At 53.2% G+C, this 279,750-nt stretch overlaps 7 protein-coding genes, 1 long non-coding RNA gene and 1 other non-coding gene across 12 annotated transcripts; 6 read left to right on the top strand and 3 right to left on the bottom strand.

Annotated features, from left to right (window-relative positions):
* Positions 1–24,274: 24,274 nt before the first annotated feature.
* Positions 24,275–30,996, bottom strand: LOC123809585 (translation initiation factor IF-2-like). The gene is made up of 5 exons (XM_045824732.1): positions 30,906–30,996; positions 29,168–30,715; positions 28,541–29,023; positions 27,838–27,932; positions 24,275–27,466 (listed from the first exon to the last, which is right to left on the bottom strand). The coding sequence occupies exons 1-2, from the start codon at positions 30,994–30,996 to the stop codon at positions 29,715–29,717; spliced, it is 1,092 nt and encodes a 363-aa protein (XP_045680688.1). The 3' UTR covers positions 24,275–27,466; positions 27,838–27,932; positions 28,541–29,023; positions 29,168–29,714.
* Positions 30,629–74,268, top strand: KLF13 (Kruppel like factor 13). The gene is made up of 2 exons (XM_045824710.1): positions 30,629–31,580; positions 68,645–74,268. The coding sequence occupies exons 1-2, from the start codon at positions 30,995–30,997 to the stop codon at positions 68,932–68,934; spliced, it is 876 nt and encodes a 291-aa protein (XP_045680666.1). The 5' UTR covers positions 30,629–30,994; the 3' UTR covers positions 68,935–74,268.
* Positions 74,269–116,149: 41,881 nt separating this feature from the next.
* Positions 116,150–184,851, top strand: TRPM1 (transient receptor potential cation channel subfamily M member 1). 2 transcript variants are annotated; one of them, XM_045824978.1, is made up of 27 exons: positions 116,150–116,351; positions 135,570–135,649; positions 136,470–136,665; positions 138,622–138,835; positions 139,583–139,707; positions 140,439–140,610; positions 143,625–143,799; positions 144,228–144,351; positions 145,755–145,827; positions 146,580–146,680; positions 147,418–147,591; positions 148,858–148,992; positions 149,233–149,283; positions 150,824–150,964; positions 151,823–151,852; positions 158,038–158,330; positions 159,019–159,247; positions 159,827–159,949; positions 160,173–160,304; positions 162,571–162,699; positions 163,669–163,920; positions 165,197–165,371; positions 167,287–167,307; positions 168,528–168,672; positions 170,334–170,536; positions 171,165–171,297; positions 183,204–184,851. In XM_045824978.1, the coding sequence occupies exons 1-27, from the start codon at positions 116,277–116,279 to the stop codon at positions 184,477–184,479; spliced, it is 4,977 nt and encodes a 1,658-aa protein (XP_045680934.1). In that variant the 5' UTR covers positions 116,150–116,276; the 3' UTR covers positions 184,480–184,851. The 2 variants fall into 2 exon arrangements, with proteins under 2 accessions (XP_045680934.1, XP_045680935.1); XM_045824979.1 differs by lacking the exon at positions 167,287–167,307.
* Positions 184,852–189,098: 4,247 nt separating this feature from the next.
* MTMR10 (myotubularin related protein 10) lies at positions 189,099–226,303 on the top strand. The gene is made up of 16 exons (XM_045824960.1): positions 189,099–190,196; positions 190,740–190,800; positions 197,789–197,925; positions 198,051–198,123; positions 198,613–198,755; positions 205,067–205,157; positions 211,142–211,313; positions 213,345–213,432; positions 213,513–213,601; positions 216,144–216,274; positions 217,356–217,425; positions 218,042–218,112; positions 221,070–221,239; positions 222,393–222,563; positions 223,786–223,968; positions 224,541–226,303. Exons 1-16 carry the CDS (start codon positions 190,137–190,139, stop codon positions 225,135–225,137), a joined length of 2,307 nt encoding a protein of 768 aa, XP_045680916.1. The 5' UTR covers positions 189,099–190,136; the 3' UTR covers positions 225,138–226,303.
* Positions 221,576–221,700, top strand: LOC123809830. The gene has a single exon (XR_006784119.1). It is a non-coding gene; the product is annotated as a small nucleolar RNA SNORA77 (small nucleolar RNA).
* Positions 226,298–246,435, bottom strand: FAN1 (FANCD2 and FANCI associated nuclease 1). 3 transcript variants are annotated; one of them, XM_045824959.1, is made up of 14 exons: positions 246,352–246,435; positions 244,206–245,606; positions 241,433–241,573; positions 240,256–240,457; positions 239,535–239,768; positions 237,914–238,045; positions 236,664–236,772; positions 235,550–235,669; positions 232,346–232,510; positions 231,513–231,663; positions 230,961–231,064; positions 230,316–230,510; positions 229,669–229,797; positions 226,298–228,941 (listed from the first exon to the last, which is right to left on the bottom strand). In XM_045824959.1, exons 2-14 carry the CDS (start codon positions 245,455–245,457, stop codon positions 228,804–228,806), a joined length of 3,072 nt encoding a protein of 1,023 aa, XP_045680915.1. In that variant the 5' UTR covers positions 245,458–245,606; positions 246,352–246,435; the 3' UTR covers positions 226,298–228,803. The 3 variants fall into 3 exon arrangements, with proteins under 3 accessions (XP_045680915.1, XP_045680914.1, XP_045680912.1); XM_045824958.1 differs by lacking the exon at positions 246,352–246,435 and adding an exon at positions 246,187–246,319; XM_045824956.1 differs by lacking the exon at positions 246,352–246,435 and having other exon boundaries at positions 244,206–246,103.
* Positions 246,346–259,173, top strand: LOC123809707. The gene is made up of 3 exons (XR_006784067.1): positions 246,346–246,480; positions 254,016–254,125; positions 259,064–259,173. It is a non-coding gene; the product is annotated as an uncharacterized LOC123809707 (long non-coding RNA).
* MPHOSPH10 (M-phase phosphoprotein 10) lies at positions 248,654–263,005 on the bottom strand. Its single transcript, XM_045824961.1, has 11 exons — positions 262,847–263,005; positions 260,298–260,985; positions 259,116–259,267; positions 258,272–258,443; positions 256,214–256,355; positions 255,104–255,171; positions 253,820–253,957; positions 251,321–251,431; positions 250,601–250,708; positions 249,433–249,663; positions 248,654–248,889 (listed from the first exon to the last, which is right to left on the bottom strand). Exons 1-11 carry the CDS (start codon positions 262,933–262,935, stop codon positions 248,740–248,742), a joined length of 2,049 nt encoding a protein of 682 aa, XP_045680917.1. The 5' UTR covers positions 262,936–263,005; the 3' UTR covers positions 248,654–248,739.
* A 373-nt stretch (positions 263,006–263,378) lies between these two features.
* Positions 263,379–275,256, top strand: MCEE (methylmalonyl-CoA epimerase). The gene is made up of 3 exons (XM_045825034.1): positions 263,379–263,503; positions 269,679–270,016; positions 274,829–275,256. The coding sequence occupies exons 1-3, from the start codon at positions 263,449–263,451 to the stop codon at positions 274,979–274,981; spliced, it is 546 nt and encodes a 181-aa protein (XP_045680990.1). The 5' UTR covers positions 263,379–263,448; the 3' UTR covers positions 274,982–275,256.
* The last annotated feature ends 4,494 nt before the right edge of the window (positions 275,257–279,750 follow it).

Below are 279,750 nucleotides of genomic sequence, written 5' to 3'. Positions count from 1 at the left end.
ACACACAGGAGTTTCTCTCCCTCCCTTCCCCTTCTGTCTAAAAATAAATAAATAAAATCTTTTTTAAAAAAGTCAATAAACAAAGCCCTGGCTGGCGTAGCTCAGTGGATTGAGCGCGGGCTGTGAACCAAAGTGTCGCAGGTTCGATTCCCAGTCAGGGTACATGCCTAGGTTGTAGGCCATGACCCCCAGCAACCGCACATTGATGTTTCTCTCTCTCTCTCTTTCTCCTTCCCTTCCCTCTCTAAAAATAAATAAAAATTTTAAAAATCTTTAAAAAAAAAGTCAATAAACATATCCTTGGGTGAAGGTTTAAAAAAAAAGCATGACCCCCCTCCCAAAAGATCAAAGGACTTCTAAGTCCCTTAATGGCATTTAGAAGTCAGCTCAAGAACACATATGTATAAGAGAAAAAAAATACCAAGCACCCGACACGGTCACATTCCCAATACCTGGCAGCCAGTTCAAATGTCCTTGTGCCTTGAACACAAAGCAGCAGGGAGACACGTCCCCACAGAGGCCTGGGCCTGGCCCAGCTGGCTGGCACGGTGGCCGTGTCTGCCCAGGAAGCCCTGACAAGCCAGCAGGGGTCAGCAGGGGCCTCCTGGGGCTGGCCCGAGGGCCGCGCAGGACACAAGGACTGGGCAGGCAGGGAGAAGAGGGGAAAGCTGATGAAATCCTCAAAAGAACCAGGAAAAAAAAAGTCTCAACTCCACACCCCACTCCAGGGACCCTCTTTTTTTAGCAAAACTACATGAAAGGGTTTTCATGCCTGCTCTCATTTCTTCCTCCTTTCTATTTTTTCTCTTTATTGGGTAATCTCCTAGCTAACCCAAACAATGTTGAAAATAGAAATGCTCAGCTCAGCAGGTTACTGTAAAGCAAAGCCCTGTGTAGCCACCTCTCAGGTGCTTCCCGGTCACACCCCCCCCTTCCTGTCCCCTCCAAGGGTCTCTGTCACCTGACAGTCTGGCCAGCACATCCTTGAACTGCTTTGTAGTTTTTCTCATACACCAACATCCTTAAAGGATAAGGGTGAGGCCCTGGCTGGTGTGGCTCAGTGGATTGTGCTCCGGCCTGTGAACCATAAGGGTCGCTGGTTCAACTCCCAGTCAGGGCACATGCCTGGGTTGCCAGCCAGGTCCCCAGTAGGGGGCATGCGAAAGGCAACCACACACTGATGTTTCTCTCCCTCTCTTTCTCCCTCTCTTCCCTTCTCTTTAAAAATAAATAAATAAATTTTTTTAAAAGGATAAGGGCCAGAGCTGCATGTCTCTCTAATACATGGAATCATATAATGTTTGCTCCTTCAGCTTAATTTTTTTATTGATTTGAGAAACATTGGTTTGTTGTTCCACTTATTCATGCATTTGTTGGTTGCTTTCTTGTACATGCCCTGACCAGGGATCGAACCTGCAACTTTGGTGTATCAGGACAACGCTGTAACCACTGAGCAAGCCGGCCAGGACCTTCAACTTACTAATGTGGACTATCTGCTAGCAGATTCCCTGACACTGAGTCTTCTGCACGTTCCCGGTCCAGCATGTCTTCTCACCGTGGTGCTGACTTAGTGCCCCAGCTTGGGGACACCCTTATTTCCCTTTGCCTGCAGGTCCATTTCCTTGTGGTCTTAGTACCTCCTCAGAAAAAGCCCACAGGAGGTTAACTGGCGGAATCCTTTTTCATATTAAAAAAAAATTATTTTTTTCTGCATCGTCAAGTCCAGGGAATTTTCCCTTGTGCAGGAAGGAAGCCTATTTCCTCTAAGACACCATGGCCATGGGGCAGGCTCCTCCCTCTCCAGGCAGCCCTCAGGATTTTCTCCTGTTTCCCCTAAATACACAGGTCAGAGGGACCTTTTTCAATCATTAAGTAACTCAAGAATTTTTAAAAAATCCTCACCTGGGGATATGTCTATTGATTTTAGAGAGGAAGGGGGAGAGAGAGAGAGACAGAGAGACAGAGACAGAGACATGGACTGGTTGCCTTCCATACTCGCCCAGGCCGGGCATCAAACCTGCAACCTAGGTATGTGCCCTGACTGGGGATCGAACCAACAACATTTTGGTGCATGGGACCACACTCGAACCAACTTAGCCACCAGCCAGGTGGTTGCTAAGTCAGGAATTTTTCATTGTAAAACCTCCCCACTGCTGTGTTTAGGTCTGGGATGATTCCCCCCCCACCGTCTCATCATTTCCCACTGTGATCGACAGAATAAGCCCCGCCCCCATCCCGACAGTGCCCACGCCCTGATTCCTGCAACCTGTGAACAGGTTATTTTACACGGAAAAGGGGGCTTGGCCGATGTGATTAAGTGAAGGATCTTAAGATGGCCTCTTCGTGGGTTGTCCGATGTTGTCACAAGGGCCCTCCTAAGAGGGAGGCCACAGGGTCGCAGTCAGAGGAGGGAATGTGACTGGTGAGAGAGGGAGAGAACGAGGTGACGGTGGGAACAGGGGTCGCGGTCAGAGAGGGGCTTGGAGACGCTGACGGCGGTCCTGGGAGATGGGGGGAGGGCCGCTAGCCCGGGAATGCCGGCAGCCTCTGGAATCCAGAGAGGACGAGGAGAGAGTCCCATCCAGAGCCTCCAGGGGGCGCCTGCCCTGCCGATACCTGGATTTCAGACCCTCCGACCTCCTGACAATTACTCCGTGTCCTGGTAAGTCACTACGTTGGTTTCGTCCGCAGCCGTGGGGACCGATGCACGCACGTACCTTCCGTCTTCTCCCTGCTCTCGCCTCCTCCTCAGGACACCTTCGGTCGCCCTGCGCTGACGCCGCCGCGCATCTTTCCCCTCCCGTCCTTCGTCTGTACGGGAAGGTTCCCTCACTCCGTTTTCCAGCGCTTTCCTGATTGCTTTCCATCAGCCCGTGTTCATCTCGACAACGAGTTTTCCTTCCTCTCACTTCCCGTTTCTGTTTTGTGAACGCGACCCCCCCCCCAATACCCCTGGGGTGTTCATGGCGGATTTCGGGGGCCCCCTCGCTGCCTTGACGAGCCGCATCTTCCCGAGACGGCTGTCACCTTGGTTCACCGGGGCGCCTCTCCGCAGAGGCAGTGACTTCGCCTTGGCCGCCTGTGGACACGTCCGAATCAAAGGCCAGACCAGACCAAGGGCTGCAGACAGCTGGCAGAGGCTCGCGTTGTGGTTCCCGGGCCTGTTTACTCAGCAGGCCTTGCCCTTTCCTGGGAAGGCTGGCGTGGGTCCTGTGCACACGGTGACTCAGAGAGGCCGGCAGCCTGCGCTAGAGAGTGCCATGCCTCCTCGCCCCACGAAAACACCCAACTAATGAGGGCTTTGCGCACGTGGCTCGCTTCCAAGTGCAAACGCAGCACCCGCGGGCCCCACGGTGGAGCCAGGCCGACCGCCCACCTGCTGTTCAATGGACAACCCGTCTGCCAACCCCCTCCCCCACCCCAGAAAGGCCTTGACCTTCTCCTGTTCTCCAGCTTCAGAATCAGAGCTCACGGCCTCTGGGGAGTCCAGGGAAGCTAACACTTCGCCTGCACACGGACAGGGCTGCAGTCTCCCTGGCCTTGGTGCATAAATCAGTAAGGGCATGCCTGGCTCTTATCTTCTGGAGGCCCCTACAAGGCGCCTGGGTCCACCCGTACCCCCATCCTGTTCTCGGGTCTGCTGACAGTTCTGCCACGTGTGGTGGCCTCTATAGGGGTTGGAGAGAGAGGGAAGTAAAAGGGGTACTTGCTGTGCCCTCTAGCCACCTGGCTGGGAGCCACCCCAGTGTGGCGGGAAGTCCCAGGCACATGTGGTCGTCACCAGAGTCGTGTGCAGAGTCGTGTGCGGAGGCTGCTTTCCTGTCAAGGCCAGGGTCCTCCCGCCAGCAAACTGCCTTAGCTCAGCTACGGTGCCCCATCCAGTGAGATCACCTATAACGACGGGCTAACTTTCCATGTGAGAAACGTACCTGATTGCACATTTCCCAGGAAGGGTACATATGCTAGGACAGTCTTTGGCTGTGGGTAAAAGATACTCGAAAACAAGAAGGACTTCAACAAGACAGCAGTGAGAGGAAGAAGTCCGGGTCTGCTAGGGAGGCTAGAGCATGTCGGGGCTCAGGGTGCAGCCATCCTGGGCTCTGCTGTGTGTGGCTTCCATTCCCAAGATCGCCTCATGGCCCAAGATGGAGCTTGGGCTCCAGACATCAAGACCACATTCCAGCCCTGGCTGGGTAGTCAGTTGGTTAGAGCGTTGTCCCTATATGCCAAGGTTGTAGGTTTAAATTTCTGTCGGGAGGCATGCAAGAAGCAACCAATTGGTGTTTCTCCAGCCCTCAGGACTGTGGGAGATAAACTTCTGTTGTTCCTAAGCCTGTTTTGTTATAGCAGCCAGAATGGACAGAAACACCCTTTCTGGGCTGTGGAGACCTGTGCACTTTTTCTCAGCCTGGAGAGAAGAACTATAGGGCCAGAGTTCAAGGTCCCTTACTTGCTAGAAATTCAGTTTCATTACAGTCTTTTCTATTTTTTATTTATTGACTTTAAGGAGAAAGAGAGGAAGGAGGAGAGAGAGAGAAACAGAGATGAATTTATTGTTCCACTTACTCATGCGTTCATTGGCTGATTCTTGTATGTGCCCTGGCCGGGAATCGAACCTGCAACCGTGGTGTATGGGGATGAAGTTCTAACTAACTGAGCTACCTGGCCAGTGCCATTGCAGCCTTTGGTTTTAAATCCATTGCCCAGACCAGCATGACAGCTCTTGCCCCAAACTGGTTCAGAGCAGAGGAACCTCTGAACTCAAATCAGGGAGGTCAGCAGCTGGATCTGCCCCCTCACTTTGTGGGGGCTCAGGGGAGATCGTCAGTTTGAATCAGCAACTGTGCTGCCGAGCAAAGCAAATGGAAAACAGCAGTCTTATTTCCCAAGACCTTCATATAAGCCTGTCCTTCCTGTCACCCACGTTCCTACTGTGCCCCTCGGGACCTGCACCCCACACATCAGTGCTGCTGGGACCAGCTACACTCAGAGGGCCGCTAGGAGAGACAGAACCGGGATGACCCCCACCTGCCCCTCCAGCGTGGACCTGTCTGCCGCTTTAGCATCTCGAGTCTGGATAAGCCCCACGTGAGGCTTTTGGCTGAGCCGTTAGTCCGCACATCCCCGGGGAGGGCCAGCTGGAGACAGAGAATCCCAGACTAAGGAGCTGAGGAACCGAGCGCTCGCTGACTCCTGACACGCTGTGCCAGGCGCCACCCTGGCCTCCTGCGGCGGCTGCTGCTGGGAGACAGCTCTGCAGCCGAGGTGGCAGCGCGAGAGCGTGACAGCATGACAGCGTGGGTGCGGTGCCTGCGGACGGGCAGGGCCCTGCTGCAGATGGGGACTTGGAGGCACGGTCCCCTCTCCGCCTGCACGAAGCCTGCACTCCTGCCTCTCGGGGGGCCTCGGTGTCTGGGGCCACGTGGGGGATGAGGCCCGCAGTCTCAGCCCAGCCTGGTCTCCATGGTGAATGAATGAGGCGGGGCTGGTTTCAGTTCCGCCACCCCCTCTCCGCAGCGGCAGCGCCTCTGTGGGCAGGTCCCCGCTAGGCTCCCTGCCACGTCAACGTCCGCCTCTCGGAGTCCCCCACAGGGACAAGCACCTGGGGGCGGACAGGGTCCAGAGGCTGGGGAGCAGCGTCCAGAATTGGAACCCACGTCTGTGGCTCAGAGGCCAGAGGCTGTATCTGAACGGAGAGGGTGTCCCCACCCCCCAGGGGGAGACATTGGCCCTGCCCACCCGCCTTCCCCCTCTCCTCGGAGCAGAGTGCCTTTTCCGTGGTCAGCGACCAAAGGAGTTCTCCTGACACGCGGCTCTGAGCACCCTCCTGCACACCGGCTGGGCTGCGTCCCCTCCTCCCGAGTCCAGGCAGGGTGCCACCCGGGGGTCCGTGACCCTGTCTGGCTTCTGAGGCTGGGTCACAACTGAAGAGACAGCATCTTCCTGGCTCTCTGGGGGCAGTCCCCTTGCAGGCACACAGGCCAGCAGGAGACGTGTGAGGAGGGGAGTGTTCAGAGGACTCCGGCCGCAAGGCTGGGGTCCCCGAAGCCTTGGGGACCTCCCAGGGAGGCCCCGGTGGCCTGGGCTGATTACGTTGATCATGTACTCCTGTCGCTGAGGAAGTGCCAAGGGGCTCTGTACCCGAGAGGAGGGGAAAAGGCCAAATATATTTCTTATTGCACCCCAGAGCCAGTCACCCCAATTCAAGAAGCCCCCGGGGGGCCTGCCATACTGGCTGAGCACCTGCTCCTCCTCCAGAACCACCCCACCCCCCGCCCTGTCTCTGCCTGGAAACTCCTCGCCCAGGCGGCCGCACGTCTCATTAATGTTATTCATTCATTCATTCATTCATTCATTCATTCCTCACCCAAAGGCCTTTTTTCATCGCTTTTTAGAGACAGGGGAAGGGAGAGAGAGAGAAAAAAATATTGATGCAAGAGAGAAGCATCCACTGGTTGCCGCCTATATATGCCCAGACGGGGGATTGTTAGTTCCTGGACCGGAGACCCTACAGGCCTGGATCAGGGATCAAACCTGCAACGCAGGCGTGTGCCCTGACCGGGAATCGAACCCGCAAACTTTCAGTTCCAGGATGACGCTCCAACCAACTGAGCCTCGCTGTCAGCTACTCAAGAAGAGCTTCCCAATCAATCCGTTTAAACCTACGGACCACCCCTCACGTGGGGTCTCCTGCCCCTCGCTGCTGTTTTCTGTTTCCCAGGATCACTGCCAGACACACACACGCGTGTGCGTGCTCCCAGGCGTTGACTGCTCCTCCTTCCCCGCGCAGGGACAGCAGAGCCCCAGGTGAGGGCGGGGCTCCCTTTGCGTCTGCTCCGCTGCCCCGCCCCGCAGGGCGTGCCCTTTCCAACGAGGAATGAACGCCAGGCAGAGCGTGAGGATGGCCGGAGAGGGTGGGCCCTGGGTCTGGAAGGCTGGAGGGAACCGCTAGGGACACCTAGAGAAACCTGGGGCCACGAGTCATCCGCCCCCCAGGGTGAGCCCCGGGGGAAGCCCCATGGTGCAGGGTGGAAGCACAGCGGGAAGGGTCTGGAAGCTGGGAAGAGTCTTCAGCTAAGGGGCCTTGGAAAAGGCAAGGCCCTGAGGGGCAGAACTCAGTGCAGCGGAAGCCGAGAGCCCAGCCCCAGGCTCTGAGGGTCTCCCTGCCCCGTTGCCCGGCAGGACTCACCTGAGGCAGGTCAGGCACGGGCGCCACGTGGGTACAGAGATTCCTGCGCCACACGTCCTGCCTCAGTGGCTGGTGCCCCTCGGGCCTGCAGCGACCCCACCCTGGCACCTCCACCCGACGCGAGCCAGCTCTGACTCAGGCGGCACCTCGGCCCCGGGCCCGGCCCAGGGTTCTTGGCACGCTCGGGCGGGTCTGGGCGTAGAGGGGGCAGGCCTGGGCCTGGACCAGAGCAGTGGGTGTCCTGTAAGCCCCGGGCCTAGCGCCTGCGTGAGTGGGAGGGAATTATTTGATTGCTTGGCACAGAGGGACCCCAGAAAATGCGGGGTGCATAGAACCTGCCAGGGGAGTTTTTCCTGTTTCCTCAGGAGCTGAGGGGCCCCTTCTGTTCCCAGAAGGAGCCCAGCACCCCTCAGATGGGCTCTGGGTAAGGTGGTGGTCCAGGTGCTCTCTCCAAGAGGCACTGAACCCTCCAGGGCCTCCATGAGAGCCCCAACCGGGGATTGAACCTGCAACCCTTTGGCGTACGGGACGATGCTCCAGCCCACTGAGCTGCCCGGCCAGGGGTGTAACTTCTTTACTGAAAGGTTTTATCACCAGCCCTGTTCATTGTTCTTGGGCATCTCATTAACACACCTCCGAAATGACAGAATAACCCTCTCTCCCAGACCCCTGAAAGGTGGAACCACCCTCCAAGGAACACATCATCTAGTTTGGAAATCTTGACTCCACACTCGCTGGAGAACAGTAGGATCCCCACCCCCACCCAGAGCCCCAGCCCCCGTCGGGAGACCTGCCCGGGCAAAGGCCGTATCCCACAGATCTTGCAAATTACTGGGTAGCCCTCGGCGTGGAGCCTCAACACCGACCGTGTGCGGCGGGCGCCTTGTGAGGTTAATCACGGGCTCCTCCGCCCACCGATACCGTGCCCAACGCAAGATAAACTCTGGGTTGGCCCAGAGCGCGGCTCCCAGGTGCTGTTTGCCTTGGGAGGGGAGTTTGGAGAAGGTGATGGGAAAAACTATGGGGTGGGTGGCCCCTGGAAGAGCAGAGGAGCCTGCAGACCCCACACCAGCTCCCCCAGACTCTGCCCCCTGATCCTCCTCTGTATAAAGTTCATCCCCGCCCCCCACCCGTCACAGGGCACCCTAGGGACTGCTGGTTCTGGGTTTGGGTGACAATGACAATAATGCTGCTGCTGATAAAACTGGCTTCCCCCTGCATGCTGATCAGCTCATTTCATCCTCGAAACAAACCCTTTTCACAGGTAGGGAAACTGAGGCCCGGGGATATTCAGCAACTTGCTGCAGCTACGAGGGCTGGGAACCAAGAAGCAGCCCCGGGCCCTAACGGGGAGCCAGGCCCCCGAACTTCCCAGGACAAGCTTGTGGGCGGTGGTGCTAACCCCAGCGCCCCTCCCTGAGGGCGGGTCTCCCGTGGGCTCCGAAGCAGCGGGGGCTCTCGGCTGGCAGCCCCTGTGACCAGTCCCTGGGGAGGGAAGAGCGCCTGCCCCGGGCCCTGGGGAGTCACAGCGCAGGGTAGGCAGGGGGTGTGAATCCGCTGCTTCCCGCCCCCAGAGACGCTCTGCCCGCCCAGGCCCCGCCCAGCGCACCCCTGCCCCGCCCTGCCCCACCCCGCCCCTGCCCCTCTGCCCTCCCAGGGGTGCCTCGCTCACCCCCATTTATTTGTCGATTTCAAGGTGCAGGGAGACAACCCCTGGGGACGTCCCCACCACGACGTCAAAGGGAAAGCAAGCTGGGGAGCCCGGAAGATGGGCGCGCCGCTATGCCTGCCGAGGGGTCCTGCTGGCTGACACAGGGACAAAGGCAGGGAAAGACAACGGGTCCCTCCTTTGGGGGGCCACCGGGAGTCACTCAGAAACTCGAAGTCCTTTCCCAAGGTCCCCGTGTCTCCCACACCTCACCACCCTGCCCTCCACCCGGCCTGGGGTTCTTTAAGATAAAAAGGAGCCCATCAAGTTCTAGGTTGGACCCATGGGCTTCACGGCCTTGTCCGCCTCCTTTGGTTCCTTCCTTCTCTGTTAAACGAACGGGGAAAAGGCTGCAGACCGGCTCCATGGCACCCGTCCTCAGAGTGGAGGCGGGCGGCCGAGGAAACCCCCAGGCACAGGTCAGAAGCTCTGGGGGTCCGGGCAGCTCCAGTGTAAGGTCTCCAGAGCGTCCCTCTCCCGCCCTGGGACGAGACCCCCTCCACCGAGTCCCGCCTGACCCAGCAGCCCCAGCAGCTTCCCTGCCCTAATGGTTTCTTTGGGGTCCCTCCCAGCCCTTGCGTCTAGAATCCACGCCCCGGCGGCTGTCTGGAACTCCTCCTGCTGCCTGCTCGCTAGGTCTCAGTGTCCGGTGGGATTGGCTTGTGGGGAGCTCAAGAGACAGATGCCCCTCCGGGTCTCCCAGCTGGAAACCCCTGCCCCACGGACATCACCTGCTGGTCGGGTGGGGTCACAGAAGTGCCTCAGTGTCTGGTTTCCTCTCTCTGGAGGCAGTGCCCAGCAGCTGAGTGGGGACGGAATAGGGCGCTCTCTGGCCTGCCAGAAAGAGAGACGGCGTGACCGGCGGTGCTGGCGGCAACAGTGGACCTCAATCCTTGAGTTCGGGGAGAGGAAAGACTTCAGAGCTGAGAGCTCCAGTTATAAGAGAAAATTCATTTCGGAAGGCACAGAGGTAGTAGAAGCCAGCTGGGCTGCGTGGGCTCAGGAAAAAGTTACAGGAGCAGAAGGGTCCTTGGAGCTCAGGAGAGAGGAAGGCAGAGGTAACGCACCTGGGGGAGGATTAGTAGAGAAGGGGGGGGAAGAGAGACTGGCAGGCATGCTCCAGGGTGAGAGCAGGTTGGGTCCCTTTTCTTGAGGGTTTTAAAGGCTGAGAGTTCAGGGGAGGTCTTAGGGGAGGGTCGTAGTAGACCACCCATCAGCTTTCTGCTGCTGTGCCAAAATGAGATTCATTCCCCCCGACTTCACCAGCCCTGGGTGTGGTTAGTACAGATGGAGCTCGCTGGATTTCCATTGTTGTCTCTCTCCCTGAGCAGGGCCATTGACACCGTCCAGCCCCTGGTTCGGGAGCCCTGTCAGTCACCCTCTCGTGCCCTCCGTCAGGGAAGCAGTGTTTCGCCATTCACTGGATGGCTGTAATCGCTGGGCTGTTTAACTCTCGTCTGTTTCCCTACTCCACTTGTCCCCGCTCGGTAGGAACAGGAAGACCACGGAGATGGGGGAACTGGCTGTCACTGTGACTGGCTGTCCCCGTGGGGACACCCCGTGGGGTGCCCAGTCCTGTTCTCCAAGAAGCTGCTGTTCCCTGCCTGGGTGCCCTGCCTGGCCCTGCTGGGTTCCATGGGGTACAAGAGCCCGAGGGGGCTGCCTCCTCCTAGTCCCCACACCCCAGGGCCATGCCGCCTCACCCAGCTCAACCACCAGCAGAACACATCTGGCTGGTGTGGCTCAGTGGGACGAGCGCCAGCCTGTGAACCAAAGAGTCACCAGTTCAATTCCCAGTCGGGGCACATGCCTGGGTGGTGGGCCAGGTCCCCGGTAGGGGGCGTGTGAGAGGCAACCACACATTGATGTTTCCCTCCCTCTCTTTCTCCCTCCCTTCTCCTCTCTCTAAAAATAAATAAATAAAATCTTTGAAGAAGAAGAAGAAGAAGCCTGTTCCATCCAGCCCAGGGAGCAGACCAGAAGGAAAAAAGAAAGAGAAACACCAGGATAACCCCGAAGGACAGAAAAAAATAAAAGATAAGAAGATTCCATGAGTCTACCTTCAACTAATAAGAAGCAAAAAAAAGGGAGAGAACATGGAGGGAGGAAAATCAGCAACAAAATATTACAACATTTCCAGCCTTCGAGAGACAGGGAGTCCTCAGGTGGAAGGGCTCCTAGAACACACGTTGGGGGGAAAATGGCCCGCCCTTACAGGGGGGCTGCGTTGGTTGGAACATCCTCCATACACCAAAAGTTGAGGGTTTGACCCCCGGTCGGGGCGTGTCCAGGGAGGGACACACAACTGTGAGGTGTTCCTCACATTGGTGTTTCCCCCTCCCTCTCTCTCTCTCTCTCTCCAAAAAAATCAGTTAAGACTTGGGTGAAGATAAAAAAATATTTGCATGAACCTGCAGCCCAACAGGGAATGGGAAAAGGTTGCGAGCTTTCGAAGATGATTAAAAGCAAACTGTCAGCTGCCGAGGAGTGAGAACCGCAGAGACGTCAGGCTGCCCATCAGTAGGACGGACGAGAGGCCCTGGGGGGAGTCACGTTGAACCTGGTTTTCTGTGCTTGGCTGAATCACCCACCAAGGATGGGGCAGAATAAAGACGTTGTCACACCTTCAAGGACTCAAAAACATAGACGCAGCCTCAAGAATGTAACTTTCTTGAACGATTACTTGAGGATGTATTCCAGCAAAGTGAGAGAAGAAACTAAAGAAGAGAAAGACGTGGCATTTGGACTATAGACTGACCCTCCTGGGGCCAGTAAAGGGAGTTGCAGGGAGACAGGGGAGCAAGGAGCTCGGTCTGCTGGCAGCAGGGAGGGGGTGGGAGGAGGTTTGGGGACAACACGGTGGTAACATTGAGGCTACCAGCTTGCTAAAGAGAAGGAAGAAAGGCACAACGACAGAGAAAAAATGTATATCATAAAACTATGTTTCACACATAAAGCCAAGGGCAGTGAGGTATGACTTTCAGCTACTAATGGGGTGTAAAATGGGTTCAACCAACCGGAGCTTGATGCTGAGACTTCTTCTCCCGGAGTGGCCCACAGAAAGGGAAGTGTCCCCTAGCCCAGGTCCTCGGTGACACGTCACTGTGGGTGCTGAGAGCCCAGATGTGGTGGAGGGTCCCGCCGAGGCATCTGGGGGACCCGCCCTTCCTCCGGACCCAGTCTGCAGGCCTGAACCCTCAGAGGGGACCCGCGGGACACCCCCTGCCAGGTGAAGGCAGGTCACAGGGACTGGAGTTAATGATTCACCTCCCCTATGAGGAAGCTGGTACATTTTGTCAGACGCTCATAAATCACAACAATGGGAGGATGAACTAAGCGAGTGTTAAATTGAGGCGTAAGTAACCCAACTATTTAAAGACAGCCGTGGTCAAGAAAGGGGTGGGACTTGGGTGGGCCTCAGGGCTGGGAAGGGGAGGAGATATTATTTTATCGGTCGATCTTGTAGTATTGTTTGACTTTTTAACCTGGTTCCCACGTATCACTGAGATTTCAAAATTCGTTAAGGGTTTAAAAATGAAACCACAGATGCGGAATTCGTTGCAAAGTCCTTGAACGTTATCACTCCACGTAAAGCAAAGTAAACATGTCTGGGCTGCTTTCCTTTGTCCAGCATTTTCACTGGGTCTCTCTCCCTCCCTTCTACCGCCATCCCCAAATGTATGCAAAGTGTCCTCCGATTACTCTGTTGTGGGTACCACCCCTGCCCCCTGCGAGCAGAGCAGGAGACAGGGGCCTGGGTGTCATCGCTCCCTGAGGGGCTTCTACCCCATCCCCTCCCCTCGGGCCAGTCCTATTTTTATTTTTTGTCTTTGCTCAGGCTAGGTTCCAGTCGGTGGCCATGCTCCGGGATGGATTCGCATCCTCTGGCCCCGCCCCTCTGTCGGGAGCAAAACTCCGCGCAGACAGGGACCGCCCACAGCCATCCCGGCATGCTTCGGGCTGCCCAGATGCCACGCAGGGGTCCCGTCCGCGGATGTGGTCTGGCATTCCCCACCTACAGCAGCTGCACAGAAAGCAAAACGCCAGCCCCGCGGCTCCCACTCCCTAGCAGGGCCAGGGGGAGCCCCTGGGCCCCCTCCTGCCTGGAGTGCAGCGGGTTTGTGCTCTCTTAGCCCAGGTTCACGCACCAAGGACTGGTCTTCCCAGAGTGGGATTCCCTTGACCTTGACCGAGGCTGGGAGAGAGCTGCACGGTTCGCTGCTCTGGGCGTCCAGAGTGCTGGGCGTCCCTCTCCCTCCGGAGGCTGCTTCTGGTCAGCAAGAGCAGGACAACAGACCAAGATGCGGAGTAGCTCCCGCTCCCCGGAACCGGCATCCAGTACCTATTCTCCAAATGCAAGATTGGACCAATGAGCAGCCCTTGGTGGCTGGTGTGTGTGCGGATACTCCTCTCAGCAGAAGCCTGTTGAATCTGCAGCCACGTGGGTATTCGCTGATACTCACCCGTTGCTCGTGAGGAACTGATGCATTCACTGCATGTGACATTGGGAATATATAACTGTGATGACAAGGACAGGGGTGGAGACGCAGGTTCTGCCACCCCGCACAGCCTCACCAGGAAGACCGATTACTTGAGTATTTCCTTCCTGGTCTGTGACTGGTGGGGGCGGGGTCTCTCGAGGTCTCGAGAGCCCCCATGGTTCCTGAGTTGGGGCTGTCTGAAGGCCAGGCCGGCCCACCGCGGCAGGAACACGCACCCTCTTTGAAGCCTCACCATCGACGTAGTCACGACGGTCACGCCCTGCTGTTTGTTTTTTCCATCAGTGTTTGAACCTGCTGGGCGCCCCGTCAGCAGACAACTGTTTGTGGGCACGCGTCAGGCTGGCCTGGCTGCGGGCCGGGGCTTCTGAGGGATGCAGAAGCCACTCCCAGTGGCTGCCCCCGGACACCCTCGGACCAGGAGGACCCCCTTTGGGCATCAAAAGGGCGTGGGTTTGAAAGGGTGTGCTTGCAGGCATAACCATTCAGCCCTGAGTCTGGGTACATGGCCCTCATCCTCATCTAGGATAAGAAAACATGCCTGTATCATCAAGGGTCTTCGATCCAGCGCGATGCCTTCTGGTGTTGTTACTAGTTTGCATTTCTTCATAGTAAAGACCTGACCTGCTGCCCTGGCCGGGTGGCTCAGTGGGTTGGAGTGTCGTCCCATAAAATGCTGTGGGTTTGATCTCTGGTCTCCAGGCGCATCCGGGAGGCAGCTGATCGATGTTTCTCTCTCTTTCTCTGTCTCTTTTCCCCTCCTTCCTCTCTCTCAAATCAATAGACATATCCTTGGGTGAGAATTGTCTAAAAAAAAAACAAACACACAAAAAACGACATGACCTCCCAGCCTAGCAAAGGCCAGCAGAACATGCTGGACCATGAGTCCATTTCTCCCTGTGAGTCCATGTCATCAGAGCAGACTCTCACCCGGGGACCCCCACAGTCTCAGACTCAGGTCTCACTGGAAGGACAGGTCACCAGCCCCACAACCAGGGGAATGAGGGCGGACTGGCTGGTCATGACCCATCACTGGGGAAAGGAGAGAGCGGGCTACCCAAAATCAAAATAGGCCTCCAACAGAGAAGAAGGCACAGGAGACACCAGCCATGGTGCTCTTAGGGGTGGGGCCAAGAGGGAGGTCCTGGCTCTGTGTCACAGTGCACCCTTGGCCGGGCGACCCCGCAGCCCCATTCTGTGCCTTGGGGCCAAGGCCCTGGGAACCCTGGACAAGGAGAAGGAACCGGTGACAGAGACTCAGGGGGAGTCAGGCCCCAGGCGCTGGGCAGACCCCAGCAGGAGCCCAGATTGAGCAGCCTGGGTGAGAGGTCCCCTCTCGCTGGACAGCTCTGTGCTCGCTCCTGTCCCCGTGTCCCCACCCCCCACCCCCACCCCATGCATGGCCAGGCTCCCACTGCGAGGAGTCAGGTGCAAGCCTGCAGAGCCCGGGCCAGGAGGCAGGCGGCGGTGCACGGCCAGCGGCCACACACCACCCACCCTCAGCCGTCACATGCCTGCCCGCCGGGCGGAGGCCCACAATGCAGCTTTGTGCGGCAGCTGGCTCCGAGGTCTCACGTGTCTGGGGCAGCCCCGGCCGGCCAGCGGTGCCAGCCCTGGAGGCCAGAGATGCCAGGCTGGGGCGGGGGGTTCGCCCCGCCCAGCCCTCCGGGCCCTGGGCCAGGCACTCTCCAGGAAACACCTGGACTGGGCCGGGACGAGGGGAGAGGGTGGCCTTCCTCAGAGGCCTGGCCATCGGTCCCCCAGCTAGCAGGGCCTGCAGCTGGCCTGGCGCCACCAGGCCACGCAGCCTGCTGCTGGGCTCCCAACAAAGCCCCTGGGCTCGGGTAAAGTGAGAAAATCGGGGCAGTCCTGGCCTGGTGGCTCGGTCTGTTGGAGTGTCGTCCTGCACACCAAAAGGTTGTGGGTTCGATTCCCGTCAGGGCACATACCTGGGTTTCGGGTTCAGTGCCCAGTCGGGGCACATACGGGAGGCAGCTCATTGATGTTTTTCTCTCCCTGTCTCTCAATCAAATCAATAGACATATCCTCAGGTGAGGATTTAGGGAGAAAGAGACAGAGACAGAGACAGAGAGACAGCCTGGTCAATTTCTATCAAGCCAAATGTATTATTTTAATGTGATTTTTCTCAGATGTGAAAACATCCTGCTTAAATGAAAGGACACTATGGTAGACAGAAGTCTTTGTGACCGTGCCCTTCATTCACGGAATGAAAGGCTGGCAACTCCATTTTCATCTCATAAAACAGATTCAGGTGCACGATGCCTGAACACTGACACCGCGGTGCTGGCCGGGCCGGCCGGGCCTCAGCCGTGAGCAGCTGGGGAACCGGGGAGGCCCTGGGGCATGAAGCTGCAACATTTCCAGCAGCTGGCTCTGGGGTTCAGGCGGGGGGCCCTCTGTGGCCCGGGGGCACTGTCCCCTCTGGACCAGAAAGAGCCTAGACTGAGGCTCTTCCCCTACGACTGAGTCACCAGGCAAGGCTGGGCAGAGAGGAAGTCCCGCCTTCCTTGGCCTCCAGAACGCAGCCTGGGTGGGGCAAGGCCTGCAAGCAGAGCTGGAGTCAGGGACCCAGGTGTCCAGCCGGGCCTCCGGGAACACCCCCTGTGACCCTGGGCCAGAGGACCCATCCTCAGTCCTTGCCCTGGGAGCTGAGCCGGGTGCTGCTGGACCCTGAGCAGCTGCCTGAGGTCCTTTTTAATTAGACCATTGGGAGGAGGGGACGTGCTTCCCACCTGAGTAACCCAGCCTGGGTGTGAGAGAAACAGCTGTCCCTCTGCCAGTGGACACCTACTGTCCTCTGCCCAGTGGGGGCAGCCACCCTGTGTGCATGGGAAGGGACAGCCCACATGCCACAGCCCCCCAGCTGTGGGGTCGTCCTGGCAACTTGCAGCCACGTGGGCCCACGGGGACTCAAGTGACCTCTGAGCCCATTGGGACATTTGATCAGGCCTGAAGCTGGTCCCCACGGATGGGGCCACCTGGAGGGAGGGTCCGGAGCTCGGACTTCTCCTGAAAGGCCCAGCAGACAAAGTGCTTGTTATTTGCTGAAGTGTACAGGGAACCGAGTAGGGCCACGTCTGCACTGGTTCTTCTTTCTGTCAAATGTCGTCGAAGAAGGGATGCTCTCCAACACGTTTGTCCACTTGTCACGTGGGATTTGTCTTACGTTTTAAGAATGCTTTTTTTGATTTTAGAGAGAGCAGAAGGAAGGAGATATATATATATATATAGAGAGAGAGAGAGAGGGAGAGAGAGAGATTTGTTGTTCCACTTATGGATGCACTCATTGGTTGCTTCTTGCATGTGCCCTGAGTGGGGATCGAACCTGCAACCTTGGCGTATCAGGGGTGATGCTCCAGCCAACTGAGCTACCTCAGCTGGGAAGCCTCCAGCACCTGGTCCCTTCACAAGGACAAAGTCAGAAGCACAGAGCCCCTGAGGCCCTCCCTTAGGGTCTGGGAGGAAGGTGGGATCCGAGGACAGGTAAAGAGATGGGGAAATGGAGGAGATTCTCCGGGACTGGCTGAGCATGCTGCGCTGTGCGCCTCTCGCTGAGCAGGTCCCTGAGCCCATGCACCCCCGGGATCTCAGACAGAGCCACCGAGGCCCAGGGAGGTGGAGAGCTTGTCCCAAAAGCCACAATGTGCCCACAGGAGCACCCTGAAGGCAGCGCCTGGAGTGGAAGAAACCATCTTTCAACAGGTTCATCATAAAATAGAGTCTAATATGTAAATGAGAGATGCTGGATTTCTCACAATGTTTCTACCGTTAGGTTAGGCCAGACCATCCTGGTTCCACAGGGTTTCTTTATTTTATTTATTTATTTTTTTTTTAGTTTTGCTCGAGGAAGAGACCACACCCTGAACTCGGCTGTGGCAGCCTGGTGCCCTGAGCCGGGCCCAAGGGAATCACCGTGTCCAGGGGCGGGGGGCTGTTGCCTACAGCCCAGAGCCCGCCCCTTGCACGCCTCGGGGGCTGGGAGACAGCTGTGGGAGGTCTGACTCCGCCTGGGGGCAGGCGCTGGGGCAGGTGGCTCCAGGCTCCTGCAAAGCCTTGCCACTCAAAACCATGCCCCCGCCCCCCCCCCCAAATCCCTCCGCAGGAGATAAAACTTCCTGTGGCGATTAGTGACGCTCCGCTAGCACAGTGCTCTGCAAAAGGCTGAGGAACGCCGGTTCACGCCAAGCCGAGGTCTCACGCGTTTCTCCAAACTCCCTCCCCACAAAGAACTGAGAGCACAGGACACCCACGAGGGCATCTTACAAAACCACCTGCAGAAAAATAAACAAACAAACAAACAACACATAAAACAAAAAACGGAAACAAACACAAGAACAGTTTTTTAAAAAGGTGCCGCCTGCACAAATGTCCTTATACCTGGAAGGTCAGGTGGATGGTCTGTGCTATCTCTAATACTCCTGTATTTATTTTTTTAAAAGGTGCTTTAAGGTGGTCGCTGTTGGTCTCGAGTGGGGCCCACCCTCCCTGCTTCCCTCCAGCACAGAGTTTCAGAAGGAAGCCGCAGAGGGCCCCAAGCTGGGTCACTCCTTGCGCCAGCCCCTGGCCCTCATCTGAGTGGGGGAGGGGGGTGGCCGGGCGAGTGAGGTCCCAGGAGTGGGGGACAGATGCAGAGGTCCCTGATGGGGCTGATGAGCAGGTTTGGGGCATTGGCAGGACAGGGGGAACCTTCAGAAAGAAGGAGGTTCAGACAGCAGCTCTTTGAGACCCCTCTCCTCCACGAGGACCCCAATATCCTGGTCTGCTCCTGAACCCTATTTGACCTACAAGGCCATTCTCGGGGGCAATGGAGCCCCGTGGGACCTGGGCCAACTGGGGTCACTGAAACCAGAGCTCAAAGGTCATGTGCCGCCCTTCCCAAGCGGGGTCAGGCCTGGGAGGTGCTGAGTGAAGCTATATTGTCCCCCATGAGGTTGGCTTCAGGTCCTGTGGCAAGGCCAGGGGTCCAGGGGGTCCCCTCCTGGAGTGACTGTTTGGTAGAATGACTCTGCAACCAGTTTCAAAACCGGAAGGGCTGGGGTGGGGGTGGGGCTTGGAAAGCAGGTGGAGAGCGGCAGGTGGGACTCACACCTGCCTTCAAGCGTGGGCCCCGAGGCCAGCAAGGCGGGGCCGCCCTCCCGCCCAAAGGAAATGCAATCCACCTTCTTCGTCTTCCCTGGTCATTATTTATTTATCGGGAAGATGCTTCGGTGACAGACATTCAGGGCTGCACAGAGCCATCCGTAATGAGGGCGAGAGGGGACAGGGAAGGGACGAAGCTGTCCCTCTGCTGTGCCTGCTCTGCAGTGTGTGACCTCCGCCTTTTTCTCACCCGATCTCTCCCACCAACGGGCACCGAGGCATGGAGGCGCCCCAGGTCAGACACCCATTTTACAGGTGGGGAGACTGAGGCTGGGGAGTCGCTGTGCCCACCTGCACACCCAGGGCTCTGGAGGCGCCACCCCAGGGCCACCCTGCTGGGGCCCCACAGCCTGCTCCTTGGCTCTGGACGCCACCCACCTTCTGAAAATTACAGCTGCCAGCTGTTGCCATGGTGACTGGTTGTGTTATTCCATCCCTGCCGAGCTGCGTGTCAAGGAGCCCCAGACGGTCCTTTTCTTTGGGAGACAATCTCCACCTCCAGGTGTGTGAGTGTGACAGCTCGCACCCTGGCCCCCGAACACCGCCCTGCTTGGCACACGCTCCCTGCACCCTGGGGGCCCCCGGGGCCCGTGATGCTCGGTCCCCATAGGGGCACCGACTTGGCTGCACAGGAAGTGGTTCCGCCCTCCCCGCCCCCTGCTGTGCAGTCGGTCCCCGGGACTGGTACGCGAGAGCACCTTCCTTCTGCTTTCCGCCGACCAGTGCTGTTCCTTGAACAGACAGCCCGTAACCTCATTGACCAACGCCTGTAGGTGGACACTGAAGGCACGTCCAGACCTCACCAGCTACAGACAAATCTACAAAGAAGCACCTTCGCCTGGCCCATGGGCGAATATTTACGGGATCAATTCCTAGAAGTGGCGTGACTGGGAAATGGGTGTTTGCATTTCTGAGTTTCACAGACGAGGAAATGGAGGCTCAGAGAAGCTTAGGAATTGGCCAAATCACCATCCAGGCCAGTGGACAGTGGGGCTGGAAGGGCCCCTTAGCGTGTTGGTCCTGGGCACAGGCCCGTCTCTCTGGTCACACAGGCCCAGGAGCCCTTGGACGGGTCCTCGGCCACCAGCCAGTGTCCACCTGGAACTGGCCACCACACCTTGGGGCCTCGGCACACACAGTCCCTCTGCCCCTGAGGCTGTTCACCGCAGGTGCCGTCTCCAGCCCTAGGGGCTCAGAGGGCCCCTCCCAGCTGCCTGCCTCATGCTTCCTGGTCAGCTGCACAATTTGAGGTGACGTCTGTCCGCCTCTGGTTCTTTCCTCTGGTCCTGCCACCGCCTGGCTGAACTGAGAGGCCCCCACAGCCAGATCCCTGCCGGGCCTGGAGCGGGACTGTGCCCAGGAAGCCTGGCCAGCTGAGGGTGACAGTGTCCACAGGCCAGGCCAGCTCTGGGGACTGGGCACCGCCCATCGTGGGAGGCCCTGCGCTATTTGCAACACAAACGATTAGCAGGCAAGGGCAACATGCTGGGAGCCGCCCCTTCATCTGCATAACAAAAGCCATCACCCAAAGCCTCCAGGCCACCAATCCCGGTGGCTTTGTTGAGTCACGGTAACACTCCCACAAGCTTTGAGAACTGTGTTCCAGCGCTGGTCAGCCCGAGCTCCAGAGCCACCCTGGCTGACAAAAGCCACATTGTGGGGCGGGTGGCAGCTGCCAGCATCTGCTCCCTGAGCCGGCCCCCAGGAGCCTCGAGGCTCCATTGGGCAAACTCTGTATTAGGGACACGGCCAAGGCCAGGGGACAGGTCTCACCTAGAACAGGACCAGGGGACAGACCTGACCTCCTCTGGTGAAACGAGGTCTCCAGGTCACCTGGTGACTACTACCAGTGACCCTGAACTTGAAGAAGAAAAGAAAACCGCCGTGGTACACACCCCTGCCACGTGGTAGACACCATACCTACATGGGAGCACTCCATTACTGGATGCTCCACTGACAACAGGTTTCCCACACTTTAAAAGCTGGAGGCAGGCTCAGAGAGGTTGATTAGCTGGCCCAGCATCACACAGCAGAGCCAAGGTTTGAAGGACTCATCCCGTCGGGGTATGCTCCTCTCAGCCATCCCTGAGGCTCCCCCCTGTCCTTCCTGTCTCCCTCTCTGAGCTTCTCGACCTTCTCTGTCCCTCCGTCGTCGCCCCTCCTTCCCTGTGCCACTCAGCTGCCCGGGCCAGCAAGCCCACTCCCCCTGCACGTGACCCTCTGCCCTTATCCAGCCCCTTGGGGCCGCTTCTGCCACCCCACCCCGAATGCCCTTCGGTCCTGGTCGAGCCCACAAACTCCCGTCCACCCACCCCACTTCTGCACCCAGCTCACCTGCCCTGCATGCTCCATAAGACTCCCACAGGGCTCTGCTGCCTCGACTCTGCTTGAGGTGTGGTGTCCCATATCCATCTGCATTTTGGGGGGACGCTCAGTCCTCACCCCGGAAGCCACACCTCAGTGCCTCCATCAGTGGGCATCTGTGGAGCAAGATGCACTTCACTGCACTCCAAATAAGGATGGTTACTGGGGTTTGGGGGAAAACGTCAAACTCTGTGTGTGTCCTGTAGGCTGCAGATGCAAATGCACCCCGCTACCTGCAGGGAGGGGCCTGTGAGCCCTTGCCTGATGCACAGTGCAGGGGAACCTCGGGGACAGGGCGTCCCCTTGGGTGGAAAGAGCACCCCCAAAGGACCAGTTACCGCCCAGGGTCCCCTGGGGCGAGCAGACAGTGCCTGGGGCCGGAAAACAGGCATGTGCAAAGGGGTTCCCTCAAAGCCAGGGCCTACTCCCAAGGGACACAGCCAGTCCTCAGAGACTCCTGGGGAGGGTCCCTCCTTCTCTCTCCGGTGATTCCCTGATGGGGCTCCCCATCGCCCCAAACCACCCGGAAACTGCAAAAGTCTGGGCAGGCTGTGATGCCCAGTGAGCGCCGTGGAGGGGGGACCCAGCGTGGCCAGTGCCGCCCCCTGTGAAAGCCAGGCCCCAGCACAGACTAGAGGACAAGGTCAAGGTCGTGGGAAAGGTAACACCCATTGGCTGGGCTGGGCTGGGGCCTGGGAAAGAGAAATGGGTCACCTTGACCAAGCTCACAGTCACCTTGAAAATCCCATACCCAACCTGGGCTCCAGCAGGCAAACCAGCAACCTGCCGGGGAGATCCCCGGAATACCTCAGAGTCAGGCTGCAGGTGTGGCCTTCGGTACGCTCCACCCTCTGCCCCTCCCACCAGGAAAGTAAAAAGTTTTGCGCATGCTCGTTGGCTAGGTGTCGGACGGAACCTCACAGGGTGAGGGGAACTGGAATGAGTTCCCGACTGTCCCAAGCTGACAAACGACCTGAGTTAGCAGGACCGGTCTGTCATGAGACACTAGGCGTGCCCAGCCCCTGCCCCTTCGGAGGGCCTGCCCGGTGGTCACCCACCAGACCCCACGCTGACCACGCGGAGGGCCTTAGCGGCTTCCAGGGGGAACCATTTCTGGACTTTCGGGAAATGACTTCTGGTCCCAGATGGCGGCCTCTGGGGGTGCTCGCGGGTTCCCGGTCCTGTGATCTAACACTAATTCCTTTTCAACCTCTCCCTTCCTTTTCCTCGGAGGAACACTTATTATTTTTTTTTCCCCGGAATACCAATAGCCCGGGTGGTGCTTCTCTCCGCTCCACACGGGAAGGAAGTTTCATCCCAAGCGCCAAAACCAAACACCAAACCCGGAGGCCCCGGCGCCCCGAGGCTGGCCTACAAAGAACCCGTCCCCACGGCATCTGGGAAACGCTTCCCATCAACGACAAAATCGGGACTTGCAGCTACTGGCTCTCCCGATATCCTGCTCTGCGCAGAAGCCCAGAAAGTTGGCGGAACAGGAGGAGGGAGTGGCCAATGGCCCGCCCCCTGAAGGCGATGATGGACATCGTGTGCATGTGAGTGGGGAGACCCCGCAGGGCGTTTCCAGCCTCCCTTCGGGGGATTGGGTGACGCCTAACCGACATTCTCAGGGGCTCGCTTCAGTACTAAGGAAAGTACTGCTCCATCGATATCCTAACAGCTAACCCGCCCCGCCCACCCCGCCCATCCACTCTTTGCTCAATTCTACCTGCAGCTAGCCAGGAATTCCAGGGGGTCTTGATTCTCCCTCTCAGCAAGCCTTCCAATCCCATTAACGCGATTACTCATTAGTCCCAGGAGAGCCCGGAGCGGCCCGACCTGGCTCTTATTTAATTGATTTGATAAATCCCCACATTAATTAGTTAGCTTCCTGTAGGCGGAGGGTGAGGCACCGTGGAGAGGCCAAGGGGACTTGGGCGGAGACTCTGGACTCGGCATCTTTTTCTGCCTGGTCTCGGGGTCTTCCTGAGGTCAGGGTTCTCCACTGGAACCTGAGAAGGCGTGGCCGCCCCTTCCGGCAGGGCTGCCCCAGGGTGTCTCTGCGGCAGGCAGCTGAGGTCTGAAGGATTCCCCGAGGGTGGGGGTTGCTGTGATCGACCTGGTCTGCTCCAGGATCTCCGTCAGTCAAAAGGATGGACACAGCCTTTGAGCCTGCACCCCCACCCAGGGAAAGGATGATTGTCACGGAGGGTGGACAGCCAACCCTTGTGGGGGAGGGGATGCGCCACAAAAGGGACAATTTTATCACCCAGAGTGGACAGCCCCCCCCCCCCAAGGGTCACAGAGGCGGGTGGGGTCCTCTGTTAGTTGTCGAGTTTGGAGAGGGAGCCGTCTTCCTCATCCAGGCAGGAAGGGACCAGCCATCCCCTTAAGGTGTCTCCCTCAGGTACTCATGGCAGACCCTGTAAATGCCTCTCTGGTCTCTGGCTGGAACGGACGGTCTCGGGAGCCTTGCTGGCTTTAACCTTTTCCCCGGGCAGACGTGCACCAGAGGTGAAATCGGCTGTCCGCACGCAGGGCCACGGGAGACAGACCCAGAGACGAGAGCGTGCCACCCCACCCCCGAGTCACACAACAGAGTAGGGCTCACTCTCTTGGTTCACACGTGGAACCACCAGCGCCCGTGACGGGGTCTTCAATCAGAAGTCCACCCCACATCCGGTTCTGAAATGGCCAGCAGCCCCCCGAGGGTCCCAGCCCTCTTGGGTTTGAATGATTTTCTGTGCTATTGTGAATGAGTCAGGAGACAGGTAGAAGCAGGTGAGGGAGACTCGGGGGGGCTTCCAGGGGCCCTGGGCCCAGAGGTGGTTCCCCCTCTCCCCCCAGCCTGGCTGCCACCAGGAGGCCAAGCCCAGAGAACAACACCAGAGAATAAAACACAACCTCCTTTCCTGCCCCCATCCCCTCCAACCCCTGGTACCAGTTAAAGCAGGCTCAGTTCCAGTAACAAGCAGCCCCTGGTGGACTGTCGCTCGCACCCAGTGACTGTTTGGGGCAGTGCTCTGGGTCAGATTTCTGGGTCCCAGCCTCTCTGGTTTGGCAGCTTCGACATCCCCTAGGACTTTGGTGCCACGGGCACCCAGCTGGCAGACAGAGAAAGAAAACATTTAGGATAAACAAAGACCCACTCCCTTAAAAGACCGCAGCTCCTCCTCGGTTCATATTCCCAGGCCCGGAAACTCAGTCAGTCACGTGGTCACACCTAACGACCAGCTACGTGGACAGTGTGCTCGGTCAGTCGTCACTATGGAAATGGGGGTGGACTTGGTTGGTATCTGAGTCCATTCAGGCCGCTCGAAGAGAAGACCACAGACTGGGTGGTTTATAAACAACGGGCGTTTATTTCTCACAGTTCTGGGGGCTGGAAGTTCAAGATCAAAGTGTCAGCTGACTCAGTGCCCAGTGAGGGCAGCTTCCTGCTAACGAGTGGGCTGCTGCCTTCTTGCTGTCTCCTCACTTGGCAGAAGGGGCCTGGAGCCCTGTGGGGTCTCCTTTATAATAAGGGCGCTAATCCCACTCACGAGGGCTGTAGCCTCCTGACCTAATTATCTGCTAATGACCACCCCCCCCACCGCTAATACCAAACACACTGCTCAGCCCCCGCAGGGTACACGTTCCTGCTGCCCCACCCCCACTCCCACCCCAGCGCCGCCAAGGAGGATGCTGGCAGTGGGAGAACCTGCCGAGGGTGGGGAGGGTCCCATAGGACGGTGGACTAGCCAGGACTTCCCAGGGAACAGGACCGGGATTATTCAAGAACATTCTCGCCCTGGCCAGTGTGGCCCACTTGGTTGGAGCGTCCTCCTGTGTCTTAGACGGAAAGGTCGCTGGTTTGATTCCTCGTCAGGACACGTACCCAGGCTGTGGTTTGATCCTCCGTTGGGTCGTGTACAAGAAGGAAACCAATCGGCATTTCTCTCACGTTGATGCCCTTCTCTCTCTCTCTCTCTCTCTCTCTCTCTCTCTCTCTCCACCCATCTCAAAGCAATGGAAAAAAAATGTCTTCAGGAAAAACGTCCTCAGGTGGGGATTTAAAAAAAAGAAGAAAAATTAATAAATTTTTAAAAAAAAGAACACTCTCAGTCCAGGACTGGGGCAATCCTGCCCAGCGGGATTTCAGGGTTGCTACGGCCACTGTCTGCCGGGTACCCTCCACCCCTCCTCCATCTCTGAATAGGGCTATTATGTCATTCTGTCCCATCTACCATCATGCCGGGGGGCAGGGGGGCATGCAGTGGGGCCAGGGCCAGGGGTGCAGACAACCGTCTGTAGGTCATTGGTCTCTAGACCAAGAACCACAGCAGGGAGAGACCACGGAGCCTCCTGCAGAGAGGTCCCGAACCTGTCATTTTTACCCAATCTCTTCTTTGCCTGTCTCTGACCGACACGTCCAGGTTGCACAGGCTCACAAGAGTGGGTTGGGCCCACTGGGGGAGGGGACAGTGTGTTTTGTGTGTGGGACACACACCTAAGTGACAGCTCTGGGTCACTACTTCCCTGTTCCTCTGCCAGGGTGGCTGGCCAGCTCCCAGGGGTGTCCAACTGGCAGCCCTCGGGCTATATGCGGCCCAATGCAAAATAGGAAATTTACTTAAAACGTGATGAGATTTTTTTTGTGGTTACATGTTGCCATGTATTGAATGAGTGACCCAAGATAACTCTTCTTCTTCCAATGTGGCCCAGAAACGCCAAACGGTTGGACACCCCTGGTAGACAGAGGCCGCCCGGTCAGCCTGGGTGCCTCCCTGTGGACGGAGCACAGGACAGAAAAGCAACCACTGGGCTTTGCGGCATGTGCGTGCGCAGCCTGACCCAGCTCCCCTTGGAGTCTGTCCAGTCCACCTTCTGGAGGAGTGTCTCTCTGCAGCTTCTGACCGGGCCCGGCCTGGCCCAGGGGCCCTCGGCTGCCTCTCCCCTCCCTGCTGGGTGGCACGTCTGCTTCCTGGACCACCCGCCTCGCCCTTTCTGGGTGAACGTCTTCATTCTGGCAAGGCATCATCTCTGGTAGCTTCCCACCAGGAGGAAGGATGCATGGAAGGTAAATTTTCTGACCCCTCGTGGGTTTAAAAATACCGTTGACCCTTGAACAACACAGGGGTAGGGGTGCTGACCCCCTGCACAGTTGATATTTAAACAAATATTTTTTCCTCCTCACCCAAGATCGTGCTTATTGATTTTAGAAAGGAGGGAAGGGATGGGAAGAGAGACAGGGAGAGAACCATCGATGTGAGAAACACCAACTGACTGCCTCTTGTCCGTGCCCTGAATGGGATACAACTGCAACCCGGGCATGTGCCCTGCTCGCGAATTGAACCCCAAACCCTTCAGTTTATGGGACAACGCTCCAGTCCACACTGGCCAGGGCTGACTCACACATATTTTGTATAAGTATTACATACTATATTCTTATAATAAAGCAAGCTAGAGAAAGAACATGTTATTAAGAAAATCATAAGGAAGCCCTGGCTGGTGTGGCCCAGTGGATTGAGCATTAGCCTGCCAACTAAAGGGTCGCTGGTTCGATTCCCAGTCGGGGCACATGCCTGGGGGTGCAGGCCAGGGCTCCAGTAGGGGCCGTGTGCGCGCAAGGCAGCCGATCTGCGTAGTCCCAACCTGTGTTGTTCAAGAGTTTCTGCTTTGGCTGGCTGAACACTGACGAGTTATTTTCCTGCGGGCTTCCCAAGGCTTCGCTCTTTGCCTTTCAACTTCTGCCCGTGGCTGTGGGGAAGTCCACGAGCCGTTCCGACTCCTGCCTCTCTCTGTGCAACTTGCTTCTAAGGCCAGGACATTCTGTCCCCATTATTCTGAACTTCAGGCTATTTTTCCGCTTTGTGCTGGGCTCTGTCCCTGGTCCTTCTAACACATGTTCCTCACTTGGGGAGACTTTTCTGGGGTTCATTCACTCACGATCACTGTCCCCCGCCCCCCGCCATGTTTTACAGTCATTCCTTTGGAGGTTCTGCTATCAGTGGCCTTTCTGACGGTTCTTTAAGTTTTATTCCCCCCCCCCCCACCATTTCCCATTTTGGGGCTTTCGTTGTTGCTCTGCTTTCACAGAGATGTCCGCGACTTTATCTTCCAACCCCTCACTTCAGGGCTTTCAGTTTTGTTTTTTCAGGGTTTAAAAATGTTCTGGCAACCTCCCTTTCAATTCCCAAGAATGCTGTTTGTTTGTTCTTTGAATTTCTTCATAGAACGTCCTGTCTTCATGGGTTGCCTTATCTCCTTAAGTGTCTTCCATAACATTATTGATAATTATGGCGATGGGTATTTTCTCCGCCCTTCAACAATGTAATGGGGCTTTAGATTTCACGCCAGGTCAGCTGTGGCTGCCTGTGACAGGCAGATTAGAAGCCCCGTCCACATGCTAGGTGCTCGTTAACGGTGGCCTTCCCTCCTGGGGTGATCACGCTGGTTATTGGGGCGCCTGCCTGGACCAGAGTGTGGCGGTGTTCTCCTTGGCCTGGTTTGAGGACTCAGGGAACATCCTTCCCTGGCTGGCTGCACTCTGAAATCCTGGAAAGGATACTGGGGAGGGGGGGTGTGGTCTCAGCATCCAATAGCAATACACTCATCTAATCTCTCTCTTCCTATTGGTGCCTCTGCCCTTAATTGTGTCTCCCAGCCCCAGACTCCCTTTTACCTTATTTATTTATTTATTTATTTATCTATTTATAGAGAGGGGAAGGGAGGGAGTGAGGGAGAGAAACATCAATGTGTGGTTGCCTCTTGTGCGCCCCCTACTGGGGACCTGGCCTACAACCCAGGCATGTGCCCTGACTGGGAGTTGAACCGGCGACCCTCTGGTTCAAAGGCCAGGGCTCAATCCACTGAGCCACACCAGCCAGGGCCGATTGTTCTTATTTTAGCCCCCCACTTGCACCCATACCCAGAGTTACCTCGAGCCACGGTTCGTGAGCTTTCTCGAGATGAGACAGAGTTCGTTCTTGGCTTTTCTTCCTGGCTACCATTGCAGGATTCCGCTTTCTCAGTTCTGCTAAGTAGTTTAGCTTCAAAAATCGTGTCGTGGTTAGCCCTCCCCCAACCCCCCCCCCTTGCCCATTTCTGCTTCACAACAAACAAACTGAAGCAGTGGGAGGCGACACCAGCTCTCCCCCACCTTCCCCGGGAACCTCAGCCGCCTTTCCAGTCCAGCCTCTTTCCCCTGCAGAGGTAACTCCTCTGATCTTCCCTGCCCTGCTGTTGTTTACGCTGTTCCTTCCCTCTGACACAGGATCCCCACCCACCCTCACACGCAAGCCACCTCTCTCAAAACCCTACTGAGCAAGGAAACCGGGGGGACCCAAAGCTCTCGCGGGATTTTCTCTGGGAAAGAGCGTGCCGGCTGGCAGGCACTGCCACCCGGGTTTGGGGTCACGGCTGCCAGGCCTGAGGCCACGAGACCTGTAGGAACTCCACAGCAGTCATCGGATGCTGGAGAAACGAGCCAAGGCGCTGAGTTTTGCATCCAGAATGTCACAGGGCATGGCCGTGGGGGTGGGGGGTGTGTGTGAGGCGGGCCCACCCTTGACCCAGGCCGGCCTCCCTTCCTGGCCCAGGGCAGGTGTCTTGCCCAGTGCCGAGAAGAGTGTGTGCACTCACAGAGCGTCTGCTGGCAGGGGGTGTCCCAGCAGGGGTCACGGAGAAGGCGGAGAAATGCGGCACCTCCAAGACGGGGCAGGATCCTGCTGCCAGGTGGAGGGACCTGGAGGGGCTGGGCGGCCGGCAGGTAAGTCAGTGCAGGGCCCGCTCCATCCACAACCAAGGGACGGACTGTGACATGTGTTGGGCCCGGAGGAACATTCTGCATCGTTAACACAAGTCTCTTAAATGTCACCGACACAGTCTGCCTGGGAGGAGAAGGATGACCTCCTGCCGAGGCGAGACCATCTCAGCAGGACCTGACCCAGCCGGCCGGTCCGTAGCCCACCCCAGCTCCGCGGGCTACGGGGCCTCCTCAGAGGGCCCCGGCTTGTTCCATGAGAGGGGATTTTCGCGTTTCAGGTGCTCAGACGTCCACGCCAGTTCACAGTTCACCATAACACGCAACCCAGAGAATGCCCCTTACGCTTTCTCCTTGGTTACCTGGAAAACAAGTTTTTGTTTTTTGTTTCTGCCCAGCCCCCAAGCGGAGAAATGCCTGATCCAAATTTTTGCTCCCTCTTCTCCGGTCCGCAGGGAGCGAGTGCCAGGGCGGGCCCCCTCCAGGCCCCCTCGAGGGCCGCTAACCTTAAAGGCAAATACATATTCCAGGGCTGCAGACCCCGGCCTCGGCTCCCTGGCTCTGGGGCTGCGGGCGAGGATCCCGAAAGGCAGAAGGAAGTTGTGCACCGGCCACTCCGGTGATGGCACAGGCTCGGAGGAGAAAGACGAGGAAGGAGGGGGGTGGGGGAGAGTGCGGGCGCCGCTGAGAGGCGAGGGCGAGCTGGCGGGGCCCGGGTGGGAAGACGGGAGCCGGGCGCCGCCGAGCATTTCCTTCGGGAGGTTCGACAGTGGGCGGGTGGGGCGCGGAGGGCGGGGTCCTCGCAGCTGGCAGCGTTTGAAGCCTCCCCGACCGCGGTGGGAGAGGGGCAGCCTAGAGAAGTTGGCAGCGGGCCTGGGGCGGGGAGGGGGAGGAAGGGGCCCCGCGTTCCCTGAACAGCGCGCCGGCCGCCCAGCACGTAGTCCACTCCTGCGAGCCCGGAGCGGCGGCGGTGGGCACGACACCCACGCCGCCAGGTTAACCGCTAGCCCCGGGCCCGTCTGCCTCTCCCCAGGCTCAAGGGCAGCGCGGCCCTCACTGGGTCCCCGGCCGCCTGGGGGGCCAGCCGGGGAAGCTCGGGGCGCCTCCCGCGGGAGCGGCCCCGCCCCAGCCGTGACCGCGCTGCCGGCCCGCACGCGCCGCCGAGGGTCCGGAGCTCAGCAAGGGAAGAGCGTGGAGGGGGAAGGGGGACCAGCGGCCTGAGTCTCCGGGCGCGGCCCTCCAGGAGCCCGGCTGTGGTGGGTGCGGCGGCGGTCGTTCCGCCCCCAGGCGCGGCCGACAGCCCAGCACTCGGCCGGAGCGGACACGCCTCCTCGCGGTGCAAACCTCGCAGTGGAGGGGAAAGAGGAGCGGAGGCGAGCCCTGGGGAGGCGCACCCACCCTTGGCGCCCCCCGCGGGAGGGGCTGGAGGGACAAAGGGGCGCCCTCCCCGGCGCTCGCCTCCACACCGTGGTTCCAGGCTGTCACAGTACAAAAGGTCTGGCAGGAAAATACCCCGCGGGGTCCCCGCGGCGGGGGAGGGCTGGCAGCGGCCCCGCCTCGGCCCACCGCCTTCGGGCGACGTGCGTCAGCGTGCCCGACTCGCAGCTTTAATTTCCGCCCCTCCTCCAGCCCGGCGAAGGGGGCACGCCCATTGTCGCGCGCAGTCCCCGAGGCGGAGTAGGCTCCTCTTGCGGTCCGGATTGGTCCGGCCGCGGACCCGCGGACCAATGGGGCCTGCGTCTGACCTTGGTTACGCCCCCCCCTCTCCAGGCGCGCGCGCGCGACCTCTCTATCTTGCGGGTGCGCGCTCCAGGATCCCCGCCCCCTCCGCGCGCGCAGCTCCCCGCGGCGGCCGCCGCCTGTAACCTGCGCCTCCAGGATGTGGCTGGGGGCTGACGTCGGGTCCAGATGTGGCCCCGGCCCCGCCCACCCCCGGGGCCGGTCCGCCCACACCGAGCCGCGGCGCGCACGGCGACTGTCCCGCCTGCCACAATGCGCGGCGAGGCTGCGGCCGGGACTTGGCGCGGTCGTCCCTAACGTCGCCGCTCGGCATCCTTAGGACAGGCCACCCCTGACGCCGGACCGGGACCCCACTGGTTTGCGCCACCAGCCCATGCGCTCACTCTTCGGTGCCCCGCCGGGCGGGCGCCTCGTGGACGCGGAGCCGCGCGGGTGACGGCAGAGGCGGCTGCGCGCCCAGCCCAGCCCGCGGAGAGGGCACGCCGCGCCCCCGCCCCCCCCCGCCCGCTCTCCGGAGGCTGTGGGTGCGGATGCACCGCTGACGACTCGCAGCGACTAGCAGTGCCGCCGGCACGCCGGCCGGAGCCCGCAGCATGGCAGCCGCCGCCTATGTGGACCACTTCGCCGCCGAGTGCCTCGTGTCCATGTCGAGCCGCGCGGTAGTGCACGGGCCGAGGGAGGGGCCGGAGCCTGGACCCGAGGGCGCGGCCGCCGCTGTCGCCGCCACGCTGCCCCACGTCGAGGATCGCCGCGACGGCAAGGACAGCGCCTCGCTCTTCGTGGTGGCGCGTATCCTGGCGGACCTAAACCAGCAAGCACCGGCGCCCGCCCCGGCGGAGCGCAGAGAGGGCGCCGCGGCCCGGAAGGCGAGGACCCCCTGCCGTCTGCCGCCCGCGTCTCCCCCGGTCCCCGAGCCCGCCTCCCCCGGCGGCGAAGCCGCGGCGGCCGCGCCCCTCAGCCCCGCGTGGAGCGAGCCCGAGCCCGAGGCGGCGTTGGAGGCAGACAGGGAGCCGGGGCCCGCGGGGAGCGGCGAGCCCGGCCTCAGACAAAGGGGTCGGCGGGGCCGAAGTCGCTCCGACCTCGAGTCCCCACAGAGAAAGCACAAGTGCCACTACGCGGGCTGCGAGAAAGTTTACGGGAAATCCTCACACCTCAAGGCGCACCTGAGAACTCACACAGGTCAGTGGGGCGGCCCGGGCACCCGGAGCGCGCGGACAGGGGCCAGTGCCAGCCACCGGGCCACGCCCCCGGGCCGCCGGCCGGGCTCTAGGGCGGTCGGGCGGGGAACGGTCGGGGCCTCACCCCTTCCCCCGTCACTGGGTCCTGCGGTCGGGCCCCGCGCGCGCGGCGCGAGGCGGGTCCCCGCGCTGGGAGCCGGCACCCGCCAAACGACCGCGCCCCCGCCGGGCACGCCCCCCTCCCGGGGCGCTCTCAGGCGGGGCCGCGGGGGCGGATGTCGTCATCTGGGTTGGGGGCGGGGACCCCGCCCAGACCCGGGGACGGCGCGGGCAGGTGCGGGCGAGTTTGGTGGGGGCCGCGGGGGCCGATCGGGGAGATGGGCGGCCGCGGCACCCCGGAGCCGCGAGGGAGGGGGTGCCCTCGCCGCGGTCCCTCCCTCGCCGCCCCCGCGCGCTCTCGGGAGGGGCGGGGCCGGCAGGGCTAGGCGCGCGGCGGGCGAAGTTCACGCGGGGACAGCGCTCCCTCTAGCCACTCGGCACATTCTTCGCTCTCCTCTTCCTGTAATTTTTACAGCGCTCTAAGGTTTAATTTGTCGAAACCAGAGCTTGCGGCGGCGGACGCGGGGGGCGGTCCTGGTTCCCTGTCCGCGGCTCTTTGTGGGAGCCTCGCCTATCCGGCCAGCGGGGGCACGCCCGACCCAAGGGGCTCCTTGGTGGGGCCGCGCTTTCTCTGGAAAGGAGTGCCCTGCCCCCCTGCTCGTCTGTCTGCGCAGCCGGCTTCCCGGCCCTGCACTCACCTGCCCGGGTCGGATGCGGGCGCCGGGCACCTGCACCGGGGCGGCAGGCGAGAGCCGGCGGCCTGGGGGCCGTGCGCCGCCGCCCGCCCTACGACCCAGGGGCGTCACTTCCCATCCCGCGGGCCCTGGACCTGCTAGTTGATTCATCTGTGGTTGGTCGTTTCTTAAACACAAAAGTGGGAGGGGGAAAAAAAACATTTTAATAAATGGCAACCTGCTACCCCCGTTTGGTTTAAGAACCCTGTATTTCCTCTGAGCTCACGTGAACCCTCCGATGTCACTTAACTCTTCCATATTTGGGGCAAGTTAAAAAATCCCTATACTTATGATGTTCCCTTGTTACCAAAGATTTAGTCTTCTCATTTGTGAAACAGTGCCCAAGATGACTGAAAAACTGGTTTAAAAACTGCAGCCTTCTCTTGATTAAATTGGTACGGAGCGCATCCGAGATCTGCAGGCGTCCAGGACCGCGGATCTCGGAAGAGCCTTCCCCTCAGAGGGCTGCCCGCGAGGCTCTGGACCCGACGCCCCAAACCGCGTGGCAGGTGGTGGGGTCCAGGGCGAAGGAGGACATTTCTCGGCATTCTGAGTCAGAATTCAGGGTGTGTGGACCGAGGTGGGGGCTGGGATTCGTCAAGGGGTGTTGGTTCAGGTTGGGGACGTCACTGCGATGGTGGGTGTGGCCGTGAGGGCGGCACCCCGCTAGGTAACTCGGCCCACGGACCCCAAGCCCCGGGCGCGGGGCGAGCGCCTGGGGCGTGGTTGGGGCTGAGGACCGCTTTGGGGGGAGAGGCCCCTGCTGGGCCAAGGACTTGGTGATTAGGAAATCTTTTTGCGCACAAATTCACAGTGGCCTCCCGCGGGGCAGCTGGGTTCCAGGACTGGGGAGGGGCTGAGGGGCAGGGCCGGCGGGGCTGCGGGTCTTCAAGCCGAGGATGTCTTCGGAGTTGGCTGCCCTCAGCCCCCGCCGGCGTCCAGGCTTTGTTTGGCTAGACGATTGGAACAGGGCGCCAGGAACCCTCACCTCTCCAAGTGGGCTGGGAGTCAGAGTCTAGTCCGTTTCTTGGGGGTGCCTGGAAACCCAAGGTGGGCGGGAGAGGAGGGAACCGGCGCCGCAGGGAGCCGGCCCCACCTTTCAGGTGTGCAGAAACTCCAGTCCCCACCCCCTGAGCAGCTGCGGACCACCAAGTCGGGAGCGCACAGGTTCCCGGTGGGGCCCTTGGCAGTGCACCTTCCCAGGTCTCGGAGGCCGACCTGCATCTGAACCAAGGGGCTGCCTCCCTCCTGGGGCACCTGCAGAAGTGGAAGGCCGTTTCCAGCCCTAGCTCAGGAGTGCCACACACTTCTAACTGGTGTTCAGAGGAGGCAGAGGCTGGCCACAGAAAGGAGAGGACAGGCCGGCTGGCTGCAGGGGGTGGCCGAGAGGCCGAGCCACTCAGGGAAGACAGGAGCAGCGGACCCTGAGTCTGAGGTGGCCGGGGTTTGGCTTGTGGGCCGCCAGTAGCGTTCTGGGGGAGGGGAGGTCTCTGTAGGCAGTGGTTTGGGTCATGCCCGGCTGTTCTACTCCACGAGGGACCCCCCAGCCCCATAGCAGTCTTATGACGGGGAATGAATTGCAAAACCACTTTCGCTAAGACGCCTGATAAAACAAAAACACAAATGTCTTTGGAACTCAAGCAACTTTTTGTGTGGTTGATGCCGATGTCCCAGCCCAGGCCTGGGAAGTCTGCTAAGCCTGGCTGTGTGTGGGGAGTAGCAAGACCAGGAGCAGATTTGCCTGGAGGCCGGAGAGCTTCGCTGCGAAAATTCAGAGACTTGCAGAGAAGGAAAGGCCGGGACCCTGGCAGGGCAGACCTGTCTCCCTGAGCTCCCCAGGCCCTGTATCCGGAGACCCCTGCTTGTGGTGTGGAGTGGTGGACCCCCAGCCGAATGGCCACAGAGCCCTTCTTGGCAGAGATGCGGCCTCTGCATTTCTCCCTGTCCGTCTCCACAAAGAATTGTTTTCAGGATGCCTCTGCGCCTGTTTCCCCTCCGTTGCCAGGGCACCAAAACATACATCCCCTTGCACGCTGCCCACCTCAGCAGCTCTGGTGGGGGTCTGGCCGGAAAGACAGCTCCCCCCTGCCCTGCGGGCAGACCCCCAGACACCGTCTTGGTCTTGGTCACCTGCCTCGTTTGGGGTTTGGGGTGGGGGCGGGAAGCAGAGTAAAGTTGCATTCTCTCAGCCATTTCCTGTTAGAGTTTGGGTGGAGTTCGTCTGAAACTCGTCTTTACCCACTGAGTGAGGGGTTCCATCGTGACAGGGGTGGCCGGGGCAGGGTATTGAAGCCACCCCCCGCCCACACACACACACAAGCCCACAGGACCCCTCGCAGCAGCCTCAGAAAGGCAGCCCGTCAGAGTGCGGGGTGAGGGTGGGATCTCTCGCTCGCAGGGCAGAGCCGGGCTGGCCAGGGGCCAGCACTTTGTCTGGGGCACATCCAGGCCGCCGGCTCCCGCCCCTCTCCCACATGGTCCCAGGCTGCCGGTGGCCCCGTTGTGAAACTCTTCAAACAATGCAGAAGTGTGCGGACAGAGTGTGCAAGTCTTCCCCTCCCCTGGCCTACCACTGCGCCCTGTGTCAGCAGGACTCTTTCCAGACCTCCCAATGGGTTCGCTTGCATGGGGGTGCCTCCACGTGGGCCTTTGCAAACCCCTTGTCATGGTGGCTCAGTGGGTTAAAGCGTTGTCCCATACACTGAAAGGTTGCAGGTTCGATCCCCAGTCCGGGTGTATATGGGAGGCAACCAATCGATACTTCTCTCTTTTCCTTCCTCTCTCTCTAAAAAGCAATGGAAAAATATCTTCTGGTGAGGATTAAAACAGCAACAACAACAACAAAATAAAACAGTTGTGTAGGATCCTAACAAACACATTTCTGTCTCGGCCTTCTGTGCGTTTGCTTAATGAGGCACTGTCCCCCTTTTTCCTGGCTGTATAGTGCTCCGAGGGCAGCTAGGGGGCTCTACCGTAACTACGCAGCCTCTCTGCTGTTGAAAGTATGGCCATATTACCTTTCTCTGAAAGCCTGGGCACAGTGGACTTGGTGTACCTCCTGTCATTTCTGTAGGACTGAGACCTGGTGGTGTTGACAGTAGTGTCGAGAGCATTTAAAAAGACACATGAGCCCTGGCTGGTGTGGCTCAGTGGGTTGAGCTCAGGCTGGGAACCAAAGAGTTGCCGGTTCGATTCCCAGTCAGGGCCCATGCCTGGGTTGCAGGCCAGATCCCCAGTAGCAGGCACGTGAGAGGCAACCACACATTGATGCTTCCCTCTCTTTCACGCTCCCTTCCCCTCAAATAAATAAATAAAATCTTCTAAAAGAAAAGACTCATGGCTTTTTTTTTTTTAAGGGAATAGATGTTCTTTGTCTCCCCACTGCTGAGGCTCCGGCGGCGTCGCGGCCTCTCCCACTTTTTAAACTTCTCCAGGTTCTCATTCGAGCATGTGAGAGCATCAAACGGCATCAATGAAACGGCTCTCCGCCCGTTCCTCTCTCAGGCCTCATGACCTGCCGTCCTGCTGGCTTTTCTTGGCTTCCCCTGGGCCCAGCCCCGGGGAGGGCTCCGCCTCCGCAGCAGTTCAGGGCGCTGGCACCCCACCCCACCCCCATGCAGCTGGCACAGGGCAGGGCCCGGTGAGACAGCTCTCTGCACCCCCTCCCCCTCTCCCCTGGCTGAGAGGGGTCTGGGGTACAGGTGAGCAGTTCACTTCTTAACAGTGAGCACCGGGGATCTGGGGACTGTTAAGGTGTGTCCCGTGTGTGCTTTAAGAAGGCCAGGACAAATAGTTTTTTAAATAAAAATGGGTAGAATGACAAACTCAGCTCTTTCCATCGGTCGTATCCCTGCGTCCATACTGCCTGCTAGGGACCAGGCTTTGTTCTGTGGACATGGTTTATACCAAGCCCTTCAGTCCCACCCCCAGGGCCCTAGGGAATAGGCACCCTTCTTTTTATTTATTTATTTATTTATTTATTTATTTATTTAGAGGGGAAGGGAGGGAGAGATACATAAACGTGTGGTTGCCTCTCACATGGCCCCCACTGGGGACCTGGCCTGCAACCCAGGCATATGCCCTGACTGGGAATCGAACCGGCGACTCTTTGGTTCACAGCCCGAGCTCAATGCACTGAGCTACACCAGCCAGGGCACCCTTCTTATTCCTAGTTTTCCAATAAGGATGCTGAGGCTCAGATGGGTTAAGAAATATGCCCAAGGTGACACAACAGATCAGGCGGGAGCTGGGATTTGTGCCTGGGCAGCTACACGTCTGGGTTTCGGTGCATCCACTGTGCCTTCCCGCCACACCTGTGTTCCAGGTGCTCAAGGCCTGTATGAGCGGCCTGCGTGTCCCCAGCCCTCTGCCTCCCCTGCAGGTTTCTATTACGTCTGACGTACGATGGAGGGAATGACAGTACAGCGGACACTTGTAGACTCTTCTCGATCCCTCAGTGAATATCGGGTCACTCTTTCCTCCCTCGTTCTCCTTCTCTCGAAACACTGTGCTTTCTGCCTTCCCTGCCTCTCCTCTCTCTTTAAATGTTACATATTTTCCAATCCACAGTCCACACTCCGTTTCCCTGACGACCCCCAAGTGAGCCATGCAGGATCCAGGACCCACTTCATCACATGTTGCATTGGGTCCCCCTCTCGTCTCATTCCATTTAATCTGGAATAGTCAGTCCTTCCTCTTTTGTTGCATTGGCATTTGAGGGATCCAGGACAGTTGTCTCGCAGAATGCCCCACAGCTTGGACGAGTCTGATCGTTTTTTTCATGACTAGGTCCAGTTCAAACAGTCTGGGGTCAAAAACACCACAGGGACACCGCCATGTCCCTTCCACGCCCGGTGGCAGCAGGGACAGGACACGTGGGGTCGGTCGGCCCGTGGCTGGATCACGTGGCGAAGGCGGCGTCTGCCAGGTTTCTCCACCCTGAAGTCATGCTCTCCTCTTGACGATTAATGAGTAACTTGTGGGGTGACACTCGGAGACTGTGTGTGGCTTTTGGAGGGCCGGGGTGCTTCTGCGCCAGGGGCGGTGCCCTCGGTAGGTGCTGCGTCTGTTCTGTGGATATTCCGCTTCCGTCCGGCCCACCCGGGAGACCTCTGCTTCCTCTTCCACCTGCACTTGCCGGACCCGGGGCTGGGTTTTCCACATCCTGCTGGTGGAAATCTCCTTGAAGTCAAGGGCGAGTCTGAGGTGTCCCCTCCCCCAAACCAACACGACACCCTCATTTCACTTCAGATGAAAGTGTTTCCGGGTGGTGTTTACAGGCAGCTCGGAAGGCGGGTTGGGTGTGTGCCTGCTCAGCCCACCCAGGCGCTGGCCCTGTGGCCACAGGTGACTGTCTCCCAGGCCTGGGCGGGGCCCGCAGCCCGCGACACCAGTAAGATCCTGGTGGGTCTTTTCATGCTTTCCTGGGGAAAAAAAAAAAACAAAACCCTTGGTCTAAACCCACACACCTGAGCCTGTTTTTCTTCCCCTCCACAGCCCCAATTGGGATTATTTTCTCGAAACTTCAACTTCCCGTCACGACAGTAATAAACTTCTGAGTGTTCTCTCCCGCTTGGCAGTTGGGAGGCGGCCGCCGGGCTGGGACTGGGGTGGGGCGGGCGGGGGCGGGCAGCGCGCCGGGTCACTACACTGGAGGCTGGGGTGCTAACGTTTTCCTCCGTTGGCAGTAATCTGACACCGGGCACTTCACATAAGACAGGAATCCTCACCCAACCCAAAGCTCCGCCATCCGGGCACTCACGCCCACGCACACGTGGTGTCTTCTCGTTCACGGTTGTGGCTGAACCGAGCACGCACACCTGGAACGTGCCTGTGGGGACTCCGAGACTTCTGGGTCGTTTGTTCTGTTTTAGATCTTAGGGTCCGCCCTGGGCTCCGCTCCCCCACCCCCCAGCTCAGTGTGGTGTGTCTCCCACCTGCTCCTGGTCCCCTCCTGACCCGGCAGGCTGGGGCGCTCTCCTTGCTCGCTGCTGGGAGTAGTGAGCATGGGGGGAGGGGCACAGCCTCGACATCATTCTGCACAAGTGGAACAGCGACCACACGGGCGGGGGGCTTTCCTTTTGGGGGGGGTGTGTTGGGGGCCCCGTGTGTCCTTCTCCTTGTTGAAGTTCACCCCACGGACACACTTGCTAACCAGGAACTTGGCCACACTCTGTGGCCATTGGCCAGGCTGTCCCAAGGTGACCTGCTTGCAAAAGCGCTGAGGCCTGACGCCTCAGATTAAATGTGCCCGTGCCACTGCCACCGGGGTGTGGCCTCCCTGCACGGGTAGGGGACCTGTGGTTCCCCAGCACAGCGCACTGACCTGCCCCCTTGGGGCCCGGGGTGCATTGTGAAGAGCTTTCAGGGTCTGTGCCTGGGCTGGTTTCCTGTCTCAGAAAGGAGCAGGGGCATGGAAGGAGGCTGGGTGGGCTCGCAGGAGCCCAGGGGGCTTCCTGCCTTCCACCCAGGGCCTCCACGCAGACGTGCAGGAGGTCAGCCAGCAAGGCAATGGCCGGGCAGCCCGGTGGGTGGTCCAGGGCCCAGGATGGGGCCTCCTCACCCACGTAGGTTAAACAGCCCCGAGGTCCTTCCCCTCTGTAGCTGCAGGACCTAACCCCGAAAATTCCTCCTCTGAGCCTCTCCACTTGTCTCCAACTCTGTCTTATTGCATACATGCTCATTAAAAAAAAAAGGATAAAGAACTGGGTTTAGGGCTAGAGAGAGAAGCTAAAGTTAATGGCTGATCGAGAGTACAGGGTTTTGCAAGGAGGTCTTGGGAAAGAGAGGAAACAGAAGAGGCGCACTTGAACCTCAGCCCTTGGCCCGCTCGGAGGGAGGAGCCGAGGCCCAGGGCCCCAGGCGTGTCCTTGGCACGGAGCGATGTTTTGCCTGGGCCGTTGGCGGGTGAGTGGCCCCAAAGCCACGTCCGGGCCGGAGGACAGGGTCTGGGAGCTGGGAGTTGGCACCGTGGGTGCCCCCCTGGCGTCCTAGCAGTAACCGGCCCCAACACGCTTTCACCGAAAGGGAGGATTAAACGTGAATTCGTTACCCAGTTGCCACTGATACTGATCTCCGCTGTGTGAGAAGCGACAGGCAGTGTGGTCACTCAGCAGGCCCTAGTTTACGTGCCCTGGCCGTCTGCTTCCCTGACTCACTGCCCAGCGTCCTCTTCCCACCCCGGTCCTCTCCCGCCCAGAGGCTGGGTAGCCCACGGCCGGGCGGGTGGGGCCTGGGCCGTGTCTGCGCCTGTCCAGGCCCAGCAGGCCTGCGTGCTCCTTGCAGGCCCGCAGTCTGAGGTCTGCTTGCGTGGCCAGCGCCGTTTCCTAAAATTACCTCGCCGCTCGGCCTCGGGCACCAGGGGGTTTTCTGGGAAGGGCGGATGGCCACCTTTCATCACAGGGAAAGGCAGTTTCGCCGTCTGTCCTAAGCGTGAGTGTGTGTGCACGCACGTGGTCAGCCACCCGCCGGAGCTCAGGACGGTTGCTGCTTTGGATGGCAGCCAGCCACAGGCGTCTGGCCAGGTGGCACAGGGATGTCGTTTCTGTACGACCCCCCGTGGGGCCGGCGACCCGAGTGAGCACAAAGGAGCCGGGTGTGTCCAGCTGCGCCGGCCAGGCTGGCCTTCGGGGTGGAGCGGGGACCCGGGGCAGAGCTGGGGGCGCACATTCCTGGTCCCCAGTGGGGCCAGGCCTCCTGCCCCGGACCGGGGCGGCACTGTGGTGTGGGGTAGGGCCCTGGCCAGGGAGAGACCTAGCTGAGCTTTTGTTTGCTCAGCTGAGGGTTCAGCTTGATGCACCCTCCCCCCTCCCCCTTCCGCCCCTTCTCCTCCTCCCCCCTTCCTCCTTCCTCCCCCTCCTCCTCTTCTTCCTCCTCCCTTCTACCCCTCCCCCTCTCTTTCCTCCTCCTCCCCTTCCTGGCACTCTGGGAGCTCTGCACGTTTTGTTTTTTTTCCCAACCTGCCTTCAGGGGTGTCGAGCCCTCAGGACCAGCCCGGGGTGGGCCCTCTGGGAGCCAGTGACGACACCTCTCCTTTGTGCTGCAGCCCTGGCTGAGCCCGGGAGACCCGGTGGGGGCGGGGCGGCTTCCTCCTCGGGGACGCCCTGGCAGCATGCCCGTGGGGTGCTGGATGGCGGAGGCGGCCTGGTGGCTGTTCCTGGTCAGCCAGCATCCTCCTCCCACGGAGCAGAAGGAGAGGTAAACATTGGGTCACCTTGGCAACCGACAGAGCCGGGGCTGCAAGCGCTGGTGGCAAGCGAAGTTCTCATTGTCTCGAGTTTCTGGGATGGGGTTCTATTTTCATTTTTTTAAAAAATTAGCCAGAGCGGCTGGTGGTACCGAAATGCCTGACCCAGTTCCTAGAATTTCTTAATACACATTTATAGTTCCTGCAGGAGGGGTGTGTCTTCCCTTCCCACGATTCATTGACGTGTTCTCTCAAACTGTGGCAAGACCCTGGTGGGCAGGGCGGGGCCGCACAGAGGGTCCCCACGCCGACCCCTAGCACCAGGCGGGAGTGTGGGCCAGCGAACAGGTGTAAACACACCCGTCCAGGATCGGATCGGCTTTGAGGTTAAGTCCCGTGGGAAATGTGCAGGAGGTGCTTCTCTTATCTGGGGGGGTTCAGGTCCCCATAACTGGAGCTCCGGAAGTCGTCTGGCCAGCAGGTCTGTCTGAGGCCAAAGGGCGCTCTCCCTACCTGGGGCTCGTCCTCCTGGGAGGCCAAGGTGGCAACTCATTTTACACCTCCGTACAAGGTGACACGTCGCCGTGCTCGCTGTCAAACGGAAAGCTCCTGCAGGCAGCTCGGGCCGGCTTTGTCCTCCGCCTGCCGCCGCCCTGGCAGCCGCCTCGGGGAGAGGACCCCGACCTGAGAGGAGACCAGGCCAGGTGGGCGTGGCAGCACCTGTGACTGAGTGTCTGCGTGTTTAGCCTGCAGGTCCCCACTCAGGCCTTGCCCGTCCCCTGGGGTGTCCCTGGGCTTCCCAGGTCCGTTCACCTGTGAATTACTTGGTACAGAGCCACCTGTACCAGAAAGCTGACTTCATGCATTTTATCACCGGGAGAGCTGACCAGGCAGCCCGGGTGGGGGTGGGGGCTGGGGAGGTGGGGTTGTCCTTTAAGGGGCTCTGCAGAGTGACAGCCAGGCCTGTATCAGGGTCCTGTCTTCCTCCTGGGTGTGCGGGGCTGCTTGGGTCCCTTCCCCCCCTCCAGGCCACAGGCCACAGCAGCACACATTGGGGGCAGGGTTGCCTCTTGGGCCCACCCTCCCGGCCACCACCACATGCTCCTGCGTGGCCAGCGCCTTCCTGCCGCAGCTCTGCCCTTGCCGTGTGGCAGGGCCCGCCTCCCAGCACGGAAGGGAGTGCCCACACCTGTGGCCTTCATTTTGGGAGGAGTCCCCGGTGTCCCTTGTTCACGGGCTGGGCCTCCCAGCCTGCCCGGGTTTTCCCAGCAAGCACTGGGCAGCCTCCTTGTCCTCCGGCCTCCTGTCAAGGATGGATGCAGAATTTGATTCTGTGTGTGTGCGTGTGTGTGTGTGACTTTACTTTTTTGAGACGTGGACGAGGACCCCTGGTTCGGAGGGAGCACGCCGTGAGCCCGGCTCCTGGTTCTCATCTGCAACGCAGCTCCCAGCCTGCTGACCGCTGATAGACAGGAGCGTGCGCATGCGCAGTGCGTGTGACATGATGCGCTCGTGGCGGGCAATGCGTGAGTGTGTCGTATGTGGGGGTGATATATACATGTGATGTGTGCGCGCGCACATGTGTCTGTGGGTGGCGCGCGTGTCTGGGTGTCTCACCTGCTGCGGCAGAAACCCACCCACGGCGGGATTGCTCAGGGGCGCCTGAATGAACAGACATTTTGGCTGCCTTCTCTTTTGAAAAGAAACAGGCAGCTCACAGCTCCTGGGGTTTTTTTTCTCCAACGATCAGAGCGAGTTCCTTTAGAAAGTCACAGGTAGTAGAAGCGAGCCAGCCGGCTGGGCTGCGTGGGCTCAGGAAACAAGTTACAGAAGCAGAAGAAGGACCCTTGGAGCTCGGGAGAGGGAAGGGCCGAGCTAACGCGTCTTGGGGGGAGGCGGAGGGGAAGGAAAGGCGTGGGCGTGCAGCCGGCCTAGAACTGCTTTCCTGAAGCAGGTGCTGGCTCAGGCCTGGGGGCCTTCCCAGAGCCGCCCTGCAGCTTGGCGGGCACGTGGGGGGTGACTTCACAGGCAGCGTGGCCCCAGCAGTGGCCTCGCCTCTGCTCCCCGAGTCGGGTCTGCAGAGAGGCCCGTCTAGGGAGGTGCAGGGAGGAGAGGATGAAGCTGGAGCCCGAGCAGCCCGCAGTGCCGCCGCTGTGAGGTGCCAGAGCGTCTGGTTGCTATGGAGACCCTCTGCCTGCCGCCGCTCAGACCTCAGTGGTGGCGGTGGGCCCGTCCCAGGTGAGACTCCTTTGTTACCAGGTACCTCAGCCTCCCAGGGACCAGCCAGTTATACTTGACCAGACTCCAAAGAGCAGAAGCTGCCGAAATGGAACCTGGATATGAAAGACTCCAAGGGGACTGGTCCCCAGGTCGTGCTACCTTCCTGAGGTGACAAGGGTAGCTCTTCCTCCTCCTCCCTCTGGCTCTCAAGTGGCTGTGGCTGTCCTGTCTGGTGACTCCACGCAAAATGGAAGAGCTTTCTTTTTTCTAAAGATTTTATTTATTTATTTAGTTAGTTAGTTATTTGTGAGGGAAGGGAGGGAGAGAAACACCAATGTGTGGTTGCCTCTCGCACACCCTCTACTGGGGACCTGGCCTGCAACCCAGGCATGTGCCCTGAGTGGGAATCGAACCAGTGACCCTTGGGTTCACATCTCACACCATCCAAGGCTGGAAGGACTTTGAGTCCAGGTGTGCTCTGGGTTGAACCAGAAGCCTGCAGTCTTCCAGGGAGGGTTCCACGCCCCACTCCCCCGCTCCCCCACTCCCCGATTCCCCTCACCCCCGCAGGGAGGCCCAGGTGCCATGGCGGTTCAGTCACCAGGGCCCTCTTCACCTGAGACCCACGGGGATCCCGTCTGCAGGAAACTAGCTTGGGCTGCCCCCTCGTGCCACTGTCAGAGCGCCTTCTCGTGGGCAGCCCGGGACCCCCTGCTCCACCCCTGCCACTCATGACTTCACTTGCTGTTTTACAACTTCCCGGGGTTTCTTTGGCGTCAGCACGCCTTCTGCGTCCAGTTTGCAGGACTCACGGCTTTCCTGAGCGTTGGGCCACGTGTGGATTCTCCCCACCTCCGACATTTCTTTCTTTCTGGGGGTGTCCTGTTTGCCAAGCATTGTCCCCCCCCTCCAGGCTGGCTGGTCGCCCGCCAGGCACTCTGTACCCCTCTCTGCTTGCCCTTCATCTCCCTCTTAAAGTGTGTGGCATCGGGGCACGTCCTGTGGGGCCCGAGTGCGGGTTTTGAACGAAGGAAAGGGCTGTGGGCGTCTGTTCTGAGACCCCCCCACAGCTCTGAGTTTGGGCACTCTCTGGCCGGTCTCTCTCTCTCTCTCTCCTGGGACTAATTGTTCCAGAGGACGATTCTGAACTTCCAGATCCTCGAGGCCCGCACAACCTCCCGGGGACTGGCTGCTTTGCTGGGACGGAGGAGGACACCAAGGCCTTCGTTGCCCTGGGCTCTGTCCTTGTGGCCTTGCAGGTTTTCCTCCTTTTCTGCTCCAAGGGCCTAGGGCATGAGAGACTTCTGACCTGGCAGGCCGGGGGCGGTCCCATGTGGATGCCCTTCGGACACCCCCAGCCGTTCCCACAAGCCTCCTGGGAGCCTGCCTTCAGGGAGCTCACCTGTGCGGAGAAGGTGAGGGGGCCTGAGGGGTGTGCACCCTCAGTGGGGCCCCGAGCGGGAAGGCGCTTCTGCCAGCAGGGGACCTGGGTGCTGTGGGCCCTGGCAGAGCCGTGCGCCGGCCCGTCTGTGCCAGCAGCCCCCTGGGCCCCAGGAACGCAGGCTGGGTTTCACATGTTAGGGGAGATTCCAACCACAGAAAATGAATCGGGAACATTTTCTGCTTTGCTGGCCCACCCTGGGCTGGGCCCTGGGCATGCACCCCGGGATTTGGGGGGTTCCCAGTGGGGACGATGGAACCTGGTGAAGGCCAGGCTGGCCCAGGGACACCACCGTGGACTCCTAGGCACAGAATTAGCATCCTTGGGTCCGGGTTCCTGCGTGGCGCCTGCCCTTGGTCTTCCTGGAGGGCCGGCCCCCCATCTAGGGCCCCCGCCGCCGGGCTCTGGGTCCGCACGTGGTTGGCTGGCTTTAGTGGCTCTTCCTTGGGAAATACCCAGCCACCGTCCTCTCCGCCTCCACTTTTCCTGTGGGCCCGTCTTCGTGTCACAGTGCGGTTGGTGTCTCCCCTGCCAGGGGCACAGGGCCACCCACGCCTGCTCGGGAAATACTTGTTTCTGCACCAAGGGCTGGCTCCCTGGGGTGACTGTGGCCTTGGGGGACGCTCCCCTCTCCAGTCTATGAGTGTTCGTGCCCCGCCCCCACATTCGTGGGCTGTGATCTGAACACCCAGTGTGATGTGTTGGGAGGCGGGGCCTTGGGGGGAGGCGGGGCCTTGGGGAGGCAACTAGGGGACGGGTCTCATGATGGGATTAGTGCCCTTATGAAAGGTCCCAGAGAGTCCCCCCCCCCACCGTCCTGCAAGTGAGGACGCAGAGATAGGGCTCCGGCTGTGAGCCAGGAAGAGCGCCCGACCACGGCGGCGCCTTAATCTTGGACTTTCCATCCTGCAGAGCTGGGCGGGAGAAATGCCTGCCGCCCGTCAGATACGCCGTCGGTGGGACGGGGGGGACAGGCTGAGCAGACTAGGACAGTCCCCCACCACGCTGGGCAGACAGCCCCCATCACTTCCCAATGCCTTCACGTTGGCCTGTGGTGCCTTTGTTGTCAGGAGCCTGCCGCTCCCTCCAGTCCGAGGTGGGACTCCCACCCCCACGCTGCCTGGGCAGACAAGGCCGCCCCAGGCCTGCCCCTGCAGCAGGGCCGGGGGCGGTCAGCAGAGGGGGTCCCGAGGGTCCTCCTTGCTGCCGTCACTGGCACTCTCAGGCCAGGGCCGAGGCTCGGACCCATACGTGCGCGCGCCCTGCTGGCAGGTGTGCCGGGGAGCAAGCGGGGAGGCCGGAACAGGGGCTGGAAGCGGCGGCAGCTTGGACGCTTGCTAGACGTGGCCACTCAGTGCCCTGGCTGGTGGCCTTTGCCTTTGGCGGTGGCCTGCTGGTGCCCTTGTGATGACCTGAGGCTATCCCAGGGCCTGGACCCCTGGTGTCCCTGAGCCTTGGGGGCTGCCTGGCCGGGGGCCCCCAGCTGCCCGTGCCACCCCCGGCACCCCAGCCCCCCCAGGAGCCTCCCCAGGAGGCGGCAGCGCGTGGTCCCGGCGGCTCACTTCCGGGCCTTCTTTCCTCCTTCAGAGGCGCCAGCTGCAGCTGGAAGAAGAAATGAAAACACCACCTGCGCCTCAGACACTTTCAGTTTTAGAGTCCGAGCCGTTGGGCCCAGACGCACCCCTCACCCACCACGTTGCACCCTCACCGCCCAGGGTGGGGGCCTCGTCAGGGCCCAGGCTTCTGAGGTCTGAGCAGCGCCACCTGGAACAGCAGCCTGGGTGGAACAGCAGGCGACAGGGCGCCAGGCCCTGTAGGTGAGAGTGATGGAGGGCTGGGCAGGCCAGGTTAGCTGGGCAAGGGGTTGGGGTTGGAACACCTTCCGGCATTGGCAGGCGACCCCGCAGACTTCTGAGGGGAAGGCTGCTGTGGCCAAGTCCAGGAGCCGCCTGGGAGGCCAGGGCCACGAGGGCAACCAGCTTCTATGCCGAGACTTCGAGGTACTGCCTGGCAGTTGGGAAGTGCCACTCCTGGTGCTTGTGGGTAGGGAGTGGGGAAGGGGGTCTTAGCAAAGCCGTGAGCCAGATTCGGGGTGGGGGGGTGCATGGGGGCAGAGGGGGCAAGTCTGGGAACGGGAGGAGTGAGCCGCAGAAGCAGGCAGGCGCTCTCCACCCTCCTTCCCTTGGTCTGTGCTGAGGCGACAGGGGACCCCAGGCTCCAGCTGTGTCGGCCCCGCCGTGGTGCACTCTGGGAGGAAAAGCGCCTTGCATAGCACACACTCGCACATGCTGTTCTTGAAAAGGGGCCCGTTCGCTGCAGACAATCTGGGGAAGATACAAAAGCTCAAAGAAGAGATGAATTGTCACCCACGTCACTGAGAACGCGGACGAGTGGTTCTGTTCTCCCCTCCGTGAAGCACGGCTCCCCCACGCCCAGCCCCAGGAAGCCCTCCCAGCGCCCACACCGCTGTGGCCAGCCGGCCCTGTGGCCCTGCACGGGCCCTGGCTGCTGCTGGCATTGCATTGAGCGTCGTCCGGGGCTTGGCGTCCTCTCCGAACTGCAGGGCGCGGGTGCGAGGTGGGGTGCTGTGTCCTCGGCAGGTGACACCCCCACTCACAGGTGCCCTTTGTCACCTGTGCCAGGAGGGTCACGTCTGGGGGAGTCCTGGACCCCGTGGAAATGCCGCCCAGTGCCTGTCAGTGAGTGACCTGCCCATTCGGCTCCCGACTGGGGCGCTGTTTCCCCAGAGCCCAGATGGACGGACAGCAGACGTCCTGCCCGGACAGCAGACGTCCTGCCCGGTGGCCCAACCCTTGTGGGAAGCGTGGGCCCTGTCGGGTCGCAGTGGCAGCGGCAGGTTCTCGTGGGGTGGACGTGGCCGGCCAGGGGGCCAGGGATCCAGAGCCTGTGCACCTCGTGCCTGACCCTGCGCCCAAGCCCAAGCTCTGGTCAAGCGTGAGCACAGTCCTCGTCTGCTTGGCTGCCTCACTGCGCCATGTGGGCATGCTCAGCAATGGGTGCCCGCCAGGCCTGTGCTGCCGTCTCTGCCCCCTGTGCCTGCCGGGAGGACAAGGGTCAGGCTTGGGGGCCTTCAGGTCCCCGAGGTGGCTCTGGGCCCGGAGGCCGCCCCGGGGCTCACAGTTTCCAGCACCCCTCCTGCCAGTGTGGAGCTGGGCGTGCTTTCACGAAAAGCAGATGACTTCAGATGTCCCTGGCACGCCCCGTAGAGCCAGACAGCGGAACAAGGGACCGGCCACACACCCATGGCCGCACCGGAAGCTGTCGGAGAGGCCCTTGCAGAAGTTGTGAACGTGACCTTGGGTGTGGTGGCCCTTCCCTGCCAGGTGAAGCCCTGCAGAGAACTCCCCGCCCGCCCAGACCTAGGAGTGCGGCTCGGCACTCGGTCTGGGTATGAATAAGCCTGACGTAGAAACACAGGCTGGGAAGGGGAGGGTCTGCCCCAGCCACCGTGGGCCCCCCTCCGCACGGGTCCCACGTGGTCTGCTGCCCTCGGCGGGGCAGGTCTGTGCCTCTCAGGCCAGACGTCAGGGGAAGCGGGCAGAGTTCCAGGTGAGGGCACCCCCCTTAGCTGGTGTCTCCAGGAAACCGTGTCCCCCAGCGTGTGGGGCAGAAGAAACGCGACCCGGGGCTTGGTGCTGTGCACCTGTTGCAGGCACGCGGTGCTTGGAGGACGTGGTTTGGTGTGTCAGGTGGCTTGGGTCTGGGTACGGAGCCAGGACCCAGAACCCCGGCTGCCTCACTGCCCAGCTGCTTCTGGGCTACGGCCGCTGTGAATAGGCGAGGGGCCTAGCTCGTCGTGACCTTTCTGGAAGAACGTTTCTTTTTCAAACATTGATTCCAGAGAGAAGGGAAGGGAGGGAGAAAGAGAGGGAGAGAAATGTCGATCGACCACTTCTCGCACGCACCCTGTTTGGGGACCAGACCTGCAACCCAGACATGTGCCCTGCCCAGGAATCGAACCCGAGACTTTTCGGTGTGCGGGACGAGGCCCGACCCACCGAGCCACGTCATCCAGGGCTCAGCCTATTCGAAACACGTTGGTGTTTTTAGCAGCTAATTTTCTTTTCCGATTTCACGTCTGCTGTATTCGCAAGCACATCCGTGATGGCTGTCTGGGTGCGTGTGCACGCAGAACGTGGGGCCCCGAACAAGTCAGTCCGCGCGCTCTGCGTCTCCCGACCGGCCGGCACTCTCCAGCGGGGTCGCAGGCGACCGGCCGTCCGACCTGGCTCCTCCTGTCTCTGGCGTCCCGGCCAGGCCCTGCCGTCAGGCGCCTGTGGCTCCTGCAGGGACATGCGTGCTCTTCTGAAGCAGCCTGTGGTCGAGGGCGGGCAGTCACGAGACGAGCCGCCCCCGTGAGGTTCACAGCGCAGCGCCTGGGAGCAGCAGCCAGGGCAGGCACGCTCCGGGGCACAGGGCCTTCCAGAGAGGGGGGAGGGGCGTGGCACGCAGCAGCCACGCAGGAGGGTGCCCAGCTCCGCATTCTGCAGTGAGGGTGGGGGAGGGGCGGGTATTAGATGTCCCAGGATTTGGCAGTGAACCCAGGTCGCCGACTGAGTCAAGTTTACATACCAAAGGCCCTAGACCGGCTCTTACCCCAGGACCCTCGGACGCCCCTCTCGTACCCTCACATCTGGACCCTCGGGGCTCAACCTGGGATGCCTGGGGGTCCCCTAGTCCAGAGGACAGTGAGGTTTTATCATAGCAGTGCCCAGCCCGGGAATGTGGGGCGGCCACGAGAGCTCTTCTTATCTTTGGGGCTGGGGTCACGCCCAGAGGTCCCCACCCTTCTTCTCAGCTCCGATGTCCTTAGAGGACCTTCTGCACCCCCTGAAGGGCGAGGACAGTGAGGGGCAGCCCTGGACTCCCACACTGTGTCCGTCCATCGCCGCCCCTGGGGGCCAGTGGCCGGCGGGGCCCTGGTCAGGGCTTCCTGAAGATGTCCCTAGAGCTGAGACCACCGCCAGCAGGACAGTGTCCTGAGCCTGCCAGCAGGAGGCCAGTCACACCCCAGCTGCTGCAGCCCCGCCTGGCCTGGTGGGGAGGCTGGGGGCCCACCACCCGAGGTGCTGCAGGACTGGAGACATTAACGCTCAGGTGCAGGGGTGTCCTGTGGCGGGGCTCCAGCTCCTGCCCCCCACCGCTGGAAGGGCCTCTGGGCACCTGCTCTGTCCCGGGGACAGGAGCCCAGTCCTCAGGGCTGGGGCCTCCGCCCTTCCAGGCCCTTGTGCGCTTTGGTGGAAGGCCGCATTAAGTAAGCCCTCGCGTCCCAAAGCCAAGCTGGCCTCCCTGGGAGTGAGCAGAGGACCCAGGTCCCTGGCTGTGGCGTCAAGACAGAATCCCAAGAGCCCTGGGCGGCTGCTTGGAGGCCGTCGGGGAGGGGAGCTCACCCGACCGCCCGACCACCCGACCACAGGGCGGTGAGGAGGCCAGGAGCCACCTTTCCCTTATCAGTCAGCAGCCAGGGAGAGACCGCCCGCCCTGCCTCCCTGGGCCCCGGGCCCTGGCCTCCCAGCCCCACCTCCCTGCTGTGGTCCGGGCTCCCAGCCTGTGGGTGGGCTTCCTGAGGGGGAGGCGGGGCTGCAGAGGGTGGCAGCGGGGAGCAGGCTCAGGGTGTCTCCATGGGCACTGGCTGTACGACCCTGCCTGTCCCTAGCCCTCAGTGGGGCGATTTCCCGATCTGCCCCTGAGGCGGTTTCACTGGGTCGTGTTAAAAGGCAAGTGCTGGTGGCCCTGGAGTGGGGACCTGCAGCCTGGGTCACATGATCGCATGGTGCAGGGACAGGGGCCGGCCCAGGGAAGGGCGTCCATGCCGGCCCAGGGCCTGGGGGGCCCTCCGTAACCTAAGCTGTCAGTGCCCTTCCCACCCTCAGAGGGAAACAGCAGGGAGTCCCCAAGGAGGGTCCTGGGCTGGCAAAGCCCCTGCCATCTGGCCCGCCGGGGGTCTGGCCTGGTCCCGGCAGGGGGTCGGGCTGCTTCCAGATTTGTTTTCATTTTCAATTCCCTTTATTGCTCAAACCACCTCGGCGGGGCAGAAAACAAACCGTTGTCCTCGGCTGACCTCGGATTCCTGGCCTCCATTGTTTGCCTTTGGCTAATTTTAGCCCCGGTCGTTTCCACCCTCCCCCTCCCCCCAGAGGGAGACACAGACCCAGAATAGCTTCCCGGAAGGGGCCAGAGTTCCCACAGCAATGGGGGGGGGCGGGTTGGGCCTGGCGGGCGGCGGGGACCCCCAGCCCCTCGCTCTCCCCCAGGACGCCGTGCGGGGAGGGTGCTCACGTGCCGGTGAAAACAGGGATTTCTCTCTGTCTGTTTCTCCTTTCACACAGAAACCAGGCTGCTTCTGGGGAAAAAAACACCCCCTCCACCCCGCCTGGCTCTCTCACCCCTGGGAAATGGGAACTCCCCAGAGCTCCCAGACTCCAGGAGCAAGTGGACATGCGTAGTCGGGGTGGGGGTCAGACGTGGCGCTTGGCCGCAGGCAGGCCCAGGAGGCAGCGCCAGGCAGGAGGGCCCAGGCCAGGCCTGCCCGCAGCCCAGCGCACATTCTGCCCTCCTGGGGCCGACGCGGGGCCTGCTTGGACGAGCTGGGGCTGGACGTCCAGGGAGCTGGGCCTGCGGGCAGGGGGACAGCCGGGGACCCAGAATGGGGGGTGGGGGCGGTGATGGGAGGTAATCCCTGCACCGTATCATTTTATCCATTAATATTTCAGCTCCCCACATTAAAAAAAAAAAAGATTTTCTTTCTAGTTTTAGAGAGAGGGAGGGAAATATGGATGTGAGAGAGAAGCATTGATTGGTTGCCTCTTGTACACCCCCAAGTGGGCACTGGGCCTGCAACCCAGGCATGTGCGCTGACCAGGAATCGAACCCACAACCTTTCACTGTGCCAAGTGACACCCTACCCACTGAGCTACACCGATCAGGGCTGCACCCCACATGTTTGAACCCAAGCCCCATGTGTCTGATGCTAGAACAGCAGCCGTTCACCGTGGACTCGAGAACGCCAGCGCCTGACCTCACCCTGTGGGCCACGGGGTTAGAACTGAGAAGCGGCCCCACCTCTCTGTCCCGGAACCTCAGGCCACCCGCCCGTTGGTGGCAGGTAGAGGGCACCCAGGCAACAACCGTCTGTCCGTGTTGAGTGTTCCGGACACAGACGTTCACGAAACCAAACCCCATGCCGACAAAAGCAATCGAAAGTGCTACTGTCCCTTGCCACTGGGGACGTGGGGGGAGGGGCGTGGGGGTGGGGCGGCTCCCAGAGAGAGGAGGAGACAGCTGGTTCCCCCACACACCTGCAGGAGCCGCTTCCCAACGGGGCGGCGCGGAGGCATCGTGGTTCTCTGAGCAGAGGCCGGGCTGCTGAGAACGCGGCAGAATACGCCCCATTCTGGGGGTGATCTAAAAATTTGCGTCCGTCGCCCTCGAGGGCCAAGGCCTGAGTCATCCTGCACGCTTTGTTGGGGTGCGCAGGTGCCCCTCGGGGCCGCCTCCCGCTCCCAGCCGCCTCTCTCGGTGGTTACTGTCCGTGTTTCCGCTGCAGGGCTGGCTCTCAGCTTCCCACGGTGGCCGGTGAGAAGCAACCCGCCACCCCCGCCCTGCCCCGTGTCACCTGCGCCCCGACGGTGAGAGTGGGAGACTGGGGAGTCGGTCCGCCCCGGGTTTTGAGAGCCGAGCAGGGCCACGTAAATGCTGCTTGTGGGTGACCCGGGGTGTCACACGCGTCTTGGCCTTAGTGGCCATTTTTTGCTCGGTGTCCTCGGCGGTCTTGTCCCCTGACTTGTCCCCATGCCCCACAATCGTGTGGCTCTCTGCTCGGAGTGGCCTGCACAGTGTGGTCTGGGGGTGGGCATCCTCTCTCCCTCTTATGCCCGCCTGGTTTAGACTGGTTGTCAGGGCTGCCCTCCTGCCGTTCGGGTCCCGGTTCCCGGGGCCTGCACCTGTGCTGCTCGGTGGAGCCTGGAGAGAGGGGGGAGGGGCAGGAGGCGTTCTAGTGAGACTCACGTGTCAGGAAGGGCCTCGTGCTGCGCGGGTGTCAGGCCGCAGGTCTCGGGGTCTGGACGCGCGACGCTGCTGCCCAGGAGGGGGCGCTGTCCTGACTCCTGAGCATCCCTGCCCCTCACGCTCTCTGCTCGGCAACTCTGGGGCTGCGGGCTCTCTCCCCGGCTTTGGGTGCCCAGTTCCTGCGCCTGGCGCTCGGGCGTGGCGGCGCGTGCCCTGAGCCCCCGGGACCCGTTCTTGCACGTGCTGCCGCCTTCTGGGTCCTCAGGGCTGTCCGAGTCCCTTGGGTTTGGAGGTGGAGCTATTGACCCAATTCTCCTCCTGTCTTACCGCTGCCCTCCCAGCATCCGTTTGTCCGTCTTCTTGCTCCGTTTTCTGTGAGACCTTCTCAAGCCCCCCCCCCCCGTCCAACCCAGAAATGGAGGTTCCGACCTCTGCCATGTCCACAGCGGACAGCGGTGTCCTCACTTTGAGGATGAGTGACAGCTTCTCCGACGTCACTTGGTCTTGGTGGCCTCGGAGATGCTGCGCAGAGGCCAGGAGCTGGGGGGGGGGGGCCCGGCCCTCCGCCCCTGCCTGGGGGCGCCGTCCTGGCTGCGGCACCCGGAGAGCGGGGTGGGACGCCGCGGCTGCAGCAGCACAGAGCTGGCGAGCCGCTCCTGGAGCCCCTGTTCTGCCCATGTCTGGGTCCCCCCGTCAAGAGCCCGCAGCTCATTAAGCCTGCTTGGACAGGACACGGGTCTCCGGCAGGTCCCAGAAAGGCAGGCCGCTGTCAGGGAGGCAGGGAGTGGCTGGTGTGGCTGCTGCTTCTGTAACATCAGTGCAGGTGCTCCCCGCCCCCACCACTCCACCCCACGGCCTCGTGCTCCCAAGCCATCGGGGGTCACGCTGTGCCGGGCAATGTGGCTTGCTGCTTTGCTTCCTCTGCCATCCTTCTAAGTTCCAGCTTCCAAATTACTATCATCAACTCCTTCCCCTTCCCTTTTAAAATGTTGGAAGTTCCACTTATTTTATTATTATTATTATTATTATTATTATTATTATTATTATTATTGTTTAATGTATTGGGGTGACATTGGTCAATAAGATTATATAGGCTCCAAGTGTATAATCCTATAACCCATCATGTATATATTGTAATGTTCATCACCCAAAGTCAAGTCTCCTTGGAGCTGTATTCTTTTAAAAAAATTTTTTAATTTATTATTAGAGAGAGGGGGAGGGAGAGAGAAAGAAAGGGAGAAAAACATAGATCTGTGAGAGAAACATCCATCAGCTTCTCCCTGCATTCCCCCAGCCAGGGACCTGGCCCACAGTCCAGGCATGTGCCCTGACCTGTAATCGAACCACCGACCTTTTTGTTCAAAGGACAATGCCCAGCCCCCTGAGCCACACCAGCCAGGGCTGGAGCCATACTCTTGAAATCACTGAAGGCAGTGCTCAAGAAGGAGAAAGAAGAGGGTCTAAATGTTTAGGGATAGGTTCTATTTCTCCATTTACAGGTCTCGACATGGATAGTCCAGGGCTGGTGTGACACCACCGGAGAGCAGGGCATCTTTTCTCTTCCTGCTCAGTCACTGTTGGAGCGTGGGTTCAGCCACACTTTCCACCCTGTCATTGGGTGACAACTGCTGCTCCTACAACATTGGGACACACTCCAGGCAGGAGGAGGACAGGGCGAAAGGCAGAGGGAATGTGGCCCTCTTTATTGTGGAAATGCACCCAGTGGCTTATCCAGAAAGCACTGGCTGGAATCAATTCACAAAACCAATCCTAGCTGCAAGGGAGTCAGGCAGAGAGTGCTTTTACTTGGTGCATTGCTGCTGCAAACTCCTCATGTTCTCCAGACCAAGAAGATGTTGAGAATGGGTCCTGGGCCAGTGCACACTGAGCTGTCACTGCCACGGTCTTCAGGTGACTCCCAGGTGCTCGTCCTCCAGGTGGGCAATCAGGGAACAGTCTAGTTGTCAAAGGGGGCGACTCTGTGAGACAGGGCTCCCAAAGCATTTGAGGACTTTCTCCAGCATTGATTTTCCCAACCAGTGAGACCGCATTAGCCATTCACACTAAGAAGTATTGACTTATGACTCAGAAATAAGCTATGTGGTCATGGCTGTAGTGACCACAAATTGTGAGTGAAATGGGTTTTCTGTGATCCATTGTCTGAACTACAGCCGCGCCTCCTTGGGCCACTCTTGGCTGCGACAGTTGCCCAGACTTGCCCCGTTTTCCATGACCTCAATCGTTTGCAGGGATATGTTGTAGAAAGTCCCTCCATTTGCAATCGTCTGATGTTTCCCTCCTAATTAGACTGGGTTTACGGCTATTTGGGAAAAATACCACAGAGGTGAAGTTCTCGCCTCGTCACATCGTATGTCAGTGGCAGAATGTCTACGTGACTTACCACTGATATTTCTTTTGAGGCCAGGAGCTCTGTCAGGTCGGCTCCAGTGTCCCCATGACTCCACCCCATCACTTGGTGAGTTTTTGTGTGTGCCCTTCCTAACATTCTGGCATTCCAAGATGCTTCAGGCTCATCGTATATTTACCCTACTCTAGTTCTCGCATCCGCCGTGTCTCCCAGGACCCCTGTTTCCTTTTACTGGGAAGTGGTATTTAGGAACCAAGATCTGGGTACCGCATGTGCCCCTGGGTTGTTGCTGCTTCCAGCGCCCCCCAGGGGACGGAGCCCGGAGCCTTGCCTGCGTCCCAGCCCGTGTATACACACACATCCCTGTCCCTCTGCGTGACCGGAACTAAACATGAGTTGGCAGGGGGTCTCAGACTCTGGGGTGGCCCTCCAGGAGGGGCTCCTGCTCCCCCTGTGCTGGTCTGTAACCTCCTCTCCACCGAGGTGCCCGCCATCTACTCCGCTTTCACTGGTTTGTGCAGCCCCAGCGCACATGTGAAGCGGTTTAGGAATCTCTTACCCACACTCTCATGAGAAACGAGGACAGTTGCTTTGGTCTGCAGGCTTCCCGTGTCCAGTCAAAACCTCGTCTTCCCAGATTACTTAGGTCAGCTCCTCTTCCCTGTTTCCCCCCGCCGAGACACCATGTCATGCATTCGCGGTACGGTCCGAGCCGGCTGTCACAGCCCACATTCCATCCCGGGATCCCACAACCTCCTTTACATGTTACAACGCTGCCTACATCGAAGTGCACTCTTTGCAATGCACCGCATCCCTGTCTCCACCGCCACAGGACCAGGCAGAACAGTCCCAACATCCTGAGATTCCTCCTGGTGGCCAGCCACTCCCCAATCCCGCAGCCGCTACTGCCTGTGACACGCTTTCTGTCCTGACATTTTGCCTTTGGCAGAGTGTCACATTAAGAGAATCGCACAATATATAGACTTTGTGTCTAGCTTCTTTGACTCAGCAAAATGCATTTAAGATCCGTTGATTTGTGTGTGTGTGTGTGTGTGTGTGAGAGAGAGAGAGAGAGAGAGAGAGAGAGAGAATCAGTAGTTCCTTCCTTTTTGTTGTCAAATCTATTCCACTGGATAAGCACACCGCAATGTACGTATCTATTCACCTGTACAAAGTGCTTGCTGCCAGCTTTCGCTGACTGTGAATAAAGCTGCTGCAAACATTTGTGGGTGGCCTGTCAGCACACCCAGGAAAGGCCCAGGACTGGGACTGCTGGGCTGTACAGTGAGTCTGTGTTTGACTTTCTAAGAAACCGCCAGACTACCCTATAAAATGACTACACTGCATTGCAGTCTCACCAGCAAGGAGTGAGCATTCTGCTTGCTCTGTCAACACTTAATACTGTCAGCTTTTTGGATTTTAGCCACTCTCATCGTCAGTGTGTAGTGCCTCTCATTGTTCCACTTTGCGTTCCCAATGACAAATGTTGAATATCTTTGCACAGAGCTGTCTGCCATCTGCGTATCTTTTTTTTTTTTGGTTGACTTCAGATCTTTCGTTCATGTCGAAAAGTGCGTGTTCGCGTATTGCTGAGATGTAAGAGTTCTTTGTGTAGTCTGGAGGCAAGTTGCCTTTGCTTTTGATCAAACTCGAAGAACATGGTGATCAAGTGAATAGACCCGGATCTTTAATTAATCGTGGATTCCAAACCCATGTCCTTGCCGCTCCTTGGAGTTTGAGAAAATCTCTGAAAATGCTGACCGAAACAAGCCGGCACCTGTCAGGGCTGCGTGCGGATCAGGGGCCCCCAGAACGGGGTTGTGATGACAGGCGTTCTGACTCCCGAAGCAGGGTACCACCCGCTTCGAGATCGCAAAGAAAAGGGGCGCGGGGGCTTCCTGGGATCCCTCCGCGAGGCTCAGGGAAAGTGCGGTGCAGTCCCTCTGGAGGCCATTAGTGATGCGACCGGCCGGGTAGAGAGGGCAGAAATGGAAACACCTGCTCTGCTCAAGGACCCTGGCACAGGACAGGCAGCCTAGGGGTCCGGAAGCTCTGGGTGGTGGGACCCCAGGTTCCCTGCACCGCTGCCCGCATGTCCTTTCAGGGGACTGTGGGGTGTGTGAGTGGGGATGAATTTTTGGCAGGGGAGGGAGCCCTTGCCTGGCATCAACCGTGGGTATTTTATTATTGCCCTTTTAAAAGGGGCCTCGGGAACGGAAACTTTCCAGTGTGTTTTGTAACCCTTCACAAAAGGCTGGGAAGCACCTTTATGAAATTCCTGGCACGTGGTCCTCGCCTGTAAGTGAGTGCCGCCCAGAGGCTGGAGCTCAGCTCAGCGGTGCCCAGGTGCCCCGGAGGCCGGCCCAGTCAGTGGGGGTCTGGGGGACCCTGTCACCGTCCTGTCATAGAATTTTACACTGTCTGCACACACATATGTGTGTGGTCACACATAACTCTGTGAGCTAGCGTTTGCGTTCTTAAGAAGCATGTCGGTGGGAAAGAGTAGCGGTGTGGACCGGACCCTCATGCATGCACCCATGCCCCCAAGGTCCCGGCTGTGTCTGCTCCCTGCAGTCCTAGCTCGCACGTGTCCCCTGTGCTTGGGGACGCTGGGTCTCTGCCGCGTGCAGATCTGCGTTCTCCTGTGCCCATGTGAGTGGGGCAGCCTGGAAGGGGGCCCCTGTCCGTGGCTTCAGAGCACCTTGGAGAGAGTGAGTCTCCCACGTTCATCCTCCCCTGGTCTACCCGCCCACCCAGCCCACGAAGTGTGGTGTCAGTGACGTAGGGGGTGAGGCCGAGGAGCGCTGAGTCCCCCGCACCCCACCTTGAGGTTCTGGGGGAAGGAGGCAGGGCACAGGAGCGGTAAGAGACAGCAAAGCTGTCAAGGAAGGTGACACTCCAGCCCCAGGGCTTGTGGTGGCAGGAGGGGGGATGCCGAACGACACCTGCTTTTCTCCCAGGTTGGTGTCCCCAGGGTCTGCTTCCTTAGCAACCCGTTCTAGTCGGGGCCAGAGAAGGGCATAGCAACAGGGCGTGAGGAGGAAGGGGTGCTCCCGGAGGGGTGGCGGCAGACCTGGCCAGGCCTGCGATGGGAAGGGGGCCAGCTTTTGTCCCCTGAGCCTCAAAGGCCCCCCGGGGCACCTGTCTTTCTGCCGGGCAGAGTGGATTTGCTCAGGGGGGCAGGGCCGGGTGCAGAGGGTGGCCTGTGACTGGGACACAGCCGGGCCTGAGGCTGGCTCGCTGAGGGGCCAGCCCCCGGCCCACAGCCCCAGCAGCCTGCGCTCTGCAAGCGGTTTCATAAACGCACTGATTTTCCCAGAACACATGTTGCTCCAAGTGGCCAAGGCCAGCCGGCAGAGAGCCCAGGGACTCCCAAGTATTGGGAGCCTGTTTCCCACCCTCGTCGACTGTCCAGAGAAGTTGGTCAGTGACTACCTTCTTTTTTTTTTTTTGACAAACATCCTTAAAAACCGAAGACATCTCAGGACTACAGTGAAACTATCGCACTTGCTCATATTTTTTTTAAAAAGGATTTATTTATTTACTTTTAGAGAGAGGGGAAGGGAAGGGAAGAGAGAGGGAGAGAAACATCAGTGTGTGGCTGCCTCTCTCATGCCCCCAACTGGGGACCTGGCCCACAACCCAGGCACATGCCCTGACTGGGAATCGAACCAGTGACCCTTTGGGTCACAGGCCAGCATTCAATCCAGAGCCATACCAGCCAAGGCTAGGACTTGCTCATTTTGATTTGCATTTCTTGTGCTTTGTGAGCCCAGCTCTGGAAAGGACATTGCTGTGCTGTGTTCTGTGTCAAAACTCACGACATTGTTTCCCGGGGGAAACGCAGGCTTCAGCTTTGCCCACCTGCTTTGCACACCTGGAGTGGCCGTAGGTGCTGGGCCTTGAGCAAGCCCCCACCCCCACGGGCCACTCCTTAGCTCTCTGGCTTTAAGTGTGCAGCCTCAGGGCCCTCAGTCCTTCTCACCCACAGGGCCTCTTGCAAAAGGGCCATCCGGCTCCTTCCACACGGCAGGTGTGGCTGCAAGGGACTGGCGGCTGCCTGCCCAGGGCCCCACGGGCAGATGGGGGGCTGCTGGCCCTTCCTGGGGAGCAGAGGCTGCAGGGTGCCCATGGGGGGACCTCAGGGTGCATGTTGGGGGTGGCGCCTCTCCACACGGAGCGTGCTGGGCCACAGTGACCTCATCCTGAAACTGAATGGTTTCGCTGCAGCACCCATCTCTGGGACATTAGTGGCTGAGGTCAGCTGGGGCAGCTTGTCGCTGGAGCAGTGCCTGCCCCGACCTGTGACCTTGGCCGGGTTATGTGCACTTTCCCACCACATCCCCCCCCCCCACGTCCCCGAGATGGCTTCTGTCTTTCAGCCTCTAGCCCCACCCTGGTGGAGACACACAGGCTGGCACGTGGCCCACCGAAAACCACACACCTGTGCAGCTGCGTGTCTGCAGACGTCCGTGCGTCTGTGCTGCGACTGAGCAGTCCCCTGAGGCGCACCCAGGAGGCGGAGGGGAGAGGACAGGAGGAGGAGGAAGTGAGGACTGGGGGAGGGGAGGCACAGGAAGCGGAAGTGGGACAGATGGTTGCCAAAGGCTCTACAGAGGGGCCCCTTCCTTTGTTGCCCAGAGAGCCGGGTGCCCCGGGGTGCAGGGCAAGGCAGGTGTCAGCAAGCAGGGGGTCTGGCCGCTCTGCTCTGTGCCCTCTCCTAGGGGCTCAGCTGACCTCCAAGGGTTTTGCTCCTCTGGGGGAGGGCACTGTGTGGGTGGCCTCAGGTTGGCTGAGGGCTTTTTTAGGTCAAGGGGCAGGCTGGCTTCTCTGTGAGTCTCTGTGGACCTGCCCAGGTGGCCTCCAGAGACTGGGGCCACCACAGCTTCGAGCTGGGTGAGCTCACCCGGGGAGGAAGAGCCTGCAGCCGAAGGGACACCTGTCTCATCCCCCCTCCCCCGCCCAGGTCACATGAACGGGAGGGAGGGCGGACACAGCAATTTCTCTGACAAGAGCCCGGTATTCAGGAGCCCGAAGGGGCCTCCAACAACATAATTACAACCCTGAGCCCTGCTGCTGTTCAAATTCTTCTCCGGTGCCTTTCAAATGGAAAGCACCCTGCAGCAAAAACATCTGCAGCGTGACCCAGGGGCTCCTGAGCCCTGGCATGCCACCCCTGGGGCGCCCAGGAGGCCTTTGCTGCTATTTCCGAGTTTCTCCTGCTCCAGGGAACCGCCATGCCCTTCTGAGCAGAGCGTCCTTTAAGGGAGCTGCGGGTGGGAGTCTTCGAGGCAGCACGCGGCCTGAGCGGGCCTCCCTGCCCCCTTGCTCCCTGCTCTGAAACCCGCAGTCTCTGCAGCTGGCTTTTCCTGGTTTGCTGTGTGCATTTGTTTTTCATTTTTTTTGGATGGGTAGATACATTCGTGTGTTCCGAAACCCAAGAGGTTTCAGTAGCTTTCCAAGGAGAGTTCTCCCCATGCCCCTTGTCCTCCATGCACCCCGCTGTGTGATCACAGATACATCTTTTTTTTTTAATTTTTATTGATTGATTTTAGAGGGAGAAAGGGAGAAGAGAGAGAGAGAGAAACCTCAATTTGTGTATCTACTTATCTATGCATTTATTGATTGATTCTTGTATGTGCCCTGACCGGGAATCGAACCAGCAACGTTGGCATATTGGGATGATGCTCTAACCAACTGAGCTGCCTGGCCAGGGCCCTGTTCCCCTTTCTCAGGGATCCTCCCAGAGGGTCTTTCTGCATGCAACGTGCATGCGTGTGCACACATGTGCACTCACCATTTATCTACTTCAGTTCAGAAAGAACTCATTCTGCCTTCTGTCCCATGACACGGGTGTTCCGTATCTCATTTAACGGGCCTCAGCGGAAGGACACGAGTTCTCCAGAGGCTTTGGCCGCATTTAATCATGGGGCACACATCCCATTTTGCAGGTGTGCAAGTGTGTTTGTAGAATAGTTCCCCAGAGTTGAGTTGTGGTGCCCAAGGGTGCGCATGCTTGTCATTTTGGTAGAGGTCGTGGCAGTTTGTCCTTCCGTCAGCAAAGTGTGGGCCTGCCGGTCCCCACAGCCTCTCCACCCCAAGAGGTAACGAGAGGGATTTCGGCCAGGTGGCGCTTGCACTGGGTTACAGATGGTCCAGATCCAGCATCTTTTCAGCTGTCTGATCGTCCTCTGTATTTCCTTTTTCTGAATGATCAGTTATAGCCTTTGCCCATTTTTCTGTTGGGTGTTGGTTTTTCCTTCTAATTTCTGTGAGCGCTCGCTATATTGGACATCAACCCTTTGTCCTACAAGCTGCAAATTCCCCCTCCCCCCCCAGTAATAAGCCTTTGTTTATGGTGACTCTGTCTATGGAGAAGTACTTTACACGTTTGTAGTCTGATGTATAATTTTGTAGTCAAATGCATCAGTCTCTTTATCAGAGAAATACTTTATACTTTTGTAGTCAAATGTATCAATTTCTTCATCAGAGAAGTACTTTACACTTTTGTAGTCAAATGTATCAGTCTCTTTATCAGAGAAGTAGTTTATACTTTTGTAGTCAATGTGTCAATCACTTCATCAGAGAAGTAATTTATACTTTTGTAGTCAATGTGTCAATCACTTCATCAGAGAAGTAGTTTATACTTTCATAGTCAAATGTATCAATCTCTTCATTAATGGCTTCCGGACTTGACCGTCTCTGCATTACAAATGAATGGTCTCACGTTTTCTTCCAGGACATGGGTGGTTTCATTCTCCCCCTGAAATCTTTGACATGGTTAGACTTCATCGTGGCGTAGGGGTGTGAAGCATGGGCCTTCCTTGGCCCTCACACCTTTTCTGGATGTCCCTCCCTTCCTGGATGAGTTGTCTCTTTATGCTAAACCGCGTCCCCACTGCTCTGCTCCCCTGGCTAGTTGTCAGACTGTGTGACAATATGTTGACTATCTGGTAACCCCATCCCGCCCCCGCCCCACCCGGCCCCATTCTTCTTTCTCAGAGTTCCTCTGGCTCTTTGTTTGTTTCCTTTGCTGCATGAATTTCAGGACGAGGTGGTCCTCTTGCAAAGCCAAGCAAAGCAACAACAGCAGTGCGTCCTTTAAAACTGTGCCGTGCGCCCACTGGAGACACGCGCGTGGGCGGAAGGTGGGTCTTCTCGGTTAGTCTGCGCCCCGAGGCTGTGTGTAGCGTCTCCAGCCAGGCGCCCCCGCCCTTCATGTTCCGCCAGCTCCGGCTTGTGCAACAGTGTAAAGGAACTTGTGATCAGCCACACACCCGCGCCCACAACAGCAGATGGGTCGGCCCCAGGGCGCGGGCCGCTCGGGCAAAGATGAGCGCCGCCTGGCGTGGGGCCCGACCGGGCACCAGTGGGGCCCACCGTGGTCGTGGGGACACCAGCGGGGGCGCGCACGCATACACGCACGGCTCTGGAGCCGGGCTGGCGAGAGCAGGGTCTCCTGTGAGCATGCGCGTTCTCTCATTCATTCTCACGGGGAGACGACAAGCCCTGAGGCCGTCAGCATGAGTGGGGGCGGGGTGGGCTTCCTCGCCTGCCTTCTAGGGCCACCTGCGTCCCTCTGGCCCTCACCTGTATGACGGTGGGAGACGTGGCCTCTGGGCCCTGTCAACCCCGTGGACACCTGTAAACAAACCACTGGTATTTTTAATGAGAGGTAGAGCGGCCAGATGGCCCCCTAGAGAATGCAGGCAGGCCCCTCCCTCCACAGCACAGGCCTCCCCTCGGACCCCCGCAGCTGCTGCGGGCCTGGGGTGCCCTGGAGGCTGGCGGGTGATCAACTCCAGTGGGTTGGCGGTCTGCCCCCCATGCCCCAGCGGCGGGGGCGAGCGGATTTGTGGCGTGAAGAACAGGGCCGTCCTGAGGTTGGGAGATGGAAGTGGCCCCGTGCCAGCGGCCACCAACCAGAGCCACCTATTGATGAATGAAGCCCAGTTGCTGGCAGTGAGTGGCCAGGGCCTGGGCGCTGGGCCTGGGAGCCCCAGGGGAAGCCTTCTCTTGGGAGGCCTGGTTCTGCACCTCCCTCTGACTCTGAGCAGCCCCTCTCCCGGCCCCCTCCACATGCACCCAGACCCCCTGTGCTCCCTGAGGCCCAGTCATGTGATTGGGGTGCCCCTGTTAAGCTGATGGGTCCATTTGCTCTTCTCCGGGGGAGGGGGGAGGGCACAGGGTGGAGATCAGGCTCCTGTGTCCCCTTCCTCCCCACCCCCACCCGGGAGGCTAAGGACCCAGCAGCCACCGGCCACCGACAGCAAAGGTCTGCAGCAGGGCTTTGGCAGAAAAGGCCCCGGGACTGCCCGCCAGAGGCTCCCAGGCAGAAAAGAACCACAGGGGTGGCTCCTGCTGGTGCCGCTGCAGCCAGGGGGGCCCCTCAGCAGCAGGGGCTGGTGGTTTGGCCGGTGGGACGCAGCGGTTGAGGTGACCACTGGGAGCAGGCAGGCCCGTGGGACAGGAGGGGGCGTCTCCCCACGGCCGAGGCTGGGGCTGAGCCCAGGTTTGAGCTGGAAGCTGCCACTCGGAGCCCTATTGCACCTGCTGCAGGCGGGGACAGGGTCGCCTGGGTGCCAACTGGGAGGCTCCGCAGGAGGCGGAGGAGACACCCTGCACTCCCAGCCCGGCCCCTGGGCTGCTCCTCGCAGGGAACACGCCGTCCAGCCCAGCCTGTGGCTTGGGCAACGGAGGGCCTGGGACACCCTGTTCCCTGATAAGATGAGGCAATCTCTCTCTGCTGCCTGGCCACCGCACCGGGGACATTTATGTAACCCCGCCCCATGCCCTGGGCCCTCTGCCACCAGGTCCCCCAGCTACGCGCTGTGCTGTGCACCCCGCCCTCTGCTGTCCCCTCTCCCGACACCCTGCCTCCCCAGCGCCCCGCCCCCACTGTGCTCCCGGGTCCCTGCATGTCCCCGTCCTGCACTGACCAGTCACCACCCCTCCCCCATGGCCCTCGTCCCTGCTTCCAGTCAGTCACCCACCAGCTCCTCCACCCCCCACCCCTGCAAGGCCTGGCCCCTCCCCCAGCCCCTGGGTCCCCAAGGCCCCCTCCTCCACCCTACCTCCCCCTCCATGTGCACCCAGCACCCCACAAGATGTGAACTCGGCCCCTTTTCCTCTCACCCAGCCCCCCACAAGCCCCCTCAGCATCCCGTCCCACAGCCCCTCTGGCAAACAGCCCCTCCTCCTGACAGAGGGGCTTCTGCGTGGAGCGGGGCTGCTCACATTCAAGCTTCTGGGTGCCATCGAGGGCAGGCAGTGCTCCCTTCGGGGTCCTGGAGTAATCGGGGAGGGCCAGGGTCACTCCTGGGGGGACCGCGCTGTCCCTGTGGCAGTCCCGTGGGGGTGACACTGGCCCCCCCCCCGCATCCTGCACCAGGGAGGGGGCAGGTGTGGAATCTGAGCTCAGCAAGGAGGAAGCTGTTCAGTCCATCGGGTGGACTTTCTGCAGGGCCCCCACCCACTCCGGGGGGCACCTCCCCCCAGCGCCGTGCACTCAGCCCAGCCCAGCACCCCGGGTGGGCCCCCAGAGGCAGGGTGTTCCGAGTGAGGTCCAGGGACACCTGTCCGTCCCTGAGACCGTCCCCGGGGCCTCGAGGTGAAAACTGTTTTCCCAATAGCCTCATCGGTCCTTCTTTCTCTCCAAACAGTACAATGGAATATTCCAGAGGCTCCAGGTGGCGCGGTGACGTCCCTGGAATGAGGGCTGGAGTTTACATGTGTTTCCGTTTGAATCAGTGGGCATCCGCCTCCTGGCCAGTGCTGCGAGGCCCTCGCCTCTGGGGGTGTGAGGAGCGCTGTCCCCCGCCCCCCCAGGCTGCCGTTCCCTTCCCGGCAGCCTCCCGGGTGGCACCGGAACGTCCCCGCCCAGAGGCCGGCCCGGCAGGCCCTGGCGCGGCTCCACGCCAGCGGGAACCACAACTTCCAAATGTTTCGCCCAGCGGCCTGTGGGCCGGTGTACAGGCCATCTCCCCTCGGGGACGGGCGGACTGAGTATGCCGACCAGACCCGGGCAGACCCTGTCTGTTTGTCTGTCTGCGTCACGATCACGGCCCCGGCACCAGGCTTCGGGTTTGTGCCCAAAGTGTTGAGCTGCCGAGGAGGCCCGGGCAGGCCAGGAGCTGCGTGCTGGTGTGAGGGGCCACGGGCTCTCCCCACCTCCCATGCCCGGCCGGCAGCTCGGAGCCTGTCCGTAATTAACACCCCCCCCCCACTCCGCGTGCCCCCCAGGGGTATAAGCAGAAGGATTCCTGAGGAAAGGAGAAGGGGCTTGTTAGGAAGCAAGGGCGAGTCTGAATTTGGTGGTACCTCTTTCGTCCAAGCTGAAAGGAAGACCTAGTTGGTGGGGATAATGGACAGGAGAAACAGTAATAAGCAACATGTTCTGGAGTCAGCGCTTGGCGTTTGCCGGGCGCAGGACCACGGGCTGGTGGTGGCCCTCAGGGGAAGGGTGGGCATGGCGTCCGATCCATGTGGCTGCTGGGAGTGGCAACAGAAAGGGGCCCTTTCGCCCTGTTGCGGGGGAGGTGGCAGGAGGCTGCGATCGAGGTGTCGGCGGTGCTAGGCCCTTCCGGAGGCTCTGAGCGGGAAGGCGTCGCCTGCTTGCGCCCAGCTTCCTGTGGTCGTGGCCACTGTCTGTGTTTCTCCCTCCTCATTGGGTGGCTCTCTCTTCTAAGCACACCGGTGACCTGTACCTTAGTTATATCTGCAAAGGTTGTTTTTTTTTTACATATATATTTTCAATCCTCACCCAAGGATATGTTTATTGATTTGAGACAGAGAAAGGAAAGAAGGGAGAGAGAGAAAAAAAGATTGATATGAGAGAGAAACATGAATTGGTTGCCTCCCGTCCACGCCCCAACAGGGGATCGAACCCACAACCTAGGCGTGTGCCCTGAGCGGGAATTGAACCCGCAACGTTTTGGTGTATGGGATGAGGCTCCAACCAACTGAACCACCCGGCCAGGGCTGCCAAGACCCTTTTGCCACAGAAGGACACATTCAGAGGTTTCAAGCATCTGGACTTGGACATACTTCGTGGGGGCGCTATTGAGCCACCGCGGGCAATGAGGTGCTTGTCTGAGGCCACGCCCATCAACGTACCGTGGACCCCGGCCGAGCCTCCTCCGTAGCTCTTGGCGCACCAAACTCGCGCACTCAGCACCTGGTCCCAGGAAATCGTGCTTCTGAACGCGGACCTTTCCAAGCATAATAACAAACGTACGTTGTGATTTTCCGAGAGTGGAATCAGCCTGCAGCTGATTTCTCAGACGTTTTTGTTGACAAGACTCCCCTCACCCCTTCCTGGGGCCCATTAGCAATGTATTCAGTTCTGATGTTTCTTTGAACACAGTTTGGGGAACTCTGCCTAGATATTTAAAGAATTCTATTTAAACATCCTTCTTTTCACTGCTATCAAGGCAGTACATGCCTACGATTTTTTTTAAAAGACGCATAACACGGAAGAGCTTATAACAACAACAAAAATCCTGATCTTAATCCAGCCTTATTCTCAAGAGACCAGCAGTGCCCTGATTTTTGTTATCTCTTTTGATTTTTGTTATTTCTGTACATATGCTAAAGGCTCCTACCTCTTCCCTCGACTCCGCCCGTGAGTGGATAGATGTCGTCTGAATTCTTTGGTTGATCATCCCTGTAACCGGAACCTCATGTAGGGATTTCCTTCGGGCACACGTGTGTGTGAGCCTCTCCATTTCCCTGAAATCCACATTCTCTACTGGGGTCATGAGTCAGCTGCGTGGGCCTCGGCTGGAAGATGCAGCCATTCCAAACACTGACAACTAGGTTACGGGACATGTGAGCAAGACCGCATTAAGTAAGATCCCTTCCCTGGGCCAGGGCCTGTCCCTTCTGCCTCCCCATGGGGCTGTTGTGAGGAATAAAAAAAAAAAAAACATAGAAAAAGCCCCTAGAACAGAGTGTGGCTCAGAGCGCTCGCTGATTGCTCATAAGCACATGGCCCTTTCGTTGCTTCATACACCACAGTGGTCTCGCAAGGCTTCTGTTTCTCCTGGAGTTTCTAATTGCCTTTTTTCCCCCTCCTTTTCACCAGAGGGGACCTAAAATGTATTCGGCCTCATGGTCATACTCACCGGGGCATGGGGCTCTTGCCGTGTGTGTCACGGCCCTCTGCTCCAGTGTCCCCCCCCCACCCCGGGCTCTGCCTCACTCTTGTCCTGAGACCCCCCCCACTTCCATTGTTTGTTCACTCCTCTAGCTTGTTTTTTTTTCCTCATTTATACTGGAGTGTGAGAGGTTGGCTTGGAAGGTCCTCCTCGTCTCTCATCCAGTGTGACTTAGGAACAACGCCCATGTATCTGTTGTCCCAGCTCTGTCCCCTCATATGTCCTATGGTGCCTTTAGTGCTGTCCTCGCCCCTTTTTTTCGATCATTTACTCACTGCCTTCTGTTATCTGTGGCACCCCCAGGGTCGATTTCCCCGTGACTCTGAACTGTTAGCTTCCACTGTGTGTAACAATCACAAATCTTTGGGAAATGCTTCCCTATCTATTTCCACCCCCTCCCCCGCACACACCCTTCCCCCCCCAAAACATAAAATCAACAAGGACAAGCAAATACAGCCAACCACCCACAGCCCTTGACTTCAGCATGAACAGGCGGGCCATGCGGGCGCCATGTTTTCTAGAGCTCTTTTTCTGCCCTTTCTTTTCTGGGATATTTTCTTGAGTGCATTTCCAGCTTTTCCATGGAATTTGTGTTTGGGCAAAGACACTCTGCATTTCTAAACACTGTTTTTTTTTTTCCTCTGGACTTCCTTTTTATGGCCTCCTGCTTGCTGCAGGCGTCGAGTTTGGTCTGTAGTTGCTCCGAGAGTGTGCGTCAGGAACGTTAGGCTCGTGTTCTCTTCTGCTCGCTGGCTTCCGTCTTCTTCTGCTGGAGGCGGTGGTTTTGTGGCTCTCGGCCTTTCCCTTCCCTTGCAGGCCGCTGGTTTTCCTCCACTGTCTAGCCGGCCTTGGGTGTCTGTTTATATTTAAGTTTGCTGGGCAATTTCAGGGCGGGAGGCGTGGATTTGCTCAGCCGGGCACAGGTGGTCCGGCGTCAAGGACATGTGGTAGCTGGTGGGGGGGGGCATGGTGGCTGTGTGGCCACCTCAGTGCCAGAAGGGCTGCACCCTGGGGGTGCCAGGCCCCCCTGCTGGCTCTTCCTGAGCAGTTGGTGGCATCCAGGGTTCGGAAGGTGCCTGGGTAGATGCAGGCCTGGCTCTCACGATGAGCAAGGACTGTGGGGAGGGGCGAGGTGTTGGCCACAGCTGACCTTGGCTCCCTCTCTCTGCCAGGGTGTCCTGGGTGGCCACCCTTCTCTGGGACCCCGCTCAGCTCTGCAGGAGCCTGTTAGTTTCCCGTCCTGTTGGCCATACTGGGGCCTCTGTGAACAGGAGCAGGCCGCTGTTGGAGCCTGTGGAGCTGAACCAGACGCTCAGGCCCCGGAACTCACCTGGGCAGACGCCCTCATGCCACACCCGAGGGGCAGGGCTGGGGCTGAGGAGGGTGCCGAGGTCTGTGCGCAGGCCCTGCAGGGGTTCAAGGCCAGGAGAGGGCAACGGGACTCCCCCGGGGGTCCCAGCCCTCTGGGGCCTCCACCCTTCCCAGCCTGCGCTCCCGGCAGGCGGGGGACAGCAGACTGCACAGACCGGTAGTGGCGGCCCTGCTGTGTACTTATAGGGCCACTGCCAGCGCCCCAGGTTCTTGCAGCCGCAGCACCTGCAATGCCGCCGCGGTTTGATCCTGGGAGAGCTCCACTGCCCTCCCCAGGTTCGCGCGGCAGGACACAGGCAAGCGCACCTCTGGCTTGATGGGTTTGTCATGCCCTGGTGGGGATGGGGCACAGAGAGAAAGGGTGCATCGCCGCTGGGTGGGGGCGGCCAGGCTGCGGAGGGGCGTGCCCTGAGGTCGCGTGGGCTGCACCCCTCCTGACGCTGTGCTCATGTCGTCCACAGGTGAGAGGCCCTTCGCCTGCAGCTGGCCGGACTGCAGCAAGAAGTTCGCGCGCTCGGACGAGCTGGCGCGGCACTACCGCACGCACACGGGCGAGAAGAAGTTCAGCTGCCCCATCTGCGACAAGCGCTTCATGCGCAGCGACCACCTGACCAAGCACGCGCGCCGCCACGCCAACTTCCACCCCGGCATGCTGCAGCGGCGCGGCGGGGGCTCGCGCACCGGCTCGCTCAGCGACTACAGCCGCTCCGACGCCAGCAGCCCCACCATCAGCCCGGCCAGCTCGCCCTGAGCGCCCCCCACCGCCCCTCCGGCGGCGGCCCGCGTCCCCGAGTCCCCCAGCAGCAGCACAGCCCCCACCCCTGCGCCCCACCGGCCGCTCACGGCCCCTCCCCCACTACAGCCATGAACCCACGCTCTCGTCTCCCCTGTGACCCCCGTTTTGTCCTTTCGTAATCAGAATGCGATGAAGTCAACCACACCCCCCTCCCCGATTTTCTTCACCTCAGGTGTCAAACTCAATTTGTAAAAAAAAAACAATTTTTAAAAAACAAAAACAAAAACACCATCCACAAGTTGCACAATGGACATACCCACGAAGGTGAGTCAGCGGTGTGAAAGCCATTCTCAGGGATGGACACGGTCCCCGGCCCGGTGAGGACGCCCCTCCCTGCCGCCTTACTCTGTACATAGATTTGCACTCTGGAGCTCTCCGGGGCTCGCTCGGGGACACTCTGGGGACACCGCAGGGGGAGGAGCCGTGCCCGTGGAGCTCCGCGTCCAGCCTGCGGGTCCGGCTGCCGGCCACTTGGGAGCGGATGTGGTCACGGACACTTGTGCTCCCAGGGCAGGTGTCCAAGCGGGGACCCGAGTGCCCCTCTGGCTGCCACCGCCCAGCCTCCAGCCACGGCCGCCCCAGCGGCCAGCCGGGCTCAGGACTTACACGGGTCAGAGGATGCCTTAAGCCGAGCCGGGCGAAGGAGCACACCGCCCCCCCCCACCCCGGGGGACCACCTTCCTGTCCCTGGCCTCTCTCCGGCGAGCTGGGAGCAGAGGTCGAGAGACCACCGTACCACCGACGTCTAATGCGCCAGCAGCGAGACCACCCCCGGCCCCCAGCCTGCCCCAGGGACGTGCCCCGAACGCGGACGCCGGCTCCTCGGTGCCCCTGCAGAAGGCACTGGGGACCCGGGAGTCCCGGTGTTCTGCAAAGACGTCCCAAACCGTCGTCGGTGCGTCCAGACCCCCGCTCTGCCCACTGGCCCGGCCCCTGCTGTCGGGACACCTTCGCTTGGACCCGCGACGGGTGAAGCTGCCTGGCCGCCTCGCCTGAGGCTCTGTGTGGGCGGGGCTGGGGCATGTGGCCACGCCCCGTGCCTCACGGGGACTGGACCCCCAGCTGGACGCCGGAGCGCCCCGACCCGGGACTCTCCGAGACTGGCGAAGCGGGTGTCACGTGACACTTGGACGTCCGGGACCTCGCATGGCTTCCTCCCCGGGGGGGACAGCAGCTGGGAAGTTGCAGGACCGCTGTCACCGCGTCCCCAGCTCAGAGGGCGCGCCTCCACCTTCTCCTGGAGCTCTGCGTCCCCTGGACTCCTCTCGTCCCCTCCTGCTTCTCCTGCCTTGCCTGGGAGGCCCCAGCCCACGGCTGCCAGCCTGCTCCCGCTGGAGAGGACAGCAGAAACCCCCTGGGCTGTGTGGCGCAGACCCCCGGCCTGGGCTGGCTCGGGTTGCGAGCCCCGGGGGGTCAGAGAGGCCGGCCTCTGCCCTGGTCTCCTCTGCAGACAGCCGTTCTGCGACGCCGCCGGGCAGACTCGGGGCGTGTAAATACAAGCTCCCAGGACAGTGTGTGTGCGTGTGTGTGTACGTGTGTGTCAGGCCGGGGGTGTGGGTTTGAGGCGGACGTGAGGTAGCTTCCAGAGACCTCTGCCCTTTTTGATGAGGAGGAGTGACCCTTGGGATCTCAGAGGGCCATGGATGGGCTTCCTGGGCCCAGAGTGCCTTGGTTGTGGCCACCCAGCCTCCACCCCTCCCTCTGGGTGCCGGGTGCAGCGCAGAGAACCCCGGCGACCCGGGCCTGGCTGGTGCGCACAGCCCCTGGCCGCTCCAGAGGGGACGGGCACCCTCTGCCCACAGGGACGCCGAGGGTGGCAGCCTGCCGTTTGCAGCAGCCTGGGTGCCTGCGTCAGCTACCGTGTGTCAGCTGGGGTTGGCCGGCGGCATGGTGGCAGCCTCTGAGTAGCATGGTAGGTACCAAGTTGGGCCCTGGCATTCCCGCTGGGCTCTGTTTGGGTCCCGTGGCAGCCCCACTGGCCACGGATCCATCCGGGAGAGAGAGTGGACTCTACGGGGGTGGGGGGCGGGGCCTGGACAGAGCTCGCCCCGGTGCCCGGGGCGTGAGGTCCTCGTCCCCAGTTCCAAAGCGAGGCCCGGCAGGGCCCCGGAAGTCCCTCCCAAAGTTGTTTCTGTGTGAGGCCGAGAGAGCCACACTCTGAATACATTTCATGTCTCAGGAACTCACATTCCAGGTTCAGGAATTTTATTCCAAAGTCCTTTGGTGTGCTTACCCCAGTCCCCGGGTCCCCGAGCGCGGGGGCGGCCCCCGGAGTTCCGCCCCCGCACGGGGCGGCCGGGCTTCTGACCGGTCCATCTGCGCACAGGGAGGGGGAGAGGACTCCAGACCCAGTCATCTTGGAATAAAAGAAGAGCTGGTTTGTTTTCGAGGTGGGGCGGGGGGTGGGGGAGGGAGAGCGGGCATTTGCTGTTTCCAAAGAGAGCACTTAATTTAATTTTTTCCTCCAAATGACCCAGGGCTGTTCCGTCTGATGGATGGAAGGGTAACATTGCCTTAAAACAGAAATATGCAGGCGTTGACTATTTTTGGCAAATGAGAGTGTCTTCATTCCCAAAGTGGCTCTGGCCCTAATGGCAGGGTGTGGCCCTGGCCTGGGAGCTGGGGCATCGGGAGGGAATCCCGCCAGGAACCCGGGGCTGGGGCTCCCTTTGAAGGGCGGGGAGGGAGGGAGGGAGGGAAGCCATGAATCTCAGGCCAGGTTCAAGGGCGCTCCCTGGCATCACTGCATCAGGAAACAGGGGGTACACGTGGAGGAGGGGGTGGGCCTGGGAGCCACCCTGGCTCTGGCCCAGGGGAGGGCCCTCTGGGAACAGGCTGCATTGTCATTGAAGATGTAGAATCTTTTCCCCGGCCTGGGTCTCTTTCAGGGGTTTTTTTCATCTTTATGGTTGAGGGCCATGCTTGCCGGCTTCAGTGTGACGGCGGAACCTGTCAGACTTCCTAGAAATAACAGTGCAAATCTTTGTTTCCATGTCTGGGTCCGGGTCACGGGGGCAGAGATCTCCAAAAGAAGTTTGTCTGAGTGGAGGGAAGCTCCCCTCCAAAAGGGCCGCAAAGAGACCCTGGACCCAGCCACCGGGGGCTTGTGTCCCGAATGAAAATGTCCCTTTTTGTCTCAGCCATATCAGGGGGACTGCTGCCTGTCCACCTGTGCCCACCGAACCTTCCTCCAGCCATCCGGAGGGACGGCACACCCAGCCGCCGCCACAGAGGGCCCTGGGGTGCTCGGCCATTGGTCGCTACGCGGGAGCGGGCAGTGGTAGCCTGGTCTGCAGGCGTCCCACCTGCATCCTGCCACACCCCCACCCATGTCACTTGAGGGGCAGGACCCCCACCCTTTATTGAGGCCTCACACCGGGCAGGGGCTGGGATCACCATGGTGCTGCCTTCCAGGTGCGAACATCAGCATCCCTGTGCCTCAGCACAAACCTGTGATGGGTGATGGGTGATGGGTGGGGGCTGGGGGACGGAGAGACAGCCAGGCCAATCGCAGGCCTCAGCCCACTTGCTGGGACCTGCAAGAAGGCCTGCGGTCTCCAGGGAAGCGCGGGGCGGACGGGTCTCCTGTTCCCTGGGCTGGAGTGTGCGGGAGGCCCCGCCTCCTTTCTTGCCTGAGCAGGCGCTCGGCGGGCTGCACGGGGTCACAGCGCTCGCAGGGACTTCAGTCTCCGCGTGGGCGAGCGGGGAGCCGCCCACCAGGAAACCGTGACCAAAGCAATGGCCCACTTCTGGTTTTGGCTGTGTTTTTCAAGGCTGCCCGGCTTGGTTTTGTTTAAAAGCAGTTTTAGAAAGTCATTCGGTCAAAAGACCCCAGTGCCGGAAGATCGACAGGGTCCGACGTATGGGTCCCATCCCACAGCCAGTTAGAAGCGCTTTGCCCATCACCCAGGTCTTTTGCCACCCGAAGGTTCCGCGGGCGATTTCGGCGACCGCGTTTTCCAGAGCGGGCGACGCGGATGTGGGCCGAGGACTTGGTGAATCCGGCGTGGCCCTGGGCAGAGCCAGGTCCTTCGCCGATGTCCTGGTGCAGAGGCTAGCTTTCCAAGATTCGTCCCAGACACCTTCCAGAGGATTTTGTATCAGTACTTGGATGCGCGATCCGGCTTACTATTGATGAATGCCTGGACGCTCTTAGGGAGGGCCCCTCCCCCGCCCCTCCCCGCTGTTCAGTGTCTGATCGGCTGGAAGAGTTGGGTTTGGCGGAAGGTGTGAGCCCTGGGGGGGGGGCACACCCAGTTTCTACTGACCCCCCCTGTGGTGATGTGGGACTCGCATGGTGCCCCCCCCGGCCCCGCCCAGCCTCTCCTCGCCTCCTGAAGCTTTAAAACCTTACTGCTTTTGTTGAAGGACGAACGGGGAGGGTGGGGGAGGGGTGGGCACAGAAATCGTAAGGGGCAGGGCGAGGGCCGCTGGAGCAGCTCGCTCCCAGGGCTTGGGGCGTCTTCCTAGGGACGCACGGACAGCACACGCACATTGGCAAACCAAGCGTGTGAGCCGAACCCCTGCAGGGCTCGCGCGCAGGTCTGCCTGCGGGCTGCGCCTCCCACTCAGCGGGGCTGAGTGTGGCCCAGACCCCTGGGGGTGTGGCGTCCATCCCCCGGTCCGGGAACCTGCCTCTGGGGGTGTGAGTGGGGAGACTCGGCTCCCTGGCCGCCCCCCTGGAGAGTCTCCCCGTGCCAGGTGCCGAGGACCCCAGGGCTCAACGGCGTGGGCGTGGCCCCCGTCCCGAGCAGCAGTGCATTGCGGGAGCGGGGCTTGCTGGGGCTCCCGCGTGGCCGGGAATTGTTTGTGTGGGTATGTCGGGCGCATGCGCCGGGGTCTCAGCGGGCCCCCCCCCTCCGACCCACCGCACAAACGACCCCTTCCCCGTCCAAAGCCATTGGTGGAGTGTCTGTGGAATCGTGCGCCGAACGTCCGAGGCCGAATCCGAGGGTCCAAGACCATTTCCATAGAGCACGCGTTTTTCCTTTTCCGTAAGAACCTTCTTTTCTGTTGCTAACCAGCACCTCACCACGCTCCCCAAGGCCGCGCCGTTCATCCTGCCCCGGATCACTACAGTGAAGTATTGCCGTTGTACAGTCCCCACTCTGGCCTCGGCTTGCTCGGATTCCACTTTGTATGTATTTTGTATGCCATAGATTCTATATTGTAATGATGTCCTATGCAAAAGGAAAAAAAAATTAACTGAATTGTACATTTGATCGTTTTAACGTGTATGCATGTTTAGTGACGTTTACATTTTGAAATAAAATTTATGATTCATTATTATACTTCGCCAGAGTGGATTGCTTTGCGGGGAGGGCCTTGCGCAGGCTCTTGTGGGGACAGCGTGGGGGCGGGGGAGGGGGAGCCAAAAATGGACCCGATTGTACGTAATAGGTCAGGAGGTCAGAACCGTCCTGGAACATTTGCAGAGAGAAGGCCTGGCTGGTTGGCCACCTCCCAGACCTGTTAGCTTACTCCCACCCCTACCCATGTCCCTCCCCCCAGATAAAAGCTGAACCTCACAGACCTGACTCCAAGGGCCCTGAGAAAACACATGGATGTTCGGGGAGGCTGCGATGGCAGGTTCGCACACAGGGGTGGCGCTTGTCCCTAGCACTCCCCATAAGCACCAAACTTTCCCTCCCCAGTGGGCCCCGGGGGTTCTGAAAGTCAGAGGGGCCACTCTGTCCCTCACCCAGATGCCTGCTCCCCTCACCCTGCCACCCAGAGTCCAGAAAGTGCCCCGTTGCAGCCACTGCAGTCCCCAGGGGAGGTGATCCCAAAGCACACTGCTGCAGGGGTGCCCGCCCAGCACTCAGGGGGTCCGGGGGTCCTGGGGAGCGGCGAAGCTCGTGTTGACACCGCGGCCCAGGTAAGTCTCCTGTGATCGTGACCTGGCCACCCCCGGCTGCTCGCCAGAGCAGGGCGTGTCCAGCACGGGCAGTAGGAAGAGGAGGACGTGGGTGATGGGGTCCAGCCCAAGGCCCGTGCCCACCACCGATCAGACAGAAGGGGCAGGCATCATCCCCGGTAGCTGGCTGCGACCCAGGGCTGCATCAGGACGAGATGTACTGCTCACACAATTGCCGGTGCTCAGAGGGAATGTAGACAGAGAAGCTGAGAGAGAAGACACACCCCAAGGCTTACGGCACAAAGGCTGCCTTTGTCTGTCCCTGCACCGCCTGTCAGGAGATGGTTTGTCTCCTGCTGCTCATCCACCCTGAGCCTGGGTCTTGGTTACTTGCAGCCGAAAGCACTCGGAATCTAGCCACATTCCCTGCAAAGTCTTCCCACTGTCAGGACTCACCCTCCCAGTCTTGCCCCTCTCAACCCCCTGCAATATGTCCCTGCAGGGTGGAAGCCACCTCTTATCACCCCTGTGCCCTGCCCTCCCCATCCCTGCCCCCTCCACGCTGGCTGCTGGACAGCCGCATCCACCGGTGTTGGACAGAATTTGCTGAAACAGAGCATTGCTTGTAAAACGTCCAGGGGTGAACCTGCCTGCTTTGTTGGGAAATGCCCTTCAGCTCCACGTGGTATTCGATTTCTGAACAAGGAAAACATTTCCCCCCCTTGAGATTAATTAACAGCTTCTATCTCAGGCCCGCCGTGCAAAGATCTAACTATTTACAAAAACCGAGACTTTTTCATAAGTTACGGGCAAACTCACGTGGCGGCAACACCTAACCCGGCCGGTGTCAGGACAGCTGAAGTCTTGGAGTGAATATTTCCTCACGTCGCCATGGAAACGTGAGCGCTCCCGGTCATGGGCTGCTTCTGTCAAGGTGTCACTTAAAATCCACTATGTCTGCGCTATTGGTGGTCTAAAATCCAATGTTCTTTTTTTTATTTTTAATGATATATGTTATTGATTATGCTATTACAGTTGTCGCATTTTCCCCCCTTTATTCCCCTCTGCCCTGCACAGCTCCTCCCACCCACATCCCCCACCCCGCCCCTGCTTTAGTTCATGTCCATGGGTCATACATATAAGTTCTTTGGCTTCTACATTTCCTATGCTATTTCTACCCTGCCCCTGTCTTCTCCCTACCATCTGTGCTACTTATTCTCTGTACCTTTCCCCCCTCTCTCCCCCTCCCACTCCCCTGCTGATAACTCTCCACGTGATCTCCAGCTCCGTGGTTCCGTTTCTGTTCTAGTTGTTTGCTTAGTTTGTTTTTGTCTTAGGTGTGGTTGTTAATAACTGTGAGTTTGTTGTCCTTCTAAAATCCAATGTTCTGAATTCTGAAAACCATCTTCCCCCGGAGGCTTCCGATAAAGTGTCGTGGGACTCTGTTAGGGAAAAAGAGCTTTCTAGTTCACTTTATTTCCACCCCCCTTTATTTGCGGCTGCCAAGAAGGTCAAATTTAAATAATTAAACTTAGTCACGGTAGCTAGCCTCCGTCTAAAATGTCTTAGCACAATTACCCTGACTTCTTTATAACTTCCCTTGAACGTATAACAGATGGGTACGATGTAGCTTTCTGGAATTTGTGTCTTTTGTTTTACTTCATCTGCTTCACGTTGTTCTCACTTTTTATTGTTATGGGTTGATTGGTTTTGGAGAGAGAGACAGTTACCTATGAAGTCTTGGGTTGCCCTCAGAGCTGCGTAGGCCGGGTTCTGACCTTTAGCAACACACCGCGGGCTTGGGGACTGAGCTCAGAGGTAGACAGTTAGCAGACCAGTTTGTGGAGGCTGCAGGCAGGGGCAGAGCAGAGTCACACAGCGTTGCAAAGCCTTTGAGCCCCGAATTGACTTCGGAGCCGCAGCCCACACAGAAGGGAGGTCAGAACTCGGCCCCCGAGTGAACCTAACCAGGTCAGTGGTTTGCTGAAACGAAAACATCAGCATCCTCTTGAGGATTTCAGCAACACAGACGCTCATGACAGAGTATTCAAACGGTTCGGGCCCTCATGCAAAATGCCTTGTATTTGAAAAGCCAGAAGAGTCTCAACCAGTGAGAAAAAGGCAATCAAAAGACACCAACTCTGAGCCCTGACCGGTGTGGCTCAGTGGGTCAGGCATCATGCTGCAAAGCAAAGAGTCGCTGGTTCGATTCTCAGTCAGGAGCCTGGGTTTCAGGTTTGGTCTCTGGTCAGGGCACGTACGAGAGGCAAATGGATCGATGTTTCTCTCCCTCTCTTTCTCCCTCCCTTCTCCTCTCTCTAAAAATAAAGAAATAAACTCTTTTTTAAAAAAGATCCCAACGTCAGAATTATCAAAGACGCAAAGCAGCTGCTATATAACCAGGCTTCGATAAACAAAGGGAAACACCGCTGCGATGAAAAGGAAGATGGAAAATTCTAGCAAAGAAATAAACAAACAGAAACTGTGGATAAGAAACAAAGGAACATTTTTAGAATTAAAAGCTACAATAAGCAAAATGAAAAGGTCACCGGAGGGACTCGTATCACACAGTAGAGCAGAGAGAGAAGCCAGGAAACTTGAGGGCGGGGCGTCGGAAAGAATCTCGAGCGAAGTTCTTTTTCCACGTCGCTGCATTTGGTTGGTCAGCATTTTATCCGTCATTTTTGCATCTGTAGTGTGAAGGGGTGTTTGTCTCTATTTTTCTTTTTCTTGTGATGTCTTAGGTCTTGGAGTCAGAGTAATGCCGGCTGAGTCCTCACAGGATGAGCTGGGAGATGCGTTCACTTCTGTGTTTTGAACGAGTTTGTGAAGGATCGCTGTTACTGTTCTTTAAAGTTTGGGAGAATTCCTCGGTGAGGCCATCTGGTCCTGGGATTTTCTTTGTGGACTGTTTTTTTTTTAATTGATTTATTTTTATTAAAATTCAGTCTCTTTTTTTAAGATTTTATTCATTTATTTTTAGAGAGGGAAGGGAGGGAAAAAGAGAGAGAGAGAGAGAAACATCAATGTGCGGTTGCTGGAGGCCGTGGCCTGCAACCCCGGCATGTGCCCTGACTGGGAATCGAACCTGCGACGCTTTGGTTCACAGCCCACGCTCAATCCACTGAGCCACGCCAGCCAGGGCTCTTCTCTTGTTATAGGTAAGTTTATACAGTTTCTCTATTCCTTCTTGCGTTTCTCCTTGTATTAGTTTTTGTGCTTCGTGGTTTTCTAGAAGCTTATCTATTTCATCTGGAATGTTTAATTCGTCGGTATACACTGGTTTATCATCCTTTCCATTTCCATAAGGTTGGTAGTAATGTCTCCTTTTTAGTTCCTGATATACTCATTTAAGTCCGCTTTCTCTTTTTTTTCTTCTTTCTTTTTCTTTTCTCCTTCTTCTTTTGTATTCTTTTGGTCAGCCTATCCAAAAGTGTGTTGCTTGCTTTTTTTGATCTTTTCAAGAACTGACTTGCACTTTTCTGTATTGTTTTTATGTTCTCTATTTCATTTATTTCAGCTTGCATCTTTATTATTTCTTCCTCTGATTTGTGTTTAGTTTTCTCTACTTTTCTCAGTTTCTTAAGGTAAAAATTTTGGGGTTTTGAGATCTTTCTTCGCACTTAAAAAAAATTTTATTGATTGATTTTAGGGAGCGAGGGAGAGGGGAAAAAGAGAGAAACATCCATTTGTTGTAAGCCAACAGAGGAGATATAAATGGGATATTTAAAAATATGTAATTTTAAAAAGGCAGGAAAAGAGAAAAAAGGAGCAAATGGGTTAAAAAGGTATATAGCAAGGTGGTATATTTAAAGCCAACCATATCAATAATTAAAAAAAGAAATAAACTAAATTTAAAGGCAGAGAATGCTGTAAATTTAAGATAAACCCAAAGTATGTTATCACTAAGAAATATACTTTTAATATAAATCTCAAAAAGATGAGCAGTAAAAGGACTGAAAAATATGTATCATGCAAACACTAATCATAGATAATATGAATTGCTTCACTAATATCAGATAAAATAGACTTCAAGAAAAGGAACATTACTAGAAATGAGGAGGATTTCATATTAATAAAAGTACCATTCATCAAAAAGACACAATCATTTGCTTTGAACTGAACAGTGTTCCCCCCATGTGACTGTATTTATAAGAAGAAGGACAGCCCTGGCTGGTGTGTGGCTCAGTGGATTGAGTGCCAGCCTGTGAACCAAAGGGTCACCGGTTCGATTCCCAGTCAGGGCACATGCCTGGGTTGCAGGCCTGGTCCCCAGTAGGGGGTGCACGAGAGGCAACCACACATTGATGTTTCTCTCCCTCTCTTTCTCCCTCCCTTTCCCTCTCTAGAAATAAAACCCTTAAAAATAAATAAAAGAAGAGGACGAGACGGCAGAGTTCTCTCTGTCTCCCTTCGTGTGCTCAGAGGGAAAACCAGACGAGCGTGCGGTAAGAAGGCACCATCTGCAAGCCAAGGAGAGAGGTTCTGCCAGAAACCAAGCCCTGTTGGACCTTCACCTTGGACTTTTCCGCCTCCAGATTAAATTTCTGTCCTTTCCGCCACCCCATCTACGGTCTTTGTTACAGCAGCCCAAGCTGACTAAGACGCCATCTGAAATGCATATGCACATAATACAAGAGCTTCAAAATACACACGGCCAAACTCGTAAAACTGAAGAGAGAAGCGAACAGATCCATTATCACAGTGTGAGATATCCACACACGACACACAGAAAATCCGTAAGGACACAGAAGACTCGAACAACCCCATCACCCTACTGGACCCAGCTGTCATTCAACGGCACCGCTGTAGAAGGTGCATCATTTTTACGGGCACGTGACACGTTCGTGAGAACAGAACAGACCAGACGCTGGGTCGGAAACTAGATCTCAATACATTTGAAAGGGTTTGCAGATATAAGCAACACCCTCTGACCCATTAGAATGGAATGAAAACACAACCTATCAGCTCTGGCTGTTTAGCTCAGTGGGTTAGAGCATCAGCCTCATATGCCAGGGTTGCGAGGCTGAGGGTTTGATCCCTGGTCAGGGCACATACAAGAATCAAGGAATGGATGCATCAGTAAATGGAACAAGTCAATCTTTCTATTTCTTGAATCAATTTTTAAAAATAATAATAACAACAAAATAACCTATCCAAAATCTTAGGATACAATTGAAGAGGGGTTAGGGGGAAACTCATGGCTTTAAATGCTTGCAACATCAGAAGGGAGACAGGTGGGTGATTGCCACGTTCGGTGGCACTTTGGGAGAGGTGTGAGGACAGCCCGTTGGGGGCGGAGAGACAGAGAAAGAGATCAGGGTCCCGAGGAAACACACAGAGCCAGAGACGCAATGGGAGCATGGGGGTTGGGGACCTGAGCCCCCCGAGTGCCAGAGAATTCTCTGGACAGCACTTTCCGCCTGAACATGGAGTTAGTGAAGCTGTCTGGGGTTCGGTGCCACCCAAATGCAGAGAACAGCCTGAACGGCAGTTTGGCTGAGTCCGGGGGAGGGAGATTAGATCCCATGGGGGGGGGTGGCTGAGACCTGGGGGTGCAGAGGGGCTCAGGCCCCAGCCCGAAGGTTGTCTGAGTCCCCCCAGCCTCCCTCGTGGTGCTGGCGGCCCCCGCTCCCCCGTTCTGGGCTCTGGCAGGGGAATCTGAATAATGGATGCCCGCTCTAGCATTTCACCCAATTGTCATGAAGCAAGGAACACAAGCCCAGTGTGCGGCCGGCCGGGCCCCAGACAAAGGGCTGTTTTCATCGCCCCCTGTCCCCAGGCCTCAGGTCTGTGTGACTCTGTCCCCAGCACATGACCGGCGACAATTGTCCTGTGTTCTCCCGCCCTCTCCGGGGGGCCCTGGGAGGGATTATCCTGGAGGCAGCTCCCCCAGGACAGCGGGGGGAGGGCTGCCTCCCTGCCACCCCACACCGTGGCGTGTGTCATCAGGAGTCCATGCCCAGCTGTTGCTGGGGACCCGCTTGGCACTGCCTGCTCCCTCTGCAGAGAGCTGCCTGGAGACCTCTATAAATACAGGACTCTCACCCAAACAAACAGGGAAGATGGGTCCCCAGGGGCCTTCCAGGGAGCTCCATGTGCTGGGGGCGGGGAGGAAGCCACGGGGAAGGGGGCGGGGGACACCCTGGGGACTCCCCGAGCTCCAGGCACACAATGGAGAGCCCAACCCTGTTTGCATGTCTGGTGCCGGGAGGACGGGAAGACACAATAAATGAACTGCGAGCACACAGCTCCCCGAGCGGGGCACAGGTGACCGGGACCCCTTCTGAGCTGGCACCCGAGGCCCTGACAGCATGTCTAGGCCGCGGCGGGGACTGCACGGGAGTGTCGGCGCCAACCCGGTCCCCGTCGCAACGGCAGGAAGAGGACTGGCGGGACAGGATGTGGCTGTGTTCCCTGAAAGGTTTCCCATCTGCCGCATCGTGGAAAAATCACCGAAATCCTCAGTTGGCTCCAGTGAGCCGCCGTCGCCGCCCTCCCCCGTGACCAGGTCTGGGCCCTGGAGTCACTCGAGGTCTCTGGGCTCAGGGTGGCCGCCACGGTTCGGGGCGTGACATTGGCCACCCATCGGGGAGGGTCACCTCTTGGATCCCTGCGAAGAGTGGGGTCAGGAGAGGTTGGCAGTCCCGTTGGGTGGATGGCGGCCTGCGTTTGTCCAGCGTGGCCGGGACTGTCGGGGCATTTCATAAGTGGAAAATTCACACACGCGAAATTCCTCGTACAAATGGCTTCTCCTCCGGGCTTGTTGCAGACTGGGTCAGTAGAGTGGGGGCTGGTCTGAAAAACAGGATAAAAGTCATTCCTGCCCTGAGGATGTGGCTCTGTGGGTTGGGCATTGTCCCAAAAACCAAGAGGTCTTGGGTTCGATTCCCGGTCAGGGCAACAGGCCTGGGTTGTGGGTTCGGTTCCCGGAGGGGATGTATATCAGAAGCAACTGATCAACGTTTCTCTCTCACATCGATGTTTCTCTCCCTCTCTTTCTCTTCCCCTTCCCTCTCTCTAAGTAAAGAAATGGGTAAATAAAATCTTTTAAAAGAAAAGAACTGAGAATTTAAAAACAAAAGCAGCCACTGGTGCCAGAGTGAGGGAGGGAGCCCGCAGAGGGGACACACGCATGCTGGGAGGAAGGGTGCAGGGGTCGCTAGTGGCGGCTCCGGACACCAGGTCTGAGGGTGGGGGGATGGGAAGGGGTGTCGATAAGGGTCGCCACCTGTGTGTCTGAGGACAGGGCACCCAGAGCGAGTGGGAGCAGGGCGGGCACTGTCCCAGGCCTGGGTGGACAAGGGACCGCTGTGCAGATCCACCAGGCAGACCCCAGAGGGTCCGAGGGTGAGACCTGGGTGGGTGTGTGGAATGTGAGGCCAGCCCATGTAGCAGTTTCTGGTCAACCGGAACTCCGCCCCAAGGCCAGGCCTCAGGGCACAGGCCCTGTGGGCAGCGGCCTGGCTGAACCCAACTTGCACAGCGGCCCCCAGTTTAGACCCCTGAGCCAGCCTGATGGCCTGGGGCCTACTTCTGACCCTGAGACCTCCATGGGGCCCCGGGGCTCACATTCCAGGGGATCCTCTGTTGCTGGCCCAGCTTCGTCCCTGCTGCCTGAACGTGTCCACGTGTCCACCTCAGAAGCCCAGCCCCTGTCCTCCACACGCCCTCGAGGGATGTCCCCAGACAGGCGAGCTCACTCACCTGCAGACACTCAGGCTGAGCGTGGGAGCCCCAGGCTCTTAGCCCTACCCCCCTACGCCCCACCCCCACCCTGCAGGTGGCTCAGGAGACAGTTGTCTCACCCCATGCAGGCCCTCGGGTCCCCACGCAGGGCTCACCTGAGGCGGATTCCAGAACCAGGTGATAGGGTAATGAGAATGCTTCCACCTGGCTCCTTTGGGAAGAGACCAGGAGGTGGGGGAGCGCTTGGGGCCTCCTCCTGCATCTACAGGCCAGTCCAACCTCCAGAGCTCCCATCTCTGAGGAGCTGGGGTGACAAGGCCGACTGAGGGGCCTCTCCCCCTGCCCCTTTGCCACCTGCTCTGGGACCTCCTGATGGGACCCCTCACCGGCAGGAGGCATGAGAAAGAGGGGAAGGCTGCAACCGTGGCAGCCCTGGGACCAGCGTGTCCCTTGGTCCCTGCATCCTGCCTTGGGGATGCTCTCGGGAAGGCTCCTCCCAGGTGTGCTGGGTGCAGAGAGAATTAGGAGTGGAAACTCCGTGGCCCTCCCATGCCTGGCCCGTGGGGACACCAGCAGGGACCAGCCTCCTGTCTCAGGGCTGGGGGCATGTCTGCTAGAGTCTCACAGCCATCCGGAGCCACGAGGGACCCGGCAGGCGGGGGGCCCAGGGCAGGTCTGCAAGCCTCCTGCACGGAGGGAGGGCCCCAAACCCCAGCACACCTTTCTGCGGCTTGTTTGACAAAGACAGCCTCGGGAATTTTGTGTCCAGAGGAACAGGATGAAACCCCCTGAGGCCCGTGTTCCTTAATAACAGCTTTGGTTTTGTTACGTGTGGTGTAAGTGCATTTGTCCAAAAGGCTTGGGGGATGGAGAAGGGGCGTGTACGGACCTGTTTTCTTAGCTCTGTCCGGGATACTGAGATCCAGAGCTAGAGAGAACATTCCAGATCACCAGGCCGGAGGAGCTGCACAGCCTGAGCGGCCCTGGAGAGAACGGGCCTGGGTGATGTAGAGAGAATATCACCCCCCCCCCCACTTTTCTCGGGAGGCTCCCCAGCCTGGGCAGCGCTTGGGACAAAATTAGGGTCTTTGGGGGGAGTTGCAGGGACCTTGAATGGGTACAAAGGACACCGCCATGGCCCCAGAGCTGCTAGGGGAACAGGATTCTATGCAGAGGAGGGCGACCCGCAAGACCACCACGGGGGCAGTCTGGAGTTCTCTCCCATCCTGCGAGCACAGGCTTTGGGGTCGTGGGACCCCCTGTCGCATCTCCTCTAAGGTACTTGGATCTGATTGGCGCTCAGCACAACAGCCCGGCCCCCCTCGAGGGATCTGGGTGGGACCGCCCGGCCGACCACCTGGTCTGAGGCTCCCTGGCCTCATCCCCAGGGACGCTGGGCAACTTCCATAAACTGAAGCCTCTTGATTTGGAAAATGGAGCCCAGCCTGCTCATAGCCCCAGGGTTTGAGGAGGAAGGGGGATGCGCTCTCAGCTGCTGCTGCTCCCGAGGCCCCGCTGGCCTGAGCGGAGATTCCCAGGGCCCGGGAGGGCAGGGCCTCCGAGCCCAGGCAGGCCCCGCCGAGCAGCAGAACGCTTGGGCCCCGGGGCCGTCTGATAAGGCTCGTGGCTGGTGGCCAGGACAGGTCAGGGCAGCAGGCAAGCTCCTGTGGAGACGGATCCCGCCCCTCCGGAACCCAGCGGGGCCTCCTCCCCTGGCGGCGGGACCAGCCTGTGGCCCCTCTGAGGAACAGAGAAGCCTCCCTCACCCAAGTTTTGCTCGCTGAGCCCCAGCCCCTCCACCAGACGAGTGCAGGGAGAGTGGGGCCTTGAGGCTCAGCTGCACGGGCAGGCGGCCCTCACCCCTGCCCAGACCTTCCCTAGCACTGCAGGCAGGCCCTTCTCTTCTTATTGCCAGGATCAGGCCCACCTTCCGCAGGGGCTCCCTAAAGGCCGCCCTGGGCAACCCCGAGCCCACACTCCTCGGCAGCTGCGTCTCTGACCACCTGGGTCTGCCCGCCCTTCCCCAGCCCCCAGTGCTGGTGGGGGTTCATATCCACCGAATGGGTCATCCCCCGGAAGGGCGTGGCCAGCTCTGGGCCCCCTGTGGCCACAGAGAGTGAGGCGTCCAGCCCAGTCTAGAAGCATCTTCCCTGCCTCTCTTTAATGACCAGCACAGGCTGTGCCCAGGGGAACATCTGAGACATCTGTTTGCCATGCCCAGATGGTGACTGTCCAGCAGGGACAGCGCCCCCTGGAGGGGAGGAGCCACAGGTACAGCCTCAGCAGCAGGGGACAGCCTGTCCTTGACGGTGCTCACCCAGGCTCCACTCACACTGCTGGACTGGCCGGGGGTGTCCAGCCTGTGGTCCATGGGCCTCATGCAGCCTGGGCCAGCTGTGAATGTGGCACAATACAAAGTCGTAAACTGACTTAAAACATTGTGAGGATTTTTTTGTGATTACGTGTCCCAGTGTATTCAGTGTGTGGCCCAAGACAACCCCTCTTCTTCCAGGGTGGCCCAGAGACGCCATAAGGTGGGATAGCCCCGGAAGCTGCCATCCCCAGCCATAGGGACGGCAGACTCCCAGCACCCCCCTCCCCAAACCCCAGTGTGTTTCCCAACAGCCTAAGGCTGCGTGGTCCCCGGGACGACCACCACACCAGCCCCTCAAGTTCCTGACCAGCAGCTCTCAGCAGAAGGGTTGTCCCAGTCCCAACCGGGCCATGGGCCCCAGCCGGAAGTCCCTTCTCTGCCACCAGATGTAAGCTGTCCCCCCCAGGATTCCAGGGAGCTCTCAGCGCTGCAAAGATTCAGGGCGCTCCCGCTCCCCACGAGTCCCAGGGGACGGTGGGCAGGTGCCTTGCTCTAGCCGCTGCCTGTGACATAGTCCCCCTCTGAGCTGGTCCAGGAGGTAGGGGGCTACCACCCTGGTGGGCACAGCACCGGCGTCTGTCATCCAGCGGAGAAAGGGGCTGTGGTCTGTAGACATGAGACTCGAGTGTGGTAACACGGACACCGGCACCGCCGGGGTGGGTTCGTGTGAGAGGGAGGGACGGCCCCGCATGGGGGGAGGGGCGCATCTGTGGGCGTGTGTGGGTGTGAGCGTGCATGTGTGTGGATGGGTGTGTGTGCACATATAGGTGTCTGGGGGCGTGCCTGTGTGCACTGAGCGTGTGCCAGGGTGCACATGTGCGCACAGCGTAGCGTCTGCAAGGCAGCAGGCCTGGGGCTCGGGGATCTGGGCGGGGCTGGGTGAGCAGGTGCACAGGCAGGCAGCAGCGTGGGAACCCGGACAGTTGGTCTGGCGGCAGCTGAGCGGTGGAGGGACAGGAGGGGGGGCCCTTGGGGCTGGGGCTTTCTGTTCCGGGAAGGCCTGGGTTGGCCGCCTGAGCCTGGCACGGAGGCTGGGTGGGCCCTGAACATGCTTCTTACGCCCACCCCAGAGTGGCCCCAGATCCCTGAAATGTTGCCTTCTGAGGGGAGCGGAGTGGGCCGGGCTCTGGAGGGAGGACAGCACCGAGGGCTGACCTGGGAGGAGGGCAGGAGAGCCGGGCCCCTGGACCTCCTGGGGAGACCCATAGTTCTCCGGGGTGAAAGCCAGGGGCCCCACCCAGAACTGCAGGCACGAGGCTCACTCCTATGATGGAAGAGGCAGCTCCGTTTCAGACCCCCTGACTCCTGGACACGCCCTCTGCGATGGCCTCGCGGGCTCCGCCATGAGGTCTGTCCTGTCTCCTTGGTGACTCAGTTCCGCTCTCGGTGGGAGCCACAGCTCGGGTCCTTCGTGCACTGAGACCCCCGTGGAGAAACAGCCACCCGGGGCTGGGGGTGCTGCTGCTCTGTCCCTGTACCCCAGCTCCGGGTCTGCATATCAGGGCCAATGTCCGCTCAGCTGGCGGGGGCCAGTGGCCTCAGGCCGGGGACCAGAACATGGATGACCAAGGTGGCAAGAGCCCAAACCCCACTCTCCCTTAGCACATGACTCTCTTCCTCTGGGGGGTGGGTGGGTGTGGGGACTCGAAAAGTCTCCCCCAGGCTAACCTCCTTCTTGCCTTTAACACAAAGAACCTGCCGTGCAGGCAGCCAGTGGGGGCTGAACCCTCCGAGCAGCTGCTACATCTCCGAGTGTTTTTCTCTTCTTGCGGTTTCTCCCCGGGGTTAGGCAATGTTTCACTTCTTGTCACAACGACCAATCCAGTAGGTCTCTCGCAATGTCAGCAGGGTCTGAGGTCTGATCGGCGGGGGGTTGGGGGCTGGGAGGGGCCCCAGCCTCCGGGCCCCTGGGATCCTTCTTTGTCTGACAGTGAAGGAATCAGCCGCCCCAGTGTTCCCAGAAGGCGCCTGGGTGCGGGGGCGAGGAAGGGTGGCCGGGGAGTGCTCTAGTAAGATTAGGGCAGGGTGATGCCCTGGGAGAGACATTTATCACCCATCACACTGCGCTGGTGTCTTGCCACAGAAGGTGCCGGGTTATGGGTGGGCACCCCCTCTGGCTTGGGCGGGGCTGGGGACCCCAGTGTCCCAGCCTCCTGGAAGTCAGCCCCACCCTGGTATCCCTGCCCTGTCCTTTCACCCCCGTCACCCCGCAGGACTCCGGTGTCTCTGCTGAGGGCCACCAGGCGGTCCCTCCAGGTGCCAGGGGCTCACCGCCTGCAGGCTCACCTCTGAGACTCAGAAGGTCACGGTGCAGTGGGACCAGAGCCCAGGGCTGAGGGCTCTGGCCTTGAACCCCAAAAGGGCTGCCCCGAGCTCCTGCCCCACAGCTGGCTCAGGCAGGATCCCCACCTGGGGATGATGCCATCTTAGCCTAGAAGCTGCCCTTGGCCTGGGTCTGGGGCTTTCATATGGCTCCCTGGGGCTCCCACCCCACAGGCCACCACAGAGGCCCCTGGGTCCCTGATCCTCCTGTCCCCCAGGACGGGGGACCCTGCCTGGCTGCAGGTTGGGGGCCCAGCTGCACTAAGTTTGTCCCCAGCCCGCCACCTGCCTCCCAGGTGTTGTTCAGGTGGCATGCCTTCACTCACTGGGACTTACACTGTCCCCACCACCCTGACAGTGTGGTCACACCTGTGACCCTAACCACAGTCTCCTGGGAAGGCTCTGCTCTCCGGCCAGGAGCAGAACAAGGCGACTGGCCAGCCCACCCCCTCTCTTCCTCAGTGACCTTGGGCTTCATAGGGAACCATCGCCTGCAGAGGAAGGCCCAGAGGATGCTCTGGGCCAGGGGAGCCTGAACCCCCATCCCGTCTGCCTTCTGACCTGTTACTACATGAGAAGAGCAAGGCTTTGTGCCCCTTCCGTGGGACGTGTGTCCCCTCTGGTTGGACGTACCCCTCCCTGTGAGGGCCTCCCGAAGCCCCTTGGTCATCCACCCTGTCATCTTCTCCAGCCAGAGACTTCCCAGGGGACGAGAGAAGGGACAGGGCAGGCCCAGCAGGTGGGACTCTAACCGGCCAGAGTGGCAGCTCTTCCTGCTCCCTGCAGCTGAGAGGCCCCCTCCCCCAGGGTCCCACATGGGACACCAAAGGCTCCTCCTCCCTGCTACACTCAGAGTCCCCCCTAGTGCTCAGTTCAGGGGGAGGGTGCCCCAAGAGAGGCCAGGGACTGTCCTGTGGGCTTCCTGAAGCTGCCACTGCTCCATCCCTAGGTGGCCCTGGGCTCAGGACCTCAGAGCCACGCTCTCTCTCCTTCTCAAAGCCAGAAGAGCCAGGGCGCTATGCCCAGGGTTCTCCCTCTGGGTCCTAACTAAGCTCATAACTAAATGCAAGCCTCACCCCACTGCATATTTCCTATAGATGGCCATAGAAAGGGGGCAAGAAACGGGCCCCCGAGGAGCTGAGGTGCTACTCCAGCTGATCTCAAGGGCACCAGCGTCCTCCTCCCACCCCGTGGCGAGGCCCTCCTGGGGGGACCCATCTGGGCCACAGTGCAGGGAGCCCGGCCCCAGGCCGTGACTGGGGGCCAGGAGTGGGAACAAGGACAGGCCAACTCAGGAACGTGCAACCACCGTTGGGTTTCGTTTCAGCCAGCATTTGCGGAACCCTGGTCTCGGGCCGGGCCGGGGCCTGGGAAGATGCCGAGAGGGACAGGGCCTCACGCCGCAAGACCCACCCCCAGCTTGCCGGCTGGGTGTGAAGGGCAAGGGTGAGACTCTCAGGGCCAATGAAGCCTCATTCTGCAGCGGGGACAGTGGTGGCATCCTGAGGGCAGGGAGGTGGGCAGGGCAAGGGAGGAGTCTGAGCTGATGCATCATACACACAAGGGACCCTTTCAGCCGAGGTGTGACAAGCTAAGGAAGGCCAGAGGTTCTGGAAGACGGTGTCAGTAGTGGTGGCAGCCTTGGAAGGCAGAAAGACCGTGGCCTTCGAGGGCCTGTGAATATGGGCCCAGCTCCAGGCAAAAGATCCAGATGCAGTCGGAACCTGGAGGGCACAGCCGCCTTCGAAGGTAGAAAGGCAACCCCAGGTTTTCGTGTCCACTGGGGGAGCGATGGCCCGGGTACAATAAGACTCGTTGTGAGATCAGACATTTCCATGGTCTCCGGGTCTTCACGCTCAGCCCAGATTTTCTGGAGTGAGAGAAATTCTGTTACAAAAAAAAAAAGTCAATGCGTGATTTGTGTAATTTAGTTCTTGTGCAAATACTGTATTTTTAGGACTATAAGACACACTGGACCATAAGACGCACCTAGGTTTTAGAGGAGGAAAATAGGAAAAAAAAAATTTGAAGCAAAAAATGTGGTTCAATATTTAATAACCTGGGACCCCACTCCACCGCTGCCCGCCCCCAACAGCGAGCCAGGTAAGCTACATTTGGACTATAAGACACGCCCCTGTTTCCTCCCAACTTTGGGGGGAAAGTGCGTCTTATAGTCTGAAATATACGGTAACCAATTCTAGTTGGCTTTATAGGAAAGAGGAACTTAGAGCAAGAAAGCCACACTGGCTGGCGTTTCTCAGAGCCTGAGGGCCGGGTGTGGAGTGTGAGGGGGACAGGGACCTAGAATGTGGCATTCCAGGACGCAGGGTCCCCTTCGCTCTCCCCGGGGGTCCCTCTGCACTGGCCTGGAACAATGACAGCGACACTGTGGAAAATGACAGCCAGGGGCTGCTGAGTGGCCTCATGAAACGAGGCAGCAGCTGGCTTTATCTAGAGCGAGTGACCCCAGAGAGGCTAAGTGAGGAGGAAGCCACGGTGCCTTTTACGACCTTGTCCCCAGAGTCACAACAGTGACTCTGTGTTTGTCACCTTCCGCTCCTCAGCTGCAGGTCTCCAAGCTCAACTCATGCTCCGGAGAGGGGATTTGCAATGGAAACAACACGGCAGACAGAAGGAAGGAGCTCCTACCCTTCGCGACGGCATGCATGGAGCTGGGGAGCATTATGCTGAGTGAAATAAGCCGGTTCGTGAAAGACAAATACCCTATGATCTCACCTATAAGTGGGACCTAATCAACAAAACAAACAAGCGAGCAAAATAGAACGAGAGACATGGAAATAAAGAACAAAGGGGCAGTGACCAGAAGGGCGGGGGAGGGGGACAACGGGAGAAAGAAGAAGGAACTAGTGAAAACATATATGAATGACCCGTGGACATGGACAGCAGTGTGGGGATGGCCAGTAGGGGAGGGGGGGGTGGGCAGAGGAGGGCAAAGGGGTTAAAATTGGGACAGTTTAAAAAATCTTTTTTAAAAAAAGAGGGGATTCGGGTGAGGCAGCGTGATGGGAAGAAGAGCAAAGAATCAGTGGCCACATTTTAGGTCCGTTCTCATTGGGCACAGGGACCAAGCAAGTGGGTCCTGGACCCATCACCAAAAAGGCCTGCGATCTTAGACCTGTCAGTCACTTATTTCCTAGGCTTCCCCGTGTCTCTACGATTTGGAGACGACGCTGTTGTCGTCTGTCTCAGGGCCAGTGACTTTGGAATCAAATTTCTGCCCCACCTCTCTCCGAGCCTCAGTTTCCCCATCAGCCTCATCATCTCCCTCCCAGGATGGTGGTCAAATGGACTGACACGGGCATGTGCAGAGAGGTGGGCTTGGCCGAGCCCCAGCTGAGGAAGTCTGGAGGCGTCTGTTTGCCAGGGAAGCTGAGGGGTGTGCAAGACACTCTGTGTGTCGCCGGCCAGCAAAGAACAAGCCCTCTGTCACCTGCATATCTGGGACCGACAGGAAGTGACATCCGCCTTCACTGTTCTCCCCAGCCCAGCGACATTCTGGGGACCTGTCCCACCCAGACTTGGCACCTGGAGGAAGTATTCAGCTACTCCCTTGATTAAAACCATCCCCTCAGACCAAAGCCAAGAGCGCCTGCCCCATGCCTACCCTGACTGCTTGGTATTATGGGGGCTCCCTTAAGCTTGGGGGCCACTGTGGAAGCTGCCTGGGAGGGAGCGCAAGGAGACCAGAGTCCCACCTTTGGGGAGAATGCTCAGTGCAGGCTTGCACGCTCCAGGCTGAGAAGGAATCTTCCGTGGCATCATGTGAAATTTGAAAAGCTTCCTAGTAACATACCAGCTGGAAATCAATTTTTAACCCAGTCTGTCTGGGCAAACGATCTGGAAAGGCTCAGCGTTCTCTCGGGAAAGGAAGCCAATGTTACAGGCAGAAGCAGTGTCTCTTGGGGGAAAGTAGACAGGCAACCATCTAGGGCGGTGATTTTCTTTTTTCCTTTTTTTTTTAAAGATTTCATTTATTTATTTTTAGAGAGAGGGGAAAGGAGGGAGAAAGAGAGGGAGAGAAACATCAATGTGTGGTTGCCTCTTGCACGCCCCCTACTGGGGACCTGGCCTGCAACCCAGGCATGTGCCCTGACTGGGAATCAAACCTGGGACCCTTTGGATGTCGGGTCGGCACTCAATCTACTGAGTCACACAAGCCAGGGCTGTTGTCTTACTTTAAATTTGATAATCTAAGGGAAAAGAGGTCAGTGACCCTGACTACATGTTTTAAAAATTTGCGTGGCATACCAGTTGAAAATCTCTGGTCTAGGGTACTGCTCCATATACGCCACCAAACAGGCCAAGGATGGGTTTGCATTCAGATGTTCACCAATGGATGAATGGATAAACACAATGTGGTATATCCATACAATGGAATATTATTCGGCTGTGAAAAGGAATGAGGTGCTGACATGTGAACCTTCCACTTGCCTACAATGTCCAGTATTCTGGCCACTCCAGAGAGCAGTAGAGTTGGAGTTGCCAGGGGCTGGTGGAAGGGGTGACTTGAGCCTGACTGCTGATTGGTGCAACGTTTCTTTTGGAAAAGGAGGAAAAAGTTCCCAGTTTAGTTCATCGATGGATTAGCTCCAACTGTCAGGGAGAGACAGAGAGGGACAGCAAGTGCACTATGGCCCCATGCAGGGGTGGCTGCCATCATCCCCAGCTGGTGACTGTGAAAATCTCCCTCATGGGCAGAGCGTCGTGCAATGTTCCTCTTTGCTCCAGGGCCACTGGAGCTCCGGGGCATAAACGAGGCTTACTTATGCACACGGCAAGCACAGGGCCACTGACCGGGCCGCACACACTGCTGAAACCCTCCCAGCCCAGAGGCAAGTGCATTCCAGAGTCCAGTGCACGCATGCCCTGCTCCCAACTGGGTCGCTGAGTTTGATCAGGTCCCCTTTGTTCTAATGCATGCACACATTTTCAACCTGCCAGCAGTGGCCCCGCCCAGCAGTGGCCCCACCCACCGTGGCCCTGCGGCCAGGATGAAATGTCCCAATCGCACTACCTGCCTTTCTGGGTTCCATCCCCACACTCACCGGGTCTCCATGTGGCCCTGCAGACATGCCTGTAATTCAGAGCCCAGGAGGGGGCACTCTGGACGGGGAACCCACCAGAAACCAGCGTACTGGTGTCTAAGTTAGGTACTTAAGCCCATGTGAGTGTGAGTGTGAGGGTGGCTGGGAAGTAGGCCTTCCGGTCCCAGCAGGGGTCCGGGAACTGGGATCCAGCCTTGGGTCCTGAGTCTCCTGGAAAGCTCTGGGTCGGGGGCAGGGAGACACCCAGCTCCCCTCCGTCCAGGCCTCCTGCCCCATGTGGCGTCTGCGTGGCCCTCTGTTGCTGGCTGCAACCGAGCCTTTCTTTTTTTTATTGATATTTTAAAGAGAGAGAGCGTGTGTGCATTGATTAATTACTTCTTGCACGTGCCCTGACCGGGGATCGAACCCGCAACCTTGGTGCATCAAGGCATCACTCTATCCAACCAAGCTACGCAGCCAGGGCCTGCAATGGAGCCTTCACTTGCCCTCCCGTCCACCTCCCGCTGCCCCAGAGACAAAGCCCGGCGGGAACACCAGCCAATTGAAAGGACCCACCGCCACGCCGGGCCACGGGGTGCGGGCAGGCCGTGCGGACAGGAAAAACACACATGGATCGGGGGCGTTGCGGATACAGTACAGATTATTTTTAGCAAATTGTTCTGACTCAGTGAAAAACCTGAAAGATAGTGTTGATAATCATGCTTATTATAGTGGCACAGATGGCGCTGCTATAATTAGACGCCTGTTTCTGGGCGATTCTGCTGGGCCTGGAGAAGACACCTTGCCCGGCTCAGACAGGCGTCACTGATGGTTGTCTGTATGTGGGAACTCAGGGCTCCGTCCATCCCTCTCGACCCTGAAGAGCATTCGTGAGAAAAAGCAAATGCTGCACGCGTCTCTCCAGCTAATGTGAGCCTGAGCAGAAATGAGGGGTTCTGGTTGTCTCTCTAGTTCTCTGATCCTGGCGACAACCAGGAATTATCCCCTCTCGCCTGCCTTTCCCCTCCGAGGGGCTTCCTGAGAACCCCCCGGCCAAGCCCGGCTCCCTCCAATGTCATGTCACCCTGCACTTTTCTTCCATATCAGTGCTTTTCATCTGCTGTGGTGAATTTATCTGTGGGACACCCGGACTGATGTCAGACCTCCTCAGCTGGGGCTCACTGCACAGGCCAGGCCTGTGGCCAGCATGAGACCCGTCTCTGCGCACTTTTCATCCGACAGTTAATAAAATCTGCCCAACTCACCGCGAAGAGATATCATGAGACTTTAATACGGAAGATGTGAGTAAGATCAGAAGACTGAATTAGTGACGCAGGTGTGAACGGATGATTGTAGGAGGATTATTAGGGTAGAGGCAGGGGAGGGTGAGAACTACAGTTCCACTAGGAGCTTGAGTTCCTGGAGCAGTCATCTCCTTCGAGACCACAGCCCACCCAAAGCCAAGCGTCCCACACAGTTAGTGCCCCATCAAGGCATCTCCCATTACCACCCATGGAAGTGGCCCCTGAGAAGGCCCCATTGATCCTGCCTCCCGGTGGAGAATCCCACACAGGGACCAATAGAACCAGGCAGAAAGGGGGGCGTGGCCTTTCCGAGATTAGGTCATAAAAGGTACTGCGGCTTCCTTCTTGGCTGAGCTCTTTGTCTCTGGCTGTGTCTGTGTCTCTGTTTGTCTGTCTCTCTCTGCAATCACTCACTCTGGGAGAAGCCAGGTATGAGCAGCCATTGGGAGACACCCATGTGCTGCGGAACTGAAGCCTCCCAGCAACAGCCACGTGGGCAAACCCAAAAGCCGATCCTCCAGCCATGCCTAACAGCAACCCCATGAGTGATCTTGAACCACAGCAGCCAGGTTGGCTGCTCCCAGGTTCCTGGCCTTCAGAAACTATGTGCGGGGACACCAGAACAGCTGTTTCAAGCTGTTGTTTGGTGGTCATTTGGGACGCAGCAGCGGAGAGCTCATGCTCCAGCCAGCTGCCTCTCTGCCTCCTGGATCTGCTGAGTCAGGGCTGGGAGCTCCGTCTTCCTCATGGCTGCTTCCGGATGCCCCGCCTGCCTTTCTGAAACTTTTCCGAGGTCTTCGACACCCTCCCACATGTCTCTGAAGACCAGCCCTCTAGCCTTGGGCCAGGAAAAGTCACCAACAGGGGCCAGTGTGGACCTTGACAGAGGAAAGAGCAAGGCCACAGGGACCAGGTCTGCCAGAAGCCAGAGCGTCTCATAGTTCTGACCTATGCCTAAAAAGGGAGCTGGACCTTGCTTCCCCCACCCGCACTGGCTCAGCCTCATGTCCTAAGAAGGAGGAGGTCTCCCGCAAACTCTCCTCCCCTGCATCCTTCTGAGCCCATCGCAAAGAAGCCATGCCCCAATGTACGTCCTCCCAATTGCCATTCTCATCCTTAAACCTTCGAGTGCGTCATACCCTCCCTCACGCACAACCCCCAGCTTGTACGTTTTCCTCTTTTCCCTCACGCTTTCAGCTCCCCTGATGGCGCACCTTGGTGCGGGGCTTTGACACGGGGGGTGTGCTGGCGCTCGATGAGCTTTTTCCATTTGGAAGCTCACACCCTTCGACGGGCAGTTTTCTAGTTTTATTTCTTTGGACCTTTTGAGGCAGGAGATAGTCAGGAAGGAAACTCCAGAGGCCCCGCAGGGCTGAGGTAGAAAACATCTGTACATGACAAAGACCCCCTAAGACGGGTTGTTCCTGTTTTCTGGGATAACTCTGAATCATGGAACGCGCCTGCCCGCTACCCCTGATTCATTATAATATCATTATAATGAACTAACATTGTGGGACTCCCTTCTCCAGTAGCCAATCAAGAAAATCATGGGAAACCACACATGCGCAGTAGCTTTGAAATCCAACTCCTTGTACCTGTGCAGGAAAAGCCCGCCAAAGACTAGCAAGGGGGCTTCTGCCCTATAAGAATAGAATCCCCCCAGCCCACGTGTTCCTTCTCTGCTCAGAGTTGGCCCACTCCCATGTCCTGTGGAGTGTACTATCGCTTAATAAATCTTCCCTCTTTCTTTATATGCTATAAACTTTGTGTGTTCGGTTCAATTCTTTGCCCTCGATCACTAAGAACCTGGTTACCTGTGCACACCTGTGACACTTTGGTCCTCATTGTTTTCTCTGGTCTGTGCTTTTGGAATGCCGATTGTCTGGACTGACCTTTTCATTGCTGTTACTCTGTTATTATCAATGTCTGGTTTGTTTGTTGTTTTTTTTTTTTCTAGAGATTTCCTTTCTTTAAAACGTTTTGTTTATTGATTGATTTTAGCTGGGAGAGAGGCACACACAGAGAAACACTAATTCATTGTTCACCCCTTCATACACTCGTTGGTTGCTTCTTGTATGTGCTGTGACCGGGGATCGAACCGGCAACCTTGGCAACTTCCCTCACGTATTCAGAGATCCTCAGCAACCTGCTCAGAGCTGGAAGGCTGCACTACAGTGCTCTTTGAAGACTGGGCAGGGTTGGGGGCTTTAGACTGGCAGGTGAGGCAACGCCTTTGTGGGACAACCCACCTACGGGAGCGTTTTTCTAGGTCTCTTCTTTAGCAACAAGCTCCCTGCTGGCATCCTATGAGTGAGGGGTGGGGGGCGGGGCTGTAGCGGTTTTCTTAAGTTAGTGTCAAGTCTTCCTTCTTACACCCCAACCCTTTTCAGTCCCAAACCTCACCCCTGCTGTCTGCTGCCCCTGGGGTCCCTGAGCCCACCTCGGGAAGAGAGCCCCCTTTCCCCGCAATCCTCTCTAATTTCTCCCAAGAAGCAACCTCCAGGCTGGTCTGGGGGCTGCGGTGGAGGGAGACTGGGGTCCCACCAGTTTCTTAGACAGAGTTTGGATCAACCCCTCTGTTTTTGCCTCCACCCCTCACCCCTACCCCCTGGATTGCCCGTGCTCCTGGGTTCCACGGAAGGAACCAGTGGGTCTGATTCCTGGGAGCAGACCCTCCGTCCCCCATCCCCCCCGCAGGTCCTCAGCCTTCCTCCCCTCTGTCCTGCCCTCTCTTGTCTGAGTCTACTCATCAGAGAAATGGAGCTGACCGTGTTCACTCCCCACCCCCACTCGGGGGCTGCTGTGAGGACAAAAGGAGCTCAAGGGGGGCACTGTCACCATCAGGTGAGCTCTGTCCCCAGTGAAGGTTCAGCGTGTCCCCCACAAGCCGAGGGGGAGTGTGGTGCTCGTGCTGAGTGTGCAGAGCCAGGGAAAGCCGTCCCCAGCTGAGCACGCCCCCGAGGGAGGGACGCAGGCACTCAGCTGGCCCACGGCCTCCCCGCGGCTCTGCTCAGCCGCCTGCCTTCACACCCACGGGCAGAAATGCGCACAGACGCAAGACAACGGTGGCAGTCACAGGCGGTGTCAGCTGAGACCTGTGCTAATGACAGACGGCGGATGGCAGCTGGAAAGAGGGATGAGCGGGCTCTGAGCCACCTGCCCACCTAGTTTCCAAATGACTTGCACCCACCTTCGAAACCGGGTCGGCCTTAATCGAATCGTCAGCAGACTGGCGAGGGTGGGAGCTCCCCATGCAGGGGAAGAGGCATCTCGCTGAGCATCTTCTGCTCCGTGCTGTTGGGGGCTTAATCCTTGGGCCCCTCCAGGGGCCTCCCTTGGGCAGCTCCTGGGAGAGAGTAGGTGCAGGTGACAAAAAAAGCCAGTGGCAGGGGCTGTGGTGACCCAGGCTGCCTCACCCCCTGCCACGGGCCAGAGCTGTCGGGGCAGGAGGACTTGCTCGGAGCCTCGCACACCCTGAGTCCAGACAGACCATGGACTGCACGGCCGGACATGTGGACAGGGCTCCGCAGGGCCCGGGTGTTCCCACTGCTGTGCACTGCGTGGTGACACAGTCACAGTGGGCACATGCATGTTAGGGGGCCATGGAGCTGTGTGGCTTTTGGTTGGGTGATCTGGGCACTGCCAGAGGTTTATTTAGAAAAATGCAAACCTAACGTACGTCCTATAGTAGGGAAAAAGCAGTTGATAGTCACAGTCTTCTCCTTCTATGGGGACAGTACGGTGGGGCTACAGGGCCCTTAGCTTCTCAGTGTTGGGGGAAGGGGAGCAGGGCACAGGAGGCAGAAACCAGGTGGGGTGGGAATCTAAGGGAGGGAGCAGCAGGGCAGCCCCACCTCCAGCCAGCAACAAGCACAAGTGGAGCTGGGACGCCCTGGCCGGTGTGGGTCAGTGGGTTGGAGCGTCAGCCCCTAACTGAAAGGTCACTGGTTCGATTCCCAGTCAGGACACATGCCTGGGCTGTGGGTCCTGTCCATGGTGGGGCCGCATGAAGGAGGGACCTGATTGAGTTTTCTTCTCTTTCTCTCTCACACCAATGTTTCTCTCTCTCTCCACAATCTCTCTCTCTCTCTCCCCCTTGAATGAGAAAAAAATAAACCTTTAAGAAAAAAGACAGAAGGGTTAATTTCATGCTCATGCCATACCATGCTTTATATAATTCTTATTACTGTTAGTAGTATTTAAATTGCTTCCACCCCGTGGGGACCACACTCAGTGTTCCCATGAGTCTTGGTGATAAACGTCCTTACTCACACACGTGTGTCAGTTCGCCATGGGACAAACTGTTCACGTGGGGTCGCCACGCTTTGTGACCGAGACAGATGTGCCCCGCTCCCTCCACGGAGCTTGTCACATGGGCACAGCTGTTATCCGAGGCTGGGACTCTGCCAGCCCGACAGGTGTGAAACAAAATGTCACTGATGTTTCAGTTTGCACGTCTCTTATTGTGAGCGAGATCAGGCATATTTTCAGATATACAGAAGCCTTTTCATTTACTAGGATGGATTTCTATCCACTGCCCCTTTTCCGATTGAGTCAGATTTTTTTCTTACTGATGTCTCTCAGCCCTTAGCCCGTGACATACCATGCTTTATATACACCTTGTTCGCTGGGTTGACCTCAGGATAATTCCATTCTTCAGGTTGTGCTACACTTTTATTCTCAGTTTATCATCGGCCTTTTTACTTTAATCGGGATGTTCTCTGCGGTGCGGAGACATTTGGCTCTTAACTGACAGAAGAAATCAATTATGTTATTTATGGCCTTGGGGGGTTTGCAACATAATAAAAAAAAATCCTTCCTCGCCCCAAGATTACAATGTTTTTTTTTCTAGAGATTTGACTGATTTAATTCTCACAGTGGTGCTTCGCAGGTTCTCTCTTGGGGAGATTTAAGGGTGTCTTGTGCCGCTTGGATGTACCTGCACCACAGGTCCTGATGCACCCCCTGTCCTTCTGGGGGATGCTCTAGGGTTTCCGGTAAGAAGCAAAATTGGCCCTGGCTGGTGTAGCTAAGTGGACTGAGCTCAGGCCTATGAATCAAAGGGTCACTGGTTCAATTCCCAGTCAGTGCACATGCTTGGGTTGCAGGCCAGGTCCCCAGTAGGGGGTGCACAAGAGGCAACCACACATTGGTGTGTCTCTCCCTCTCTTTCTCTCTCACTTCCTCCTCTCTAAAAATAATAAAATCTTTAAAAAAAAGTGAAATTGTATGTGTTAACCCCTCAAAGTGAGTCGCTTCCTCCTCTCCTTGATACATGTGGTTCCATGTAACTGTCACCACAGAAGTGCCCACTCGCACAGGGGAACCTTGTACTGGGTCACCAGCCCATTAGCCCTCCCCGAGGCCCCGGCGGGGGGTTGGGGGGGCCAGGGCAGCCCGCAGGTGTCCTGCCCGTTCTCTGGGGGCCCAGCAAAGAGTTCCCATTCAGGTCAGGAAGTGGTTGCCTCTTTCAAGGCTGCCTGAAATTATTTCAGCTGCACCAAGGCATTTCAAAGTCAGACCAAATAAACATTTGCATCTAAAAAAAGGCAAAACAGGGTCACTGGACATGGAGAAGAAAGGCTTCCCGGATCTGGAGGGCGTGGCCAGACTTTCCAGAGAAGCTGAGTAGGGTTTCCTTGGGCTCTGTGCTTTTACTAAGGCAGAGACTATTTTCTTTCCTTTCCTTTCCTTTCCTTTTTTTCTTTTCTCTTCTTTTCTTTTCTTTTTTCTTTTCTTTCTTTCTTTCTTTCTTTCTCTTTCTGTCTTTCTTTATTTCTAGACTCTATTTATTTACTTTTATTTTTTAATATATTTTATTGATTATGCTATTACAGTTGTCTCATTCCCCCCTTCACTCCCCTCCACCCTGCATACCCTCTCCCACCCACATTCCCCCCTTCAGTTCATGTCCATATGTCATAAGTTCTTTAGCTTCTACATTTCCTGTACTATTCTTGCCCTCTTATTCTCTGTACCTTTTCCCCCTCTGTCCCCCTCCCACTCCCCTGTTGCTAACCCTCCATATGATCTCCATTTCTGTGGTTCTCTTTCTGTTCTAGTTGTTTGCTTAGATTTTTTCTGTTTTTGTTTTAGGTGCGGTTGTTAATTATTGTAAGTTTGCTGTTGTTTTACTGTACTTGTTTTTTATCTTCTTTTTCTTAAATTCCTTTAATATTTCATGTAATAAGGGCTTGGTGATGATGAACTCCTTTAACTTGACCTTATCTGAGAAGCACTTTATCTGCCCTTCCATTCTAAATGAAAGCTTTGCTGGATAGAGCAATCTTGGATGTAGGTCCTTGCCTTTCATGACTTTGAATACTTCTTTCTAGCCCCTTCTTGCCTGTAAGGTCTCTTTTGAGAAATCAGCTGAGAGTCTTATGGGAACTCCTTTATAGGTAACTGTCTCCTTTTCTCTTGCTGCTTTTAAGACTCTTTCCTTATCTTTAGTCTTCGCTAAGGTAATTATGATGTGCCTTGGTGTGTTCTTCCTTGGGTCCAACTTCTTTGGGACTCTCTGAGCTTCCTGGACTTCCTGGAAGTCTATTTCCTTTGCCAGAATGGGAAAGTTCTCCTTTATTATTTGTTCAAATAACTTTTCCACTCATTGCTCTTCCTCTTCTCCTACTGGTACCCCTATAATTCAGATGTTGGAACGTTTAAAGATGTCCTGGAGGTTCCTAAGCCTCTCCTCATTTTTTTGAATTCTTGTGTCTTCATTCTTTTCTGACTGGATGTTTCTTTCTTCTTTCTGGTCCACTCCATTAATTTGAGTCCCAGTTTTCTTCCCATCACTATTGGTTCCCTGTGCATTTTCCTTCATTTTATTTAGCGTAGCCTTCATTTTTCATTATAATTTTTTACCAAATTCAACCAGTTCTGTGAGCATCCTGATCACCAGTGTTTTGAACTATGCATCTGATAGGTTGACTATCTCCTCATCACTTAGTTATATTTTTTCTGGAGCTTTGATATGTTTTTCATTTGAGCCATTTTTTTTGTCTTGATTCACCTGTTATGTAGTGAGGGGCAGAGCCTTAGGTGTTCACTTGGGTGGGGCAAGCCACGTCACTGGGTTGTGATGCTGTATGTGGGGCAGGGGTCCGAGAGGGAACAATGGCGCTTGCTCTGCTCTCTGCTGGATTTCAGTCACTTCCCTTGCTTCCCCCAAGCAAACTGGGCCCTTCTGGTACTGGTCCCTATGTGGGTGGGTTTGTGCACATCCTGGGACCCTGTGGGTCTCTCCAGCGAACTCTCCCGTGAAGCTGGGAGTTTCTCCCGCTGCCGCCTCAACCCCCACAGGTGTTTCCGAATGGTGTTTTGAGGCTTTATTTCCCCACACTGGGACCCTGGGTTTCACAGTCTGTCTCGCTCCCCAGTTTTGCCTGGTTTATCTGCACGTGAATGTGGGACCATCTAGTCCGCCAGCCACCTTGCCCGCCAGCACCTGTTCGCAGTCTGCTGCTTCACTGGGTCCACCAGCTGCCGCCTTGTGCACCCAGGGTCCGCCAGCCACTGCTTTGCCACAACCCCTCTCCGCCCAGCTGCCAGATTCCACCTTTCCTACTGGTCTGGATGAATATGTCCACTTTAACTCCTTGGTTGTCGGACTTCCACACAGTTCAGTTTTCTGTAGGTACTGGTTGTTTTTTGTTTCTAAATTGTTGTCCTTATTTTGGTTGTGCGAGGAGGCACAGTGTGTCTACCTACGCTTCCATCTTGGCCAGAAGTCTATTTATTTACTTTTAGAGACAGGGGAAGGGAGGGAGAAAAAGAGGGAGAGAAACATCAGTGTGTGAGAGGTACATTGATCCGTTGCCTCTTGTGCACCCCCTACCGGGGACCTGGCCTGCAACCCAGGCATGTGTCCTGACTGGGAATCGAACTGGCAACCTTTTAGTCCCATTTGCAGGCCTGCACTCAACCCTCTGAGCCACATCCGCCAGAGCAGGAACTATTTTCTCCTAAGTAAGATGTGACCTGCCCTGGCCAGATGGTTCAGTTGGCTAGAGCATTCTCCTGATACACCAAGCGCCAAGGTTGCGGGTTCCATTCCCAGTCAGGGCACACACAAGAAGCAATCAATGAATGCACAAATAAATGGAACAACAAATCAATGTTCCTCTTTCTCTCAAATCAATAAAGTGAAAAAAACTTCTTTTAAAAAAGTGAGTCGACCTAAGTTTCCCTCCATACTTTGTTCCATCGTCCCCTATCGTTACCAGACACAGTCTTTAAGGGGCTTCCTTTTCCTGAGAAGGTGACCATGATTCGCTGGATGTCATCAACCCTTGCAGCCCAAGGCAGGGGTGGAGGTGATGTTTTCCAACCTCCAAAACCACCCACAGCCTCCCCCACTGGGTCCCCTCCTTCTCCGATTCTCCTTGGCTTCCTCCCTCTTCACCCTGGGCCCGGTGCCCAGGATACACAAGCCTGCTCTTCCCAAAGGGCATGGAACAGAGCACAGGGAGGCACCGTCGCATCTCAATGAAGCCTGAAGCCGGGGGGGACATCGGCTAGAACGTTCCGTGCTGTCTGTTTCCTGGCGCCGTGGCTGCGTTTCCACCAACCGCAGAGCTCCTGGATGACACTGACCGCATGCCGCCCGGCCCTCAGAGCTGCCCTGTCTCTCAGGAAGGCCCATATAAACACCAGCTCTTCTTCCCGCCCTTCCGAGGCTCCGCCACCAGGGGCCCCGGCTCACGCATTCACGTATTCATTCATCCAACCATGTTTGATGTCGGGCTCGAGATTGGCTGATGAAACACATCCGGGTACTTCTCCACCCCCAAATCCTCTGAAATAGCAGACGAAATACCAAAATAACATAAAATAACACCATGTAGGTGCCAGCAGCAGACCAGAACATTGGAGAATATCTGGAAGACAGAAAGCAAATGAGATCCAATTCCTAGCGAAACCCAACAGGGCTGAGAAGCCCAGAATGCCTTGCAGGTGAGGGGCCACCCTGAAAACCCCCAGCCTGGAAATAAGAGGAGTGTAGCCCTGGCTGGCATAGCTCAGTGGATTGAGCGCGGGCTGGGAACCAAAGTGTCCCAGGTTCGATTCCCAGCCAGGGTACATGCCTAGGTTGCAGGCCATAACCCCCAACAACTGCACATTGATGTTTCTCTCTCTCTCTCTCTCTCTCTCTCTCTCTCTCTCTCTCTCTCTCTCTCTCTCTCTCTCTCTCTCTCTCCCTTCCCTCTCTAAAAATAAATAAATGAAATCTTTAAAAAAAAAAGAAAGAAAGAAAAAAGAAATAAGAGGAGTGGAGAAGAAATGGGTCAGGAGACACTGATGGGGAGTTACTTAAAGGGCTACCCAAGCAGCAGAGGCAGTGCCCTGCTTGTCCCCGGGATGCAGTCAGAGTGTAGCTTTAAAACTAGAGACAAGAGTAGCCAGGGGTGTGGCCAGAAAGAGAAGCAGCACCTGGCCAAGTAGCTGCAGCCTAAATGAAAGACAGGGTGTCCCCACATCAGAGGCCCACGAGGGTGCTTTGCCTTTGAACACCCCCATCTGTCTCCGTGACCCCCAGTGCCCCCAGGGCACAGGGGTTGCTGGGACCCGAGTGGAGAGCCCCTACCAGAAAGGAAGTTTACTCGTGTTCAAGAAATTCTCCACACCCACGCGTGATGGGTCAAGTCCAAGGGTTCCCAAACACGATGCACTGCCCACCCCTTTACCCTCTTAAAAATGCTGGCGGGCCTAAGGAGCTTTTTCTGTTAGATTTTTTAAAATTTTTATCTCATAAATCCTCACCCGAGGATATGTTTTTATTGATTTGAGAGAGCAAGAGAAACATCAATGTGAGAGAAAAACATGGATCCGTGGCCTACGGCACGTGTCCTGATCGGGGATCAAACCCACAACCCAGGTATGTGCCCTGAGAATCAAACCTACAACCTTTTGGTGTGCAGTATGACGCTCCAACCGACTCAGCCGCCACCTGGCCAGGGCCCAGAGAGCTTTTATTTATACAGTGAAACCTACCAATATTTACTGCAACACAAGTTATCATGGGGAACAATTTTAAATATGTTTGCATTTATTTTAAAATGATAATCAAGCCCGTCGTTGTTAACACAAATACCATTCATGAAAATAGCTATCCTTTTCTAAAAATAGCTCATTTAGTAAGAAGAGTGACAACACTTTATTTTTTTTTTAAACCTTGCCAATGTCTGGCTTACCAGACAGCTGGCTTGTCACATCTGCTTCTATTTCGATCTGCGACACTGTCCCACGTCATGCAGACTCTGGAAAACTCCATTAAACAAGCGCAAGAAGAAAATGTCCTTCACTCCGTGGACTCTCTGATAGAGTCTCAGGAACCTGGGGGGTCCACAGACCATAGTTCGAGAACCACAGTCCTGACAGGCAGGTACAGACGGGATCAGACAACTGAGAATCCTCATACGTCTGGGAAGAAACCAACAGCTGGCCAAGGGAGAACGAGACAGAACCCTGGAGAAAACTGGGTAATAATGCGGGAATCCTGAGAAGACATCATAATAAGTATAGTTACTATCCTGGCCCTGGCTGGTGTGGCTCAGTGGACTGAGCACAGGCCTGCAAACCAAAGGGTCGCTGGTTCGATTCCCAGTCAGGGCATGTGCCTGGGTTTCGGGCCAGGTCCCCACTTGGGGGCATGTGAGGGGCAACCACACACTGATGTTTCTCTCCCTCTCTTTCTCCCTCCCTCCCCCTCTCTTTAAAATAAATAAATAAAGTCTTTTTAAAAAGTAGTTAGTATCCTGGGAGCAGCTGGATGGGATTTTATGTGGGAAGGGGCTCCAAGAATCTTGAGGGTGGCCGAAGAGCAGGTCGGGAAAACGAGCAGGCATCTCTCCGCCGGCTTCCCCAGACCCACGGCAGCAGAAGCTTGCTCAGACAATGGCCACCAGGGCACACGGTGCCACAGCGGAACAGGCCACACCCAGGCGATGCCACTAGCACCATCCCCTCACACCATCTTCTAGAGCCAGCTCTGGCTGCCCAGGACCCTAGATTCTGTGCTCCAAAAAGGAAGAGGCCCACCACACCAGCTCCAGGGCTGGGGTGGGCCTCTTCCCCTTGTTTGGGGTGCCCCTCGTCCCCACCCCCCCCCACCTGAGGGCCACCGAGGGTGTGTGTGTGTGTGTGTGTCTGTTAAGTGCAGAGCAAGACCGCACTGTTTCACAGGGTTGGCTGTTATCTGAAATCTCAAATGCTCAGAGCTCACAGTTCCTTGCCTGGGCCTTCCATCTGTGCAGAAAAGAACATGCCCTTCGCAGAACAGCGATCTGCGGAACTGGCTGCCTAGGAAGGCGCGAAAGGTAACAACTGTGTTCACTCACAGGCTCTGGAGCCAGCCCGCAGTCCTGCCTTGGCAGCTGTGTGATCCTGGGCAGGCTGCTTGACCTCTCTGTGCTCAGAGAGTCTTTGCTGAGCAAGGGGATGATGACAGTCAATAGAACTCACAGAGGTTTGTGAGGAGACCATGAGCTAATACACGAAAGGGGCTCACAGCAGCGGGCATTAGGTGAACCGCACTGCCTGCTGGGCCTGCTTACAGCAGCGGGATCCGGTTTGCGTGCCCAGCAGGTCCACGTGCGACCGTGTCTGGCCCTGTGCCCCCAGAACTGTGCGCACGCCACCCCGGGGGCTCTCCCCGGTGAGACGCAGACAGTGTGAGAACTCTGGGTGACAGACAGTGGTCACCCCCCAACCCCATCCCCCACCCCGCCACATGCTGTGCTCCACCAGGTTGTAGGGCCAGAAGTCCCCCAGCAGACACAGCCATTCGTGAACAATGGTCTCATCTGCCAATGCACAGCCTTGGGGAAGGGCCAGGGCCCATTAACCTAGCCCCGTGGGAACAGAACAGCGGCCTTGGCTGGTGGAGGGACGCGGGGCCCGATGACAGAGTGTGGGGCCGGGGCAGGGGTCAGACAAAAGAGGGGGTCTTGGCGGCAGCTCGGCCCTGGACCCCTTAGGCCTGGGAGGTAGATGCACCCTTCACCCATTTCAGCCTCAGCTCCGGCGCTGGCCTAGGGCCCAGGAAAGGGGCAGGGTGCGGTCTCCGTCTCCCTCCCGCTCCTCCGTCTTCCGCCCCCTCCTCCTGCCCCTCCCCCCTCGCCTTTCTTTCTCCCCATCTGTCTTCCCTCCCTCCCCCTTTCTCAGTCGCCTGTTCCCCTCCCCCTCCATTTGTCCTCTCCCCGGTCCCCGCCCCGGAAACCAAGGTCCCCACCCCGGGTGGCCGCGGTGGGGGGTCGTGGGTGGCCCGCAGTCCCTTGGGTGGGCCCTCCCGAGCAGGCACCTGCCGGATGGCATTGCTTCCCCGGCCTGGGGCTGGCCCAGCTGCCGGGAAAGTGGGTCAGCATGGGGCGCGGTGGCCGCCGTTAGGCTCCGGGAGGGGCCCCGCGCCTCCCTGGGCCCGGGAGCGGGATCCGGGGGTGTCCCGTGCGGGCCACGCTCAGTACCCCCGCCCTGCCCCCGAGCCTGCCGGTGGGGCTCTGAGCGGGGACCCGCGGGGGCACGGGGACGCGGGCTCCGGACCCTGCTCCCCCGGCCTTGCCTGCGCTCCTGCCACGCCCCACTCTCCAGCTCGGCGGGGGTGGCGCCCTCCTCCCGGACGGCGTGACCACCCCTCCCTGCCCCCTAGTGTCAGCCAAGGCCTCCGCACCCCACAGCCCCAGCCCGGATCGCCAGCATTTCTCCGACACCCTGGCTGGGTCCCCGACCCCAGAGCACTGACGCTGTCCCCTGCCCTCACCTGTGCGGCCCTCCGGCCTCTCTGCTCCTGTTCTGTCCTGCCGGCAGTGCACCTGGCAGCTGACCCTCTGCCACCTGTGCCCACCTGACACCCTAGGAGGCCCCTGGGGGCTGTTCCCAGTCCCTGCGCATCCTGGATCCAAGACTGGTCCAGGGAACATGGAAGTCAACCCCTAGGGCACCCCCCCAAGCAGTGTGGGGGCTGGGCTGTGTTTTGTCCAGGCTTTGCCCCGTGTGCCCATGAACTACACAGGGGCCCCCCACGGGGCTCTGCTGTCTCCTCTCACACTCTGACCTCTCCTGCTTTGGAGCTCCTGCTGGAGCCAGGCTTTCCTTTTGGAAAGCCTTACGCTTCGGCCACCTGACCAGGGGTTGCCGGGCCTGTCCCCAGGGCGCTCCTGCATTGCCTGGCTCCTGGCCACCGTGCCACCTGCATCCTTCGGGGAGGCTGTCACGAGCACTGGGCCTGAGCTGAGCTTCTTGTCTGGGAAGCAGGAGGCTGAGGGGGGAGGGTGGGTCCAGTCGGCCCCAGACCCCGGCTTGAGAAGGGTGTGCCAGGGAGCCTGCCTGCACGGCCGCACGGCTCATGCGTGCCCTCGTTTGCCTTGATCAGCGGACCCGGCTCGTGGGAGTCTGGGGCGGCCCCTCCGCTGGTCTGAACGCAGGTCCCACGAGTCTGATTGGGCAGAGTTTGGTCCCAAGCTGGAAACCCCGCCCCCTGGGTGTAAAGAAGGGCCAGCACTAGTCATGCCTGTCCATGTGGCTACTCAAAAGGACAGTGGGTCCCTTGGAAGCTTCCCTCGATGAGAAGGGAAAAGGGAAGCTAGAGTTGGGAGAAGAAAGGGGTAAAGAGTGACCTTTCTCGGCATCCAGGTTTCTGGTGGGTCAGAGCTGCAGACCAAGGGGTCATCCCTTGCCCCCAGGGGGAACAGACCATTCCAAGTGGGCCCATGGCCAGCCGGCACCCAGGTCAGCCAAGCATGGGTGCTCCAGAGCCATAAGATTCTGAAACCCACCAGGCCAGGGACTCCCAACCTCCTCACCATCCCACCCGCAGACCCCTTGTGAAAACTTCACACATTCAGTAAATTGTAATTAAATAAGACAAAGCTGTGTGACTTCAGAGTGTGACCCTCAGGGAGAACCGGCTCCCCCCCCACACACACCCAGAATACATCCAGGTACTGCACACCCACAGAGATGGATGCGGACACCCCATCTGTCCCAGAAGCGAAGGCTGCCAGTTCCTGTCACTTCCTACCCGACAGCGAGGGCCTCACCAAGCCCAGCAAGCTGGTTCCAGCGCTCCAGGACAGCAACAAAATCCACAAACACAGACACAGGCCTCAGTAAACACCACTCGAGAGAAACCAGGCCTGCGCATTTCGATGCAGGTGAGCTCTATTCGTATTTGACTCTTTTGGTCCCGGGCCCAGTTATCACCTAGAATCTTCCTTCCTCCCCATAAATTCGGGCTGAGTTCTAAGGTTCAGAAGTTTCAGGGAAACCAATGTTGGATAATAAGACCTGGAAGGTTTGTGGTTGTTTTCTTTTTTGTCATTGTTGGTTTTTTTTGTTGTTGTTTTCCATGAAGTAACCCTCCTTTCATGTCTGTTTATGGTCGGGCGCAGCCTGTGGCTTTAGCGTAGCCAGTTCTGATGCAGAGATGCCCGGCTCAGCCCCGGGGCGATAGACGAATAATTGCAAGGTTTAATTTTCCCGTGGGATGATTCATAAAAGCTTTGCCCCTTTTGTGTGCGTGGGAAAGAGGCAACACTAACACATTGGAAGGTGAAACCTTCCTGGCGCTGGCTCCCTGACAAGGGGTGCCGCACCGCACCCCCAGCCCTCGTCGGCCCTGCCATGGTTACCGCGCATCTTTGAAAACAGAACAAACTTCGGGCGCTGGCACCAGGGCGTGGAGGCAGGTGTTCCCAGCATGCCCCACAGAGGTGGCAGGACCAATGTTCCTGCCCCCAAACCAGGCCCACGACACATCTGAACAAGTGAAGATCGTGTGTCATCAGAGGTCTCATCGTGACTCATGTCTTGGATCTGCCACAAGGATTTTTCCAAGTAAGAAAAAGAAGAAAACTTCCTACCTGAACTGCTCCGCATGGGGAACCTTCCTGCCTCTAACCACGTGTAGGGAATGGAAAGGTCCTGGCCCAGGAGAGGAAGCGTGTTCAGTAATGAACTTGACTATGACTTGGCCGTGCAATGTTGCAGAATTCACTGTCCCACTCTGGGTCTCCGTTGCTTTATAGAGACAGAAGAGTAATTTCCTTCCTTCCTTCTTTCCTTCCTCCTTCCCTCCTTCCTTTCGCTTTCATTTTTTATTGTGGAAATTTTCTGTTTCAAGTACAACCAAATGTAGAGAAAAATAGTATACTTAATGAGCCTTCACATATTCCTCACCAGCTTTAATAATTATTATCATCTGCTTCATCTTGTTCATCTATAACTCCACTCACCTCACCCCTGGGCTGCTGCTTCTTTTTTAATCTTCACCAGAGGACATGCTTGTTGATTTTAGAGAGAAAGGGAGGGAGGAAAAGGGAGAGAAACATCACTCTGTTGCCTCTTGTAGGCATCCCAAGGGACTGAACCTGCAACCTAGGTACATGCCCTGACGGGGAATCGAACCTGTGACCCTTTTAGTTTATATGACAACACTCTTATCTCCTGAGCCACATCAGCCAGAGCCCCTGGCTGTTTTCGAAACAAACCTCTAAACATCAGTAAGTTCATCTGTAAATACTCCAGATTCCTAGCCCTTATCTGTTGCTGTTGTCTGGTTACGGGACACAGTTTGGGCTGGGACCAGCTGCACGGCTCCTCTGCATGCTCAGTCCGGCTCTTTCACGCAGAGGTAGTTAGCTGGCGACTTAGTGGGGGCCGGACAGTCTCTGCAGCCTCCCTCCCAGGTCTGGCAGTTGACCAGGGGGCCTCAGCTCTCCACCGGCCTCACCAGCAGGCTAGCTGGGGCTTGCTCCCACGGTGCTGGCATCCCGCGGTTCCCAGCGGTGAGGGAGGGAGCGCCCCACAGTGCAAAGGCTTCGCAAGCCTCCGCTTGCGTCTCCTTTGCTGACGTCCCCGGTGCCAAAACGAGTCCTGTAGCCACGCCCAGAGCCCATGGGGGAGGGTGATAGAAAGGTATGAGGACTTCAAAACCACCTGCCTAATTCACTGGGGGGCCATTACTGCCGCAATCTACCCCTAAGAGTCTATTCCTAAAACGTAAGCTCCCTTTTGTATTTTTAATTTTTTTCAATGACCGCTTACACTTAATATCGTTTTGTATTAGTTTCAGGTGTGCAGCATGGTGGCTAGACAATCATACATTTTACAAAGCGTTTCCCCTGATATTTCCTGTACCCCCGCCTGGCCCCGTACAGAGTTATTACGATATTGCAGACTGTATTCCTCGAGCTGTATGTTACATCCCCACGACTATTCCGTAACTACCCATCTGCACTCCTCAATCCCTCCCCTTCTGCACCCAGACCCCCAGCCCCCTCTGGCAGCCGTCCGTCTGTGCCTACGAGTCTGTTTCTGTTTTGTTTGTTTATATTATTCTTTAGATTCTACATCTAGTGAAATCATACAGCGTTTGTCTTTCTCTGACTGACCGATTTTACTCAGCAGCATGCCCTCTAGATCCATCCATGCTGTGGCACATGGTGAGATTTCCTTGTTTTTTAGGGTAAGTTGTCCCTCACCCCCCCCACCCCTGCAGCTTTGGGACATAATCACACACGTCCATGATCACAGCCACAAAGAAGACTACCACCCTTGAGCATGGAGAAGGAGAGAGGGTGACAGCAGGTTCCCCATTTCTAATCAGCAAAGGGGAGGGGACTTCGGGGAAACCAGGGCAGTCTAACCACGCCCCTCGCTTCGGTCTGAGCAGCCACGCCCCTTTATGATTTTATTGTCGTTTTTGGGGTCCCCGGGTCAGCCCCACGAGGGCTTCCCTGACTCTCTCGGTCTCCGGCGCTATCGCTGGTGCAGTGACTGACGTACACGGACAGATGTGAACAAAGCCAACTCCGTCTCCAGCCCCGGGTTTCAGTTCCTCCTCGAGGCCTCACGCTGCAGCCTTTGACCCACCTGCCTGTCCTTAGCGAGCCGGTCAAAGCCCTCCAGTTATGGTTACCTGTGTTCCTTAAAATGCAGCCATAAATATTTGTGTTAACAACAGCAGGGATGGCCTCCCGGCAACCGAGATAAATATCGATGACAGTGTTGATTAGAAACAATTATCTATCACAAGACCTGCAGGAGGGATGGCCCCTGGCGCCGCGACCACATTCTTGGTCCCTTCGACCTGTCAATCACTAGTGCTTGAGTTACACTCTTCAGAAGGTACAGTAGGAGGGGTCTGTGGTGCCGAGAACAACCTGTGTGGGATTGCTGGGTCGCCTCTCTGCTCCCACCCTCCGTTTCTGAAAGGAAATTACCCTAGGATCAATCATTATAATCTATGGAGTTGCCTGCATCATTCTTGTTTTCCCCCTAACCTGAGGATATTTTTTTATTATTGATTTGAGAGAGAGAGAGAAACATCAATCCATTGTCTCCTGCAGGTGCCCTGACCCAGAATCCAACCCAAGACCTAGGTAGGTGCCCTGATGGGGATTCAAACCCACAGCCTTTTGGTGCCTGGGATGACGCTCCACCCAACTGAGCCACCTGGCCAGGGCAACTGCATCATTCTTTAATCCAAAGACAGCTTTTCATTGTGGTGGTTGTTTCCCTTGCCCCACCACCAGACAAGTAATAAGAATCTGAAGTCTTTATGAGCAAATTCAGTTGAAATACACACTTTCCCTGAATGGCACAGGGGAATCAGTCTCTAAATTAAACCGCACTGTCTTGGGTCTTCATAGCCATGTAGCTGGGGTGGATCCAGATTTTGTGGGGCCTGAAGATGATACAGTTGGAAGACCCCTTTAAGAATGTAGTGTTTTGTAAGTACAAAATTAGGTATACAAGTGAATATTTAAAACAAGAAAATAAATCACAACCAATTCCAAATTTTAAAGAGCTGAAGAATACCATACACATTATAAATCCAAAAATATAATTTTTTATTAATTAAATGTCCACATAATTATAATACCTGTTTCCCTATTTGTTGGCTAGACTCTCTGATCACATTTGTTTTAAAGATTTTATTTCCTATTTATTTTTAGAGACAGGGGAAGGGGGAGAAAAAGAGAGGGAGAGAAACATCTATGTGGAAGAGAAACATTGATCGGTTGCTTCTTGCATGCACCCCAACAGGGGCCCAGACCCACAACCCAGGCATGTACCCTGACCAGGAATCGAACCCATGACTTTTGCTTTGCAGGACGATGCCCAGTTTACTAAGGCACACCAGCCAGGGCAATCACATTTTTATATGTCAGTTCTGTTGTCATATTTCCTATATGTATAAAAGACAGTCGGGCCACAGAGGTCAGCAGACTTCTGTAAAGGACCCAATAGTAAATGTGTCGGAACCTCTGACACAACTTGTCAACTTCGCCATTGCAGCACGAAAGCGGCCCCAGATCACACATAAACAGTGAGCATGGTTGTGTTCCAATAAAACTTTATTTATAAAAACAGATAACCGACAAGGTGGTGGAACAGGAGCCCCTAGACTTTGTTCTGCCACAGACATAAGGGCTTAACAACAGTTTTTAGAGAACTCCAGAAACCAGTTAGGAAGCCGCAGCACCCTAGGCATATCATCCTGATATGCCAAGGTTGTGGGTTCGATTCCCGGTCAGGGCATATGCCAGAATCAACCAAGGAATGCATCAATAAGTGGACCAACAAATCAATGTTTCTGTCTGTCTGTCTGTCTGTCTGTCTGTCTGTCTGTCTCTAAATCAGTGAGAACAGTTGCACTGAAACCAGTAAGAAAAGCCATTTCCACGAAACCACATTGACCCCACGCCCAAGCGGGCACAGCTCACTATCAAAACAAAAGCACCCAACAGGCAGCTTCTCCCTTGGGAGGGAAAGAGAAGACTGAAACAAGGGCCCACGCTTTTGGCTTTTGGGGAACGGAGACTGGTTGGGTCTTGCTTGACTCACAACGCTGACAGGACCAGCACACCTCAGACGCCCAAAAGCTCAGCAGTTTATTTTAGCTCCCGAGAGCCTGCAATACTACAGCCAGACACCAGAGGGAGCAAGACTACAAGCTCTTGAAAAGGAAACCGGCAAACCTATTGAATGGGTGAATCACACACACAAACCCAGAAAGGGCGCGTCCTTACAAAGGTTTGGAAGGCCCTCAGAATCCTTAGTCAGGGTTATTGGTGAGGGTCTTCCCCTGTACCACGCAGCCCCTAAAGACTGGGAGGCCTGGCTGGTCTTCCAAATGCACAAAACACAATAGACTAAAGCAAGGCATGCGAAGAAACCAGGAAGCATGACCCAATCAAAGGAACAAAATAAATCTCTAGAAACTGATCCTAAAAGAAAAAAAAAAAACCAACAAACCCAGAGATCTATGAATTACCTGACAAACATTCAAAATAATCCTCTTAAACCCGATGCAGAAGTCAGGCAAACAGCTAAACAAAATTGGGAGAACCGTACATGAACGAAATGAGAATATCAACACAGAAACCATGAAGAGGAACCAACTGGAAATTTTGGAGCTGAAGAATAAAATAACCGGGTTGAACATTTTTCTCTAGAGGGAATCGACAGCAGACTTGGTCAAGCAGAAGAAAGAATTAGCGAGCTTAAAAAAACAGGCCATTTGAAACGACAGAGGCAGTTTACAGCCATACCACCGTGAACGCCCCCAATCTCGTCCGAAATTACAGAGTCAAAGGAAGGAAAAGAAAGAAGAATGAAGGGAAGCGAGCAAAGCCTAAAGGACCTATAGGACACCATGGAGTGGACCAGCATCCACAGTGGGGGAGCCCGGGAGAAGAAGAGGGAAAGCAAGTGGCAGAGAGCTTATTAGACAAAGTAATGGCCAGCCCTGGCCGGGTGCTCAGTTGGTTGGAGTGCCGGCCCCTATATCAAAAGGTTGTGGGTTCGATCCCCGGTTGGTGAGTGTGTGAGAGGCAATGGATCAATGTTTCCCTTTCATATCGATGAAAGTTTCTCTTTCCTCCTTTCTCTAAAAAATCAGTGAATATATCCTCAAGTGAGGATTTTTTAAAAATAAAAAATAATAATAATAATGGCCCAAACTTTCCAGATCTGAGGTAAAAAATGAACATTTCAATTCAAGAATCTCAAAAGACTCTACCTAGGATAAATCAAAGAGGTCTACACCAAGGCACATCATAATCAAACAGTGGAAAGTAAGAGACAAAGAGAGAATCTGAAAAGTAGCAAGAAGAAGGGGGTTTATCCCATACAAGGGAACACCCCCAAAATGGCCATCAGATTTCCCAGCAGAAGCAGAACAAGTAGGAGGCAGTGGGATGACCTGTCCAAAGTGCCTCAGGGATGGGGACCTGGGCAAGGCCATCAGAGAATGGGTAGCCTCCTCCAGAGACCTCAGCAGCAGGAACCAGGGGGAATCGCCACCCAGGGAGATCCTTCCCCACTGCTGCCCCCCTGAAGATGCCGGGCAGGCTGACACCTGGGTCTTCAGTTCCCTGAGGGCTGGCACTCTTGGGTTGGCCCAAGGAGAGGGTTCTAGAAGAAAAGATGGGCGAGGGGTGGAAGCGGCTAGAAGGCAGAGAAGAGCTTGGGGAGTGAGTGCAACTCTCTGACGGGTCTTCCTTATGTGTCTCTGTGAGACGTGACACCAGCTTCCCTGCCCTCCGTGAAGTCGGGGAGACAGGCGCCTGCCCCCCGTTTTGCAGAATGAGCCTGTGCTTGGACGTTTGGGAAGATGTGGTAAAGTACCCAGAATGATTCGAGCCCGGAGGTCACCCATGGGTGGCTCCTAACATGGCGACCGTGTTATAAAATGCTCATGAGAAGCGTGTGGCCTCTTGACGTCACTGGGTCCCATTAGAAGCAGGAGCACGTGTCAGGGCGAATGAGAAATAAGTTCAGTGGGGGATACGCCTGAGCCCTCAGAGCAAGGCCACCTGCCGCTGGTCCCATGACACAGGGGCAGGTGGGTGGCCAGATGGGCCGTGGGGACAACTAAGCTCCCCTGCCCTCTCGGGTTGCTCTCCGGGGACAGGTGATCACCTCTAGCTTCCATGTGAGGGCTCAATTCTGACCTCGCCCCACACGCTTGCCTTTAATCCTGACTTAGGGCACTCCAAAACTCAGGACGCTTAAGCCTGGGAGTGGGCCAGAGTAATAACATTTGGGCTTAGTGTGAAGTTAATTCGTGCCACTCTTTGGGGCCTGGAGACACGTGGTAAATGCCGATTTCTAATGGCATATTTGGTGACCTGGAGATGTCACGGTCCCTTTTTTGCAAGAGGCTCCCAGGCCATTTGCTGTTAGAAGCAGCCTGCTCCCAGCCTGAGGAAGAACTTTCCTGCAGAACTCCCCCCTGGACCTTGACCTTTCTCTGGGTGCTGCCACTTTTGGCTTTTCTTTCATCATTGGTCCCAAACCAGCAATGACTTTCTGCATCCTGATGACCAATGTGTCCACTTGTAAGGGGCAGACGGAAAGAGAGAGAAAGAAGGAGAGAGACAGAGATGCAGAAAGAGAAAACAACAGACAGAGAGAAGGACACAGAGAGGAAGAGGTGAGGCAGGCGCATCAGGGGCCAAATCAGCATCTTTAGTGAAAATCAGGGGTGAGGGCCTCCTATGGATGCCAGACATGACGAACCCACAGCCGAGCAACACACCCTCCCGAGGGCAGACATGGCTGATCGATCACCGAACTCTTTATATCCGATAGACCTTTACCTTGACCTTGGCCTTGACTCAGCAGAGCAGGGAGAGCTGAAGCCTAACTTCCTTCAGCAGGAGGCTAGCGACACCAAGCTGAACTGCCCCTGCTGACCCCAGAGAAGTCTACTCTTTGGAGACATTGAAAGCCCTGGGAAAATATGAAAGCAGAAATAGTTGCAAGTCAGCCTAAGAAGCCGTTAGTTGAATCTCCAGAGCATGATCTTCACCACCAGGTGACTTCCCTCACCTGTCCTGGAGGAGTGCAAAGTGTGTCGTGCAGAGAGGTCAAATTATGAGGCCTCTGGGTGTTGGGACACCAGGCACAACTAAGGAAAAGGGTCCCTTCTGAAAACAGGGCACAGACAGAGGTGAAATGCCCAGAATGGGGTCCTCTCACACAGCTCTGGGAACCTTGGCAGCCATGCTTTATTTATAAAATAAAAATTTTATTTTTATTAAAAAAATATTATATATATATGGCCCTGACTGGTGTGGCTCAGTGGGTTGGGTGCCACCCTGCAAACCAAACGGTGGCTGGTTCAATTCCCGGTCAGGGCTCATGCCTGGGTTGGGAGCATGGGAGAGGCAACTGATCGATGTTTCTTCTCTCATACTGATGTTTCTCACCATCTCTTTCCCCCTCTCTTCCCCTCTCTCTAAAAAACAATGTGTAAAATATATATATATGCCCACTCTCAGAGAGCCTACTCTTCAAAAGCATGTTTCAGGAGACTCCCTAGCAGCGGGCACCAGGGGGCTCAGAGGCCCACCATGAGGGCTGTCTGCCCCAGAGAGGTGCCTCTGTCAAGACCCAAATCCTCCCACTCGACCACCCTGGGCAGCCACCACTTTCTCAAAGTAGATTTACCTTCAATCTCCATTTGCTAAATCTGCCCCCTATAAACCTCCGGGGGCTGGAGGGATTAAGGCTGATTACAGATGTTATAGAAGGACCGGGAGCCGGGTGAGCAGTGGGAGCTGGGCCCCGGAGGTCAGCCCAGCTCCTCCTGGGCCCTGTCCCAGGCTCCCTGCCCCAGGCTCACCCGGCCCAGGGGGCTGCCCCTGGGGGGGGGGCTCTGTTTCTCCCCACCCAGGGGCGCAGGAGGCCGGGTCATGGGTCCCCAGCGGAAAATGAGCAGCTCCTTCAAGCGGGGCTCGCTCAAGAGCTCCACGTCCGGGTCGCAGAAGGTGAGTGAGCTTTGCTGGGCGGCCTGTGGGCGCAGGGACAGAAGAACAGAGGGACTCTGGTCTCCAGTGCTAGCGAGCGGGAGTGCCCACCGTGGACTCCCGACCTCTGCAGACTGTGGGGGTGGGGGTGGGGTGTTTTTCTTTCAGAGCGGTGGCTTCCCGGCCCCTTCTTGGGAGATGGCCCCCCTTTCCTGCCGTTGTGAGCAGCCCTGGTCACCGCCTGCCTGCGGCCACCTTCACAGACAAAGCTCATGGCCCACACCGGCCGCGTTCGGGGGCCTGAGCTGGTCAGATCCTCTGACCACGCGGCACACCCACCCCCAGAAGTTCTGGGCTTTGGCGCTTGATGATTCGGCCCCCTTAGCTGTCTGCCACCCGGCCCTTGGCTCACTCTTCCTTCTCTCTCAGGTGTTTGGGGGAGCACCACGTGGGTTTTCTTTGCAAGACCCTCGGTGAGGATCTGAACCACCTCGGAGCACCTGTGGAAGGTCAGGTGGCTGCTGCTAAGACTCAGAGCCAATTGTGGGGAAGGCGCCCTGACGGCCCCGCCCCCTCCCCCACAAACCCCCGACAGGGTCTTGCAAAAACGTGAGCTGATTTGAAGCCTACGCTTGCTGTTCCCGATGCTGCGGTTTATGACTCTCTGAGCACAGGGAGTCTGGACAGGCCTCACCCTTCTGCCATGACCGCTGCTCGGTTGGGGGGTGAGGTGTGAGGCTGAGTCACAGGGGGCCTCTGGACACCCCCTCGCTGAGTGAGCCTCCTGGGCTCTGTGGGGCGTCTCTGCTCCTCCCACTGCGTGTAGGAGGTGGCGCAGGATCGGGAGCAGGAACCGGCCTTGTGAGGACAGAGGGGATGCATCTGTCCCCCAGGCACGCACCGACCCCCCACGTTATGCCGGGCAGTGCTGTGGCCGCCGCGGACCCAGCCGGGTAGCAGCGCAGGGCCGGCCATTCATCCGGGCTGCAGACAGAGGGCTGACGTGCGGCCACGTGCCCCGCACTCTGCGTGTGTGTATAGAATGCGTGTGCCTACCTAGGGTTTTCTCGCTGTTTGCTTCCAAAGATGAGATCCCAATCTTTCTCTGTGTTTGGGGCCTAGACAGTTTACGGTTCTCAGAACCACCCCAAGCCCTTCACGTGAGGAAACTGAGATTCTGAAAGGACGGAACTGCTGAACTCAGGGGGGCCTGCCCTGCCCATGAGGGGTTGCTCAACACAGAGCCACAGGGTCCCCTGCCTTCGCTCTTCCCAGACAGCCACGCGGCTCCCTGCCTCCCTCACTCGGGCCACGCCCATCTGAAACAAGCCCCTCCCACTGGCCCTTTCTTCTTTACTTCCTCATTGCAGAGATCACCACTTTATACGATGAATCTGCCTGTTTATTCATCCTCAGTGCCCCTAGACCGACAGCCCCAGGGACCAGGGTTTGGTCCGCTTCTGTCTGCTAGCACGGAAGAATGCATGAGTGATGCCGCGGTCCCAGGGGCGAGCTGGGATGGAGACGAGGCCTGGGACAGGCTGGGCCTGCACGGGGCACTCGCTGGTGTCATCTTTGTTCATTTTCCATATCGCAGCCTGATTCCCACGGTCTCCTACACCCTGGTGGTTGGAGACTATCTGAGTAGGATCGATAACAAAACCAGCGCGATGCACCTGCACTCGGGTTCGCTGGCCCCTGGCAGACGCTGGGAAGTCTGCAGCCGGGAGGGGCGCTGTAACCGCCACCGGCCAGGCCCTCTGAAGTAAACGTGCTTTGCAATTATCGGGGATCATGGCTACTAGCAAAGGGGCATGGCTGGAGGTTTGGGGGGGCGGGGAGGTGGGTGTTCATTTTGCTGAGTAACCACGGACCACTCAGGCAGGATTAGGGCGCTCTGAGCAGCAAGTAAGAGAAATGGGCGGACTGGGCAGGTGCCAGATGGCACGGAAGAGCAGATCAGCAAGGCTGAGCAGAGAAGTCGCCTGCCTGCTAGGGCTGCTCAGCCGAGCCGCCCGCACCCCGGCTGCACCACGCCGCGCAGTCCCGGGCAGGGGGTGAGGGCGCTGTCCGGGGTAATCCACGCGATGGCCCGCGATGTGGGGAGGCAGCTGGCGGGGCTAATGCTCCTTAATATCTGCTTTCATGTGATTAATGCCTGTGGATAAACCCTGGAACCCGGGAGAGCAGGCTGGAGCGCTAAGCCTGCCAAGGGTAAGCCTGCCATCGCTTTGGGTTATGCTGGGATCGGAGAGGCATTTTAGCAATTTACATTTTGGGGACGGGCCATCATTTTAGAGTGTAGGGTGAGTATTAACGAGATGGACTAAACTCCTGGGGAGTCCAGGCAGGAGGACAGGACAGAGATGGGCCGAGCCTGGGGTTGGGGTGTGAAAGTCACTGGGGCCCCCGAGTGTCCTCTCCCTGACACACATACACACACACACACACACACACTCACCTCCCCTGGGCCCACCCTCTCTCCCTCCCCTTCCCCCTCCAGGCAACACCAGACACCCTGAGTTTTCTGCCACTTTTCTCTGTGGGCTCAGTTGCTACTCTCCTTCACACACGTCTTTTATTCCTTTTTGTCCTTATGCTCCTAACAAAAGACACTGCTGACCTGTTAGGTTGAACCATTCAAAAACTGCCATTTGTGGAGGTCCAAAACAGTCGAATAACCTTGCTGTGGTTTTTTAAGAAGTTGACAAACCTCTGGAGGGCAGGTGGGTTCTGGAGCGGCCAGGCGGGGGCAGCAGAGAGCTGAGCCGGCTGGACTCCGGGCGCGCTAGGTGGGCTGCCGGCAGAGCAAGCCCAGAGCGAGGCCTATGGGGTCCTTTTGCGGGATAACACAAAGCGGAGAGAGCCACAGTCCCCAGAACCTGTTACTTGGACACAGCTGAAGAGTAAAAGCACAGGATATGACAATCGTACTAATAGTTCTTGCGATAGGCTCTCTTTCCCCTTGTAGGCCGGCTTATCCCCTGGGCAGTGCCTCTGGACCAGATTCCCTCCCCCCACCCCACCCCCGCCAGCGCTCCACCTCAGTCCACAGTGCAGAGGTGACCTCCTGGCCCAAAGCAGCACACCCCCAACTGGAAACTGAACCCGCAAGCCAGGCACGTGCCCTGACCGGGAATCAAACCCACGATCTTTCGATTGTACCGACCATATCGCTCCAACCCACTGAGCCACACACGCCAGGGCTCAAGAACACAGACAGCTTAAAGGAAGAAAAGGTCAAGTTGACTTTTATGTAATTGGACCCACATTTTGGGAGACTGGCCATCCATCCAGAATTAAGATTGAAGAAGCATTACCACAGGGTTTGGAATTTGGAAGTCCCCTGCTCGGTCCCACCAGAGGGCAGAATGTCACGTTCAGACTTTTGTGGATTCCAGCGCAGTGACTCACTGAGGCTTCTTATGAGCAAATTAACGAGATGTCAGGAATTTGGTGAGAAGAAAAACCAGCTCTGATAATGCTTTCTCCTTGGAACTTCCAGAAGCTTCAGCAGAGCAGGCTACTGCCCTCCTTTGGACAGACTTGCCACATCAGTTTTTTTTTTTCTTCTTTTTTCTTTTTTTAAAGAGATTTTGAGAGAGAAAGAGAAACATTGATTTGTTGTTTTACTTATTGATGTATTCATTGGTTGATTCTTGCATGTGCCCTGACCCGGGATCGAACCCATAACCTTGCAACCTTGGTGCATCGGGACGATGCCCTAGCCAACTGAACTACTGGGCCAAGGCAACCAGTTCTTGACATTCATACTGCGGCAGGACTCCTACAAAGTTTTCACACAACTGATCGTTTCCATCGCAAAGTCACTGGTTCTATTTTCATTGCAGAGATTATTCTGGAAACTGAAAAACATTCCATGTTTGGCAGGGTTTTTTTCTCCCATGTGCTTGTTATCCTAGCCCGAGTCATCTGCCAACATTGCAACATAAGGCCCTGCGGAGCCCGAACCCTCCACGATGACCAGCGATGAGCCACGTTACTAGCTCCCACTCCGGCCAGCCTGCGGCCTTGTGCAGTGGAACAGGGCAGTGTGGAAATGCTGATGTAAGAACGTCTAAACCTACAGAGAATTTTCACGAGGGTTTACTGGTGCCCGGCTGGTGCCATGCCAGGAAGCGAGATTTCAAATGCTCCAGAGAATGGCTGTGTTTTGCTTTCTTGTATGCTTTTGAAATTAAGGAGAGAATTCAGGAAGAGATACAAAGGAGGAAGAAAGGGTGGGGTGGGGGGAATCTCTACGCCTGCAGTTTACAAGATCACCAAGGTCACGAGCTCCCTTGAGGGAGCTTTAACAAAGGTGCCTTAGCGTATTTGCACTGAGTCAGCAGATAAGGCTTGCTTAAGGCCTAGAGAAACTTTTCACTGTAGAAGTTCTACGCCTGGGGCATGACCACCCACAAGTTACCTGCCCAGTTAAGAATTTTTGATCAGATCACCCTGGGGGGGTTACTTTCCCTCACCGGGCTGGTGGGGTTTATCACAGAGCCCCTTTTCCTTCGCCAAAGGCTGCTGCCAATATGAAATCATGGGCGGGGCTGGGCACCCATGGGAGAGCCACCAAGGGAATGATGGGAATGATGTTTGGCCACCTTGGCCCCTGACAGTCACCAGGCACTCCCTCTAGCTTTCAGGCGGAGGAGAGAGTTTCCCACGCCTGCATTCCAAATGGCTGAGCATGCTACTGGCGCCCCGTGAAAATACCTACTTTGTTTTTCTGTCACTAAGGGAGGGAATTACAGAGAAATAGAGGCTGAGTCTGAGGTGAGTGAAGGCACCGATAGACTCGTAGGTGTCTGCCTCATCTACTTTTCCATTTTTTCATTTTTATGATTATCTTTGACCGCTAGACCAAAGATTTTAAATTCCTCTCTGGCCTTCTTCATTTGTGAAGGCATTGTTTAATGAAATAAGAGTTTAATTTACATATATATATATATTTAAATCCTTACCCAAGGACATGTTTATTGATTTTATAGAGAGAGAAGGGGTAAGGGAGGGAGGGGGAGGCAGGGGGTGAGATGCAGGGGGAGAGAGAGAGAGAGAGAGAGAGAGAGAGACATCAACTGGTTGCCTCCTCTTTGCACCCTGAAGCCACAACCTTTTTTTGATGCACAGAACAACGCTCCATCCAAACAAGCCACCCACCCGACCAGGGCACCAAGAAAGTCTTTTTAATCTACATCCTCCACCTCTTTGTTTCAGAGATCCTGGAAATTGAGTCATTCCTAAGTCAATGCCACTTTGTTTTCAAATGTATGCAGTTTGCTGTGGTTCTAAATTGGAATTGGAATGATCAGTATAAACTGATCATGATGAGTTGTCCTGTATATGTTATATATTATTATATTATATATGATTACTGTGTTATTATGTATGTGCACATGCAGATACATAATCACATAGTTTTGCCCCCTGCAAAGGCCTGAAAACAATTCCATTCAGAAGCAATTCCATTCAGAAGCAGATACTGGTTTCTTCTTTTTTTCCTTTTTTAAAGATTTTATTTATTTATTTGTAGAGAGAGGAGAGGGGAGAGAAAGAAAGGGAGAGAAACATCCATGTGTGGTTGCTTCTAATGAGCCCCCCACCGGGCACCTGACCTGCAACCCAGGCACATGCCTTGACGGGGAATCGAACCAGCGACCCTTTGGTTCACAGGCCTACTCTCAGTCCACTAAGCCACACCAGCCAGACCCAGGTACTAGTTCTAAAGACTGTTGCCCACCCACAGGAACCCAGGCTCCTTGGAGAAATGGCTGAGAAATATCCAGGTCTAGGGCAAGAAATGTACCAGAGAAACTCAAAACATCCTTTCGTGGCAGACAGCAAGGCAGTGCTGAGATACCTGGTGGCGTGTCAGGAGGATGCTATTTGGGGCACTTTGGGCAACAGTGAGAAAAATCACTGCCTTGGATGGAAAGGCATCACGTGTGTGTCAGCCCATGAATCCACACTGCCACTCAGAAACCCAGAAATGCAGGAACTGCCTTGGGATGACATGTAACGAGGCAAGGGAACCACTTTATAAAGCGAAGTTGCACTTTATAGGTGAATGCCAGCTCATACACGAAGAAGGATGTGTTCATTGAATTTAGAGAGAGAGGAAGGGAGGGAGCGAGAGACACAGACATCCATGTGAGAGAGAAACTTTGATCAGTTGCCTCCCGTACACGCCCTGACTGGGAATCAAACCTGCCAAGTTTTGGTGTAGGGAGACCTGACCACCCCTGCACAGAGCGTCATACAGAAGAGAATTTCAGAGTTGGGGGGGTTCTCTCCTGCTACTCACTGAGAACCAGAATGACCGTGTGTATTGCTACACTGAGCGACCAGCACGGGAGGCGGGGCGGGGGTGGGTGGTGGCTGTGGGTCCCTCAGGCTGCTTGCTGGAGGAGCGGGGGCAGTAGGAGTTCAAAGCACCCAGAGGCGGGAATCAAGAGTCAGGTGGGACTCACAAGGCATTCATTCGCTCTCCACCTTGCCCTCTGGCCCAGCCTCGGGCGCCTTGGAAAAGGATCAGTGGAGATTACTATCAAGACTTTGGCCTTCCCTCCCTGAATAGGGGCTTCTGAAGGACGGATTATGTTCAATTGTCTCAATTATGCAAACCGCGCTGACATTTCCAGCAGGGGAAAGGAGGAGGGGGCAGGTCACTTCAAAGGCGAAGTCCCAGCTCCCCCTTCTCCCTCAGATCCCAAGGCAGCTTTCACGGGATGCCACGTGAGGGCCCTGGCTTTCCTTCTGTGGCCTGGGAGGCGGGTCACGGGGCCATGCCCTCACCAGGATCATGAGGGCCGGGCACAGGCTCTCACATGCTACACACGTGGAGTCCTCTTAAGGAGAAGGGCCTCCCTGACCAGCTTCCTGCTCAAGCCAAGGAGGAGGCCACGCTGCACCCTCCAAGCTCCACCACCGTGGCAGGTAAGCTCAGGTGTGGCTCTGCAGACTGGGGCCTTTGGCTCCTCACCTGCTCAGGCCGGCTGGACAGGGCCCTCTGGGGCTGGCCAGTGGGTCCATGCACAGCCAAGAGGACACCAGGACGATTTCCCAAGGGGACACGCTCTGGGAGCTGGGCCGCTGCTGGGCTCCAGTAAGCTGAGGCTCCCTCGGGGCTCCTAACTGCCCGGCTGCAGGGCCTGGCCCCCTGGCCTGTGTTCCTCAGCGTCTCCCTCCGTGCCTTTGCTCCCTGGGTGGCGTGAGTGCCTGAGAAGCCTAGAAAACTCAGAAGTCCTTAGTGAGGGAGGCGTTCATACCTGTCTGTCTTGACCAGCTGTTCCTTTTTAACTACGAATTAAAACCTGAGGACCCCGGCCAATGTGGCTCTGTTGGCTGAAGCATCGTCCTGTAACCGAAAGGCTGCAGGTTCGATCCCTGGCCTAGGTGCCTATAGAGGCCACCAATCACTGTTTCTCTCTCTCTCCCTTCCTCACTCTCTGGAAGCAATAAAAAATGTCTTTGGGGGAGGATAAAAAAAAAAAACTCAGGGAGGCCTGGCTGGTGGTTCAGCTGGTTGGAGCATCATCCTGGGCATGGGAAAGTCACTGGTTCCATCCCCAGTCTGGACACATGCTTGGGTTGTGGGTTTGGTCCCTGATCAGGGCATGTCCAGGAGGCAACCTATTGATGTCCCTCTCCCCCCTCTCTTGCCCTTCCTCTCTCTCTAAAATCAATAAACATATCCTCAGGTGAAGATTTAAACAAAAAGAAAAAGACAGGTTATGCCACACCGGGTCATGAAGGGAAGTCCAGTTTCCCTGTCACTGCCAGTGGGAGAGGGGACTGGTTTTCAGAAGGCAGTTCAGGAATACATGCCAAAGTCAGGAAATTCCATGTCTCGGGGTCCGTGGTAGGCCGAGCGTCACCCAGGCTGTTTACTGCTGGGAGATGCAGGGCACTGTGCGAGCGACCAATGTGGAGTCCTGGCTGGGTAGACTGCTGGCCAGCCGCAGGACAAACTATAATGTGTGACTTTTATAAAGGCAGAGACTATATACCAGCAATGCGCAGGAGGCCATATTTTTCATCTCACACACGCAGTCTAGTCCTAGACCAAAGCCTAAAATACTTTGGAATGCTACCCGTTACTGTTTTAGGCTAATTTCTGAGGATTCTTCTCCTTCTTCTTCTTCTTCCTCCTCTCCTTTCACTTGAATAATTTTCTATAACCAGCACATTTTCTTTTTGTTACCAGAAATTATATCTTTTCTCTAAACCTTACGCAAAAAAAAGTTAGCAGAAATAGCAGGGGTGGGGGAGAAAGAAAATATTTACAGGAATTGTTCAGGGTTGACCGGGAGCAGAGACAGGAATGAAGGAGGGTACGGTGGGGAGAAGACGAGACAAATTTGCTCTTTCTGAGTGACAGACTTAGGGAGGAATTAGGGCAAGGGGACCAGCCATTCTGGGGGCAGACTTAAATAATACGGGTTTGATTTTTATGGGAGGATAATCTTCTGGAATGTTCACCAAATAACATTTTGCAAACTAACAGCAGTTTTAACTTTTTTATTTGTTGGTTTTAGAGAGAAAGGAAGAGGGAGGGAGAGAGAGAGAAACATCGGTGTGTTGTTCCACTTACTGATGCATTCCTTGGTTGAGTCCTGTATGTGTCCTGACCGGAACTCGAACCCACAACCTTGGTGTATCAGGTCGATGCTCTAACCCACTGAGCTACTCGGCCAGGGCAACAGCAGTTTTAATTCACAGCATTTGCAGTGGTATTTGTAGCACTAATCAACCACTCCCTGCGGTGTATTTTAGACCCCAGAACATTGGTAGCAGCAGACAATGTTAAAGGTGTTATCGATCCGTTGCTGGGACAAGTGTAGCATTTGGTTGGGTCTGGCTCTTTGCAGCCTCATTTCTTTGCTTTGCGAAGTGAATCCGGACCAGCGACGGAAAGACATGGGGGCGTTTTCCGTGGCTAGTCGTCTTCCTACTGCACCCAGTGAACACAAAGCACGCTTTCTATTAATTTATAATCCTCTGGGGGTATTAGATATTTTTAGAAAATTCTCTGGTGGTTTGGTTGAAAATGTTTTCAAGATGTTCTATAATGTGTGTGTGTGTGAGAGAGAGAGAGAGAGAGAGAGAGAGAGAGAGAATGAGAGAGAGAGAGAGAGAGAATGAGAGAGAGAGAGAGAGAGAGAATGAGAGAATTCTGGACCTGGGAGAGTAGAAGGCTTCACCCAGGGGAATAAGGGATCCAGTCCCCACCTCCCAATGCCTTTCATGCCCTGGACGTGAATAGCGTTCAGTGACTTAATACGTAGACCGTTGTAGCCAGTCGCGTTGCTGTGCGGAGGGATCTGAGCGGTGGCCACCCGCAAGGTCCCTCTTTTCCCAGCTCTGATATTACGCTTTGGTCCATGGAACCCCAACCTACACGCATAGGCTGCTGTCGACAGCACCAGCTGGAATTTATCCTGCTGTTTCCTAGAAACCGTGTCTTCCATTGATATCCAGTTGGGGGAAAATGCCTTTACAATGCTAAGGAAATAAGCTAACTGCAGCCCACCGAGCTCTCCGTCCGCACAGCTCCGGTCTTCTTGATGCTGCGTGTCTCTCCTCCCTGCCTCCGCCCTGCTTCTGGCTCTCACCCCACTTGGTGTGTCCCCCCCTAAACATGGCGAGGACAGCACGCCCTGTATTCTTGTTCTCCAAGGGCTGATTATGCTTGATATGGCCCAAGGTAAAAGGTAAGGCTGAACTGGCAAGCGGCCTCTCTCCACGGGCACCGCAGACTCCATTTCTCGCGGCAGAGCTAGCTGCATCCAGGAAAGTAGATGAAGAGCCCCAGCTGGTGTGGCTTAGTGGATTGAGTGCGGACTTGCGAACCAAACACAGGTTCGAGTCCCAGCCAGGGTACATGCCTGGGTTGTGGACGAGGTCCCCAGTAGGGGGCACACAAGAGGCAACCACACATTGATGTTTCTCCCTCTTTCTCCATCCTTACTCTCTCTCTAAAAATAAATAAATAAAATCTTTAAAAAACAGTAAATGCAGGTAAGTGAAATCAATTCTATAACTTAATTTGGTATTTTAAAAATATTTCAACATGCACTCAATGTAAAAAACTAAGTAATGAGATATTTCATGTGCTTTTTTTATAGTAAGTCTTCCAAACCCTGCCAAATGCGGTTTTTTTTTTTCTTAATCTTCACACGAGGACATTTTTTCATTGCCTCTAGAGAGAGAGGAAGAGGGAGAAACATTGGTGAGAGAGAGTAGCTTCCATCCTTCGCCTCTGGTGTGAGCCCCGACTGGGGATTGAACCCATAACCTCTTAGCTTTGGGATGGCATTTGAGCCACGCCAGCCAGGGCCCAAATGCGGTTTTCTGAAGTCTTTGTTAGGGCAAGAAGCAGTTTTCCGGCTTAGCCTTACGCTCCCAGAGCAGGTGCGCTCCGGCTGGCCCCACGTCAGGGCCTCGAAAGACCCATGTTAGCCAGCACATTCCAGGCCTGCGCATATCAAGGTTTGCTCTTGTAAAGCCGGGTCATGCAGAAACATCTCACTACAAGTCATTTTTTTCAACTAATAATAGACGTAGTCACCCTTTTGAAGCTGTAGTTCTATTTTAGTCTTTTAAATAGCTGCAGAGCCGGGGGATTTGCTACATCGTAATTGTTTCAACCAGTCCATCACCCCCCCCCCATGTAGACAAATGGGAGGTTTCCACTTTTTCACTTAGTTCAAAATATACAGCAACAGGCCTCCATGCGTTGCCTGTAAGTGGAAAAGAATTTGCAGACAGATGGGTGGGAGTGGAAGTGCCCAACCGCCTCCAAAGACGAGCAGCTGGGAGGGCGGGACAAAGGCAGCCGAGTCTCAGCCAAGCGGGCCACCAACTAGCCTTGGGGTTTGATTTAGATCTGGGCTCCTTCGACGTGAAATCGAAGGATTGTGTTAGATGCCGTCCTTATGTGTGTGTTTAAATTGCTTCAAGAGAGGGAGAGAGATTTGTTGATCCACCTTCGTACTCACTCATTGGCTGATTCTTGCATGTGCCCTGACCGGGAATCAAACCAGCAACCATGGCATGTTGGGGCAATGTTCTAACTCAGCCAGGGCTGTCCTTGGCCCTTAAATAAAAGAACGTGTGGCTGGCTTGGTGGCGGTTGCAGCCCCTCCTTCCGGTGGACGGATCGGCAGGCAGGTGAGGGCCACCTGCATCCTGCTGAGCTTCGTCATACACCTGGGTTTGCCCCACTGCCCTCCCGAAGGTGGGTGGGTGGCCCCAGCAAACATCACAGTTTTGCAGTTTTCAACGTATATACGTCTTTCCCCTCCTTGGTGAACCTCAGGTGTGTGGCCTCAGATGCGATTTGTCCTTTTATGACTGGCCTATTTCATGTGTGGGCCCTGGAGTTCTTGCCTCTCAATGGTAAAAAAAAAAAAAAAAATTCAAGGAGCAAATATCGAACACGCAGTAGCCTCAGCCCCGCCCACTATTTGGGAGGCTGGCTGAGCTGTATAATTAAATAGTATAGTATCTGGATGGCTCTGAAGTGGCCGTCCTGCTTTTTTTTGTTTCGCCTCTTTTCCTCTTCTAATTGGCTCTTAGCCCTTGCTTGGGGCTAATCACCACCCTGCATTCTACCCAAAGGTCAGCAGCCCCTCACTCACGGGGAGGTCAGAGGTCATCCTGGCAGGCCCCAGCACTGAGCAGTAGTGCCACCTTGAATTAAGACATTCTCTTAGGTGGTTTGACTGCATCGAGAAAGATCAGCCCCCAAACAAGTAGGCCCGTGTGCAGTTTTAACAACAAAACCCAGATAATTCTGGCGAAATGCATGTACTGAATTCTGAAAGGCCTTTATCTCAGTCCGTTTGGGCTGCTGTTAAGAGAATAGTGTAGCCTGGGTGATCTATGAACAACACACTTTTTAAAATAAAGATTTTATTTATTTTTAAAGGGAGGGGAAGGGAAGGAGAGAGGGAGAGAAACATCAATGTGTGGTTGCCTCTCGCACGCCCCCTACAGGGGACCTGGCCCATAACCCTGGCGCTGGGGACATGTGCCCTGACTAGGAATCAAACTGGCGACCCTCTGGTTCGCAGGCCTGCACTCAGTCCATTGAGCTATACCAGCTAGGGCTGAACAAATTTATTTCTCACTATTCTGGAAGCTGGAAGTCCAAGATCGAGGAGCTGGGACGTTTGGTGTCTGGTGACAGCAGCTTCCTGGTTCACATGTGGCCACTTCCTTCCGGTGCCAGCGTGTGGTGGAGGGGGTGAGGGGACTCCCTGGGGAGTCCCTTTGGGAGACTGAGGACCACATGGCTTTGGGGTGCTCCCTTTTGTCATGTGGCTTAGGAAGCAGGAGAGACTTTCCCTGGAAGAAAAGGGATGAAAGGACTCCTGCTGGTGGGCCATAAGAAGGTGCCACATGGCTTTGGATTAACTGGAGATCGTGGCAGCGATGGTTCCGGGAGCCTGAATCACGGACTTCTACTTCTTTTCCTGAGACACGGTGCCCCAGAGTAGGGCAGAGGGAGAAGGAAGGACTGTGCGTGTCTGTGGGTGTCCTAAAGGACTTTAATATTTTAATGAAGACATTAAGTCAATAGTCTAAGTCTGTATACTTTTAAGTAAATATTTTCTTTCCTTTTCACAAATCTCTGGCATTGGGAGAGGACTTTCCTTTGGCGGCTGGCATAGCGAACCTAGTGGGGGGTCCTTTCCGTAATAGTATATCGTACACCCTTCTTGGGTCTGTTCTGTAACACCCTCACATTGGGGGTTAGGATTTCAACATGTGAATTTGGGGGGACCCAGACACTCAATCCATCACAACTTTATTTCTACAAATGTAGAAAAAAATATGATTTTTTTTTTTGTAATTGTGAAGGGCAGCCGAACCGCTATTCCCAGCCTGGGGCTCCCCGTCCTTTTTGTTACGTGAGCGGCCAGGTGCCGCCCCAGCCCCCGCAGGTGCGGCCAGCAGACAGGCAAGGAAAGATCCAGGTGTGTGGGGACCCACCTGCAGCCACCTGCTGCTGTGCGGGACGTCAGCCAGAGTTCCCCGTCCCCAGGGCGGTCCAGAGAAGCCAGAGGCCAAGATTCCAGGCCACACCCCTGCCTTCGTGAATAACACCAGTGGTTCTCAGGACAGGGTCAAACCCAGTCCCCGTGTGGGCCGCCTGCCACCGCAGGATGATGGGGGTGAGGCGTCTGCTCGAAATAGACGCATGAGACAAGTGGCTTCTTTTGGCTAAACTGGTCCACAGTCATTTCGCTGTGGGCTTTGCTGTTAATTTTGGCCCTAGAAACAAGGCCACTGAGTAAACAGAGACTTGCCCAGCAGGGAACCGGCTGTTACATTAGGAAGCCACTTCCCCAGGGCGGCAACTGCCCAGGCCCAAAGCCACGCCCATCGTCCGGGCCCCGCCCACCTCTCTTCCCTCCCCCTTCCCTGTCACCGCATCCCAGCCCTGGCCTTCCACAGGCTGACTCCCTGCGGCACCCCCTTCCTCCTGCACCCCCTACTGGTAGGGCCACCCCTAATCTGTGTGGACAGTTTCCAGAAGGCCAAGTTCTCCTGACTCCTCGTGAGTCTCAGTCATAGGACGCTTCTCCCAGGATTTGATGCTGGCTATCTCCACCCCCGCCCACCCCCACCCCCGCCCGGGGCCCTTCCTTCTGAATCTACAAAATAACCCCGGGGAATAACAGGGCAAGGAGCATGTGGGTGACCGCCGCCCAGACTGCACAGAGGTTAACGGGTTATGTTTGAAGCAGATGCTTCTTTTTTCCTTTCTTAAAAAAGTAAAAAAACATCTGGCAGCCCCAGTGCCCGTGGTTTTCAATGCAGTGCCCTCTGACCTCCCTCCACAACCTGGCGTGGCCCCTCCCGGACACTCGGTCCTGGGCAGAGGGGCCGTGGAGGTGCCCGTGACCCTGTCTTTGTCTGTCCTTGCCTCCTAGCCTTTGTTCCGCAACGCTGTCCTTTGCTCCTTGGGGCTCAGTTCCCAGCCACCTTTCTCTTTTTCTATGTAGTTTCTCATCAGCAATCCTATTGATTTTAAGGTGGGGGTGGGGAGAGAGAGACAGACAGACAGACAGACATCAGTTGTCTCCCATACATGCCCCGGTCAAACCCACAACCTAGGTATGTGCCCTGACCGAGAATCGAACCCATAACCTCTTAGTACACAGGACAAGAGTCCAAGCAACTGAGCCACCAGGCCAAGGTGATTCTCACGACTTTAGATGTTACTTATACACTGAGTCCCAAACATGTGCCACTAGCTGCGATGAGGCGCTTCCGCTGTACCTGTACCTCCTGCAGTTACCTGCAGCCTCTTGTCCACTGCTGAGGGCCTGACTTTCCTCCCGACACCTGGTCCTGAGCTGCCCCACCTCCACCCACTGCAGCCCCCAGCCACCCAGTTCCGCCAGCCAGAAACCCAAGGGTCATTACTGGGGTCCTCCCTTTGCTCCGTCGTCATGGGCATCAGGTCCCCAGCCGGCCCCTCTGCCCCCACCAAATCCCTCCCATCTGCTCCCCCACCTCATCTCCGCCACACCAGCTCACACCTCCAACATCTCCGCCCAGGCCACACGCCCCGTCTCCCTGCCTGCTTCCGCTTTGTCCCCCCTCACAAGTGCATGGAGTCCCCTGCAGTTACAAGGCCCGAAGTCCCCGCAGAGGGTGGCGTGCAGGCCTCGCCAGCATCCCACATTCCAGCCCCAGGCTCCTCCGCCCACTGGGTGACCTCCCTTCGGCTCTGTGTGCAGGGCCAAGGGACAGGCGGCTGTAGGCGTGTTTGATAAGTGCTGAGCAGTCTTGGCAATGTTGCCGTTAGGCCGTTTATTCCATGAGTGAGTCTTTGTGGATACAGGGCCCCCCTCCTCTCTGCCAGGCACCCCTGGAGACACTGGGGATACAGCAGAGAACTGAACGGGGCTGCTGTGGCTTTTGTGGGAGGAAGGGGGGAGGAGTGGGGGACAGTAGAATGAAGTGTGTGAAGGACAGGAAGCCAGGATGGGGGTGAGAACCACCCTAAAGAGGGGACACTTGATCAGAGACTGGAACCCTGTGAGGGCATGATGTATAAACAAGGGTGCCTCTTATTTATCTCTCTCTTATCTATCCTCAGAAGATTCTAGAACATCTTGGGAGACTCAGCAGTAACTTGGAATTCTGAACCGAGGATATTCCTCTTAAGGAAATATAAAAAAAAAAATTAAGAAATCAATCGTTAATACCAAAGCAAAGTGCTTTTCTCCCCCAGGGAAATTGTGTTAGTCACACGCTCGCTTTTTCATTAGAAAAAAATAATGGGTTTTTGAAGAAGCAGAGAGAAGGCGGGGGGAGGCTGGAGGGGGCTGGAGCCACCAGCTGCTGCACTTGCCAGGGGGGCCACCAGCAGGGGCTGGCGCTGGGCACTCCGTGAACCCCGCTCCGGGTTTGGGGGACAAGAGGCGAAGCCAGTGCCCCTCCCCCTAGGGGTCTCAGATGCTGGACAAGGAGACCGGGGCCAGTCTGTGACGGTGGCATTTAAAAGCTGCCCGCGGCAGAATAGACATTAATAAAGCGAGAGGCACATCACTGTTTTCCAAGCTCTTCACCCACTTCAGCGTGTTAAATGCTGTCGGACAGGTGGCGCTTCCCCCTTTTGAGGATGTGGGACCTGAGTCCAGCTGCTCAGGGAGCCAGACAAGCATTTCTCATTTCCACACGGTTTCCTGGGAGGTGCCCACTTGCAGGTTTCTTAATGAAAGGGGGCCTGAGAGGAAGGACTAATGAGGCAGGTAGAGAGGGCGTGGCCTAGAGCAGGAGCAGAGGGAGGCACCTAGAAGGGGGCAGTGGGAGGGGCCTAGAGCAGGAGCTGGGTAAGGGGAGGGAAAGGCAGGGCTCAGACAGTGGAGCCCAGAAATGGACGGCCATTCCACCGTCCTATCTCTATAGGTTCTGGAACCATTCCCAGTCTTGTCTTGAATTCGTGGCCTTAACATTCTTGAAGGGTACAGATTCGTTCTTTTGTAGAATGCCCCTCCATTTGGACTGTCTGAGGTGCCCTCCTGGTCAGGTTGAGACCTTGCATTTTTGGCATTTTTCTCCAAGGCATTTTATTGGGAGGCTCATGGTAAACATTGATCCCGTTCCTGGGGATGCTTACGTTGTTTTAGGCAGTGCTCAGCAGCAGGCTCCACTGCCAAGCTGCTGATGTCCCCTTTGGGATCACTGAGTGTCTATGGGAGAGACTCTGAGATCAGGTGAGTGTACTCTTACCCTTCAGGCTTTCCCCCATTCCTTTCAGCGTTCATGAAAGATTCTCCACAGTTGCCAAATAGTGGTTTTCTCATCATTCCTTCTGCATTCCGTGGCTGACTTCCCCTGGGGAGAAAGAGTTCAGCCTGTGTTTCGATGTATAGATTTCTATCAGTGTGGATTCATGGGTCCTGACTTCAGCCGAAGGGTTGTGGTTCTTTACCGTGATCATTTATTTTCATGCTCAAGGGATCCCCGATAAGGCCAGTGGGAGCCTCTTCAAAGTGGCCCTGTGTCTTTTTGATAAGTCCCCACGTCAAGAGAAAACAAAACCCAAAACCACGTTCTTACTCTCTGGCCCAACAAGACGTTCTGAGCTCTTCTCGCCCCTCCCCTGCCTCTGTCCTGGGTCCAGTCATTTCTGCCTGGCTCCTGTTTGTGGAGAATGCCCTTCAGGCACCGGTATCGCTGTTGCTGGAGTGTCGTTGCTGCCGGCCCCGTCCGTGGGTAGGGCCAGGGGATCTATGCGTGCACACGAATGCGGACTTACGTGTCTGTGCAAGGCACACACGTGACACCCACGATCCCAGGGTCCCCGTATGCACTCCTGGGCGATTGTGTGTCGGTCCCAGTCTATCCATAGTGATGGCCCAGGTGTGGGTCACTCATCTCAACCCCCCACAGACACTCCCCCCCCACCCCTGGGGGACAAACGCTGTGGCTGCAGCAGCCCTGGGGTCCCTATCATGTTTACGAGATTTGCTTTGGCAAACCCATCAGGGGACTTTGAGGGACACGAATTATTACCCGCAGGTCCCAGAGTGTGCACGGCACCCCTGAGGGTCACATGGTTGAAGGGCAGGCCGACAGAGAAGGAGACTGTGGACTCGGAGCTCTGCGTTTATAGGGCCCAGGGTAGGGTGTCTCTGGTTTCAAGGGTTCACTCCTTACAGGCTAATTGGAAGCCGAAGAGCGGGAATGAGGGCAGGAGAAGAGAGAAGTGAGACCCTAGGTCCCCCAGGGCTTTCTGAAAGAGGAACTTTTATGGGTGGCGCAGCCTCGTTTTCCATCTGGTTGCGTTGCTAGTGGCTGCGTCATCTTGCAGTTGACAGTGCATTCGTCCAAGACGGTTGTCTTCTGACACGTGTTTTGGTGATCAGAACCACAATGTGGGACACTTTTACTATGCCCACCTCTTCCCTTGCGTGTGGGCTGGACTGTGCTACTCCTTCTAATGAACAGAATAGGGCAGAAGGGATGAGAAGTCACTTCAGAATTTCGGTTATAACGAGACCGTGGCTTCTATAGTGCATGCGTCCTGTGGTTGTCACTGTGATGGAGGTCACCTGCCAGGCTATGAAAGGCCCACGTGGCAAGGTACTGAGGGGGGCGTTGGGCCTGTGACCCTTAAGAAGATCTGGATCTCGCCAACGACCACGTGGGAGCTCAGAAACAGATCACCTCCTGTCTCATTCCTCTGAAGGAGACCACAGCCCCACCCGTAGCCGGATTGAATCCTTGCGCTTAAGAGACCCATGGCGCGATGCACCCCACTAAGCCACACCCCTTGCCTGGCCGACAGAAACTGGGAGACCCTATATGTTGGTTGTTTCAAGCCATTAAGTTTTGGGGACACATTGTTATGTTCAGCAATCAATAACTAACACAATATGTTATATACACCACATGTACGTGTATATGGGTGTGGAGAGAAGGACCACATGCACCTGTATCTGTTTTTATATCTATCCTGTATCTTTACATAGTACAAGCCCTGTGTTCCTACAGATAATTTCTTTAGGATTCATTCTAATGAAATCTAACCCCACTCCCTTACTTTCACCATGAAAAAAAAAAGTTACTTACTTTTTTAGACAGAGGGGAAAGGAGGGAGAAAGAGAGGGAGAAAAACATCAATTTGAGAAAGATCAATCAGTTGCCCCCCATAGGGGCCCCAACCTGGTGCCGAATCCACAACCTGGGCACGTGCCCTGACCAGGAATTGAACCAGCGACCCTTGGCTTTGCCGGTTGAGGCCCAACCCACTGAGCCACACCAGTCAGGATGGCTTCCACTGTTTGTAACCTCCTGTCTTCAACAGTGAGAAAACCTCAGCTCCCATCATCCACAGTCTATTGATTTATGTGTTCAGTCTTGGACTACGAGACTGCGATCCTATGTCTCTGAAAAAGTAGCCTTTTCAAGGAAGTTCAATGTTGATTCAGAGTTCTTGTCTTTGGTCAAAGGCATATAGTCCAAATACTTTGAACTTTGTTTTCCCCTCCCTCCCGCCAAAAATAAAAAAGGATGCCCTCCCAGCTTTTCTGGGAAGTGAGGAGTGAAATGCAAAACGGTACACACATTTTCTTCCCAGACAGAAAATGCCCTGATTGCTAGAACATTCCATAAAGAAGGGCTGGGCAGGGGCTTAAGAGGCTCATGGTTCTGCGTTTTCCCCTCTGGGCTGAGGCTGCTCTTTCTCTCTCAGGAAATTATTTGGAGAGAAAAGGGTATGGTGTCGCTTTACGAAGGCCCCGGGGAAGGTTTCAAATTATAATCATTCCTGTTATGCAAAAGGGAGCCACGTGACTGGCTGACTCTGAGGTCTCCCCAGAAAGGCCGGGTCTGGGTGGGGCTTGTGGGGTCTTCCGGAAGGATGGGAACCCGGCTTGGACCGGCTATGCACGCTGGGACTGGGGCCAGGACTGTCTGAGTGGAAAAGAGGTGGCTTCTGTCCTTGCCATGACCTCATTGGGGAGGGTCTCTGTGACACTAAGTCTCCACTCCCACCGTCCTTGGAGGAGGCACCCGTGGAGACAAGGCAGACCCAGACCCGCACTGCTGCCCGGGTGGGTGGGGACAGCAGGCAGGCGCCTACTCAGATGCCGTTGGGTGAACTTCCTGTAAATCACATATTCATTTGACACAAGTAAAAGGATGAACTCTGAGGACGGCTCGGGAAGACGTGGGCCTAATTTCCACTTCTTTCTCTTCCAGGGACAGAAAGCTTGGATAGAAAAAACCTTTTGCAAGCGAGAGTGTATCTTTGTCATTCCCAGCACGAAAGACCCAAACAGGTAAACTGGGAGCCATAATTGAGATGTCATCCAAACCCACACTTGTCCACCAGTTACCAGCAGCTATTTTTTTTATTTATTTATTTTTTAGAGAGGGAAGGGAGGGAGAAAGAAAGAGAGAGAGAAACATCAATGTGTGGTTTCTGGGGGCTGTGGCCTGCAACCCAAGCATATGCCCTGACTGGGAATCGAACCTATGATGCTTTGGTTCGCAGCCCGCGCTCAATCCACTGAGCTATGCCAGCCAGGGTTGCAACTATTCTTTTTTTATATATGTATTTTTAATCCTCACTCGAAGGTATATTCCTTGATTTTAGAGAAAGAGAAAGGGAGAGAGAAACTTTCATCAGTTGCCTCCCATACATGCCCCAACTGGGGATCAAACCTGCAACCTAGAGATGTGCGCTGCCTGGGAATCGAACCCACAACCTTTTTGTGTACAAGATGATGCTCCAACCCACTGAGCCACCTGGCCAGAGCACCAGCAACTGTTCTTCTAGTGTCTCGGGTAGGGGAGCCAAGAAGGATAGCCAGGATCCATCCTCATGGGAGTCATTAGCCAGGGAGTTACTTGGGCCTTAACAGAGTAAGTTCCACTGTTAAGATACAAATAGGCCACTATCCGCCATATCTGCCTCTCACCCAGATGTGAACTCTCACACCCAGGTGGGCCCTCAGTCTCTTAGTGAGCTCTTGACATATTTCCAGGGCAATGTCATTAGAGTTCCATAATGTTATTCCGATGATGCATTACAGAATTGTACCTGAAACCTATGCCTTTGTAAACACATTGGTCACTTTACTCTTCTTTGCTTTTCAGGTGTTGCTGTGGCCAGCTCACCAACCTGCATATCCCCCCTCTGCCCAGTGTGACATCCGGCAAAAATGGGGAGGAGAACAAAGAGGTGGAGAGTCAGCCCGAGAAATGGTCAGTGGGCAAACACACGCAGAGCTACCCGACAGATTCCTATGGGACGCTTGAGTTCCAGGGTGGCGGATACTTCAATAAAGCCATGGTAAGAGAGGGCTGAGCCCCGGGCCTCCCAGAATCCCAGGGGACAGGTGCCTGGGTCTTCTTTCAGGGGTGCAGCTGTCTTCCTAGATAGTTCATGGCAAAGGCACGTAATAGAGCTGCACACTCAGCATTTAATCTGTTTTTTAAAATTTTATTTTATTCATTATTCAAGTAGAGTTTTCTGTCCTTTACTCCCATTACTCCAGCCCACCCACCTATCCCTCCCCACCTCCCTCCCATGTCCACCCCCCCTAGTTTTTGTCCATGTGTCTTTATATTTGTTCTTGTGAACCCTTCCTATTGTCCCCTGAAATTCCCTCTTCTCTCCCCTCTGGTCTCTGTCAGCCTGTCCTCTATTTCAGTGTCTTTGACTATATGTTGCTTGTTTCTTTGTTTTGTTGTTTAGGTTCCTGTTAAAGGTGAGATCATATGGTATTTGTCTTTCACTGCCTGGCTTATTTTGCTTAGCATAATGCTTTCCAGCTCTATCCATGCTGTTGCAAAGGGTAGGAGCTCCTTCTTTTTTTCTATTAATTTTTTTTCATTGATTGATTTTAGAGAGAGAGGGAGAGGAAGAAACATCAATTTGTCGTTCCACCCGTCCATGCATTCGTTGGTTGATTCTTGTATGTGCCCTGACCAGGGACTGAACCTGCAACCTTGGTGTGTCAGGCAGATGCTCCAACCCGCTGAGCTCCTCGGCCAGGACTCGCTCGGCGTTTTAGCCATGAGAGTCATAAACGGCCCACTGTTACAAAGAATGTGCAATGTCCGTAAATCCATACCAAGTTTGTGAGTCTGAGGGTCACACTTGAGCCCAGTTCTGCAGGCTTACTCATCATTCCATCTCTGGTGAAGAGAGAGAAATTGCGTTCTTTGCTTTTTGGTGTCGTCTGCATTTTGTTTTGTTTCTTTTGTCTGTGTGGACCTCCAACCCGCCCACAGTGGGTTAGGAGCTGGAAACATTCCCCCCAAAGTCCGTCCACAGCCTCCCTGGCCTGCACTTGGCTGGCCAAGGAGAATGCGGACTTTCGCATTGGCACGTGAACAGGGAGGCCCCGCCTCTCTGATGAGCCCCACCGGAGAGGGGAGGTGCCCACACTGCGATCCCTGTGGGCACACCCTGAATAATGCACCCACGTGCCCAACTACATATTGGCATGGAATAAAGAAGCAGTGCATAGGGACGAAGGCCTTAACCTCCTCTTCACCTTGAGGGGAAGGTCAAGTCCATTGGCTAACGCCAATGATCCCCACCCCCATCTCCCACTCAATGTGGCCCGAAGGCCACTCCCTCAACAACATCCTGTTCAACCTCTAGGACCCTGATTGTAGGTGAGCCAGCTTTGGAGTTGAATCCTTCAAGATCAGGGTTGCCAGGTAAAATACAGACACCCAGTTACATCTGAATTTCAGATGAACGATGGATATCTTTTTTAGTATAAATATGTTCCAAATCTTGCATGAAACATGCTTATACTAAAACATAATTTGTTGTTCATATAAAATTCAAATTTGGCCCTGGCTGATGTGACTCAGGGGACTGAGTGCCGGCCTACAAACTAAAGGGTTGCAGGTTCGATTCCCAGTCAGGGCACATGCCTGGGTTGTAGGCCAGGTCCCTAGTTGGGGGCACAAAAGAGGCAACCGCACACTGATGTTTCTCTCCCATTCTTTTCCCCTCACTTCCTTCTCTCTAAAAAGAAATACATAAAATCTCTAACATAAAAATAAAATTCAAATTTGACTGGGCGGCCTGGCATTCACTTGCTAAAGCTGGCAACCCTTCCCAAGTTTCCTTCTGTCGCTTGGCCACAGGCTCACACGGAGGCCCCAGAGCCTGAGGGACAGAAAGCCAGACAGCTCTTGCTTGGACAGGCACTGTGGCCTTGCCCCGCTGTGATACGGGAGGCCAAACCACAGCCGGGTGCTGAGCGTCACGCACACTCTCTTGCAGTACATCCGCGTGTCCTATGACACCAAGCCCGATGCGCTGCTGCATCTCATGGTGAGAGACTGGCAGCTGGAGCTGCCGAAGCTCCTGATATCCGTGCACGGAGGCCTCCAGAACTTTGAGATGCAGCCCAAGCTGAAGCAGGTGTTCGGGAGAGGCCTGATCAAGGCTGCCATGACCACCGGGGCCTGGATCTTCACAGGGGGCGTCAGCACTGGTAAGAGCAGACCCAGAACTCCTGGTCTCCAAAGAGCTTTGCAGTCATTGAGATTGGAAAACAAAAGGGATTGCATCTTGGTTATAGTTAGGACAGGAGTGAAGTCTTTATTCAGTAGCTTGTTGGGTTTTTTTAAAATTTTGGTGTGATCGTTGCAATGGTCAACATTTCCAGTACTCACCATGCATGCCGTTCTTTGAACGGAGCCCTGTATGAGCCTCGTTTTCGTTGAGGTTCTTGACTGTCCTGTCTCTAGCACATGGGAGAGGTAAGTGAGGCACAGGGAGGCTGAAGGACATGCCGGGCAGTCTGGCTGTCAACTTTAGCTGAACGCAGCCAGGGAGTGCCACAGAGACCCTGTGACTTCCCTGCTTGGAGACCTGGAAAGAGAATCCCTTCACAGCCAGTTTGGTTTTGGTTTTGTTGAGTTTTGAGAAAGGAAGGGAGAGAGACACATCCATTAGTTGCCTCCTGTATGCTCCCCAAATGAGGGTTGAATCCACAACCTAGGCATGTGCCCTGACCGAGGATTGAACCCACAACCTTTTGGTGTACAGGATGATGTTCCAAGCAACTGAGCCACCCAGCCAGGGCCAGGGCACTTTCTCTTGGAGATGAAGATCATTATGTCTCAGCGCTGTGCTGTGGGGAAAGGAGTGGCTCAAAGAAGGGGGTCCCTGAAGTTCACAAACAATGAGATGCTGGGAGGTAAAGGACCTAAAACATGTGACTTCCGGCTGCTCCCAGGTGTCATCAGCCACGTCGGGGACGCCTTGAAAGACCACTCCTCCAAGTCCAGAGGCCGGGTCTGTGCTATAGGAATCGCTCCCTGGGGCATCGTGGAGAATAAGGAAGACCTGGTCGGAAAGGATGTAAGGGTTTTCCCCTCAGACATGGCCCATTTGTCAAAATCAGTCTTTATTTTGAGGTCATTGTAGATTCCCTTCTCCCTCTGGAGTAAGAAAGAGAGATCCCATATACCCTTTTCTAAAAGGGTACATCTTGCAAAACTATGGCCCAATACCACAATCAGGATCTTGACGTACGTGCAATCAAGATACACCTGTGGTTTGTCACCCCTACCCACACTCTCCCTGCCCCATGTTGCCCTTGGACATCCACACCGAACTCCCTCCCACCCCCTGGTAACCGCCATCTGCCCCTACCTCTAATTTCATCACTTCAAAAATGGCACGTCAGTGGGTCACACAGCATGCAACCTTTGAGGACTGGCTTTTTCACTCCACAATAATCCTCTGGAGATCCGGATCATATGCATATATCAGCAATTTGTGGTTTCCCATTGGCTCTTACCAATAAACCTGCCGTAAACATTTTGTAGACAGGACTTGGCGCTAACGTAAGTTTTTATTTCTCTGCGATCGATGATGCCCCAGAGTGCAATTTCTGGGTTGCTATTATCCAAAATACTTTCATCGTTTCTCATTTAAGATAGACATTTGCAAACACAAAACAATCGTTCCTTTGAGAGACTAAGAAAGGGTAAGAAACACGCAGTTAGAGGAAGCCGTTGCTTTGTGCGAACGCATGCTCACCTCCCGTGCTGGTGCCCCACTCTGATTCATGCTGCGTATTTTGCCAGGTGACGCGAGCCTACCAGACCATGTCCAACCCCCTCAGTAAGCTCTCCGTGCTCAACAGTTCCCACACCCACTTCATTCTGGCCGACAACGGCACCCTGGGCAAGTATGGTGCCGAGGGGAAGCTCCGGAGGCAGCTGGAAAAGCACATCTCTCTGCAGAAGATCAACACCAGTAAGTTCTGGCGAAGGCCAAGGCCAGTGGGCTGCCTGAGGGAAACTGCCCCCCCCCCGGGGTATTTAAAACCTTAACCTTGATTCCTGGTAGAGCAGCAGAAGACAGCTTGCCTCGAGCCTTTTCCTGAGACACCTGCAAAGCACACCCCACTGAGCTGTGTCCTGAGGCTTTGCCCCAAGATCAGCCAGGAGGGTTGATGCAAGAAACAGCTCTGCAGCAGTTGCCATGGTGACAGCAACTGCCTGCCATGTTGGCGCATGGTTCCAGTTCCCTAGAGTTGCTGTAGTTATCTTTTTAATGCTTGAACAAAAACCATTTCTCCAAGACTTAGTATGGTTTCTTCCATCCTCTGAGTGTTGTGTGATCCCTGGATTGAATAGCTCCAGCTTTGGTCTGTCAGCCAGACCAAGGCTGCGCAGGGGGCACGTGCCTGGGGGAGAATGCTGAGGGCAAGTTAGAGGGGAAGGAGCAGTCCTCAACCAGGCTCAGTGATAACAACAACTCGTTAGAGTGAACACAACCAACGTAACCTCTTGGAACATGCTCCTACTCCAGTGACCTTTATAGTTGAGCAGTGACTTTTAGTGATTTAGTAGATCACCAAAAAGTGATCTTCGAGAGTAGTTTGTCTTTACCCCGACTGGTGTGATTTTTGTGAATGAAAACCTGGAACTGATCATTAGGAAGCGCAATTACAGGGGCTGTCTTCACAGTGATTACAGGGGAGAGGGCCTGCTACGCAAAGTTGTGGATTTCCAGGGATCCGCTCTCTGTTGACAGATTGGCTGGTGACTGAATTTTTTGTTCTCCCGTGTTCTCATTTTTCTGGACTTGTGAGTTTCACACCGCCCAGCTTCGCCTGGCCACGTGACCGGTGGGCTTCCCTTTGTCATCCTTTGCCTAGGGCTCTGAGTGGGGCAGGGACAGCAAAGGGGGGCTCAGCTGTCACCTCTCACAGCACGGAGCTTTGGAGAGTCCAGCCTAAACCACGAAGAATGCATTCCGCTCCATTTCTGGAAATGGAGGGGATTCAGGCACTGCATTCCCGGATGTCTGAAATGCTAAGCGTTGCTTGGGTTGGGGACCTCAGAGACAGGGTCCAGGTCATCTTGGTCCATTTTTCCAGTTTCTCTCGGGCAGGGCCGGGCCCAAAGCGGGCCCTCACACACCCATTTGCTGAACTGAACTTAACCGAGATTATTCTGGTAGGAGTTGTTCAAAACACAGTGAACTTCCTGACTGTAGAAAGGTGGCACAGAAGCAGACCAGAAGCCCTGAATTCCCCCACTTGAAATTCTTAGCTCTCGCTCTGGCCGCCCCCAGCCTGGCTCAACTGGTTGTCCTGCAAAATGAAAGGTCGCCGTTCGGTTCCTGGTCCGGGCACCCCCAAGCCTGGGCTGCAGGTTCAGTCTCCCGTGAGAGGCAACCAATCTGTGTTTCTCTCCCTTTCTCCCTCCCTCCCTCTCTCTAAAAAAAAATAAATATATATATATATATATATATATAAAAGATTTTATTTACTTATTTTTAGAGAAAATAAAAAATTAAACTAAAAAAACTAAAAAAAACTAAAAAAATATATATATTTTAAAGATTTTATTTACTTATTTTTAGAGAGGGAAGGGAGAGAGAGAGAGAGAGAGAGAGAGAGAAACATCAATGTGCAGTTTCTGGGAGCCATGGCCTGCAACCCAGGCATGTGCCCTGACTGGGAATTGAACCTGCAATGCTTTGGTTCACAGCCCGCACTCAATTCACTGAGCTACACCAGCCAGGGCTAGTAAGTAATATTTTTTTAAAAAGAAATTCTTAGATCTCTTGACATATGCTGGCAGAATGTCATCCAGAGGCCTCCCAAACAGTGAGGCCGAGGACACTTCTCCCACGTGGCATTGGTGGATGGCAATCAGATGACTCTCACGACATCTGGTGAAAGGTGCTCAGAATACAAGGTCACGGCCAGGCTGGGGTAAAACTGTGAACGAGGCACATGTGTCTCTGCTGCCCTTCCGTCGCCCGAGCCCCAGGTTTTTGGACCCTCCTGCTGCCTCCGGCCTCCCAGAGCCCACCCGCCCTGCTGGCTCTGACACCCATGTCTGCTGGCTCCTCCCTTGTCCCTGGAGAGCCCTGTGGTCTGCTGGAGACGGGGGAGGACCCTCAAGGGCTATCGTCGGTCCATGGGTTTGCTCTCCCTGGACTCATTGCCTGTTTCAGAGGCTGGAGGCAGCAACACCTACAGAACTGACCACACCGACAAGCCAGTTAAGGTTTACAAAGTACTTGGATGTCCAAACAGTTTCTTATACTCATATTTGATGCCCCTTTAGGAGACAAAGGGGGCAGGGTGATGATATACCTTTAACATATGTTCCCGTAGGGCCCGTGGTGGCTTGGTCATATGAGTAGTGCATGAGGCCAGGAGGGTGAACTGAGCTCTTTTATTGCTGTTTCATTCTTGTTATTGCTTTAGCAATTTTATTTATTTGATTTTAGAGAAAGGAGAAGGGAGAGAAAAAGAGAAGGAGCAGTCACCTCTCGTAGGCACCCCCAACTGGAGGCCGAACCTACAACCCAGGCATGTGCGCTGACCGGGAATCGAACCTGTGGCCTTTCGCTTTGCAGGACAATGCCCAACCGACCAAGCCACACTGGCCGGGGCCACTGTGTCAGACCCTGGGGCAGGGCAGCAAGGGAGGCCTTTTTCCAGCTGAGAGAACCTTCTGGTGTCTCTCCCCTTGAAGCAGCCTGCATGTCAGCTGGGCTGTGCATGGAGCTCCCCCTCAGAGGATTCAGAAAGGCCGTGGTTTTGAGGGTCTGTTTTTTTCCAACGCGGCCACATTGCAGGGTTTGAATACCAAAATGAAAACCACTGCCATCGGGTCTCTCCGTGAGCACGCGCACCTGCCCACCGCCCCATCAGTCCGGTGGTCAGTCTGTAATCTGGGGCGTTCACACGAGCCGCAGCAAGTGCCAGGACACGGGTCTGAGGGCGAGCGCGGTGTGTGTTGCAGGGCTGGGCCAGGGCGTGCCCGTCGTGGGCCTCGTGGTGGAGGGCGGCCCTAACGTCTTCTCCATCGTCCTGGAGTACCTCCGCGAGGAGCCTCCGGTCCCCGTGGTGGTCTGCGACGGCAGTGGACGCGCCTCGGACATCCTGTCTTTCGCGCACAAATACTCGGAGGAAGGAGGGTAGGATTTCCGACCTCTTCCCGGGGGGTGGGGTTGTAGCTACCTTGCTGGGTGAGGCCGAAAAGAAAAACCTTAGCCATTCCAAAAACGTAAAACACGGAAGATGCATGCGATGCTCCCATTTCCCGAGGCTGGCGGGAGAAGGAGCCCTCAAGACCCGCGACGTTTCTTACAGAATTCCTTCTTTGGGGGGACACGCTCTCTCCCAGCTTCGTCTTCCCTTATAAGGTTTGCCACAAGCCCGGAATGCAGGATGAGTGTGAACACAGTTTCACACTCAGCTCCCTCTGCGTCTGCTGTCCCGGGATCCCCTCCAATAGAAAAGTTTCCGACCAAAGGCACCAGATGGACCTGGAGACGTCAGACCGATTCCCGCTCACCGACCTAACTTACGCTGTCTTCCTCTCTTTGGCGTTCCCTTTAAACAGGGTCATAAATGAGTCCCTCAGGGACCAGCTCCTGGTCACCATGCAGAAAACATTTAATTACAGCAAGACCCAGTCGCTTCAGCTGTTCGCAATTATAATGGAGTGCATGAAGAAGAAAGAGCTCGTAAGTGTCTTGGAAATATTTCCGAGCCAGCTCCGCTGAGAGAATCGTGTTTCCTTCCTAATTCTGCCCATGTGTGCGTGACGGGGTTGTTCACGTCCCAGCTCGGCTTTTCCAAAAGACGGCGCACAAATCCACACCAAACCGGCTGTCACGTCCACGGGACGGCAGCTGCGTGAGCTCGCAGGGTCGAGCGACCCGGGTGCGTTCAGACCTCGGTTGAGGTTAGGTGACGTCATGCCGCGTCACTCCAACGCTAAGGTGCGCGATGTTAATCGGATCTAAAGATCTGAGGACCGACACGTACACCACTCTTTTAGGTGAGCTTGTAAAATCCTGTCCCATCACTTTCCAAATACATTACAGGCCTACCTCACAGAGAGCGTGGGCTCCGTTCCAGGCCACCGCAACAAAGCGAGTTGTAATCGTTTTGCCGGTGGAGGATCTTACCTTCAATTTGTGTAACAAAAAAAAATGCAGTATCTGTGAAGTGCAATAGAGCAAAGCGTCGTAGTGAAACGAGATGTGCCTGTAATTATTTCCCACGCCTTGCCTCCCTAATGATTCTCGTAAGGGATAGGCACCCTCATTGCATGCACAAGGTAGCCTCTTCAAAATTCTACAAATTTCTTTTAAATACAGGCATACTTCAGAGATATCGAAGGTTGGGTTTCAGACCACTATGGTAAAGCAAAGATTGCAATAAAGTGAATTTTCCCCAGTGCATAAAAGAAGTTCCATTCACACTCTATTGACACGTCTATTAAATGTGCAATAGCATTATGTCTAAAAAAAATCAATGTGCACGCTTCAGTTCAAAAATACTTAATTGCTAACAAATGCTAACCATCATCCAAGGCATCTGCAAGCTCTCTGTCATCGTTTAGCTGGTGGAAGGTCTTGCCTTCAATTTGTAAGCTCGATACCTGCAAAACACAATAAGATGAGGTAGGCCTGGGCTGGTGTGGCTCAGTGGATTGAATGCTGGTCTATGAACCAAAAGGTCGCTGGTTCGAGTCCTGATCAGGACACATGCCTAGGTTGTGGGCTGGGTCCCAGTAGTGGGCACACCAGAGGCAGCCTCACACTGACGTTTCTCTCCCTCTCTCTTTAAAAATAAATAAGTAGTCTTGGCTGGCGTAGCTCAGTGGATTGAGCGTAGGCTGCGAACCAAAGCATCGCAGGTTCGATTCCCAGTCAGGGCACGTGCCTGGGTTGCAGGCCATGGTCCCCAGCAACTGCACATTGGTGTTGCCCAGTACCCGGTGGCAACCCAGGCATGTGCCCTGACTGGGAATCGAACCGGTGACCCTCTGGTTTGCAAGCCCGCACTCGATCCACTGAGCCACACCAGCCAGGGCTCAACGTCTCTTTACTCAGTGTTTTCACGATCCACCTGTTTCCAGGTCACCGTGTTTAGAATGGGTGCCGAGGGGCAGCAGGACATGGAGATGGCGATTTTAACTGCCCTGCTGAAAGGTGAGCTGTGGGGAGATGGCGCCTCCTGATCTTTCAAGAAATCCGTCCCCTTCCCCTGTTGGTGGCGGAGCCCCGAGCCAGCCAGCTGCCTAGACTCGTCTCAGTAGGAAGCCACGGTAGAACGACAGGGGTCCTCGATAGGGGCGCTGTCAGCCTCGGACCATGACAGCTGAAGTCAGAACCAGTTTCCATCTGCACCCCGTTCATGAAGGGTTTCCACTCACAGAGGGTAAACCCCAAATAGGTCCCCTTCCCCCACACTCCAATCACTGCACCCTGCAGTGTCTTGTCCAATTTCCCTGCTCCTCTCCTAATGCCATGCTGGCTGCAACCTGACCACTCCTGGGGTGGCTTGGGGGCAGGGACCTCCTGCCTGCCTCTTGGCTCTGCTGGGACAATGACAAACAGCAGGAGAGAGGAGAGGGCGTCATCAGCCTAGCTGTGCTGGGCTGGTTCTCTGAACGGCTTCACGGTAGTGCTCTCCTGGGCTGCCCTCACCTCCAGCCTGGGGGCGCAGCACCCACTGGCCTTGCCTGGCGGAGGCCTGACAGTCCCAAGTCCAGATAATGGTCCTAGAGTCCCTAGGTGGCCTCCAGCCTCTCCAGGGCAGCCCCTTGAGAAGATGGAGTTCTTAGCTTTGGGTCCTAGGCGGTCACTCCGGGGCACAAGAGAAGGCAGCGATGCTGAGTTCCAGCCCCGCACCCTGGGTGGTCCAGGCCCGGAGAGAATCGCCTGCTTTCTTGCCTTTCCAGGAACGAACGCGTCAGCTCCGGACCAGCTGAGCCTGGCGCTGGCTTGGAACCGCGTGGACATAGCGAGAAGCCAGATCTTTGTCTTCGGGCCCCATTGGCCGGTGAGACTGTTTTCCGATTCATATCATTTCTCCTGACTTTGTCCAGATGTTTCTGTCCTGTGCTCCCCTTGTGACCCCCCCCCACCGGGGCTCAGTAAATGATCTGGGGGGTTCTGATGATTCAATGCTTGATCCTCTAGGATTATTAAGGGATGTTGTTGTTATTTAACATCAAAGAACCAGGAGGAAGTTAGAGCTTGCCAGCACTAATCACAAACTCAAACCAGTGCTCTTGAAGAAATTATCACTAAATATTTTAGCATGGCAGGTGAAAGTGGGTTTTACCCTTTTATTTATTTATTTATTTTAAAGATTGTATTTATTTATTTATTTCTAGATAGAAGGGAAGTGAGGGAGAAAGAGAAGGAAAGGAACATCTATTGGTTCCTTTCTTGCACACCCAACAGGGGACCTGGCCTGCAACCCAGGCATGTGCCCTGACCGGGAACTGAACCAGCGATCTCTCGGTTCAAAGGCCAGCACTCAATCCACTGAACCACACCAGCCCCAGCAAAGATTTTACCCTTTTAAACAAAAGAGAAAAATAGCTCCTTAAAATTAGATGCAATGATTGCACTGAGGGCATAGAGTTTTCAAACTGTTTCACAAAACTCTGGAGGCCCCGAGGACCCTGTGTAAGTGTACTCACGTTCGCACGAGTGCATGGTACATGTGTGTGCTAACATGCACGTGTGTGCATGTGTGTGTCTTCCCCATTCTGCTTGCTGTGGATGCAGCCCCTGGGCAGCCTGGCCCCCCCGGTGGAGAGCAAGGTCATGGAGAAGGACAAGAAGCCGCCCACGGCAACCACCAAGGGCGGCAGAGGGAAAGGAAAAGGCAAGAAGAAAGGGAAGGTGAAAGAGGAGGTGGAGGAAGAGACCGACCCCCGAAAGATCGAGCTGCTGAACTGGGTACGTGGGGGGGTCTCTGCTCCCGTGTCTCAGGATTGGCTCCAGCCCTACCTGGGGCCCTGGCTCCCAGGAGGCCACGGGAAGGCATTGGTGAGATTGCAGCTGTATCACCTGTGCTGGGGAGCAGCTGTCACGTTGTCACAGACGTCCCTGCTTTGGGGGCATAAAGCCACTGACAGAGGAGGCTGGGTCATCAGGCTCAACGGCAGGTCTCTCTGCCTGGCAGACGTGCAGGTGCTCGAGGTGGGAGAACACGGGCAATACCCCAGCCGAACAAGACACGAGGCCTGGGACTGGGTGCAGGGGAGGCTGACAGGACCCACCTCCGGCCTTGTCACTGCTGGGACACAGGCCAGACAGGGCTCCGGGCCTCTGCAGGGACAGGTGGCTGGCACGGTCACTGCCGCTCACCCTGGTGGCACACTGCACGCCCTCTCGGTCCCGCCTGGCTGCCACACAGGGGACTTTAAGTCAAGGAAACAAACTCTGCCCAGCAAGCCTTCCCATGGTACCCAGGGCTGCAGGCGCTGTCATGCTTGAGGACAGAGATGTGAATACTAAATCATGGTAAATAGAATAGTGCCATCTACCACCTTAGGAACCGTTTGTGGAGGTGGGAGCTTGGAGATTCTAGGACTGATTGCAGTTTTATTTAGAAAAGAATGCAACTCATGTGGTTTTCTCTTTCGTGTTTATATTACGAGAGAAGCGAATAAACCATCTTAATTTTAAAAAAAGTGGAAACTAGAGAGGGCAGTGGCAGTTTGGCTGTCATGTTGCATCGTCTTCAGCTTGTTTTAAAAAAGGAGAGAATCACTCCTTTTTCTCACTATTTTTTAAAAAGATTTTATTTATTTATTTATTTATTGTTAGAGAAAGGGAGAGAGGGAGAGAAACATCCATATGCGGTTGCCTCTCGAGCGCCCCCTACTGGGGACCTGGCCCACAACCCAGGCATGTGCCCAGACTGGGAATTGAACTGGCGACCCTTTGGCTCGCAGGCTGGCACTCAATCCACTGAGCCAGAGCCTTTTCCCCCTTTTATCGAACTTGGATGGCTGGTCTGACATATACCAGCAGGCCAAACTGATGGGAAAGGGGAGGGGAGATGGGTGTGTTTACTGATGACAGAGAGCAGAGAGAGCCCTGTTTAGAAAGCTATAGAATCTGGGGCCAGAATACACTTTGGGGGATGTTTCCAACCTGCCTCCTGCCTCCTGTCCCCCCAAGAGGACACTCCCAGGCTCCCCTCCTGCCCTCGCGCAGGTGAACGCTTTGGAACAGGCCATGCTGGATGCTTTGGTCTTGGATCGCGTGGACTTTGTGAAGCTCCTGATTGAAAACGGAGTCAACATGCAGCACTTTCTCACCATCCCGAGGCTGGAGGAGCTTTACAACACCGTGAGTGGCCAGGAGGGGGCGCCAAGGGGAGCCCTGGGCGCCCCGATTGCTGGTGCGCGGTGCCCAGAGGGTCCTGGAATTATTGAAAAACCATTTCAGTGGGAGGGCCCCCACTGAATGGCAGGCAGGTATCCTACCGATTTATTTATTGTTGTTACAGTTTTTAAAACCCCAGGGTAGGCTTTTGCTCCAAGCTGAAGAGGAAACCATAGTTAACATGGCTGAACGCTTGCCTTTCAGAGACTGGGTCCACCAAACACTCTGCATCTGCTGGTCCGGGACGTTAAAAAGGTGGGTCTGCCGTTTTGTTATCCTTACCTATGGGCATCTTTCCATAACGTATTCTTTAAAAATGTATTTACGGATTAGAGTTGGCAAACAGCATTGTATTAGTTTTGGGGGTACAATATAGTGATCAGGCATTTGTATCCCTTACGGACTGACCTCCCCCCCCGAAGTCCAGTGACCACCCGACCCCATACAGAGTTATGGCAGTATTACTGGCTGTATTCCCTGCACTGTGCTTTGCAATCCTGTGACTGTTTTTCTGATTTGGACTGCTCAAGAACACATGTTACAGAACAACTTTTCAATTTCTAAAATGTATGCTCCTCTTATTGGCGGCCTAAGAAATAATGAACCCCTCTCTTCGTGAAAAGAATTCATTTACGATAAAAAAAATCATCCTTTTTAAGTCTGATGCTCCTCCTCTCACACGATAGGCTGAGAGAGTGGTTAGGGGTGGGCTGCACGGCCAAGGCCAGGGCTTCAGCCAGGGGAGGGCCCCCCTACGGCTGCCTGGGGCCAACTTCTGTCCCTGCTGTCTCGAGCTCTGTGTCTGCGTTAAGACCTGCCACTCTGCCTCTTTCTCAAAGTACCGTGAGGACATGCCTCTGTCACTCTGTGTGTTCCAGGGAGCGAAGCAGCTGTCCTTGTTCCTCTCTTCTCCCTCTTTGGGAAGTGACATCTGTTCCCTGTTTCCCACTGCTATGAAGTAGAACAGTCTATATGCTTGGGGGACCCCCTCCGGTCACCCTCCAGCCCTGGTCTTTCTCGAGTCATGCGGCCACAGGCTAAAGCAATGAATGGGGTTGATGTTGGAAGTAATTCATTCCACTGGAATGCCGCAGTCCCTGGCATGCTAAGGGTGGCGTGTGCATTCATATTCTCAGCCAGAGAGGCTAACTCAGATGAGGGAACAGAGGAGAGACTCCCCAATATTCTGGTCACGTGTCATGTAAAAGTCTAGTTGTAACAGCAGGAGACAGTCGTTGGACCCTGCCCCCTCCCCACCTTCCGATCGCACCAGGTCGTTTGTGGGTTCAGGTCCTTACTGAAATCTGGGAGCACCCCAGAAAGTCACAGGTCACCATGGGAAGCTGCCTCTGGAGATGCCGGATCCCCAGGGATAGTCCCTCCATCCACAGCCTCCCGTGGAGCCCACCTTCCTGTTCCCCGTGAAATGTGGACTCCAGCCCCCGGAAGTGGGCTTCTGCCCTGCAAGCAGCTAGCAAAGCCCCTTCTCCACAAAGCCCATCTGCTTGGACAAGGGAGGGTCACCCAGACGCACGATTCACTGCTTTCCACTGCAAGCCATTCTGCCTAAGTCCAGTCTCTCCTACTGGACTTCTCACTCTTCTCCCTGGGAAGGTTTTATCATTTTCTAAAGTATGGCGGAGTCACATGGTGATAGACTTAGTGCCCTTTGGTGCCCCGTTGTGACCCTAGCGCCCGAGCAGGGACCAGGCAGGGATGACTCTGCGTGCCTGAGGGGTGAGGGTCGAAGTCCGCGCTTCTCGCAGGGCCTGAGACTCGGCCTCTTGTCTTGCAGGGCAACCTGCCGCCCGATTACCACATCAGCCTCATCGACATAGGGCTGGTGCTGGAGTACCTCATGGGGGGCGCCTACCGCTGCAACTACACGCGCAAGAGCTTCCGGACCCTGTACAACAACTTGTTTGGGCCCAAGAGGGTAGCGCTGAGCGACCGTGTGTGGTGCTGGGTGGTCTCAGAGTCACGCGGGCTTCCTTGTCGCCTTTCCCAATAACTCAGCCTGTTTGGAGTTGAGCTCCTCACCCCGTCCCCAAGCGCGGCTGCCCTTCCTCCTGCAGGGACTCGGGTGTGAGGACCTCACTGTCCCTGTAGATGCCCAGGCTTCACCTGGGGCCACTGGCCTTTATCCTTAATGAGTGGAGATGCTCAGGCCCCCCAAGGGGGGGACCCCTTTGCATCTGCCCTCCCCCCCCACGGACTTTGTTGCTGCCCTCTTCATCCAATGGCCGTGGGGACCTACTTCTTCCAAAGCAAGGGTTGGATCAGTGGCTCGCCCCCTGCTCAGAGGCTCCCAGGGCTCCTCACAGCCTGAAGATTCACTGCCAAGGTCACTGTCCCAGCATCCAAGGCTCTGAGAAGCTGACAGTCATCCCCATCCTGTCATGGGGAACCACAGACCTCTGCCAAAATCAAATTGTATGGCCGTGGTGGCTGAGTCTCCCCCACACACCCCCGCACCCCAATCAAAATTCTTCATTTAGCACAAGCCCAATGCAAATAGCCCTTGGCTTGCAGTTGGACCCCATAGCACGGTGCCCGCATTTCTGTGAGTGAATTTCTCTGGTTCCGGCTGGAACGAGGGTCACGTGTCTGCACACCCTTCCCCTCAGCTGACCTCACGGAAGCCGAGCTTCCCTATTAAGGCATTTCCTTTCCTTGGCCATCATCCTCAATTGTTACTCTATTATTATATCTCTTGCGAACTCTCCTGCTCAAGTCCCACTAACATCGGTTATCTGACCAAATTGTTTTTTCTTCCTCCCCTTTCACCATGCAGCCTAAAGCTCTTAAACTCCTGGGAATGGAGGTAAGTTGGGTTTGTTTTCCACAGTTTATGGTACCTTGGTCGAATATGTGTGCCGTCTTCGTTTTGTGTTTGCTTAACACAAAATGAGTTTGTTTTTCTTGAGTCAATCCAGTACACTATACACACCAAATTTGTTCTGATGATTCCGTCAAACCATGAAAAGTAATCGTAGGTGTCTTGAAAAGTTAGATGTTACCCAATTCATTTTCTAGAATTAGCAAGACCATGGTTTCCAAAGCAGACAAAGATCAAACCAAAAACCTTGGAGAATAATGGCACTTATAATCACAAAAATAATAAATAAGCCCAAAATGCATTTGATGGAATATTGTTAAAGTCATAAACAAGTAATTAAAGTCTTCTAAGAATGCAAATATGTTTTAATGTTAATAAGTCTTTAATAGATTGCCTCATATCAACAAGTTAAAGCAGAAAAACAGTGTGACATGATCATTTTTCAATGGATGGTAAAGAATTAAAAAAAAAACTAAAAATAGAGCTGCTGTATGATCCAGCAATATGACTTCAGGGTCTTTATCTGAAGAAAACAAAACCACTAATTTGAAAAGATAAATGCACCCCTAAGTTCATTGTAGTGTTATTTATCATAGCCAAGATATGGAAGCAACCTAGGTGTCCACTGATGGGTGAATGGATAAAGAAGAAGTGGTATAGCTCTGGCCAGGTAGTTCAGTTGGTTAGAGTGTCATCCTGATACACCAAGGTTGTGGGTTCGATCCCTGGTCAGGGCATATACAAGAAACAACCAATGAATGCATCAATAAGTGGAACAACAAGTCCATGTTGCCCTCTCTCTTTCCCCCCTCTCCCAAAAATCAATCAATAAAAAAGGAAGAAGCTGTGGTACATATATACAATGAAATATTAGTCATAAAAAGGAATGAAATCTTGCCATTTGGGACAGCACAGATGGACCTAGAGTGTATTATGCTAAGTGAAATAAACCACACAGAGAAAAATACCATATGATTTCACTTCTAGTTGGAATCTCAAAAAACTGACATGAATGAACAAGCAAAACAGAAACAGATCCACAGATCAGGAGAATGAGCTGATGGTTGCCAAAGGAGGGGGTGGGGGTGCGTGAATAAAAAAGAAAAAAAATTGTAGAATAATTTCCTTAACTTTTTTAAAAAAATTAGTTTACTAGAAGCAGACCACCAAAATAAAAGAAATGAGAATAAACATACTTCCTGATGTGATTAACATACATGGAAAGCTTATGGGAAGAGGAAATCCATCACTGAGCAGTGGACCACTGGGGTCCTTTCTATTACAATCAAGAACAAGATAAGGTAGCCTGTTATTGGTCACATCAGAGTTATCCCCATTAGCTCTTCAAGTATTCTGGAAACTGTACCACCTAAAGAATATTTTTTAAAACACCTTAAAAAGGGAGGAAATAATTATCAGCAAAAAAATATTTTGTATCTAAAAAACCCAGGAAAATCCTCTAAAAATTTCTGTGACATTAGGACAGAAGTACACTTAAGAAGGAACCTTAAGAACAGAGCACATAGACACAAAAATATTTGAGTAGGGGGTGCAGGCTCTCTCTGGCTCTCAGGAGCTCTCCTTCCTCAAGGATGCCTGGGTGATCGTGCCGCAGCTGCCTGCATTGCCTGAGACCCCTAGGGAGGGCAGCCACCCTCAAGAGACCATGTAATAATGAGATTTGAGGATATAAAAAGAATAAACTAGCCCTCGCTGGTGTGGCTTAGTGGATTGAGCCCTGGCCTGTGAACCAAAGGGTTGCAGGTTCGATTCCCAGTCAGGCAGGGCACCTGCCTGGGTTGTGGGTCAGGTCCCCAGTAGGGGGCGCATGAGAGGCAACCACACATTGATGTTTCCCTCTCTCCCTCCATTCCCCTTTCTCTAAAAAATTGAAGTAAAATCTTTATAAAAAAGAATAAACTAGAGGGATGGCAAGACAACAAAAAATCTTTTGTGGAAGAAAAGTAATATTTAACTCAAAGAATCTAGAAACATCCCTACCCCCCGCATGAGCATGTCCTCCAGGAGAAGAAAGAAAACAAACCACCTCAGCCTTCAGCAACTGACCCTGATTAGTTGGCAACTATTAACCATGAGGCAAGTCCACCCACCAGCCAAAAGATTAAGGCTCGCTGAAGGCTCAGATGAGATTAGCATTTTTTAGCAATAAAGTATTTTTCTTATTAAGTGGTCTGGAATTGAACTTGCCATAGGTCCGAGGTGTGCCTGTCTAAGATGCCAACGTTTGCATCCAGTGTCAGAATGCATCTTAATCTGAGTACAGCTGGTAGTAGTATTTATTTGTTGTGGAAATGAATACATATTAAAATGCAATGCAATGGTAATTTAGAAAAAAAATACTGGCCTTGACATAAAGTTCTTTGCACATAAAAAAATACTTAAATGAATGGAAGGAAGGCCATGTCACAGAGTACTGAAACTGAGTATGGTGAAGGCTCTTCTCACACAAATTCCTGTGTTACATCGCATCCCATTTCTGGGTGGATTCGGGGTAGGTGGTTTTGGTTCTGTGTTCACAATTAAGGCAGACCTTTAGCATGGTGGATTGTGGTCGCTGGAGTTGTGGTCCTATATGGGATATGGTATGCAGCTTTCCGTAACTTTCTGTTCTTTCAAAATCTTTGAGTCATGTCGGGTTTGTCTGTTGGGCGAAGTTGTGGTAGCTCTCGCCTCTAAAAATAGCCTGGTCTCAGCCCTGTTTGGGGAGCTGCCTTTTACTACTTCTAAAATAACTTGCATGTTATGGGTCAATTTGGGCTTTCTATTTCCTAGAGTTAACTTTGGTCATTTATATTTTCTTTTTTTTTTAAGATTTTATTTACTTATTTTTAGAGAGGGAAGAAAGGGAGAAAGAGAGAGAGAGAAACATCAATGTGAGGTTGTTGGGGGCCGTGGCCTGCAACTCAGGCATGTGCCCTGACTGGGAATCGAACCTGCGACACTTTGGTTCGCAGCCCGCTCTCAATCCACTGAGCTACGCCAGCCAGGGGCTATATTTTCCTGGAAAACAGTGATTTCATCTAGACTTTCAAGTTCATTGGTGTTAAGTTTTACATAGTATTCTAATTTTTTATTTATTAATTTTTTATTGATTTTAGAGAGAGAGAAACATCGATTTGTTTTTCCACTTATTTATGAATTCAGTGGTTGTTTCTTGTATGTGCCCTGACTGGGGATCAAACTCACAACCTTGGTGTATCGGGATGATGCTCTAACCACCTAAGCAACCTGACTAGGACCCATAGTATTCTAACTTCTTGATGTCTTCAATATCTTTAGCTGTGTGCCATTCCTTGTTCCAATTTTTCAAAATTTTTATTTTCTCTTTTTTTCTTAACCATATTTGCCTATGTATCTGGCATGTTTGCCTTATCAAACAACTTTCTTTATTCTGTTTTCTATTTTAATAGTATCTGCTTTCATTTTCATTCACATCTTCCGTATGTTTCCTATAGTTACCATGCTATTTTTACTGACTCAGTTTGAAATTGAGGTTTGCTCCTTTTCTGTCTTCCCTGTGTTCCAACAAATGTACTAAAAGTATAATTTTTCTCTGAGCATTGTTTTCATGGTATCCCACAGGTTTGGGTAAATAAAACCTTCATTGCCATCATTTCTAAATATTTATAATTGCCTCTTTCATCCAAGAGTTGTTTATAAGCATATTTTAACTTTTCTAGGTACAGGCTTTTATTGTTGTCATTATCCCACTGTTGTTCATTTCTAATTTTATTCTTTGAATGGAGACTAACAAGAAATCACTGAGATATAAAATCTTAGAGCAACTCGGGTTTAATGCCTGGTTGAATTTTGTTAATGATTCACGTATGTAGAAAACAAATGTGTATTCTACGTTTGTTGGGTCCAGTTCTTATACTTACCTGTCTGATCAAACTTGGTCATTATGTTATTCCGTTTGCTTCTGTATTTACTAAGTTTTTCAAGTTCATTTCTTTTTTAAAAAAGGATTTTATTTACTTAATTTTAGAGAGAGGAGAACGGAGGGAGAAAAGGAGAGAAACATCAATGTGTGAGAGATACACCAATCAGTTGTCTCTTACGTGCCCCCTACTGGGGACCTGGCCCACAGCCCAGGATGTGCCCTGACTGGGAATTGAACTGGTGACCTTTCAGTTCTCAGGCTGGGGCTCAATCCACTGAGCCACACTAGCCAGGGCTCAAGTTCATTTCTAAGTGAGTTGTGTTTAGAGACACACTGTGATTTTGGACATGTTCATTTCTCTTTCTATTTCCAGTTCCTGTTTTTTGTTGTTTTCTCTGGTTGTTTCTCTTGTTCTTGTTTATTGTGGAAGTTCTCTGCATTTTAGGGAAGTGAAGCCCTTGTTTGTAATCTTCTCTCTGTAGTGATCTTAAAATCATTTTAAGAGCATTTGCATACAATTAATATTTTTATAATATTCTATATTATTGAAAGGTAGGCTTAAACAGCCTTCTGTTTTACATTCCATTAGCTGTTGATGAATTTTTACTTGATTTAATATATTCTTGAAAATAAAGCTAAGTTTATTTTAAAATTTCTATTATGTCAGTTTTTAACCTACATTGATCAACTTTCTCAAAATTACTGTATAGTTTTACTGTGACAAAATAGAAAATTATTCCTTGGCTGTTGTGGCTCAGTGGATTGAGTCACAGTGGATTTGGCCTGAGAACCAAAGGGTCTCTGGTTTGATTCCCAGTCAGAGCACATGCTTGAGTTGTGGGCCAGGTCCCCAGTAGGGGGTGTGCAAGAGGCAACCACACATTTTTCCTCTCCCTTTCTTCCTCCCTTACCCTCTCTCTAAAAATAAATAAAATCTTTTAAATCAATTATAAAATGAGAACACAAACTTTGAAATCAGAGGCAAGATATGATAGTTTCAATAAAAATGTTATAACCCATTATGGGATTATTAAAAGGGGGGTTGTGCTGAACACCGTGGGACAAGGATTGAAGAGCTGGGCCCCCCCAACTCTGGCCACACCAGCGGGGTCACTGTGGGCAGGTTCTCCAGTCTTTTGGCCACAAATTCCTCATCTGAGGAAATGAAGAAATTCACAGCCTCTCAGAGTAAGAATAAAAGTAGATAATTGAGAACAAATAAAAGTAGATAATTGATGGGAACATGTTTGCCGAAGAACAAATATAGTTTTTTTTTTAAGATGTTATTTGTTTATTCTTAGAGAGGGGGAAGGGAGGGAGAAAGAGAGGGAGAGAAACATCCATGTGTGAGAGAAACATCGATTGGCTGCTTCTTGCCTGTGGGACCGAAACCCAGAGACTCGCCCTGACTGGGGATCAAACCAGTGACCCTTTACTTTGCGGGATGATACCCAATCCACTGAGCCACACTGCTCAGGGCCAAATATCATTGTTAATATTCCATTGAGTCTTAGCTTGGGACAGTCTAGGCCCCACGTATTTCTGTGTTGCTTCCATGTTCCCCTCCCCAATTCTCTCAGTGGCACGCACATTTCTTTCCTATCCTGCCCCATTTTAAGGACCATCCCTCACAACCCCATGGGGAAGTGAGAAACAATGGCGTTCCATTTGGAACCCACGCACCCAAAGGCAAAGCTCCTTCAGAGTGAACCGTTTGCGACCCTAACACACCAGCAGGGAAACCTAAGACGTTTTTCCCTATCCCCGTTCACATTTCTCTGGTGGACCCCTGATGCCGCCGCTATGTCTGCAAAGCAGAATGGCTCTTGGAAGAGTTTCTTGAGGACGTAAACTGTGGGCTTTCATCTCTCCCACGGTGCTTTTTGTGTTTCAGTGTGTTCTTGTTGTTCTTGTTTTATTTCTGCAGCATCGCCTCGGTGTTTAAAACACCAATGTGTTCCATTCATTCATGCATTCATTGGTTGATTCTTGTATGGGCCCTGGCCAGGGATCGAACCCGCAACCTTGGCGTAGTGGGTTTTTTAAAAAAAACACTGCCAACACAGGGGTGCAAGTTCTTTAAACGGCAGTATACCTTTGCGTTCATTCTCACAGTTTGCTTCTCAAAATAGCCACGGGTATCTTTTCAGAAGAATTCATGCACCAAGCGGGACCCCCAGATGTCCCTAAGAAGGGTTTTCCTTTTCTGCATCATCTGCCCACGTCTGTGGCAGAACCGTGGACCGTGTGCTTGTGCCCTCCTCAGGATGACGAGCCTCCGGCCAAAGGGAAGAAGAAGAAAAAGAAGAAGAAAGAGGAGGAGATCGACATCGACGTGGACGACCCGGCCGTGAGTCGCTTCCAGTACCCCTTCCACGAGCTGATGGTGTGGGCCGTGCTGATGAAGCGCCAGAAGATGGCCGTCTTCCTGTGGCAGCGGGGCGAGGAGAGCATGGCCAAGGCCCTCGTGGCCTGCAAGCTCTACAAGTCCATGGCGCACGAGTCCTCCGAGAGCGAGCTGGTGGACGACATCTCCCAGGATCTGGACAACAACTCCAAGTGAGCGCCGGGAGGGGACAGGGGGCTGGGGGGCTCTTGTCCCGAGTGCCTGTCCCCTGGCGGGGCGGGGCAGCGCCCGTGTTTCTCCCTCGGGCACAATGATGTTTAAAGCTCGTGCGTGAATCTCTGTGTCCAGCATGTGGAGGGGTTTCCTTCGGCCTCTCGGAGGTGTTTCTGGACTGTCGTTTTTTGTTGGTTGGTTGGTTTTTCAATCCTCTCCCAACGATATGATTTTATTGCTTTTGGGGAGAGGAAGGAAGCGGGGGGAGAGAGAGAGAGAGAGAAACATCGATTGGTTGCCTCTTGTTCGCACTGGGGTCCTCTTTCAGTGCCCACCTGTCCCCTCCATAAATGGGTAGCCACTCCTCTGAGCTCTAATCCCTTTGCATCCTTTCTAATCTGCATGAGAGCATGTGAGGGAGGGGCTTTGTCTTCTCATCTCTGTGTTTCTGGGACCTGAGGGGCAAATCTGGGCTCCACCTAAAGCTCCATTTGCAGCGAGAACAGCCATCCCCTCCCCAACATGACTGAGCACAGAGTCCCAGCCCCAGCGATTCCCCTCTGGGGACGTACCCCCACGCGCTTCAAGGTCTGTCGTGGCTTCGTGTTGTCCCTGTGGTCGAGGCTCTCTCACTAAGAACCTGAGGCCGCTGTGGTTTCAGCCCCTGTTCTGCCTCTTTCCATCCAGAGACTTCGGGCAGCTGGCGGTGGAGCTGCTGGACCAGTCCTACAAGCAGGACGAGCAGGTGGCCATGAAGCTGCTCACATATGAGCTAAAAAACTGGAGCAACTCGACCTGCCTGAAGCTGGCCGTGGCGGCCAAGCACCGGGACTTCATCGCTCACACCTGCAGCCAGATGCTGCTGACCGACATGTGGATGGGGAGGCTGCGGATGAGGAAGAACCCCGGCCTCAAGGTGCTTGTGACGTGCCGGCAGGCTGATAGGGACACTGTCACAGGGGTCCGTGACACCCAGGAGCCCTTACTCTCCCCCAACTGAGCTGAGCGCTTACCATGGGTGGTTTCATTTACTCCTCCGAGCAACCCCATGTGGGAGATGCCATGCCAACCCTTGTCCTGCAGATGGAGAGACTGAAAAGTCGAGATTTAAAAAGTTGAGATTTGCGTAGGATCTGAGTTAGTAAGTCCGGGACCTGACCCAGGCAGGCTCACGCCAGAGTCTGACCTGATCACTGGGCCTGGCTTACAGAGCTTGGCAGCCGCTGAGACAAAAATAACAAGGTTTTCACCTGGGCTGGGCAGCTTGGGTGTTTGGATCGCCATCCTGTACACAGAAAGGTTGCGGGTTCAACTCCCAGTCGGAGCATGTACAAGAGGCAATGGATGGATGTTTCTCACATTGATGCTTCTCTCTCTCTCTCTCAAATCAATAAACATGCCCTCGAGTGAAAGAAATTGCTTAAATGTTATCAGTGGTGGGAAAGGTTAGGAGAATCGATGTAGCTGAAAAATCCCTTTTTCTCGACCCCCACAGGTCATCATGGGGATTCTTCTCCCGCCCACCATCCTGTTCTTGGAATTCCGCACCTACGACGACTTCTCCTACCAAACGTCCAAGGAGAATGAAGACGGCAAAGAAAAGGAAGAGGAACCTGGGGTCAGTGCTACCCTTGCCCACATAAGCATCCGTTGGCTCTTGTTTTCAAAATCATTGAGGTTTCTCTCACCGTGAATTTAGAAGCTGCAATCATTGAGGACATTTTTTGGGGGGGGATTTTTAATAATTCTTTGTTGTTAAAGGCACCTGTCTGTGAAATAGCGTGGGGGCGTGGTGCATTTCCCACCTAGCCAGCCACCCGCCTGCCACCCGTGTGTTCCAGGACACAAACGCAGACGCCAGCTCGAGAAAGGGCGATGAGGAGAATGAGCACAAAAAGCAAAGGACTGTCCCCATCGGGACAAGGATCTGTGAATTCTACAACGCTCCCATTGTCAAGTTCTGGTTCTACACGGTAAGGCCCCCCTTCTCACTGGCCCCGTCGCCTGTTTGGGGACAGTTAGATAGGATAGGATCGAGACAAGCATCAAGGCTGGGAGGAGATGGGACTTCCAGTGAGGAGCACACACATGTGAAATGTACATGTTATGGACAAGTGCTACCTTGGAAAATCTAGTTTCTTTTTTTTTAATGTTACATTTTGGATTTTTTAAAAGATTTTATTTATTTATTTTTAGAGAAGGAAGGGAGGGAGAAAGAGAGAGAGAGAAAAAAACATCAATGTGCGGTTGCTGGGGGCTGTGGCCTGCAACCCAGGCATGTGCCCTGACTGGGAATCAAACCTGCGATGCTTTGGTTCGCAGCCCACGCTCAATCCACTGAGCCATACCAGCCAGGGTTTAGTTTCTTTTTAAAAAGGAAAAAGATCAAGGCCTTTACGAGGTGCTTAAAAATCACTGAATTACAATGAATTGTGAGAACGAAACGGGAGTGAATCCAGATCCTCGCCTAGAACTGGATCTAGCTCTCTCGCCGTCGTATATGTATACGTAAGCAGGAACGTACCAAATACAACACTCTGTAAAGCAACATTGCCCCATTCTATTTGCTTAAGACGTGTTTCAACCTCTTCGGTCAGACAGACTTAGCAAGGTATACTTCCGTTTAAACGCAAACGAGGATGGCTAGTGAACGGGAAAGCAAGCCCACCAATGGCGTCTTGCAGGAAGTGGGCGGGGCTGCTGCCAGAGTGTGGCTGGACTTTGATTGGTGACTCCCAGGGAGCACTCCGAGGCGCTGACCCGCTTGGCCACGCCCTGTCCTCCCGCCCCTTTGGTGGCCGCTCCAGGAGTCTGGCCCACCGGGAAAGAGGGCAGCCCCAGCCTCGCCCCTGTCGGGGCTTCCGCAGGTGGGCGGAAAAGAGGACAGAGGAACAGGAGCACAGATTGGAAGGCCCTGGGGGAAATGGTCCAGCTACAGGTGGTCACAGCAGGGGAGGCAGTGCCCTTGGCTGCTACAACCACGCGGGAGGGACAAGACCACCCACAAAGGCCCGAGCACCAAGCCACACCCACTCCAGGCGCTGTAGCTTCTTTAGGGAGTGGGCACCAGCAGCGGACAGGCGTGGGAAGCTGGATCCAGCCATGGCTGGGGTGAGCTGGTGACCAGGGCTCTGGGACATGGCACCTGGGGAGGGGGCTGCCCAGGGACTCAGACCAGGTGTGGGCCTGGATACACAACCTTCCCGCAGCCACAGGGAGTGACGCGCCCAAAGCCTCCGTCACTTGTGTGTTCCGGTCAGAGGCAGCTGAGGACCAGAGGTGTCCCAGGCCCACAGAAGAGCTCAGATGCCACTGAAGAGGGCAGGGCCAGGAGGCCAGGCAGTCCCAGTCCAGGCTTCCCAATGTTGGGGCTCTTCCCAGTGCCAGCAACTGCTGCCTATGAATGCGGGGGAGGGGCCGCAGGTTGAATAGCTTCCCACGGGACAAAAGCAGGTGCATTTGAGAGCTCTGCCTCCACTGCTCCTGCACAGAATAGATAGTGGATGCAAGGAGCGGGCCTGCATCCTGGTCAAGTTTATAAGGAAAAAGAAAAAAAGGACCACCTAATTCAAATACATAATGGCTAGCCACGCCCCACCCCCAAGACTTCAGAAGGGGCCTGCGCCAGCTCGGACAATGACCTTCAGACCAGTCCCCTGAATCTCATCCCTCACGCCCACCCCTTGTCTTGCCACAAAGACTGGAACGCTGTTGCCGGTGCTCATTGAGGGGACCCGGGACAGGTCTGTGTGCCTGAGCGGACAGCTCATTGTCTTCCCTTCGAGCCTCCTACACCCATCAGTCAGCAGGGAAAGCTCCGGGAGGGAAATCTGAGAGGCAGGGAGGAGCCAGTCACACGGTCCAGTTTCCAGGAATGTAGAAGCCACACCAGTAAACTATTAACAGTTTCCCCATTTATCATCACTTTGGGCAATGCCCTGATTTCCCCCATGAGGGTGAGTGTAGCACAAATCCATCTTCACTTAGAAAGCGACATGTCAGCACCCACGTCGTGCGGAAGCACAGACAGCCGTCCGCCCGCCTCAAGGTCTCCGCCGACCCTGGGGACGAGGATGGAAGGGCCCCTCGAAATGAGTCAGCCCCGTCGGAAGGAAACGCAGATGGGCTTTACGAGATGCGTCAGGCGGAAACCCACGCTTCCGAGCTTCCTTCCAGAGCGGGCTGTCTCCCCCAGCACTGCTCACGGGCTTTTCGTTTCTATGTCTTCCTGTCGCTCAGATCTCGTACCTGGGCTACCTGCTGCTGTTCAACTATGTCATCCTGGTGCGCATGGACCGCTGGCCCTGCCTCCAGGAGTGGGTCGTCATCGCCTACATCGTGACCCTGGCGTTAGAGAAAATCCGAGAGGCGAGTGCTCGCGCTGCCCGCCCCTGCCCCTGCCTCACCACCCCCGGCTTCAGCCCGGAGGGAGCTTCTCATTGCAAGACCACGTCCTGCAAATCCTAAGTCCCGAGGGGGTTTCCTTTGGGTGGGGGGGGGGACGCCACCCCAAGTTTACTCCATGGCCTTGGCTCAGTTAGTTGGAGCATCGTTTTGTACACCAAAAATGTGCCGGTTCCATTCCCTGTCTAGGCACATACTTAGGTTGTTAAACCATAAATCCCTTCTCTGTTGGGTCATAAATAGTCACCATGCCTTCCCACCCCTGGTGTTCCTGAGACCTGTCGCCCCAGAACCCCACCTACCGCACAGTTTAGTGGTGTCCCTGGGGATAGGTCTGTGTGCACCGGCTGCAATGCTAGTTGCTACATATTTACAAGTTTACTCAGGGAGGAAGTAGTGATTTTTAATCAGTGATTTTCAAAGGGTAAGAACTGAGTAGAGGGAAATCATGGTGAACTTCCCCCCTGCCCTGCACGACTTCTCCTGTCTAAACTGCAAAGGAATTCTGGCAAGTAAAAATCCCCTGGCCCGGGCCGCTCGCTCCACTGGGTGGCTTGCCCTTCCACGGGACCACGAGGGTACAGCTGCTCTCCAGAGCCGTTTCCTCCGGGAGCGTCAGCTGACAGGCGCGCGTCCAGAGAATTAGAAAAGAGAAGGAGAGGCAGCTGCTTTAGCTACAGCCAGAGGATATAACTTAGAAGGCATTTCCTGAGAGCTTGCGAAACACTGATTCTAGGAATCCAGAGGATTCCATGGAATTTCCCTTTCTAGATATCTCTGTCTGCCTGAGTCGAGTGGCGTTCGCAGGTCCCGAGCAGGAAGGGGAACCAGATGCCCTGGGAGGTTCCGCTGCTCCCGAGGTCTGCCCAAGATTCTGAGAGGAGACTTCCCGCCCAACACTCCCTGCTCACTGTGCCTTGGCCTGGCTTTCAGATCCTCATGTCGGAACCAGGCAAACTCAGCCAGAAAATCAAAGTCTGGCTTCAGGAGTACTGGAACATCACCGACCTCGTGGCCATCTCCGTGTTCATGATCGGCGCCGTCCTCCGCCTGCAGAAGCAGCCGTACATGGGCTACGGCCGCGTCATCTACTGTGTGGACATCATCTTCTGGTACATCCGCGTCCTGGACATCTTCGGTGTCAACAAGTACCTGGGGCCCTACGTGATGATGATCGGAAAGATGGTTCGTACCAGCACCCCGTGAGCGGCGCGAGACACCGTGGCTGTGGTTTGGACGTGAGGCTGGGTGTCCTTTGGTCTTCCCTTTGCAGTTGGTTTCTTATGGGAAATGTTTTTTTGCTTTAAGATACCTAGTTCTCCTACATGGTAGCAACTTAAAATCCAGCCCTGGGTGGTGTGGCTCAGTGGCTGAGTGCCGGCCTGTGAGTCAAAGAGTCGCTGGTTCAATTCCCAGTCAGGGCACATGCCTGGGTTGCAGGCCCAGTCTCCAGTTGGGGGCACATGAGAGGCAACCACACACTGATCTTCCTTTCCCTCTTTCTCCCTCCCTCCCCCTCTCTTAATAAATAAATGGTCTTAAAAAAATAACTTAAAACCCAGTTGACAGACACGAATCAAGGGCCAACTGTATGCATGTGCACACACCCCAATACGCTGACCGATAACCTTCTAACATGCAGTCGAAGCCAGGGACAAAGGGGACCCAGGGTCATTCCCCGCCTGTATTCCAGACAATCTTCGGCCCACGAGCCCTGGCCTGGAACAGACACAGGCTATTTGTGGGATTAGGTCAACCCAAATCCTTGGCAACTGCTCCTCCAGAACAGGCCATAGAGTCTGAAACTAAGACTGACTCAGTAGATTTTTCCTTGCCTCCCCTAAAAGAGCATCAGCGGTAGGACTGGTTCCAGAAGGAAGGAAGTCTCCTAAGTTTAGGAATAATTCTTTATATCGCAAGCGGTTTGAAGTGAAAGGATATATAATCCCGCGTATCCAGGCAAGGACCTTCATCTTCAGGGATGTTCCAAATTAGAAATTATACCAGTTCAGTATCCAGCAACCAGAGTGTGGCTCACTGTAACTACTCCACACTTGAATAATGAATGGAATACTTAACAGCGTGTGTTCTCAATTCATTATCTTGTTACCTACCTCCTTAGAGATCTCTTCCTCCGACTCCTTAGCCTTCCTTTCAAAGGCACACATTTCCCCATAAGCCTTTTCTTCCTCACTTACAGTTGAAGTGACTAGAAGAATATTTGTTTATGGGCAACGAGAGAAGCAAAAAAGAGATGCAGATAGCGATGTGGTAGAATAAGACGTGTGCGTTGCAGGAAGGAGAAAAACAGCCCGTGGATGGGATGGAGAGAAAGCAAGGAGACTTTCTTCATCCTAATTACGCACTGATGAAGCCTTCGGGGAGGGCAACAAACAGCACGGGCCCTGTGAACTTGACCCGTGAGTGTAGACAACAAGAGATACATTTTCTTTCCACTCAGATGATCGACATGCTGTACTTTGTGGTCATAATGCTGGTCGTGCTGATGAGTTTCGGGGTAGCCCGTCAGGCCATTTTGCACCCTGATGAGGAGCCTTCCTGGAAACTGGCCCGAAACATCTTCTACATGCCTTACTGGATGATTTACGGAGAGGTGTTTGCAGACCAGATAGACCGTAAGAATAGAATTCATAGTAAGATTCTCTTCCCTGCTTCCGAGGCAGATGATCAGACCTGGATTAACAAAAGAGCATGTGTTAATTTGGGCACAAAGTAGTTTTTGTGTTCTGCCATAGACGTCACATGGTTTTCTGAAGACAGAAATGCAGATTATGAAAGGTAGATTTCTAAGATATTGGTCGTTCCTTCTACTGTAAAACTATCAACTGGAACTCTGAGTCTCATGGCCCTTTAGCTGGACGTGGGGACCGTCCTAGCCTGTGCCTGTAGTTCCAGTCCCAGTGTCCTACAGTGTCACAGGCCTGATCTCTTTCTTCCTCCAGAGAGAGCTGGCAGCGGCATTCTGGCAGAAGGAGACAGTGAGCCTGACAGGGTGCTGGTGTCCCATGTCACCCTCTTCGTTGAGCCACCAATGCTCTTTTTCCACGTGGGCATCAGCTTCTTCTTTACTAGTGCAAGAAGGTGGTTTTTAAGTTTGGGGCAATAATGTGGTTCCTAGCAGAGGAAGTGAGCCGTGATGCTGCAGGGATTTCTGGGGGATGCAGGCCCCAGCTCCTCCCTAGGTTGAGCTGGTTGTTACAGGAAAGGGGAACTCACGTGTCCCTGTACCCGGACAGTGATTGAAGCTCTTTAGGTGAGCTGTCCTGTCAGCACCAAAACTTGCACCCACGAGTTTGCGGTATCATAAAGCATCAGATATGATAGCAGGTCTGCTGTTTCCAGTGTTCCCCCTCTGGAGAATAGAAGGTTTTTAAAAAAAATTTTATTGCTCTGGCTGGTGTGGTTCAGGGGATTGAGCGTCGGCCTGCAAACCAAAGAGTCGCCAGTTTGATTCCCAGGCAGGGCACATGCCTGGGTTGTGGGCCAGATGCCCAGTAGGGGGCTCACAGGAGGCAACCACACATTGATGTTTCCCTCCCTCTCTTTCTCCTTCCCTCCCCCTCTGTCTAAAAACAGATAAATAAAATCAAAATTTTTTTATTGAATTTATTGGGGTAACATTGGTTCATCAAATTATATAGGTTTCAGGTGTACAGTTCTATGATACATCATCTGTATATTGTATTGTGTGTTCACCACCCCAAGTCAAGTCTCCTTCCCTCACCATTGGGGAGAGAAGCTTTTGAACATCCTCCCCTTGTATGAAATGCAAGACTGTCAGTCTAATCACCTACAGCCACTAGGCCAAACTGGTAAATGGTCCACACATTGCCTCCACCCACCTTTTATAACCTGGTTCAGGACATGTTATTATCACAACTACCTCAAAGTCAATTATTGGTAAGCCAGAACCCCCCCAAAAAATCTAATTTGATCTGAAAGTCTTTTACCTAGCTAAACATAAAAGAAAATCGTAAACGTAAATGCTAAAAGTCCCTGGATCCAGACATAATTTGTAGCATTTTTATTGGTGTTTTTTCCATTCATTTGGGAAATGAAAAAAGGTAGAGGAAAACTGGAAGCTACACTATTTTCAGTCACACAATTCATGTAGGTTTCGGATTTCTGATCTGAGTGCTACATGTGTATTTTGCATGGATTTGTGCCTGGGAGGTGTTTGTGTTGGGTTGTAGCAAGTGACTTCTTGGTTAACCTGTCCAGTGAAATGATCATCTGCCAGTGCCTCGTGTGTGTCTCACGGTATCTTTAACTGCTGAGCTTCTGCTATTGCTTATACACATGGTGAAACAAAGATTCATGAGCTATACATACATTTCCTAGAATGGGTAATGCGTACAATTCTAAATGGATCGCTGTTTCTAAGTGTGAATCTGTAACCCCCAAGCTTGAAGGTTTTGCATGTCTTGTGTTGCTAATCATTTTACATTTCTCTCAGCTGTGCTCTTATTTTCTTTCCTCCTTTCCTGTTGCAATGAACAAACAAAACCCTGCTTCTTGATCGCTATGTAGTCTACGCCATGGAAATCAATCGTAAGTTTATGCAGAACTGATGACAGTAGCCCGTGAAATGTGTGTATGAATTAGGCTCTTCCGTAGCTAATTCCTGATAGTCTTACCCTCGGTGCAAATACTTCTCTGGTTTTCTCATGTGAATACTTTTTTATTAAAAAATTTTTTAAGTGAATTAGCCTAGCTTATTCTTACTTTTTAAAAAGATTTTATATATTGCCCTGGCTGGTGTGGCTCAGTAGATTGAGCATTGGCCTGAAAACCAGAAGATTGCCTGTTTGATTCCTAGTCAGGGCACACGCCTCGGTTGCAGGCCAGGTCTCCAGTAGGGGGCATGCGAGAGGCAACTGATAGATGTCTCTCTCACACATCTTTAAGATTTTATTTATTTTCAGAAAGCAGGGAAAGGAGGGGAAAAGAGAGGGAGAGAAACTTCGATGCGAGAAACATTAGTTGGCTGTCTCTCGAACCGCCCCCCCAACCAGGGACCAGACCACAACCCAGAAATGTGCCCTGACCGGGAATCGAACCCACACCTTTCAGCCATAGGCTAGTGTTCAATCCACTGAGCCACCCCAGCCAGGGCTCGTGTCAATATTTTTTAAAACTGCAAAGAAGTAAGAAGTACATAGACTATAAATTGATGAAGATCGCTTCACTCATCACTGTTGGGATCTTCCTGTCTTTTCTCCAGGAGATAAGGTTCCATTTGATTCAAGTAGTATTTCACATGAGCAGAGACAGAAAAGATTGTTTTTCAAACATGGCACCAGAACAGCGGACTGAGGGATATAGGGGTAGAGGGAGCCTTACCTCCTACCCCAGAACAAAATTATTTCCCAAGTTAATCACGAGTGAAACCAAGGAGACAACATAAGCTGACATTAAATAATGAGAAAACACAATACCTTTCTCATGGGTAATAGTAAAGAAGAAAACCATACAGATAGATTTAGCTGCTTAAAAATGAACAACTTCTCTATGTGAGAAATACAGTCAAGAAAGGGGAAAATGTTTACAAACACGGCAAATTAAGAAGGACTATATCTCAGTTCAGTAAGGAGTTCCTTATCTTCATATGAATTAATAGTTTTCACAGAAGAAAAATCACAGCAGAAAAGAAATAGGTCATCTCATAGCCTATGGAAGAAGAATAATGCATATTATTCTTTTCATTCCATGGAAAAAGCAAGCGCAGAAAGAGAAAGTTGTTGTTGTTGTTGTTGTTGTTGTTGTTTTAGCTCCCTGTGGGGATAACCAGTATGACGAGGAAGGCAGGAGGCTCCCTCCCTGCATCCCGGGCGCCTGGCTGACCCCCGCCATTATGGCGTGCTACCTGCTAGTGGCCAACATCCTGCTGGTAAACCTGCTCATCGCGGTCTTCAAGTACGTGTCGTGGCCGATGGCCATGCCCTTATTATCGATGGCTTTATAGATCCTCAGTTTCATCCTAACACCTCCAGGCTGCCATGCATGCACACAGAATTTCACCAGGGCTTGGAAAAGGGTCGAATTTCTGCAGTCTTTTTTTTGTTCCACCTTAACAGCCTTAATGCATTCATAAATCAAGGGTTGATTTGAAACGCACTGAAATTTCATCTTGGTTAGTATTGTAACACTCGAGATGTTTCAATCTCAAGAAAATATTTTCTTAGATGAAAGTCCCCTGAGGGAGAGAAGGTTTGATTCAGTTGTGCCTTTCATTCATTATCAGAGGCACGGAAAACAAGGTTAACTTCATAAGCTGTGACAATTGCTGTAACATTACATAAAATGTTTCCTTTATCATTGATAGAAGAGTAAATAAAATGATCTAGGAAAAAAATGGCTCAAATTGAAAATCAGGTTTCTTATAGAACTTGACCATTTTGGCATGATGTACTGAGTATGTGATTATGCTTAATAAATGTTGGAAAAGAACTATTGTAGCTTCTAAGATGAAAAATATGGAGGGAAAAATCCATGACAGAAATATAGAATCTTAGCGCCGACCAGGGCATTGGAGAGAATGCAATTCAGGCACCAGGATTGGTGAGAAAGTACAGGTCATGAGAGATTAACCGGCTTCTCTGAGGCCCCCATGTTGGTAGAAAACAAACTAGATCATGATTCCAATTCCAAACAATTGTGCTTTTATTTCATCCCACTGGAAACAAAAGGACAAAGATGGTACCTACCCAACATCCAAAATAACATATCTTTGATCAAATAAGTTCAGTAAGTAAGCCATTCAGTCACTGAAAATAAAGTAGTCTGAGATGGAAGTTTAACTATTTCAAAATGTTTACTTGAAGCCCTGGCTGGCATAGCTCAGTAGATTGAGTGCAGGCTGCGAACCAAAGCATCGCAGGTTCAATTCCCAGTCAGGGCACATGCCTGGGTTACAGGCCATGGCCCCCAGCAACCACACATTGATGTTTCTCTTTCTCTCTCTTTCTCCCTCCCTTCCCTCTCTAAAAAAATAAATAAATAAATAACATCTTAAAAAAATGCTTAGTTGAATGGCTCGTACCTTTAAATATATGGAATAAAAATTTTTGAGCATGTGAGTTTGTAGATGGCAGTGTGATTTTTCAAGAAAGCAGTAGGAGTGATTTCAATATCCTTTTTATGTTGTAGTTTTTTAAAAAGATTTTATTTATTTTTAGAGAGAGGAGAAGAAAAGAAGAAAGAGAGGGAAAGAAATATCACTGTGTGGTTGCCTCTCACACCCCACCAACTGGGGACCTGGCTTGCAAACCAGGCATGTGCCCTGACTGGGAATCGAACTGACGACCCTTTGGTTTGCAGGCTGGCACTCAATCCACTGAGCCACACCAGCCAGGGATTTGATATTCTCAATTAGTATTTATATGAATAAAATGCCTTTGAGTGTAGATGATCTTCACGTTGATCGATAGACCAAAAGACAGGGTTATCTGGGAATTAGAACTAGGGGGCCCTCTAAGGCCATTTCACTGTGTCTTGTCATTTCAATGTGACTCCGATTGCTGTGGAAAATCACATAAAAACTAACGTGACAAACTAAAAATGTGGTTTTTTTAAAGCAACACCTTCTTTGAAGTGAAGTCCATATCCAATCAAGTGTGGAAGTTCCAGCGGTATCAGCTGATCATGACATTTCACGACCGGCCAGTCCTGCCTCCACCGATGATCATTTTAAGTCACATCTACATAATCGTCATGCGTCTGAGTGGTCGCTGCAGGAAGAAGAAAGAAGGGGACCAAGAGGAGCAGGACCGTGGACTGAGTACGTGCGCCACTCTCATTTTTGTCCAGGGCTAAGTTCACAAGGGCTTTTCGGAGAGGACACCCTCATGGAAAACTCATTAAACCCCTTAAATGTGTGAGAACACGACACTCTCACCTAACTGCTATTCTTTGTACAGCGCTTGTTACTTCGTGATGATTTTTATTCTAGTTTCATTCATGTATCGGTAATTATGCAAAGCCTGCTCAAAACAAGAGAAGTTGAGTTCTTGAAAGTAACTCCTCTGTGGTTGAATCAGTGTTCCTTTCAAAATGTTTCTATGGGCTGCACTTAAAGATCATGGGAAAAACATACAGTACCCTTGACTCTACCCACGTGCAAAAGGTTTCCCAGAAAATCATGCTTAGGTTCACTTTCCGAACAGCTGCAATTGTGTGTGTGTGTGTGTGTGTGTGTGTGTGTGTGTGTGTGTGTTAGAAAGTGAGCCATTGTGCTCCACAGGGAAGATGACCGTTGCTGATTGCCAGCTCTTCTGATATCACGTGCAATCGAGAGAGTCGGGAAAACTGCGTGCAGCCAGGTTGGGCTGTGAAATTCACAATGACGTGCAGAGATTAAGTCTTCACGGCTATCGCGAGATCTCACTCTGCAAACCCTGTCCTCGCAGAGCTGTTTCTCAGCGAGGAGGAGCTGAAGAGGTTGCACGAGTTCGAGGAGCAGTGTGTGCAGGAGCACTTCCAGGAGAAGGAGGATGAGCAGCAGTCGTCCAGCGACGAGCGCATCCGTGTCACCTGCGAGAGGTGCGCCCCGCGTGTCGCCCACTCAGGGCCTCGGGTTGGCGGGCGCCTCCGCCCCACTCTGGGAGGATGGGGTGCCAAAGTCCATTTAAACATGCATTCCCAGTCGTTTGGTTTATTCAGACTTTCTGGGTTTTTTTCTACGTGTTTCCTAGGGGATGGTTGTGTGTTGTATATAGAAGTGAAGGATGAATTTATGAGTAATAGTCCAGGCCTGGCCAAACCAAAAAAGCCCTGACTTTCTTGGCGCCCCCTGCAGGAGGGCCTTTTGCTATGAGACCTAAGATCTATGGCCAGAACAGTCAGCCGCAGGGCTGGGTGGCTTCTCCAGAAGCCACCTTTCTCCTCGCTCCAGCCATGTGGTTGTCCTGACCAAGGGTAGTGCCCCCTTAAGAGCTGACCTCCCCTGCCTTGTGGTCTTCCTGCCCGCCCCCCAACACTTTGTCCACCCTCCTGGAGCAGAGGGGAAGGCTCCCCTCCTCTGTGCTCCCCTGAGACCAGGAACTGCAGGAGGGGCACAAGTGTCTGTCCCCCAAAGAGGGTGGAAACCTCTAAACAAGAGTCGGGTCTGTGTTTCAGACCCTTTTACATCCGGGATCTCAGCAGAATCACCAGCATCCGGATGGGGATGCTTAACAAATGCAGAATGAATGCATGCATGGGTGTGTGAATCAATGAATGGGCAAATAAAGGCAGGGCAGGAGGGACAGGAGACACAGGAGGCGGGGCGTTTTCCCCAACTTAATTGTGTAGTGCTTGTGGCGACTGGCGAATAGCGACCAGCAAAGAGTAGCAGACAGGAACAAGAAACCTGCACGATGTACATTTGTTTTTTAATCACCTAATTTTTGAGACTCTTTATCACTTGAAAACAATTTAACCTTGGTAAAGATCACGACCATTGAATCAAAAAGGAAATTGTTCCCGAGAGTTTAACCAACAATGTGCGTAGAAGGAGCGTAGAGGAGATACGCCTAAGGAGACGCTCTAGTCATCTTTACGTCCTCGGGCACTCAGAGTTCAAGTTTCCTCTTACAGACACCCATGTTTACCGGTAAGCAGCAAAACCTGGTAGCACTTCGAAAGAATATTTCAGCGCAGTTCCCAGTCAAGGGCCCCCAAGTCACAGCAGCGCTCATGACACACTTCGAAGCCTCCCTGGTGCGTGTTCAGGACAGTGATTCTTCCTCAGTCCTCAGTCCTGGCAGCTGCTGGTCTCTGGCCTCTCTCACCTCCTAGAACTAGTCACCTTGTAATCCAACCCGCCAAACGCCAGGGTTACCTGCCCCCACTTTCGGCCTTAATAAGGTACATGCTCCATAAAATGTTCACAGTGGTGACTGAGCTTTTAAAATATACCCACTATGCCCGGGCTGGTGTGGCTCAGTGAATTGAGCACCAGCCCGTGAACCAAAGGGTCACTGGTTCAATTCCCAGTCAGGGCACATGCCTGAGTTGTGGGCCAGGTCCCCAGTAGGGGGGGTGTGAGTAGCAACAGCACACTGATGCTTCTCTCCCTCGCTTTCTCCTTCCCTCCCCATCTCTCTAAAAATAAATAAATAAAATCTTTAAAAAAGATCTACCAATTATTTCTCCATAGGAAGATGACGTATGCCCATCTTGACTATCGGAAATTTCCACTTTGCAATTAGACATTAACTTGGATTTAGTCACAGCCAGTCGTGTACCATGGAAATTGTGTTTTGTTTCACTCCGCCGCTTCCCCTTCTCCCTCCCCCAAGAATTGTTTGAATTTTTGCCATTCTTGGACTGGGGCTCCAGGAATGCGGTTATCAGGCTGGCTACCACATTGCATTTCCCTCCAGGGGCTCTGTGCAATTGGAATCAACGTGCCCAGCAGTAAAAACAGGCTCCTTCCCGCTTCCCTTGGCCGACGCTGCTGCCACCAGGGATGGGAACGCCTTCCCGCCCCTCCTGTTCCCTTGCTCTGTGCTGAGTCACAGGTGAATACCAGCGACCAAAGAAGGTGGGGCCTGGGAAAAGCTAAACCGGCCGAGGAGCCAAGGAAACAAACTTAATCATTTTTCCCTAACTTTTGGTACCCGGGATGACATCTAAAATGGAACTTTTTTGAGTAGTCACAGGTTTCTGCCATTTCTCTCACTTTATATACTTGACGGTTTTCTTTTCTGAGTCACCATGTGCTAATTTTCCTGTTCTTCTTAGCTGTGTCATCTCCGGCACCATGGGGATCTCAGGGTCTGGTTAGGGGTGAGCGTCTGGGAAAGACGCTGCTGGCGTCAGGCCCGTCCTGGCCTCCCAGTTGTCTGGGTGCCTTTCCAAACCAGGACAAGGGATTTGCATGACTCCGTCTTGCAAATGTGTTCACACAAGAAATTACACACTTGTCATACTCCCCCGTGCAGGGTGCTCCTCCGTGCAAGATGCTCCTCGGTACAAGATTCTCCTCAGGGCAGGCTGCTCCTCAGTGCACAGTGGTCTCCGTGTAGGATACTCCTCCATGCAGGCTGCTCCTCCATGCAAGATACTCCTCAAGGCAGGCTGCTCCTCATTGCGTGGTAGTCTCTATGCAGGGTGCTCCTCTGTGCAGGCTGCTCCTCCTTGCAAGATGCTCCTCAGGGCAGGCTGCTCCTCAGTGCACGGTGGTCTCCATGTAGGGTGCTCCATGACTGGGCAGGAACCAAATTCACAGCTTTTCCCCAATGCTTACAGAGTTATGTATAACATTTTAACAATTGAACCATTTCTTTTTATCACATGATGTCGACCCTTTGTCAGGTCCAACACATAGCCCTTCAACAGCAAATTTCCAACATGACTCAGGTTTTCGTTGACCCCACGCCGGGTTGCAGCAGCATGCTCAACCCAAAGCGCCACCCAGTGTGCCACCTAGTGCGCTCGGGCACTGCGGTCATGAATCCCTGCCAGACGTGGGCTTGCTCCTGTGCTCTGGGCCCTGCCAGCGGCACCGCCAGCCATCTCAGTCAGCAAATCATTGTGACACCCCCCTCTTCTTCACTGACAGTCAAAGTTTGTTTACTTCCCCACCCCCACGGTAGTACAAGCTACCACCGCTTTTCACGCGGGTCCCTGAAGCTGCCCCCTGTCTGAGCTCCCCAGGTTCTTTTCTGCTGTTTCCATCCATTCCGCACTCAGTGGACTCTGCCCAGAACTCCGGTCTGGCTGGCGTGTCTTCATTGCCTCAGGGGCACGGCTCCCTCCCTGCCACAGGGACTTTCCTCAGCCTTTGGATCTCTGTTCAAATGCCAGTTCCTTATGGAAGACTGACCCCCTCACACCTGAGACCAATCTGGGAAGCCTTGCACACCTCCACATAGTAGGACCTCTTTTTTTTTCAACAATTGATGACTCAAAAGTTTCTCCCCCTGATTTGAACTCGAATTTCTATTTGGTTCCCTCCTGGAGTACCAAACAGGATGTCCCTCTGGGTTCCAAGCTTTGGTTTTGCTCTTAGGAACAAGGAGCAGTTTCAATATGCAAATGAGTCTGCTACCCGTAATTGTCAGGAAGAACCCTTACTGTCAGCAACACTGAAACAATTGTTCTTGTTGTCAGGTGTTGTCTGTTTGGAAGAGAGAGCATCAGATAACCAAGAGGGCTGGTCAGAGGAGAACATTTTACAAATTCCTTCTGCCCGCACACTCCACACTCGAGGTCATGTTCTGGCCTCATCGGACCGGTTAATAAATCAGGAATGTGGATCCTTATCAATGAGCGCTTGAAGGCCATTTCTGTGACTCTCTCTCAAATCCACTGTTAAGCTCATCATTGTGTTTTTGCTTTGTTTTGTAAGAGGCTGGACACCCCCTGTTAGGGGTTCCCAGGTTCAAGAGCAATTGAGTCGGAAAGAATCTTTTCCGACATCAATTTGTCAGAGCTTCAACTTCCTGTCCTCAGACAATGAAACCCAGGGAGTTTTCCTTTTTTTCTTGGCTTGAAAGAAGCTTAGCCCCAAACTCAAAATGTAACGATAACGAGTATAGTATTGTAGGTCTGGGGAGTGTGTGGAGTACAGTGCCTCCTTATGTCTTCCCTCTTTTACTCTTTCATATCTTCTGTTCCACTTACAAAAATGTCGCTTTATGTGTGTGATGTTTCAAAGTATGCAGGCTACATTTGAAATGCATTTGGTCCTGAACAGAAGGCGGTACAGGTCTTAGAGTAGCCAGCCCTATAACGGCAGGTTCCAATTCCCCCCAAACCTTTTGGGTTGGGTGGCTTCTTGTCAGATCTGTGGATCTGGGTTAAGGTCTTGGGAAGTCTGCTCTCAGCTTGGTGGCCTTGAGACCTTATCGGACAGTCCCTTCCCCAGTGACCAGGAAGGGAAGATGCTGGTAACTGAGACTCTTACGAAAAAGATGACAAGGAAACAAATGAGGTGGCAACCAGGAGGGGGCCTGAAAGAGACATCAGTCTTAGAAAGGAGATGGGTGATTCCTTAGATGTAGAGAAGGTGGTAGAAAGATGCAGGGATGGGGGAAACATTTGGGAAGATCCTATCTGAACATCTTGATTTTATTTTATTTTTTAGAGAGGGAGAAGAGGGAGAAAAAGAGAGGGAAAGAAACATCGATGTGCGAGAGAAACATTGATTGGCTGCCTCTTGCAGGCCCCCAACTGGGGACCTGGCCCACAACCCAGGCATGTGCCCGGATTGGGAATCGAACTGGCGACCTTTCAGTTCATAGGCCAGTGCTCAACCCACTGAGCCACACCAGCCAGGGCGGAATGTTTTCATCTTGTAAATTAACAGGGGTCAGGGTTGCCTGGATGATGGAGGATGGGTGGGATTCAATGGGGAACTTTTCATGTGCTTAGGACTTAGGAACTCTGGTTCCTTTCCTGACTTGGAGAGGCAATTTAGGGATAGATGCAGATATCAGACACAGAGTTTTAAAAAATACCAGCTTTATGATTAGTAATAAATGTTGTGCTAGAGGAAGTGGTGCCGTTCTTGCCAAACACACACCCTAGAATTAGACGTACCCACTCAGTGACCGGTAGTGGGGACCGCCGAGGGCCTCCCTTCTCCTGGCGGGGTCAGCTTCCCCCACCGAGCTTATCACGTGAACAGGACGGAGTGACAGCCCATGCGGCGTGCAGGCAACTGCCTCCCAAAGAGAGTGACAAAAGCATGCTGGTGTCCTGGCCCCCAAGCCCCAGCCAGAACATCAGTTCTCCTCAAGGATAAATAAAAGACTGAAGTGAAGACAGGAGTTTTACAGGAACCAGAAGTCCAGAAACACAGCAAGAAACACTGGGATCGGGGAAAGAGTACTGGCCGGCAACCTCATGGGCTTGAAAACAGTAGGGAGGATTCAAACTCACCTTTAGGGGGAATGTGGTAGGAAGGGAGCCAACTGAAAGGAGACAACAACAAGAAAGTGAAGGGTGCACGAGGCATAGCATCCCAAGCACCGAGCGGTGGGGACACCACAGGCCAGTGAGTGTCTGAAAGCAGCAGCATGAACCCAGCACGTTGCCTGCAGGCACCAGCTGTCCCTGCCCAGCCCCGGAGCCCTGGCAGTGCTAAATGAAGGGCTAGGGATCACCCCCATCACGTTGGATGGAAGAGAGAGGGAACCCAGGCTATGAAGAGCTTCGCTGAGTGACTGACCACAGAGTCTGGCCCGAACAGAACATGGAACTGAGCCAGAAAGGGGGAATGATTGACACGCTGACCCGAATCCCAGAAGCCAAGGGGGCCTGAAGTGTGGCCGTGGCCGTGTATATAAACGATCCACCACAGAGAGCTAGAGGGCTTTCTATTCTTTTAGTAACTACCCAGTATTTTGCTTATTCAAGAGAATGAGAAAGGCAGGAGACGGAAGACTTCAGCTGTGTTCTTTGTGTAGTCTTTCTCCCATGAAAACTCTGTAGGTAAGCACAGGCGGGCTCTACCCTGGGCGTTCTCCCTGCAATTACGAAACTTAAAAGGCAGCCCGGTAGGAAGAAGTCCGTGGGGATTAAAATAGCTGGATGTAAAATTTGGACTGGATTAGACAACGTTATGATCTCTAGACCTGGAGTAAAATTACAGGGCAGGAATGGTCTTAGAACTCAGTGGAGGATACCATGGGGTCTTGAGATCTGGGTTTCTTCAAGTAGAAACTGGACCCAGTGGCTCCACTAACATTATGTTTTTATGTGAACATCCAACTCTTTCATTAAGGGAATGTTCCCATGTAATTTATGAGATGCCTCGCAGGTGAAGGGTGCTGGTTGCTGACTGCGTCTGAAACAAGTTTTAATAACCGGTTTACTAACGAACTCCCAGTACTAAGCTCTGTCCTTAGGAAAGACACACAGGGACTCTTACCATGAGAACATGAACTTGGGCCTTATGTTTAATAGGTAAGAGTTCTTGAAAGTGCAATGAAGTTATGCCATTCTTTTGTGGATTAACACAAAAGTTCCCCAAATTAATATGCTATGGTACCTATTATTGGAATAAAATGGAAAATGTTATTTACAATGCTACAACAAAACTGCATTTTAGTTAAACTACTTTAAGGTTTAACTAATAGGCATACCCAGATAAAAGGCTGTGTGGGTTTGCAATGATTCTGACTTCATATGGTTATGCCATTTTGTACTTGTAGAACTTTTACAGTTCACGGAGTGTTTTTATTTACACAATTTCATTTAATTCTCACAACATTGTCATGCTGCCATTGTTGTGGAAGCGTAGGTCCAAGCAGATTAACTCAAGTCCCAGATTTCTGATCAAAAAGGAGGAGCTCCAGGGAAATAGACACACCAGGGAGACTGTAGAGAGGGGGACGCTTAGAAAAGGAATCCCAGCCCTGGCTGTTGTGGCTCAGTGAACTGAGTGCCAGCCTGTGAACCAAAGGGTCACCGGTTCAATTCCTGGTCAGGGCACAAGCTCGGGTTATGGGCCAAGTCCCCAGTAGGGGACGCACGAGAGGCAACTACACATTGATGTTTCCCTCACTTTCTCCTTCCCTTGCTCTCTTTCTAAAAGTAAATAAATGAAATCCTTAAAAAAAGAAAAGAAACAAAGAAAAGGAACCCCATGAAGTCGTTTAGAAACTACAGAACTCACCCCCAACCTGAGTGCACGCAAGTGTATGTGGGGGGTATCTCCTCCTTATTAGCATACCGAACTCCTCCAGGGAGATGAAGGGAACAAAAAGTGGTCGAGGAAGAAACTCTGGAATTTTACCCCTTCATAATAGAAATAGCAAAACTGGCCCCAAAATTTTAAAAAGCATTCAAGATCAACTTTTCTGAAAATCTGGAAACCAGCCGTGACTTGTAGCAGTCTGTGGAGTGTTTATTCAAGCGACGTGGCTGGGGCTTGTTGCATTGCTGTTGCTTTTTGTTTTCTGGAAAGTGAGTTTCAAAGCATTTAAACTAACCCAGTCTCACCCCCCGCCCCCGCCCTTGCACTGCTCAGCTCACTGGTAGCCCCCAACATAAGAGCCAGAATTCCTAGTACCAGTGAAAGCAGAAAGGACCTGATCCCCAAAGAATTGTAATTCTTTGTCCTGTCCCGCCTGATGGCTCCCTGAGAGACTGGCTCCAAAGACTAGTCTTAATTTCCCCTGACTTGGCTGGCCCAGGGCCAAAGCTGCTAGCTTCGGGGCATGGAGGTGGCGGTGCCAAATGTTTCAGCTCCTGCCCCATTCTGTGATAGATTCCAGCACTGGGGCACATAACCGACTAACCAAAAAGTTTGGGTGGAAAGGCTGATAAATGTCAAGATGTATATAGGGCTTTAAAAAAGCTGTGGCACCCTGGCTGGTGTGGCTCAGTGGATTGAGCACTGGCCTCAATCTGGTGGGTCGTCGGTTCGATTCCCAGTCAGGGCACATGCCTGGGTTGTAGGCCAGGTCCCCAGTAGGGGGCACACAAGAGGCAACCACATGTTGATCTTTCTCTCCCTCTCTCCATCCCTTCCCCTCTCTCTAAAAATAAATTAATTTAATTTAATTTAATTAAAAAGAAAGAAAGATGTTTTAAAAAAGGCTATGTTCACAGAAAAAACTTGTATGTGTTCATAGCCGCACCTTTCAGACTTGCCAAAAATTCTGGAAATAACCCAAATGTCCTTCAACAGATGCTGTGGTGCATGCATGCCATGTGCCTCCTCAGCAATAAAAAGGGTTGAAGGACAGGTCCGTGCAACGACTTGTGTGAATGTCAAAGACATTCTGCTGAAAGTAGCCAGTCTCCAAAGGCTAACCATTGTGCAATTCCATTTATTTAACGTCCTCGAAAAAGATAGGATGGTGCAGATGGAGAACTGGTCCCTGGTTGCTAGGACTGGGGCGGGAAGGGGCGTCACCATACACATAGAGCAGGGACAAGTCTGGGGGCTGATGGAATGACTCTGGATCCCGGTCGTGACGTTGGTTATAGAAACCTGTACAAGGGTTAAAAGTCCTCAAACTGGACACCAAAAGAAAAAATAATCCACGGACTGTGTGATAATTTTAACTAGAAAGACGGTGTATCAGAAAGAGGTCTTTAAGAGGGGACCCATTTTATTTCTTGGCAAATCACTTTGGACCTAGAATACTTGAGCTTGGCTTGTTGTGCTGTGCAGGGAAATAGTTTGCCCTGTTGAAAGGAGAACTGATTAGGGAGCCAAAAGCTCAGAAAGCCCCTTTCTCCTGACTTGTTTTCCTGCCACTCCCTGTGCAAACAGATCAAATGAGTGACTTGTGCAATTGTCACCCAGATAGCCAGCCCGTCTCTCCCCATCTGCAATGGAAATCACTTCCTGTACGGATGTCAAGGTTTGGGAAGCTTGTTGTAAGTCATTGTGGGAAGTCACAAAACGTGGCTAGCGTAAGGAATGCGTCCTTTCTGTTCATCGTTTCAGAAGCACATGATTGTAAACTCATTTTTCTTTCTCCTTTCGCACATCCTGTAAAAACTCAGTACGACTTGCTTCCATTTGGCAGGGCCATCTAAAACGGGCTTGGGAGAAGCATCTTTTATCATTTTTCTTATCCTAAGCTGCACCATGAAGCATTGTCTCTTCCGCAGCTTCAACTAAGGGAGGGGCCGTGGAAACGAAAGATTTAATACACCTAAGATGCCTTGGCCGGTGTGGTGCAGTTGGTTGGGCAACATCCTGCAAACCAAAGGGTCGCGGGTTCAATTCCTAGTCAGGGCACATGCACGAGGCAACATATCAATGTTTCTCTCACACATCTGTGATTCTCTCCCTCTTTTTCTCCCTCGAGCTCCTCTCTCTAGGATCAATAAAAAGAAAAAAAAAATTAAAGGCACCAAAAGAGTGGCCCTACCACAGGGCCTGGCAACTTATTCCCTGCAGCAGGGGGGAGCTTAGAGAGTGTAAGGGGGGGCTAAGGAATCACATGACTTGGAGGTTTCTTCCTGCGTGAGCGGCTGCCAAAGCCAACATCTGGATTAGGTAATACAGGGAAAAAATCGGTGGGGAATTACAGAACACTTGAGAGGGAAGATATGCATCTCTATTTTCCCAGCCGATTTGTTTAGGAAAGTTTGCATGACTGCACGACTTATCTCTGAATGTAGTGTTTGTTAAAAAAAATTCTCAAGTTTGATTGTTACAGAGGCCATGTGGATTGTAACACAGAGGAAATCATTGAGGGCGATAGATGGAAGTGAGCAAGGAGGCATGATATTAACAGAGAAAGCCAAGTCTTTCTCAAAGTCCCAGACAATGAGAAGTGACAGGCACTTCTGTTGGTCCCTGCAATGCCAGAGCAGAGAGAGAACCCTTTAGAATCTGTCTTGTCTCTGGCCGGAAACCCTTAAAAGGTGAATTTGGTGAATTTGATCCTCCTGGTTGCAAACTTCCTTCCTGCTCAAATAATGTGGTTTCCTCTGGGGCATAAACAGTTCTCTCCCCATGAAAAGAGTTAAGAATAGAAGCTGGAGACCCTCCCACGTGTCAGAGGGCAGCTGTCAGCGTGACCACGGAAACAGCGCATTAGCAAAGGCAGTCGGTTCTGGGAGAAGGTGGGGCAGGTGGCTGCAGAAGTAGCAAGCGTGAGGAGCCCCCTCAGGAGACGTGGTCAGGCAGGGAGCAGGAACTCCATACAATGGAGAGCAGTGGGGCCCCAGCCAGGTGGCTCAGTTGGTTAGAGCATCATCCCTATACACCAAGGTTGCAGGTTCAATCCCCAGTCACAGCACATACAAGAACCATAAGAGGAACCATAAGAGGAACAACAAAGCAATGTTTTTCTCTCTCTCTTTCTCAAATCAATAAAATGAAAAAAAAATTTAAAGCAGCAGGTAACAGGAAGTGGCTAAAAGAGGTAAGCAAGAACAGGTGAGGGAATTTATAAGGCTCTATAGGGAGGGTAGCAAAGACCTACCAGGTGACCCTCGAGATTGCCTGCACAGGAGGGCGTAAGAAACCGATACATGACACAATCAGATGAGGTGCTTGCCTTCACGCAGGGATGAACCTGCCGGAACACACTGCCACCCTGCCCAGTTCAGAGGCCCCAGGATCTCCTGGGCCCCAGAGACAAATTCAACTTTTAGAGGCAGTCCTGGGCCCTGAGCGTAACCTGCTGCCTGTTAAAGCTAAATTTCTTGAATGCATTGAAAGAATTCATAGTGTACGTATTCTTGAGATATAAAATGTCGTCTACACCAGAAGCTTGCAGTTCAGGCCACAGGATGGTTTCATCGGCTATTCCCTGATCTTCTGGGAGTTTAAAAAGAAATCTGCCCTGGCCGGGGTGGCTCAGTGGGTTGGGCATTGTCCGGAAGGGCAAAAGGTCGCCGGTTTGAATCCCAGTCAGGGCACATCTCTAGGTTGCAGGTTCAGTCCCTGGTTGGGGCACGTGCAAGGGGCAACTGACTGAAGTTTCTCCCTCACATCGATGTTTCTCTCCCTCTCTTTCTCCCTCCCTTCCCCTCTCTCTAAAAATAAATAAAATCTTTTAAAAAGAGAAATCTAACAGCAGATATTTATAATATGCCATGATCTCCATCTTACAACCCCATCAGGGAAATACTAGTGGTTAATGTAACGAGCAATTTAGAGTTACTGGTCTCCTTCACACAATTAAATGGCCTCATGTGCCTTAAGTAAACCATCTGATAACCCGAACTTAATTATTAACCATTTATTTTCTGCCCTGGCTGGTGTGGCTCAGTGGATTGAGCACAGGCTGCGAACCAAAGGGTTGCCGGTTCGATTCCCAGTCAGGGCACATGCCTGGGTTGCAGGCTAGATCCCTATTGGGGGCCATGTGAGAGGCAACCACACATGATGTTTCTCTCCCTCTCTTTCTCCTTCCCTTTCCCTCTAAAAATAAATAAACAAGCCAATTTATTTTCTGAATTCCCTGAACTTCAAGTAAGGATATTAATATATTTAATTCGTCATCCTAACAATTCGTTGCCAACAGCCATAGCCAGAGGTGGAAACCCTGAGGGCTCGTGCCTTCCTTTGTGATCAGAGGTGATGTGAGGTAGCAGCTGAGGGACAGAAGCCAGAGACGAAGCTGGGGCTGCCCGCCGCCCCCCCCCCCCGTGCCCCCAAATCCTAGCACCACCGCTGACTGGCTGTGTGGCCTTGGGCAAGTCACCACACTCCCTGTGCCTATCTCACAGAGCTGTAGTGAGGATTACGCCAGCCCAGAAGTGTCCCTCAGCAAGTCCTTATCAGTAATCCATAAGGCACTCAGATCAGCCAATGGTAAACAGCACTGTGTGTGCTAGCTGTATTTTAAAATTATTTTATGCTCCTAACGGTAATTTGTAGCAGCTTGGTTAGGCGTGTATGAAGTTCAAAAATAGGCCCAAGGAGCTCCACGATTCCCAAAAGATTGTAAAAGCAGGTAACAACACAATCATGTTTTTTTTTTTTAATTTAGTATTTGATTCCTCGCGGTGGAATAAACGTTTCCCTTTACTTTTGCCAGAGTTGAAAATATGTCGATGAGGCTGGAAGAGATCAATGAACGGGAGCAGTTTATGAAGACGTCCCTGCAGACGGTCGACCTCCGACTGACGCAGCTGGAGGAATTATCGAGCAGGATGGTCACGGCGCTGGAACACCTCGCGGGGGCGGACAAGTGGGAGCTGATGCCGCCGCGGTCCCGCGCTTCTTCCGAATGCGAGGCGACTCACCTTCTGCGGCAGAGCAGCGTGCACAGCGCCGACAGCTGCGGCACGAGCAGGTTGCAATTGTTCGCCGAGGAGCTGGTGTGTGAGGACGCGTCGTCTCTGTCCATGCCACCGGGGACAGGCTTCCGGAAGAAAGCCCGCTCCTTCCGCGTGAAGGAAGAAAAGGACCTGAAAATGCCCCTGATCGCTGCAGAGCGCCAGGGCAGCCTTCGCCTCTTCCCCAGCACCAGCGCCCCGGCGACCCGCGAGGGCAGTCGGCTGGCCTTAGCCAACGTCAAGCACGCTTCAGAGCCAAAGTTAGGCCCAGAAATCGGGATTTCGGAAGGCGACCCAAGGCAGGCCAACTCTGAAAGAGGAGAAACCATTTCCCCAGGTCCAAATCAAACCGAGGTCATGCCTGGATTGAATAAATCCAATGCTCTGAACACTCAGCTGACAGTGGGGACAGCGCAGATAGAAGGCACCGTTTCCTGTTCCCTGGAAGACACGAAGGTGACATGCTGTCACCCCGACGAAACACTCGAGGCTTGTCAAACCGTGGAGTCCAGAAGTTTTGTATATTCCCACGGGACAAAGCTGGTCAGCGGGCTGAACAACTGGTGTGCGGAGTACAGCTCGATCATGGATCGAGCCTGTCCCTCCACGGGGCAGCAGTGGACCACCGAGTGGAAATACGAAGTTCAGAAGATCACGCGGTCTCGCAGCACCGATATCCCCTATGCCGTGTCGGAAGCCGCGATGCAGGCAGAGCTCAGAGACCCATCCACGGATCCCGAAGACGATAGCTGCGTTCCCACGAGGGTCCCTCGAATCTCTCGCTTGTCACTCGCCGTCACGGAAAGAACGGAAACAGGGAACTTACTAGCCGTGAAACCAGATCAAACTTTGGGCTTCGCGTCTTCAAGGTCAAAAAGTTTACACGGCCACCCTAGGAATGCTAAAGCCGTTCAGGGCAGGTTAGACAGATCTGGACATGCCAGCAGCGTCAGTAACCTGGGAGTTGCGTCTGGAGTTAAAATGGAGACACAGAAGGTTAAGCAAGAGAAAACGTCCACGGAAACTGAATGCTGATGTGTTTGGTTTGCCTGATGTTCAAATCAGAGCCACTGATGAGTTCCATCTCGGATCCTCGGTTTCCGAAAACGTTTTCATCAGGTGTATTTGGCCATTTGGACTTGTGATTAAAATGGAATACACTAAACTTAAAGGAATATTTTGTTAGCATCTGTCAGTAACCTTGTTTTTTGTTTTTTTTTTAGTTGGAGTAGGATCAAATGAAAGTGATGATACTCCAATAGAGGTTAATTACTTAATCAGTATACAAGAATCTTTCACTCTCAGTAACAACAACAACAACAACAAAAAAGAATCTAAGTCTCACCCTGGCTGGTGTGGCTCGGTGGATTGAGTGCCAGCCTGCAAACCAAAGAGTTGCTGGTTCAATTCCCAGTCAGAGCACATGCCTGGCTTGCTGGCCGGGTCCCCATTGGGGGGGTGGGAGAAGCAACCACACATTGATGTGTCTCTCCCTCTTTTCCTCTCTCCCTTCCCCTCTGTCTAAAAATAAATTAATAAAATCTTAAAAACAACAACAACAAAGAACCTACAGTCTCTATTTCTGAGGGCCACCAAATAGCCAAGGATATACTTCTTGGTGCCACTAATTGGTTACTTAAGGAGTAAGGAATTATGTAAGAGGGAGAAAATAAAGAGAAAGCAAAAGTGTAAAAAAGGAGGGGTAAGGGAGAAAAAAATAAATTATGAGCTACAAGAAGTAAGAAGTAGAAAGGAGTCATGAACACCACATGTTTTGCTGGGGTTCTGTTTTACATGTTATTGTTTTAAAATTACACAGTGGGCCCTGGCTGGTGTGGCTCAGTGGATTGAGCACCGGCCTGCGAACCAAAGGGTCACCGGTTTGATTCCCAGTCAGGGCACAGGCCTGGGTTGCTGGCCAGGTCCCCAGTAGGGCGCGTGCAAGGGGCAACCACACACTGATGTTTCTTTCCCTCTCTTTCCCTCTCTAAAAATAAATAAATGAAATCTTTTTTAAAAAATTACACAGTGAAAGAAAATACAGGATTATATCAAAGATCACAGTGTTAATACTTCAGGGTGACCAAGAGTTTTGTCAATGTGTGAAAAGAAAGGAGCTAGCATTTTCTTATCATCCTATAGTCCTTGGGAGCAAACACAAATTAGTAGTCCCTCCACGCACGCAATGGCTTGTGCAAAGTTGTGGCTGGAATGGAAAGGGCATGAGTGCTCGGTCGGAACTGTCGAGAACCACAGAGGCTGTTCACGGCCGAGCACGGGAGGGGTCGTGCTTCACTCTGTAAGTTCAAAGGCTCCCCCTCCTCCCCCACAAGTAACCACTGTCCTTTTGTAGTGAAGACTTCTGGGCTGTAAAACTATGACTCCAGCGCTGGGCGGCTTAAAGCACCGATTTTATTTGCTCATGGACTCTGCGGGTCAGGAATTTGGACTAGGCACAGCGGGAATGCCCCTGATTGGTGGCCTTGGCTGATTTGCGTGGTGTAAAGGCTCCTACGATGGCCGGTTCCAAGCTATCCACGTGATATCTGAATGTGGAGCTGGGGAAAGATACTCCACAGCTGGCTTCTGCAAGCCGGTACTCACTGGCTGCCGTGACTCCATGGTGTTTGAACTGGGGCGACCGAGTGTCTGGAGGTGGAGGCTGGAATCCTCCAGAAGCATCTTCCTTCACGTGTGGGCTGTGGGCTGGAATGGGACTCTCAACGAGAGCTGTCATCCATGAGGACACAGGAGCACGGCCTCTCCCAGGTGGCCTGGGCTCCTTCACACTACGACGGTTTCCAAGAAATCACATCTCTTACGCAGCAGCTCAATCTTCCGAAACTGAGTGTCCCAGCGAACGAGGACAAAATGCCATTGTTCATGTCCTGGCATCAGAAGTCACGCAGAGGTACTTAGATGGCATTGCCTGGCTGCAGATGAGTCACCGAGGCCAGCTAGATTCTAAGGGAGGGGTCCTATACGGGAGGAGTGTTAGCAATTTTGCAGACGCGTTTTTAAATGGCCACACTTGCATTTCATCACGGTTTTGCCGCCCGACTGCTCCTCATCACTATAGTTTCATCTCACTCCTTGTTTTCACTTACTGACCCTCCCCTGCAACCCTTTCTCTTCCTTACAGTTAATCTGTTGGAGAACATGGACCATTTTGTCTTGCAAATTTTGTCAGAGTTTAAATTTTCCTGGCTGACTACCCATGGGCTGTTTAGCACGCTGCACTGTTCTTGCACGTTGGCAGAAGAATTCAGAGGCTTATTTATTCCGGCTTAGGTTCAAACCCTTTGCCAAGGCTACCTGGGCAATGTTGCTTCTTTCACTATGAGGCACGTTCGCCTACTCATCTGTCTTTTTGTGACATCAGCAGCTGGCGATATTCAATGCCTAGATGTCTTAATTCATAGGAGGCTGCAAATTGCAATACTTTAATCCTATTCTTTCTTTTAATGGTTAGAATATGAGATGATTCCTTTTACCTCCTACCTGGTTACAGAGTGATACATTCACACTGTACATACAGCAGGGACAATGATGGATTTTTCCCATTTACTTGACAATTTTCAAGATAATTAATTGGTTTTCTATCATCTAATTAATATATAAAGTATATCTATTTGATGCATATGGTGTATATATATGATACTTGCGTATTAATTTTTTATATCTTTCTACCCACAATGAAAATGCTGTGAAAGTAGGAACTTTGTCTTTTCAGTGACCTGAATAGTTTTTAGCACAAGGCCAACATTCAATACAAATTTGGTAACTCATTGAATGAATGTATAAAGTACCTAGGACCTAGTAAGCAGTTGAGAAATGCTAGCTCTTTTCCTCCTGGGAAAAGGGAATTATCTTCAGGGAATGCCACTATCCCCCAGGATAGAAGAACCAAGGGTGGAAAGAGAGTCAGAAAAACAGGAGGAAGAGGACAAAATAGTGACATTAGAGCCAAAAGAATGGATAGCCGGCTACCCTGAACACACAGGATGGTCAAACAGGTCAGGACTGACAAGAGGCTGTACGACTAGCTTTAGGGATGGCGTTGCGTCCTCCCAAAATTCTTATGTTGAAACCCTGACTGCAGTGAGACTATTTTTGGAGATAGCGCCTTTAGGTTAAATGAGGTCATAAAGGTTGGGGCCCTAACCCAATGTGATTCACACCCTTATCAGAAGACACGAGAGCACTCTTCCTCATCCACGAGCTTTCCCCCTCCCCTCTCCCCATCAGCCATGTGAGGACACAGCCTCTGAGCTGGCACCAGTAACCTGCCTTGACCTTGGACTTCCAGCCGCCAGAACTGTGAGAAATCAACTTCCATTGTTTTAGCCACCCAGCCTGTGGTATTTTTGTGATGGCATCCCAAGCAGACTAACACAACTGGGTATCTGGACCTGTCATCAAAATTAGGGTGAAATTCACAACACATCTGGAAATCAGAGTTTTCCCTCTTTGCAATTACGTGGTCCCATGTTATAGTTATAGATTCTAAGGAAACCTCCATGAGGGAAACTAAATCACAGAGTCAGTTATTGGCAACTAAAGGACACCCACATATTGCTGAAGAGTGTAGATAAAAATCAATTTTTTCCAGTTTTCTTGAGATATAATTGATATACATCCCTGCATAAATTTAAGGTGAACGGCATTAGGATTTTTCACTTACATAGGTTGTGAAATGAAGCCAATAGGTTTAGTTTGCACCCACCATCTCAGATGGATACAATACAAAGAGGCAAATTTTTTTCCTTGTAATGAGAGCCCTTAGGCTATATTCTTATCAACTTTCATGTATGCCATACAGCAGTGTAAACTTAGTCATCACGTTGTACATTACATCCCCAGTATTTACTTATTCCAATTATATGCTGAAAGTTCGTACCTTTCAGCCACATTTCTCCAATCCCCCACCCACCCCACCCCCAACCTGGTAACCACAAACCTGGTCTTTCTCTGTTTTTTTTTTTGTTTTGTTTTGTTTCATCTACTTAATGTAGAGAAATCACGAAGTAATCACACAAGAAGTTTTTAAATGCATTTGCACAATAGTATTTTTAACACCTATAACCCAGTGGACTTCACATGTCAACACACAATTGTGGTTCCGGACCAAAAGGGAATCACGTATCACTCAAACAAGTTAACTAGAATGATTAGTAGAGGGCTGAATCCAGGATACTTTTCAGGGGGGGAATAAGCAACACTTGAAATCTGTAAGCTTTTAAATATCCCCTTTAGCAACACTTGTCACTCTGATTCATAGGGCCACACTGCAGCTTCCTTGTGACATTATGAAATGGATCAGGGTTGTCTTCTTCAAAGCCTAAGAAGGGTCTAGTCTCAACGAAAAGATTCACGGAAATGTAACACCATCAGCCTTCTTCCACCAAAGGCTGCTCCAGGTCAGAAATACATTAGCTTCAGAAATTTGTTAAGAGTTTCAGGAACGCTGAAGTGCGTCTGTCCTTTGCAATGAATGGGCAGATTATTTGGTCCGTTGCCTGTGGAAGCCCCTACTCTGCTAGGGCTTTTGATCACTTAGCTGCTGCTCACTTACATCCTTACATGCAAGGAGCAAAAAGAAAAGAAAGGAGATAACTCGCTTAATACCTTTTTCTACATTAAAGTTTAATAAGGAGGGTAGAAGTAAACAAACGAAATCGAGGGGTCAGGGTAGGCTGCCAATGTCATCAGTCAGCAGTGACCACGGCTCCGCAAGTGTGGGCATCCCGGGGAAATGGGCCGTCAGCTCAGCGGGCAGGACATCCCGGTCCCGAAGCTCCGCGCGGAGACACCATTCAGGTGGTGGAAGACAGTCTCGCCTAGGTGAGGGACATCTAAGGGGACTTTATATGCGGTACCAACCGCGGTGAACGTCTGAGGAGGGTCACCACCGGCGGCACCTGTTCACTCTCCTAGATTGGGTCCCTCACGCGCTGGGCGCAGTGGGGCTGGTTCAAACCAGGGCACCCGAGTCCCTTCCCTCCCCCCAGGCTCCTCCTGAGGACTTCAAACAAGAATCGCGCCAGCTGCATGACTAACGAGCAATAGTCAAGAGAGCTGTCCCAGGAAAAGACGGACAGTCGCGACAGAGGATGTCTTGAGCCAACGTCCACGATCAAAGGCCAACGCCCCCTTGTTCCGTGATCCCCGCGGGCCGCCGTAGATCCCTGGGGGGGGGTTGCCTGACTCCTGCGGGCCACCGTAGGTCCCTGGGGGCCGCCATGACCCCCGTGGGCCGCCGTAGGGGCGCCTTTCTCAGCCTATGCTCCCAAAATGGCTACCGGGCAGTGCTCCCCCCGGCGCTCTCTCTGAGGAGGTCCTGGCAGCGAGTGTGGGGCGCAAACTTTGCGTTCCGACGCCAGCGCGGCCTAGAGGCGGGGAGCGGCCGGCCGGCGCTGCGCGCTCCGTCTTGGGGCGGGGCGACAGGCCCCTTCCGGGGATGGGCTCCGGCGTCCGAGTCCGACCGACTCTGCCCTGGCTCCTCCCCGCTCGGGCGGGCGCTCCGCGGTGTCCCCGCCCGCCAGTCCGCCCGGCCCGGCTGGCGGCAGACGGGCCCTGGGCAGCCGCACGGGGAGCTGTAAGCCCGCGGGCGTCGGGAGGCGTCAGCACTGCCGCTGGCCCGCGGCGGGTCCCGGGCTGCGACCGGGCCGGGGAGAAAAGGCAGCGGTACCATGTTCTCCCTCAAGCCGCCCAGACCCACGTTCAAGTCCTACCTCCTACCGCCGCCCCAGGTAAACAACCCTTTTCCAGCGAGCGACCCTGTCCTCGAAGATTCCGGGTAGCCGCCGGGCCGGCCCGCGGGAGCGGGGGAACCCGGGAGGCCATCGCCGTCCCCCTGTCCCCATTCGCGCGGCTGCCCCCACTGGCTCGGCAAAAACTTGTAAAACTCCACCGCAGCCATTCTGTGCCCAGTGACCTGCCGTCCGTAGTTTTGTCGTGTGACGAGACTCAAGGGAGCGTCCGCAGCTGGGTTTGTTAGCCCAGCGACGGTCCGTACCGCGACCGCCAGTGTGATTGCGTCGCTTGTGGGCACCTGGTAGAGGAGGATACCTGTCTGTCATTAGGCAGTTTTACTATTTTATTGTCAAACTCCCGAGCCGATAGTGAGCCGATCTTAAAAAGAACTCGGTAAAAATGCGAAAGAATGTAAGGGCCGGGGGTGGGGGCGGATCTCTGTCTGTCGCATATGTCATCCCTTAGAACACAACATTTGCTTTAGTATCTCATGGGGAGGAAAAGTTTTTATTCTGACTTATTTTGCTCGTGTATTTCAGACTGACGATAAGATTAACTCGGAACCGAAGATTAAAAAACTGGAACCGGTCCTTTTGCCAGGTAAACGTAATGGGCTTGGGTCCAATGTTATTCCTCTGACTAGTACCATGTGAGCAACTTTCTCTTCTTTTTGCTTTAAACTTTATCCAGTCAAAAATCTAACCAGTGAGGGAGGAAAAAAAGAAAAAGAAAAATAATAATTCGCTTACAATTAAACATTAGAAAGTAATAATTGATATTTGTCTTTGCAAATTTAAGCATCATAGAAAATTGTCAAGAATGTGACCACCTGCTTTCCTGTCTCCTGAAGTGTTTTTATTTTTAAAGATTTTGTTTGTTTGTTTGTTTATAGAGGGGAAGGGAAAGGGAGAGGGAAATATCAATGTATGTTTGCCTCTAGAGCGTCCCCTCCTGGGGACCTGGCCTGCAACCCAGGTGTGTGCCCTGACTGGGAATCGAACAGGCAACGCTTTGGTTCGCAGCCAGCTCTCAATCCACTGAGCCACACAAGCCAGGGCCCAGAGTGTTTTTTTTTTAATTTTTATTTTATTTTGTTTTATTTTAATCATTGTTCAAGTACAGTTTTCTCCCTTTTACTCCCAATCCAGCCCACTCCCCCAGAGTGTTTTTAAAATGCCCTCCAGTTGTTTAGGTTGTGAAAGCTTCTCTGCCCTTCTTGTCTGTCTGCAGCTTTATGAGTTGACCACCAGTAGTCGGATCATCATTTCAGTAGTGTGAAGAGCCCCTTCCACGGTGGCTGGGTCTCTGTGCCAGTAACAAAGCTTAGGGAACTTTGCATCTCCTACTTGGCAAATGTTTCTGGAAGGTGTCAGCTGAATTTGCAAGTTTACCTGTTTCCCTTTAGAAAGGCGAGGCACTTCCCAACAGAGGAGCTGTTCACGTGTGGGGGCCCCTGGTTCCTCGCTGCAGGGGCTGTTCTGTGCGGTGTAGGATGCGCATGACATATCGGGCCTTTACCTGCTGGATGCCGGGGGTGCCCCCCTCCCTGCTCCTGGTGGTGACGCCCAGTGCGCCACCAACATTGACGGAATGACTTTTTCATTTTCCTCTCAGGGGAGAAGAGCTGGGTTAGAACGAAGGGTGCTTTAGAGAATCTTGGAGATGGAAGTAGGCATTGGTGGGAGATAGTAGTTTGTTTTTAAAGTATGTGGGCTCTTTGATTGGTATTTTGAATTGTATAATAATTAGGAAAAGTCCGTTGTTTGCTGCAACTCTTGGGGGAAGTAGCCAGATGCTTAGCAGAGCCTGGTCTAAGCCTGAAATACAGTCAGACACCAGTTTGTATGGCTCCTGTGAACGTTTAAAAATCTTAGTCACTGCTCCATACTAAATTGAGTGAAATGATTCAACTCGTATTGTAGTCATTGAATAAATATGGAACCTTTAAACTTAGTGCTTTAAAATGTGAAATGTTAAATAGGTGCAAAACACCAACCGTTAAAAACATCAGCCATGGTAGAGACTCACAATTTAAAGTTGTTTTAAACTTTAGTATGGGAGTTAGTTAAAATTTGTTGTCTTGATTTTGTTCTTGCTTTTCACCCAGACCGTGTGTGCTAAATCACCCTTTATGCACTCTCAGAGCGAACACTAGAACTACTCAGTAACCTTTGCTCCCCGTGTTTGTGGGGTTTAGGCTTAGTCACCCCAGGCGTGGGCCAGCGTACGGCAACCGGTGATCCTCTGCTGAGCCCTTGAACTTCGGCTTCATTTACTTTGAACAGCCCGCTCTCAGGCGTTGGTTGTCCCTTTCCAATGCTGTGATTTGACACTAGTCAACAACATGGTCTGAGCTGCAGGTACAGCGCTTGATTTTTAGAAACAGGCTTTTATATTGGATTGGATTGGGAAAGTGTCAATATCAATCAGCCTGAAGAACTTTTCACTGAAGGGTCATCCATGCTGTGGAACTAACTAAAAACTTGCCTTTCTACGAAAAAGGCAGAGTTTTCTGGGGAAGATTTAAGCTTACTTCCTGACTGTGAGTGGGTCACTTGTCCTAGAAATCACAGCTGAGTCTGGATCTTCTGGCCCATGTTAATTTTTTACACTGGGCCTGCATTTGCATACACGGCGGCACTGGCACCCTGCCTTCTGTTTGCGCTTAACCTGTTCCTTACAGAGGGGTGAGCTAGCCCTGAGTTAGTGTGTCTGCCGCTGTCTTATCCTCTCCTTCCCCACGCTCCCTGCCATGCTCTCTGTTCCCGGCTGTGCCCATCCTGTCACCTCTCTGATTGCCATTGGAAGCTCCTTTGCTCCCCCTTTGCTCTGCAGCCGCTGCCCCGCCCATGAGACCTGGAACACAAGTGCAAGTGAGCGAAGCCTTGGCGATCTGGCCTTCTCCAGTCAGAAACCAGGGGACAACTTGGGCAGGTCGCCTGTGGCTTTACGCAGGCGCACAGAACAAGAAGTCATTGTTCCGAGACATAGCATTGCATGCTATGCTTTGGCATGATGCCTTCGGTTCAAGGATATCCTACTTCAGTTGCCCACAGTTTGAACTTGTAATTCAGTAAGCAGATGAAAATTAGAACACAAAATCAATTGTTTATTTGTGTGCTCATTTACAGAGTGCTCTGTCAGAACTTAAAAACCTAAATTTCAAATGATCCTCATCTCTTATGAAGCGGAGAAAACAGAAGAAACTAATCATTTAATTTAGATTGTGCTCATAATTTTCAACTTGCCTGGTTCATGAAACTCCGTAAGGTGGAGATTGTACCTAATTCAGCCTTGTGACTTTGGTATCTAGCGCGGTCTGCACTGAGGTGTCGAGTGAACGGAAGACCTCCTCAGACCATCTGCTTAAGTCGCCACTGTAGCGGTGCACACGTGCGTGCTCACACCCAGACCACGCTCAGCTGGAGCCGTAGAGGAAGACCGTCCTTTTATGCCAGCGCATCTCTGCCCTTTCCCAGAGCCACGCTGCTCGAGAAAATTATACCGGAGCCTGGCATTGAAGTGCAGCACCCAGTGAGCACCACTAGCTTTGCCTAGGCTTTCTCTTCATCTCCCATCATTTCTTGACTTGCGTTGTTTTGATGATTGTGTCACAGATGCATAAAATTGCCCCAGTCCTTTGAAAGCAGGGTGAGTGGGTGTGTTTGGCATGTTTGTCAGCAGCAAGTATTGCTAGGTTATGCTCGTGTCTTCTTTTGTTTTGTAGCTGCCAGGTCAGTGCAGTGAGCATGTGGGCGTACTGGGTGCCTGGCTGTGTGCTGAATGGGGAAGTGCTGGACGAGGCGTGTGCCCGGGTCACACAGCAGGACCTCGTGCAAACCACGCTGCCTGCAGAGAGGGTAGAAGGTTGGGGTCAGGGGTTCCCAGGTCCAGCCCAGGCCTGGCTGGCATCAGTCAGAGCTAGGTGAAGGCTCAGCCAGCCCTTGGTCAAATGGAGAAAAATAGGAAAAATGCAGCTTTCTCTTCTATAGAGCTCAACTGATTTGATGTGAAGGATTGTGTTTTATTCTGAAATTATGTCCTTCCAACTTGTTTAGTGTAGGTAGGTTCTTTTGTTAAAAGAGAGTAATAGTAGCTGCAGCTTTCTAAAAAGTTTTTTTTTTTAACTGTATTTTATTTTTAGAGAGGAAGGGAAGGAGAAAGAGAGGGGGAGAAACATCATTGTGTGGTTGCCTCTTGCACGCCCCCTACTGGGGACCTGGCCTGCAACTCAGGCATGTGCCCTGACTGGGAATTGAACTAGTGATCCTTTCCTTTGCAGGCCCGTGCTCAATCCATTGAACTACACCAGCCAGGGCTTTCTAAAAAGTTTTTAAGTTATCAAAATAAAAGATTAAGAGATCTGTTGGTTTCCTGAATAATTTTTGTACTTTACCTGATTTGTGGAATTGGACCCTGGAAACCACTCGGTTAAATTATTATAATACTATAGGTACAGTTTAGCATGAGTTACTTTGTCTGCCTGGGAGTCTCCACTGTCTTCTGAAAAATGCACCCTCCCTTGTTTAACAAATTGTCCTTCCCCTTCTCTGTCCAGCCTTGCGTTCTAGTGTGGCCACCCGCCCCTAGCCCCCAAGCCTGGGCACAGGTTTGCCTGGGGCACGTTCCCAGTGGTACTACGGGCTGCCTTTGTGGTGGTGCTGCCAGTGGCCGTCGACCCAGAGGGTCTGTGCACGGGAGTGAGGTCGTATCGAGGGAGGCGAGGACCCACATCGAGGGCTGCATTTTCCTCAAGTCTCGCCAACGCAAAGCACAGATTGCTGCTTTTTACTGAGCTACTTCCGGGCAGGTTTCTGACCTTTTCCACTAAGATCTTTACCTGGCACGTAGCCTACAGGTCACTCCTTGTAACAACCCCGTCAGGTAGGTAGGTAGCAGTTGTCTCATTTGACAGAGGAGTGACTGGAATTGCAGAGGGTAAGTGGCGCAGTGCCTTGCCGCTAGAAAGGGCAGAACGGCAGCCCTGAGTCCCCTCCCAGGCTGTGCCTGTAACCACCAAGCAGCAGGGCCTTCCTGACTGCACAGGTGGCCTTAGGCCACAGAGTCACACTTTGGAACTGGGTGGTGTGGATGGGACGTCAGCCTAGAAGTGCACCAGTGAGGTAGAAAGAGCTCAGCCCTTGGCTCTGTCCTTCCCACAGCAGTGACACATTTTGCCCCAGCTTAAGGAGCACTTGCAGACCATTTCAACTGCTAGAAAGTGGAATGTCTTTGCAGGCAGGGCACTTCCTGTTGCTGGTGGAGCTGAAACAGAGGCTGGTGGAGTGCCAAGCCACTTTGTCACAAGGATGTGAGATTCTCTTCTGACCCTGGGACCTGATCTTGGAGGGGAGGGGCGGGGCGTGGCGTGGCCAGGAAGACTTGAGGTGCTGTGGCTAACAGTGAGTGAGCCTGCGGTAATCCTTCAGCAGGTACCGAGTGAGGGAGTGAGTGCAAGGTCCTGCTTCTGGCAGAGGAGCCCAAAGCTGGGCAGTTCCAGTTCCAGTTCCAGTTCCAGTTCTCTGGGGAAACGCTGGACAGTTCCAGTTCTCTGGGGACACGCTGCAGGAGAGGAAGGCAGAGGTGCTGAGGGCTCTGAGGAAGGTCACCGCAGCCAGCTGTGGGGGAAGGGCTTCCACTCTGTGTCTGGAGCACCTGCCGAGCCTCAGCCCCTGTGCTCAGGCTATGTGTCAGCTCTGCTGGTTCCCTCTTCCCGTCTGCGGGACCAGCAGCATCTTCATTGCTGGGGTTCACTGTTCAGTTGACAGTGAGTGCACTGATTGTCAGCGTCTTCTGTGATCAGATCAGAGAAGCATTCAAACACAGGGCCCCCTGGAAAATGGAAACACAGGTTGTTGGGTCGCTGCCGTGTATATTTTTTGCATGTTCATCACACGGGTGGGCTGTTTACGCACTGCTCTTGTTTTCGGCCTCACTGGAAGTCCTGCTCCCTCACCTGGATTACACACCCTTTAGGTAAAGACTTCCTTTGCTGGATGATTCAGGTTGTTTGATACCTTTTTTGTAGCTAGGCTCTAGAGATGATTGGGGACTGATTTTGTAGTATTTTGAATTGCAGATACAGATACCTTGCTTTAGGAAGAGCAAAAGACTTGGAACTGTGAACAGTGCAACCAGCTGCAGGATCCTAGGGTTAGGTTCATACCTCCTCCTGGGGCTGTCGGTTTGGAGCTCTCCACCTCAGGGCGGCTGCTGCGGGAGTGTGGGCCAGTGTTCTGTGACCCCCTCCCTCACTCCCTCGCGTCAGTCCGCCTGGGCCTTGCAGCGCCTGCTCAGACACTGACCATGAGCCTCCATGAGTAAAAGCCTGCTTAAACAGGGCCAAGTTCAACTCTTGAACCTCTCTAATTTGCTGACTCTCCACCCTGCTGACCTCTGCACCATTTCTCTGTACAGGAGTCCCCCCTAATCTGTGTTCTGCTTTCCACAGTTTCAGTTACCCACGGTCAGCCATAGTCTCATACTACACAGAACAGTCCAGAAATGAACAGTTCACAATTCATAAATTTTAAATTGTGCACTGGTCTGAATGGCACGATGAAGTCTCTTGCTGTCCTGCTCCGTCCCTCCTGGGATGTGAATCAGCTCTTTGTTCAGCGTCCTCACGCTGTGTCACTTAGCCGTTTAGAGGATTCTTTTGTTTTGTTTTGTTTTTTGTTTTGTTTGTTTAATTGATTTGAGAGAGAGAGGAAGGGGGGGGGAGAGAGAAGAGAAAGACAGCCACTTATTCATGCATTCATTGGCTGATTCTTGTATGTGCCCTGACTGAGATTGAACCCACAGCCCCAGTTCACTGGGTGATGCTCCAGCCAGCTGAGCCCCCTTGCCAGGGCGAGCATCGTTTTGGGGCTGTCACTGGAACCTTTGTGAAGTGGTAGGTGTTTGGGGGCTTGCCCACAAACAGGTTCCGTCTGTTTCTGTGAAAGGTTTTTAAACTGATAGAAACAGACAAAGTAGGTCAGTATCCTAACTTTTAACTTTTATTTTAGTTTCTTGTTTTATTTTTTCATCTTCCCTTTTAACTCTAAGTGTTATCACCAACTAAGTTGTAATTTGAGTGCAGAGGGAAATCTGATTTGGATTTATGGAATATATTTAAAATAAATAGATTGCATGGTTAACTTTGAGGTTAAAGCTGAACTCTTTCTCATTCCTTACAAAATAAATCAAAAACATTGGTTTGGGGGATCCAGCTGCGTGTTAATAACATACAAGCATTCCATCACATAATGCCCTGAAAGAGAAGGAGGTGTTCATTTCTTCTCCAGAGTTCCTTCCAGCTAGGAGAGGCCGAGCGTGCCGACCTGGGTGCAGCCTCTCTGATGACTGTTCTGTCCGTCGCAGGTGTCGGAGCCCGTCGTGCTGCAGTGTTTGTCTCTTACACCAGGGCAGGAGGCCTGGCTGACGCTTGCCGTTGGGAGGGTGAGGGTACTCACGGCTCTGGGGAGCCTTCGGTGTTCCCTCTTACTGTCGTCATCACGAAACGCTCCCTCTTGGTCACACAGCGACCGCCGACATTTCAGTGTGCAGTTGCAGCTCACACAGTGCTGTTGTTCTTTTTTTAAAGGAGAAATTGTTGTAAACGAAGTCAATTTTGTGAGAAAATGCATTGCCACAGACACCAGTCAGTATGATTTGTGGGGAAAGCTGATCTGCACCAACTTCAAAATTTCCTTCATCACGGACGACCCGATGCCACTGCAGGTGTGTTGGTCTGCGTGCTGCTTCCTTGTGTCACGGTTCCTGACTCTGGAAGGAAGTTAGGGCTCATATGATCATTGTGGGGTTATTGGGAAAAGAATTAATGTGAACGTAACTTTGTGTTTCAGAAATTCCACTTCAGAAACCTCCTTCTTGGTGAACACGATGTCCCGTTAACGTGCATTGAGCAGATCGTCACAGGTACATATCATGCTTTCCTCCGTGCATAAAGCCAGCACTAGTCCCCTGGAAGAACTGTGTGCAGATAATTCAGATGCTTGGGTTGGAATTTTATTTCTGTAGGTTTTTTCCTTTTTTTGGAGTCCTAAGAACATTACTAAAAGAGATCAAGAAATTGTTTTAAAATGGAGATACAGAATGTATAGCTTTTTATATTTTCTAGTACTTGTCCTCTTTTAGATGAAAATTGTAATCGTAAAATGTATTCAGAGGGAAGTGGTTGGTGTGCAAAGAATCATGTGAAATAACTGTAAAAGCAAAGTTAGAACTGGTCCCCCAAAGCTCTAGGAGTCACAGACAGACACACATGCGTGAGTCCAGCAAAGCAGCGCTCAAGGGGAGGGGCGGCCTTCCAGTGATTGTTACTCAGGCTCGGTTCGAGTTTTCAAGAGTGAGGAACAAGAAGGAATTTTTTCACATTTTAATCTTTTTTCATGTTTTCTTTTTTAGTAAATGACCATAAGAGGAAACAGAAAGTCCTAGGCCCCAACCAGAAACTGAAGTTTAATCCAACGGAGTTGATTATTTACTGTAAAGATTTCAGAATTGTCAGATTTCGCTTTGACGAGTCAGGTCCTGAAAGTGCCAAAAAGGTAACACTTTTTTCTGGTTCAGCTTTGTCAGGTTCTGGGTTTTGCGTTACGCTTACCAATTTCAGTTCTGTGTGGTAGTTCTGATTTCTCAGTTGCTCAGAATTTTTTTTTTTTAGGGGAAGCTGTCAGATACGTTAATAGAACTGTTTCCTTGGGCTAGTTTATGGCTGCTTTAAAATATTCTATATAATTTTCTTATCCGCTCCTAAAATATTAAAATGTATCATGTGGAGACTAGTATTTTTTTTATGTCAAGATTCTTTAATAACGAGATTGAAAAGATGGAGATCTATTATAAATGAGTTTTGGTAGGACCTTTAATTTAGTACCTCAGCACTTTATCACCAAACTTTATCAGCAAACTAAGAGGTAGACGGAGTCACATAAGGGTTAGGCAGATGAAGAGTAAGGGGAGGGGCCTAGTGAGCGTTAGTGCTTCAAAGAAATCTTAGTGGGTTCACCTGAGTGACATTCCACAGGGGCAGCCAAAAGCTAGGGGCTTTTTAATTGGCTTGTCTCCCCTCTCGTCCCCTGCCTTCCAGGGGAACATTTGTTGCCTGTTCGTGGAGTCAGAATCAAGGGCAGAAATCCCCACTTCAGGTCCACATTTTGACCTCTGCAGAGGAGGGAAGCTGTGGATCCAGTGCCTCCGCGTCTGGTCTGTAGTGCAGCAGTCGCGGAGAATGATAACAGAACTCCTGGAGAAGCCTGCTCCTGTCTGCAGAGAAGAGAGGGACAGTGTCTTAGTGAGGCAGGAAGTCGCTTTCTCAAAAGTGAGGCAGCTTTGGCCCCACCAGAAACTGGGTGCATTTGTTTTCCGTGAACAGTAGACTCACTGCAATAAATTTTCTGTTGCTATCAGAAGTTGTTGTCAGAATGGTCTTAAGGCAGCTGCCTACATATCTACTTTGGTCAGGAGATGGTAGATTTATTTTTAGAGTTAGAATCAACAGTTTCTTCACAGGAAGACAGCAAGCATGAGATGAATATCTGAAAACGACAACTTGGACTAGATTGTCCAGCACAGGGGTCTGTGGCTAAAAGTTTTCACACGGAGTCTGTGAATCCACGTGTCAGCTTGCTACGTTACTGAAAGTCCAGCTGGGTAACTCTGAGGCCCCTTTTAGCTGTTCAGGTCTGCAGTTCGTTTTTTTGGCATTTTACTAATTTAAGATGCCTAGTCTCATATAGAAAGGCTTTATATTAGTTAGGTGGTAGACGCTGTGTAAAATATTCTAGCCAAGTTACCTTTTTTTTAAAGATTTTATTTATTTATTTTTAGAGAGAGGGGAAGGGAGGGAGAGAGAGAGGGAGAAAAACATCATTGTGTGGTTTCCTCTCACATGCCCCCTACTGGGGACCTGGCCTGCAACCCAGGCATGTGTCCTGACTGGGAATTGAACCAGCGACCCTTTGGTTCACAGGCTGGTGCTCAATCCACTGAGCCACGCCCATCAGGGCCAAGTTACTTTCTTCACCTTAAATACATGTAGTAATTTAATCGAGTAAAGCATCAAGAATCTCTGTGAAAACTCTGACTTCAGAATGTGTAGCATCTCAGGGACAGGGACAGCACAGAACCCAGGAAACGGAGTTGGAACACAGATTTCTTACGTAAGAACTTGATACAGTGGGTTCATATTCCCAGAAAGTTGACATCTCTCCCAATCGCCTACATTTTTCAGATGACACTATTTCAACGATTGGAAATCATCATAATTTGGCTTGGTTCTCGAGCCATCTAGATGACTTGGTCTGAGACCGTGGGCTAAGTGAGTTGAGAAAATAAAGCATGAACACGTGAAAATTAAAGGAACAGTACAGAGTGGCAACGTAAAAGATGTTCCCACACAGGTGGTCAGTTGCCAAATGAGTGACACAGAGTAAACGGCCTGGAAAGTCAGGCTGTCCCTTGCCTGCTGCGCTGCTGCTCAGTGGCCAGGGGCCCGGTTGAACTGTGTGCACAGGCCAGCCTGGTTCCACTTGTTGTGCCCTCTCTTCCCAAGACCAGGCTTCTGGCACGAATCCTTTCCCCACTGTCTGAAAATATAAAAAGCGTGTTACCGCAGACCCAAAAGAAATACTGTTTTTGTTTTTTGTACAGTCACAGGCGGGACATGCAAGGAAAAATATATAGGCAATAAGACTATAAATAGAACAGTTTTTCCCTGGTTTACAAGTCTTCAAACACAGAGGGTCACATCACATGTGGTTGCCAAAGCTTAATTCTTCGTGAGTTAAAGGCAAAATTCTAGCATTCTTCTATTTCAAGGGGAAGTTTTCATCTAAAATGAGGTAACAAGTTGGGAAGCTACAGATTGATTTTATCTCCTTGAAACTTTGAATGCTAAGGTCTCTCTGGAAATGCTTTGACTTTAAAAGTTGTTTTAAAATGACCAGATGCATGTTGAGTGTTCTCTGGTGGGTGAACTGTTGATTAGTTTTGAAATACTGAAAGCCTTCACATTTCTGTTTGAAATATGAAATCCTAAAATGCTAAACGGATTCCCATGTTCTTAGACATTGAGGGAAAGCCTTCTGTAGTCTAGCTGGCGGCCCCAAATTGTGCTAAGACACAAAACGAGACGCCTTCGCCCTCCTGGCCCCGGGCGGTGACAGGCACAGAAGAAGGACACTGGGCAAGGTCTGGGACGGGATTGGGCAGTGCAGAGCTGGACAGCTAGCGTCAAAGCAGCTGGGAGCCACCATTTCATTTTGAAGAGCCTTTGCTCACAGCAGGATAAAAAATTGTTTTTAACGATTTATCCCTCATAGTACATATGTCACTTTATGTATGTGTAGAGATGGTCAGTGGGACACACAGCCTTCGCTTCTTCATTTTACTCTCCCATGAGCTGGCCGTGAGCCGCCTGCCTGGGCACACGTGCCTCGAGTGAAAATTCAGCTGTTCTCCTCGGAGGCAGTTGGCCTCCCCTGGCCTGTCGTTTTTTCCCCGAGTCGGAGACTGACTGCTCGGTGGCTTTCAGACCACAGACGTCCAGGAAGGCGGGTTGCTTTCCGTGCCAGGACTTGGTGAGGGTCGGCCTGCTCCTGGGCTGCCCTCCAGCTGGTCTGAGAGGGGAAGCCAGCACCCGTGGGTGCTCCAGCCTCTGCCCAGACAAGAACGTCTGTCTGCCTTGGTCTGAAAATCACTCCCCCACAATAAAGTATCTACCATCGTTTAATGTCTATAGTACCAAGGTTTTCTTCATTTCCTCTGATAGCCAGGGCACACGAACTGTTTCATAGGCAGTTTTTAAAGATGTAGAGTTTTTCTAAAAATTTTGAAGCTTAGGGAGTATGTTACAAAATTAGAATAAATTTGTGTGAAAGAGACCTACTTTTTAAGATGATGGGAGCTAGGAATGTGGACGGAGGCTGTTAAAATAGCGAGCATGAGAAAGCTCAGCAAAGAGGACTCCTGGCCCGCTGTCTCTCCCCAGAGTGCCCCAGGCCAGCAACCCGAACGCAGCCCAGATGACACAAGTGGGATGGGCTTTGCCTGCGTGCCCAGAGATACCCCGTACCCCGGTGCCACGAGCAGATACCCACGCTTGTAATTCCACTGCTGAGCAACCAGTTCAGGTTGTGCCCCCTTCCCCCAGGGCAGCCACCTGCACGTGATCAGCCTATGAGCCCCAGCTCCGCATCGGAACTTGCGTGCTGTCGGGCATGCCCTTCACCTCCCAGCCGGCAGAGAAGCGTGTTGTGCTGTGGTTGGGGGCTCGTAGAAGCGGGCTCCCCCGGGTTGTGGCCAGCAGCTGGCTTTTGTTTGGTTTTGCTTTGGGGCCCTACAAAACGTTCTGTAACCCATGATATATGACTGACTTTTGTGAAGACAAGGCCTGTGAGTGCTTTCTAAAAGTCTTAGAGGGGGTGATACGGCATTACCAGCCTGGAGCGTTTTCCTTCTTACATTAGTGACTGATCTTGCCAATGAGTGTTTTTAGTGCAGCTGCTGGTAAGCACACAGCACCTCCAGAAGGCTACTGAGAGACGGCCGGGACAGAGGGGTCTCTAGGCCTTTCCTCGGCTCTACCCAGACAGTGCCCCTGGTCTGTCTCTACATTACTAACCTGCTCCCTCCTTCCCTCTCTGTAGCGCTTCATCGCCCTTCCCTCTGGACTTCCCTTCTCCGGTAGCGCTCAGAGTGATCTTAGTATTGTTTTTCTTATTTCTCTTGTTATCATCTGTCCTCCCCACTAGAATGTAAGCTTCATGAAATCAGGCGTTTGTGCCTGTTGGCTGCAGCAGAATGAATGAGAGGCGTGGCACCTACCCTGGAGAAATTGGATGTGATGGAAGAGAAATAACCCCTGTGCCTTACTTTTTATTGACGCTCATAACTGTTATGGGAATACCTTGGTAGTACAGCCACCCGAGCGCAGTTCTCTTAAGAAACTTTATATCGGGGTGCTGTTGTGCAGGGAGAACAGGGGTGTCTGCAGTGGAACAGTGAGACGGCTCGGTCTTGGAAAGCCTGTCAGGGATTAGAGTCGGATGGAGGTGACAGGTTCACAGAGAGCCTGGTGGGTTGAGCGGTGGGGAAGGACTTCTGAGCAGAGTGTGGTAGAGACGACGGCTGGGGCCGGGTCAGACAGAACACGTGAAGGGACGCTGAGGGGCTGGTGGGAGGGTGAGGGGCATCTGGGGCAGGGGGCCAGTGGGTGCAGAATCAAGAGGAAGATTGAATTTGTTATGGAGGCGTCTGGGAGCCACAGCGAATTTTCCAGAGAGCAGACTGGTCAGAATCACATCTTCGCAAGGGAGTTCTTAGTGTTGTGGGTTTGTTTCAGGATGTAGGGAAGCCCACAGAGATGCCGTCAGGTGAGTGTGGCTGCAGGCTGTGGCTGTGGCAGTGCAGAGAAATGGGGCAGAAATGAAAAATGACCTTGAGGAAAGTGCGACAGAGCTTATACACCCCACACGGGACCTAGAGGACAAGGAGGCGGTGGGACTGTGTCCGGGCGCAGCTTTCGGCCGCTGCTGCAGAACTGCTGGCGGGGAGACTGCCAGGCGGGGTGGTGTGGGGGCCGAGGTGGGGGCCCCCATAGCAGGCTCTCGGTAGGCGTTGAGGGAGAGACAAACGACATGATTTCAGGAAGTTTGTCGCTGTTGTTTTTAGTCAAAACTAAAACTAATGGTAACTGTCTCAGCTGTATATTTTAGAAAGGCAGGAAACATTACTCTTTAGAAGGCTTTTTAGTTGTATTTTAAACAGGAAGCTAATATATGTATCTACCAGTTAATAGAATTTGCATCAACCTACCCCAGACTAACAATTAACAACTTTCCTTGCTTGCTTGCTGTCAAAAGTATATCATACTGGCTTCATGCTCTTCCTTCTAAATGATACTTAATCTTTTTCAGTAAGATTTTCTGTATTCTCTGCTTGCATATGTCCTAAGTTTCTTTTTTCTTCTTGCTCACTTAAGAATGCTTCCTGCCACCATCCAGTCCAGGGCTGTGTCGGCACAGGGCATTCTGTCCAGCAGCAGTTGAGAGTAAGGAGAACCAGACTGCGCGTGTGGAGCTCCTGCAGGGCCACATGTGCATTGAGACTCTTAACTCCCATCGTGGCTGTGGATACTGTCTTCACGGTGCAGGGGCGCCACCCGAGGCCCAGAGAGGAGTTGGCCCCCACAGGCCCCGTGGCTGGTGCTGGGCGGAGCGAGGCGGTGCTGTGGGGTTTGAAAGTCTGTGCCTTCCGCCCCAGGCCTGTCTTGGCCTGTTTTACTGAAACACAATTTTGTTTTTTATGTGCTTCTTTGAGCCACCCGTTCATTTTGGAGTTTCTGCCTAATTTTTTAAATCTTTTTGTGATTGTGGCTTTTCTATTAAGGCTGCGTTATTTTTGATCCATGAGGTATGAACATTACATTTTCATGCCTTCCATTATGCCGTCCAGATTGCTAGTGTTAGGGTATTGCAGTCCACCAAAAGTGAAAGTTTTTTCTCTTTTTTTTTTTTTTTAGGAGTAGATGTGTCACTGCCTTTTGGGAGAATGCCTCTGTAGTTTTCAAGTGTCATTTATTTGAATAAAATTACTTGCCTGTTAAAATTCAACTCAGCAAACACTCACTGAATACTTTCCACCTACTCACTGAGGATTGAACAATGTCTTAAGGGCACGACAGTGAGTGAGACACCTGGCCTTGAGGAGCTCTTTCACCTTCTAGGTCAGCAGGAAAATGTGTAGATAAGGGTCTGTAACCACTGCCCCGAGACGCTCCCAGTAACCAAGGCCTGATTGTGCATTTCATTTAACTGAGTGTGTTAACGTCAAATTCTAAATGTAGAATTTTTCCTAGGTATGCCTTGCAATAGCTCATTATTCCCAGCCAACAGACCTCCAGCTACTCTTTGCATTTGAATATGTTGGGAAAAAATACCACAATTCAGGTAAATATGAAAATATTCAATATTGTCACTAACTTTACATTGTGTGCGTTTTATGTTATGTTTCTCAGAAGCCCCTTACCACCTGGGCTCTAGTGATTGTGGAGTTGTTAGCATCACGGCCGTGAGAGAGGCGGGCCCTGTGCACTGAGGGAGACAGCACTTGTCGGCTGTTCCCTCCGAGGGGGCTGGAGAGACCCCGTGAGCAACCTTGGGCACAGGGGCCATGCAGTGTCTCCCTGCCGTCCTCGGCGTGTGTGTTCTGATGAAAGAAGCATTCTCCCCTGTTTGGTTGGTAGCTTGAGTTAATCTTACCTGTTAAGAAAAGTGGTAGAAAGTGAAGGTATTTGAAAGGCATGATCTTTTTTGGCAAGGTGTGATTCCATGCAAAAGCGAAAGAGGTTAAACTCTGTAGGGGACTTCATTAAGATGGTCAGATGGTGACTTCACACTTTGGGGTAAGACTGGTGGAAGGAAGAGGAGCGCTTGTCCAGAGGACAGGTGTGTTCGAGGCAGATTTTACAAATGTGGAAGAGTTCTGCCACATATCTGTGTCGGCAGTGACGTGATCAAGGACAATGCCAGGTGCTCCTGTAATTCTGTGCATTCTTTTTCTATACTAATGTAATTGGAATCAGCCACTTTTAAAAACCTTGTAAAAGAATAGAGGGTAAATGAAAAGGTCATGGCTTATATTAGCCCCTTGTGGGTCGGTGACCACCTGTCGGCTCGCTCAGCGAGTCACATGGTCTTCCAACTCTGCACGGGAGAAAAGTAAATCAGCTACATGTTTAGAGTGAAAGATCCATCCATCCAGCGTGGTCTGGAGGGGACCTTATAAATTATTCACTGTACGGGTCTTTCCATTCTGTTCCCTCCGAACATATGGTGGCAATCTACATACTCTGTAGAATGCAAGTATGTGGCAGGGTCGCTCCAGTGTAAGTGCACTGGAGTGTGGGAGCAGTGTGCAGTGTCTGCAGACGCATGAGGCAGGCGCCAGTGCAGCTTCGCCGCTTTGAAAGACACTCGTGAAGCGTTCTTCATAGATGGTATGTGAAGGTCGTGGCACTGTGTGGGAGTTGTACCACATGGTTTTGGTAACTTAGTTCTTCTTACTGAAATACAGCTAACTGCAACCTAGATTTGAGTGATACAGTTGAATTTTAAAGTTTACTTCTTAATGTAAAGAAAACACACTTCCCATCCTGCTCTGCCAGTTAGAGGAGCATTCCTTTGTGTCATCAGTGAGCTGTGGACCATGATCATCAGGGTTGTTGTCAAGGACAGCAGCTAAAATGAGTTTCAAGTGCTTCAGAAGTTGTAGGAGAGTCTCTGATTCCTGCTTAAGTTTCTCAATGGTCCAGACCTGTTCTTGATGCCCCTTTTTTCTGATGGAAATGGTTGAGTTCAGGGTAATGCCCTTTGCTTCCCACAGTAGCGCAGTGCCCAGAGCTCAGCACACACGGCCAGCCTTACTGTGCACCAGGCGAGCTGACTCCTGCTTCAGTTACTTTTCCCAGGTCTCCCCCTCCGTCCTTGTGGGCATGTCTGTGTTAACAGTTTGTTTATTCAACCCATACTCTCCTGCTGCATTTTCTCTCTCTTTTTAAAGATTTCTTTATTTTTAGAGAGAGGGGAAGAGAGGGAGAGAAACATCCATCTGTGGTTGTTGCCTCTTGTGCGCCCCCTACTGGGGATCTGGCCCACAACCCAGGCAGATGCTCTGACTGGGAATCGAACTGGTGACACTTTGGTTCACAGACCAGCGCTCAATCCACTGAACCACACCAGCCGGGGCTGCATTTTCTCATGTGCATCTATCGGTTCTGTGTATCTGCTTTTGTATACCTTGTTGGTGAAATTGACAAGTAATACTTAAAATATTCAGGAGCACTTTATATTACATCCTTTAGACTCCCCCACCTTTGACAGTACTTCATAAACATAACTTGGCCAAGGTTTTGTTAAGATTCCTCATAGGGTAGCAGCCTTTAATATCCTTCCGTGCTGTTGCAGAAGCACACACTGCATCTTTAAGATCAAAAGAAGCCTGAGATTTCCACACACTGCAGTCAGAACTCATTATTTGTGAGTGAAAGATGCCCAGTAATCCACTCTTGAACTTCTGGATTGACATCTTGACTCATTGGCTGGATTAAAGAAGTCCTTTTTGCAGGCAGGGAGGTGACAAAGCTGTTTCCAGACATAAGACCTGAATTTAGAGAAGGTCCCATGCAATTATGGAGGAAAGGAATCTTGTAGATGGCCCTGGGCCTTCCGAGGTTTTCTTCTCAGAAACTCAGCCTCACGTGAGTGACAAACTGTCTCTGAGAAGCTCTGCAGTCACTCGGGTGCTTCTGCAAGGTTGCTGGAGTTCAGGAACAGCTGCTGTGAGGCACAGCCCCCCCCCCCCCCCCACTGTCCTTCCCATCACATCACAGGGGGGCCGGTGTGGAGAACAGGGCTCCTTTTGTTCCCTTTGAACTTGAAAGAAACCACAAGGACTCTGTTTTCATCAGTCAGGTTATTCTTGGGCAGACAATGTCCAGGAAGCACAGGCTCGTCTTTGTTAGAAAATTGATAAAATGTCAGATACACTTCTGCAGAAAACCTCACGAAGCAACCCGCAGCCTCAGTGCTGGCAGCCCCAGTCACGGCAGACCTCGTGCTGGGACACAATGGGGTGCACGCTGAAGTCAGCAGGTCGACTCACAACAGAAAGTGCACGTTTTCAGTGATGTTTATTCTATAAATTTGTGTGCATTTTATTAACACAGGTTTTGATACCAGGTTTTCCTTGCAAGGCTTGTTTGGAAGCCACTTACAGAGGCACAGTGCATTTGAAGCAGTGCTCGCCAGTTCTTTTCAGGTTCGCAGTGCAGCTGTAAATGTCGTGACAGGTGCACGCTAGTAGCTCCTTGCTGGCCATGTGCCCCTGGAGGGGCTCTGGGAAGCATGGCCACGCAGGCTCCGCCCCGGCCTGCAGGTCCCCGTCTCCTGTTGGAGCCGCCAAGCTGGCGCACCTCTGTCGGACTCCTTAGTGACTGCGGTCTGTTTCTTGCCTCCTTCACATCTGATTTCTGCGGCACCACCACGGTGACAGGCTTTCTTCTCACACGTGCGCTGCTTTTGTTGTCGGTGCTGTGGCCTGCGGCCATTCTAAATAGGAGAGGGGCCTCTCTGAGGTCATCTCTGTACAGTCTCGGGTAGACTTCTGAACTGTGCCACAAAAGAGAGCCAAGGTCAGGAACACACGGACTCAGGGTTCACTATTAGTTGGCTGAGGAGCTGTGTCCTCAAACCTGTTGGCCCACTGTCAGGGGACTCAGATCTTTGTGAGATGAGCTGCTCCGCTGGCCTGCTGCTGCGACCCCTGTGAGCGATGTGGGTCAGATCCGTCTGTGGGGCAGGCCGCATGCCCCGTCAGACCTTTGGGGGTTTCTGGAGGATATTCCAGTTTCCAGACTCTGTAACTTCTGTAACGCTGGGCTGAGGATCAGCTGCACGTTCTATATAAGGTCTCACTGAAGAAGGTGCAGAACCTGAAAAAGACCTGGTCCTGGTGCTTGAGAGGCAGACAGGTTTTGAACCAGTGAAATCAATAAAATAGCAAAAACTGCAGGATCCTGTAGGTCTTTTCCCTTCACAAACAGCAGTGTGTTCCCAGCCTAGCTCGCTGAAGTCTGTAACTTCAAAACCCCGAAGAGTGTTCCGTTTCAGACCCTCAGCTAGGAGCGTGCTGCCAGGCTAGTCACGGTGCCTTCAGAAGTCTTGCATGCGTGCTCTGCACTTGCGGTGGCGGTTGTTTGCTTGTGCGGCAAAGACGGCTGGCACAGCGTCAAGTGGTCACGGCGACGGCGGGCCTCGTCTGTGCCTGGCTTCAGTGAGGGTGACGTGTGCTCTGGGTTTCTGATAAATCCCCTGGTCAAGTTAAGGAAATTCCCTTCTATTCTAATTTCCCAAAGTTTTTGTTTTAAATCATGAACAGGGGTTAAACTCTGTCAGTTGTTTTTTTGCACTTACAAGCTAATCACAGGGTTTCTTCCCCTTTAATTTGGTCATGTGATGAATGACTTAGGTTTCCTGACATTGACTGTCTTTCTGTGGGTGTGGTCCTCTGGACCATGTGTACAGAGTGGGCCTTGCCTGGGGTTCCATGAAGGGTCTGTGTCCTGGAGAGGTCACGACCCCTGAAGTTCCGTCCTGTCTTGTTACCCTAAAGGAGGCTCTGGGGAGAGGGCAGGGAGACTCCAGGATTTGTGCTTAGAGTTAGCACTTTAATTTCAACAAGTTCTGCCAAACTCAGAGTCACTGGGTAATTAGTTTTATTTAATTTTAATTTCAGTTTAAGTAGCCCATGGAGCTAGTGGTTACTGTTGGGGGCGGCGCAGACCAAGAGTCCAGGCCCAACTAACTTTCCAGCCCCTCACGTGCCATCCCTTGCATGCCCAGCGTCCTCGCTCGCTGACGCTGTGTAGTCAGTGTGTCGATCGTGCTCTGCCTGCCCAGCAAGCCCACCCCCTCCTCGCCAGCCCCCCGGCAGCATCTGGCTCATTCCCCGGGACTCTGTGCAGACGGGTCAGGTCGTGAGACCTTTCCTGCCCTCGCCTCGGTCTCCCCAGGGAGCTGGGGCTTCTGCTGCTGCTGCCCTGTCATCCCACCTGTGCCTCCAGCACCCTGCGACCAGTGTCAGTGCTAGACATCAGGTCTGAGCTGTGCTTTCCCGTTCAGGCCTCAGCGCCGTAGGGTCTCAGAAAACACCTGTCCTGCACCAGGCGCTAATGTGACCAGTGTTGGCGTGGGTGTGGCCTGTTCATGGGGCAGTGGAGGGTGTTTCGTGGCTGCAGGGGGCAGTGGGGGTCAGGGAATAACAGGAAGTCAAGGTCAGATCAGTTCTGTGAGGGAAGCCATGTAGGTTTGCTTGATTTGGTTGGAAAAGGAGCACGATCAGAAGTTTGGGACCATGGTGCAGCATCGTGAAAGCATGTTTTTCGGGAAGTGGTCACGTGGCAAGTTTGGGCAGTTTTGGGTACAGCACAGCAGCGTGCCAGGGATGCAGCTGGGAGACCTGCCACAGCTGCAGCCCTCACAGCGAGACACCGGGCTGGGAGAGACATGCCATCTGTCACCCAGATGGGCAGGGTGGATGAAGCCGAGTGTTGGGACACCTTTGTCCTTGGGAGTCCCTCTGCAGGCTCTCCCAAGGCTGCGGGGGTGCTCCCCAGGGAGAGAGGGCTCCTCACTGTGGAACTTCAAATCCAGGCACTTTGCGCTGAAATTCCAAATGGACTGGCGCTCCGGTGGAATATAAGGAGTCCCCGTGAGCTTGTCCAAGGAAAACCTCGTACCGCTGGGAGACAAGAGTTTTATAATGAGCCATAGGAAAGGGTCGGGAGGTCACTATTAGCATGGCAGTGGGTTTGATGGCTTAAGAACAGATGTCTGTTGGATGCATCTATTTTTCCAGGTGAAGTGTGGAGAAAACGAGCAGCGACTTGGGTTCCCCACAGTTTAGGACAGGGGGGTGGGGGATGGGGGGATGTGAGGGCGGCTCGAGGATGGCTTCCGTAGACCAGCAGGGGTACAAGTCTGTGGACATGAAGGAGAAAAGACACAACGAGGAAGCTCGGGCAGCGGCCGTCATTCCTCACTGGGGAGGGGGTCAGTAAAAGGGAGCAGGGACGGTCTTCTGAGCCCAGCGTGCCTATGTGGGTTGGAAGTATTGGAACAGAACCTGGCAGGGGTGGACAGCTAGAGGGTGCCGCAGGAGTTGGGGAGGAGGCGAGGACAGGAGGGCCTGAGGTGTCCTGAGAGAGAAGAGCTGCCGCTTGGGCAGGACAGCTGGGAAAAGGATGACGGTCCAGGAGAGACTAAGGGACCAGCAGGGAGGAGGCGCCACCTCTGCGGGGATTGGCGAGAGGAGGCACTGAGACGGGATGCTGTGTCACTGTTAAAACAGATAATCAGATTGCTCTTTCTTGTAGCCAACAAAGTTAATGGGGTGCCCACGGGAGGCGGCGGTGGAGCTGGAGGGGGCGGCAGCCAGAAAACCCCGCTGTTCGAGACCTACTCCGACTGGGACCGAGAGATCAAGAGGACGGGCGCCGCCGGGTGGAGAGTCTGCTCCATCAACGAGGGCTACATGGTCTCCACGTGGTGAGTCCGGGGGCGCAGTGCCGTGTGCAGCTGGGAGGGACCCCCGCAGGAGTGACGGTCACACTGCTGTCCCTGGTGAATTTCAGGCTGCGGTGGGTGGCCCATTTGTCTTTAATGCTGCCTTCACTCATGGTTCGTGTGGGAGGAGAGGGCTCTCTGAACATGAAGAGGGCGCCCGTGTCCACTGGCAAACTGGCAGTCCTCCCGCGCTGCCGTTGCTCATGCAGTCGGTGTCTGTGTGTGTCTGTGCCTTGTAAAGGCCTCTTGTCCTCCGTTTGTTCAGGCTGGGAACACAGTGAACTCGTCTGGCGTGACTCTTGGGCCTTTTTGTGGATGACAGGCTCCTCCCACCCTCTTTCTTATTAGCCCTTTGTTTGGTGACAGAGCCGGGCCACTTGTCCTGTGGAGTTTTCCACACTCAGGGTGGTGCTGTTTTTGTGCCAGCGCTGCCCTCCGGCATGCTCCTCTGCCTGCAGTGCTTCCTATAGGCCATTAGCCACCCCCAGGGTTCACTCGGGGGCTCCCTGGCTGCGGCTCAGGGTTTTGGCAAGAATGCCTCGGTGGGCGGTGCCATGCACCTGCTGCTGTATCGCTGGGTCCGGCGTCTCTGGGATGCTGAGGGACAGGGCCCGGTGGCAGGCGGCCTGGTCCTGCGGTGCAGAGGTCCCTCCTGGGGCTGTCGCTGCCCCTGGTTTTCATCAGCGGTGATGGCCAGTGCTGTCGGTCAGGTGCTCACTCTGCATCCCTCTGGCAGACCTCCCTCCCGTCAGCTCGTTAGGGCCCAGTAGCACAGCTGTGCTTGAACAGCTCGGGGCTTCGGGCACCAAAGCCCACAGAATCGGGAACCCACCTACACCTCTCAGTTCCCCCAAACTTAGCCACTGATAGCCTGCTTGACCAGAAGCCTCACTGATAGTTTAACCAGTCTGTTGAGGTGCATTTCATATGTTACATGTATCATGAACTGCATTAAAGTAAGCTGGAGAAAAGAGAATACTACTGAGAAAGTCATAAGGAAGAGATGGTATTCTTCCTTCTACTGTATTCCATCTACTGCATTCACTGAAAAACCCTGAATATAAGTGGACCCCTGCAGGTCAAACTGTGTTGCTCACAGGTCTACGGTATGTGTTTGCCCTTCTCCCTTCACCTGACCAGTTCTAAGGATTCCCGAGAATCCTCCTAAGGTGACCGGGAAATTGTTTTTTAATCTGTTTGTTTACATCACTGAGTAGTCACGGGTTTGGGGCATGCCTTTTCTTAAGACCATGAGAGTCTTCAGTAGTTCTAGCAGAGAAGCAGTGTTTGGGAGCAAAGCACTGCCCTGCTGCTGCTGGCTGATCGGCACCAGGCACTTCCCAGGGTGCAGTTATGGGAGGTGTTTGGAGCCTGCAGTTTGGGTCTCCTGCCACCCCTTGACTTTGGACTTTGTGGCCAGCACGCTCTGGTGTGTTACGTGTTGAGAAGCACCTGGCTGAGGCTGGCTGGGCCTGCCTGTCCACCTGCCCAGTCATGGCAGGGGAAGAGAGAGAAGAGGTGGGTGTCTTAAGGTGCACTGAGCAGCCCACTAATAACTGCTGTCCAATCAGGGCCCTGGAGCCTGCCTGTCCTGGAGAATGGGGAAGGATAGAAGAGGGAGATAAGGAGCGAAAGCTTCTCAGTAGATTCCTGGGTTTTCGTTTTGTGTGCTTGGCATCTCCTTACCTGTCACCTGTCAGGGGAATAAGATGGAATTGTTTTTCAGAAATTGCAATCATGTTTGATTGCTAGTCATCAAGGAAACATTTCAAATGTTTCCCTTGGATTTTCCCCTGCTGTAAATACAAATTTCGTGGTGACTGGCCATGTCATACTGTTTCAGACTGAGCCATCTGGGGTCATCAACGTCTTCCATGGTGCACGCTGAGCAGCCGCTAAGTGGGGTGCACATTGAATGGGGATCCGCGTGTGTCACTCTTTGGGCGTCTGCGGGGCAGACTCACCCTGCCTGAAGCTCGGGACCCTGACGCTGTGGTGTGTTTGTCCCTCCAGCCTTCCCGAGTACTTTGTCGTGCCAAGTTCCCTAGCAGACCAAGACCTGAAGACCTTCTCCCACTCTTTTGTCGGGAGGAGGATGCCAGTAAGTACCCTCTGTTGGTTTCTTGAACACCGGGGCCCATTTTCCCACCCAGTTACGTAAAGGCTCTGCTTCCGTCCTAGCTATGGTGCTGGAGCCACGCCAATGGCAGCGCGCTTGTGCGGATGGCCCTCATAAAGGATGCGCTGCAGCAGAGGAAGGTCGACCAGAGGTGAGCGGGGCGTGGGCTTCCTCCTCCCTTGGGCCCGTCAATCGTCAGCAATAAGCACAGCGAGTCACTGAGTCCCTGAGACGAGTGGGGAGTGGCCCGGTCTTGACAGTTCGTACTGCACGTTCCATGTGAGAATTACTGTTTTGAAAAGAATGGAAATGTGTTAAAATTACCACGTAAGTGATACTGGCCTGGCTGGTGTGGCTCAGTGGATTGAGCATGGGCTGCAAACCATAGGGTCTCTGGTTTGATTCCCAGTCGGGCCACATGCCTGGGTTGCGGGCCACATCCTCAGTGGAGGGTGTATGAGAGGCAACCACACATTGATGTTTTTCTCCCTCTCTTTCTCCCTCCCTTCTCTTCTCTCTAAAAATAAATAAGTAAAACCTTAAAAAAACATATAAGTGATACTGAATATAATTTTTTTCTGTGGCTTATAAGACACTGAGGCCCTTGTGTTGCTGAGATTTTGCTGTAATGTTGCTTTAAACATGCTTTCAGATTGCAGTGATGTCCAGTTGAGAAGCTTCAGGATCAATCAGACTTTTCTGTAATTACCATATTTTGCTGTGTATAATGTGCACATTTTTGCCCAAGTTTTTGAGGGAAAAATAAGAATACACATTATACATGAGTATAATGATGGCATACCATTGGTATAAGAATCCCATGTGTAGCATCCACAAAAACCTGGGTGCACATTATACGTGGCAGAATATGGTATGCTGCCTTAGGTCACTTGAGCAGGAGGCATTTCTTAGTCCTCCTCACAGTGGTGGACAGCCCTGTGGTCGTCTCTCCTCGCAGAGCCCCTGCCCCCGGGCTCAGTGCCCAGGGCCAGCCCGCCTCCCCTCTGCATGTGTTACTTTGTGGAGTGTCAGAGGCCACTTCCTCTTCCCTTTCTGAATTTCTCTCCTCAAGAAGCTCACCCATGGCTTGTGGCTTTAGTGACCATCAAATTACATTTCTGTCTGCAGTCTAAATTCATATCTCCCATGTCGAGGTCCCACAGGTCCTTTAAACTCACTGTGTCCAGGAGCAGAATCCAGGACTTGGCCGCCTGGCCCTCTCCCCGCCTGCTCTTCAGAAACCTGGGGGCCGTTCCTGATGCCTTCGTCTCTCACCTGCCTTCCCCGTGTCCAGGTGGCCATCCAGTTCTGTCACTTCACTTTTCAGAAATCTTTAAAACACGTGTAGCCGCCCATCTGTGCCCATCCTAGCGTGGTGGAGGGCACCCTCACTTCTCCCGCCTCGTCCGGGGCCACGCCCCGTCCCTCCTGTGCTCCAGCCACCCTGGACTTCCCTGGTCTCCGTCTTCCGACCATTGCCTGTGCGCCTGAGCTCTTCCCTGTCCTGGGCTGCCCTCTTCCTGCCCACCCTCGGGCACTCTCCCCGCCCCCTCGGGACTCACCGATCCTTTACACCCCAGTGCAACCATCACCTTCAGGGAAAAAGCCCTCCCTCACTACCCACGTCAGATCTGGCCTCAAGTCACATGCTATAGCTCTTCCCATTTTTAACTGTGTGTGTGACAGTTTGATTGCCGCCTCTCTTTCTGATTAGACGGTAAGCTCCATGCGGTGAAGGGACCATGTCTGTTTTCACACCATTGTCTATTCAGCACCCAGGAAACACCTACGATACTATGTATTCGGTACTAGCTAAGTAAAGGAGAGCAAAGGAACAGATCTTAGAAAAGAGGCTTGGAGAGCCTCAGAGATTGTACGTCGCAGTCCGTTCTCGGTGCAGCCAGATCTGAGGGTTTCCCACGGTGCTGTAGCTAAGAAAGGCACGTTTGCTGAAGCAGGTGACTCTCAAGTGACCCGTTAGCTTTCCGAAGAGGCTGGTCACTGCAGTTTGCACAAGTCTATATTGCCTGGTGGGTTTTAATTTCACTTTACTCACACTGGAAATTATCATGTCCACATACTCCAGACCTTGTTTTCACTAGTATGCCTGCTGATTAAGTTAGTGCTCTTACAGACTGTGGTTTATTAAGCTAAGATGTATTTTAATTCCTTTCGCTTTTCCAGCTATCCTATTCTTCATAACTAGGACAGCTTCCTTTTGTTGTCCAGCCCTATCTATCTCCACCCTTTTACCCTCAGACCCGTCGTGTCAGCCCCGCTGGCCTTCTTCCTGGTTCCCCACCAGCTAAGCTGTGTCCTACCACAGGCCCTTGGCCCCTGCTGTCCCTCTGCCTGGAACACTTTCCCCGAGTCCGTGCACGGCTCCTGGTCGTCTGGGGTTTGGCTTCTGTGCCAGCTATACAGAGGAGCCTCATCTGACAGGGGGCCTGAACTAGCCTGTACACCACCCTCCCCCTCCTCGAATTACAGCACCCATGGCATTTACCACCGTCTGTTACTTTCCCGTTTCCCCGGACCCCCAGCCAGGAGGTGAACCCCTGAGGGCAGAGGCCTGTTCTGTCTTGTTCATCTGTCTGGCCCCAGCTTGTGGTGTTTTGGCTTATGGTAAGTGTTCAAGAAAAGTATGCGGAGTAAGTGATTGAATAGTGATGAAAGGGTTTTGTCTTCCTTAGGGTTTGTAATGCAATAACGAAGAGTCATCCACAGAGAAGTGATGTTTACAAATCGGATTTGGATAAGACACTGCCCAATATCCAAGAAATACAAGCGGCCTTTGTAAAACTGAAACAACTGTGCGTTAATGGTAATTTCATTTTTATTTTATATATACGTATGTAGTGAGTGGGGGTACAGCATTGTATGAGGTATGTTAGGGAAAGTGGTATTCCTTAAAAACATAGTAATAGATATATTTAAATAGAAGCTCATTGAAATATTTGTACAGGTTATTACTGTATGAGGTCAGAAGCCCTTAGAAATTAGAGTTCAAACAAATGCTTTCTGTTGAGGAGGGGGAAATGAACCAAAGAAACCGAGTTTGTCATGAAAGGAGTAGCGGGATGCTTTCAGATTGGAGCAGCTCGCTGCCTTCCAGACTGAGACCTGAAAGCGCAGCTGCCCTTGAGAGCGTGATCTGGCAGAGGCACGTGCAGTCGTGCAGGCCCAGACTTCCGGGAGACCTGTCCAAGCAGACGCTCGTCAGGTGCTTCCACTGTGCCCCAGAGGGATGGCCCGAGTAAGTGGCTCAGGGAAAGTGCGCAGAGCGAGCCCCTGAGTCACCCGGGAGCCCAGAGCAGCAGCTGTCACCGTGGGTCTGGGTCAGCGTGGGCGCAGCTGGGGGCGGGAACACGGTGACACAGATGGTTCTCAGCCCTTCAGTCAGGTGGGATTGAAGCATGGGGTTTGCGAGGCGACAGGCACCTTGACGGGAGCCAGGGCACGACCGGGCAGGGCAGCCTGACAAGAGGGTGCCCTCATCCCTGCCGTGGTCAGCAGCCAAGGCCACCTAAACCATGTGCAGGGAGGGCAAGGTCACGGTGAGGAAGCTGAGAGTAGGGGCCAGCGTCAGGGCCTGGGCTGATCACGACCTCTTAGGACGTGGAGGGGGTTGGTCTCGCCCCGAGATTTCCCTGGAAGAGCCAGAGAGAAGGTGGAGCCCCAGAAAACACTTTTTTTCAAAACAGGATTGTAACCTGTCCTCTTAAAATGTTCCTAGAATTGAATGAAAGTGCCTGACACTTCCTTAAAGCCAGTTTTTAGATATTGAAAACGGATGTAGCACTTAACTCCAATGCTGATGGTGTAAAATTAAGCTTAAAAAGCCTGAGAATGTGCCGTATGTGTCTGCATAATTAAATGTATATATGGTTACACATTCACTACAGAGCCTTTTGAAGAAACGGAAGAGAAGTGGTTGTCTTCACTGGAAAGTGCGCGGTGGCTAGAATATGTAAGGTTCGTACCCCCATGTTCCCGTTTGTCTGAACTTCACACTTGAGGGAACTGCAGACCCACAGCGGGCACAGAAACCGCGCAGAGAGCCCGCACTCTGCACCCCGCTTCCCCCGGGCGGCGCCCCATGTGACCAGCTGTGTGGGAGGTGACCGTGCTGCGGTTTGCGGGCCGTGTTCACACTCTCCCAGGCCCATGTGCCTGCGCGCGCGTGGTCCTGTGTGACTCTGTCACGGCAGGCTCCTGTGGCCACCGCCACCGTCTGCACACAGCTCCACCACCCCAAGGCCGCCTCCGCTGCCACTCAGAGTCACCCCGCCCCATCCCTGCTGCCTGGCACCCAGCTGGGCTCTCCTCCTTCTCGGCGGTTCGGTCCTTCACGAGTGTTCTCTGAATCTCCTTCCTCTTCGTAAGAGGTCAATGAACTTCCCTGATCTAAAATTCCCTGATGTAAAAATCACACGGGTCTCTGTTGGGCAGTCATGTAAATACTGGAGAAACTCAAATGTTACTGAGAATACAGATGTAGACAGTGCAGGATTAGAGTTCTCCAGTTTCAGTACTTCTAAAAAATCTGTGTCGTGCCAGTATAATTTTTAACAGTACTTTTTTTTTTCAGGACATTCCTGAAACATTCAGCAGAACTCGTGTACACGCTAGAGAGCAAGCGCATCTCTGTGGTCCTCCAAGGTAATTCATTACCGAGAACACTGGTCACCAGCAAGCGGGGGCACTATTGTGTCCGTTTAAGTCAGCTTATTGACTCTCGGCCCTCTCTAATGTGCGACACTACCCCGTTCACTCTCCAGATCCCTCACACTGCTAGGGTAAGACAGGGGCACAGAGGCTGCACGCAGGAGAGCAGGAAGGAGCCGGTTGACTGCCAAGTACTTAATCTGCCTCCCTCCCTCGGGGGAAGGGGGCTCGCAGTCCTTAGTGGGATCATACACAGCATTGCTCTTGGCCAAGGAGCCCTTCTCTCTAACCGTGTAATCTTTTCTTTTCTTTTTTCTTTTCTTCTCTTTCTTTCTTTTTCTAAAGATCTTATTTATTTTTAGAGAGAGAGGAAGGGAGGGAGAGAGAGGAAGAGAAACATCAGTGTGTGGTTGCCTCTCATGCGCCCCCTACTGGGGACCTGGCCTGCAACCCAGGCATGTGCCCTGACTGGGAATTGAACCAGCGACCCTTTGCTTCACAGGCCGGCACTCAATCCACTGAGCCACACCAGCCAGGGTGCCATCTCTCTAATTCATGCAGATCTTAGTGTAGATGCCTCTGGCTCGTGCCAGAGTGTGCCATCAAGAAACGGTTTGATATCAAGAAATTGACTAACTCAAACAGCCAGTAGTGTGAACTTTGTCTAATGTTTGGTAGAAAAAAATTGCAATATAAAATCTTCCAGTTAAGCAAAGGATAATTATATTTTAAATAACTTTATAGCTGATAGAATGTCTAAGCTTAGAGGTGAAATTTAATAAGCCGTGAACTACCTATTAATGTAATAAATTCATACTGCCTAGGATATGAATATACTATGCTGCCAAAGCTTACAGAAGTATTTTTCCCGACTCTCAAATTTAAATGACTTTAGTGAGGTAAAAATATGTAAAACCCTTGGGGGAGGGAAAGAGCAGTGGTGCAGTCTTCCACGTAATGGTTAACGGATGCAGTCCGCGTGTATTCGGCTCTCGAGCGCGTGCGGAGCCCAGCGGTGGAGTGACCACTCCTCTCTCGGCCCCTGGCTGCTGTCGCCCGCCGCGCACGACGCCGTCGTCAGTACATCTCTGCTGCCTTTGTGGTGGCGGTGGGAGTGGCCCGCCCGCTCCGACACTGTCTCGCAGAAAGGGTTCTCTGAAGTGCGCTGAGGTAGTTTATGTGGTATAAAATGCACCCGTTCTGAGTGTAGACGTCAGTGATCTTAAGTAAGTAGACCGTTCTAGAAATTTTCTGTTATCCCCAAAAGAGTCTTCGTGTCTCAGCTCTGGGCAACCACTACCCTCTAGATTCTGGGTTTGCTTTTTCTGGATCTTGCCTGTGAGTGGTCTTTTGCCTCTGGCTTCTTGCACTTAACTTCCTTATTTTTCAAGTTCATTCGTGTAGCACGTGTTGGCAGCTTGTTCTTTTTTTATTTCTGAACGGTGTTCCGTTTGTAGAGGCCATGTTTTCCTGGGATTTGGATAAGGATGTCCAAATTTGCCCATCAGTGAAGTTGGGGAGAATGCCACCTTCACGGCGTTGAGTCTGCCAGCCCATGAAAGGACTGCTTCTGGGTTTATTTGGATTTTCTTTCATTTTGTGAGCGAGGTTTCATAGTTTTTAGCATACAGATCTTGTGTGTGTATTTTATTTCTTACACTATTGTGAGTCCAGTTGTCTTATTTTATTTTTATGTTTACAACCTGCGCACTCAGATCGGTGCTGTGGGTAGACTTCCTGTGGCCTCACTGAGCTCACGTGTGAGGTCAGGTGACTGTTTTGTCGGATCCGTAGGGTCGTTACACTCATGGTCACGTCTGTGGATGTGGTCATTGCAGTTCCCATTCTCACCCAGGCAGCCTTAGCTCTCTCACCTGATTCCCCCGCCAGGGTCTCCGGTACAGGGTGGAACAGCAGTGGCTGGAGCAGGCAGCCTGGTCTTGATCCTAGTCTCTCACTGATAAGGACGATCTCAGTTGTAGGTTTTGTAGCCTCCTGTTAGAGACTGAAGCCACCTTCTGTTCCTGGTCCACTGAGAGCTGTTACCCAGCACAAACATCAGACTGGCATCACACAGGTGCTTTCTGTGTGTGTAGGAAGATGATCGTGTAGTTTCTTTTCTTTTTAAGATTTTATTTATTTATTTACTTTTAGAGAGAGAAGGGAGGGAGATAGAGAAACATCAATGTGCAGTTGCTGGGGGTCATGGCCTGCAACCCAGGCATGTGCCCTGACTGGGAATCGAACCTGCGACACTTTGGTTCACAGCCCGTGCTCAATCCACTGAGCTACGCCAGCCAGGGCGATGATCATGTAGTTTCCGTCCTTTCTTATCAATATGGTGTGTCAGTTGGATTGTCAGGTGTTAAGCCTGCTTTGCATTCCTCGGATAAATTCTCTCATTCCTGGGGTACTTTGGTTTGCTGATATTTTGTTGGTGACTTTTACGTCGAAGCATAAGGGATGGATATCGGTTAATAGTTTTCTTGTGATCTGCTTGGCTGGCTTTGAGAGCCGGGTGTGACCGGCCCGGTTGAAAAGGGCACCAGCTGTCAGAGATGGGGGGAAGCCGTTTGCTACTTTTTTGGACGATGGTGGACAGTCCCACCCCTCTCACTCACCGTGCGGAGTTGTCAGGAGGGGGGACTACCTAGTATTTAGTGTCCTTGACAGAACAGGCAGAAGGGACTCGCAGAAGAGTTCCACCACCCACCATGGAGATGGGACACTGTGAGGGGCATGCTGCCCTTGTCTGGAAAGTGTTCCCCTGTGAAAGGCCATCTCCCACTGGACACGAGTTTAGCTGATATGAAAGTCCAGTGTTTTAGAGTTGCTAGTGTCCTCTCGGGGGTCATTCTGAAGGCACAGAACACAGAATCGTCCCCTCTCCCTCTCCTTCCCTTGCAGCCCTTCTCGGTGTGGTCCTCATTTTCTTTCCATTTCATTGACAGAGGAGGAGGGAAGAGACTTGAGCTGCGTTGTCGCTTCTCTTGTCCAAGTGATGCTGGACCCCCACTTCAGGACAATCCCCGGGTTCCAGAGTCTGATCCAGAAGGAGTGGGTCATGGCCGGGTATCAGTTCCTGGACAGGTGCAACCACTTGAAGAGATCGGAGAAGGAGGTAATGCAGCTCAGCGCCCGCTGCCGGTCCGGGGGTGTGCAGAGACTTGGCTTCGGGGAAGGGACAGGGGGCTTTTTAAGTTCTGCCGCTAGTGCAGCGTCGCTTCTTAGCCCAGGCCTGTGTCCAGTGGACGGGGCACTGGTGAGGACTGTTGTGGCCGTGTGGGCAAAATCTGAAGAATTGTCTGTTCATCTATGTAAGTTGAAAACTACTTGAAGAAATGCAATAATTTTTTTTGCAAAGTAGATAACAAGCACATTAGATATTTTGAAAAATCCTTTTTGGACCATCCCACATTCGTACAGTGGGGCACCCGAGAAGAACAGAGCGTTCGCCACAGACTCACTCTGCACCCAGCCGCAGCTCCAGGCGGGCGCTTTTTCGTCCGCCACAGAAACCTCCCAGGCTGCTGTGGCCGCCTGGACCTGTCCGGGGTGATGCAGCTGCCCGGGGACATGGTGTGAAAGAGAATGGGGTGTTTGGAGGGACGTTCTTGGAGCAGCTGGGGGTTAGTGGCAACTTGGATCCCTAGTTATGCTGCGAGCTGCCAGGCAAGGACCTCATCACCAGGGTTGTTCAGAGCAGGCACAGTGTGTGGCCTGTGGCGTCTTACATTTTGTGACAAACGCTAGGACTCCTCAGGATGCGCCGGGCAGGTCGCAGTAGCTGTTGTCGGCTGTTGTACGTGGGGACACAGCTGGGATCCTATGACTGGTGATGCCAGCTGTTTGCTAGAACTCAGGGAAGTTTCTGAAATCTGAGCCTGCAGGGTCAACCAGAAACTAATCCCAGAAGTAGTTTCTTGGTTTTGGGTGGTCTTTTTATGTTCTAAAAAACTGTCCAGAACTGTGTAAGCAAGGCTTACACATATTTCGCTGTCCCTGTTTATACAGTGACAAACTGTTCATTTCACTTTCAACTCTGCCTGCTTCTCAGGCAGATGAGGGTTGTGATGTTTATCATGTCACACGTCCCTTGCAGGTTTGACAGAAGCTGTGTTCATTCACACGTCCTCAGCTCAGCTTAGGGGCCAGATGCTTCGGCTCACGCGTTTTGTTAGTAATTTCTTCCCCAGCCTCAGCGATGGGTTTGGAAGGAGAGGTGTGAGAGGAAGGACACATCGAATGACCCCGTTTCTGCTCCTCCTTGCCAGTCTCCGTTGTTCCTGCTGTTCCTGGACGCCACATGGCAGCTGCTGCAGCAGCACCCGGCCGCCTTCGAGTTCTCAGAGACCTACCTGGCCGTGCTGGGCGACAGCACCCGCATCTCGCTGTTCGGCACCTTCCTGTTCAACTCCCCGCACCAGCGGGTGAAGCAGAGCACGGTGAGCGGCGTCGTGGCTGCGGCTGCGTTGTTTTCACAGCTCGGATGAGACGGGGTTGGAGGGCGGCTGGCCGCGTGTGTGCAGTTCAGTGGAGCCTCGGTTCTTGAGCGCGATTTGCTGTAGGATGCTGTTCTAGAAGCGGTTTGTTAAGATGGGAGATGTCTAAGAACCGAGGTTGGACCGAATGTACTTAGAATGATTTTGACTACTGCTTTAAGCTGTAATGAATGAATTTCCTAAATGCATTAAGGATATAATCTAGGAGCTTCATTTTTATGAGTATTTCATGTATTTTCTCTGATGTAAGTTGTTTTAACCACTGTAAATATCATGCTTTTACATTTGTATTTTCACACTTCGGCTGTCCGGTGGGCCATCAGAGGCACTGGGTCAACTAGGGTAGAAGCTGCACTGGCAGGATTCTGTGTCTGTGCGAGTCGTGTGCAGAAGCAGTCTCCGAGGTGGCACGTGGGCCCGGTGCTGGACTGACAGCGAGGCGGTCGCATGTCACCCACAGCATGGTGCTGCCTGGCTTTGCTGTGCCGGGAAGACTGGGTCAGTAGGTCAGCCGGTCACCAGGCTGCACGAGCCAGAGCGTGGGTGGGGGCGGGCTCCTGGGAGCAAGGGCCAGCCTCAGTGCCGGGGTCTTCATGGTCTCAGCCTGCTACGAGGGCCGTGGGGAGTGGATTCCTTCTTCCTGCTCCTGGGCTCTGGTCCAGACCCTGAGGTCAGTCCCTGGATAGGTGGCGAGCGGCTCTCCACTAGGACAGGAGGTGTGAGGTGGATGGCAGCAGCTCCACCCAAAGATGGTTTTGCTGCCTCACTTACCAAGTTCTGTACCTAACAGGTAACTGCATAAATGGGTGGTCACATGCTTCACAAGGAAGATGCCGCTGTTGTAAAGTAACTTGGACATTTGTGGTGTCACGTTTGTGAAACCTGAGTTCTTATAATAGCATCCTCATGGCCAGAGGGTCCAGCCTCCTTCCGTCTTCAGGAGGAGTGCGCTCGCTCACACAGGCTGAGAAGTGTCCTCCGGCCCGAGGGGCCAAGGGTGCCTCTTCTCGGGAAGGAGAGCCTGCCACTCTGTGGGCTGGCACTGCTGTGGTTCTGAAAGTTTAGCTTGTGTGATGACAGATGGCTCATCCAAAACCAGGAATTCACGTGAGAGAATCTTTACTTCAGCATCTTTTCACAAAGGTTCAACATTTTTATTTTGCAGGAATTCGCCATAAGCAAAAATATCCAATTGGGTGATGAAAAGGGTTTGAAGTTCCCCTCGGTCTGGGACTGGTCTCTCCAGTTCACAGCAAAGGACCGCACGCTCTTCCACAACCCCCTGTACATCGGAAGGAGCATGCCCCGTGTGCAGAACGGCTCGGTGAAGCCTTTCAAACGGACCAAGGTAAAGGACCACCTGGTCCTCGCTCACACGCCCAAGAACATCTCGCTCAGAACACAGCGTATTGAAAGTGAAGCCCCTTCCGCTGACGACACCGCCAGTGCAGGCTTTGAGGACCCTGTACTCTCTAGAGGACTTGACCGTTCTCTGCTTTTCCCTCCTGGTGTCTGAGGCCCGTGAAGCCCTGGGCAGTGTCGAGAGTCAGCGGATCACAGCTGTGAGCTGGGAGGCGCCTTTCCTGAAACCCATCCACTCTGCCTACTGTTCCCTCTGGAATCAGCCAGCGCAGATTTTTTTCTAAGCCAGAAATCTTAGAAATCTGCACTTAGGCCAGTCGATGGAAGAATAGGATATATTGCCCCCCACCCCCATGCAGGCTAGTTGGGTGGAGGTCTGGAAAAGCTGAACTTCAGTGGAGGAGGGTTGGAGTAAGCACTACAAGGGCAGGGGCACAGTGTCTTTCTGGCCGAACTCCCCAGTCCCCATAACCAGGAGTTTGTATTTGCCACCGCACCTGTGCCGTCTTTCTAAAAAGGGCCGCCTGGGACGGTAATGCTCACCTCTCTCCTGTGCAGAAAAACTACAGCTCCACCCTGAGAGGAGTGCCGGCCTCCTTCAAGAACGGGATCCTCGGTGACCAAGAGGCCCTTCCGCGGAGGAACTCACTAATATTGAAAGTGAAGCCAGACCCCCCGCCGCGGGCCGACAGCCAGGACGGCGGCATGGAGCAGTTCTTCCGAGAGTGGCTCTCCAAACCGGCCGACCTGCACGGCGTTCTCCTGCCACACGTGTCGGGGGTGCACGTGAAGCTGTGGAAACTGTGCTATTTCCGCTGGGTCCCCGAGGCCCAGATCAGCCGCGGGGGCTTCATCACCGCCTTCCACAAGCTCTCGCTGCTGGCCGACGAGGTGGACGTGCTCAGCAGGACGCTGCGGCAGCACCGGGCCGGCCCCCTGGAGGCCTGCTACGCGGAGCTGGACCAGAGCAGGATGTACTTCCGGGCCAGTGGCCCCCACGACACCTCGGGGACGCCAGAGTTCCTCTCCTCCTCGTTTCCCTTCTCTCCCGTCGGCAATCTGTGCAGACGGAGCATTTCAGGAACGCCATTAAGCAAATTTTTAAGTGGGGCCAAAATATGGTTATCTACTGAGACGCTAGCAAACGAAGACTGAAACAGAGTGTTTTCTGTCTGGAGGGAAGCTAGAGGCTTTTTCCTCGGAATTAGAACTGCTCACCCAGGCATTTGAGGTTCTAATAACTTTATATGTAAGAACCGTTGAAATTTGCACTAATGTTTAAAAACATGTTCAATTATGCTTCCTTCACTCTGTAGAAGATAGGCGTGGGTTTCGGTTTTGATGTCCTTTCCCTGTCATGGTAGGTCTGGCGCACTTTGAGGGGATGTGCAGGCAGACACGCCCACACCTTGTTACTGTGATCAGACTCACCGGGGTCTGTCTGCACCCCTTGTTCCTGCCGCCTTCAGGAGGCTCCCAATCCTCAGGCTAGCGACCCAAAGAAGCCCGTTAGAAGCACTGAGCAATCAGGGCTGGGCATTTTTCCAAGAAGCACGGATAGACCTCCCACAGGCAGTAGTAGGTACCTGTGTATCTTTCTGGTCACCTCCTGTTGTCTCTGATGGAACCCGCCTGAGGGTTCAGTGTTCCCACGCCGTAATTTATTTGTGATCGCTTTGGGACCGCAAATCACTGTGTCTTAAAATCCTGAGTTTGCTCTTAACTTCTTAGGACTAACTTTCCAGTGATGTGCACTGTTAACTTGAAAAGCATTTGCTGTAGATAGCATAACTAAACTTAGAAGTGCCTTTGACAGTAATATTAAGGTATGAGAAACACAGTGAAATATAATTTGTTTTTAAAATTAGGGAGTTAAGCCCCCCTACCCCCTACATATTGAAAACAGGCTCTTCACACTGAGTTCATACCAATAGCCAGGAGTGCCCAAAGCCACATTTGCATCCCCCTGAAAGTCTGCGAGGGCACAGCAGGCCTGTGGGTGGTGGGCTGCCCAGGCTTTGGGGGGCCACCTGCACCGAGCCCGCCCTCTTGAAAAGGGCTTTCCCCTCCGTATCTTCAGTGCCGCTGGCTGTCGCTGGCACTTTCCCTGGGAAACAACCAGTGAGGCCCCGAGTCAGGTCACTTGTCCTGAAGTCCCTCCTCCCAGAGAGTGCTCAGTGCTCAGGAGGAGAGAACTAGAGAAATGAAAACACGCTCGGCCCTGGCTGGTGTGGCTCAGTGGATTGAGTGCCGGCCTGTGAACCGAGGGGTCGCCAGTTCGATTCCCAGTCAGGGCACAGGCCTGGGTTGTGGGCTAGGCCAGATCCTTGGTGTGTGTGTGTGAGAGACAACCACACGTGGATATTTCTGTCCTCCTCTTTCTCCCTTTTTCTAGGGATGAATAAATAAAATCTTTAAAAAACAAACAAAAAAAAACCCTGCCCTCTCAAAGCCCCATCATTTTAATAGCAAGAGCCCTCTGTCCCCCTGATACAGCAGTATCAAGAGGAGACTGAGCAACAGAGGGGTGGGTCGTCTTGGTCAGGAATGCCCTGGTTTTGCAGCCGTGTGCAGGAGCCAAAGCTGCGGCGTCAGAGCGTAACCTGCGGTGCTGGCGTGCAGCACTCCCCCAGCATCCCTCGCTCCCTGCTCGAAGGATGAATGTTGTCCCACTGCTCTTACCTGGTTTCTTAAACTGCCATCCTGCACTTGGAAGAAAATTTCATAGTCGTGTCTAGTTAGCTTATTTCCCTCTCTAAACCAAGTGTTTTACCTGCCTTTGTAGTGACTAGCTGTTCCTTTTTGAATCGTTTGCCTTTGCGTTGATAATGCCTCTGGCCTTGAAGGGCTCCTATGCAGTGTCTCAGAGGACTCCCCTTGTGGAGGAACTCAGGGTTCCTCCTACCCATCGCCTAGAACATAAGGGCTCTCTCCAGCCGTTACAAATAGCACCGTTGCCATCGAACATTTTATAGTCCTTTTCAGAATCCTGTCCCAGACCCCCTAGAACGCCACAGCTGGTTTCCTGCCACTGAACCTGTGCTGTTCATTCTCCTCCCGTTTTCACCAGCTGCTGCTTTGCTGCAAATTGTTCCAAGTTTGTTACTTTTGGAGCGGGTTGAGCATTTTTTTTCTCTATAATCTTCTTCCCTTCACCCATTTATGGCAACTCCTTCAGTAATTTTTTTGATTTATAAGTTTAACAACAATTAGGTACTATTAATACTGTCCTCAGATAGAAATTGTGCATATTTTTGTATGATAATCAAATGTAGTAAAAGACGGAGTTCCGTGTTATTTTGTGGGCGGTGGTTGTATCGTGATTACTGTGCCGCAGCGGACCGTGCATAGTATGAAAACCAGCTGCCACAGCCTCAGTCCCGGCCGCCGCAGAGCCGCCCGGCGTCCCCGGGAGCTCGCAGGACATGGCGGTGACAAAGTCCCGGTGGGGTCACTGCGCTGCCCCAGAGCAAGCCTCCCTCTGGGTCCCAGACTCCCGCAAGCGAAGCCGGGCCCCCCGGGCACCAGACAGCTGGGACTTCCAGGACTGAGCTTAAAAGATGTACAATGTCTTACTGTTATTTTGTGATGGAAACCAACTTTAAAGCCAAAAATGTCTAACTTTATTTAAGAGAAGCATATTAGTTTGTGCTCATGGAGGGTGAGCACAAAGCATTCAGCACGTCCTCCCGCCAAGTCGGCCTGCTGTAGCAGTAACCTCAAGTAGCTCACCTTGACTTTGAGAGACAGCTAACACCTTCGTGCCTGAAATTGACTGTGACTTGAGTTACAAAGTAGGAGGGGCAGGAAGAAGGGTCTTGTTCAGCAGTGATGTGTGTGAAGGAAGTTCTGCCTCCTGCTCAATAAAAATCCCAGTCGTCGGTTGGGGTCATTATCAGTGTGATGTCATCTGCGGGAACAGAGTGGTCCGAGAAGTGGGGGCTTGTCCTTGCAGCTGCCTGCGTGGGGGGTCCACTCTGCGCTCTGGCTTCTAAAACAGAGGAGTGATCCCTGACCTTTTTAGCATCACTCCAGAACCAGCTGGAGTTACAGCCATGCAGGTGTTCGTGAACCATGGCCTCACCTGTCATTCCACCTCATCAACTAAAAAGCTAGGAGGGACACTTCCCTGAAGTCCCAGAATTGGTCTGTGGGGGCCTGGGGCCCCAGGCCGACTCCCGGGTCCGCCATTGTGGTGACCAGCCTTCCTTACGCCTTCCCCAGCCCGAGGCTCCCAGCTGTGGGCACAGGAGCCCCGTCTGTCAGTGGCCTTGTCCACACAGAACACCACCCTGATCTAGTCACTGGGGGCGTTCCCGGGAAGGATGGGAAGGGACACCTGCCTGTGATAGAGATCGCTCATTCCTTGGGTGACACAGGCCTGAGCAGTAAGAGCAGGCACTGACTGATGCACTAAGCAACTTGATGAGAATTTGCTTTTTAATTCCTAAAGAAGTAAGAATTTCAACTGCTCATGCCCTTCTTGGATAATGGTAAAATGAGACAGGTTAACAGCTGGGTGAAGTAGAAGGGGAAACTTAGAATCTGTTTCCAGACGTGCACCCTCCTTTTATAAAAGCTGTACACTGTCTCATTTGTTGGGGGGTTTTCGGCTGGTTTGGTAAAAGTCTCCAGTTCCTAAAACGGCCACCCAAGTTGTCCGCTTTTTACAAAGTTCATTACTGCTGTGTGGAATCAAGGTGTGTGTATATTCAAGCCCATACCAAGTGTCCTCTCAGGTTTATTGCTGACAATCACAAAGTCAAAAGGAAATGAAACGTAATTGCACTGAAGCTTTTGAAAGTCCTAGGCCCACGGCTCTCAGTTGAGGCCTCTGCCCTTGGCCCCCATGGCGACCACGTGGCAGACCTCGACGTCCGCCCCCAGCGTCTGCAGCTCGTCCAGCCAGATCATCTGCTTCTGGGAAAGGCGGTCGTTGGGGCCCTTGACTTCCACCAGCTGGAAGGGCAGTTTTAGAATGATTAGCACCTCATGGAGACAGAGACAGAACAGCCATGCAAGTAAGCTAGTGTTCGATTCGCTATGGTTCCTTACATGGTTCATTCTGTTGCACTGCACGGCTGTCAACATTGAAAACTTCTGCTCTTAAAAAGACACTACTAAGAAAATGAACAAACAAGCCACAGGCTGGGATGCAATATACCTGATAAAGGACTCAATGCCCAGAGGGTTTTTTTTTTTTTTTCAGTCTCAAAGCTCACGGATGAGAAAACAGCTCACCTACGGCGGGCAGCGGCATGAGGCCAGGGAGGCATCTGGCCTACAACACGGGAGGTGCTCGCTCTCGGCAGCTTCAGAAATAGCGCCCAGTCCTCCTGGCCTCCTGGTGTGCAAGCCCCTACACCACGCTGCCCTTGAGCGTGGGTTGTACCCGGTGACCTGCTTCTAACAGCAGGACGCAGCGAGCGTGACGGCACATCACTCCCGAGATCAGGTGAGAAGGGACGGACTACCATCATTCTCGCGTGAGCCGCCCCGTGGAAGGCAGGCCCACGCAAGGAGCGAGGGAGGCCTCCCCAGCCGCTGCAGGACCCTGGCCCTCACTTCAGTCGTTTTCTAGGGATTCGATCTCCCTGACAACCACACAAGACGTGGCTCGAGGGGGACCCAGGATGAAGTCGCTGATCCAATTACAAACAGGACTTCCCATCCCGGCTCCACTGACCTTGAAGCGATGACTTTGGGAGTTCCACACCACCAGGTCGGGCAGGCCCCCTCGGCAGTGCCGGAAGTCCACAGCCAGGCGTCGGCACACGCCACTCAGGATCGGGCCCCCCACGCAGGAAACCAGGTCCTGAACACAGAAACGCGGGTGACCAGCCCCTCCCTGGTGACCGCGGCCCTGAAATACTCCCAGTGACCATGAGACAGGACGGGCTCAGTGGAATCCAACAGACGTGGGTCTGAGGATGCCAGATATGGTTTTGCACCGGGACTCCAGAGCTGCCGGCTAAAATTCCCCCAGCAGCTCTGAGAAGTCAGTTTTCCTTTGCCAGTTCCCTCCCTTCTGCCAGCCGGGAAAACCCTGGGAGCAGGCGGGGAAGCAATTTGGAATAGGACTGCGCCGGCTTACAGAGGCTTTAGCCACAGGGACAGGCACAGCGTCCCCACTGCCAGGGGCCATGGGTCAGACGACAGGAAGCTGCCCACCAAGGGGGAGGAGGCATGGTGGACTTGTATGCCTCGACGTGTTCCCACTGACAGCTGGCATCTGGGCTGGGGCACTGTCGCATACATGCACACACGCCCAGATTCACGCATACATGTACACGCACATCTGTGTGTGCGTGTGTCTGGTGTGAGGATTTTCACCTGAGCTTGCTGAAGGGAAGCGAAGCGATCCCAGCTGACTACAGAAGCCGCTCGGCCTTCCTGAGCCTGCCACACGTCCGCCACCCAGGCTCGCAGGTGCTCGGCGGGGGCGCTGTGGATCTGCTGCAGCCTGGCCTCGATGGCCGGCTCCCGGCTGGCGAAGAAGCTGTCCGTGTGCAAGTCCAGCGGGAACGCCTGGCGAGACCCGAGCCATCAGGGAGACTGGTCAGCACAGCCGGCCCATCTGGTTGAACTGGCACATTGTTTTTTCTCAAGGGGCGGGTAAAAAATGTCTAACATAAAAGCAATTGATTCCACTGGCTTTTAGAGTAATAACGTGGAAGGCGTTTTTAGGGGAATCAGTGGAACTCTTAGCAAGCACGTGTGACAGACGGCACCTGTGGCAGCACCTGGCTCACACCTGGACCCTGGCAGGTGCTCAAAAAGGTTGAAGCTGCAGATACACTAACGTTGCAAATGGAATGTTGAAGGTCAATGCACCTTCAAGTCTCAAACTTGAAACGAGCACCATGACAAAAAGGCTGTGCCGGCAGGTTTGGGGGTGGGGGGCCAAAGACACGTGGCCCAGGTGGGCGTGGGTGACGGACAGACACACAGCCAGGACCCCAGAGCTCGGCCGGCTACCTGGTAGGCGGTTCTGAAGACGTCGGGAATCCCGTCCATGAAGATGACGTCCCACAGGAGGAGGCCGAACAGCGTGCTGAAGGTGGACCCTTCCCCATGAATCCCTGCGGCCAGGCCACACACACAGAGGAAAAGTCAGGCGCCTCCTTCTGGTCAGGAACCGCCACCACAACCCACCTCCTCGACTCGCAGGAAATCACAGAGAGACTGGGGATTTGAACACCACATTCACGCTGTCCCTGGCTTGTTTGTTAATGTTATGTGGCTTATCCACAGAAACAGCCTCGGAGCAAAACCCGTGTCGCCGGCTTCTAACGTCCCACCCCCCACCCACCCACTGCCACTGAGCACTTTTCCCCACAGGCGTGAGGTGGTGGCTGAAACGTGGGCCGAACAGGGGAAGATGGCCTCTAACACCCAGAGTCCGTCTCGTTCCCTTCCCCACCCTCCCTGGTCAGCAGCGTCATCCACTGAGGACAGGATGGATGGACGACAGCGGACCAACGTCCCAGGGTGACTGGGAGGCCTGGAGACAGGCCGTGCCCTGGTTACCTTGGTCGAAGCCGCTGCGTCTGTAATAGGCCAGTGCCAGCTCCTCCACGGAGCACAGCACGGTGGTGGGGGTGGCAGCCCCCCCGGCTTCCATCACAAACACGGACTTGCCCATCCCGTGCTGCGGGCACAGCCGGCCCGTGATGGTCACCTGAGGTGGCGACAGGAGAGCGCCCATGAGCCTGACTTTGGTGTCCCGAGGACACACTGTCTTACATGCCCCAAAGCCACTTTTCTTAGCAGAGCTCAAGGCTGCGTGACCTGCACTGTGGCACCTGCGAGGAGGTGGCCAGGTCACCGCCCTGGCCCTGGGGAACACGTGGACCCCCAGAGCTGCTCTCCACGTGCCCTGACCGAGAAGGCGAAACTGGCAAAGGCTGTGAGCTTCTGACCTGGGAGTTTTCCAGAAAGTCGTTCCACCCAGGCCATGCGCAAACCTGGCAGCCAGCCCGGCCCAAGTCAGGAGAACTGGGGTGAAGACAAGGAACAATGGCCAAGGCATGGTCCAATGTGAGTTCTGTTTTCTAAGTCTAAAAGAAGACGCAGTCCTGGCTGGTGGAGCTCAGTGGATTGAGCATGGGCTGTGAACCAAAGTATCGCAGGTTCGATTCCCAGTCAGGGCACATGCCTGGGTTGCAGGCCATAGCCCCCAGCAACTGCACATTGATGTTTATCTCTCTCTCTCTCTCTCTCCCCCCCTCCCTTCCCTCTCTAAAAATAAATAAAATCTTTTTTAAAAATTAAAAAAAAAAAAAAAAAGATGACGACGACGCACACTCCGAACCATCCTGGGCTGCCTTCACTCAGGACGGAACCCGAGAGACAAGACTCACGTGTTTCACATCGTGCACGGTGATTTCCGGCAGCCGGCGGAAGAGGTGCCTGTACTTCTGACAGCTCGGGGACTCTCTCAGGCGCACGGCTCTCTGGTACAGGGAAAGGCGGTGCCCCGTTCTCACCTCAGGATCCGCCAGCCCTGCGGCGATGCACTTGATAGCCTAGCAAAGAACACGGTCCCACATCAGAATCCAGAAAGCCTGGGACGCATCCAGTGAGTTCATGTGACAGGAAACTCCGCTGTTGGTGAGTGACTGAGTTTTTCTAATTAGCCAAACAGCCCTCGTAGAGATGAAGACTATTCCTGAGGTGTCATTGTGATACTCTGCGTGCGCAGGTGAGTCACGCTGTTCCCTGACTACAAACGTCTGGAGCACCAGGGACCAGGCTCCTGACTCGACCTCCCAGTTACATCTCAGCTGCCACACTCTCATGGAGACCCAGCAAGTCCAGGACACCCTGGAGCGTGGGCCCCAGGACACGGGAGAGCCAGACTGGGCTCAGTGGTGCTCAGGCATCACCTGGGAGCTGTGAGAGAGACAGGTGTCCCCACCCCTGAGCCACAGAGGGAGCACCTCCAGGGCAGGGCCCGGGCGTGTGACTACTTAGGGGCTCCTAGGTGAGTCTCACCCTGAGCTGTCCAGGCTTCTCACTCAGGGAGAAGCTTAGGTTTGCAAGAGCTAAATGCATTTCCTATGGTTATTCAGACTTGGGCCAATAAACCCACTGAAAAACCCCTGCCAGGATGACAGTCATCAGGCAACGGGAAGCAGTGAGTGCTGGGAACAAAGGGGGTGGAACTGGAGCCCTCGTGCACTGCTGGCAGAAATGTAAAAATAGGCCCTGGCTGGCATAGCTCAGTGGATTGAGCTCGGGCTGCAAACCAAAGCATTGCAGGTTCGATTCCCAGTCAGGGCACATGCCTGGGTTGCAGGCCACAGCTCCCAGCAACCGCACATTGATGTTTCTCTCTCTCTCTTTCTCCCTTCCTTCCCTCTCTAAAAACAAACAAACAAATAAATAAATAAATGAGAAATGTAAAAATAATTCAAATGCTGTGGAAAAAAGTTGGGGGCTTCCTCGAAAAGCTAAACATGGAACCACCCTAGGACTCAGCCATCCCACGTGGGGTATTTTCAAACAGAGACTCGCACCCCCTGTATTCTCAGCAGCGTCATTCACAATCGCCACAAGGCGGGAACAACCCAAGTGTCCGCCGACAGGTGGGAGAAAATGTGATCCGGAAAATGGGATAGGACTCAGCCTTGAAGAAGAGGGAGATGCTGGCACGTGCCACCACGGGGAGGAACCTGGAGGACACTGTGCCCGGTGGAACAGGGCGGCGACAAAAGGACAGACACTGTGTGAGTCCATTGATGTGAAGCATCTGGGACAGGCCAAGCGACGGGAACAGAGGTTAGATCAGAGGGCACGAGGGGCTGGGGGTGGGGGGGGATAACGGCTTAATGGGTGCAGGGGTTCTGTTGAGGGGGACGAAAATGGGAAATAGAGGCGATGCTGTCACAACATTGTGAGTGTGATTAAGGCCACTGAACTGTACACTAGAGACTGTGCCAGTGGCAGGCTTTATTTATGTGATGTACCTTTTACTATAAAATATAAAGTAAAAAAAACAAAACACCCTGAACAATCCACCAAGGGTCAGGCCATCAGGAGTGGAATGGTCAAAAGGAATCGAGGATGAGGCACCGGCAGGAGGCAGGCCGGTGGGGGCCTGTCCGCAGGCAGGGGACAGCCAGGCCACTCACCTTGGCCTGGCCTGGCCAGCAGGCACTAACCAGTTCCAGGACTGATGTAGAGAACGCCAGGGTGGTAAGGGGAATGATGAAGACGGTGAGGGTGGCCAGGAAGAGCTTTGGAAAACGGCTAAAAGGAACCGAGATTTTCCATCCATCTCCCAAATAAGCTCTGTGGCTCATCTCCCTCTGGGAATGTAAGTACACACTCCCGTCAGCAGAGTGGGGGGTGGGGCAGCGAGGGGAAGCTGCCCACTTGTTTGAACCTCTAATCCCACGAAAGGAAGCAGCAGCCTGCACACAGCCTCTCTGAACGGCTGCCCGTGGGCTGGCAGGTGCCCTCTGTGGCTGTTCCAGCCACGTGACCACGGCGCGGGAAGGAGATCCCAGCCCCACCCTCCTCCAGACGGCGGAGAGCGGCTTCCCCAGCCCGACCTCCTCCGGCTCACGAGGCACCTCTTCAGCTGAGGGTGGTAAAAACAGCCAGCCGTGTCTCCACACCCAGGGTCAATGTCTCCACCCCTGCATCACCCTGACTCCGGGAACGAGCTCCTGGGGAAAACAGAAGCCCTCAGAAGCACCATGCCCTCCGTGCGTGGCCAGGGCGAGGCCAGCCCGAGGACGGGTGGGAGGACTCGGCGGCCACACACACAAAGGGCCACTGTTGCCGCCGGGATCAGCTGCAGAGGCCCCGTGCCGCCGGCCCCAGAGCGTCCCCAACGGAGATGGTGGCCTGTGCAGCAGCCAAGTGCAGTGGCTCGCAGAGGGACAGAGCTGCTCATCCAGTAGCTGCCATGAGACATCCTTCAGCAGCCTCCCACCCGGAGGCCCCGAGCAACCAATGAACAAAACCTCCATTCCCAGAACGGAAGCACCTTTCTGGAAAGGCCCTGCTGAGGGCGCAGCTGTCAACTCTCCTGGCCCCTCGCCCCCTCCCCCGCTGGGTTAATTCCTGAATCCCAGCACAGGTCCCGCTGCCAGGCCTGATTTGCCAACTGCTCCCACATCAGTGAGCACAGGACAAAAGTCTCCTGCCTGGAGATGCTTGTGGCCACGCTTGTGGTAGCGACCTCGTTCTTTCTTTTCTTTTTAACGTTCATTGGTTTTAGAGAAACAGACAGACAGAGAGAAACACTGATGTGAGAAATATCAACTGGTTGCCTCCCATATGCGCCCCGACAGGACTGAACTTGCAACCCAGGCATGTGCCCTGACTGGGAATTGAACCCCAGACCTTCTGGTGTATGGGACAACACTCCAACCCTCCGGCCTAGAGCTCGACCTTGCTATGTCTTTTAGGGAAAACACGGAGAAAAGGAGGTTAAACGATGAATGTCCTAGTGACATGTAGATGTTTAAGGTGGCAACACGCTGCTAGACTTTTCCAGTTTATGAAAAGTGCAAATGGGACAGCTCAGGCATGCATAGAGACTGAGTACCGACCGGTTCGAGGCGTTTCAAGTGCTGGTGCAGGTTGAGAGCCAGCCGGTCCCACCAGCGGCCTCTGCTGTCGGGACAGTAGATCTTCTGGGCCAGGAGGTCCTTCAGTTCCTTGACCGCTTCCTGTGGCAACAACAAAGGAAGCCCGTGAGACTCACACGTGCCAGAAAAGCAAATGAGATTGGCAACATGTTTACAAAGCACAGCTTCCCATTCTGCCGTCAGGCCATGGCCATGGCCACCCTCTGGAGGGGCCTGAGCTCCCCGAAGTGTCCCTTTGGGTGCCCCGCCAACTTCAAACAGTGCATGGCATTCTTGCAGATAAGTTACCGACACAGGGCCGTGAGGGATCAAGTTCCAGGCAGCCAAGCCCCAACCCCCTCCCAGGAGCCCTTGCAGGTCCTAGGGCCAGCGCAGTGAGAAATTTGGGGCGGGCAGGACACATTCACAGGGGCGCTTTCTGGTCTAAATTTGCACAAATCATTGTACAAATTTGCACAAATCGTAAATTTGCACAAGTCATTCTTAATCTGTTGTCCGTGGGTCTCTCTGCAACATCTCCTGACTGCCCTAAGAAAAATGCACAAAGCCCATGTACACGTAATTGCAGGGTCCAGAGTCCCCAAAACTCCTCCCGTGGACCCTCTTGATTCAGGGACCCAAGTCAAGAACCCAGCTTTGGCGAATCCTCTGTAAAAAAACATTTTCCAAAACAGAACATTGAACGTAACAGAGGTTAACTTGCACGACCTCACAGAGTTCAGTGCAAGAAAGGATATGACCAAATTTCGGCTTTGTGATGATAAATTACCTCCAGACAGTCCGTGACAGCTGTGAGGGGCACACAGAGCCTGTGGGAGACCGCCCCACGGCCACCCGGCGCTCCGGAGGGGCTCAGCCGCAGGGACTGACTGGGCTCTGTGTGGGGCCGCGTCCGGGACCCTCAGGCCAGCTCCCAGCACAGCGGGCCGTCCAGCCACGGCCCTGCTGACCCAGCAGACAGCGGGCTGCCCACTTTAAGTGTCCGTGGAAAGTGTCGACAGCCGCGTGGGCTCCGCCCCCGCCCAGTGCACCGCTGAACTGTCCCGAAAGGCCGGACGGAAATCTGCGTTCTCACCTCGTACATGTGGAGCCTCTGCAGGATTTCCACGGCCCGAGAGAGGATTCTTGTGTAAACCCACCCGACAGTGAAGCACCGCAGGAAGAGCGGTAAGTTCTCGTGGTACCTGAAATGAACGTGGACACACCCGCGGTTTGGAGTTTGGTTTACTTATTGTGAGGCAATCCCAAGCAGTGACAAAGCAGACCGAGTGCCTACCTTTTTTAAAAAAAATTTATTATTTAAAAACATTTTTCTTATTGTTGGCACTATTACAGATGTCCCCATTCCCCACCCCCTTTGCCCACCTCCACCCAGCCCCTGCCCCTGCCCCTGCCCCCCGTCCCTCTGGCCATCCCCACACCGTTGTCTATGTCCGTGGGTCACGCATACACGTTCTGTGGCTAACCCTTCACCTGCTTTCATCCAGCCCCTCCTCAAGCCCCCTCCCCTCTGACAGCTGTCTGTCTGTTCCCTGTGTCCATGCCTCTGTTCCTCTATTCTTTCCTTTAAGATTTTATTTTTTCATTTTTAGAGAGAGGTGAAGAGGAGGAGAATGAGAGGGAGTGGATTATCAATGTGTGGTTGCCTCTCGAGTGCTCTGTACCAGGGACCTGGCCCGCAACCCTGACTGGGAATCGAACCGGCGACCCCTTGGTTCGCAGCCCGCGCTCAATCCACTGAGCTACACCAGCCAGGGCTATTTCTGTATGAACTTTAAGTCCTAAATGTCTTTCCAGAAGACATATTTCACAGTACAGCCTGATTTTTCTCATGGCTGTGTAACAATAAAGGAAACCTTTCTCAAATATGGAATACCTTTAACATCAAACCAGAACAGGGAAGGCTCAGGCACTGTGTCCTTGAACTCTGGAAGTGTTCAACTCCATTTCCCTTTTCAGGATAACACCCGTCTTTGAACTCCCATGGAGAGAGCATGTCTGGCACGCTCCCCACAACGTCTGCCCGAGGCTGGGTCCCCCCACCCCATTAAATTCAACGTCAGCTCACCGATACTCGGGAGTCAGCAAGCCCAGACAGCCAGGGACGGCCAGCCCACTGCTGGCTCCCCTGAGTGTCTGGTGCACAGGGACCTGAATTGCAGCGAGTCCCCCTCAAACGTGCAGACGCCCCCTCCCTTTCAGACAGCAGCGCGACTGCGCGGAGCAACCAGGAGCGTCACCTCCGCAGCAGGTCTGACCGCAGGACCGAAGGAGCAAGTGCTCCGTGAAGAAAACGACCTAACCACCGCCCCCCCACCGTCTCACCTCAGGGAAGGGTGGTTTTTCAGGGTGTCCCAGTCCCTCTTGGCACGCTGAGAGAGCTCGTTCGCTGCTTCCCAGTTCCCGCTGGCCATGGCGGTGGAGATGTCGCTCAGCGTGTGGGCGGCGGCTGCGTACCTGCAGGGACGACTGTCCTCAGGTCAGTCCAGTCTAACGTCACTTACATATCCGGGTCCTTTGAGTTTTCATTATTTTCACTATTTACAGCATACCGTATTTTGCCGTGTATAAGGCACCCTGTGTATAATGCACACCCACATTTTTGTGTGCGTTATACACGGGATTATCATACCCATGATGATACCCATGGTCTGTCATCATCATACTAATGTATACGGTGCATCCTTATTTTTCCCTCAGAAAATGTGGGCAAAAATAGTGCGCATTATACACGGCAAAATACGGTACCTACTTTCTACAAAGAATATGGTTTATTATTTTTCTCCGTAGCCCCACCCCCAACTTTTGAACTTGGTTACTCCATGGTCCTGTCAATCACAGAACTGAAAGGTAATCTTCAGCTATAACAGTAATAATGGCAATTATCATACTAAGATATAAGAAGCTATCCCCAGAGGCCAGGCCCTAAGCTCTTTATAGGTACCAATGTGCATATGTAGGAATATACTACTATTCTCCCCATTTTACAGGCGAGGAAACCGAGGCAGAGCAGTTTTACAGTTCAACAGTATAGAGGCTGGAACTTGGCTCCTGAGCACAGGGTCTCACAAAAGGGAAAAGTATAAAGTGAGTAAAAATGAAAAGGTAAAAAGACACACAGCAGCTAAAAACAGGGTAAAAGGAAGTGTTAGAAGATTCGCCAAAAAACATTCCTCCAGCTGAACTAAGGCAAAATGGGTTGAAATCAGCTTTTATTGGCATTACTTTGATTCAATGATTTATTTTGAATGAATATGCTAGGCAATATTTCAACGACTTTCCTAAAATCAAATAGAATCAAATTCAGTTCATGGGAGTCATACACCTTAAATCGAGACTCACAAGTGACATTTTAGGGGATCCAAATTTATTTGTCTTCTAAAAGGTTTATTTTTAGGAAATGCAAATATTTTTTTCCTCTAATAACTATACCATGTTTATCAAAACCTACTTTTGCCAGTCAAACCAAACATTCACTAAATCCATGTACCAGCATAGGTGAAAATTTCCAGTGAAAATTTCCAACCTAACGCATCCACGGGTCTGGTAGAAGCACAGAAGTTGGTATCAGCATTATCAGAAGCATCCTTACTAGGAAAACACTCATCTTCAATCTTGTCCGTGCTGACAACATATTCCCAAGGCAGGTTCGTGCAAATGTCTCCACTTTCAAAACTGCTCCCTGCCAAAGCTACTTGGGAACATAAGCCAGGAGAAACTTTTGTAGCTCTGACCCAAAATCATCAGTTTTGGCAAGCGTAACTGAGCACATTTCTACATTCTCCTGAGAGTCTCAGAAATGTGTACACGTGGGGCAGAAAGATAACAACAACAAAAAAAACAAACTTTTTGACTAGGAATTTAAGTTTCTACTGTGGCTGAAAAAAAAGCGTTTTATATGAGATTAAGAATACACAGCTCTGGCCGCAAGCGAACGCGATCTGACCTGATGAGGTCTTCTCGGTCCTGGAAGATTCGGGTCTCCCGATGGACGGTGTACTGAGGAAACGCCACGCGGCCGAGGTTGACCAGCAGCACAGTGCAGAGCTGGCCCTGGCCCCCACAGGAAGCCTCCTCCTCCTCCAGGGAGTCGGTCAAGGAGAAAAGCAGCAGGACCCGGGAGAAGACGGCCCGGGGGCCTTGACACAGCCTCAGCGAGGGTCCAGCCGAGGCCTTGGCTCTGAGAAACAGACCATCGAGAAATCAATCACTTTCCGCTTTTAATCATCTGGGTATCAGATCTGACCAATGATTTTCAGAAGTTGCATATGAAGATGGACTGATTATACTTCAATGCAAAGTTTCCAAAAATAAGAATTTGGATAGTCTCCTTTTAATCCTGCAAGAACACTAGTTCTAATTGCATTTTTCCTGAATAATAAAATACTAGAATCGACCAAAGGCCTGTGGCCTGCATTCTCTCACCTCCCACTTTTCCTTGGTCCTAGAAATCACTACGGTATCACAAGAATTGTGAATAATCAAACAAAAAAATGAATCCAGGGTACCAGAAAGAAGACTCATCTGCCTTCTCGACCTAATTGCAAATGAAATCGGCAATTACATTTCGAAAGCAGGTCTCATCTATTATAAGCTAATAGATTATTAGCTTATATCAATACCCTATCAATATTTTAAACGTTTGCACTGTCATGAGCCAACAAAACCTTTTTAAAATCACTGCTCCGATGGCGGGCGGCTTCTTGCCCCAAGTGCAGACGGATGGCTGTCTGGCCAGTTTGAGCAGAGCGTCCACCAGCTGCTGCTTCTGTGCGCTGGGGTTCACCACGTGGAAGGTCTTCGCCAGCGTTTTCAGTTCGGGAGCAGAAAGGAGTTCAAGCACTTCAGGGAGTTCTTGCAACTCAGATTCTGAAACGGGTTTAAAGGACATAGTTTTCAAGAGCTCGAGCAAATTCTCTAGCTGCAGAGGAACCTGGCTTTGGCTTGATTTGCTTGTTTCAGTCTGGACCAACTGGCAACTTGAACCCAAGACTCCCATCTGTCATCCTCCTTATCCTTGGGGTTCCAGTGCAGTACTGTGCTCTGTCAGGGAGCCGGGCACTTGATGCTTCTGATAAGACAACTGAGGTCACATGCTGTTTGCAAAGGCTTCAATCAACTCAACAATTCCTGAGGCAGTCTCCTTAGAAACTCTAAGCTGGGCGCTGCGTGGGGGGTAGATGAAGTTTTCAGAGGCGATGTTAGCATACAACAGACCAGCTTTATTCTATCATAAAGTGAGGAATCTGAGCGAGGACATGAGGAGGTGCCGGATGGAGACAGTGGAGGAGGGCGAAGCAGAACCTTCAGTGGCACACACCCACATACCTGTCCTACGTGGCTTGGTGGCCCAAACCACGTGACAGACAGGAAGACAAAAGGAGACACTCTTTCATGATCCTAGTTTTTTTTTTAATTCTTTTTTAGGATTTTATTTATTTAGACAGAGGGGAAGGGAGGAAGAAAGAAAGAGAGGGAGATAAACATCAATGTGTGGTTGCCTCTCACGCACTCCCTACTGGGAACCTGGCCTGCAACCCAGGCATGGGCCCTGACTGGGAATCTAACCAGCGACCATTTGATTCGCAGGCCAGCGCTCAATCCACCGAGCCATACCACCCAGGGCAATCCTCGTTGTCTTAATCCTGAAGGCAAAGAACAGCTCTAACGTCACATGAATAATTCAGTGTCCTAAGGTTAAAAACTCAATTTAATAAAAAGCACACAGTTACTGCTTATCAGGCATCAACCAGGAAATGGCACCACACTGATGTCATCATCATTCTGCACCACGTTCATTCCTTGTGTTCTGTTTTCATCTGCGTTTCCTCCGACGAGTCATACCTGTGTGCAGAAAGCCAGCTCGCTGCAGCTCTCCAACCACGGGGGTTAAGTCAGGGGCGATCTCTTCATACTCCAATTTACTCATCTTAATCCAGCCGAACTTACGTTGGAAAAGTCTTACATATAACTTCTGACCGCTCTCTGCAATCAGGTTAAGAAAAACGGGAAAATGTTATCTTTCTTCTCTAAAACAACATACAAACATCATTTACTTCTTAAAACTGAGATAAAATGAACTTTATTAGAAATACATATATGCTTCCTCAACTTACATTCCAAGAAAATCTTTGCTTCCTGCGGAAGATGTAATTTATTTGAAATAGAAAGTCCCACCCTGGCTGGCGTGGCTCAGTGGATTGAGCACCTCCTTGCGAACCAAAGGGTCACCAGTTCGATTCCCAGTCAGGGCACATGCCTGAGTTGCAGGCCAGGTCCCCAGTAGGGGGCCATGTGAGAGGCAACCACACATGGATGTTTCTCTCCCTTTCTTTCTCCTTCCCTTCCCCTCTGTCTAAGAATGAATAATCTTAAAAGCCCCCATGGGGATGTCTCCTTGTCACATGTGCTTGTCACCAAACAACAGGAAGATCCCCAGGATGGACAGTTCTGCCACTTGTGAATTGTATGAATATTGCTGTGCCTTACTGAGAACTCGTTTTCTCTTCTCTAAGGAGGGGCTGGTGGAAAGCACTAACCCCACCTTCCCAAAGTTGGTGGAAAGATTAAACAAGATGACGTAGACCATTTTAAATGGTCTAGAAGCCATTTAAAAAGTTCCAATGTGGGTAATGATTATTGATCACTTCAGAACTTCTTAGCACCACACTGCCCATTTTCTTGCCACCGTTTCCCCTTGCTCAGAGAAGCCCTACCTGGATTTGCAGTTATTTTGTTATTTACTTTCGGTCTAATAGGCATCATTCCATTTGTGGGTGAAAATAATTTCAACCTGGCTGGGTACCTAGCTCAGTTGGTTAGAGTGTTATCCTGATACACGAAGGCTGTGAGTTTGATCCCCAATCAGGGTGCATACAAGAATTAACCAGTGAATGCATCAGTAAGTGGAACAACAAATTAATCTTTCTCTCTTTCTCTAAAATCAATAAATTAAAGAAAAAATGCTACCTTTGGTAGGGTGTAGCCTCTCTCTTTCTGTGATCTCAGCCAAGCTACTTAACCTGTTTGGTCTCAGTTTCCCTGTTACCCAGATAATCATAGAATTTCTGTCAACTCTAACATAATAAAACTATATTTTTAAAATGTTCAATATATTTTTTTTTCCTAAAGAGACCAAAGCAATTCACAGTAGCTGCTTTTCCCCACGGATGGCAAATGAGTCGCCATGGAGAGCAATACACAAAGATGCGCAGAACTTGCACGGGGGAACCTGGTCCTATTTCCCAATCACAGGGGAGCACAGAGCCACCAGCTACTCGAGCAAGTGTTTGCACAAATGCAACCAGCATTCAACCAAAGATGCAACTGCTCTGGATAGAACAGTCCGTGTGGTATCACATCCACGGTCTGCTGAGACCAGCACAAGGAGAGAAGGCAGCTCGGTGGATCCGAAAGCAGCTGTGCCCAGTGTGGCTCACATGGTAAGAATATAGGGATTTCCACCCTGGCTGGGTGGCTCGGTTGGAGCATCTTCCTGTGCACCAAAAGGCTGCGGGTTCGATCCCCGGTTGGGGTGTGTATGGGAGGCAACCAATTGATGTTTCTCATATTGATGTTTCTCTCTCCTTTCCTCCCTAAAATCAATTAACGTATTTTTTAAAAACTTTTTTTAAAATATAAGGAATTCCGAAATAATTCCACTGTGTGTGAATTTAAAGCAAAAACCTTTCACTTGAGCATTAGTAGTCATGTTCACAATTTCGCTAATGCGCTGAGGAGTCAGCCCTGGCTCCCCATCTCCCAAGGTCAGTGTGTCCTCCAAGCAAGCTTTTCCTGCCTCAGGAGGGGCCCAGTTCCATCCCGCCACCGCCACCGTGGCCCTTTGGGTAAGCAGTGCAGCTGTCACAAGGGTGGCTTTTGTTCCAGACCTGCTCCTCTGGCTCGGAGCCCCCACTGGCTGCCAAGGAGCCCAGGCACAGCCTAGTATTTTTCAATGGACCAATTTAGCTTGTAAGTTTCCACTTCCTCCACACCCAGACTTTAAAAGGCAGAGTCCGGGAACCCAAAATATTGTTGGGGGTGGGAAATAGGCCTCAACACACCTCGGTGTGTTTTTTCCTGTATTTTTTTTTTTTTGGCTTTCAATTTTGCGGAAAGGCTGTGCAGAAAGCAGACCTAACCATAACCCGGATGACATGCTCAAAATAAGTGTAAAGTATGATTTTCTAAGTTGCACTGGATTTTTTTTTTAATTTAGAAAAGGTGGTACAATGACCAAACACATCACTAGGTAAAACAAAACCCATTTCACTAAAGACTAATGGATAGAAACAAGAGTTAAATTCCCATTGCATCTCATTAATGTTATAACGAAAAGATGTTGAATTAAACAACGTTGTTTGAGAATCTGCTATGAAACATATAAAGGCATGATACTGCAGGCGCAGACATCATGGGCACAAAACCTCGTCTCTTTTCCATACACATCCTCCCCCAGGGGAACCTCCTACAAGGCTGACTCCTGGGAGGAGTCCCAGATGATTCTCAAAACCACACTGACTCCTTGTGGCCACCAGATTACTACCCAGCACATTACCACTTAAACCAGGACAGCAAATGGGAACCCAAAAGTTGCAAGGAGAGAAGCTTAAGATACCTGATAATTGATAAAATTTAGTCACAATCCCCTTGTCGTGTTCATCGAAGAGCATCCTATCATCTTCATTCTCAAGTACGGCTCCCAGCACCACAAGGAAACTCCGAAGGTAGTAAGGATGGCTCGAGGGTGCTGGAACTGTTTGACCATCATGACCGTCACAGCCTGACCCCTGTTCCAAGGGAACTCTGCAAGTGACTTCATTCATTAAGCCACTGTCATCTTCCAGAGGGCGTTTGGGGGTGTCACTCCCCTTAGAAGCATCGTGTGTAGAACTATGAGATGGTGCCTCCTGATCTGACACCTGTGGTTTAGCTTCCGCAGCCACAGTCATTGTGACTTCAACATCCGCCTCGAGTTTTTCAACACCTGCGCCCTGCACTTGACTGATACTCTCCTGCTTGGCAAGACTGGCCTGCGAAGCAGACTGCAGTCTACTCCCCGGAGTTAATTCTGGTGCTGACATCATAGCAGCATTATCTGAGAAAGCAGGAGTGAGGGTTGACCTCCCACATTCCTGCGTGGAGTTTTGGTTTGCTGCGTCTATTAACGTAGCGTCTTCTACAGTACTTTCAGTGTTTTGTTCAGTAAGAGAATCACAGGTAAATAGGTTTTCCTTTTGAGAACTGTTTTCCAACATCTGATCTTTGTTCTCGGTCTCTGAACAGTTAACCGTCTTAACCCCTGGGGCTGAGGAACTCTGTGGAGTATGATTGGCAAACTCCTCATTCTTCTCTATTGATCTTTTTGCTTTTATGTATTTTCTGGACAGTTTAGATGACAGGCTTCCCAAAGGAATGACCTTGACATGACGCGGACTCAGATCATCTTCATTTTTACACGCCTCGTTATCATTACTTTTAAAGTAGGGACTCGTCTGCTTTTTTACGCCTGGTTTTGCTGAATCCGTTTGGTCAAGGGTTAAATTTGTCTTTAATGGTGACGACTTCTGTGGTGTTACATCCTCTACGGCAGTGTTCGTTAAATCTACAGTGGACACGTGGGAATTTGTTAAGCCACCATGCCCAGGGTCAGCTGGAGTGACATCACTGGGGTCAGCACACATTTCATCAAGGTGCCGGTTTAGGTCATACCTGGGCACCATTTTACTACAAATGGGACACGCGAGTCTAGCAGGCGGTGCATTGTTAAAACACAAAACAATGGACTTAGATTCATTCTTTTTAGTTCTGTTGGTTGATAAACTCCTACGGAGTCTTTTATTCGAAGGCGATTTCCCTCCTGGCATCATGAGTGTTAGAAAAGCTGGAGGCTTCAAGTAATGAAACAAAGGATGTCACTGGGGAAAGACAGCGATGGTTTGCTCTTACTTCCCTGCCTTGAACAAAAAAGTGGGCTCCTATGGAACCTCATGGTATTCGTTTGGCCGCTTTCTTCTTTCTGCAAAATGGAACACATGCGGACCAAAAACGTTTTATGCATTCAAAACAGGGTAAAAGAAAGCTCTAAGCATGCGCTGGCAGCATCTCTTGCTTAAGGAAAAACCCCGGGCTGGGGACCGGGGACCAAGGCTCCACATGCAACCTCAGTGTGACCCCAGCCCTAAAACGACAGCCCTGGCCTTGGCAGGGAGCATCGCTAAGAACTCGCTTTAAGATCTAGAATTACCCGTTCTTAAAAAAGGGACAATTTGACTACTCCAGGCCCTTTTTAGAGACCATTGCATCGGTAACCATTTCCGGGAAAGAGTGGCCACCTGGGAGACCCCCCCGCCCCGGGTCGTCCCACTGCAGCTGCAGCCACCGAACTGGGTCGCGGAGGGAGCCCGGCTGTTCTCTTGGGGCTGTGGCCACCAGCGATGCACACCTGGGGCTCCGCCGAGGAGCCCGGACCACCCACCCTTCAGCCGCCTCCCTCCCTCTGGGCCCAGCCGCCTCGTGCCGGCCGTCCCCCGCCCTCCCGGCTTCGCCCCGCCCGCCCCAGACCCGCGACCCCGTCCGGGCGACCCCTTGCCTCTCACCCGGCTTGGCGCGCCAGGCATGCCCAGCCGATCTCCGCGTCTCGGCTCGCACAGGCTCGTCCAGAGGAGGCCCGAATGATCGATCTCCACGCCCCCTCCACGCTGAAGGCGTCCCTCCTCCCAGCGCGGTGGAGCAGAAAGGAACCCTGCGGGGCGGCCACGCACCTGTTTCGCGTCACACCTGGCGGAGGCGACTGCAGGTGCTCCCCGGCACGTGCATTCGGCTCGCACGAGTGGAGCTCCTTGGGGGATTGGTCGCGGCAAAGTGACGTGACCTCCCGGGAGAAGACAAAGGTATGAACTCTACCCAACCAGTGCTGCTGGCTAGCTTCCCGCGGGACGTCCTGTTGGCGCCTTGATACAGTAGATGTAAATAACCTCAAGAGCAAAGGGATACTAAAACGGAGTCAAGTGCAGCAGTCCCGTCGTATTCCCGGGCTACGGCCCAGGACCCCAGCACATGCCGGAAACCGCGGATAGCAGCGAACGCTGTATAATGTTTTCTCGTGTAAATACAGATCTGATTTTAATTTATGGAAGTTAATAATATCGAATAATAGAACGACAACAATATACAGTAATAAGAGTTACGTGCTGTGATCTCTCTCTTTCTCTGATAACCGAGACAGCTCCTAATTGACTTACGGGCCCGGAGCTTCTACCGAGTACAAAGGCATGATTCACGCAGGGGCGGGGCTGAGCAGGTCCTGGCGAAATTTTATTAAGTTACACAGAATGGCAGGCAATTAAAAAACTTATGAATTATTTCTGGAATTTTCCAATAACATTTTTGGACTGTGCTTGATCACCAGTAACTAAAATGGTGGGAAGTGAAATCGCAGATAACGAGGACTCCTGTAATTAGGGAGTGGTGAGTTTGGGGTGTTTATCAGTTTTGTTTTTAATATAGTTTAATGGTGAGGTTATATGATTTATAATAATGGCTATGTTTAACTGAAAAATTCAAGTTTATCGGTCAGCTCTTGGGCACTGAGACCAGCAGCTTCCTGAACCCCCAAGAAGGACCAGAAGGTAAGCTGAGTGCAGGGGACCTGGGCTTATTGTCCTTTTTCACTGCCTGCAACAGGGGCTGGCACTGTGTAACTAATTACTTCATAAATGTGTGTTGCACAGATGCGTGAATAAGTGAACAAACCCAAGAGAAGAGACACAAAGAGGGAATTCATCAACACATATGCACCAAGTGCCTCCCTCGTATTAGAAAATGTTCTCGATGCTGACAATGTGGCAGTGCACGGAGGAACAGGGGTGAGGTGGGGAAAGATAGAGGAACCCCCCCCCCAAATTAAATTCTGTAGAGAATTAAAAGATGAAGACTTAGAAGGGAAATAAACCCAAGGGAGGGCAGGGATGCAGGTTTCAATCTGAAAGCATGGGAAGGAGGAAGGCCCTCACTGTGCAGGTGACGTTAGAGCAGACCTGGAGGTAAGGCAGCGACTAGTCCAGGGAAGGACATTGCAGAAGAAACAGCGGCAGGGAGCGGGGGGTGCACCTGAGGCAGGAGCTCACAGGGCAAATCTAAGATCACCAAGGCCAGGAAAAGTCTCTCCCCCTTGTAAAGCTTGCAGGAGTGTCCTGCCTGCGACCCACATGAGGCCCAGGATGGCTGTGAAGGCGGCCCAACACAAAATCGTAAATTTACCTAAAACGTCAAGACTTTTTATGATTATGTGTCACAATGTACTTAATGTGTGGCCCAGAGATGCCAAAAGGTTGGCATTTCCACCCAAAGCGTCCTAGGAGACGCTATCAGACAAAAGGCAAGTGTTCCCTGGACAGGGATGCTGGAGCTATGAGCCCCTGACCGTCATGCTTTCTTCCTAGTGTTCACCTTCTGTCCTGATTGTTTTTAAAGATTTATTTATTTCTAGACAGAGGGGAAGGGAGGGAGAAAGAGAGGGAAACATCAATGTGTGGTTGCCTCTTGCACACGCCCTACTGGGGACCCGGCCTGCAACCCAGGCATGTGCTCTGACTAGGAATCGAACCAACGACCCTTTGGTTAGCAGGCAGGTGCTCAATCCACTGAGCCACACCAGCCAGAGGCACCTTTTATCCTGTTTGGACCACACCTGTCCTCTGCACAGCTGCCTGTGGATAGCACTTGATGCCCTGGGTGACGAGGTCATTTCCCAAGGGGAAAGGTGTCCAGCGCATGCACGAGGATCCCGCCGTTTTGTGAAAGGGTGACGGGGCAGTGGAGGGAGAAGAGAATCAAGACCCCAGAGCGTGAGCGTCTCTGCCGGGACAGCTGGCTGTGACAGGGTGGCTCCTGCTCGCTGGCCCATGGACCAGGCTGGCTTTCACGTGGGCTCAGTGCGGGAAGGGTGGTGCCAGGGGTTCCTGCTTTGTACCCAGAGAACGCAGGATGAGGCTCCCCTCTGGCCGTTTGGAGTCTGTCTCCTCACGCCATGGGATTCTCAAGTATCCGCCATCCAGGCCCAGGAAAGTTCCCAAAGTCTTTATTTATAAAACAGAACCCTGGCAGGATATAAACTTATGCATTCATATTTACATCACAGTCAATGTCTATTACAGCTTCAATTTATGGACAGAAATGTCCTGTCGTTTCTTCTTTTTCTTTTCCGTCTTCTTGGCGTCGCTGATCTGCATTTTCACTTGATCTTGTAATTGAGAAAAGAATGCTTGAGATGACTTCAAGGCTTTGTCCTTACCTTCGTCCTGCAATGGAAAAGGACACATGCTCACAGGTGAAAACCCCCAATGAGGATGACAGCAGTCTGTCAAAGTGTATCAGGGGTGTCCCACCCATGGCCCTGGGGCCACGTGCGGCCCAGGCGGGCTATGAAGGCGTCCCAACACAAAATCATCAATTTACTTAAAACCTTTTTTTTTTGCTCATCAGTTTTTGTTAGCATTTGTGTATTTAACGTGTGGCCCAAGACAGCCCTTCCCCTTCCAGTGTGGCCCAGACACACCAAAAGGCTGGACACCCCTGGCCGAGGAAATTGTGAAAAATCCAGCCGGTTGGCAGAGAGATATCCTACACGCTCTGTGCTGCCACAGTGCTTTGTCATTTAAAGGAAGAGGGAGGAGAAAAACTTTGCTGTGAGGACCCGAGAGTGTAGGGCTGTACCACCAGTGGGCCGTGTCAGTGGCTCTGTCACTCCAGGGGACAGCCAGTCCCCTACCTCTCGCCATCACTCCTCCCAAAGGACCCCCCAGGCCGGCCAATCCCCGCCCGCTGGCTGCCCACAGCCTCACCTTCAACAGCGAAGCCCTGCCCGCTCTGGTCAGCTGCTTCAACTTCTCAGCAGCGGCGGCCTTGCTGTATTTCCCTGCCTGGTCCGGGTTGCTCTGTTCCAGGAGTTTCTTCCGCTTTTCCTTCTCCTTTATTTTCATATGCTTCCTCTGTTTCTTTTTCCTCCTTTCTCGCTTCCTGTCTGTCGCTGTTTTCTCAGCAGCAGTTTTTATATCTCCAGCTTTATTTTTCTCCTATTAAAAAAGAACCACCAACACACTGTACTAGTTAGTCTAATGCAGGGGTGTCAAACTCATTTTCACCGGGAGCCACATCAGCCTCGCAGGCGCCTTCAAAGCGCCGAATGTAATGTTAGGACTGTATAAATGTAACTACTCCTTAACAGTTCAGTGAGAGCTCGGTGCTGCCACCAGGGAGAAACAAGGTGGGGGGCCAGATTCGGCCCTTGGGCCTTGTGTTTGCCACCTGTGTGGTCTAACGTCTCAGGAGGAAACACCGGTGGCAAAGCCAGTCCCTGCTGCACCCAGGCCCCAGCCCGAGATCCATGCGCATGCCCAGGGCCCCCTGGTGCTCAGCCGCTGAGGACAGCCACCAGACTGGCCACAGGGACCCTGGAGACCGGAGGCAATCTACCCAGAGAGCTGCTGTTGTCTCTCGTTCCGTGCTCACAAGGCAGCGCCTGCCTGCACTCCGCATGTCCAGCCTCTCCCCATATCCAGATGGTCTGTTCTAGACCCTGACTCCGCTACTGACAAGCACGGAGTGGATAATAAGGGGAAAGCACTGCTGTTCCAAGACTTAACAGTATATAAGCAATATACGCAATCTGTCTGAAACCTAACACTGCTAGCATTGAAAGGGATCAGAACAAGACAACGATGTTGGATATTTGCCAACAGCTTTGACCGTAATCTGTAATAACTGGCACGCCCGCATCTCACAATGATACCTGATTATAGGAGCCTGGTATTGAACAGTATATACGCTGATAACATCATTTGATTGTACTCAGACGGTTGACATACATTAGAGCAAAGACCCCACACTCAAGGAAAATGACATGGAATGCAGATCCGGCTGCCAACAACTCCCATATCAATGGGCATTTAGCGTGTTGATGCTGGTGTGGCTAGCGTGTTTAGCGTGTAGTTAGTCGCACAGGCTCCATACCTTGACCTCCTCTGGCGCCAGCAGGGCTGCGTCACTGACACTCACTGGGGCGACCTCCTCCATGGTTATGGCTGGCAGATTTGACACGACTTTGATCTCGGGGACAGGCTAGGAGAGAGACAGTCCAGTGCACAGAAGTCAGACGTACTCCTCACAGAAGAACCTGGACTTGCAAACCTATCAAGTCTAACACGTAAGATACTTTGGGGGATTGTTTAAAACGCAAGCAGTGTTCATAGCAGAAGTCTGAGGCTCACGGGGTGACGGCTGTGTTGGCGGCAGCACCCTCGAAACCTGCGTGTTTCAGGGGCTGTCTCTGCTCTACGCCTGGAGCACCCGCACCTATGCTTTTGCATGGCGTTTCCACTGCGTTCAAACACCACTCTGTCCTTTGTCACGAAACTGTTTCCATCTCCATGTCTGCCTACACCCTCAGCGTTATCCACAGCTTAACAGAACCCGTGGGTTTCCGTAATGATACCTCGCCCTTGGTTACGGGGAAGAAAGGGCTCCCTCTAAGAACTACGTGGAAAGAGATGCACGGAAAAGGCTCACGGGAACAGGAGTCCAAAGGTGCTACTTGATCCACTTCCATTTCCCTGCTATGGGAAACGGACGTCTGCAGACGGACACCCAATCCGGGGCCCGGCCCGCCAACGCTCACAAAGGGACGGAGACCCCGCGCGCCCGGGCTCCACGCGACTGTGTTCCCGCACTGACCGGTTTGGGGGTGAAATGGAAGTTCGAGAGGGCGTCCAGCTTTAAGAAGAGGGAATCCATCATCTTCTGGATCTCCACGTGCTCGGGGTTTTCTTCTTCTTCTCTCTTCTCCTTGGGAAACAAGTTCAACAACATCAGCCTAAGTGGCTTGAGGTCTGATCACGGAACCACACCTTCCACGAAGGCTGATGAGGGGCCTCTCCCATTTCTTGCCATCAAGGCTTCGGCCCCAAAGAGCCTCCCGGGCGGCAGTTAGGTGATCAATACCACAAGGGCACAGCGCCCACCCAGGAAGACCTGTGACGTGTGTCCAGGAGCTGCAGCAGCCACTGCCTCCAGCACGTGGGACTGACAACTTAACCCCATTGGCATTCACACCCGCCAGGCACTAAGCCGGTCCCACGAGGGCGGCTACGGAGGCAGAAGCAAGGTAACAAGTGCCAGCGAGGAGCTGGGGAAGACGGAACCCTTGTGTACTGCTGGTGAGAAAGTGAGATGGTCCCGTCACCATGGAAATGAGCTAGCAGCTCCTTGAGAGAGAATTGCCATCTGACCAGCAGTTCCGTACCCAAGAGAACTAAAAACAGGCACTCAAATAACATGTGTACTCCCATGTTCAGAGCACTATTTGCAATAACCCCAAATAGAAGGAGCCCAAATGCTCGTCAAACTGAAGACCAGATAAAGAAAAAGTGTGGTACATACACGTGGCGGAACAGTATTCAGCCAAAAAAAAAAGGAAATGATGTAACAACACACGCCACAATCTTAAAGCATTACAGTAAACAAACTGTCAGACAGAGACGAAAGATCATGTAGCTTATGGTTCCATCTGCGTGAGATGTCTCGGATAGGTAAATCCAAGCCTGGTGGTCCCCAGGGGCTGGGCGCAGGGAGGGGTGAGAAGCAACTGCTCATGGGGTGTGTGGTTTTACTTCAGGGGTGGAGGAGATGTTTGGGGACCAGAGAGAGACAGTGTGCGTGAACACTGTGCGTGGAATGACCCTGAATCGCTCCCTTTAAAACGACTGCCTTCACGTTATGTGAATTGTCCACTGTCAAATGGTTACGTCACTTCGGTTTAAAAAAATAAAAACTGAGGGGTTAATGTAGACTTCGTAAAATTATCCAGCCACTTGAATTGCAGGGACTGACTTGCTTTTACTTACATGTAATTTGTGACTTACTCTGATTACTCAAATGGAAAGAAATGGCTGGCAGTTTTCATTTTACTGAGGGGAAAAGGCAAACTTTATACTTTTCTTCCTCCTCTGCCCAAACTGCTGCTTCTGGGTCTGTGTCCGGCGTCCGGCACCGGAGCTCCCGTGCCAGCCACACACATGCACACGCCTGCTGCTGTTCCTACTGTTTTAACCTCACTCATATTTAATCTTAAATGTGTCCCTTTGCCTTGCCCCAGGTGAATCACAGGACACACAGCCTCTGCCTGAATATGCATCACACAGACAACTAAGAGTAAAGGATCCCTTGTGAGCTGTTCCTCACCCTCTTGCCCATGACCTTGAGTTTGATTCCAGACCTCAGGAAATCCTGCCCATCGGGCTCAGCCCGACCCTTAAAGGCACAGGTCTGGAATGGGCCTCAGTGAGGTCCGCATTCGAAGGGCTGCGTACTGGCTGTGCACTCCCGACATACAATCGAACGTTTACGGGGCTGGTACTAGCTGCCTGGCAGACACTTAACCTCCTTTTTAACTCTCGAAGTTACCAACTCCTTTCTGTCTCTGTGGAACCTCCTCCAAGGAGCCAGGTGACATTCCATGAGCATCTCCCAAGGCCGTGCATGCGCCCTTCCAACACCACCTTGGGAGGCAGAGCGGCCGGGAAGAATTTCACCTCCCACCTCCCGTTCTCCCCCCTCCCAGTGGCACCGAGGGCACTGTCCGCTCTCACAGCATCAGCGGCAGCAGTGAACCAAGTCTGGCGGGATCGTCCACGGCTTTTGCAGAATAGAAACGCCACCTCATCCCCAAGCACACGTCGACCCCAGTCCCATTAAATCCAACGTAAAGGAATCATTCACAATTATTACACTGGGAGTGTATTCTTGGAAATAGGGCTTTGTTCTATTTAACCAGAGATGATATTTTTTTTTTAACGAATCTAAGTAAAAAGAAACAAAAACCGAAACTACCCATGGGACCCAAACATGGGAATGGAGTCGCAGATAACCCTATAAAACACACCCGCCCCGTCTCCACGTCTCCCGTGCGTGCGAGTGAGGAAGGGGGCAGCACTGTGGTCGCAGCTGCTGGGAAGTCACGTAGCTGTGAGCGCTGCTCCGGGCAGAACCACGCCCCAGGCCGCCACTCAGTGGGAGCCTTCCCTCCCCCTCTCTCCCGAGCTTGCTCAGTCTGCGCTCACACAAGACGAGGCCAGCCGAGAGCACGAGATGTCTACATTTGCTCACTCTGACCATCCCAGAACTGCTTCTCAAATGCTCTCCTTGAACCACGGCCTCCTTCAGGGGCCGCCTTACCTGGTGGAGCTTGACATACTCCTGTTCGTAAATCTCAGCGAGGCTCAGCTTGCTCTTCTCGTGGTCCAGCGTCAGCCGCTTTTTGTACTCGTATGCCTCCTCCTTAGGTTTCTCTTTCCGCACCACGTCGTCCCACGCCTGGAGTGTGAAAGGCAGGTGGAACGTGAATTCAGGAAAATCTGTCATTTCCTTCTAGGCTCGATTAAGAATCTGCCTCTGGAGTATCTAGTCTCGTCCCAGACGGAGCCAGCTGCCGCAGCGAGAAAGTGATTTGCAGCCCTGAAGTGACTGTTCCAGTCACAGAGAGTAAGTGTCGTGCAGAGCAGAGAGGATGTCACTCAAGTGGCCTTTGTTGTTTTTGTTTTAAGCGTGTCTCCCTCTCCTGGTTACTGATGTCCATTCCCTATCTCCCCTTCATGGTTTATTTAAAAGTCAAGATCAAGTCTGTCTCGTCTCATTTCAGATTTAAAGGTACTCTGCTCAGCCCACTCACCAGACCCTCCTGTTCTAGGCAAGCATCGCTCGTGCGTCCTGAAGCCGTCTCTCATTATGCGTGTCACACAGCCCGAGCTGTGTGCTAAGTGTACAGAAGAAGGTCAATTCTTGCTTATGTATTTATTTAAGATTTTATTTATTTATTTTTAGAGAGAGAAGGGAGGGAGGAAGAGAGGGAGAGAAACATCAATATGTGGTTGCCTCTCGCACGCCCCCTACTGGGAACCTGGCCTGCAACCCAAGCATGTGCCCTGACTGGGAATTGAACCAGTGACCCTTTGGGTCCCAGGCCCATGCTCAGTCCACTGAGCCACACCAGCCAGGGTGCAAGAAGGTCAATTCTTAACAGCTCTTTCCTACGTTTTTAACGTTTGATTTAAAAAAAAAAACAAAAAAAAACAAACCCAGACCCTTTGTTTGTCACACTGAATACTGTGCCCAGAGCAAGGGTCCCGGGTGTGACCACATTGAGTCAGACACCAGCCATCACACCTGCCACCCTCCCCCAGCTTCTCACACCACCCAGCAGGCCGGCAAGGTACAAGGGACCCTGGCACCGGCCCTGGCTGCCCCTACCCCTCTGGCACACACCCATATTTCCGGGGCACCCGTGGAGGCAGCACCTCACACAACAAAGCTGACGATGCCTTTAGCATAGATGCAGGGCTTTGAAATGAACTGACATACAACTTCTATGAAAACAGTTTATTCCTATTCCCCAAATACTCTCATAGTATTTCTGAAAATCCCTGTAAATTTCAACTGAGGTTCAGTTGCACTCTTACTGACCTGGTCTCTGATCCTCTGCTTGATGATGTCTTCTAGCTGAAGGGTGGTCTCCTCCGTGATCACAGGAGCTGGAGGCAACAAAACACGTTCTCAGTGGGAGACAGGACCGAGGCCAGCGTTTCGCAAAGGGTGGGTGGGGGGGGGGGTCCCTGAACCAGCAGCACAGACCCCTGGGGGCCGCTGGAAGGGTGAATTCTCAGGCCCCACCCCACACCCTGAAGCAGAGTTAGCGGGGGGCTCCCCTCTATGCTCACTGGCCTTCTGATGCTGTCTCCAATCACAGGACCACGAAACTAGAGCCCGAATGGTAGTCAGTGCTGACACTTTCATCTGAACACCTGGGGAATCCTGCCACCTCTCATCCTCTCCAGCAGTGGATACAATGGAAATTCATGTTGACTTCAGTGCCAGAGAGGGTGTGACGAGGTGATCAGGGGTCCCGGCCAGCTCACAAAGTAATCAGTGGACAATGACAGCAGGCACTGTAAATGGATCACTAGCAAAATTCAGACTCTGGCCCTGGCCCTGTAGCTCAGTGGAGAGAGCACAGGCCTGCAAACCAAAGGGTCAGGGGCTTGATCCCCAGTCAGGGCACACGCCTGGGTTGTGGGCCAGGTCCCCAGTAGGGGGCGCGTGAGAGGCAACCACACAGTGATATTTCATTCCCTCTCTTTCTCCTTCCCTTTCCCTCTCTCTAAAAGAAAAAAATATCTGACTGCCGTAGTATACGTTAGGCACCGTTAGTGTTTCAGTAATTCTTGGGTGGGCTGACATTGTTGTGGTTGTACAGAAGAATGTCCTCCTTCCAGGAAGAGCCAGGTGGAAGTACCTGGGAGTGAAGTGTCACAACACTGGCAACTTGCTTTCAAAGGATTGTGGGAAAAATGCACACACACAGCACACATACAACATGGGGACAGTCAGCGAGCTGAGGTGCATGGCAAACACTTCTTCACTGTGCTGTTTTCCCACCCTTCTGTTTGTCGGCAAGACTTTAAAATAAAAAAACTCGGGGGGAAGAGAAACACTCGTCCCAGGCTTCCTGTGAAGCAGACCCCCGGGGAAGGCACCGCAGGGACGGGGCGGAGCCCAGCGCGCAGGCGCACCCACCCATGCGGACGGCGTGGTCGAAGTGCAGCGTCTCCTCCAGAAGGCTGTTCTCCGGTCGCTTCTGTGCCGTCACTTCCCCCTGCAGCTGCCAGGGCTTTTTTTCCAACAGCTCTTTTTCTAACGATGCAATTTTTTCATTCATCTGAGAAAGGAACCAAAGGTGTTATCGCACTTTTAGGAAACAGAACCTGATGTCCAGTTGAGTAGAGGCAACTAGCATGTTTACAAGTGGGAAAGAAACGTACTGTTTTTCAGCACAAGTCTGTGGCGTCCCTGACCCCTTCATGCTGTGCTGGGAGTGACTCCCTCCTCCTGTCACCTGCGGTGGGGCGAGGACCTCTCTTCCCCACTGATGGGAAACACTGAGTCTGTCTGTCTATTTCTGCACCCTACTAGTCAAATGAGCTCTCTATGTACAAGCTACTAACAACTTTAATTATTAGAGCGTTCCAAGATGAAGTCATGTTTGTTATTACGTTAGTATCTGACGGATCCTGACGCTGTGACTCCACACCCCAATCCACGGGACCTCTAAGTGCTGAAAGACATTGTAACGACCACGGAGTGTATGGACCACCAGCCTTCTCGGCCCCGACTGACTTCTCTTCTTTTCCCTAGTAGCTTTTCAGTTCATTGGCCGGGTTTTTCTGATACTATCTGCAAATATGAATGCATTCATTTCCATTTTGCTTCCCTTTTATCTTTTTCTTTTGTAGTTGCATTGGCTAACACTTCTAAAGGAATGTTAAATAACAGTGGTCATAGGCATCATTTTGTCTTATTATTTTAAAGGGATGTCTCTAGAATTTTACCACTAAGCATGCAGGCACCTTTTGCCTAGATGTATTTGTATTCCCCTAGGAGTGAAAAAAAATTAGAAACGGACACTGAATTTTATCTAATGTCTTTTGGACATACATGGAGCTGACCATATGGTTTTTCTCCTTACTTGTTACAATCCAGAACTAAATGAATAGATTTCCTAATCCTGCATCAAGGGGATGAGGCCCACGTAGTTGTGGTAGCATTTCTCTTTCACTGTGCTAGTTTGGATTTTTGCATCACTATTCATACATGAGGCTGTTTGTGTGTGTGTGTGTTTTAATGTTCCCTTTGTCAGGTCTGGATACTCATGTTATAATACCTTCACAAGAAAAGAGTTTGTAAGCTTTACTCTGTACATGTGAGAATTGATTAAACAGCATTAAACTATCTATTTCTTAAAGGTCTGATATAGTTCCACAGCAAAACTAAACTTGCTTTTCTTTCTTCTTGTAGCGGGAGGGAAGGACACAAACTCAATGAAAAATTCCTTATTTTCTTTCACAGTGCTTTTCTTTTTATTCCTTTACACTTTCTCTCTCTTCTGAAGAAACTCTGACAATCCTAGATTTAACTCAGATTCTTGTTTCTTAAATAACTCTCTTGCTATCCTTGGTATCTTTGGCTATTTGCCTATACTCATTTCTAAGTATCTGATATGATTTTAAGATGGTTAAACGATAGAGCCAACGAATTGGAGCCTGACTACATTATTTTCAAAGGACATGTCATTGGTCTGAAATCACGTGACATGGAAAAAATTTCTCATCGACTTAGGAGGATGAGTTTGAGATGGTGTTCATTAAAACTCAGTCTACACAGCACCCACAAAAGCCACCTGCAGAGGCCCTCAGAAAAATACCCAGCATCTGTAAGAGCAGCTACCGACAGTTGCAAGGAGGGGTTCCCAGGACAGCTGATTTGGAAAGACGTGCCACAGTTGTGAGGACAGCCGGGACAGGGAGAGAAGCAGGGTTTTGTAGAGGCGTCACCCACCGAAAGCCACAGGCTGGGGTAGGCAGCACCGGCTGTCAGAAATCAGCTGCGTTCCCCACGGGCGGCTCCACAGTGAGCTGTACTGAGCAGCAGCAAGATGTGTGTGTGTGTGTGCGCGCGCCTGCGTGTGTTTAATGGACAATTAAGCATTCTACCAAGAAAAACGGAGTAGATTAGGAGTCTGCAAGTTCCTCAGTCACAAACGCATATTAACAAATTCCTTAAATTCCTACGTGTTACCTTTTCCTGCCTTTTTTCAAAAGAGGATTTCACTTCAGCAGAATCTTTCTGCGCAGTTAAGATTTTCGTGTCTTCCATGTCCTCATCGTCTGGCAAAGCAAAGGTCACTCTTTTCGAGGTTTCTTTATGTGGTTTGTCGTCTTCAGCTTCTTCAAGGTCATGATCTTCATCCCTATAGTGTTGAAACACGCATAACAGGAAACACACCACTTTTCAACAGGAAAAGAAAAAGAAACAGATTCTCTAGTAATTAAAGCTCTCTTCTGTCAAGCTGATGCAACTAAATATTCAGGGCTTCTAAAGTCATCCAGTTGTTAAAGACCAACAGAAGGAATTATTTAGGTGAAGTGGAACGGAAGTATGCAACATAAAGAAAGTCAATTACTATCAACCTATAATGCAGTGTTACCTCGCACATAACAACAGGGTATTATTTTTAGGGGCACAAAAAACAAATCAAAGCTCGTGCAATAAAGGTTTGAGTGCTACTGGTAGAGATGTTTTATCTTCATTAGGTGATTTCCCATGTCTGTTTATGATGACTTTTTTTTCATATTTATTGTTAAAAATGTTTTCATTGTTGTTCCATTATATTTGTCCCTATTTCCCCCCCATGTTCTCCCCTGCCCTGGCCCCCCCACCCCACGTTCAATCTTCCCCACTGTTGTCCTTGTCCATGGGTCCTTCATACATGTTCCTTGATTCAACCCTTCCCCTTCTTGCCCCCGTTATAAGTTCACTTTCTTCTGTCCATCTTGAGACTATGTGATCTTAGAGAATCTAACTTCTTAGGACGTGGCTGGGCAGCTTCAACTACGTGTAAAGGATCACTGAAAAAACTCACGTTTCCGACACGCTGTCTCCTCCTTCTTCAGCAACTTCCTCCTCTTCTTCCTCGGAACCCGGTTCTTCATCACGAGCACTTGCTGCGTCCTCATCGCTTTCAACCGGATCGAAGAAATCTTTGTATTTCAGGTTCCTGGAACTTTTACTGGACTAAAACAAAAAGATTTTTAAAACTTTTAATTAAGGATAAGAAAATGCATTAAGTCATGCTTATATGTGTATATAAGTGTTGTATAGGGAAAATCGACCAATAATAACACCACTGTAAATCCCTGAGAACTATTAGACCATAACAAACTAGAAGTCTGGATTCTTTGTCTGATTAGATAGAGTGCCATATCATTCTTTTTAAAAAAAAATTTTAAAGATTTTATTTATTTATTTTTAGAGGGAGAAAAAGAGAGAGAAATAAAACCATCAATGTGTGGTTGCCTCTCTCGCATGCCCCCTACTGGGGACCTGGCTTGCAACCCAGGCATGTGTCCTGACTGGGAATCGAACCAGTGACCTTTTGGTTTGCAGGCTCACAGTCAGTCCACTGAGCCACACCAACCAGAGCCCTATCTCTAAATCTAACTAAAATTATTTTCAAAATATCCCTGCCTAAATAAAGTATACAACTGCCTTCCTTTCACTATCATTTCTAGCGCTAGGTGAAAATACACGTTAGAGGGAATACTCTGAATGTCTCTAACAAATGTGATTATGGTTCTTAAGCTACAAGTGTTCTGTGATAAAGAAACGACGGCTTTGGTTTAATTTTTCCAGTCAATTCCTTTTAACTGATCTAAATATTTCTCTCACGCCCTGGTGAGTTTTGAGGTATTTTAACCTTTTCTCAAAAAAAAACAAAAAACAAAAACAGAACAAAATGTAACTTGAGGAGGTAAAAAGTACCCTTTCTTGCCCTGGACAGTGGGGCTCAGTTGGTTGGAGCATCATCCCGTAAACCAAAAGGTTGTGGGTTCGATCCCTGGTCAGGGCACGTACCTGGGTTGCAGGTTCAGTCCCCAGTCAGGGTGTGAGCCGGAGGCAATGGATCGATGTTTCTTTCCTATTTGTGTCTCTCTTTCTATCACTCTCTCTCCCTTCCCCTCTCTCTAAAAGTCAGTAACATATCCTCAGGTGAGAATTAAAAAAAAAAAAAAAAAACGACTCCTCTCCTCTCCCAAAACTTTACCTTAAGTTTTTGTGTCTGGCTTCCAAACAGCCCTCCCTCATCTTCATCCGAGTCAACATCTTCAAATAAATCAATCTCTTCCTCCTCAGCATCGTCTTTTCGCTCCTCTTCTTTCTCCATGTTTTCTAAAAAGGTCTCCATTTCGGACAGTTTGAAGAACTTATCATCCACTATGGACTTTTCTCTGGGTTTCCTAGGCACTCTGTTTTGCACCTTGCTCTGCTGTTCCAACTTGCCAATGTCAAAGTCAAGATCGGAATCCTCATCGCTGAAAACTGGGCTTTCCTGCAGACCACGTTTGCTGGGGTGTTTGGCTGTCTCCTCCCCTTCTGGCTCATCACCACTCAGGTCTGACCCTTCCTCCTCCTCCTCCTGCACGTGCCGTTCTAGGTCCTCCTGGCCATCAGCTTCCATCTCTGAGCCGTCCCCTTGGTCCTCCTGCTCTTCACTCTCTGGGAGAAGACTGATGTCTTCATCGTTGAGGGCTTCGCTCACTGCATTCTCAAAGTACTGTAAGGCCGGCCCGTTCTGCAGCTCCAGCTGCTGCCAAATCTGCTCATCATCAAACTTGTCTATCACCAGTTTCTGTAAAGGGCTTCCTCGGACCCTGCCATTCTCTAGGATTTTGTTAAAGTCATAGAGTACTTTTGTTAAAGAAGTGAAGTTTGATGCCAATTCATCTTGAATCCTATGAAGGGGGTTGGGGAGGAAGTTAGATGAGATTTACATTTGTAGGTAATAATTTCACAGCACTTTGAAATTAAAAGGAAAAAAAACACCCAACTCTTGTGCAAAATCAAATTTGAATGAAATGTCAATTTTATCTATGGATTCTGGTCCCCAGGAGTGGGCAATCTTGCTGATGAGCCACCTTAACATATAAAAGTATCAACTAAGTATTTATGGATCTGCTGTAGGATTTTAGGCAGGGAATCTGTTGCAGATCAATTTGCCTTGAGTTACATGATGAACCTCAGTCTTAAATTCTCAACTCTGATATTAAATGCCACTCCTGCTTTGGCACAGGTGGACAGAATAGCTCTCTGAGGCTGTGATATCCAAGACGAGACCTACACAGAGGGAGTCAGTCTTACTAAGATCTCTTAGAAAGTCTTACAAAGATTCTAGGCAGAAGAAACTACAAGAATAAATTTCCTGCCCTGGCTGGTGTGGCTCAGTGGATTGAGCGCCGGTCTGCAAACCAAAGGATCGGGGGTTTCATTTCCAGTCAAGGCACATGCCTCGGTTGCAGTCCTGATCCCCAGTAGGGGACACTCAAGAGGCAACCACACATGGATGTTTCTCTCCTGCTCTTTCTCCCCCCCATTCCCCTCTGTCTAAAATAAATAAATAAATAAAATCTTTAAAAAAAAAAAGAATACATTTCCTAAGATGGACATGCACTTGGTGAGTCTGAGGAACAGAAAGGTCAGCATGGCTGGAGTGTGGCAAAGGAGGCGGAAAGTAAGATTAGAGACATAGGTAGGTGCCGAATCTGGTAGGGCTCAGAGTTACGAATTTGCCATTTTAAGTGTAAAGAGAAGCCATCCAAAGGTTTTAAGCAGAGGAGTAAAATGATCTAATGTATGCTTTGGAGAGATGGCTTATGGAGGAAAATGAATGAAAATAGGGGGATTAGGAGGTTGGTGCAGCCTTGTCTGCAAAGAATGAGGAAGAAGTATACTGAGATTAGAGCAATGGATACACTAAGTAGTCAGGATTAGAATAAGGTTAGAACTGACAGGATTTGCTAATGAATGAGATGTAGAATTAAAAGAAGTACATACAGGAAGTAGCTAAGTTTGTCTGGAAAGACAGAGGTGCCATTGACGGAGACAGAGAAGGCAGGTGAGAACAAGGGGAAAGAATTTCAGGGAGGGCAGAGTCTAGGGGAGTAAACAGAAGCAACGGTTCATTTCGAGCACCTTACACTTGAGATGTTGAGAGTACATAGGGGCTGCAGGTGCTGTGAGCCTAGAGCTCAAGGAAGAGGTGAGGTTTGAAGTAAATGTGAGCCACACTTTCACAGATCGCATTTTAAGTCCTTCAACAAAATACAAAAATGTATGCTTGGAAGAGAGAGGAAAGGCAGTCCTACTTCTCCAGCTCAGTCGCGGGGGTGGATAGACAGACAAGCGACATGTTAATACTTTATCAATAAAAGTATGATGATGCCTAAGTAAGCACCGAGATCTTTGGAAGCACAAGGGAGAAACCAACCAACCGAGAGTGCGGCGGTGTGCGTGTGTGTGTGTGTAGAGGCCAACCGAGCGTGTGGCGGTGCGCGTGTGTGTGTGTAGAGGGGCAGGGAGTGCATAAGGCTCTGAGCGTTATAACTGGGTTTTGATTTCAGCAGCACACGACTACGAGATCCGCACCATACAACTTTTAAGAGTTTTGTTAGGCTACCGGTGCGTAAACGATCTGAAATCTGGGGAAAAGAGATCTACGCTTCCCTTCACCTTACTCCTAGTCCAGATGACAGAGGCCCGCAGCCCGCGCCCATGTGAGATCTGGGCCGATCCCGAGCCCAGGCTCCGCGCACTTACGTAAGGAAGCACTCCGGCCGGCCTGTGTTTTTGCCCACTTCGTCCAGACACCGCTTCAGGGTCCGCTGACGCCAGACCCGCTGGGCCATGGCTGTCTAAAACTCCGCACCCGGCGCCGCATGCGAGGGAAAAAAGGATGCCCGGAAACGTGTCACAAACATGCGCCTCCCGCACCCAAGAGCTCAGAAGCGAAAGTAACGCGACGCACTTGTTCCGGGCCCGCCCCCAGCCTGAGCCAATGATAGCGCGAGGACCTTCAGAGGCTTGCACAGGGGGTGGAGCGCGAAGCTGAAAACGATTGGTCAGCTCGTGTGTCTTCGGAACTTTCTCCAAACATTCTATTTTGTATTCCAGAAGAGCCCACAGTGCGTGACGAGTCCTCCTTTTAAGTGCCTGCTTTAGATGCATTAAGATTCAGTACTGGGAACAGCGAGCCCGCCCCCAACACCGGTCAGAACCCTGCAACACCCGCCACACCCCCCGGTCTCCTATGCCCCGCCCCTCCGCCTCTCAACTCCGCCTCCGGCTACGTTGCCCCGCCCCTCGGCCGAGCTCCTGGCCGGTCAGGACCCACGTCGGGATTTAGCCTGCCGCTTCCCAAGATGGCGCGCGTGCTGAAGGTGGCCACAGTGGTGGTGGCGTCTGCGAGCGTAGGAGGTGAATACCCCGCGCCCTCGGGGCTCGCCGTGGGGTGGGGCGCAGGGGACAGAAGGCCCGGGGCTGCAGGAGTTGGGGGGTGGCCGGAGCGCCTCGGTGTACTGCGCTCTTCCCCTGGAGACGTGCTCCGTGGCTGCTGTCAGCACCTGTAGACAGAAGTATCTCCCGGGAACGCCTCAGGTTAGCGGGGTGGGCGGTGGGGGTCCTAGTTCTCTGGGAGTCTCACAGCCACCCTGGGAAGGGTGTGCAATTGAGGTTGTCCCTTTTTCTATGAAGTCCCGGAGAGGCTAGGGAATCTGCCCATGGGTACAGCCCCGTGGCTGGGACAGAAGTGAATGGCAGAGGGACAGTGAGTTTCTTTTTTGGCGCACCATAAGAAACGGGAGAAACCAAAAGGAAGGGCCAGTCCCGTAAAAAATGTAAGCTGAACTCCAAGCATTTCCACCACCCGCTGGGAGCACTTGAAGGTCAGTTGTGGAAAGAGGCGCGTGTTCTCCCCACCTGCGCTAATATAGTTATTTTCTTGTATGTGAGCAGGAAAGATCAAAGCAGACACATTTGTTAGCTTCCTTGAGTTATCCACATCTCCATTAAAAAAATCAAATAACAAGGCCGCCTAGAATCAGTGATGACAGAAACTCAGGTTTTCTGACTCTGCAGCCCACCCCTTTCTCCCCGTTCCCGCTTTTTCTTTTCCTCATTAGAGGAGAGGGCAGCTCTTTCTCTTCATCTGGAATTCCCTGTTAGGAAGGATAGCGCCAAGAGGTAGTGTCTCTGAGTTACTCCTGAACGTTTGCAGTAAACCCTTCCACTCAGTGCCTTCAGAACGTGTTTGTGGGGGTGAACCTTTAAGAAGGTCAGATTCCTCTCTGCACGCCACTTCTGAAACTTACCGCTCTGCGCACCCTCTGAAGTCTGGTCGTTTATTGATCACTAGTGGCCAGGGCGAAGTGGTGGGCCACCTACAGAGGAGTGTGGGAGAATAGCCTCATCACGTTATCTGTTTAAGGAGGTGATATGTCTACATGAAAAAATACAATAACAACTGTGAGGACAGCTTATTCAAGTGAATGTCAGATTAACAAGTGATACTCAAGTTCTGCTAATAACATGCCCTCCTGGACCCTCTCTCCTCTCCTTGGTAAAGTACAAGTCAGTATCTGATCTTACACCTTTGCAAGGAAAAAAAGAGCAGCTCTTTGCAAAAATCAAATAACAAAAAACTCATAAAAGAGTCATCTCATTATCTCTCAAAAGCCATCTCTTACTTAACAAGTAGATATTGCTCAGAGAACAAACGATATTCAAAATTGAGGATCAAAAGAATGGTGAACAGTATCAGAGGGATGAGGAAATTAAACATAATGGTTTAATAACATGAACTTCCATCCATGTCAGACAGACCAGGGCTTGAGGCCCAGCTTTGCCACCTAGTGTGCGTTTGAAGCAAATTACTTAATCAGGCCTATTTCCCTGGCCTCTAAATGGGAAGAATACTGCTATCTGATTTGTAGAGTTATTGAGATGATTAAAGGGCTCACTAGACTATTGCTACTATTTTATGCCGTAAGGACTCATGGGCAGAGCTGGGCTGCCTCGTGATCCACTCTTACTTTAGAATTTGTGATTTTATAGGTTGCTTGGGCAAGATTGCAGCCTTAGGCAAGATTGCATAGAAGTATGTTGCATAACTAACACTGAAACTAGTCCATGGGTCTCCACTAGGAAGATGAGATCAAATCAGGGAGAGGTCAGGCCGGAGGGTTCTGTCCCCCACGGATTCTGGATTCTAGCAGGAGAGAGGCGGAGGCATGTCTGCGTTGGGGAAGACAGCCAGTTTATAGGTTTTGGAAGGCAAAATTGTTACACATACAGTTTCCACTCTTACAGGATACTAAAAGGAGTTGCCAAGTCAACACAATAGTCCTGGGTGGTGTAAGGGAGTGACTATAAACAAGTAATTGTAACTTGGAAAAATTATAAGTCAGTATTCTTGTATCGAAATGCACAAAGAACCCTGGGCTTGTAATGCCCCCCACCTCCACCTGGAGGAAGGTAGTTGCTGAATATAGAAATATCACCCAGTAGGCCCCAGATCAGAGCCCCCACAGTACCATTCTCCAGAGTGCAAGGGGAGTACTCTCGGCATAAAGGGCAGCAAATTGTGGAGCGATGAAACGCTGTGGTGAATACAGCAGCGCTCCTGGGGCCAAACGCAGGCAGCGCTTGGCTGTTGAATGGGATGTTTGTCTTAAGTGTACCACCACGTACAGGGTAGGTGCATAGTCAGCTTTTCCTTTACAAGATACAATGTGAGAAACTTCCATTTATAAAGGAGTTACTGTGCAACCTTTCTAAAAGTGCTAATGATAAGCCTTGGAGTTTATCCTGCACTATGTGTGCACCAGGCTCTTTTCTAAACCCTTCACATGTATTCGTTTCAGTCTAACGTCAGTGCTGGGAGGTGGGCATTGTCTTCCCATATGAGAAGACGAAGGCGCAAAAAGGGTCAATGACCGGCCCGTGTCACACCGCTAACAGTGGGGCCGAGATCTGCACCGGGGCGGCCTAGCGCCAGAGCCCACGTCCCTACCCATAGGTACTTACCCACAGAACCTGAGGGTGAACGTGGAAGTAATCATTGGAACGTCAGAGAAGCATTGTGTATGTATATTTTTAGAAAGACTTTTATTCGGGATTTTACCCTTCACCCACAGGCTTTTATCACGATTTTCTTAAAGGGTATGCACACATAGTGTGAAAAATAACCATTTTAAAATGTACAATTTAGCAGCGTTTGTCCCATTCGCTGTGTCATACAACCGTCACATTTATTTAGTTCCAAGATATTTTCATCAGCACCTGGGGAAATCCCACCCCAAAGCCGCAGTCATTCCCCAGTCCTCCCTCCCTCCAGCCCTCGGCAGCCCCCGACTTGCTTCTTGGTCTCCATGGAGTCACCTGGTCTGGACATGGCATATAAGTGGGGTCAAACAACGGATGACCCTTTCTGTCCAGCTTCTGTCACTTAGAATAATGTTCTCAAGGTTCACCCACGCTACAGCGAGTATCAGCGCTGCATATCCGTTGTTTGGATCGTATTACATTGTACAGAATGAGTAACATCCCATTGGTTCTCGGGAGTAGCGCTGCTGTGAATATTTACGTACAAGTTTTTGTTTGAGTCCCTGTTACCAGTGAACTTGGATGGCTGGGAGTGGAATTTCTGGGACATACAGTCATTCTGTATTTCACTGTTTGAGGAATTGCCCACCTGCTCCATGCCCACCCTAGTATTTTACATCCTTACCAGCAATGCACAAGGGTTCCGGTTTCTCCACATCCTCATCAACACCTTTTTTGTGGGTGTGAAGTGGTACCTCGTTGTGATTTTGATTTGTTTTTCCCTAGTGGCCAATGACGCTGAGTATCCATTGTGTACTTTTGGGCCATTTTTGTACCCCTAACCCTTCATTTTAAAGAAGCTGAATGACTGAATTCTCACCAGCATCACTATTTATTTTCATCCTCTTCCTAGAACATAGGCTTTAGGAACCAAATAAAACCAATAGAGGGATATTTCCTTTCTCAAACTAGTTTACATTTCTAGAGATAAAATAAACCTCTACAGCTATAGTCTTGACTTTTACATAATATAAAGGTACTATTTATTTTCCTAACCTATTACGAAGATTTCATGTTCTGTTAAAAGGAAAAAAAAACCCAGTCATTCCAGGAAACTGCTTCTTCTTCTCCATCTCCAAATGATAAGGGAGTTTTGGAGAAAGTCAGACGGCAGCGAGGCTTCCAGTTTTTGAATGTCCCTAGAGCGAACTGGTGCTGTGTATAAAGCGTCCCCTTCACTTGGACATCTCGTCCGTCCCTCCGACATTTCTGTGTGCCCCAGTGCTGATAACAGACACCTGCCTGGGGCCCCCCCAGCTGCCCCGAGTCTGCAGCGATAACACGGGAGGAGCGTTCAGAAATACCGAGTCAGTATTTGACTTACCCTCCGAATTTTACAGAGCAGATGACTGATTAATGCACATGTTACTCTAAATGCACAGTTTTTTAATACAAATGCATTCCGTGCTGAGCTTCCATTGCAGCTGGTGCACAGAGGAGAGGCGCAGGGAGAGAAGGGATAGGCAGTTAGAGCAGTGATTTTGCCGGTGGTTCACATTTTGAAAGTTCTCTACCTCCATGACTTTGAGAGAGTTTCTTGGTCTCCACAGATAACCTTGCGTGCCCCTCAACTAGCAAACAGACATTGTATGTCATGAACAATAAGAGGGACTGAATTTATTGTGCACCTGTTGTATGCCTGGCACTGTGCTTTATTTTATACCAAATGTCTCATTGTCACAACAGACCAGCAAGGTAGAGGTTTAGTAGGTAGTATCTGTATTTTACAACCGAAATAAAATACAGTGGAATAGAAAATATGAGAGCACATCACCTCTAGTGAAGACTAGGTATTCTTTTTATCAAGTTCACTTCCAGTTGTACAATTATGTGTGTGTACTGGGTTGGAATACACTTGAATTTCGTGATAATGCAGGGAGTTCACAGAAGAGGTCTGTGCTTGCCTACCGATCATGGGAACCTTTAGATTGTTCAGTAATCAATCATACAGGCTGGAGCCTGGCAGAAGACCATGCCAGGCTGGCTTCCGCCTTCTACCGACTTACGGCGCGCCAGGTTCGTCGAGCAGAGCACCCCGCGCCAGGTATCAATCCCAGGGGACAGCCCTAAACCAATGTCCATTGTACCTGGGTATCGAGTCTCCTAGCCCCGTGTGGGGTCCACTCCACTCACAGAGCAGGAGCAACTCCAGTGGCGGGCGTCAGTCCCCGTGGCCAGCAGTGCTTTGTCAGTGGTGAGCACAGGACAGTTTGCATGCCCCCATCTCGCCCCATAGCAGAAAGAGCCTTGTCCCCTCCCCTCGGAAGACAGATGTAGCAGTGGGTTGGCCGTAGGATGCCACGCTGTCTGCAGAGACAAAGGGGTATTCATGGAGGCTGAAAGAGGAAGCAATGTTCCCAGCACCAGGTGGTGGGCCTGGCGCGGCTGGGTGGGCTGCACGTCTCTGTAAGGACGCTCTGGAGGCCTTGGGTCCGTCCTGTGTGCCTTAGTGGGGGTCAGAGACTGTGTGCGTGGGACAGCCTCTCCCAACAGGGTTTACGGCCTCAACTAAAATCGAGTAGTGTCACTTCGGTTTCCTTGTTATAAAAAATCTCAGTAAGGGGGAATTAATTTTTTGTCGTCTGAAGCACCATGGTACTAGGTACTGTTTAAACTGTTTTGCATTAACAGCTAAAAATCTATGATTTAAAATGTGTTCTTCAGTTTGCTATTTCTTACTTTTTTATCAAATGATGCAAGGCTGTATTCAGACGTTGTACATGCATATAACTTTCATTCCGGGTGAATCTGGCTCCTGAAGTCCAGAGTTTAGGGACAGAGGAAATGGAGTTATAAAACAGAGAACACATAGTAGGCCTCTTCAGTTTCCCAATGAAAGAGGTTTCTTTGCATTCAGAAGTGGTTCAGCTTCTAATCCTTCAAGATTATAAAAAAATAATTTTTAAAAATCTGGTGTCAGCGGAAAGTCTCATTGGTTTAACGACCCTCTTGATCTTTGCATCTTTCCCCCCAACAGTGAGATACTTTGCCGGGTTGATAGTCATTCCAGTAAAATGCACAGTGAGAAGTACTGTAAGTTCACGGCTTTAATGAACTTACTGCAGGTGGTAACACAAAGGATCGGTCATATAGATGGGGAGGAAAATTGCTTGTTCTCATCAGTAAATGTGCTACTTCACTATCATGTTCTAACTTACCCTTTGTGAAGTGCATGGAATAGCAAATAATCCTCAGTAATAGCAGCTACCCCTTACGTGTTCTCAGTAAATATAAGCTGTTATGAAAAATGACATTCTTTGTTCTGAATCTAAATAGCTCAGAATTAGCTTTTTAATTTCAGACAGTTATTTCAGAACAGAGTGAGTAATTTTACAGTTTGGCCATTTATCTCCCCTGATCTAATTTCAGTCATTGAAAACACTAGGTATGTAAATGATGTCGACGTTGATTATTTATGTCATTAACAAAACACTTTCAGAAGTGCATTCATCTCAAAAAGAAGGATCTCAATGACCGCTCTGTTTTTCAGCGCTTTTCGCCAGACTCCAGGCTCCAGTTCCAGTGGTCCGGGCTCTGTCCACCCTGAAGTCCCCACCTCAGGTGGCGCGTGCAGTGTGGAGCCTGGGGCGACTGAATCACGTGGCCATAGCCGTGCCCGACCTGGAGAAGGCCAGGGCCTTTTACCGGGACGTTCTGGGGGCCCAGGTCAGCGAGGCAGTCCCTCTGCCCGACCACCGAGTGTCCGTGGTTTTTGTCAACCTCGGAAACACCAAGATGGAGCTGCTCCATCCACTGGGAAGTGACAGTCCGATCTCGGGGTTTCTGCAGAAGAACAAGGCTGGAGGCATGCATCACGTCTGCATCGAGGTATTTCCTTTACTTGAATGCTTGCTGCTTTTAATTTCTTGTTCACAAAATGTCTAATTTTTTGAGATTATATATAGTTGACATCATCAGAAACTCGTATTAAGTGCTTCTGTTTTAAAGTGTTTTTTTAGGTTTTATTTATTTTTAGAAGGGGGAAGGGAGGGAGAAAGAGAGGGAGAGAAACATCAGTGTGTGGTTGCCTCTCACTCGCCCCCTACTGGGGATCACAACCCAGGCATGTACCCTGATTGGGAATTGAACCAGTGACCCTTTGGTTTGCAGGCCCATGCTCAATCCACTGAGCCACACCAGCCAGGGCTGAAACTTGTATTAAGTTCTTTAAGGGGAACAGTTACTATTGGTCCTACTCAGAGATGGATTCACAGATATGTATTCTCTTTTCCTCTAGACAACTGCAAATAATAATAATGTAGTTTATGGGATCTGGATTCCACAGGCACCAAAGTTGGCCGAAATACATCTGAGTTTTGACTGTAGTATTTGTTCGTTGTGTACAACCCCCAGTATAACGGAAACACAACTGCTTTTACTTTCACAAGGCAATTAGGAGAAGCAACTAAAAGGGCTTTTATAAAGTAAGAATTCCCCTATACATGCTAAATATTTGTGAAATTATTTTCCACCCTTAAAATTCCATTAGCTTGTTTCTTACTACAAAGGCAACACATTTTCCGTTACTGACCCTTGCATCTGCCAACGATTCCTGGAGAAAACGTGAAATGTTTGACAAGCACTTTCTCATCAGAGAGCCTTTATCTGTAGATGTTCACGTCCAGATAGCTGCCTTTCGGAACAGAGTATCAGCTGTAGCAATTATGCTTTAATTTAAATTCTTTGGATGGGACGAAGGACACAGTTCATGGTTAGCTTCATTCCTAATCCAGACGAGAGGAGTGTTGGATTCTAGGATTTTCGTAGTCCACATTGCAGACAGATCTGAGAGCCCACACTGTGTGTGTCCTTGACCGTGCCCTTGGGCTTGGCGATGAATGGGACAGGGGCCCTGCCCACAGGGAGGAGGGCCTCGCTCAGTGCCCCTCGACAAGCAGGATTAAGATGCGTGTCTCCTCTGTCGCACCAACGAGGGAAAGATGGGTTGCTGCCGGCAGGCTGAGGAGGTGGGGAGGCATCTGTTCAGGAGTCCCCCAGGTGGGCAGGAGGAGGACGCGCTGCCAGGTGGCAGGACGAGCGTGTGGGAAGGCACCGAGTTGTTATGAGGGCCACCGTCGGGCCCTCTGGTGTGGTGTTTTCCCGACTCTCTGAGCCACCATGTGAGGGCACCGCTCTCCCCATGTGGCAGGCGAGGGAGTTGCGACACAGAGCATCTTGCCCAGGGTCCCCTCAGCAGGGAGTGCCGAGGCTGGGGTTCAGGCCCAGAGTCGTTCTGATCCCAGGGTCCACACACTGTTAGCCACGATGCCAGACGGTTAGCGTTGTGTGAGCTGAGTTTCAAACCTGGGCCGGGGGACCCGTGAGACGTTAGGCAGGGGAGCTAGCGAGGCCCCATGTCGAACCTTCATCCCTTCCTTAGGAGGTGAATTCTGGCTGCAAGTCTTTATCGCATTGGACCCGAGTGTTTGTCTGAGACCCCCCAGGGTGACAAGCAGGTCCCCAGCCTTTGAATCCACTCCTCCGTGTCCTGCACGGCACTGTCTGCGTCCGACATCAGAGCCCAGGCCTTCAAAGGAGCCGATGCGAGTTAGAAGTTCACTCAAGTTGAGAGCGGTGCAAGTTCAGTAGTGTGCAGCGAGTTGGGGAAGAGAGCCTGGGGGAGACGAAAGTGTGTATCGGTGTGAAGTGGAGGCGGGCCCCAGGAGGAGGCGTGGAGTGGGTGGTCAGTGGCCACGTCTGCATGTCACTGCCCATCATTGTCCTCCGTTGCCTGTAGACAGCCGAGTGGCTCCCCCAGGAGTTCAGGTAGATTTTACTGTTATGCCCTCGGTCTGAGAACGAGCTGTCCCAGCCGCCGGGCAGCCCTGCCGTCGTAGCTCCCGGTGCCCGGGGCTGCCGGCCGGCTGCCGTGGGCGCTGGGGATGGGTAGCTGCGGAGAGGACAGCGTCCAGTCCTGCCGCACTTGTGCCCTCAGGCCCTGCGTGTCCCGCCGAGCGTCCAGGGGACGTGTGCGCCCTCACGCCCTGCGTTCCCGCGAAGGGTGAGAGGTGACGGACCGAAACGAAGCCTGCGAGGCGCCCAAGGTCAGCATCCTAACGATGCAGGTTTGAACACAGGGAATGGAAGGCCAGTAAAACTGACGGGAAGATTCGTGTACCCACCGGTTCTGCCAGACACCGCTCCCTGGTTGCCAGAGAAACGGGAAAGTGCACACTGTGAAAAGTGGCTGCGGCCTCGCCCCCTCCCCTCCCCTCCCCGTCCTTCCCACACAGTTCCCACCGGAAGACTCAGGGAGGGCAGAGCCCAGGCCTGTGCACGCTGCAGGGGAGAGCTGGGGGAGCCCCTCGAGGGCTGTTGGCTCTCGGGTGGGGGCGCAGGGCTTCCACACGCTCTCGCTGCTGGCCCTGGGGAAGGCCGGCCAGTCGGCCGGCCAGTGCAGAGCATCAGAGTCTGAGCAGGGCGGGCTGGCCAGTTGGCGGGCTTTACCCCCGAGGCGGCCAGGCGTGGGGTGTCCGTGAGGAGGCATCCGCATGGGGGCCTGCCCAGTGCAGGCAGTTGGAGCCCAAGCTCGCTGAGGGAGGGGTCATCCGTGTACGGGCAGGGGGGACAGGTGGAGCGTGGGAGCCTGTGCCAGGGAGTGTGCGTGTGTGTGTGTGCACACGCGTGCGCCACAGGGGTGGGGTGGGGCTGCACCAAGGGAGGTTTATCGAAGGAGGCAGCTCCTGGTGCCAGAGAAACGGGCTGCAAGTGCAGAGAGGAAGTCGGATTTCATCTTGCAGTGACCCGTGCTGTGCCAGGCTGCTGGGGGCGAGCGCGTGATGGAAACGGTATTTCAGAAATGAGAGAGAAAAAGAGTGGAGAAACGGCAGCAGTTGTCACAGTTTTATTTTCTGGGCAGTCACGTAACAGGTGACTCACGTTCTTGTTCATGCTCTTGTGTGTGTTATGGATCTTTCCTCACTGAGCATATGTTCCCCGAGAAGGGAGAGTTACGTAACTCCAAGGTAGAAGGCCAGCGAGGCGGCTTATCTCCCGCGTGCTGGGAGACGGCCGTTCTTCAGTCAGAAAGGCAGAACACTCTACTTTCCAAAAAAATTCCATTCTCTTTTCGGCTTCACAGTGAACCCTAGGGAAGGGCTAAGCTCCACGAGGCGTCTGTGTACCCCCAGTTCCCAGGTGTGGGGCTTTTCGAGAAAGATAGCGTTTCCAGAGAACAAAGCAGAAAACACAGGCAGTGTGATAAAGGTTGACACTTTCTGTGTTATTAACTGAAGAAAAACTTGGCGATGTCCATCTCCTGCTAACATGGTTTTGTACATGAAAAGGCATTTTATTACCAGGAAAAAGGAAAGCAGAGGAAAATTTAAGATTTGGAAGAACGCAGGTCAAACTGAGTACAGTGGTCACGACCCCTGGAGAGGAGAATGATGGTCAGTGGCGGTCAAGGGTTACTTACCTCTCCTTGTCTGTTTAAATGTTCATGCCCGGCGTGATTTAAAAATTCTTTTCAAGTGGGAAGACTGAATCCGGACTGACTCCGGGAAAGTGGAGAAAGAGGCCCCCGTCCACAGAGTCAAAGTCATTATCTCGCGGTGCAGAGAGGTGCACGGTCGGGAGAAACCCCACTGCTCCGGAAAGACGGGGACAGACAGCCGTCTCACGGCGGCAGGAGGGGACCCTGCTCACCGGACGGTCAGGGCTCAGCAGAACATGCAAGCAGAAAAATGTTGTTTGAAGAAATCATAGTTGGTTTACAGTAACATTTCGTGTCCTCATCGGTTTTTTGCCCAGTTTTAGAATCCAGGATATATCCAGTCCTTGGTTCTTTGAACTAAGACTGTACCAATATGGGCATTTGTTAAATGTGTGTATTGGGTGTGACTGTTTGGAGTGCTGTGAGGTCACTGCACTCCAGGGTGATCTGCGGCTGCCCTGGAGCACGGCTCTCTCTTCGTGTTTCCCTCTGTCCCGTCCAGCGGGGCTCCCAGCTCAGAGGGCGGTTTCCCAAGGCAGAGGGGCGTCATTCTCCCACTGCAATACAAAGACACATTTGCTGCTTTCCTAGGCCACCAATAAACATGAAGAAAACAAATGATTTAGAAGACAGTTGCAAAATTAGACATGTTTGGATTTTTTAGAATGGAAAACCACATTTTGGTTATAGCTTGCTAGTGATTTGCATGTAAATGAAGTTTTAATTTTAAAAGTACCAACCAGGTAGTTTGACAGGTGGGAGGTCTGGGGGTCGGGGACACACAGACATTCTTTGAGTGCCTACTGTAAACTTATTTATCTCCTTTTAATCTCCTGCCCATTTATACGGCAGGCCCCCCTCCCTGTTACTGGTGGGGAGCCCAGGCTCTCGGGAAAAACCAATGTGCACAGTGTCACTGATCGTACCCACGGAAGGAAACATCACAGAACGTAGCATGTGGTATTCAGGCTGTAAGGAGGCATGTCTGCGGGCGGTGAAGATGCTTCCACACCGCGGGTGCTCACCTAGGAAAACTGAGCGACAGCTTCTCCTTCTCTTACTCTGGTGACGGTTTAAGAGCGGCTCCCCTGGGGGCGGAGGAGACGAGGCACCGGACCTTGCGCGGCTCCTGCTGAGTCTCGTGCCGCTGCCACTCCCTGCCTTTGTGATCTCCAGCGTGTTCTTCTCCCCTCCCTTCTCTCAAGGTGGACAACATCAATGCGGCCGTGGCGGATTTGAAGGAGAAGAAGATCCGGAGCCTAAGTGAAGGGACCCAAATAGGAGCGCACGGAAAACCGGTGATTTTCCTGCACCCTAAGGACTGTGGGGGAGTCCTCGTGGAACTGGAGCAGGCCTGACCTGCACCTGCAGGGGCTGAGCCCCCCGGCCTCGGGGGTGTGATCAGCGCGCAGTCGGCGTGGCGTCCTTCACTTCTCTGTTACTTCATAGTTAAAACTGAGTCACAGAAAGGGGTTCAGAAAATTATTTATATGTCCACCCACATATCCACATGGATATCTGTTAATCACTTTGGGCTATCTCCCGATTTGGAGAAACTTTTGATCACTTAATACCTGGGGAATACTGCTAAAAATTATGTTCATAGTAATAAATTATTTTTCTTCTGAAATGGGACAATTATGGACAGAACATTGGCGGTGTGAAAGGGTATATGTGTGTGTGTGTGCATGTGAGAGAGAGAGGGAGGGAGAGAGAGAGAGTGAGGGAATGAGGCGAGATGGGCACCCAGAGAGGATTAGGGTCGCAAAAGCTTTGCTGTTCTGGAACAATCGTGTTCACATGTTCCGCAGGGCATGCGTGCGGGCTGCAAAGCACGAGACGCACAAATAGGAAGTGCCGTGGGGGATCTGCCGCGTGATCTGTGGGTTGCATAGAGAGCGGAACTCTTTTTTAAGGCAGCAGACACGGAGAGGCAGTGACCTCGTAGAGTTAGCTCTCATTCAGGTGCCAGAACACAACCGGTCCCGAAGGAATGTTCAGAGTAAATAGAACCCATTGCTGAGGAGCTTATGGTCCGGCTGGGAAAGCGACTTCGGGAAATAAATGTAAATACCCACAAAAACACGTGCATGAGCTGAAAAGAAAAGGGAAAGGAATGTAGCTCTCACAGGACGGGCCTAGAGGCCCCTCGGGTCTTCGGTGAGACTTTCACATACGGTAGGAACAAGTATCGGATGAGTCTGAAGAATCGCGGATGGATGGGTGTGTAGGATGCACAGCGCGTGGGACAATGGTTAACATCTGAAATTCACGGGTGGCTGGATGTCGAGTGGGTGAGTAGGTGTGTCTGTGCTGAGCTTGTTGCTATGGAAGCGGCTGAGCCACTCGGCCAGGGCTGTGCTAAGCATGTTAAACTCAGCCAATCTGTGAAGTGAGATTGGACACTGACACTAACCCACTTCACAAGTGAGGAAATAGCTCAGACAAAAACCCGCTTCTGCCTGGGCTGCCTGAGCTGTTCCCTTCCACTACGTCTGCTCCCGAGGAGGAGACGGCTGCTTGTTTTAGGGGACCCTGTGACTGTTCGGGGCAGAGTCTGGATCTGCCCTCCTCCAAGTATCTGAACCCAGGGTTCTGTGCTGTGTTTGCAGTGGCCGTGGGTATGCGAGCGGCAGGATGAGAACGGGACCGGAAGCGGTCTTCTGGCAGACAGGAAGATCTCGTCTTAGAAAGTAATCTTGGAGTCCAGGGCAGGAGAGTAGATCTTCTGTGGCTCTCCGCCAACACGTCTTCCACAGCACCGTTCTCAGGGCCCTTGAAGCAGCCCTAAAATCAGGGAGAGCTGAGGGCTTTCATGGCCTTGTATGTGCTCTTTGGTCAGGTGACGATGGTCAGCGCCCAGTGACATTAACGACAGGTTTCCGTGACTCCGGGTGACCCACAGATGGGACACCAGGTTCCCAGAATCCACAGGGTATGAATGTGGGTGGCACCACCCACTGAGTTCAAAGCCAGGATGGCTGTTATTTCTCAGTCAGGCAAGTATTTTACTTCTATATGCGCATTCCTTTCTTTTTAAAGATTTTGTTTATTTATTTTCAGACAGAGGGGAAGGGAGGGAGAAAGAGAGGGAAAGAAACATCAGTGTGTGGCTGCCTCTCACGTGGTCCCCACTTGGGACCTGGCCTGCAACCCAGGCATGCGCCCTGACTGGGAATCGAACCAGTGACCCTTTGGTTCGCAGTCCACGCTCAATCCACTGAGCCACACCAACCAGGGCTATATGCATATTCTATACGGAAAGCTACCTCTTGATTTTAATTCAAATCATAGTTGTTAAAAAGCCAAAATCTATTGTACATTTTTATAAATGGAGAGCATTGGTTTTTGTGAGCGAGGAAGGCTGCCGTGTGTTTTACTGAGAGCAATGCCAAGCAGTCCTCCTGCGGACTGGAGATAAGGAGAGAAGGGCTTCCCTCTGCCAGGCATGCAGGCAAAGCCCACTGGCAGCGGCTCTGGCGGAGTCCTCTCCTGAGGATAAACCAAGAGGTGGGCGCAGATGCACGGCAAGGCAGTCGTCCCCGCACTCCCGTCGAGGTGACCGGAACAGAGAGGGAGGCTCTGAGTGCAGAACAGGGACGTGAGTGGAATTTATTAGCGAGGAACTTAACTGTTTGCAACAGGGCTGTGTGAAGGGGACAAGGGTGATGGATTGGGGGTAATGAGAAGGGGGTACCTGGGCAGCTGAGCAGGCGGAACCTGGGCCCCTTCCCAACATTGGCCACACCCCCAACCGTGTGTGCCGGGCCCTGGGGCCTGTTTGTTCCTGCTGCTGTGCAGGAAATGAACTCTCTTTGCCTTCCTTCCCTCTCCTTCAAATAGGTCTGTCAGGCCAGCCTTCGAGGTCTGCCTGGTGGCGACCTTTGCCATCCTGAATGAGTACCATGCAGTTCCGGCTCGTGCGTCTGTCTCTCTGGGTTTGGTTACTCTGGGTTTTATTCCTGCGAGAGGGTCACTTGCGTGTGCCCACATGGGTGTTGGAGCTGCTGGGCTGGGAGACGGCCCTGTGTAAATGCCACTTCTGTGCTTGTCGGCAGGGAGTGGTCAGCTCAGTGGTCAACCCATTGTCACCAGCCCGCTGGATGCAACTGCAGCCAAAGACCCTGGGAAGATGAACTTGAACCTTTCCTTTGTTTCAGGTTTTGAGTGCATCTTCTGCAACGTTGCCTCGTTCGAGGGCAGCACTGTACCTAAACGTATGTTACAGGACGCACATAACGCGGCAGAGTGAGAGAGATTGGAAAAGTCACGGCACGTGGAGGTTCGGGGCATGATCGTAGAGTAACCCCCCTCATCCGTTCCCGCGAGGTTTCCACAGGTCGGCCAATGTTTGCGTCTGGTCTCGTGAGCAGCCGAACAACCCAAGAACACAACCAGTTACAACTCTTGTGAGTTCTAGGAGATAAAGCCTCACCCATCGTCCAGGACACGCAGGTTTTCCTAGTAGTGAGACGTGAGAGGAATTTCCCTTAGGTTCTCGCAAAGCAAGGACGTGTCCTCAACAGCTTCCCCATAACAAGCAAGGAGCCCATGCATCAGGATCACCCAGAGGGAGCACAGTACAGATTTCCGGGCACTGCTCCTGAGAGCTCCCGAGTCTGCAGCCCTGGGGTGACCCCTGGGAATTGTCCTCTCCAAGCAGGGACCAGGCAGTGCCACTGTTGCTGGAGGGGGGGATACAATGTCAGAATCACCGCCCTAGACAGACAGGCGGGCAACCACTCCTCCCTTTTGGTGTCGTTCGCAGACCCGGCCTGTGAAGCGTCAGAGCCAGGGACTGACTGACCGGCCCTCTGATTTCTCGGGCTTGTTGACGGGGCTCTCAGCCAGGAGTCTGAGGGGAGGGCCAGGGACCCTGGGGGCCGTGGGGTGGAAAACGACACAGGTCGTCACGATGGCGTCTGTCGGATGTGGCTGGTATTTGGTGGTGAAGTTCTTTCTTTTTCTCTGAGGAGAGATAGACCTATAACCGTAAACATCACATCCCCCCCGCCCTGTTGGCCGTTACTGCCCCCTCCACCTGAAATAACAGACTCAGACTGGGTGGGACCCACGCAGCCGCCCCGAGAACGTTGACATTGCGCACCTCGGGTTAGAAGGCCGCTCGGAAGCAAGAACTTGAAGTTCAGGGGCATCACCTGGCTCCACAGGCCCCGTGGGAGGGAGCTGTTTTCGGGGAGCCCTGTCCACCAGCATCATTTGGGGGAGTTATTGAAGTGGCTGCATCCGGGCCGAACCCGGCCTCAGGCGCCCACAGCCTCCGCCACCCGTCCCCGGGCACACGGCCCCTCGGCGCACTGCAGGGCGCAGAGAGCTGGTCCGTGTTTCGCACGCGGGGCCTGAGCCAGCTCTGTACATGCCTGGTTTACTGGCTTGGCGTCTTAAACGTGTGAAATCCCAAATATGTGTTAACAATGTGAAACCCCTCAAAGGGGGAAGAGTAAGGCGCAGCGTGTAGTAAGTGTGGGAAGTTCGTGGTTGTCATGGCGACAGTGGGACACATATGTACTCTTTGCCCACACACCTGCCTCAATGAGGGGCCCCTTCTTTCCCCAAGTTGCATGAGCTGGAGATGAAGTTGAATCCTGACATGGCCTCTGCTCCACCGGCCGACCCCCCAAGTGTGCGTGTGGGGGCGCGCGCACACACACACACACACACACACACACACACAGCTGTGACAGAGGCCTCTTTGTTTAGGCTTCCCAGGAGCTCGGTCCATCTGCCGCTGTCCCCGGCCTCAGCCGGCTCCCTGCGCCCACTCCTCCCACCCGCAGCCCTGCCTCGGCAGCCAGACATGTGCCTGCGTTCCGTGCGTGGTGGTCATTTTCCACAGCACACGGGTCGTCGTGTCTGCGGCCACTAAACGTGTCAGTGGAACCTCAGCGGTGTAAATAATCCGGGGTGGGGGGGGGCTGCAGGCCTCGCGGAGACACCGTTCCCGGATCAGCGTGGCCGATGCGAGACACCATCAGTCCGGGGGAAGCCGGCCGGGGCCTCGAGTGGACGGCCACGTGAATCCGGAGCTCTCCCCGGCCACGCCATCGCCCCAGGGGCTGGGCAGTCCCTATCAAAGTCATACGTCCGCCTATCTCAGACCCAATTT

The sequence above is a fragment of the Phyllostomus hastatus genome, unplaced genomic scaffold (assembly GCF_019186645.2).
Source record: "Phyllostomus hastatus isolate PE091 unplaced genomic scaffold, TTU_PhHast_1.1 phas_scaffold_555, whole genome shotgun sequence".
NCBI classification, from domain to species: Eukaryota; Metazoa; Chordata; class Mammalia; order Chiroptera; family Phyllostomidae; genus Phyllostomus; species Phyllostomus hastatus.
This window is presented reverse-complemented; position numbering and strand designations above follow the sequence as displayed.

What these genes read in the sequence shown, in the direction of transcription:
- MPHOSPH10 (XM_045824961.1), bottom strand. Translation starts at nt 262,935, where the DNA reads ATGGCCCAGCGGGTCTGGCGTCAGCGGACCCTGAAGCGGTGTCTGGAC. An exon ending in CGGCCGGAGTGCTTCCTTAC is followed by an intron (nt 260,986 to 262,846) that starts GTAAGTGCGCGG and finishes CCCCCTTCATAG; the next exon opens with GATTCAAGATGAATTGGCAT. An exon ending in GGAGACAGCGTGTCGGAAAC is followed by an intron (nt 258,444 to 259,115) that starts GTGAGTTTTTTC and finishes TCAACACTATAG; the next exon opens with GGATGAAGATCATGACCTTG.
- KLF13 (XM_045824710.1), top strand. Translation starts at nt 30,995, where the DNA reads ATGGCAGCCGCCGCCTATGTGGACCACTTCGCCGCCGAGTGCCTCGTG. An exon ending in GCACCTGAGAACTCACACAG is followed by an intron (nt 31,581 to 68,644) that starts GTCAGTGGGGCG and finishes TGTCGTCCACAG; the next exon opens with GTGAGAGGCCCTTCGCCTGC.
- MTMR10 (XM_045824960.1), top strand. Translation starts at nt 190,137, where the DNA reads ATGTTCTCCCTCAAGCCGCCCAGACCCACGTTCAAGTCCTACCTCCTA. An exon ending in ACGACCCGATGCCACTGCAG is followed by an intron (nt 197,926 to 198,050) that starts GTGTGTTGGTCT and finishes TTTGTGTTTCAG; the next exon opens with AAATTCCACTTCAGAAACCT. An exon ending in CATCTCTGTGGTCCTCCAAG is followed by an intron (nt 218,113 to 221,069) that starts GTAATTCATTAC and finishes TTTCATTGACAG; the next exon opens with AGGAGGAGGGAAGAGACTTG.
- FAN1 (XM_045824959.1), bottom strand. Translation starts at nt 245,457, where the DNA reads ATGATGCCAGGAGGGAAATCGCCTTCGAATAAAAGACTCCGTAGGAGT. An exon ending in TAAATTTTATCAATTATCAG is followed by an intron (nt 241,574 to 244,205) that starts GTATCTTAAGCT and finishes ACCTGATTGCAG; the next exon opens with AGAGCGGTCAGAAGTTATAT. An exon ending in CTTCCCTTCAGCAAGCTCAG is followed by an intron (nt 229,798 to 230,315) that starts GTGAAAATCCTC and finishes TTCTGTGTTCAG; the next exon opens with GACCTGGTTTCCTGCGTGGG.
- TRPM1 (XM_045824978.1), top strand. Translation starts at nt 116,277, where the DNA reads ATGGGTCCCCAGCGGAAAATGAGCAGCTCCTTCAAGCGGGGCTCGCTC. An exon ending in GCATGAAGAAGAAAGAGCTC is followed by an intron (nt 144,352 to 145,754) that starts GTAAGTGTCTTG and finishes ACCTGTTTCCAG; the next exon opens with GTCACCGTGTTTAGAATGGG. An exon ending in CGTTAGAGAAAATCCGAGAG is followed by an intron (nt 162,700 to 163,668) that starts GCGAGTGCTCGC and finishes CCTGGCTTTCAG; the next exon opens with ATCCTCATGTCGGAACCAGG.
- MCEE (XM_045825034.1), top strand. Translation starts at nt 263,449, where the DNA reads ATGGCGCGCGTGCTGAAGGTGGCCACAGTGGTGGTGGCGTCTGCGAGC. An exon ending in GGCGTCTGCGAGCGTAGGAG is followed by an intron (nt 263,504 to 269,678) that starts GTGAATACCCCG and finishes TCTGTTTTTCAG; the next exon opens with CGCTTTTCGCCAGACTCCAG. An exon ending in TGCATCACGTCTGCATCGAG is followed by an intron (nt 270,017 to 274,828) that starts GTATTTCCTTTA and finishes CCTTCTCTCAAG; the next exon opens with GTGGACAACATCAATGCGGC.
- LOC123809585 (XM_045824732.1), bottom strand. Translation starts at nt 30,996, where the DNA reads ATGCTGCGGGCTCCGGCCGGCGTGCCGGCGGCACTGCTAGTCGCTGCG. An exon ending in CCACAGCCTCCGGAGAGCGG is followed by an intron (nt 30,716 to 30,905) that starts GCGGGGGGGGGC and finishes GCCTGTCCTAAG; the next exon opens with GATGCCGAGCGGCGACGTTA.